Below are 254919 nucleotides of genomic sequence, written 5' to 3' on the forward strand. Positions count from 1 at the left end.
ACCAGGAGGCATTTGAGTCCTAAAGTCCTTCCCACACCATGCCCTGGTCTTCCCAGATAGTCTCCTGTCCCAGTACTAACAAGTGTTGCCAGGCAAAACAAACCTTGCCTGGCAGCACTTATTTTATACCTATATGTTGATAATGGTAATATTTCTCAATCATTAGCTGTCAGGTTATAGTCCTATGAAAGTCCATGACCGTGAGTTTGACATTTCAAAGTCATTCAAGGTCAAAGGTCATGGTGGCAACTGAAAGCCCATATGAGACTTCTTATATGTTGATAATGGTAAACATCTGGCTATCATGAACCATTTTAAAGTTATAGCCCTTTGAAAATCCATGACCTTCAGTTTGACCTTTCATGGTCACTCAAGGTCAAAGATCATGGTGCCAAATGAAAGCCCATATGGCACTTCCTATAAGTTGATAATGGTAAATATCTGTCTACCGGGTGGCACGGTGGTGTAGTGGTTAGCGCTGTCGCCTCACAGCAAGAAGGTCCTGGGTTCGAGCCCCGTGGCCGGCGAGGGCCTTTCTGTGCGGAGTTTGCATGTTCTCCCCGTGTCCGCGTGGGTTTCCTCCGGGTGCTCCGGTTTCCCCCACAGTCCAAAGACATGCAGGTTAGGTTAACTGGTGACTCTAAATTGACCATAGGTGTGAATGTGAGTGTGAATGGTTGTCTGTGTCTATGTGTCAGCCCTGTGATGACCTGGCAACTTGTCCAGGGTGTACCCCGCCTTTCGCCCACAGTCAGCTGGGATAGGCTCCAGCTTGCCTGCGACCCTGTAGAACAGGATAAAGCGGCTAGAGATAATGAGATGAGATGAGATGAGATGAGATGAGATCTGTCTACCATCAACTGTGTTCAAGTTACAGCCCTCTGAAAATCTGTGACCTTGAGTTTGACCTTCCAAGGTCACTCAAGGTCAAAGATCATGGTGCCAAATGAAAGCCCATATGGGAGTTCCTATATGCTCATAACAGTAAAGATCTGTCTATCGGCAACTGTTTTTGAGTTATAATGGAAAATATGTTATTTTGACTGAAAGGTTGACCTTTCCAGTGACCTTGACCTTCACCTTGACCCAATTACCCCCAAAATTTAATCAGATAATCTACGGACCATTGCCTACCTACCCTGAAAATTTGAAGTCAATCGGTGCAACCGTCTAGACATTAGATTGTTAACAAACAGACACACAAACAAACAAACCGCACTGATTACAATACCTCGCCCTGCGGCGGGCAAGGTAACCAGGTCCATTGCGGGCAAGGTAACCAGGTGCTTAAGGCGCATTGGATGACACCGATCCCTGTTTCCGTAACCCTCTGCCTCTTGCCTATACAGCTAAGGTTACAGCAGGGGGCTAGTCCTCTGGTAACCGTGAGAGTTTGATTCCCCACTTGCATCTGTAATGCAGCATGCCTTGCCAGACGGCAGTAGGTACCATTTTTATGATGGTCTTTGATCTTCTCCTGATTGAGAGGGGGACAGGCTAACCACTAAGCCAGCTCCTGGTGATACATTTGAGTGGTAGGCTGATATTTAATCCCAGCATTAAACAGCCCTAAGTTAGTTGCAAAAAGTGCTTCTAACAATACCGCAAACTCATGCAAATTCCACCCTGTCAAAAATTAATCAGCGCCAAATATTTATACTGGCAACTTTTTGGAAAAAAGTTTGGGTTTTTTTAAATTATTTATTTGTTTTTCTTTAAAGCTTGCATGTCAATTTCAATTGTCATTGCCATGTTTTTATACTTTGGCATTGAATACAATGTTGCTTTAAATTTTCATTTTTAAAGAAAGTGAATATGTTCTTAATCCTGAGTATCTGTTGTTATTTTGTGAATTCTTACCTTTATAATTTCATTGTAACTTAAGGTACAAAACACTTAAGTTGTCCACTGGTAGTGTGTCTGAGGTAAGGGTTAGGGCTAGAAAACTAATAGTATACCTAGAAGAGTAATTGCAGTAAACTTCAAAACTAAAACGTGGACTAGATGTATATAACCAGTAATTAATAGTATATTTCCAATATGCTATAAAGTATACTTTTATCAACTAAAAAATGGACTAGAAGTGTGTAACGAGTAAACCAATGGTATATTTCCAGTATACTACAGAGTATACTTTAGTAAACTAAAAAGTGGACTAGAGGTATAAAACAAGTAAACTTATAATATATTTCCAGTATACTATGAAGTATGCTTTTGTAAACTAAAGAGTGGCCTACAAGTATAGAACTAGTAAACTATTAGTATATACAGTGGGGAAAATAAGTATTTGATACAATAGAAAAACAGAACTTAATATTTGGTACAGAAACAATTACAGAGGTCAGACATTTCCTGTAGTTCTTGACCAGGTTTGCACACACTGCAGCAGGGATTTTGGCCCACTCCTCCATATAGATCTTCTCCAGATCTTTCAGGTTTCGGGGCTGTCGCTGGGCAACACGGAGTTTCAGCTCCCTCCAAAGATTTTCTATTGGGCTCAGGTCTGGAGACTGGCTAGGCCACTCCAGGACCTTGAAATGCTTCTTACGGAGCCACTCCTTAGTTGCCCTGCCTGTGTGTTTCGGGTCATTGTCATGCTGGAAGACCCAGCTACGACCCATCTTCAATGCTCTTACTGAGGGAAGGAGGTTGTTGCCCAAAATCTCACGATACATGGCCCCATCCAGCCTCCCCTCAATACAGTGCAGTTATTCTGTCCCCTTTGCAGAAAAGCACCCCCAAAGTATGATGTTTCCACCCCCATGCTTCACGGTTGGGATGGTGTTTTTGGGGTTGTACTCATCCTTCTTCTTCCTCCAAACATGGCGAGTGGAGTTTATACCAAAAAGCTCTATTTTGGTCTCATATGACCACATGACCTTCTCTCATGCCTCCTCTGGATTATCCAGATGGTCATTGGCAAACTTCAGACGGGCCTGGACATGTGTTGACTTGAGCAGGGGGACCTTGCACCCGCTGCAGGATTTTAATCCATGACAGCGTAGTGTGTTACTAATCTTTGAGACTGTGGTCCCAGCTCTCTTCAGGTCATTGACCAGGTCCTCCCATGCAGTTCTGGGCTGATCCCTCACCTTTCTCATGATCATTGATACCCCACGAGGCGAGATCTTGCATGGAGCCCCAGACCGAGGGAGCTTGACAGTCATCTTGAGTTTCTTCCATTTTCTAATAATTGTGCCAACAGTTGTTGCCTTCTCACCAAACTGCTTGCCTATTGTCCTGTAGCCCATCTCAGCCTTGTGCAGGTCTACAGTTTTGTCCCTGGTGTCCTTAGATAGCTCTTTGGTCTTGCCCATGGTGGAGAGGTTGGAGTCTGATTGATTGAGTGTGTGGACAGGTGTCTTTATACAGGTAACGAGTTCAAACCGGTGCAATTAATACAGGTAATGAGTGGAGAAAAGAAGGGCTTCTTAAAGAAAAACTAACAGTTCTATGAGAGCCAGAATTCTTGCTTGTTGGTAAGTGATCAAATACTTATTTCATGCAATAAAATGCAAATTAATTATTTAAAAATCATACAATGTGATTTTCTGGATTTTTTTTTTAGATTCTGTCTCTCACAGTTGAAGTGTACCTACGATAAAAATTACAGACCTCTCCATTCTTTGTAAGTGGGAAAACTTGCAAAATCGGCAGTGTATCAAATACTCATTTTCCCCACTGTAAGTTTACTTGTGGTATACTTGCAGTACAAAATAAAAAATACTAGTTGTATACTCAAAGTTTACTTCTCTTAGACTTAAAATATACTTTTTATAAACTAAAAATGGGCCAAGTTAGTCCTAAGAAGTATTAGATTAGTTTACTTACAAGTATACTGTAAGTACATTGATATCAGTATACTTGGTACTTGGTACACAAAAGTATACTTAAGGAAATATACTTTACTTAAGTATATTTAATAAAATGAATTTGAAGTATACTTCCTTTTGATAAGGGTACAACAACTAGTATGGATATTAGCCATTTTTCCAGATATAAGAATATCTCCAAAACTATTTTTTGGTGCTTGAACTAATGAATTTTAGAGTATATTCGGATTGCACATCTATTTCTCCACCATCAAAAATTACTCCACATCAACACTGCTGCACTTGGGGGGGAAAAAATATCTCAAACTAGCAGTGAATTTGTACAAACTGATATAACCCTGTTCTCAGTTTCACACAAACAACTGGAGTACCAGTGGAAGCCTCAAAGGTGTATAATGTGTATAGAAACAGGCAGCTTCTCAGCTTGTCTTTGTATCAGAGTACAGTGTTACGACTGCGATCTGGGATTTATTTGACAGCAGTGCTTCAGGCATGGAAGTGTTTGTGAGCTCCTGTCTCCATATGCACTCTCCTTTTTTTTTAAGTATGTTTAACATGTTTAACAACCAAAATAAAACATGCAGCCCATTACTGTTTGCGAGTGAAATAGCAAAAGTAAATCACATTGTTACAATGCAATATAGATGGAAACCAAAAGCCGAAGCAGTTTTATAGTGTTGTTTTTTTTAATTATTATTATTTTACTCTTTGGTCTGCTTTTCTTTTGAGTAAGAGGGATATAAAAACTGTACTGTTGGCGCTGTAAGGTTTCTCTAAGTCTTCCTGAGGTGTGTGACTTGCTTTGGCCCCAGGGTTTGGACTCATACTTGCGACACTGAACACCAGGGCAGAAAGTACTCAAATGAATTTGCCAGCTGAGGCCAAAACACTGAGGCTGGAATGTTAAATAAAGTGTGCATTTCCTGCTCTGCCCGAAGACAAGCAAGTTCCAGTCATGAAAAATGAGAAGAGCGGAGAGTCTAAGCACAAGACCTGAATGAAGATACAACATGCAGTGCAGCTGGGGGGGGGTGAAGAGAGTACACAGCACTGGAAACAAATTCAATTTACAGACCTCCGATGAAAGATGAATTCAGACCCACAAATGGAGGAGGTGTTTAAAACTTGGAAGAAGCCTCTGGTTTTTTTGTGTTTTTTTTTTTTTTTTTTTGGGGGGGGGGGGGGGGGGGGGGGTGATTGAATACACAAGAGTCCATATAGCTGCAGTGTGCACTATGTAATGACATCCTGTCAGTCTGGTAGATCTTCAAATAGAAAGATCTGTCTTCTTTCTTCCATTCTGGACAATATCTTGTTTTATGAAGATTGTTATTTCGATTAAACCATGATATGTTGAGAAAACACTCAAGATGCACATTAAAATCTGTGCATGTGTTTTTTGCATTTAAGACCTCAGAGCTGAATTTAACCTGGCAGATCCATGTGACTGCATATTTTAATCATTTACCATTACTTTTATTGCAAAAAAAATTGTACAACACTTCCAATTCATTAGCAATTATTCAGTCTTTTATACATGCACTATGAATAATAGTGGCACGGTGCCTCACAGCAAGAAGGTTCTGGGTTCGAGCCCTGTGGCCGACTGTATGGAGTTTGCATGTTCTCCCCATGTCTGCGTGGGTTTCCTCCGGGTGCTCTGGTTTCCCAAACAATCCAAAGACATGTGGTTAGGTTAACATGGGGCCCTTGAGCAAGGCACCTAACCCTCAACTGCCCCCTGGGTGCTGTAGCATACTGTAGCTGCCCACTGCTCTGGGGATGTGTGTGTGCTCACTGCTCACTTGTGTGTGCATGTATGTGTTCAGTGCTCCAGTTGGGTTAAATGCAGAGGTGCTTAAGTCTGTGCTCAAGTGTACGTGTGATAAATAAAGGCTTCTTGTAATATGCTACAAATGCCCTGGTGATTTTCAGTCATGCCATGAATCAGAGCAAAGTATTCCTTCTATAGAAAGAGAAAAAAAGGTGTTGGATGAGATGAGAGGACATGATGTGAACTTTAAGATGTGTGAAGGAGGGAGCAGAAAGAGAGAGCAACACAACCACTGTTCAGGAGTCACAGGTAACAGTGGCAGAGTGTATGCTCTGAGCAAGAAAGAGAGAGAGAGAAGAGGAGAAAGAGAGAGAGTGAAAGAGAGAAAAGAGGTGGATAGAAGCCAAGTCATCACCACATTCCTCTGCACAGGCTGACTCAAAGCAAGATTGAGGGGGGAGTTAAGCATTTATCCAGATGTGGAAGGCTTGGACTTCAGGAGGCAGGGTCCAAACGTCTTCAACTAATACATCACTTCAAACACACACAGAACGTCCTGCTTGGTTAAGAACAGGGAGAGACAAGAAAACAACGTGGCCTCTCATTGTGTACATGCTAGCAGCCAATTTTTTTTCCTCAACCACAAATCTCAAGGTAAGTCATATTTGGCACAGATTTAATTATCTTTTTTAATTCATGCTGAAATTTGTTTTACTGTATTGAGATTAACACGTCAGTCATTTTCTGTGAGCATTGCTTTACTAACACTTTCATCAGCTCAACCTGATGTTAACTGTTAATTCTGTTTGGACACTGAAAAGAGATTTGAAATCATTTTTGCATAAAAATTAATAAGGATAATAGTGTTATATAAACTCTTTCACAATTAGAGCACTTCTTGGTTTATCTTTATGTGTGATGTCACTGCTGTAAATTCATATGGGATCGGTTTGTGATAAGTGTGACTCAAGTTGGAGTTTCAAGACAAAATATAAAATGAAGTGGTGATGATTCATTGTTCAAATGTGGCTAGCATTCTATATTATGCACAGATGAAAAAGCTGGACCTTTGGCTTCAGCAACATCAAACGTTCAGTGGGTTTTGTGTGGAATATTTATATAATAGGAGACATTACATGTGCTAAATATGAGAAGCATATGACCAAGTTCGATTACATATGTTGGCCATAAACCTCGTCTAAAAGAAAACAGAAATATTCCACCAGCTCCCTGTTTCATCTTCATTGTAAAGATTAAACAGTTATCTATTGAAACAAAAAATCCACCCTGAACAACTTGCATATTCATCTTCAGTGCCATCCAGTGGTGGGTTGTTGTTTTTTTGTAATGAAATTCTCCTCAATTAACTTCTTTTCATCAGCATGTTGGTCAATTTTTTTTGTTAACCATTTCCTACATTATCCCAAATGCTATTTGACTACCTGCTGATACTGGTGCCAATGGGACTTAGCTTTTGCTCTCATCTATAACTGAAGTCAGTGATGCAGCAGTGCTTTAGTCCTTTCATCTGTCCAGTTCTCTCACCTCCTCTTTACACCTCTTCTGTTCAAACAGATCAACTTCCAAAGCTTCATGCTAATATCGTCTTCAGCACCATCATGCTTGTCATCTTGTAGATTGATATCTAGCCAATTCGAGTCTATGTTGTAACTAAGTGCAGCTGTGTCGTATAGCTGCACTGCATTCTGGATCTTTGAGTCCAGCATTTGATGTCTCCAGTACTTCTATGCTGGATTTCTCTTTGGAAAATGGTGAATGAGAAAAGGGAAACTGTTTTGTAGGAATAACAAAAATACAGCACCAACCAACAAATTCGCAGCAGAATCACGAAAGATGTTACAAATATTTCACATATTTAACATGTTTCTAGGTGAACTTTTCCTTTTAGCCCAACAGGGTCATGGTCAAGCATGGTATAAAACAGTAGTTGCGTTCTTTAGTGAACTGGGAATTTTATACTTCTTGGCATTTGAACCAACACTACTAAAATAATATCGGCTGGCTTTTTTTCGTGGTATATCAGATATATTCCATTCAGCTAGGATGATATTGAACGAGTCGAAGATGATGAAAATAAGCCCGCCAACATTATTATTATTATTATTATTATTATACATACACATTCCTTTCAGGTGTTCAACACGTCTTTCTCTTTCAAAATTTTCTCAAACTTTTTCGTATTTAACGAAGCAAACCTGGCGGCCATGTTTGTTTACAAATTGTCACAATCGCTCGCTAGTGCGGAAGTTTTATGTCTCCGACGTGTGACGTTATGTTGTCTTTACCATTGTAAACCATATTCAGTACTCATTCTCCATTGGGTAGAGTGACATAATACACATAGGATAAGCGATATGATAACAATATTGCATGCTATCAAACCAAATGAGTGAAACCTGTTAGAAGGGGATAGAATACATGTTTTTATTCCATCGAAAAAGTATCCTGTATGTCTAATAATTTGCAAGATTGCACTGGCACAATATTTTGCAAGAAGTACTGATGAAATTATTCACTCCAGATGTTGAGGAAACTGTTAGCGATTTAACAAACTCAAGCAACTACTGCTCTTCCTGTGTTACACAAGGTAATTCTATCAGCATCTGACCAGGGTAGCTGGAGGAGCCCATTTCCTAAAATCGTCATGGGTTATTATCATACCACTGACAGACAAATAAATCATGCCTCACATTTGGCTATTTTCCCTCACAAAATGAAAGAAGAACAATCCGGAGCAACTAAAGCTGGTGAATAAGCAATAAAAGGAGAAAACATAGGCCTAACTGACAGTCTTTGCCCTGCAGTCTAAATATCGTGCCTTAAAATATCCTTCTAGAAATTGATGGTGTAATTGGACTGTCGAGAGCTTGCTTACAGAGGAAAACACTTGAGCAATGACTTATTTCTTGAGGACTCAGCAGTTCTGTGGGGGTGGAAAGATGTAATACATCCCCTCATTCACTGTAATTGTGTAATGCACAGGATAAATGTGAAGGAGATTGAAAGGGGTAATACTTTACTCAAATCCGCTGACTTGATTACCAGTTATTAGCACGGTTTAAAAAAACAAACCTTTTAGAGACTTCTAAGCACTTCATTTTGAAATCTAAATAATCAGAATTTGGCGCGTGACACCATGCAAATTAGCCAACTGTGTCATGAGAGGTTCTTTGCGGTTAGTGAGTCATGCTGTAATAAGGATGTTACCACCTCTTGCACAAAACAGTAAGGAAAGAAACCAGATGTATTGTTTATATTGGCAACTTGGAGTATTGGAGAGCTTTATTGTGCTCTGCTAGCACAATAAAGCTCCAATTTTTCTGGGTCTAAAATAAGGCATACAGCCACAAGGAAGATAAATTAAAACAAATGCTTTTTTTTTTTTTTTTTTACTTCTTGTGCACTCAAGGAGACAGCTAATTCCTCATCTTTATGATGGCAAGAAATTTGGCCGTTCTGGAATTGTTTATTAGACATTATATTGATTCTATTAAATATGATAATTATACTACAGCACCTTTGAATGCTTCATCAATTCATAAATCAATCATGGCTTTATTTATCATCAATGATAAATGAGTCAAAGACTTGTAACAAATACATTCAAAAAAGATCTAAATTAAAAATATAAAAAAAACCTACTATAATAGATAAATATCAAATATTATATATTATATATTATATAAGGAGCTCTTATATAAGACATAATATTAAATTTAAAAATTGCAATATCGTTAGGTCAAAAATATAACTACTGTCTTGCAAAAATATTTATCCCCCTTGGTGTTTGTCCTGTTTTGTCGCTTTACAAGCTGGAATTAAAATGGATTTTGGTGGGATTAGCACCATTTGATTTACACAACATGCCTACAACTTTAAAGGTGCAAATTGTTGTTTTATTGCATAAGATGAAAGTCTTATATAGCTTCACAGCAGTGTTGATGGAGATCACATTTTTTATTCGTTTGATGGCTGAAAGTTTAGCATTGACTTTGTTAAGTGTGTTCTTAACATGAAGACTCATAGACAAGGTACTGTCAACAGTAATGACAACTAGACCCAAACTGTCTTTCTGTTCAATGGCTTTGTTCTTGAGAATGAACGTAGGGATGGTACCGCTGTTACCAAAGGTGATAGCCTTTGTCTTTGATTGATAGATATAGTGGGGAAAATAAGTATTTGATACACTGCTGATTTTGCAAGTTTTCCCACTTACAAAGAATGGAGAGGTCTGTAATTTTTATCATAGGTACATTTCAACTGTGAGAGACAGAATCTAAAAAAAAATCAGAAAATCACATTGTATGATTTTTAAATAATTCATTTGCATGTTATTGCACGAAATAAGTATTTGATACAATAGAAAAACAGAACTTAATATTTGGTACAGAAACAATTACAGAGGTCAGACGTTTCCTGTAGTTCTTGACCAGGTTTGCACACACTGCAGCAGGGATTTTGGCCCACTCCTCCATACAGATCTTCTCCAGATCTTTCAGGTTTCGGGGCTGTCGCTGGGCAACACGGAGTTTCAGCTCCTTCCAAAGATTTTCTATTGGGTTCAGGTCTGGAGACTGGCTAGGCCACTCCAGGACCTTGAAATGCTCCTTACGGAGCCACTCCTTAGTTGCCCTGGCTGTGTGTTTCGGGTCATTGTCATGCTGGAAGACCCAGCCACGACCCATCTTCTTCTTGGACTGACATCCTCCCTCTGCTGCTGGGTTCTGGACTTTCTCACAAACAGACCCCAGGCTGTCAGAGTCAGTACCAGAACATCCAGCACCAAGACAGTGAGCACAGGGACCCCCCCCAAGGCTGTGTGCTCAGTCCACTCCTGTACACCCTCTTCACTTACGACTGCACCCCCACCCAGAGCAACACTTCCATCATCAAGTTCGCTGACGACACCACTGTCATTGGGCTGATCACCGGCGGAGATGAGAGCGCCTACAGGGAGGAGGTGGCTCAGCTGGTCTCCTGGTGCCAGGAAAATAACCTCTCCTTGAATGCTGAGAAGACCAAGGAGATGATTATTGACCCGAGGAAGAGGAGGAGAGACCAGCACGCCTAGCTGCACATCAACGAGACACAGGTGGAGAGGGTGAAAACATTTAAATTCCTCGGAACTCACATCAGTGAAGATCTCACCTGGACACACAACACACAGCAGACCATCAAGAAGGCTCAACAGAGACTCTTCTTCCTGAGGAAGCTGAGGAAATTTGGACTGTCCACCAAACTCCTCAGCAACTTCTACAGGTGCACAGTGGAGAGCGTCCTGACAAATTCCATCACTGTGTGGTACGGGAACTGCACAACTCAGGACAGAAAGGCTCTCCAGCGTGTCATTAAAATGGCACAGTTCATCTGTGAAGCTGTCCTCCCCCCACTACAGGACATTTACAACACCCGGGTCACAAAAAGGGCACAGAGCATCATCAGGGACCAAACATACCCACAACACATGCAATTGTCAGTAATTGAAATAAGATCTTGGTTGATCTTGATTTCCAAAAGTTCAAAAGATGAATCACTGGAGTAAAGAGTAGTATCATCAGCACAGAAGAAAAACAACAACAACTTTTATTCATCACACGTACACTTGTGAAATTCCTCTCTGCATTTAACCCATCTGAACCAGTGAACACACACATGCACACATACATGAGCAATGAGCACATACACATACCCAGAGCAGTGGGAAGCCATGCTAACAGCACCCATGGAGCAGTTGGGGGTTAGGTGCCTTGCTCAAGGGCACCTCAGCCCAAGGCCACCCCATGTTAACCTAACCGCATGTCTTTGAACTGTGGGGGAAACTGGAGCACCCAGAGGAAACCCATGCAGACACGGAGAGAACATGCAAACTCCACACAGAAAGGTCCTTGTCGGCCACTGGGCTCGAACCCAGAACCTTCTTGCTGTGAAGTGACAGTGCTAGCCACTACACCACCATGCCTCCCATGATAGCCAACTGTGTCATGAGAGGTTCTTTGCGGTTAGTGAGTCATGTTGTAATAAGGATGTTACAACCTCTTGCACAAAACAGTAGGGAAAGAAACCCTGATAGCATAAAGTCTGAGGGATGAATTATCGCGAAAAAGTTAATGTAATTAATAAAGTTATTGAAAAAAGAGGACCTAACAGGCTACCCTGAGGCACCCCACTTCTAACAATTCTCCAGTCCAAAAAATTGCCATTTAATGTGCTTAATTTTGATTGGTCAGAATGTGTTGATTAGTTTTTATAGAATAGCAGCTTGACTAACAGTAATGCTGGCTGTAATTCAATTCAGAGGTTGATATTCATGTGCAAGTTCTAATATGTTATCTTTTTTGTACAGAGAAACAGGGACTTGTATGACAGATACTACACATAAACAGATTTTTTTTAATAGTCATTGATATGGTGGTTTATTTGTAACAGTCAGAGGTAATGCTGTAATATTTCAACACAGCAAATTCTTTAAGACTTAAAGCTTTGCCTCTCTTAATAACATGTCAAGCTCTGTTTTTTCTGTATTCTGTATTTATTTAGTAAACAGATGAAATAGCCTGTTTACATTGTGTAATTCTGAGATTTCAAATGACACACTTCCAGTTTTTGGCTCTCCACACACATTAACACAGACATGTTCATTTCTGACCATAAAGTTAGCAAATGAAGAAAAAAATGCCTTTGTCAAAGCATCATGATAGTATTATACCATTATTATTGTTGTTATACCACTAGATCTTTTAAACTGTGCTTGGATGTATACTTACATAGATTTCCCATCCACAGGTTGGAGGATGGCATGAAAGAGACATGGCTCTTCTGGGTGTCTCTGCTCCCTGGCTGAAGGCAGCATTGTATCTGCTGCTCCTCATTTTGCCCGCTTGTGTGTGTGTGTGCCCAAGGTCCTGCAGTTGCCCCAATCCCAAAGAGGTGCACTGTACATTTCGCCATCTCTCATCGTCCCCACGTAACCTGCCCAAGGATACAGTGAGAGTCAATCTGGGGTAAACAGCTCTGCTAACACAGTATATACAGTGTCTTGCAAAAGTATTCATCCCCCTTTGTGTTTGTCTTATTTTGTCGTATTACAAGCTGGAATTAAAATGGATTTTGGGGGGGTTAACACTATTTGATTTACACGATATTCCTACAACATTAAAGGTAAAAAATGTTGTTTTATTGTGACACAAACAATAATTAAGATGAACTAGATAGAACTCGACGCCAACGGCATCGATGGGGATGCCTCAGCCTGGTAGACTACACGCCTTATTAAGTTGTGATTTGGGGATGGACATTTGACCTCACAGTAATCTTGACCTGTGATCTTTTAACCCCAAAATCTAATCAGTTCATGTTTGTCCCAAAGCACACAAATGGTGAAAGTTTGGTGAAATTCCTTTCATTAGCCTTTGAGATATCGCGTTCACAAGGTTTCGGGACGGACGCACGCATGGACGCACGCACGGATAGACAGACAACCCAAAAACCTTAAGGTGGCGGAGGCATAAAAAACAGAAATCTGGAATGTGCATAAGCATTCACCCCCTTTCGTATGAAACTCCTAAATAAGAGCTGGTCCAACCAATTCACTTCATAAGTCGCATAATTAGTTAATTAAGAGCCACCTGTGTGCAATCAAAGTGTCACATGATCGGTCACATGATGTCTGTATAAATCAACCTGTTCTGGAAGGACCCTGACTCTGCAACATGACTAAACAAGCAACATGAAAACCAAGGAGCACTTCAAACATGTCAGAGGCAAAGTTGTGAAGAAGTACAGATCAGGGTTAGATTACAAAAAAAATCCCAAACTTTGAAAATCCCACAGAGCACCATTAAATCCATTATAGCAAAATGGAAAGAATTATGGCACCACTACAAACCAGACAAGAGAAGGCCGCCCACTAAAACTCACAGACCGGGCAAGGAGGGCATTAATCAGAGATGCAACAAAGACACCAAAGATAACACTGAAGGAGATGCAAAGATCCACAGCAGAGATGGGAGTATCTGTCCATAGGACCACTTTAAACCATACACCCCACAGAGTGGGGCTTTAAGGAAGAGTGGCCAGAAAAAAGTCAATGCCAAAGAAAACATGTTTGGAGTTTGCCCAACAGCATGTGGCAGACTCCCCAGACACATGGAAGAAGATTCTCTGGTCCAATGAGACTAAAATTGAATTTTTGGGCCATCATGGGAAAGGCCATGTGTGGCACAAACCCAACACCCTGAGAACACCATTCCTACAGTGAAGCATGGTGGTGGCAGCATAATGCTGTGGGGATATTTTTCATCTGCAGGGACAGGAAAGCTGGTCAGGACTGAAGGAAAGATGGATGGCAATAATACAGGGCAATTCTGGAGGAAAACCTGTTTGAGTCAGCCAGAGATTTGAGACTGGGACAAAGGTTCACATTCCAGCAGGACAATGACCCAAAACATACTGCTAAAGTGACATTGGATTGGTTTAAAGGGAAACATTTAAATGTCTTGGAATGGCCTAGTCAAAGCCCAGACCTCAATCCAACTGAGAATCTGTGGCAATGCAACCCATCTAACTTGAAGGAGTTGGAGCAGTTTTGCCTTGAGGAATGGGCAAAAATCCCAGTGGCTAGATGTGCTAAGCTAAGACAGACATACCCCAAGAGATTTGCAGCTGTAACTGCAGCAAAAGATGGCTCTGCAAAGTATTGACTTTGGGGGGTGAATACCTATGCACACTCCAGAGTTCTGTTTTTTTCATCTTAATTATTGTTTGCATCACAATAAAACAACAATTTTCACCTTTAAAGTTGTAGGCGTGTTGTGGAAATCAAATGGTGCTAACCCACCCCCCCCCCCCAAAAAAAAAATCCATTTTAATTCCACTTTGTAATGTGACAAAACAGGACAAACACAAAGGGGGATGAATAATTTTGCAAGGCACTGTACATATGAACATAAGCATATTATAAAGTTGTAGCTCATTTCTGAAGGTTACTGCATTTTGTTCAAGTATAATCAATGATAGTCGTTTGATACTGCATTTGAAAATAATGCACTTTCAGCCATCTTATTTTTCATAACTTCCTGTAAAACATCAGCATTATTTGAATAGAAATGAATTGTAATTTATGATGTAACATATTTCCTGTCAAGCTATAATAGCATTGTGGCTGTGGGAACTTCAGATTTTGGACATCTACACCAGCTAGAGATGCTTATGTTGCATGGGAATGAGATCAGCACTGTGGCTTCGGGATCTTTTTACCAATTACGTTCCCTCCAGGTGTGTGCCTGTATATGCATATGTGCATGTAAGCATTTGTGTACATGTCTGTGCGTGCAGAAGCGATACACAACTTTGTCATTAATATGTTTTAATGTGCAAAAAGATACACATTGTCTTAGGTCAGAGGTGATCAATCTTATCCGTAATGTGGCTCCTTCTTGTTTGGAATGAAAACCTGAACCCGCACTGATCCTTTGTGGATAAGATCAGACACCCCTGACTTGGGTATTACCACAGAAAAGGTCATATAAGGCACATTTTCCCTCTCACAGATATTGAAGCTGAGCTACAACAAGCTAACAAGAGTAGATCCCGGTATGTTTGAGGGCCTGACAAGCCTAGTCCGCCTTCACCTAGACCACAACTTAATCAATTTTATCGAGCCTTTGTCCTTTAATGGATTAACATCACTGAAGCTGCTTCAGCTGGAGAGCAACAGGTTACAGGATCTTCATCCACACACATTCACTACTCTCTCTCTCCTGGGGACTTTCTGGAGCTCAGGCCTACGGCACATTCACCTAGCAGACAACCAGCTACAGTACTTGCTGCCTGCTACTTTTCAGCATGTGAGCAGACTAGAAGTCCTCTCTCTGCATAATAATCCCTGGACTTGTGACTGTCAGCTCCATTGGCTTTTAGAGTGGGACAAGAACCACAAGGGTGAGATTTCAACACCTAATTTCATCATCCTGTTTTTCTTTAATTTAACTTTTTTTCACAAAAAAGCTCTTTAAAAAATACTTGGACAGTTGAACCAATAATAATTCACCCAAAAGTGATGTACATTATATGTACATGAAACATTTCAGTTATTCCACTAAATCGAATCGTACATGAGCTGATAGCCAACGAGGCGCGTAGTGCCGACTCAGCTATAAGCCATGTATGATGAGATTGAGTAGAATAACTGTTTTATTCTATCCACAATCACTGGATTTTGAGAAGCGGAGCATTTTTTTTTTTTTCAAATTCAATAAATAAAAACTTGATACAAAAAGTCCAACCAAATCATTTCCGCTTAGAATGTAAATAAAATGGTGAAATGACAGTAGCAATTTGTGAAAAATGCTATAATAATAATTCTTCAAAAATAAAAAAGATACATTCTTACCATCAAATACTTTTATTCCATATTTTGTTGCTTTTTTTGTATTTTTGGGGTCCTTCTTCTACTTCTTTTCTAGGGTTTTTTTGGCAGTTGGCAAACCAACTTAAAGGTGGATTACCACCACCAACTGGGTTGGAGTGTGGAACAGGAAATATTGGGGGAAAACTATGTTCTTTTAGCCATTTCTGTTTCTTTTAAATACTTGATACCAATTTTTGGGGTTTTGTTTTCCAGTACAGTTTTTATTTCGTCCTCGGTTGGTTCAGCAACACACTCCACCATTTTGTTTTTCTCTACTCACAGTATATGAGCTGATAGCCTAGTAGTAGAGTAGCCAATCAGAGCACGCGATTGCTCATATCCAGTGAATGTGGATATAATAAAAAGGTATAGCCTATAAGCCCTGATTCTTTACCTAAACTTATTACTATTCAATAGATAGGCATAAAAGGACTAATTTTACCAGTGTTTTGCCTCTCTACAGGAGTGATTAAGTGCAAGAAAGATCGGGACTCTGCAACCAGTGAGAACTGTGCTGTTTGTGCCTCACCACAACCTCTCAACAACAGCCAGATTTTCCAGCTCTCAGCACAGCAGCTGTCTTGTGACAGGCCTTCTCTACAGTCCCCGCTGAAGCTGGGTGAGTACAGTGCATTGGACGACCAGGAACCAGACCTCCCATACACAAAGGACTTGGAGCAGCCGCTGGGCCACTTGGCCTTCACGTTGTCTGACAGCCATGGGAACAGGGCACATGTGGCTTGTGATGTAAACCGTCCAGTTGAAGGAACCTCCATGGTATGGGAGAAGCTGAAAAGGTCGGATGAGGTGGAAGTGAATGTGACCTTACTAACCCTGCTTGAGTGTGAGATTGACAGGGATGCTCTCCAGAACCTATGGAGACTTGTTGCATACTACTATGAAACCCCAGCCATCTTGGAGCGAGGAGCAAGACATACCAACACTTCAAATATGGCCTTTCAATACTCCCAGGTCACAAATGAGAACTCCCCTTACTTTACTGAACTCAAAGGACATTTAGTGGCTGATCCAGCCTGGTTGCTGCAACCCAAGGTTACTATTCAGTTGAACAGACGCAAAACAACAACAAAAAAATTGGTAATGAATTTTTCTACATTCATATCAAAGCAGATCAATGGAAGAGGAAAACAAGAAGATATAGACTTTTCTTGGGCTTTGATTCCAAGAGGAACCCTGGGGAGGATTCAAATTGTGTTGGAGCACTCTGAGGCCATTCTTAACTGTAATATACTGAGTTCAGGACATCTGTCTGTTGAGTGGATGCTTCCTGACCTAACTACTTTAGACAAAGCAGATTCTCACAGAATTACATCAGACCATAACAGATTAATAATCAAAAACACAAGTCTGTCAGACACCGGACTCTATCACTGCTTTGTGCGTGTTGAGACAGAAGTAGACATAGTTTCATATAGGCTTGTGGTTAGAGAACGTCTCCTCAGTCCTAGTGACCTAAATGGAAAGAAAATGACTGTGGAAAATGGGGACTCCCTCAGTCTTCCCTGTTCAGTTACTTCACCACAACCAATTGAAATGAGATGGTTCCTACCAAATCTTGAGATTCTAAAGGCATCCAATGCAATGGGACGAATATATGTGTCACAAAATAACACTCTGATCATAAAACAAGTGAAGAATGAAGATGCTGGGGAATACACTTGCTTAGCAGCTAATCTTCATGGGGCAAACATGTTGTCTCATTTGGTTGTCGTAACAGAGGAAAAAGAGGAAGAACTCACAAATGTTAGTGTGGTCAAGGGTGAATCACCACTGCATGACAAGGAGGATACAGAGGGGTCAGGATATCAAGAAATCAAGCAGTTGGCTGTGACACAAACACCACACAGGGTGCTTGGAAAGTATAGGAGTATAGGTGGACGTAATCGCCAGGGATTTAAAGGAAAAAAGATAAATGGGAAAGGGAGGAAACCAAATAAATTTATCAAACAGATTGATCCAGGCCGCTGGGCACAAATGTTAGCAAAAGCCAATGCTAAAGTCTCGACTATGCAACCAGTAACAATTTTGACAGTTGCAGACACAACAGTAGTAAAAACAACTATAACCACTACAACTACTATGACTACAACTACTATGACTACAACCACTCCTGCTCCAGTCACTCTCTCTTTTACTACAAGTGCTATTACTAGTAGTGATATAAATGACTTCGATACTAAGCAGCTGGTACAGTCCCATAACAGAAAGACTACAGACCATGGTTCACCACACAGAACACAACATCTATATCGAAAGTCTGGTGATTCAAGCATTACAAAAATGGCTTCAATCAATCTTTACTCAACTACGTTATCTCCTAATAGTTCAAACTTGCAAACTGTGACACAAACCGAGAAACAGATTGAAAGGCGAATATTAGAGGAGAAAATAAGGGCAAATAATCGCATCCCCAACCCCAGACGAAGACCACCATACAGAAGAAGACCTCAATCAAGAAGGTTACGTCCACCTATGCATCCTCCACCACCCACACCACCACCACCACCAACAACAACAACAGAAGTACCCTTCACGACTTTATTAACTACAGCAGCTCCTGAATCTTTCATCACCATAGACACTCACTTTGAAATGATGAGTAAGACACCAGAAAGAAAGTCACTCACAGATTCAGATATATTGCGTGAACAAGACCCTAAAATCAAAGACAGTTTAAATGTAGACACACCAGAGAAGTCTCAAGCTAACAAAAATGTTACATCATCAAAAGAAGAAAAACTTATAATCACAACTTCTGGTGCTCCTGTCATGCTAGCACCAACACAAGCTAAGTGGAATGGACACAAAAACATTGAGGATATTCATTGGAGTAGTGGCACAACAATTAAAGAAAATAATAGACAAATGATCACAAGTACAAGTTCTCCTAATATTCAAATTACTAATCTTAAACCTTCCGTACTACACAAAGAACCACTAACCACAGAGAAACCAGCCCTGTCTAATAACATTAGACAGAGAGTGGACAACTCCATGAACATACCTGAAAGTCCTGGTTTGTCTGTCCACCCCTGGTTAGCTCAGAGAAAAAAACAAATACCAGTTACACCAAGGCCTTATACCACTTCTCCTTTATGGATTTATACCAACCGCATCCCAGTCCAGCCAAGAGTTCATGGATCAAAGCACCACTCTTCACTTGACAGAACCTTGCATTTACTACACACAAGTAGAAGGAATACAGGGTTTACTAATCAGCCTGAAATCACGGCACAAACAGCATATCCCACTTCTTACATCACTTGGTCAGAAGCAACCCCCTTTCCCAAAACTGTAGCACCACATGGTAGCTTGTCCCAAGTAAGGGACTACTTGTTCTTCAACAGGCTTAGAAACAGATACCGACAAGCCAAGCTTGATGCCCACCAATTAGCCCAGTCAGGAAAGCTAGTTACTCCCAAACCAAGAATTTACCAGCCCACCCCAAAACTACATCCAGCTCCAAATTTTCCAAGTATCTACAAGCCTGTAACACCCCCTTCTATTACTGCAGCTACTAGCAAGCCACACTCGACAGCCAGCGTACTATATGGCAGTCGCTGGCACTACAGTAACTTTGGCTCAAAGAAATTAAGCACTGCTCTTCCCTTTCCAAACCTGATGGGGAGTGGTGTGAAACCCAGAATAATGACCGTTGACTCAGCCACTGTTTCTGTGCTGGCTGAGACAAATGTTCTTCTGCGCTGTCAGGCATCAGGAGACCCCAAGCCTCTTATTTCCTGGACAAAAGTCTCTACAGGTGGGTAACCAATATCAGTACAGTATATACACTATATGGCTAGAAGTTTGTGGACACCTGACTGTCACACCCGTATGGGCATTTGAGAATGTCTCTCCAGATGTAATCCCGCCTTTGCTGTGATAATAACCTCCACGTTTCTGGGAATGCTGTTCCTCTAGATTTTGGAACATAGTTGTGGGGTTTGCCAATTCGGCCACAAGAGCATTAGTGATGTCGAGCAAGGAGGCCTGGGGTGCAGTTGGCATTCCAGTTCATCACAAAGGTGTTCAGTGGGTTGAGTTCTGTGCAGGACACTTGAGTTCTTCCACTTCAACATTGTAAATCTTCATGAACCTTATGTTGTGCACATTGGGATTTTCATACTGAAACAGGTTTGGGCTAGGTCCCTTAGTTACAGTGAAGGGAAACTGTAATTTGGCAGCAGACAAAGACATTACACAGTTGGGTGCTTTCAACTTTGTGGCAACAGTTCGGCCCACATATGGGTGTGATGGTCATGTGTCCACAAACATTTGGCCAAATAGTGTGTGTACACACACACACACACACACACACACACACACACACACACACACCATATATAGTCTGCAACAAAAAGTATATACTTTTTAATTATATATTTGACTGCCTTTTGTTCATAAATGTTGAAGAACAGAAATATGCTTCCAGTATACAGTATATGTGCAATATTTGAGTTATATAGCCTAGTGTTTTTGCATCTTGTGCTAAATGTACAGACTCATTCATTCATTCATTCATTATTTATTAATTTATTTATTCATTTGTATATATTCATACAGATTGCTATGTCACTGTTAACACTGTAAACTTAAAAGCACCACCCAGAGAGCTGTGTATATTTTAAAACACATGATGTATGTCAAGAAATACCTGCTGTTTTAACTGATGAACAAATAAATTAAAACTTTTTTGTATCTATCCTTAATACAGCAACAGATGTACTTGATTCCCCTTTATACATTTCCCTTACAGGTGCTACAATTCAAGCTAGTACCAAACATGGACAACGATTTGAGGTTCTTCCAAATGGTTCCTTTGTTATAAAGAATGTACAGTTGCAAGACAGAGGTCAGTACCTTTGCACTGCACAGAACAACTTTGGCTCAGATCGCATGGTGGTCAGTCTGATTGTACAGACAGAACCTCCCAAAATCAAGGGCCCCAAATTCAGAGATGTCTCTGTGTACTTGGGGAAACCAATCAGCTTGGACTGCATCGCAGCAGGCAAGCCCCAAGCTCAGATCTCCTGGATTCTTCCAGACAGAACCATTGTGCGGGAGTTGATGCATCTTGATAGACCCATCTCACTTTTCTCTAATGGAACACTCAGCATTCACTCAGCAAACTTTTCCATTAAAGGTGACTACAAGTGTATTGCTAGTAATGCAGCGGGTGCCGACACTCTGACCTATCAGCTCCATGTTGCTGCATTGCCACCAACAATCAAAGAAGAGACCTCTGAAAGTATACATATTAACACTGGAAGAAGTATCTATGTACACTGCACAGCTAAGGGACAACCAGAACCTCTCCTTAAGTGGGTTCTTCCTGACGGTTCACAACTGAAACCTACTCAGTTCATTGGGAGGCGTCTCTTTATTTTCCCCAATGGTACACTCTATATCAAAAGTATCGTTCCTGTGGATGCAGGAAGATATGAGTGTTCAGCCACAAACATGGTTGGGTTCGCCCAGAGAGTGGTGAAGCTGGATATCAGGCAGGAGTCCCCAGGTCCTTGGAAAGGTCCATCTCAGCAGCATAGTGTTTCAGTCATGTATGGCTCTACAGTGTTCCTACACTGTCCTGAGTCAGCTGACTACCACAGAGGTACAGTCTGGAGGCTGCCATCTAAAACACTGTTGGAACATCACTACAGGTATGAATGCACTGTAAACATAAGTAAACAAATAAACATTTATTTTGGCATTTAAATGACATTATACTGTGATTCGGATACAGGACACTTCGTCCAATTACTATTTCGTCCAATGCTATTTCGTCCAATAGTTAAGACATTTCATCCAAAGCCTTTTTCATACGCATTATCAATTATTTTAGATTTCAGGTATTTATTTGTTTGAAAAAAGGAGGAATTCTCAACGGAATTTGACCGAAGCAAAACACATTTTTGCAGCATGTAGTTTAACCACCCGCCACTCGCCAAACGTAAGTTGTGAAATCTAATGGTGAGTAAAGATTGCCCCAGACTTGCCTTTCTCAGTGAGTGTATTCAAAACCATGGGTTCCTACCTAGTATTCATATAAAATCCAATAAATATTCTACAAAAACGCCTTCCTCACGCAGGACTCTCAGGCACGCTCCAGACTGCGTGTGCGCGCCTTATTAAAACTGGCTATATGATGAATTAAACAGCTTCACTGGACTCAAAACTCAGAGAGCAGCCTGTAATGTCTGTAAAGCTGCTTTGCGACAATGTTTATTGTTAAAAGCGCTATACAAATAAACTTGATTTGATTTGATTTAATGGTAAGGGTCTACTTGTTTACGCCCCTTACACCACTCTTTTGTGTCAAAGCACTCATACTACGGCACTCATTTGCTTTACAAAAATTGTTAATTTCCATTTATTACGGGGAGACGCATTCATAAACCTGCTTAATGAACTCCCTTAAATGAATTATGGTTTGTTTATATCTCGATCTTATCGCACATATTGTCACCACATATAAAATAAGATAGTGTGTATGAAAAAGGCTTTGGACGAAATGTCTCAACTATTGGACGAAATGGCATTGGACGAAGTGTCCTGATCCCTGTGATTCCATTGCAGTATGATTTTCTGCATAAATACTTCACAAACCACAAGTCCACCAGTGTAGGAGGCACAATCCTGTAGAAACACAGCTGGTGTGAGATAATTAAAACCACACTTGACTCTTATATACTGAAAAATATATTTAACAGTTATTCCATGAAATCAAGTCATACATGAGCTGATTGCTGACAAAGCATGTACAGTGGTGCTTGAAAGTTTGTGAACCCTTTAGAATTTTCTATATTTCTGCATAAATATGACCTAAAACATCATCAGATTTTCACACAAGTCCTAAAAGTAGATAAAGAGAACCCAGTTAAACAAATGAGACAAAAATATTATACTTGGTCATTGATTTATTGAGGAAAATGATCTAATATTACATATCTGTGAGTGGCAAAAGTATGTGAACCTCTAGGATTAGTAGTTAATTTGAAGGTGAAATTAGAGTCAGATGGTTTCAATCAATGGGATGACAATCAGGGCACCCTGTTTTATTTAAAAAACAGGGATCTATCAAAGTCTGATCTTCACAACACGTTTGTGGAAGTATATCATGGCACGAACAAAGGAGATTTCTGAGGACCTCAGAAAAAGTGTTGTTGATGCTCATCAGGCTGGAAAAGGTTACAAAACCATCTCTAAAGAGTTTGGACTCCACCAATCCATAGTCAGACAGATTGTGTGCAAATGGAGGAAATTCAAGACCATTGTTACCCTCCCCAGGAGTGGTCGAGCAACAAAGATCACTCCAAGAGCAAGGTGTGTAATAGTCGGCAAGGTCACAAAGAACCCCAGGATAACTTCTAAGCAACTGAAGGCCTCTCTCACATTGGCTAATGTTGATGTTCATGAGTCCACCATCAGGAGAACACTGAACAACAATGGTGTGCATGGCAGGGTTGCAAGGAGAAAGCCACTGCTCTCCAAAAAGAACATTGCTGCTCATCTGCAGTTTGCTAAAGATCACGTGGACAAGCCAGAAAGCTACTGGAAAAATGTTTTGTGGACGGATGAGACCAAAATAGAACTTTTTGGTTTAAATGAGAAGCGTTATGTTTGGAGAAGGAAAACACTACATTCCAGCATAAGAACCTTATCCCATCTGTGAAACATGGTGGTGGTAGCATCGTGGTTTGGGCCTGTTTTGCTGCATCTGGGCCACAACGGCTTGCCATCACTGATGGAACAATGAATTCTGAAATATACCAGCGAATTCTAAAGGAAAATGTCCGGACATCTGTCCATAAACTGAATCTCAAGAGAAGGTGGGTCATGCAGCAAGACAACGACCCTAAGCACACAAGTCGTTCTACCAAAGAATGGTTAAAGAAGAATAAAGTTAATGTTTTGGAATGGCCAAGTCAAAGTCCTGACCTTAATCCAATCGAAATGCTGTGGAAGAACCTGAAATGAGCAGTTCATGTGAGGAAACCCACCAACATCCCAGAGTTGAAGCTGTTCTGTACGGAGGAATGGGCTAAAATTCCTCCATGGCGGTGTGCAGGACTGATCAACAGTTACCGGAAACGTTTAGTTGCAGTTATTGCTGCACAAGGGGGTCACACCAGATGCTGAAAGCAAAGGTTCACATACTTTTGCCACTCACAGATATGTAATATTAGATCATTTTCCTCAATAAATAAATGACCAAGTATAATATTTTTGTCTCATTTGTTTAACTGGGTTCTCTTTATCTACTTTTAGGACTTGTGTGAAAATCTGATGATGTTTTAGGTCATATTTATGCAGAAATATAGAAAATTCTAAAGGGTTCACAAACTTTCAAGCACCACTGTAGGTGCACACAGGTACACTGAGATTGAGTGGAATAACTATTTTATTCTGTCCACATTCAATAAACAGAGCATTTTTATTTTCTGCAAATTTGATAATTAAAAACATGATACAAAGCGTCGAATGAAGTAATTTCCTCTTGTAAACAAACTGGCAAAATGACAGTAATTTGTGAAAAATGCTATAATAATAATTCTTTAAAAATAAAAAAATATGTTCTTACCATCAAATACTTTTATTCCATATTTTTGCTGCCTTTTTTTTTGGGGGGGGGGGGGGGGGGGGGGCACTTGTCCATGGTGTACCCCACCTCTTGCCCACAGTCAGCTGGGATAGGCTCCAGCTTGCCTGCGACCCTGTAGAACAGGATAAGCGGCTGCAGATAATGGATGGATGGTGGGGTGGGGGGGTGTCTTCTTCTTCTTTAGGGTTTTTTTTGGTGGTTGGCAAACCAAATTGAAGGTGCATTACTGCCACCGACTGGGCTGGAGTGTGGAACAGGAGATATGGGGGGGGGGGACTATATTCTTTTAGCTATTTTTGTTTCTTTTAAATACTTGATAATTTTTAGGGGTTTATTTTTGAGTAGAGTTTTTATTTTGTCCTCGGTTGGTTCAGCAAAACGTTCCGCCATTTTGTTTTTCTCTACTCACGGCATATGAGCTGATATCTTAGAAGTAGAGTAGCCAATCAGAGCGCACAATTGCTCATATACAGTGAATGTGGATAGAATAACCATTATTATTGTAACAATGTCTGAAAAATGTTAAACAATCTGTGATGTCAATTTTGGTGATCCAGACGAAACAATAATGATGTGGCACATAAGAATCTCCATATTTATTAAACTTCAGTTCCACTTCACATTAGATAACTTGTAACAATCTATGCCTCGGATTTACATCTTTTTTCCTGGATATGTAAGAAACAATGCTGCAGATGTCCGAGATTAATAAAATAACAACAGTCATAAGAATAATAACAGACATGTTAACATTCTTATTTCTGATTTGTCTTTAGTCCTCACAGACACATCAATGCTTTCCCTAATGGCACACTCAGGATCCTGCAACTGACTGAAAAAGATCAAGGAAGTTACTTGTGCATGTATCAAAGGCCCAATGGAGAGGATATGGAACTATTTGAACTTGAAGTCCTGATGAAGCCGCCTAAAATAGAGAACATGGGCAGTCAACAGAAGAGAGTTACAAATGGAGATAACTTCTTTGTGGATTGTATAGCTTCAGGTCTTCCGGACCCTGAAGTGTCTTGGAGTCTTCCTGATGGCACAATGATAAACAATGCTCTCCAATCAGACGACAGTGGAACTCGCAGTCGTCGCTATATCATATTCGAGAATGGAACACTCCTGTTGCCACACATGGGAAAAAGTGATGAAGGTGATTACACATGCTATGCAAAAAACACACTGGGAGAGGATGCAATGAAAGTGAGTGTCCAAGTTGTCCAAAATTCACCCCGAATTTCCTCCAAAGACCAAGTGTCTCTCCGTTTTCCACTTGGCCAGTCAGCCCAGCTGAAGTGCGATGCTACTGGTGAACCTCCACCTACAATTATCTGGATTTCTCCAAACAATGAAATGATCATTTTATCTTCAGTCAAATATCAAATACTCAAAGATGGAACACTGATCATTAATAAGATCACTTTGGCAGACCAGGGAAAATACACTTGTGTTGCAAGGAACTCAGCTGGTGATGACATTAAGAATGTGAAGCTCCAAGTAGAGGTCAGTGAGCCAAATATCAATGGAAAAAGTGGACGAACTGACAGTAGAATTTTGGCAGTGTCCTATCAGACTGTGCTGATGCACTGCAAAGCTGAGGGCATGCCCGAGCCCCAGATAACATGGATGACATCTTTTGGCATGTCCCTGCCTACACCTTATGTTGGAGGCAGATTCCAAGTCCATAAGAATGGTACTCTTGAAATGCGAGGCATCCGGAAAAGTGATGAAGGTAAGTTTGTGTGTGTGGCCAGAAATTACCTGGGAGAGGCCAGCCTAGTAATTGACCTTGAAGTTGCATCACTTGCTGAAAAACCAAGCTTCCTTGTTCCAAATATTGAGGTGTTATCCCTCAAACCAGGTGGAGATGACGTCATTTTACAGTGCCAGGCTATGGGGAAACCCAAGCCAGAGTTTGTCTGGATTCTGCCCAATAGCACAGTGTTGGTTTCAGGAATGAAGCTAAAGAGGTTTATTCACTCTTTAGAAAGTGGCAGTTTGCATATTATTCAGCCAATGCCCAGTGACAAAGGTGTTTATCGTTGCTTGGCCAAAAATGTTGCAGGACAAGCAGAAAAGCGTTATGCTTTAGAACCTGGAAGGAAGCCTCAAATTCGAGGTACACCTACACCTATGAAGATTTCATTTGGACAGACACTAAACATGCCATGTACAGTGGAAGGCTGGCCCCCAGCAACTGTCACATGGACTCTTCCAAATGGTTTGGTATTGGACAGGCCTCAGGTTATTGGACGAGTCACCTTTTTATCAAATGGAACCCTTCAACTAAGAGAAACTGCAAAATCTGATCGGGGCACTTACATTTGCAAAGCCACAAACACATTTGGATCATCAACAATGTCATATCCTGTGACTATTATGGTACTTCCACCACAGATCACTAATGCACCCCCATCCATAATAAGAGTTGCTAAGGGGTCTCCAGTGACACTTAAATGCATTGCCACTGGAACTCCTAAACCAGACATTTCATGGACTCTGCCTGGGCGGACCACACTTGTGCCTAATAATCGCTTCACCTCACTGGGTGGAATTTACATGACAGAGGATGGTACTTTGGTCATCCAGGATCCCAGCCTTATGAACTCTGGAATTTATAAATGTAATGCCAAAAATGCCTTGGGAATGGACTTCAAAGCAACATACCTTCAGGTGAACTGAACATGTGAAGAATATGTGTTAAACTGAAGTTAAAACCATTTAAGACATGGACAGTATATTCTTGTAAACCAGTGTAAATAGAAAGCTACGTTTAATGTTTCTGGGAAAAAATCTCAACAATTTACAAATGGGCATTATCATTCTTTCTTCTTAAAAATACAAGCAAGCATTCTTGCAGCCTTGGGTTGGGAACCAATACACTCATGTTCCAGAGAACCCATGGAATTTTTTTTTTGTTTGTTTTTGTACTTAATTTATGGAAATATTGGTTTGTACATAAAATTATACATCAGCTGTTAGAGAGAGAGAGTTGCACATCAATGTTTTGAAAATTAAAAAAGGTACATAATTATATATTTTTATATGCCACACTAGATTTCATTTGAATCCTTTCTGCTGTTTGTATGCTGTGTAAATATATGTCTAACAAACAGCCTCAGGATGTACATCTACAACAACACAGCCTTTCACTGCTGGAATAGAAAGGGAGCCTTGTAGGCACAAATGTTAGCATTGTTCTAACCAACAACTAGACACAAGCAGCCAATTCTGTTACAGAAATACTGCCACTGCTTGAAGAAAAGATTTTGGATCGGCACGTTTATGAACAATCCTAAATAAAATAAACTGAAGTGTAACCTAAAACCAGAAATTGTCTTGGTGTTCCAATTTTTTGTGAAACTGTATGCATTATTATTGCTATTACTCTTAGCGCTACAGAACAATCAGAAATGAATGCTCACAGCTTGGGTATCAGACATGGCCTATTTGGCCATTTTTTAAAATTAATTCTTAAGTGATCCAAGCAGAAATATCTGCTCAGAATCAGAGAGGTTGTCTCCTGGGTGGAATCTCTCTCCCTTGAAATAAGTCTTTCCACACCAACTCTCAAATCACATGTGACTTATTCCTATGCAATCCCTACAGATGTGATGATGTGAAACTTTTATTTTAGAATTATGAGTATTTTTGGTCAAATGCCTTATGTATAAAGTACTATAGATGATGCCAATAGAGTATGTGATTACTATACCAGTCAAAAGTTTGTACACCCCTACTCATTCATAGGTTTATCTGCATTTTGACTATTTTCTACACTGTAGAAACATACTGAAGACACCAAAACTATGAAATAACATATGGAACATATATGGAATTATGTGGTAAACAAAACAAAGTGTTTAAAAAAAGAAACAAAATATTTTTCATATTTAGTTTCTTCAAAATAGCCAGCGTTTACCTTGATGATGCTTTGCACACTATTGGAATTATCTTAACCAGCTTCATGAGGTAGTCGCCTGGAATGCTTTTCAGTCAACACGTGTGTCTTGTCAAAAGTTAATTAGTGCAATTTCTGACCTTATTAACACAACTGAGATCAAACATCCATCCATTATCCATAACCGCTTATCCTGTGCAGTGTCGCGGGCAAGCTGGAGCCTATCCCAGCTGACTGTGGGCGAGAGGCGGGGTACACCCTGGACAAGTCGCCAGGTCATCGCAGGGCTGACACATACAGACAAACAACCATTCACACTCACATTCACACCTACGGTCAATTTAGAGTCACCAATTAACCTAACCTGTATGTCTTTGGACTGTGAGGGAAACCAGAACACCTGGAGGAAACCCATGCAGACACGAGGAGAACATGCAAACTCTGCACAGAAAGGTCCCGGGCTCGGACCCCGAACCTTCTTGCTGTGAGGTGACAGTGCTAACCACTACACCACCATGCCGCTGAGATCAAAGAGCAAATAGTAAATAATAAAATACAGTAAATCGCCCTATTCAACAACTGTAGTAATCCATCGATACATTATCTGTAGCCGCTTATCCTGTCCTACAGGGTCGCAGGCAAGCTGGAGCCTATCCCAGCTGACTGTGGGCGAGAGGCGGGGTACACCCTGGACAAGTCACCAGGTCATCGCAGGGCTGACACAGAGACACAGACAACCATTCTCACTCACATTCACACCTACGGTCAATTTAGAGCCACCAATTAGCCTAACCTGCATGCCTTTGGTGGTGGTGTAGTGGTTAGCACTGTCGCCTCACAGCAAGAAGGTCCTGGGTTCGAGCCCAGCAGCCGGCGAGGGCCTTTCTGTATGGAAAGAGTTTGCATACTCTCCCCGTGTCCGCGTGCTCCGGTTTCCCCAACAGTCCAAAGGCATGCAGGTTAGGCTAACTGGTGGCTCTAGGTGTGAATGTGAGCGTGAATGGATGTCTGTGTGTATGTGTCAGCCCTGTGATGACCTGGTGACTTGTCCAGGGTGTACCCTGCCTATCGCCCATAGTCAGCTGGGATAGGCTCCAGCTTGCCTGCGACCCACAGAATAAGCAGCTACAGACCTGATGGATGCTTGCTTTTGGACTGTTGGGGAAACCCACAGGGAGATCATGCAAAGTCCACACAGAAAGGCCCCCTTTGGCCGCTGGGCTCGAACCCAGGACCTTCTTGCTGTGAGCCGACAGTGCTAACCACTACACCACTGTGCTGCCCTCACTGCCACGGTGGTGTAGTGGTTAGCGCTGTCGCCTCACAGCAAGAAGGTCCGGGTTCGAGCCCCGTGGCCGATGAGGGGCTTTCTGTGCGGAGTTTGCATGTTCTCCCCGTGTCCGCGTGGGTTTCCTCCGGGTGCTCCGGTTTCCCCCACAGTCCAAAGGCATGCAGGTTAGGTTAACTGGTGACTCTAAATTGACCGTAGGCGTGAATGTGAGTCTGAATGGTTGTCTGTGTCAGCCCTGTGATGACCTGGCGACTTGTCCAGGGTGTACCCCGCCTTTCGCCCGTAGTCAGCTGGGATAGGCTCCAGCTTGCCTGTAGAACAGGATAAAGCGGCTAATGAGATGAGATGATTTCACGATTGGCCTGCGAACAACTCTTTCCTCCATCCTCACTCGATGAGCAGCCGTGCACGAGCACGCGAGTGTGCGTGCATGCGCGTGCGCGCACGGGCGTGCATGCATGCGCGTGCGCGCGTAGGGCGAGCGAGCATCACTTCGCCGTGATGGCGAACGAAGCGCACGGGCGCGGGGAAGCAGCCGGTCTCGCGTCCAACTCCTTGGACCTGAGCACGTCTCTCGAGCGCAGCGTGCAAACACGAATTTTCAAAATCATCGTGATCGGAGACTCGAACGTGGGAAAGACGTGTTTAACGTTCCGCTTCACCGGCGGCTCTTTTCCGGCCAAGACGGAGGCCACGATCGGAGTGGATTTCAGGGAGAAAGCGGTCGAAATCGAGGGTGAGAGGATAAAGGTGAGTCATGAAAAATACCTCAACGAATAAAGCGTGCGCAATTTACTTTAGGTAATGCACCGGATGTGTGTTTCCAGGAAATGTCTCTAATTGTTGTTGTTTTGTCCTTTTATGTTTACACTGAGATTTGTGTCGCACTCTTGAATAATTGATTGATTGTGCGCCTTCACTATTGTTCTAATCCAGCTCTTACAATCACGATTTATTCACAATATGATGTTTTGACACGCAGATATTACAGCCAGTGAGCAATCTCTGTTGCATCCAATTACATTTGTGAACCATATTTGTCAGAAAATTTTCTTTCCTTCCTGTCTCAAACCACAGACTGTACCTCACTTACCTGCACATCTGCTCAAAGCACTATAGGCACTGGTGAGCTATGTGACATGATGAACAATAGTCCATGATTTGGCACATTGGCTTTATCACAGATTATTATACATACAGGACACTTTTTCCATGGTATATATATATATATATATATATATATATATATATATCTCATCTCATCATCTCTAGCCGCTTTATCCTTCTACAGGGTCACAGGCAAGCTGGAGCCTATCCCAGCTGACTATGGGAGAAAGGCGGGGTACACCCTGGACAAGTCGCCAGGTCATCACAGGGCTGACACATAGACACAGACAACCATTCACACCTACAGTCAATTTAGAGTCACCAGTTAACCTAACCTGCATGTCTTTGGACTGTGGGGGAAACCGGAGCACCCGGAGGAAACCCACGCGGACACGGGGAGAACATGCAAACTCCACACAGAAAGGCCCTCGCCGGCCCCGGGGCTCGAACCCAGGACCTTCTTGCTGTGAGGCGACAGCGCTAACCACTACACCACCGTGCCGCCCTATATATATATATATATTTTTTTAAAAAGTGTTATTTACCAGCTGGGAGGTCCGTATGGTGAAATACTGTGACCGAGGTCTTGAAAGTACTGACAGAGGCTCTCTGGGCCGAGGTCAGTATTCAAGGCCGAGGTCACGGTATTTCACCATATGGACCGACCTTAAGCTGGTATTTTTTTCAAACTACATTTTGCCGCCTACGTAGTCCCATATTTATACAAAATTGAGTCATTCAGCCATGTTTTTGCTCGGCGTTAGCAAGTTACAGATTTTTAGCTTTCTCCTGAAATGTTTTCTTTTATTTCTTCTTCTTCTTCCTCAGGGTAGTAAAACTCACTTTCGCTCTGAACACTGTTGTTATCGCTATCCATGCTGTAAAATGAATGCTATTCTCCTGAGAAATTCTGAAAAAAATTAATAAGAATTTTGATAATCTTTTAAATAAATCTTATTAGAAAAAGGATAAATGTTGACAAAAAATGCTACTCTGTTTGTTGTTGTTGTGAACAAGTGAGTCGCCAGAGGTCTGTAACCGGGGTCCATAACGTAGGATATGGACCTGCTTGCCAGCCAATCAGAGCACAGGATTTGGACTGCGAAAAAAATAAACATATTTATTTTTTTTCACGGCCCGGTTTCCATCAAATCCTGTGCTCTGATTGGCTGGCAAGTGGGTCCATATCCTACAGTACGGACCCCAGTTACGGACCTCTGGTGACTCGTTCGTTCACAACAACAAAAAACATAGTAGCAGTTTTTGTCAACATTTATTTAAGCATTTCGCAGGAGAATAGCATTAATTTTACAGCATAGATAGCAATAATGACAGTCTTCACAGCGAAAGCAAGTTTTACTACCCTGAGGAAGAAGAAATAAAATAAAACATTTCAGGAGAAAGCTAAAAACCTGTAACTGTTGCTAACACCAAGCAAAAATATGGCTGAATGACTCAATTTTGTATAAATAGGGGACTACATAGGCGGCAAAATGTAGTTTTTTTCCTGCCATGGAAGTGCACTTGTATACCGAGGAGGAAGCCATTTGCGTTACAGCCGTGAATAAGGATTCAAGATGGCGGCTCGGCTCGGTTTTCCCTTTCAGGCGCGCTCGTTTTCTGTTAGAATTTGGTAAAGAAAAAAATAAATATATTATTTACCAGCTTAAGGTCGTTCCATGTGGTGAAATACCGTGACTTCAGCCTTAAATACTGACCTCGGCCCAGAGGGCCTCGCTCAGTACTTTCAAGACTTCAGTCACGGTATTTCACCATACGGACCTCCCAGCTGGTAAATAACATATGTATTCTGGGAATACATTATATGTATTTCCTTCTAGCGGGTTCTGTTCATTTGCTTCGATAGCATGCAATATTGTTAGCATATCGCTTATCCTACTTGTATTACATCACTCTACCCAATGGAGAATGAACATTGAATGTTTTATGATATTGCATGTTGTCAAAAAGGGGTGGCATGATGGTGTAGTGGTTAGCACTGTCGCCTCACAGCAAGAAGGTCCTGGGTTCGAGCCCAGTGGCCGAGGGCCTTTCTGTGTGGAGTAGGGTTGGGCGGTATCCAAATTTTGATACCTTTAAACTGTCTGTTTTTTCCCGGGGTATACGGTATTACTGAGAGAAAAATATTTTGTTTCGGCCTACTGTGTAACGTGCGCCTATACCGGCGGACCTTGTCCAGACCTGCGCCTATGCCTCAAATGTACTATTTAAAAGCAGCATAGCGAATTATGTGCATTGTGGTATGGATTAAGCAGCAAAGCGAATTTTGTGCATTGATGAATGGATTAAGAGATATTTCAAAGCATCACGCAACTCTTCCTTCATCTTGAAAATAGCATTCAACTGTCGTTTACACATGTCTGCGTTGAAACGCCATTTGCAGCACTATTTCACCTACTCCATCAAAAAAAGTACACGATGAGCAGGATCATACCCTTTCAAGCATGGGAAATAAAAAAAAAGAAAAGAAAAAGAATCAACCAACACCCAAGTCCGTTTAGACTGCGCGATAAACCATATTCTTCAGCGCAAATGAGGCGAACCTAATTCAAATGCGTGATAGCTGCACAAGGCAAAATCATATGGGCCCACATCATGCCATGGCGGGGAAATTAATAATCAAATGGCCTTACCTTGCTTAAAACGTTGTCTTGATCACATAACTCCTTACAATTATTCCACTTAAATCCATACGGTTTAACACACCCAACAAAGATAGCAAGCGCATTGCTAATTCCCACCAGAAACCTAACAGTTCACGCTACGATGTTTTCTTCCGTTTCTTCAGTAGAGGACATTTCAAACGTTTATTACCCACATCCCAAATGTCATACGTTATATTATTTTACCTTGTTGTTACTCATGTAACCTACTCAAAACACAACTCATTGGAGAGATCTCGTGGAAGCGGAGTACCCCAGGCTATGGTGTGCCTTAGGGGACATATTAGATTTTTTTCGATTTTGCGCGGTCATTTACATTATTGCTGGCTCTTCCTTTTCGTTTGGTTTGAAACCAAAATACTGCCACACTGCCGATGTTGTATTTTTTTTTTTGCCACTAACTCGTTATCTTGACTTGCCATCTTTCAACCGTGGTCTCAGTCTCTTGCGAAGCTTTCTGTCAGACTCCAAATGTCACGCAGGGTTGCCATGGTAACGACATAAACAACCCTGCACGCGATGAGAACTTCTTTAGGAAATTGATAGAATTAGTGAAAATACGATCACACAGTTATTCGGGATGATCTTCAATTTATTATTTTATATTATGACCTCATGTACTCCATATTTATTTAGATATTATATATTTTTTTAAAATGACGGTAATGAGACCGATACCGTTGGTACATTTGGATACCTCGGGATACCTTCTTACCGTAATACCGCCCAACCCTAGTGTGGAGTTTGCATGCTCTCCCCATGTCTGCATGGGTTTCCTCTGGGTGCTTCGGTTTCCCCCAAAGGCATGCAGGTTAGGCTCTAAATTGACCGTAGGTGTGAGCGTGAATGGTTGTCTGTGTCTATGTGTCAGCCCTGTGATGACCTGGCGACTTGTCCAGGGTGTACCCTGCCTCTCGACCATAGTCAGCTGGGATAGGCTCCAGCTTGCCTGTGACCCTGTAGGACAGAATAAGTGGCTACAGATAATAGATGGATGTTGTCAAGAAAACATGACATCACACGTCGGAGCTGATGCGAATATCCAATAAGAGAGTTTTCTGCTGCACATGTACAGAAGCATTTCTTTGTTCACCAGGAAAGAGAAAGAAGCGCTGAACACCCGAAAGGCTACCAAAACTTCATTAGATATTCTTCACGCATATTTGTCTTCGCCTCATTCAACATCATGCTAGCTGAATGGAATATATCTGATACACCACAAAAAAATAAAATAATAATAAAGGCAGCCAATATTATTTAATTATTTCACAGAACACATGAGGTGATTTGTCAATTTTGGTCGAATTTGGATCGTCAACATTGTCTTGATGCGTCATGGCTTGAGTCAGCTTGGGAAATCACATTCATGAATTCATTCATTTGTCTTCAGTCCATGTTTAATCAGGGACTGATCAGGGTTGTGATGGATTCAGAGCCTGTCCCTGGGAGGAAGAATGGAATACACTTTGGATGGGACTCGAGCAGCACAGACACACACATGCACATTGACACCCTCATTCACATGTTGTTGGAATAGAGTAGCCAGTGTGCCTATCAGCATGTGCTTGGAGTTGGGAGGAAACCAGTGAACCCAGAGGAAACCCACCCAAACACAGGCAGAACATGTGAAGCTCTATACACAAGCAAAGTAATGAACCAGGGACCCTGGAGCTGTGAGGCAGAAACATGACCTACTGCATCACTGTTCTGCCACCTCAGTAATTTGCACATCAAAATACAGTACTATGTTCTAGCCATTATTAGCACTGAAATTAAGGCCGAATCCCATTTCACCCCTTGGACCAACCCCTTGGCCCTTCCCCTCCATTTTGCGCGTTCACGTGAAGGGGTAGGGGTATCCCAATCCCAGTTAACGCGGAGGGGTAGGGGAAGGGGTAGGGCTTCTGTACCCCTCCAAACGGAGATTTTCCTGGAGCTGACTCCAAACGAAGGGGTTTGAGTGATTTCCCACAATGCCATGCGGATTTCAGCGAGATTTCATGCGGATTTCAGAAAGATGGCGGTTCCCGCGGCGAAAGGTTGTCATAAATGTATTTTCTCCATTATTTACGTGTTTTAAGTTGTTATCCAGAGGAAACACGCCGCTTGATTCGCTTTCGAGCTGAGAATGAGCAGCGATTTCTGAAATCCAAGCTGCTGCTAAAAAGCTTTGGGAGTGAGTATTGTTTTCGGTTGCTTGACTGCGTACGTTTTGTTCTGTTATTCTCGCTTTTATTGTTTACATGAGTGTTCTGACACCTCATTCTGTCGGATGTAGTGCACAAAGCGCCAAAGATATCCCATTCAGTGGTGTTAGTTAACAAATCACACCCTGCCAGCAGAGATTTCTGGTTCTGCCTCTGGCTCTGACTGTAGCGGCTGGTCGCAGCCAATGACGCATTTGGTCGCGTTTTGCGAACGTAAACGCTGACGGAGGTACGCGATGACGTATGCGATCGTTGAAGGGCTATCCCAATACGTAGGGGTTGAATTTCAAGCCCTATCCCTTGTAGCTCAGTTTCAAGGAGAAGGGCCGAGGGGGAGGGGTAGAAATTAGAATTGGGATTGGGCCTAAAACTGCTAGGTGACACCATAGGTATATACTATTTGGCACACGAGCCATCTTTTTATTATACCGGGTCGTTTGGTCAAATGTAATATTTCACACATGAGATCAATTTTGGTTGGTGCTAGATCTTTGGCATTGACTTGGTGTGTCACAGCTTGAGTCAGCTTAAGAAATTACATTAGTATGGAAAAAAATTTGTTTTACAAGGTAATGTTACATTACATTACTGGCATTTATCAGACGCTGTTATCCAGAGTGACATACAGCATACCCAGAGCAGCCTGGGGAGCAGTTGGGGGTTAGGTGCCTTGCTCAAGGGCACTTCAGCCATTTCTGCTGGTCAAGGGGATTGAATCGGTGCGGCTTTGGGACCAAAAGGTCTTCTCTAACCATTGGGCCATGGCTTCCCATGGTCTAATGTAAAACCTGTACCTTGAATGGAGAGTATTAAAATGCCTTTTGATTGTGACTGGAAGGTGCAGTGGGTGACTTTGATCCTTTACAGCTCCAGAGTCCCTGATTTGACCCTGAGCTCAGGTTACTGTCTTGGTTTTTGCATGTATGTGGGATTCTTCCAGGTTCTCCCGTTTTCTACTACCTGCCAAAAACATGCAAGTAGGTGGATTGGCTATGCTAAACTGCCACTAGGTGTCAATGTGTGTGTGTATGATGACCTGTAATGGACTGGTCTTCCATCCAGGATGTATCCCCACATTGTATGCAGTGTTCCTGGGATAAGCTCCAAATTCACTGCTACCTTGACCATGATGAAGCAGTTTCTGACGATGAGTGAATGCTTATGAACTACCCTTCACACAGCTGAGTCTACTCTGTTTTGCCTTCTTTCGTCATATTTGTGTGTACAGGTGCAGGTATGGGATACGGCCGGTCAGGAGCGCTTCCGCAAAAGCATGGTGGAACACTACTACCGCAACGTCCATGCTGTTGTCTTTGTCTATGACGTCACCAAAATGGCCTCGTTTGAGAACCTGAAGACATGGATCCAGGAGTGCAACGGGCACCGTGTGTCAGCCTCAGTGCCCCGTGTCCTGGTTGGTAACAAGTGTGACCTTGTGGACCAAATCCAGGTCCCGTCCAACATGGCGCTCAAGTTTGCTGACGCGCACAACATGCTGCTGTTTGAGACCTCTGCCAAAGACCCCAAGGAGAGCCAGAATGTGGACTCCATTTTCATGTGTCTGGCATGTCGTTTGAAGGCCCAAAAATCTCTTATCTATAGGAATGTGGAGAGGGAGGATGGGAGGGTGAGGCTCAACCAAGAACCCAATCCCAAGACCAACTGTCCATGCTGAAGACCTGTGAAGCCTAGAATAATCTTATCCTGTATTCCACACCTACTGAGACTAATGTTGATTGCTGCAACAACAAAAAAAATGTGCCTGCAACTAATGATGTTTTACACTGATGCTTTGGTTTGTGTGTTTTGTCTCTGTGTGGCTTCTCTAATTTATCTCGCCAATCACATCATCTCGAAACCTTTTATTATCCCTGGACTACTATGCCATTTAATACTTGATATATTGTCTATGCCTCTTTAACTAACATTTCAGCTAAAAATTGGAAAAAGAGATTTTAGTTCAAAGATCCAATCAGCCAAATAACATCCAGTTGTATTAATTTGTGTTCTACCATTCATCAATTCATTTCCCAGCACATAATCGGCGTGAGAGATTACTGAGTGCAGTTAGACGTGCGTACCGTACCACACGTGATTATTTATTCAACTGTTCGCAGTCATGATATGGCATGGTAGCCATGCAGTTGTCTAAATGCCTTAATAACGGGGCTCATATTGATAATGTCTAGCAAGTCTTTGCATCTACACAATAGTGGAAGGAGTAGTCATCCTGAATAGTTGCATGGTGTGTTATCAGATCTTCTCAATAATGATTACCCTGCATGCTGAAAATGTGATCTGACTTAAGGAAAGAATATTAGATGAGTGAAATTGATGATTTGCAATGAAAAAAAAAAAGACACTGCCGTTCCACATCAAAGCATGCCTCGGACTGTATAATTAAGAGTTGTTCCATGAAATCAAGTCATACATGAGCTGATAACAGCTATAAACCATGTACGATGAGATTGTGGAGAGAATAAAACAGTTATTCCACTCATTCACTGGATTTTGAGAAACGGAGCATTTTTATTTTTTGCAAATTCGGGAAATAAAAACTTAGTAGAAAACATCCAACAAAATCATTTCCGCTTAGAATGTAAACAAACTGCTGAAATGACAGTAGCAATTTGTGAAAAATGCTGCTATAATAATTCTTGAAAAATAAGAGATGTTCTTACCATCCAGTACTTTCTTTCCATATTTTGTTGCGCTTTTTTTGTATTTTTTGGGCGTTTTGTTTTCGAGTAGAGTTTATATTTTGTCCTTGGTTGGTTCAGCAACACGCATCACCACTTTCTTGTTGTTGTTCTCTAGGGTTTTTTGATGGTTGGTAAACCAACTTAAAGGTGCATTACCACTACTGACTGGGCTGGAGTTTGGAACAGGAGATATTGGGGTGGGAACTATATTCTTTTAGCTATTTCTGTTTCTTTTAAATACTTGATGACAAAGATGCCATTTTGTTTTCTTCTACTCATGGTACATGAACTGATACCCTAGTAGTAGAGTAGCCAATCAGAGCACACGATTACTCATATCCAGTGAATGTGGATAGAATAATAGTGGATATATGACCAATATGAGCAAGATATAAGTTGTCAGTGTGTTATGTCGTATCCTATTCTGTTAATATTTGCTATATTAAATGATTCCAATAGTGTGACCAACATTTAACTATCTATGAGAGTCATAAAAAATAACTCCATCTTATCCAATTTATTTCCTGTGTGTCAAACACTCATTCATCCAATTAATTACTAAAACATCAGTTATTATAGGAAACATCCCTGATGCAAGACATCATAGAATACATCCTAACAAAGCAGTCATATGGTGGGTTTTTTTGTTTGTTTGTTTGGTTTTTTGTATTCCTGTTTCAAGAAATATTTTGAAGTTACTGTGTGTAATTGTGTCAGCGTACATCAGGTTAAGGCTTTTTACACAATCAACAATTATGTAAAATGTTACATGTTACAACATTTGTTAGATGTCTGAAAGTGAAGTGTGTTACCTGTATGTATAACGTATAGCTTGAGGTCATAATTATCGGGTCTTCTGCGTAGCTGAGTGTGTTTCTTGCGTGGAACAATAACATAATCTCTTTTCAAGAATCTATTTGTGATACATTATTTATGCCTGCTAACCAAACACTCTGTGTCCATTTCTTGTTAGAATGAATTCTGATAAGGTTCTTTTAAACACTAGCATTTGAAATGCACCCCATATGATAAAATTATTGGTATTATGTAAGAAATAAAATATTCAAGGCATGCCTTTTTTGCAAAATAATCAACAGTGTTACCATACCAAAGTTGATTATTGACCAATAACAGTCTTGAAGGGTTTTTTTTTCCGACTGATACCACAGCAAATTGCCAATGATGTCATACATTTTGTTCATTTATAGTTAATGTTGTGGAACATGATGTGTCACTTAAGTTATTGCAGCTATAAACAGCCATTCCCTCACCATCGTCTCATGTTGTCTTTTATACATGTGGTCATATTAGTTCTACTTGATAGTGTATTAAAAGATTCACATTAATATCAATATTACAACCAGAAATATTGTCTGAATCATGCTGTTACATAAAATTATTCAACTCCTTAGAACCACTCAGACAAATTATTAGTGTTTCATTAGAAATGACTGTTTCATGATTAAATGAAGGTTCTGTTTATATACATTGTCTTGCAAAAGTATTCATCTCCCTTTGTGTTTGTCCTGTTTTCTCACTTTACAAGCTGGAATTGAAATGGATTTTTGGGAGGTTAGCACCATTTGATTTACACAATATGCCTACCACCTTAAAGGTGCAAATTGTTGTTTTATTGTGACATAAACAATAATTAAGACGAAAAAACAGAAATCTGGAGCGTGCATAGGTATTCACCCCCTTTCCTATGAAACTCCAAATAAGAGCTGGTCCAACCAATTCACTTCATAAGTCACATAATTAGTTGATTAAGATCTACCTGGGTGCAGAGTGTCACATGATGTCTGTAAAAATCAACCTGTTCTAGAAGGACCCTGACTCTGCAACACTACGAAGCAAGCAACATGAAAACCAAGGGGCACTCCAAACAGATCAGAGACAAAGTTGTGAAGAAGTACAGATCAGGGTTGGGTTATAAAAAAAAATCCCAAACTTTGAATATTCCAGGGAGCACCATTAAATCCATTATAGCAAAATGGAAAGAATATGGCACCACTACAAACCTGACAAGAGAAGGCCATCCACCAAAACTCACAGACCAGGCAAGGAGGGCATTAATCAGAGATGAAACAAAGACACCAAAGATAACACTGAAGGAGCTGCAAAGAGCCACAGCGGAGATGGGAGTATCTGTCCATAGGACCAGTTTAAGCCGTACGCTCCACAGAGTGCGGCTTTATGGAAGAGTGGCCAGAAAATACTCATTGCTTAAAACACATTTGGACTTTGCCCAACAGCATATGGCATACTCCCCGAACACATGGAAGAAGATTCTCTGGTCAAATGAGACTAAAATTGATCTTTTTGGCCATCATGGGAAATGCCATGTGTGGCGCAAACCCAACACCTTGAGAACACCATTCCTACAGTGAAGCATGGTGGTGCAGCATCATGCTGTGGGGATATTTTTCATCTGCAGGGACAGGAAAGCTGGTCAGGACTGAATAAAAGATGGATGGCACTAAATATAGGGCAGTTCTGGAGGAAAACCTGTTTGAGACTGTGACGATGGTTCACGTTCCAGCAGGACAATGACCCTAAACATACTGCTAAAGTTACACTGGAATGGTTTAAAGGGAAACATTTAAATGTCTTGGAATGGCCTAGTCAAAGCCCAGACCTCAGTCCAATTGAGAATCAGTGACATAACTTGAAGATTGTTGTACACCAACACAATCCATCTAACTTGAAGGAGTTGGAGCAGTTTTGCCTTGAGGAATGGGCAAAAATCCCAGTAGCTAGAAAGCAACAGGTTAAGCAGTGATGCCCCTTTTCCACCAAATCAGTTCCAGGGCTGGTTCGGGGCCAGTGCTGGTGCTGGTTCACAACTCATTCAACTTGCAAGCCAGCTGAGAACCAGTTTGCTTTTCCATAGCTCGCGGTGCTAAGGGAAGCCACGTCATTACGTCGCTGTATACGTCAGTTACGTCGCTACGTTTGCATAAACCTTGGCGCGAATATCGAAGCAAAAACAACAATAATAATAATAATGGATGACTTCGCATTTGTACAGCTGCTGCTTCTCGTCGCTTAAAAATGGCGATCTTTCACGGTCTTGTTATTGTTGTTGGTCTTAACAACTCCTCCCCCCCCGCTGATGTAAGCGGTTCTTTCCTCTGGCCCAGCAGAGAGTTGGTGCTAGCTTGGAACTGTTTTTTCTGGCCCCAGAGCCAGTTCTTTGTCAGTGGAAACAGAAAATCCGGTTCCAAACTAAGCGCTGGCCCCGAACCAGCCCTGGAACTGCTTTGGTGGAAAAGGGGCATGAGTGGAGTTTCACCAGGTGTTGATGTGCTGTTTAGTGGGGACATTCAAAAGGTACTCGTTTCCAAACCTAGAAAAAATTCTGGAGACTAGGTTTCAGCCACCACTTCACTGGGATGTAAACAGGCACATCAGTGAAAGTTCACATAAAATGCACCATAGTTTCCTGATGGAGACTGTGAGCTCACTAAGTCTAAAGTGCAGTGTAGAGAATAAATGTATAACCTGTATAACTCCGATATCTAGGCTTTCCAAGTATTTTTTTAGCCTATACTGTATATTGCATTTACTCAAATGGCAGATGATTTTCTCCAAAGTGGCTTAAAATGAGATGAACCCACATGATCATTTTGCTCACAAGTCCAACAATGACAGTTTGGTAGTATGAGGATACTCGATTTATAGCAAAAACTATAATCATGATTGCTCATTGTCTGTCTTTGGAAACATGCATTTATTGAAGTTAAAATACAAACAAACTTGTATTTAACAGTGGATTTTTCTTGAACATTAAATTTTTCAGTCAAATTATATTTAAAAAGTGAAGAGAGATGAAGTAAAATAAACAATAGTGTGGCAGCAGGGGCATGGCCAAGCATCAGTTTGTGAATGGAGGGCGGGGCCAGGGAAGGTGAGTGGAAAAGTCAATACACCTATTGTCGATTAATGTTTGTGTGTGTGTGTTGCAGTGACGGTGGAGGATAGAAAAGGAGGGGGAGAGCAAAGAGAAGGGAGCTCTCCCAACCAGAACACGTGTGTGTGTGTGTGTAAGCAGCAAGTGAGTGAATAAAGTTGAAAAGCAACGAAATTAGTAAAAATAAAGTGTGTGTGAACATTAGCTCCCGCCTGCCGTGCTTCAGTATTCCACCCACATCAGGGGCTTACTGCAGTGGTGCCGAAAGCCGGGAATACTGAAGGGAACCACACGTGGAGTCCTCCCCATTCGAGGACCTCATCCATGCCCTTGCATGTCCAACAAAACCAGCACCAAGCACTGATCGCCCTCCGAAAGGAGCAAGAACAGAGCTTCAAAGTCTTGATGCTGGCCCAGCAGGAAGATTGCCAGGTGTTCTAGCACCTGCTTGCATCAGCGGAGTCCTCGACTGCCACCGCAGTGGACCCTCCCCATGTCACCCTCACAAAGATGGGGCCATACGATGATCCGGAAGCCTTTGTTTTGCTCTTTGAGTAAGCGGCTGAAGCGTGGGGGTGGCCGGTCGAGCAGTGCGTAGCGTACCTACTTCCGCTACTGACTGGTGAGGTGTAGCTCGCCGCGCAGCAGCTCCCCACCAACAGCCAGCTCGTCTATGCAGACTTGAACCAAGCCATCCTCCAGTGTGTCGGCCGCTCCCCGGAACATCATCACTATCGCTTCTGGACGCTGACATTGGAGGAGGTCGGCCATCCGTTTGCATTTGGTCAACAGCTCCAGGATGCCTGCCGGCATTGGCTGAGGGCGGACGACCGCAATGCCGAGAGGATCTTCGACCTGGTGACACTGGAGCAATTCGTCATGCAACTTCCAGAAGGAATGGCAGAGTGGGTCTGGTGTCCTAGCCCGGCGTTGCTGGATCAAGCCATCGAGTTGCCAGAGGACCATCTGGCGGCGGCTCCGGTGGCAAGTAGACACATCGCTTCTTCTCTTTTTATCTCTCCTCCCCTCCTCTTCCTGTCCCCACCCCATTCCCCCACCACGAAGTCAGGGGCGTGCTTCCCCCCAGCTGGCCCACTACACCCGTGGTTATCCTCCCGTCTTCCCCTTCCGTGTCTGTGTCTTCTCCCCCCCCCAAGGTAAGTGATGCCCATAACACCAGTGCAGAGGTGAAGCCTGGGTCGGTATGCTGGCACTGTGGGGAGCCTGGGCATCTCCAGAGTCAGTGTTCCGTGATGGGGGTGGAAGCGGTGGTCCGGATCCCTGATGCGCCAGAGACAGCCCTTGATTGGGCCAGAGCATATTGTATACCGGTGAGTGTTCAAGGGGATATGTATCACACATTGGTGGATTCTGGCTGTAATCAGAGCTCAATCCCCCAAAGCCTGGTGCAAGGTGAGGCATTGGGGAGAGCACAAGTGGTGAAAGTTGTGTGTGTGCACGGGGATGTTCACAATTATCCCTTAGTGTCTGTCCACGTTCTATTTCAGAGAGAAAATCATATCATAAAGGCAGCGGTTAATCCTCGTCTCACCCACCTGCTGATTTTGGGGACTGACTGGCCGGGGTTCAGAGGCTTAATGGAACACATAGTAAGGGGTGGGTCCTGCAATAGTATGTCATGGGGGAATCCCGGTGTGGCATTGAGTGGGGAAGCTGTCACATAGCTGTCTACATCAGCACCACGTCAGGGCGATACGAGGAGTGAGGAGCAGCTCGTCCCTCCTCCCTCTCTTGGGGATTCCCTTGAGGATTTCCCGTTAGAGCAGTCATGAGACAAGACTCCACGTCTTGCGTTTGACCAAGTGAAAGTAATTGATGGCCAAACTCTTCAGCCAAATGTGACACCCTCCTTCCCATATTCCACTGTTATTAAGGATGGGCTGTATCAAGTGACGCAGGACACTTAAACTGGCGAACAGTTAACCCAGTTGTTAATCCCAAAGAGCTGTAGGGAACTTGTATTCCATGCGGCTCACTTTAATCCAATGGCTGGACACTTAAGACAGGATAAAACACTAGCCTAAGTAATGGCCCGGTTCTATTGGCCAGGGATTCGCAGGGATGTCAGTCAGTGGTGTGCGGCATGCTGCAAATGCCAGTTAGTAAATCCCGTGGCCACTCCAAAAGTGCCTTTGTGCCCTCTCCCTCTAATTGAGATCCCCCTCTGAGAGAATTGGCATGGATCTCATCAGGCGATTAGATCGGTCAGCATGAGAATATCGCTTTATTTTAGTTCTGGTGGACTATGCAACGCGATATCCGGAAGCGGTGCCTCCCCACAATATTTCAGCACTCAGTATTGCAGAGGCGCTTTTCTGTGTTATCTTCTGGGTCAAGATTCCAAAAGAAATTCTGACTGACCAAGGCACTACGTTTATGTCATGCACACTGCATGAACTGTATGGGTTACTGGGAATTAAATCTATCCACACCAGTGTCTATCACCTACAAACAGATGGCTTAGTGGAACGATTCAATCAGACAATCAAAAATTTAATTCAGGAGTTTGTAAGTGAAGATGCACGTAATTGGGATAAATGGCTTGAGACCCTGTTATTCGCAGTACAAGAGGTCCTGAAAGCCTCCACGGGATTTTCACTGTTTGAGTTGTCATATGGGCATAAGCCTCGCAGCATTTTGGACGTGCTGTGGGAAAATTGGAAGGAGGGACCTTCACCTAGTAAAAACGAAACTCAATATGTTCTCGACCTGTGCACAAAGCTCCACAACCTCACACACCCAGGAGAATTTACAGCAGGCACAAGAACGTCAAGCCTGGCTGTACGACAGGAGCACGCGCCTTAGAGAGTTCACCCCGGGAGACAAAGTACTCATGTTATTACCCACGTCGAGCTACAAATTAGTCAGCAAGTGGCAAGGGCCCTTCGAGGTCGCACGGTGAGTCGGGGACGCTGACTGTGAGGTGAGGCGAACAGATGGGGCGGGGCACTGCAAATATACCACCTCAACCTGTTAAAACATTGGAATGAGGGGATCCCTGTGGCGTTGGCAGTTCCAGAGAAGGCAGAGCCGGGGCCGGCAGTACAAACAAAAGTAACGACTCAAACTGCTCTGGTCCCTTGTGGAGATCACCTCTCATTGGCCCAACTCACAGAAGTTGCCAAGATGCAAAGGGAATTTTCTGATGTGTTCTCGCCCCTTCCCGGCTGCACCCACCTCATAGAACACCACATTGAAATGCCCCCAGGAGTGCTGGTGCATAGCCGCCCTTACCGCTTACCTGAACACAAAAAAAAGGTGATTTGGGATGAATTCAAGGCCATGCTCGAAATGGGCATAATCAAGGAGTCACAAATGGCCCTTTTCCACTACCCTTTTTCAGCTCACTTCAGCTCGCTTCAGCTCACTTCAGCCCGACACGGCTCGCGTTTCGACTACCTCAGAAGAGCACGACTCAGCTCGCTTCAGCCCTGCTCAGCCCCCAAAACTCGCACGGTTTTGGAGTGGGGCTGAAGCGAGCCAAACCAAGCCAAGTGGGACTAGGGGCGTGAGGAGACACTCCCCTGTGCACTGATTGGTGAGGAGGAGTGTCCTCGCATGCCCACACACGCCCCGTGAGCACGCTGGGATCTGTAAACACCATAAACCCAGAAGAAGAAGAATTACGAATTACGAGAATTTCTGAAGCCTTATGCGCCTCGCCTCATCTATACGCTCTTGCCAGTATCTGTTGGCGTTGTCGGTGACAACAAGCCACAGCACCAAGACCAGCAACACTAACGACTCCATGGTTATTGTTTACTATCCGGGTCGTGAGACTACCGCTTAAAAGGTCACTGATGTCACTGTTTGCGCCGCCTAACGACATCACGTGAATGTCACCACTTTCGCTATCTCCACCCAATGTGTCCACCCACTTCCAGCCAGCACGGTTCAGCGCAGTTGTAGTCGAAATGCAACTCCAACAGCCCCACTCAGCCCAACTCAGCCGCGTTGGTAGTGGAAAAGCGGCAATAGTGACTGGAGAAGCCCGGTGGTCCTGGTTCCCAAGACCAACAGGTCGGTCCGGTTCTGTGTGGACTACAGAAAAGCCAACATGGTGTCTAAATTTGATGCATACCCAATGCCTCGCATTGATAAGTTGCTCAATTGGTTAGGTGCTGCTCGCTTTTATTCGACACTGGATTTGACGAAGGGATATTGGCAGATCCCCTTGACTCCTCTATCCCAAGGGAAAAGGCTGTTTTTCTCTCGGGATAGAGGAGTCAATGGGATCTGCCAATATTGCCAAGTGACATTATTATTTACAGCAACGATTGGCTGCGGCAACTCAAACACCTTAGGGTCGTCCTAGAGTCGCTGAGGCATGTGGGTCTCACAGCTAACCTGAAAAAATGTGTGATTGGGTGGAAGTACGGTATCTGGGTTTCCACTTGGGTCATGGGCAGATATATCCCCAAATTGACAAGACTGCAACGATTGCGGCCTACCCAAGACCAAAAAGAGGTTGAGATGGCTCCTGGGGCTGGCTGGCTACTATCATAGGTTCATACCTAATTATTCGGACGTCACCAGCCTGCTGCCTGAGCTCACTAAAAAGTGAGCACCAGATCCAGTTCAGTGGACGGAGCAGTGCCAACAGGCTTTCACTAATGTAAAACCTGCACTGTGTGGGGGGGGCACTTCTACACTCCCCTGACTTCTCTCTCCCCTTTATTTTGCAGACGGACACATTTGACAGAGGGCTGAGGGACGTTTTGTCCCAGAAGGTGGAGGGTGAGGAATGTCCCATGCTGTCCATCAGTCGTAAGCTCTCGATGCATGAAAGTAAGTACAGCACCATCAAAAAGGAGTGCCTGGCCAGCAAGTGGGCAGTCCTCACCCTCCGACTACTCCCCTCACCCACCCTACTACCTGCTGGGGTGCCCTTTCACCCTCTGTTTGGACCACGCACCCCTCCAGTGGCTCCACTGCATGAAGGATGCCAATGCATGGATCACCTGTTGGTATCTCACCCTCCAGTGAGAAGTGGTCCACAAGCCAGGGGCGCAGATGGTGGTGGCAGACTTCCTGTCCCGTGAGGGAGTCCACTGCAGGCCGGACGGTCCTCGGCCTGAGTCTGGCAGTGGGGGCGTGTGGCAGTGGGAGCATGGCCAGGCGTCAGTTTGTGAATGGAGGGCGGGGCCAGAGAAGGTGAGTGGCAAAATCAATACACCTGTTGTCGATTAATGTTGTGTGTGTGTGTGTGTGTTTGTTGCCATGACGGTGGAGGATAGAAAAGGAGGGGGGGAGAGCAAAGAGAAGGGAGCTCTCCCGACCAGAACATGTGTGGGTAGGCGTGTGAATGAATGAAGCTGAAAAGCAACGAAATTAGTAAAAATAAAGTGTGAGCGATCCGCCTGCCTTGCTTCAATTTTCCACCCACATCAGGGGCATACTACAGATAGATATATAGTTTTACAATTATTCCACGAAATCGAGTCGTACATGAGCCGATAGCTGATGAGATGCATAGCGCTGAGTTGGCTATAAAGCTGGGCATACGCTGTGCGATTTTTTTCAGTCGCGGTATTCAGCTGCTGCTCATACTGTACGAGTGAATCGCAGGGGTAAACAGCACGCAGCTTACGATTTCTGTTCTCACACTATACGATCCGATGCTCGGATGCGATGCTCGGGTCCGATGCTCAGGATTTCAAACAGGTTTGATTTTCATCCAATCGATCGGGAGGAGGTCGTGAGGTGTTAATCGCTTGTCGTTACTCCATGTATACTACACGACCCGAGACACACGATTGAGCCAAAACTCGGCCCGATCTCCAAAATAGTAGCACGAGTGAAAATCGTGTCAAAATCGGGCCAAAAATCGCAGTGTATGTGCAGCTTAAGCCATGTACAACTCAATTTTGTGGAATAACTCTTTTATTCTATCCAAGTTCACTGGATTTTGAGAAACAGCATTTTTATTTTTTGCAAGTTTGATAAATAAACTGGATACAAAACATCCGAGAAAATAATTTTCACTTGGCAGACGTGACAAATTGCATCCATGCATAGTAAAATATTCACATTTCTAAAGATTTACAGCTTTAGACATTCACTGAATTCTTCCTTGGACATTTCAGTTATGTAATTTTCTAACTACTTTGAGCTTGTGAACCAGTCTAAAAAAATTAAAAATTCAACAAGTTTTAATGCTTAAAGATGAAGAATATAAACAAACTGGCAAAATGACACACAGAAGATGATTCTCTGGTCAAATGAGACTAAAATTGATCCTTTTGGCCATAATGGGACATGCCATGTGTGACGCAAACCTGACACCCTGAGAACACCGTTCCTACAGTGAAGCATCATGCTGTGGGGATATTTTTCATCTGCAGAAACAGGAAAGCTGGTCAGGACTGAAGGAAAGATGGATGGCACTAAAATCCTGTTTGAGTCAGCCAGAGGTTTGAGACTGGGACAAAGGTTCACGTTCCAGCAGGACAATGACCTGAAACATACTGCGAAAGCTACACTGGAGTGGTGTAAAGGGAAACATTTTACATGTCTTGGAATGGCCTAGTCAAAGCCCAGCCCTCAATCTAATTGAGAATCTGTGGCATAAATTGAAGATTGTTGTACACCAACGGAGTGGCACGGTGGTGTAGAGGTTAGCGCTGTCACCTCACAGCAAGAAGGTCCTGGGTTCGAGCCCAGCGGCCAACGAGGGCCTTTCTGTGTGGAGTTTGCATGCTCTCCCCATGTCCATGTGGGTTTCTTCTGGGTCCTCTGGTTTCCCCCACAGTCCAAAGGCTAATTGGTGGCTTTAAATTGATCGTAAGTGTGAATGGTTGTTTGTGTCAGCCCTGTGATGACCTGGCAACTTGTCCAGGGTGTACCCCGCCTCTTGCCCATAGTCAGCTGGGATAGGCTCCAGCTTGCCTGCGACCCTGTAGAACAGGATAAGCAGCTACAGATAATGGATGGATGTACACCAACGCAACCCATCTAACTTGAAGGAGTTGGAGCAGTTTTGCCTTGAGAAATGGGCAAAAATCCCAATGGCTAGATGTTCTAAGCCAATAGAGACATACCCTAAAAGACTTGCAGCTGTAATTGTAGCAAAAGGTGGCTCTTTGGCAAGGGGGGATACCTATGCACACTCCAGATTTCTGGGTTGTTGTTTTCATCTTAATTATTGTTTGTGTCACAATAAAACAATTTTCACCTTTAAAGTGGTAGGCATGTTGTGTATACAGTATCAAATGGTGCTAACACCCCAAAAATCCATTTTAATTCCAGCTTGTCATGTGACAAAACAGGACAAACACCAAGGGGGATGAATACTTTTGCAGGACACACTGTTACCCCTTTTCCACCAAATCAGTTCCAGAGGCCTCATGTACAAAGACCTGCGTGGATTTCCCACTAAATATGTGCGCACGTCAAAATCGGGAAATTTGCGTACGACCAAAAAAATCCGGATGTATCAATCAGTGCGTACGAAGGTTTCCACGCACTCTCCTGTTGTACATCCCAATCAACGTGGAATTCGGCGCACATGCACGAGCCCCGTTCCCCGCCCCGTCTCCTCTCTCAATTATTCCACACTGAATATGTTAATTAGTATAAATAGACCTGCAGTAAGGCCCGCGTTAGGTAAAAGACATGGCGAAATCTCGAAAAAGAAATTTCACAGATTGCGAGGTGGAGGCGCTGATTTCGGAGGTAGAGGCAAGACACAAGATTTTGTTCGGAAGCCTCTCCTCCGGAATCAGCACCAAAACCAAACGTCTGAATTGGGAGCAAATAACTAATGTCATCAATCAGGTCGGGGCCAACAATCGATCCACAGCCGACACTAAAAAAAAATGGTCGGACATCAAAGTAGATGTGAAAAGGAGGATGGCTGCGCAGCACAGGAGCGCAATGAAGACGGGTGGCGGGCCGGGGGTCGAGGCCCTCTTCCCTTTCGACCAGAGGGTGACCGCGGTCCTCGGTGACCATGCATTAGTCGACGTGGTTCCGCCCGAAGAGGGGGACTCCGACTTGGCCCAGCAGGATCTCACAGGTGCTGTAATCATTTTCATACAGGGCGTCCCGAAAAATGTAGCCTATACTCTAAATCGCCATAAAGTATGTGTGAACTGAAATCCCTGCCTTTAGCACAGTGTAATAGAATTCACATACATCACTTAATTGTTCTGTCACCTCCAATTAAAGTGATGTTCAAAGTGTATGCTATGAGACATGCAATGGTCACTGATTGTATGCCACTGAATGTGAATGTAACCTATACCAAGATAATGGTATGATTCGCATCGTCCGCAGTGCCTGCGCCACAATGAGTGTCTATTTGAGTTACATGGGTTTTGAAAACAAAAAAACACCTTTAGTTCTCTAATGTGTACATTTTTTCGGGGACACCCTGTATTTGAGGAAATGTCTTCCTCTCTTAGTAGGCCCAATATTCCTAGCCACATGTAACCAGAAATAAAACGTGCACATATTTTCCACAATAGGATTTTAATGACAAATGTATTCTAGCAGGGTGCCAGGGAACAACAGGAGGCCCCCAGTCCATCCCACCCGAGCAGGAAGAGGACCCCCAGCCGAGCGGATCCAGTGTCACTGTCACCTGCCCCCCTTCTCCACCGTCTGCCCCTGTCGCCGGGTCCACAGGCAGGGTGCTGACGCGCGCGGTCCTTGAGTCGCAGGGGGAAATTTTAAAGGGGATAGAGGCGATTAACGACAACCTCGAGGGAATCTGCGAGGAATTGAAGGAATTGAATAACACATTAAAAGAATATCTTAAAAAATGAATGGTGTCCTGTCTGCCCTTACCTTTTCACATTGTGGCTATTAAGCGCTGCCAGGTTTGTATGCCATGTCGCTGTGGCACCTCGTTGTGAGGCCCAGGGTCTGGGTCCTCCGGCAGGTCTCGCTACATTATTGGCACGCCGTGCCGCTGCGCCACATTGTGTAACACACCACACGCCAGCGCAATACGGCACGCCTTGTCGGGCTGATAGAGCAGCACCCCCCCACTCCGGTCAAGGCAGCGCCACTTTTCAGGTGGCCAATGGTGCACTCCACCACTGACCGCGTCCGTGCGTGGAGGTTGTTGTAGCGCTGCTCCTGATCAGTCCGTGGGTTGGCTAGGGGGGTCAGTAACCATTTTTGGAGTGGGTAGCCGCTGTCTCCTATGAGCAACTGGGATAGGTCCAGCATAAGCTATCCAACATGTGTATATTTCAAGTGAATTCACTTCAAGTGTTTTAGATTGCTTACCAAGTAACCACCCATCACGCACTCTGCCGGCATCCAGCCTGTTTCCCACCGAGCTGTTCTCCAGGACGAATGCATTGTGGGTTGCCCCAGGCCACCTTGCCACGATATTTGTCAGGCGCATTTGGGCATCACATATAATCTGTACGTTTATACAGTGGAAATGTTTCCTATTCACGTACGCATATTCACCCTCAGATGGCGCCTTTATAGCAATATGCGTGCAGTCGATCACTCCGATTACATTTGGAAAACCGGCTATCGCTGCAAATTGCGCTTTTATCTGTGCTTGGTCTGCCACATCATAGGGAAACCGTATGTACCTGGCCGACAGTCGGATGATCCCATTTAACACAGACGGAATAGCGCGGCTGAGAGCTGTCTGGCTCATTCCCGACCGGTCGGCCAGTTCCCTCTGGAATGAGCCTGTTGCTAGGAACCCAAGCGTGGTCAGGACTTGGATAGGAACGGGTAAGGCGTGATTCCTCGCCGTCTCCCTCTCCAACCCCAGGCCCAACTCAGCACAGAGCTCCAAAAGAATGGCTCTTGGAAGTCTGAATCGGCTGATAAGCCAGTCATCATCGTGAGCCAGGAAATCGGTGTAATCACGGAACACCCGTTCCCTCCTAATCCGACCATTTGCAGCGTCTTCCAATAAGGCCAACCACGCCATTGTCATCCTATCGGTTATCGCTACATGTTGCGCATGCTTTTATATCCTCATTTAATTTGATGCATGCTAGTGATTGGTCCCCACACACCGCGGTTGTGTCTGATTTGTACGCACTTGGAAATCGTTTCATATATTGATCTTGGTAATTATGTGATAAGGCTACCCCACGCAACATCAGCTAATAATAATATTTCAGTCTGACACCTCGCGGCAAATGCGCGAGGAAGATCTATTAAGCTAGCTGCAATGCATGGTCCTGCATGTGCATTCTTTCATTTAATTAATTAACCAATAGTCAATGGGAATAATATCGAAATGATATTGCTGGGGTTTCTCATTTCCCGTAATTACAATATGGAAGGGATGGTTGATGGATCTGTTGGCATTTACCCAACAGTCTCGCATTATGTGTCTCAACAATGTCGTATGACTGACATACATTTCAATTCACGCATCCTGATGTTCCGATGCATTTTTGGATGCCTCTTATCGCCATGTCATGACTCTTGACCGAGTAGGCCTAAATGTAGTTGCGTTGCTCTGCCTCCAAGTGTCGCCAAGTACCAAGATGCACCAGAAATGTGCGTACGCCAGCCATGAGGTTTGCGTAGAGTACCGCACTTTTCCACGCCAAGTCAATCTTTGTACATACGAATGTTTGCGCAGAAAGTGACGTACGTAGCTTTTTTGTGCGTACGCAAGCTTTGTACATGAGGCCCCTGGGCTGGTTCACAACTCGTTCAACTCGCGAGCCAGCTGAGAACCAGTTTGCTTTTCCATAGCTCGCGGTGCTAAGGGGAGTCACGTCATTACGTCGCTGTGTACGTCAGTTACGTCATTATGTCGCTGTATACATCAGTTACGTTGCTACGTTTGCATAAACCTTGGCGCGAATATCAAAGCAAAAACAACACGGAAGAAGCAGCAGCAACAACAATAATAATAATGGATGACTTCGGGTTTGTACAGCTGCTGCTTCTCGTCGCTTAAAAATGGCGATCTTTCGCGGTCTTATTGTTGTTGGTCTTAACAACTCCGCCCCCCTGCTGATGTAAGCGGTTCTTTCCTCTGGCCCAGCAGAGAGTTGGTGCTAGCCTGGAACCGTTTTTTTCTGGCCCCAGAGCCAGTTCTTTGTCAGTGGAAACAGAAAACCTGGTTCCAAACTAAGCACTGGCCCCGAACCAGCCCTGGAACTGCTTTGGTGGAAAAGGCGCATGTGTGTGTGTGTGTGTGTGTGTGTGTGTGTGTGTGTGAGAGAGAGAGAGAGAGAGAGAGAGAGAAATGGGTAGGGAGAAACAGCTTCAGAGCAAATCAAGGTTATCAATCACTGGCTATCAATCACACCTTTCATAATATGAAAGGGTAAAATTCAGTCAGAATACTTGGGTGTTATGCAAGTAATTCTGAATTGAAAAAGTGTTCACTTTTAATCAAGAAGTCGTACTGAAGATCATTTCATATGATCAGATATTTATTTCAACTCAAATCCCAAGCAGAAATAGCCGTACTACCTTGTGACCAGCAGAGGGCGCTATAATGAAGCGCTCCAACGGGGCTCGTATTTTGACATTTCTTTATCCGGAACTTTCTCGTGAGGTTAAGGGAAAGGGTTGCCACGTCCTTGTTTTCCAAGCATAAAGCAGTTCCATACATCTATAAATATTAGTTTGCTGTCTTCTACAAGACAAATGGGAAAAGTGATTTTTTTTTAACTGCACAGTGAATACCTACTATACTTCTACATGTTTATTCTCAGGGTATGATTACGAGGAAGTGAATGTAGCACAAGATGTGTGCTGACATGATTTCTGACCATGATGAAAGGACTGCTTTTTGGAAACAGTAATAGCATAAAACACTCATGTTTTCTGTCACAGCACTGTTGAATTCTCAAATCTGATTGGTCAGAAGGAGTTGATTAATTTTAATAGGAACTACTTTTTCAAAGGGACTTGCATTGAGGACACTCCACATAGGGTTGCCACCTGTGTCTGACAAAAATCCTGGACATTTCGACCATCCAATCGACCTTTTTGCTTGTAAGCAACGGCGCCCTTCACACATCTAACCCAAGACAAAAATTGCCCTTCTATGCTGAAATTGTATTGCTCTAATTAGTAAAAATGACGCTTTTGCTAGTTATTTGTTTAGTTAATTGCTTTACATAATATAGCAGGTCTTCATTTTTTTGGTTTATTTCCAACAGTTTTTGGTTGTGGACACCTGGGGGCAGTAGTGGGCACAGGTAAAAGGGGAATACATAATTAAGTTGTTTGTTTGCTTATCTCATTCTCATCTCATTATCTCTAGCCGCTTTATCCTTCTACAGGGTCGCAGGCAAGCTGGAGCCTATCCCAGCTGACTACGGGCGAAAGGCGGGGTACACCCTGGACAAGTTGCCAGGTCATCACAGGGCTGACACATAGACACAGACAACCATTCACACTCACATTCACACCTACGGTCAATATATGGCCCTTTTCCACTACCCTTTTTCAGCTCACTTCAGCTCGCTTCAGCCCGACACGGCTCGCGTTTCGACTACCAAAAACCAGCATGACTCAGCTCGTTTCAGCCCTGCTTAGCCCCTAAAACTCGCACCGTTTTGGAGTGGGGCTGAAGCGAGCCAAGCCGTGCCGACTGAGGTTGGGGGCGTGAGCAGACACTCCCCTGTGCACTGATTGGTGAGGAGGAGTGTCCTCACATGCCCACACACGCCCCGCGAGCGCGCTGGGATCTGTAAACACCGCAAACCCGGAAGAAGAAGAATTACGAATTACGAGAATTTCTGAAGCCTTATGCGCCTCGCCTCATCTATACGCTCTTGCCAGTATCTGTCCGCGTTGTCGGTGACAACAAGCCACAGCACCAAGACCAGCAACACTAACGACTCCATGTCCTCCATGTTTATTGTTTACTATTCGGGTCGTGAGACTACCGCTTAAAAGCTCACTGAATCAGTGACATCAGAGCATCGTGGACGAGTTCGCGGAGCGCAAGGCTCGTCGTATGCCCTTCAAATAATGCGCGCAGTAGGCTATTGATGTTTTATTATGAGCCATGTACAGTATGTCGCCGAATGTTTTTTTGTTTGAGTTACATGTTCGTTTGAAGGACTTAATGTACAAAATAACATAGTTGCACCCCGGAGTGTTGAAATTGGTAAACACAGTGCATTCAGTGAGGTTTGCACCGCCCTCCTTTTATTTCTGACTCTTCCTGTCACCGTTGCAACCTCTGAGCGCTCATTCGTATGCCCTTCAAATAATGTGCGCAGTATAGGCTATTGATGTTTTATTATGAGCCATGTACAGTATCCTAATGTTTTTTGTTTCTGAGTTACATGTTCGTTTGAAGGACTTGATGTACTAAATAACATAGTTGCACCCGGTAGTGTTGAAATTGGTAAACACCGCAGTTGCGGACATTTTGTAGCCTAAAATGATGTTATGATAAGCTTTAATAAAGGGCCCGGTCATTTGCCCCGCCCCCGGCCCGGCTCTGACTTGTTCCGCCACTGTCACTGATGTCACTGTTTGCGCTGCTTAACGACATCACGTGACGTCCACCCACTTTCGCTAACTCCACCCAATGTGTCCACCCACTTCCAGCCAGCACGGTTCAGCGCGGTTGTAGTCGAAATGCAACTTCAATAGCCCCGCTCAGCTCGACTCAGCTCGACTCAGCACGGCACGGCTCAGCCGCGTTTGTAGTGGAAAAGCGGCATTAGAGTCACCAGTTAACCTAACCTGCATGTCTTTGGACTGTGGGGGAAACCGGAGCACCCGGAGGAAACCCACGCGGACACGGGGAGAACATGCAAACTCCACACAGAAAGGCCCTCGCCAGCCACGGGGCTCGAACCCGGACCTTCTTGCTGTGAGGCGACAGCGCTAACCACTACACCATCGTGCTGCCTTGTTTGCTTATGTGGAATAAAAATAATCTAATTTTTCATTGTATCTAAGAATACCTGAATGTAACAATGTAAGGTGTAGTGTCAAACAGTTTACCTGATTGCTTAGAGTGTGGTGTGTGCTTTGCTTGTGCTTGCCTGTGCCTCTGCTGCTCTTGGCTAAACAAATACATAGGAGGACATATAACTGGGCACATACAGTACATACAGGAGTAGGCAGATAAGACTATTGGGATTTCATTTAATTCACCAAAACCTTACCTAATCTTCCATTTATATTTGGTGTTTTTCATTGCTGCTGCTATGAGTCCTGGCTGATTTTCAATGAATGTCTTGAACTCAGTACAGGACAACTGAAAGTTTAGCCTGACTTGAAGCTCAGCCTTCACCATTGCAACAGAGAGTCTGTTTCTTTTATCAGTCCAAGCATCCTCCATTGCCCCTTTTCCACCAAAGCAGTTCCAGGGCTGGTTCGGGGCCAGTGCTTAGTTTGGAACCGGGTTTTCTGTTTCCACTGACAAAGAACTGGCTCTGGGCCAGAAAAACCGGTTCCAGGCTAGCACCAACTCTCTGCTGGGCCAGAGGACAGAACCGCTTATGTCAGCGGGGGGGCGGAGTTGTTAAGACCAACAACAATAACAAGACCGCGAAAGATCGCCATTTTTAAGCGACGAGAAGCAGCAGCTGTACAAACGCGAAGTCAGCCATCATCATCATCATTATTATTGTTGTTGTTGTTGTTGCTGCTGCTTCTTCCATGTTTTTGCTTTGATATTCGCGCCAAGGTTTATGCAAACGTAGCGCCGTAACTGACGTATACAGCGACGTAATGACGTATTCAGCGACGTAATGACGTGGCTCCGCTTAGCACGGCGAGCTTGGAAAAGCAGACTGGTTCTCAGCTGGCTCGCAAGTTGAAATACACATTTTGCCCATTATGTACAAAAAACCGGGACATTCAGTGTCCCGGATTTTTTTTTTTCCGGGACAGACCATGAAAATCCGGGACAATCAGGAAAAACCGGGACAGGTGGCAACACTAACTCCACATAATCCAAGCTGAACAATAAACCAGTTTAAAAGAATTGTGTTAGTCTCCAGCATTTTGATTTTGATTTGTCTGTACCGACGGAGGTTGAATTGACAAGATATGATCTAGGAATGTAGACCTTTGCCACCTCAGATATTCTTCCTCACTAGCGTGACCAGACGTCCCGGTTTGACCGGGACAGTCCCGATTTTGAGTTGCGTGTCCCCAGTCCCGACAAAGGTCCGTCGGGACGCTGAAATGTCCCGGTTTACACCAAACACTAACAAGCTGTCCCGGTTACAGCGATCATACATAGCCAACAAGATGTCAATAAAGCTTCTAGCAATTCAGCATCAATGTGCATGTGTGCGCAGTCAACCTTACAATTTATCTATTTGTACAGTATTGCAATATAGAGGCCGCGTTATAACGTTTTTTTTTCGCTGGCGGCTGTCAACTACTACACGACAATGCCAAATGGATGAGCGCTGGGCGGAGATGTTCGCGCACTTCAAGAGTAGGGAGATTCCTTACAGCAATGTCAGCCAGTTTGCCATGTGCCTACCTGGCACCAATGCTCCAGTTGAGTGAATATTTTCACTCATGAGCAACACCTGGACTGACGAGAAGAATCGCATGACCGTGCCTACTCTCGAAGCCTTGCTCATTACCCGGGCCGATTTCGACGATACTTGCTCGCAGTTTCACAGCAGGCTCTCGGGCAATAAAGTGCTACTGGAGCAAATTCACTCATCATGTAAATATATGCAATAAAATGGCATCTTCTTTAGGGTGGGTGGGTTGGGTGGCTGTGGTTCTGAAACATTTTCTGTTGTCTTTCATCTGTTTCATCTGTCTTTAATCTGTATCACAGATTGTCTTGACTTGTTTGATGCTGTTGTCAACTCAGGGTTCACGTTTTCAAAATGGTTAATAGCCTACACTGGTTAAGATTAAACAGAGGCATTTTGGGTAAAGGTTCGGAGGTGACAACGATTAGGCTCATGCGCTCGTTCCTGTTACAATGCATAGCCTATTGTTTAAAAAAAAAAGTTCATCGCATAAAACGTTGATGTTAATATGCAAGCAATGCATTTTCTTGGCGGTTTCACAAAGGTGAAATAAATCAGTTGAAATTTAGGCTATTGGCCTATTCCCTATCATCACATCTGTTGTCTGATTTTCTTACCTTAACTGAATTGTGATAGAAGTACATGTAGATAACAAGAAAATACTTGATTATTCTCTGAAATGTTGATAAAAGTGAGCTTCTACAAAATGATGAAAGCACCTGTCTGAGCCATGGTTTTGAGCCAGAGCAGGTTTACATCAAAACGCGTGTGCATGCACGAGTATCACAGTCACGCGCAAAGTGTCCCGGTTTTAGACTCGGGAAATCTAGTCACCCTATTCCTCACAGATCGATCCGGGCGCAAACAGTCATTGACACAGACACAGCTGGTTAGAGATGCTTCTCAGTTTATTGTAGGACAAACATGAGTACATATTCACATTCAAGAGTGTGTTGTAGCTCTGTGATTGGATGATGTGATTGATGAAGCTAAGTTATCCATGTATAACGTAAATGGGTGATGAAGCATTACATCACTGGTTTAGACTACACTACTGTATGAAAGAAGAGAGACATTATGTACCGTTACATCACCTGTCAGGATCATAGTCTTATGAAAAGAAGAAAGACATTTCTGGTCAACATAACCTTCATTAAGCAGAGAAGCAGAATGTGTGAGTGAAGATAAATCTCAAGGATTTAACTAACCATTTCTAGTATACAACTAGAAAAGCACTCGGAGAGCGCAGACCTCCGCCAAGAATCCTTTAAAAAAATCCGGGATCCAGAAGGTGATCCGGATCGCCGCCAAAATTTAATGGATTGTTACTTGTGCCCAGTCACACCTCTGGAAAAAATTTCAGAGCAATCCGTTCATAACTTTTTTTCCGTAATGTTGCTAACAAACAAACCAACGCTACCGAAAACATAACCTCCTTGGCGGAGGTAATAAGAACAGTCTGTTCCAGTTTCAAGCATGCCAAACCTATATTTCTATCACCAGCAATCAAGAATGTTCTGGACTGACGTCTTTGTGCTTTCCGGTTTCTCACGAACTGCATAATAAACTATAAAAAGAGGCTGTTATTGAACAGAGGCTGTTTTTATCTGCTATAACATAAGTGATAATAGGAACTAACTTGTTTCATGGATGTTCCACAACATTAAGTGCACCTATAAACAACTAAAAATATGACATGACGTGACATTCTGTAATAAATTAAAAATTTAATTGTTGTGGCACAAATTGATTAAAACACTTTGCGACATGTTGTTATTGGAAAATAAACTTTAGGTGGGAACAGTAACTCTGCATCAGGCCACATCACACCACCCTGTCACTGACTATTTTCTTTTATACCATAGTGCAGTGAAATGCTTCAATCTGATGTCAGAAGATGTATACTAACCACTAAAGTAGTTCTGGCTGTAACATGAATGATAATATTAATGCACTCATGCTTATACTTTGTTGATATACAGTGGGGCAAAAAAGTATTTAGTCAGCCACCAATTGTGCAAGTTCTCCCACTTAAAAAGATGAGAGAGGCCTGTAATTTTCATCATAGGTACACTTCAACTATGAGAGACAGAATGGGGGGAAAGAATCCAGGAAATCACATTGTAGGATTTTTAATGAATTAATTGGTAAATTCCTCGGTAAAATAAGTATTTGGTCACCTACAAACAAGCAAGATTTCTGGCTCTCACAGACCTGTAACTTCTTCTTTAAGAGGCTCCTCTGTCCTCCACTCGTTACCTGTATTAATGGCACCTGTTTGAACTCGTTATCAGTATAAAAGACACCTGTCCACAACCTCAAACAGTCACACTCCAAACTCCACTATGGCCAAGACCAAAGAGCTGTCAAAGGACACCAGAAACAAAATTGTAGACCTGCACCAGGCTGGGAAGACTGAATCTGCAATAGGTAAGCAGCTTGGTGTGAAGAAATCAACTGTGGGAGCAATTATTAGAAAATGGAAGACATACAAGACCACTGATAATCTCCCTCGATCTGGGGCTCCATGCAAGATCTCACCCCGTGGGGTCAAAATGATCACAAGAACGGTGAGCAAAAATCCCAGAATCACACGGGGGGATCTAGTGAATGACCTGCAGAGAGCTGGGACCAAAGTAACAAAGGCTACCATCAGTAACACACTACGCTGCCAGGGACTCAAATCCTGCAGTGCCAGACGTGTCCCCCTGCTTAAGCCAGTACATGTCCAGGCCCGTCTGAAGTTTGCTAGAGAGCATTTGGATGATCCAGAAGAGGACTGGGAGAATGTCATATGGTCAGATGAAACCAAAATAGAACTTTTTGGTAAAAACTCAACTTGTCGTGTTTGGAGGAGAAAGAATGCTGAGTTGCATCCAAAGAACACCATACCTACTGTGAAGCATGGGGGTGGAAACATCATGCTTTGGGGTAGTTTTTCTACAAAGGGACCAGGACGACTGATCCTTGTAAAGGAAATAATGAATGGGGCCATGTATCGTGAGATTTTGAGTGAAAACCTCTTTCCATCAGCAAGGGCATTGAAGATGAAATGTGGCTGGGTCTTTCAGCATGACAATGATCCCAAACACACCGCCCGGGCAATGAAGGAGTGGCTTCGTAAGAAGCATTTCAAGGTCCTGGAGTGGCCTAGCCAGTCTCCAGATCTCAACCCCATAGAAAATCTTTGGAGGAAGTTGAAAGTCCATGTTGCCCAGCGACAGCCCCAAAACATCACTGCTCTAGAGGAGATCTGCATGGAGGAATGGGCCAAAATACCAGCAACAGTGTGTGAAAACCTTGTGAAGACTTACAGAAAACGTTTGACCTCTGTCATTGCCAACAAAGGGTATATAACAAAGTATTGAGATGAACTTTTGTTATTGACCAAATACTTATTTTCCACCATAATTTGCAAATAAATTCTTTAAAAATCAGACACTGTGATTTTCTGGATTTTTTTTCCTCATTTTATCTCTCATAGTTGAGGTATACCTCTGATGAAAATTACAGGCCTCTCTCATCTTTTTAAGTGGGAGAACTTGCACAATTGGTGACTGACTAAATACTTTTTTGCCCCACCGTAGATCATACACAGGAAATTGTACAGCAAATGCTCCACATAATGTCAGACTTCCACGATGTTAAATTTAACTGTAAACCATTAAAATATGCAAAAATGAATAAATTAAATATTATTGTTGGCCAATCAGTGTTGCCTACTAATTATAATGGAAAGTAGTTAAATATAGTTAGACGGCATCATGTGCTCATTAGCATATTGGTGACATCATAACCAATAAACTGTAATACATCCATCCATTATCTGTAGCCACTTATCCTGTTCTACAGGGTCGCAGGCAAGCTGGAGCCTATCCCAGCTGACTACGGGCGAGAGGTGGGGTACACCCTGGACAAGCCGCCAGGTTATTGCAGGGCTGACACAGAGACAAACAACCATTCACACTCACATTCACACCTATGGTCAATTTAGAGCCACCAATTAGCCTAACCTGCATGTCTTTGGACTGTGAGGGAAACCACGCAGACACGGGGAGAACATGGAAACTCCACACAGAAAGGACCTCGTCGGCCACTGGGCTCGAACCCAGGACCTTCTTGCTGTGAGGCGACAGTGCTAACCACCGTTCTGCCCTAAACCTTAATCCTCCAGATACAAAGATTTAAAATAAAATCTGGTGAGTACTGGGGACTATCTTTTATGGAAAGTAGCTAATGTTTGTTAAGGCTAAATTGCCAACAATAAGCAGAGTAACACACTCTAGTGTTTATCCATAATGGTATCTATGCATTCCTTAGTTGTATGATCTCATCTCATTATCTCTAGCCGCTTTATCCTTCTACAGGGTCGCAGGCAAGCTGGAGCCTCATCTCATCTCATTATCTCTAGCCGCTTTATCCTTCTACAGGGTCGCAGGCAAGCTGGAGCCTATCCCAGCTGACTACGGGCGAAAGGCGGGGTACACCCTGGACAAGTCGCCAGGTCATCACAGGGCTGACACATAGACACAGACAACCATTCACACTCACATTCACACCTACGGTCAATTTAGAGTCACCAGTTAACCTAACCTGCATGTCTTTGGACTGTGGGGGAAACCGGAGCACCCGGAGGAAACCCACGCGGACACGGGGAGAACATGCAAACTCCACACAGAAAGGCCGTCACCGGCCACAGGGCTCGAACCCAGACCTTCTTGCTGTGAGGCGACAGCACTAACCACTGCACCACCGTGCCGCCTAGTTGTATGATGTTACTTTGTAACTCTTATAATAATAGCAGTTTTGAGACAAGGCGGTCTCACATAGCCAGAATCACTTCAGGGTAGACACCGGTAAACGATTTTGGGCCTTCTGGAGGGGTCAGTCAGCACATCAGAATATGTGAGAGCTGAGGAGTTACCTTGACGCCCTCCTGGTTGTGGCTTCCATCCCTGGAAAATTTGGTCGTGTTGTAAAATTGCCATCGGTCAAGCGTCGGATGAATTCATCTGTCGCAACCGTGAAGGCATCCTTGAGGCATACGTAGATTACCGTAGTAGCATTCCCTCACAACCTCTTCTTTCTGCTGCTCCCGATTAGGGGTCGCCACAGCAGATCTTTCGTCTCCATTGCTCCCTGTCTTCCGCATCCTTCTCTCCCATACCTGCCACTTTCATGTCCTCTCTCACCACATCCATGTATCTCCTCTTTGGCCTTCCTCATTTTCGTTTGCCTGGCACTTCTCAGGATGTGCCCATACCATCTCAGTCTCATCTCTCTTAGCTTAATTCCCAAGCTCTTCACATGTGCTGTCCCTCTGATGCGCTCGTTCCTTATCCTGTCCAACCTCCCATCGCAAACCTTAACATCCTCAACTCCGCCACCTCCAACTTTGCCTCCTGTTGGGCGGCACGGTGGTGTAGTGGTTAGCACGGTCGCCTCACAGCAAGAAGGTTCCGGGTTCGCGGCCGGCGAGGGCCTTTCTGTGTGGAGTTTGCATGTTCTCCCCATGTCTGTGTGGGTTTCCCCCACAATCCAAAAAGACATGCAGTTATGTTGATGTGGGGCGGCCTTGGGCTGAGGTGCCCTTGAGCAAGGTACCGACCCCCTGACTGCTCCCCGGGCGCTCTGGTGTGGCTGCCCACTGCTCTGAGTGTGTGCGTGTGTTCACTGCTTCAGATGGGTGAAATGCAGAGGATGAATTTCACTGTGCTTGAAGTGTGCATGTGACAAATAAAAGTTTCTTCTGTCTCTTCGACAGATTTTAGAGGGCGTGAGCATTCCACAACCATCGAGCTCAACACGTTCACAGAACAACATCATGTGGAAAGTGAAAAGTTTGCCAAGCGGACATGGCTTATTCCATTTTGCTGTGGCTATGCTGTACTTAGGGCTGCGTACCTAAACGTAACATCAGGTACAGGTACAGAGGTTTAGGTACAGGTCCGGACCTGTACCTGTACCTGAACAATTTGACAAATTAACATGTGTTCTTCTGAACTTCTTCAATAATGACAGAAACATTAATAAACTGTTGACAACTTGTCAGTATCTTTATTCAAAGAAAACTGAACATAACTAGGTTTCCTACCTCACGTCTCAGTCACCCTCTCAGTTTCACACTTGGTTAACTTGGGACAAAAAGTCATAAGTTGTCTCACAGCGAGAAGTGACTACACTAGAGTATTACAGACTACGCGCAGTCCGCAGCATTTAACTTACGCGGCAAAATTACACAAAGCAACAAAGGCCACCGATGCCAGCAAAGGAAAAATGGCTGATCTGCTTTTGAGTCTTTTTGACCAATCAGAACGCTGGATCAGCCAAGCTCTCGCAATGTCTCGTGAGACTGTGGCGAGAGGATCTCAAAATCAAAGATGGCTCTGATTTCAAGTTTCAGCGCGGCATTTTACGTCTTTTCCAGTGCTAAATTTGTGTCTTTGTGGTAGGATTTACGCATCTTCAGTCACAAAATAAGCAGATACTTGGTGTAAATTTATATCGGTACACTACCGGTACTTCATGATCCGGTATTTTGGACCTGTACCGAATCGATTTTCACGGTACAGTACCGGTACGCAGCCCTAGCTGTACTGCAGCCGTGAAAACCGTATGCGCTGCTGCACGGTTATACGTTGCTATGGAGCACTTGCATGTGATGTCACAGCCGATCCAGATTGTGACAGACGCCATCGTGTCGGTCAAACGCCATATTCCGCCTTCTACTTCTACTTCTGGTTCTACTTCTGCTTTTACTTCTACCTTTTCTTCTGGAAAACCCTACTATATACAATTCTACTACAACGGCTGCGGCTACAAGCTCTCCCTACCTGTGCACGTTTTTTATGATTTTTGTGTGTATTTTTGCGTGTTGTTCGTCTGTACCGGACTTCAATATCCACTACAACCGTATGGACTTACTGGACATTGGTTTCCAGCAGAAAATGATGGTTTGTAGCGATTTCCATCGCATGCACAACATTCCAGACGAGAAAAAAAAAAAAATAAAACATTCCGGGCGAGACCAGCGGGGTCTCCATGGATTGTTATCGGAAGCAAAGCGAAGGAGGCGGCGCCGGGAGCAGAAGCAAAAACGAGGCTACAGGCAGAGCCGGCCTGTTGACTAAGCTCAGAAAACAGCTACTCAAACCTCCACTGCCAAGCCTCTACCTCTCCAACGCCAGATCCATGTAAACAAGACGGACGATTTGGAATTACCTTATTCTATTCTATAATCGGCTGGTCAGTGCTATACTCAATACTTAAGTGACTTACCCATCCAATGAGGATTGTTATTTTCTTGTTTACAAGATGCCACATCTGAGTCGCTGACAAATCCTGAATTTCTGTAAAGAAAACTGTCCAGAGACTTTTAAGCACACAGTGCTTCACCACTGAACAGCGAGGGAAAGTTGATGAGGTAATCATACACGTCCGTATTCCGCTGGCAGTTCAAAATCCGGTCGTGAAAACTCCGTCCGGAAAGCCATAAGGGTCACAAATCTGTAGATCGTTTATTTTAGACATATATCTAGTTATCTGTTCATTAGAAAAATGAGCCGTGTAGTCCGTCGGTTGAAATTGATCCATTCTGTACACGAGTGCAGCAGTATTCAGCTGTGTTTTTGACCGACAAGATGGGGGTTGTGTACTTTCCGGTCACGTGACTGCAAGATCTCTAATGGACCTTTTCCACTACCCTTTTTCAGCTCACTTCAGCTCGCTTCAGCTCACTTCAGCCCGACACGGCTCGCGTTTCGACTACCAAAAACCAGCACGACTCAGCTCGTTTCAGCCCTGCTTAGCACCTCTCGCACCGTTTTGGGGTAGGGCTGAAGCGAGCCAAAGCGAGCCGAGTGAGGCTGGGGGCGTGAGCAGCCACTCCCCTGTGCACTGATTGGTGAGGAGGAGTGTCCTCACATGCCCACACACGCCCCGCGAGCGCGCTGGGATCTGTAAACACCGTAAACCCGGAAGGAGAAGAATTACGAATTACGAGAATTTCTGAAGCCTTATGCGCCTCGCCTCATCTATACGCTCTTGCCAGTATCTGTCCGTGTTGTCGGTGACAACAAGCCACAGCACCAAGACCAGCAACACTAACGACTCCATGTCCTCCATGTTTATTGTTTACTATTCGGGTCGTGAGACTACCGCTTAAAAGCTCACTGATGTCACTGTTTGCGCTGCTTAACGACATCACCTGACGTCCACCCACTTTCGCTAACTCCACCCAATGTGTCCACCCACTTCCAGCCAGAACGGTTCAGCGCGGTTGTAGTCGAAATGCAACTCCAACAGCCCCGCTCAGCCCGACTCAGCACGGCACGGCTCAGCCCGACTCAGCCGCGTTTGTAGTGGAAAAGCGGCATATATGTCACTGCTGCTATTTGTTTTACCAGCGTCTTCTGTCACTACCGTGGCTTCATTTGCATATTTACTCCTCCCACATTTACGCCCTCCAAAATCGGGCCATAGAAGGCGGTTCAACCGCCTATTGGCCCTTTTCCACTACCCTTTTTCAGCTCACTTCAGCTCGCTTCAGCTCACTTCAGCCCGACACGGCTCGCGTTTCGACTACCAAAAACCAGCACGACTCGGCTCGCTTCAGCCCTGCTTAGCCCCTAAAACTCGCACCGTTTTGGAGTGGGGCTGAAGCGAGCCAAGCCGTGCCGAGTGAGGCTGGGGGCATGAGCAGACACTCCCCTGTGCACTGATTGGTGAGGAGGAGTGTCCTCACATGCCCACACACGCCCCGTGAGCGCGCTGGGATCTGTAAACACCGCAAACCCGGAAGAAGAAGAATTACGAGAATTTCTGAAGCCTTATGCGCCTCGCCTCATCTATACGCTCTTGCCAGTATCTGTCCGCGTTGTCGGTGACAACAAGCCACAGCACCAAGACCAGCAACACTAACGACTCCATGTCCTCCATGTTTATTGTTTACTATTCGGGTCGTGAGACTACCGCTTAAAAGCTCACTGATGTCACTGTTTGCGCTGCTTAACGACATCACCTGACGTCCACCCACTTTCGCTAACTCCACCCAATGTGTCCACCCACTTCCAGCCAGCACGGTTCAGCGCGGTTGTAGTCGAAATGCAACTCCAACAGCCCCGCTCAGCCCGACTCAGCACGGCACGGGTCAGCCCGACTCAGCCGCGTTTGTAGTGGAAAAGCGGCATATATGTCACTGCTGCTGTTTGTTTTACCAGCGTCTTCTGTCACTACCGTGGCTTCATTTGCATATTTACTCCTCCCACATTTACGCCCTCCAAAATCGGGCCATAGAAGGCGGTTCAACCGCCTATGTTTGACCTTGGCGTTAGCCTTTTCGGGGATTTTTGTTCTGTATATCTGGCAACCCTGTGAGAAACCGCACAGAGCCTGCAGTGAACCTGTCGCTCCGGTTAGTGAGCGGGGCGTCGCGTTTTATGCAGGCCCCCTTCGCGGTTCCCACACGGACATGGCCGAATATAGCTACATGGGTATATTAACGGCTCTGTTGCTGTTTACGGCCGTGACAGTGAGAGATATTTACCTTGGCCGGACAGCGAAGGAGCAGCCCGAGCAGCGGGCCGCGAGGAGCAGCATGGCCTCCAGCGACTTCCCGGAGCCGGAGAGCGGCAGCACACCGAGGCAGAGCAAAGCCAAGCTCTACACAGGACCGGTGCTGAAGTTCCAGTACTGGTAAGAGCATTTAATATTAGCTTCAGAGTCTCTGCCTTTAATAATCCACTTTCTGAATAGTTAAATATCAAGTTAGTCTTTTTAAAAAAAGCCCTAACTTTTTTTTAAACGTTACTCTACTTTCCAGTTTGTTAGAATAAATTCAGGTTGCGTCCCAAATGGCTCTGTGTAATAACTGTAGCGCACTTCATAGTGTATAGACGCCATTGTTTTGTCCCGTGTGGTAGGAAGTCAGGAGTCATTTGGGATTGAGCCTGAGCTACTGCTAGCATTTAATATTAGCTTCAGTTTCTCTGCCTTTAATAATCCACTTTCTGAATAGTTAAGGCAGAGAAACTGAAGCTAATATTAAATGCTAGCAGTAGCTCAGGCTCAATCCCAAATGACTCCTGACTTCCTACCACACGGGACAAAAACAATGGCGTATATACATATGAAGTGCGCTACAGTTATTACACAGAGCCATTTGGGACGCAACCTGAATTTATTCTAACAAACTGGAAAGTAGAGTAACGTTTAAAAAAAAAAAGTTAGGGCTTTTTTTTTTTTAAAGACTAACTTGATATTTAACTATTCAGAAAGTGGATTATTAAAATATCAAGTTAGTCTTTAAAAAAAAGCCCTAATTTTTTTTAAACGTTACTCTACTTTCCAGTTTGTTAGAATAAATTCAGGTTGCGTCCCTAATGGCTCTGTGTAATAACTGTAGCGCACTTCATAATGTACAGACGCCATTGTTTTTGTCCCCTGTGTGGTAGGAAGTCAGGAGTCATTTGGGATTGAGCCTGAGCTACTGCTAGCATTTAATATTAGCCTCAGTTTCTCTGCCTTAACTATTCAGAAAGTGGATTATTAAAGGCAGAGAAACTGAAGCTAATATTAAATGCTAGCAGTAGCTCAGGCTCAATCCCAAATGACTCCTGACTTCCTACCACACAGGGGACAAAAACAATGGCGTCTATACATTATGAAGTGCGCTACAGTTATTACACAGAGCCATTTGGGACGCAACCTGAATTTATTCTAAAAAACTGGAAAGTAAAGTAGAGTAACGTTTAAAAAAAAAATTAGGGTTTTTTTTTTTTTAAAGACTAACTTAATATTTAACTATTCAGAAAGTGGATTATTAAAATATCAAGTTAGTCTTTAAAAAAAGCCCTATTTTTTTTTTAAACGTTACTCTACTTTCCAGTTTGTTAGAATAAATTCAGGTTGCGTCCCAAATGGCTCTGTGTAATAACTGTAGCGCACTTCATAATGTACAGACGCCATTGTTTTTGTCCCCTGTGTGGTAGGAAGTCAGGAGTCATTTGGGATTGAGCCTGAGCTACTGCTAGCTCAGTCTAGTTAGCTTGGAGACTCGCTTTTGTTTTTGTGTGTGTGTGTCCTGAAGTAAATAGTGTCCTAAAGAAAACTATGGGACGCAGGATATTTATCGCTTTATAATGTGATTAATTCAGTCATGTTAACGAGAGAGTGCGTAGAAACCAAAAGCTAACTGCTTCCTGTGGTGTAGTAATTGCTAGTGTTTATCTGTGAGGCAGCTTAGCAAATATAATGCGATTTGTGAGGTGAGGAAAAGAGGAGGAGGAGGAGGGAGACACAAGATGGCGAATGTAATGTTTTAAAAGTGCTTTGGACTAACTTAATGTTGCCGTTTTACGTGTGTGTTTTGTTTTCAGTATTTCCTGAGGGTACAGTAAGGTGTTCCAGGAGTACTCCCGGTCCATTAGCCAGTTGTACCCGGACATCCGGATCGAGGGAGAAAATTATCCTCCCAGGCTCCTCAACAAGTCAGTTCACTTTCTCACAGGAATGAAATACATTTACTTAGTACACTTTACTTGAGTATTAAATTTTTTGGCAATCATGACTTTAAAGTGCATATCACGGGTCAATTCAGGAGCAAGATCAATGTAATTCTCCTATTTTATATTAAACTTCGGTCAAATATAAGAATAGGTTCAATTTATATAGCGCCTTTCTCAAAACCCAAGGTCGCTTTACAGTTATAGGCAGAAAGAAAAAAAAAGGTCCACCAAATAGAGGTCAGGATGTCACTCCAGTGGTGTATCAGCCACAGTCCCACCAAAAGGCGCACGAAAACAAGTCCCGCACCTCCAGCAAAGCCGCCAGCAACACCACGTCATTGATCCACAAAGCGTGCACAGAAGCGCCGGCATGTCCCAAACCCTCTGCACAACCGCCGCAAAGCTACCGAGCAACGTCGCTCGGAACATCACGCCAAGCACTAATGCACAGAGTGCTGGACAACCGCGATGTTAAAATGAGCAATGAGCTCGCTGCAGTCCATAGCTGAGAGCACAGGCATCACCCACAGCGAACCAGGGCCTGGAGGGAACCGACACCCAAAACTGGCTCCGGAGCTACACCACAACCGGCAGACAAAACACTCAAACATCAAACTACACAAACACACACGGGGGGGGGAATAAAATAAGGGCCCGTTTACACGAGGACGCTGTCGGGTAAAAACGACTAAATATTTTATCGGAAGGGCCTTTCGTCTACACGGGGACGGCGTTTCCGAGGCTGAAAAACGGAAAAAATTTGAAAACGCCTTCCAGAGTGGATAAGTTAAAAACAGCCCCCGTTGCATATCCGTCTAAACTACCCAATACGCGAAACTCTGCTCGGATCTGCTCACGTCGGGTACGCGTTTACGTCATACATGTGTCATACTGTACATGCCAGCCCGGGAAGTAAGAAAGTAAGTAAAAAAAGTAAGAGCATGTCTGATTACATCGATCCAACGGACCTTCAAGCTGCTCTGGCAGCTTTAATAAACGTCCAGGAGTCCTTCGAACATCTATACCGAATCTGCACATATACCGTTAATGAACAGAGGCGGGTATAGTATGCTCTTACTTTTTTACTTACTTTCTTACTTACCATAGCCAGAGTAGTCAAAGTTTTCACGGTGCGGATCAGACAAGACGGAAGACGTTGCGCATGCGTGCAGACATAGCGGAGGTCTTTCACAGCACCGCCTGGCATGCACATCCAATTGAATTCCACACATTTATGCATCACCGCATAGACGCAGATTTCCTCCTTGAAAACGGTCGTGTAGACGCGGAAAAAAGTGAGAACGAAAACGGACTTTTGTGTTTTTGTTTCAGACCGGCCCCGTGTAAAGTGGGCCTAAAGTTCTGGTGAGAAGCAGCAGCAGCCAAAATGCGCACGACGTACTCTCAGCCGGAAACGGAAACCTGTTACCTCTGCTTTGTGCAAAATATATATATTAGTGATGCACCGATAACCGATATTAACACTGCTGTTATGGCCGATACCGATGTTTACGGTACCTATGTCTATCTCTGTACAGAAAACACATTTTTGATAGTCAAAGAGCAGAGTTATTTTCCAAAACACTTTTTTTTTTTTCAGAAATTACTGATACATTGTACATCAGTTCATAACTTTTTAAAGTACAGTAGTAGGCCTTAAATGGCCATAGCCAAAAGAATAAAAAAGGTAAAATGTGAAAATGGAGCCAGAACAAACTGGATTGAACAGACACTATATTTTTTGCAGTCTTCTAAGTACAGAAGTACTTTTTAAAACTGCCATGTACTTTAGAGTTAAGCCTAAACCTTGGCCTTTCCAGGCTTTGAAAGCAAACAAATGTTGTGCTTAACAAACAGGAGCATTTCTGCTCTCTCTGTACCGATCCTATTTCTCTTTTCACTGACATTTGAAGTGGCAGAGAAGAGGCGTTCACTATCCACGCTAGTACATGGAGCAGACAGGTACTTGCGTGCCGCGGGGGCAGGGAAGCGGCTCATGTTGCTTTGCCAGTACTGCAACGGGCTTACGTTTCGGGGGATGGTGGGCTCACTCGGGTAACCATGCACCTAAAAGAAATATAGACAAGTGTATGAATATACACCTCTGGCAAATCATCAGGAAATTATTATTCACCATTTGTATTCATGACACCAAATGAAATAACACTTCATTCACCTACCCCATCACTGGCCAGCCCAGTAGATCCATTACAGACCGATCACTGAATTTTTGACTAGACAGACTGCACATAACAATTTTCAATATGGTTCACTTCCGGTTACACTGGCTGCATAATAATCACCATAAACGAAAACTCACACAAACTTGTATTCTAAAGTTAGCTGACAAGTCTGTCAGTGATAGTCAAACAAAACCGCTAACTTTAACGGTAGCCATCTAATCGTTCATTTAACATTACGCTAGCTGCTAACATTTCAACGTGACTGTGTCTCAAATCGCACACTTCAAGCACTGTTTCAGTGCATAGTACGTTCACACTGACAACTACAGCGAAACTACAGTCATCAATCTGAATGCTTGAGTTGGCGATTTAAAGGGTGGTTACATCCGTCACCTCCGCCAAGTATTATAAAGCAGTGATCCATTTGGGACAACACTGAACGTGGAAAATGCACAGCAAGTTCTCAGTGCACACTGTGCACTACATTACAGTGCACTGACAGAAGTGTGCGATTTGAGACACGGCCGTGACTACTGCGGTCTGTAACCAGAAATGTTTATACTGCTTTACAATTTTATGCGCAAAGAACCCAATGAGATGCACCCCTGTTAGCCGTGGCATGCACCAGCAATCCTAAAAGTTCAATGATAACTATGTACTGCAATTCTTCATTAGGTTTGACCATTGATAAATGATCTGATCGCACAAAAATATGAAATACTTCATTTGAATAAAAGACTATTAAAAGACTCTGATTCAAATAGTATAGTAACCTAGCCTACCTGCAAACTTGTTGGACCTGTTACCTGTTAATCCTGCTCCTTTCCCCCCAGGATTTCATTGAACATGTCCAGGAACGAATGCCCTTCACTTGGCGTACACATCCTCTTTTCTTGTGGTTCACCTTCTAGCTCAGCGTCTTCTGCCTCTGGTGTAGGCTAGGGATGTTAACCGATGACCGTTTGACCGGTGGTTGACTGAGTCAACGTTAACTGGTTAATTTTATTTTTTTGGTTGTCGGTGAAAAAAAAAAAAAATCAGTCGTTTTGAAGCTGCCGATTTTGGAGCGGAGAACCTGGAATTCTGTGTTTGTAAACGCTTGGGGCATGCCATGCGGTGTAAGGACGACAGCTGACAAATCAGAAACACCCATTCAGTCATGTCCCGCCCTCCCGCCCCAGTTAAAGACAGCTGACAAATCAGAAACACCCATTCAGTCATGTCCCGCCCCAGTTAAAGACAGCTGCCAGTCCAGTGTTGCCAGATTGGGCGGTTTTAAGTGGATTTTGGCGGTTTTGAACGTATTTTGGGCTGGAAAACGTCAGCAATAACTGGCAACATTGGCTGTCACTCGGCGAAAGAAAAAAGTGTAGACACGGTTTTTAGCTTACAAATTACTATTCTGTTTTTTTAAATATTATTATTATTCGAAGGCACATCGAGTTTAGTCCTGCCTTGGCCAGTGCATTCTGAAAGTATGTTTCGGTCTGTAGCCATCAATGCATGTTATTGCAGATCATATCTCTCCACACAAACTAAAGGCGCAGATGCCGACTTTTTCACGGCTTTTTCATGGACTGTAACGGCATTTGCTTATGTAGTAATTTTAATACAGAATTTACTCTGATTAAATTATTCAGACACTCCAACGCCCCGGTTAAACTCATAGGTTAACCGGCTAATGAGGCTCGGTGGTCGGTCAAGATTTTTTTTAGTTTTCGCCATCCCTAGTGTAGGCCCATCTGTGGCGTCGTCGCTGATGCTGTCATCTTGTCCACTTCTTTCTCTAGCTTGTTTTTCACCACTTGCTTGAGATCTGCGTCAAAGTAGCGATCTTTATACCTGGGATCCAGGATTGTTGCCAAGTAGTAGATTTGCTCGGAAAAAGTGGTTTCGAATCTCTTGTTCACGGCTTCAAGCAGTGCAGACTTGGTTGTTTTCACCCCACTGTCGGTTTCGGTTGTCTTGTTCAGAAAACGCTTGAGTGCCACAACAGACGGGATCACGTCAGCAGCTGTATAGAATAGAAAGCCTTTATTGTCATCACACAGAGTATAATGAGATTCAGAGCTGCTCCATAAAGTGCACACACAGAATAAAAAGGTATGTACAATATACAAAAACTACTATTGAACTACTAGCTACTATATACAAACACATTTGTATAGGTCCTGCATGGAGAATACACACAAGACAAAGCACAGTAGATAAAACCTTAAGGGCAAGTAAAGTGGCTGATAGTAGCAGCATCTAGTGGTGTGCAACCATGTGTAACATTATAATTACAGTTCAAGTATATTGGCATTATAATTACTGTGTGTGTGTGTGTGTGTATATATATATATATATATATATATATATATATATATATATATATATATACACACACACACACACACACATAATGTGTGTGTATATATATATATATATATATATATATATGTGTGTGTGTGTGTGTATATGTATATATATATATGTGTATATATATATATATATATATATATATATAATGTGTGTGTGTATATATGTGTATACAGTGGTGCTTAAAAGTTTGTGAACCCTTTAGAATTTTCTACATTTCTGCATAAATACGACCTAAAACATCATCGGATTTTCACACAAGTCCTAAACGTAGATAAAGAGAACCCAGTTAAACAAATGAGACAAAAATATTATACTTGGTCATTTATTTATTGAGGAAAATGATCCAATATTACATATCTGTGAGTGGCAAAAGTATGTGAACCTCTAGGATTAGCAGTTAATTTGAAGGTGAAATTAGAGTCAGGTGTTTTCAATCAATGGGATGACAATCAGGTGTGAGTGGGCACCCTGTTTTATTTAAAGAACAGGGATCTATCAAAGTCTGATCTTCACAACACATGTTTGTGGAAGTGTATCATGGCACGAACAAAGGAGATTTCTGAGGACCTCAGAAAAAGTGTTGCTGATGCTCATCAGGCTGGAAAACATTACAAAACCATCTCTAAAGAGTTTGGACTCCACCAATCCACAGACAGACTGTGTACAAATGGAGGAAACTCAAGACCATTGTTACCCTCCCCAGGAGTGGGCGACCAACAAAGATCACTCCAAGAGCAAGGCGTGTAATAGTTGGCGAGGTCACAAAGGACCCCAGGGTAACTTCTAAGCAACTGAAGGCCTCTCTCACATTGGCTAATGTTAATGTTCATGAGTCCACCATCAGGAAAACACTGAACAACAATAGTGTGCATGGCAGGGTTGCAAGGAGAAAGCCACTGCTCTCCAAAAAGAACATTTCTGCTTGTCTACAGTCTGTTAAAGATCATGTGGACAAGCCAGAAGGCTATTGGAAAAATGTTTTGTGGACGGATGAGACCAAAATAGAATTTTTGATTTAAATGAGAAGCATTATGTTTGGAGAAAGGAAAACACTGCACTCCAGCATAAGAACCTTATCCCATCTGTGAAACATGGTGGTGGTGGTATCATGGTTTGGGCCTGTTTTGCTGCATCTGGGCCAGGACAGCTTGCCATCATTGATGGAACAATGAATTCTGAATTATACCAGTGAATTCTAAAGGAAAATGTCAGGACATCTGTCCATGAACTGAATCTCAAGAGAAGGTGGGCCATGCAGCAAGACAACGGCCCTAAGCACACAAGTCGTTCTACCAAAGAATGGTTAAAGAAGAATAAAGTTAATGTTTTGGAATGGCCAAGTCAAAGTCCTGACTTTAATCTAATCAAAATGTTGTGGAAGGACCTGAAGCGAGCAGTTCATGTGAGGAAACCCACCAACATCCCAGAGTTGAAGCTGTTCTGTATGGAGGAATGGGCTAAAATTCCTCCAAGCCGGTGTGCAGGACTGATCAACAGTTACCGGAAACGTTTAGTTGCAGTTATTGCTGCACAAGGGGGTCACACAAGATACTGAAAGCAAAGGTTCACATACTTTTGCCACTCACAGATATGTAATATTGGATTATTTTCTTCAATAAATAAACGAGCAAGTATAATATTTCTGTCTCATTTGTTTAACTGGGTTCTCTTTCTCTACTTTTAGGACTTGTGTGAAAATCAGATGATGTTTTAGGTCATATTTATGCAGAAATATAGAAAATTCTAAAGGGTTCACAAACTTTCAAGCACCACTGTGTGTGTGTGTGTGTATATGTATACATATATATACACACACACATATATATATATATATATATATATATATATATATATATATATATATATATATATATATATATATATAAAATATATAGCTGTATGTGAGCTAATCTCTCTCATCAATTCTTCAAACGGTGCCAGGAGTGTGGTCATTTTCTCAATGAGACTCCACTGGTTTGTGTCGAGAGATACAGGCAGTCCGTGGTCAGAATCATACATGACCAGTGCGTGCTTCTGTTTCAGGAGAGATGTCATCAGGAATGTGCTATTCCAGCATGTCGGGACATCCTGTTGTAGCCTCTTGGTCTTCACTCCCATCTCTCTCTGGATGTCTCTCAGCCGAGAGGTAGCAAGGGGGGAACTTTTGAAATCTCATCTCATTATCTCTAGCCGCTTTATCCTGTTCTACAGGGTCGCAGGCAAGCTGGAGCCTATCCCAGCTGACTACGGGCGAAAGGCGGGGTACACCCTGGACAAGTCGCCAGGTCATCACAGGGCTGACACATAGACACAGACAACCACTCACATTCACACCTACGGTCAATTTAGAGTCACCAGTTAACCTCACCTGCATGTCTTTGGACTGTGGGGGAAACCGGAGCACCCGGAGGAAACCCACGCGGACACGGGGAGAACATGCAAACTCCACACAGAAAGGCCCTCGCCGGCCACGGGGCTCGAACCCGGACCTTCTTGCTGTGAGGCGACAGCGCTAACCACTACACCACCGTGCTGCCCTAACTTTTGAAATGTCCAACTATTTTTTTCTCACTATAGTCAAAGAGTCAACGATGCTTTGCTGGCTTAGTACCGCATCGTGCACTGCTAACTGCCCCAGATGAGCCATACAGCCTAGGCTTTTAACACCACACTCCTCCATCGCCTTCACCATTTTGCGTGCGTTGTCTCGAAGCACAACGTGCACGTTTTCTTTCTGGATTCTCCATTCAGTAAACATGCCGTCAAACGCACCGGCTATGGCGGTACCTGGAATAAGATAAAAAAAAAAAAAAGTTTAATTAAACACAAGGGTTGTTTGTATCATTTGGGTCGTGTCTAGCTGAGCTACTCTAGTAGTAACTGGTAAACAGATTAGCATCGTCTGCTTGCTAGCAGCTAACGTAAGCAATCATACACACTTATAACGTTGAAACAAGGTAATAACACACCTACCTGTATGCGAGCCGGGGAATTCTTGGGCATGTAACAAGGCTGTTTTCTTCGATCCACTGAGCCGTGAGACTCCACATGCTTGTTTGATTGAGGTCGGAACTCCAGATATCCATTGTAAAACCGATGTCATTGACATTGCTGTCGAGTAACTTGTGGACATGGGTGGCTACGATATCATGTAAGGCAGGCAGGGCGACATCCGCAAAGTAACGACGACTTGGCTTGTCATAGCGGGACTCAGCGACCTCAAGCATGTTGCTGAATCCTTCGTCTTCCACTACTGAAAATGGTTGGTCAACGGCGATCATCTTTGTTATTGCCATGGTCAATGCCTGTTGTTTCACGTGGTTCTTTTGGAATTTCTTGGTCTTTTCCAGTGCTTGATCTCTGGGGTCGACTGGTGCAGTTGCCATAGCGTTAGCAGCAGCTTTCTTCCGCTGCTTGTTAGCATTAGCTAGTTTCTCATATTCTTTGTAGGCTTCGGGATGCTTTTTTTTTTAAAGTGGGTTATCAAATTGGTTGTGTTGAACGATTTGACACGAACTCCCCCTCGCATCACCCGGCCCTCACGCTCATTGCATACAGCACAGCGAGGATCCTCTTCAGACACTTTGAAGAACGCCCAGACAGGCGACATCGTTGCTCCCTCATCAAAGGCAAAGTCAAACTGACTTTTTGACTGTTTTTGGCGCCTTGAGTATGTGACATGTAAATGCGTTGGTTCAAAAACAAACATCCCTGCCCCCACACTCACATCTAAGTGCCCGAAGCCTACATATACGTCAGATACACGGGAATGGTTATCGGCCTGTTCACATCGGTCCTATTTTGACATCGGAACGATACCGATGTGTAAAAAAATGACCATATCAGCCGATATATTGTGCACCACTATATAAATAAAATATTTTTTTACCTTGCACAATACCAGAAAAATTCAGTTGAAATCAAGCCATTTGAGGCGAATTGGTCCGCCTCTGAAAAAACTTGGCATTTGGATTTCCTGGCAAATATTGATTTTCATGATGTCACATGCGGGACGCCTCCTTCTGAATCCTACGTCAGTGCTGGTTTGTTTATGAGAAAACGACCTGGTGGTTTTCTGCAAATTTCTTCAACGTTATCACGTAATTATTAAAATGGTTAACAGATGTATCGTAGGAGGGTGTAGCAACACCAGTCTTGATGGGATTAGTACTCATAAATTTCATATAAATGCTTTATATAATGTTCAATTATCTTTTCAAAATTCATACATTTGATCATAAATATTCACCTGGGATACCTGTAAAGGGTAAAATACGTATGTAGAGGCAAATTCAGAGTCGTCAAATGTCGTCATTATGGTGCATACATGCCGACGTCGTATATCGTCATTATGGGATATGACGACCCCATGTATATGTCGTCATTAAGGGGTAAAGAGTTAAACGTTTGCCTAAAAAACACCACATCACGGCGTACAAAAACTCGCCATCTGACCTGCAGAAGCATATTGAGGGATGTAAACATTTTATTCCAAGAGAAAGCTTGCAATGAAGTTGTCTGTGCTTTTAGACCGAGCGATAACGTTGCAATAGCTATGCAGTCTGGTTAATCAAATGACTTTCTATGGATTTGCCCGCCAAGTTGCCCTAGCCTTGTCCACGGCTAACATTAACTTGGACGCTGTTAGTTAGCATGTAAAAACGGAGTTACGCCAACATGAATAGCATTAACTTATCTGAAGTCCTTTCACAAATGTTTTAGCATAATTTTGGCAAATAAACAGAATGTAGAAATCTTTCTTTTCTAGTAACGTTAGCTACCCAATGATTTGGAGTTTGAAAAGAGTTCGCTAGCATGTTCAGGTGGAGCGTCACTGACTAGCTAGCTTAACGTTAAACCACCATGATGGTTCATTTTGTAAATCCAGTCGGTTGCTTCAGAGGCGTTAGGTTTTGTGAGCGTTGACAATAATATAACAATGCATTGACCGAAAACATACTTTTAATACTTAAAGTACTTGCTTTTAAAAATACTGAAGTAAAAATTTGACTGGACAACTTTCACTTGTATCGGAGTAACATTTGACCAGTGGGGTCTGTACTTTGACTCAGGCTACATCCACACGACAACGGCAACGAGATGTTATTAAAAAAATATATCGTGTCCACATGGACAACGGATCAGTAAAATATCAGGTACATATGGCAACGCTTGCTGAAAACGATGCAATACACATGCCACACCTCTAGGGGCGCTGTAAGACGGTCCCTTCGGAGACACCAGAACAATAGAAGTAGTAAGGACGCATGCGCATAAACTATTATGCGCGAGACTTCATATTAGCCACAAAGTCAGAAAAATCTGTTCGTAAAATTACATTATAATGACCAAATACAATGAAAAGTATTTTTCCAGTCTCACCTGTGAAAGGTAATCCCATGTGATCTCGTTTGGACGGCAAACCTGTTGGTACAGTTAAACGCAGCACATGAATGAGGCATCTTTATTCTCCGCTTTGACCCATCCAATATGGCGGCGAGGATGACGTATGATTCTACGCGGAAGGCGGCGTCTTTAATGGTCCGGAATAAATTGAATGCTACACGTTGATGGATTAATTTGTTCTTCTACGCTCTTTTTGAGGAATGTATTGTAGGACTTAAACCAACATCTGAAGAGGTGAGATCGCTCCTTTTTTTTTCCCTATTTTTGCTGGCGGGATTGACTCTGCCCTAAGGGCTATTCTCTCTTCTCACTTTGCACCATTACACAATAAATATTCACAGTGAAAATATTTTGTAAGCGCGTTCCATGAACCAAGTTATAGGATTTGTTGACAACTTGCATCGAGTTCGTTACACTTCTACCCGGCATGAAGCACATGTGGTTGTGACGTCATCGTAAACAAATCCGTTCTACTCATCCAGACGACTTCGCAACGGCGCCGTTGCCAGATCTTTCCACTCTGGAACCCGTTCTCAAAAGATTTCGTTTTGGGGCACCCAAAACGCCGGTGCCGTGTGGACGCCAGGCCGAAACAATAAACAATTTTATCGGATTCACCTGAATCCGTTGCCGTGTGGACAGGGCCCTAAGTAATGAAGTTGGGTACTTTGTCTACCTCTGCTTTCCCAAGGACACTTTGCTGCATTAAAGCTGCTATAGTCTATGGTTTTTTATTCATTACTTGTACAAGTAACCTAGAAGATGTGTGCAACGTTTGTGTTTTTTTTTTTTTTTGTTTTAAACAGTAGGTTAAAGCTGTGGTTTAGGCAAAAGTTTATTAAAGGGGCCATCTCACCCTTCCCAGAATCCTCTGTGCCTGAGTAGCGAGTCACCATTTTGTATGCTAACTATAGATGACTTGCAAGCACGTGATCAAATTGTGCTACGTCATGAGCGTCCGCCATGATGGTGGATATTAGGGGTGGGTATTGCCAAGGACTTCACGATACGATACGCATCACGATACTTGAGTCACGATACGATACGCATCACGATACGATACTGCGATATATTGCGATATTCTACATAGTTCACTGAAAAATGTAAACGCGTTATGCATCTTAAAATCCGAGTTGTATGTACATCAGATGATAGTGATAATTCATGGGACAAACTGAGTCAAAACAATGTAATTCTAATTATCCATGCCATTTTATTGTAACTATATAAGCGCAAGTTACAACATATTTGCAGGAACAACACACTGTCTGGAACACATTGAAAAGTGCAGTGGGCATCTTAGTCTCCCCGAGCACAATTATGAAACAAAGTGCAGTGTGGGTCAGCGTCCACACACTGAAACTGAACTGAAACCTCAGTGAATCACGTTTCTTCTGAACTTTGAGTAAATACTCAAAATAAAATGCAGTGTCTCACACACACTAAAATTGAAAATGCAAAATAAAGTGCAACTTCTTGCCTTTGGCCTTAAATGACAAAATTAAGTTCACAGTTACAGTAAGTCACACATCACTGAAGTAGACGGGAGGACTTTGGCGCTGTCCAGTGTAGTTTGCTTCGGGTCGGGTTTCGGTGGCTCCGGCTGAGCTAATATGTCGGGGTGGTGTCGTGCTAAGTAAGTTCGCAAGTTTGTTGTGTTACCTGAATAACTAATTGGAGCGAAACAGGTTTTGCAAAGTGCGTACTCTTTGTCCAGCTCACTGTTTTTTTTTTTTGTTTTTTGTTTTTCTCCTTTCCTTTGGAATCCAAAGTGCCTCCAAACATCTGCCTTAAAGTTCGGCAGCGTCTCTAGGTTTACATTAACAGCCGTGCTTGCTTGTTTTTTTTTTTTTTCCTCACTGCAACCACCGGTAAAAAAAGAGAAGACGAAGAGTGCCTTGCAGTGAGGTAGCGGCACAGCGACACCTTGCGGAGCGGAGGTGCGGAAGTCGTACTGGATTTACAACCCGTCTGAAACATGATTTATTATTTGAAAAAATATCGATATTCAAATTTTGAGTATCAATATTGAATCGGAAGACAAAGTATCGCGATATATCGCCGTATCAATAATTTTGCCCACCCCTAGTGGATATACAAAGCAACTAGGACAGCAGCTGCTGAAAGCGTGTCTGTAAACAATGCTGAATTTTCTCAGTGTTACCATGATTTGAACGGTCGAGCGAAGATTCGATACAAAGACAAGATAGAGATGTGTAGTTTTGACCCATGTTATTTTAAAAAGTCAGACTTTTCAGCAAAGACGCTTCTACTGACCATCGAGTACCCAGATATCTGGTTTGGCTGCCAAAGAATCAAGTCCGACCTTGGACGAAACGTAGCCCATTTTCTGAGTGGGTGCCCAGTCTGGATTGTTTCTATTGTATAATTTTGCTGGCGCTCCTAGAAGCGAAATGATAATACGTGTGTTAAAATTCTAACAACGACCGAGTGAACTACAACAAGAGAGGGCTCGTTTTATAACAAAATTCTAGCAACACGAAATAAAATTCTTCCATGATGATATCGAGAGAGCTTTTGAATCTCACCTGAGATGATATTACTGCAAACAGGAACTGTTTTGGTTTTAGTCTCTGTTAGATCAGCCCTGCTGATGTTCATCCGTGTTCGTCTCCTCTCCGTACTCAGCCTCAGGGTTTCCTTGCCCTCTTTCCGAATCACGGACAGAATTCTAAAAAATTGGAATGTGCCACGGTCACGAGTACTGTTGTAACCATGTACAGCACAAAGATATGGTATAGCTAAAAGAACGCTTAAAGCAGTGGAAAAACAGAGTTGTGCATGTGTGACTGTTTTGTATAGAATGTCGCTTGACCCCGCATTTGTATCTCCACCAATATGGCCGGCATCCAGGTTTCTATTTTGCTTTGACGTCACTTGCAAGTCAAGGATGTTCCAAAAACAATCCACAGCAATTTGGCACCGTTTATGGAATACGGATTCCCGGAAAACAAATATAATACAAAGTACAGCTCTTTTATTCACGAATATGTGATATTCCATGAAATGTCAATAGTAAATTTACTAAACATTATAAATACAGGTAAGATATTTCAATTATGAACTTTGGCAGTCCAAATATTTAAAAGTAGACGGCCTTTCGATTTCATAAAATCTGTGAAATTTAGTTCCCTCTGAAATTTGGTCATTGTGATATGTTTATTTCTGTAATATCTCACAAAACATCAGGCCATTCTGTGACTGGGAAGTTATTTAATTTGAGGAGATTCACTCCTTTTGTAATGTGCATGAAATTGCTTGCTTTGCACAGTCAAGCAACCGGAGGAAGTGCGCTTGCGCATGTTTACCTTTGACTGTGTAATGACAGTTACAGTGCCTTGCAAAAGTATTCATACCCCTTGAACTTTTTCACATTTTCCCACCTTACAACCACGAACTTAAGTTTTTTTTTTTTTTTTTTTTTTTTGAGATTTTGTGATAGACCAACAGAGTAGCACATAATTGTGAAGTGAAACGAAAATGATAAATGGTCTTCAAAATTTTAAACAAATAAAAATGTGGTGTGCATTAGTATTCAGCCCCCGTCCTCTGATACCTCTAAATACAATCCAGTGCAATCAATTGCCTTCAGAAGTCATCTAATTAGTTAATAGAGTCCTACTGTGTGTAATTTACTCTCAGCATAAATACACTTGTTCTGTGAAGGCCTCAGTGGTTTGTTAGAGAACACTGAAGAACAAACAGCATCATGAAGACCAAAGAACTCACCAGACAGGTCAGGGATAAAGTTCTGGAGAAGTTTAAAGCAGGGTTAGGTTATTAAAAAAAATATCCCAAGCTCTGAACATCTCAAGAAGCACTGTTCAATCCATCATTCAAAAATGGAAAAAGTATGGCACAACTGCAAACCTACCAAGACATGGCCGTCCACCGAAACTGACAGAGCGAGCAAGGAGAGCACTGGTCAGAGAAGCAGCCAAGAGGTCCATGATCACTCTGGAGCAGCTGCAGAAATCCACAGCTCAGGTGGGAGAATCTGTGCACAGGACAACTATAAGTCATACACTCCACAAATCTGGCCTTTTTGGAAGAGTGGCAAGAAGAAAACCATTGTTGAAAGACAGGCATAAGAAGCCATTGTTGGGGTTCACCCAGTCGGAAACGGTCAATCGGTCAACTTACTTCTCGGGAACCCCGCCCTCGTACCACCCAGACATCTGGGACGGAACACCGCAAAAAAACAGAGAACCAGAGATCGGTTTCACTGCTGTTTAATCGCAGTATTCTCGCCAAAGATGAAAGATTACAAACACCTTTTATAACAAATTATAATCTCCCTAAACGGCTATTGTGTCTGTCGTGTGTGTGTGTGTGTGTGTTTGTTTGTATGGGAGGGTGTGAGTAAGTGACATCATTTTGATGTGTGTGTGGGAGAGAGAGCAGGTCACATTTTAATTACATCACTGTTCTGATGGAATGTTCAGATGTATGTGTGTGTGCTTGACTTGCGAGTGAGCAGCTGGGTCTTGGGGCAGGTCAAATAATCATAACATATTTCTGATCATATGACATGATAGCAAGGTACAAACATTGCTTACGCACATACAGAATCTTTCAACAAAGATATGTTAAGTAAATAAGAACAAACCTAAACAAAGACAGTCATACGAAACATAAACAAAGAATATGTCTGGCAAAACAAAGAAATGTTACTTCACCAGAGAAAGGTCAAACAGGATTCAGGATTAAACTCATGAAGTCTTAACATTAGAATCAAGGTCTTAACAACCCTAAATTATATTCTGTAATTATAAAACTAACTTAAAACTATAAAACTAAAATCATTGAATGCATCTTAGATCTAACTTTTAATTCCCAATACACGTTGGCTATGGTTGTGTGTGATATCAAAGGCCATTGTGAGTGTGTGAGATCATCGCAGACCCTGTCGCCATTCAGACACATCTCATATCAAAAATACACATTTCATATCAAAATAAACAAAATGTTCCCAAACAATGTCCAGCCGAGACATAAGGTCATTTTAACTGACAGAAATTAATCCTTAATTTTGTCACAAATATATTACTGCCTTCTTGGTCAAGAATAATACTTATATAAACCTAACAGCCATGTAGGGGACACAGCAAACATGTGGAAGAAGGTGCTTTGGTCAGATGAGACCAAAGTTGAACTTTTTGGCCTAAATGCAAAGCGCTATGTGTGGTGGAAAACTAACACTGCTCATCACCCTGCACACACCATCCCCACTGTGAAACATGGTGGTGGCAGCATCATGCTGTGGGGATGCTTTTCTTCAGCAGGGACAGGGAAGCTGGTCAGAGTTGATGGGAAGATGGATGGAGCTAAATACAGGGCAGTCCTGGAAGAAAACCTGTTGGAGGCTGCAAAAGACTTGAGACTGGGAAGGAGATTCACCTTCCCGCAAGACAATGACCCTAAACATACAGCCAGAGCTACAATGGAATGGTTTAGATCAAAGAATATTCATGTGTTAGAATGGCCCAGTCAAAGTCCAGACCTAAATCCCATTGAGCATCTGTGGCAAGACTTGAAAATTGCTGTTCACAGACGCTCTCCATCCAATCTGGCTGAGCTTGAGCTATTTTGCAAAGAAGAATGGGCAAAAATTTCAATGTCTAGCTGTGCAAAGCTGGTAGAGACATACCACAAAAGACTTGCAGCTGTAATTGCAGCAAAAGGTGGCTCTACAAAGTCTTGACACAGGGGGGCTGGATACTAATGTACACCACATTTTTCAGATTATTTGTTTAAAATTTTGAAGCCCATTTATCATTTTCGTTTCACGTCACAATTATGTGCTACTCTGTGTTGGTCTATCACATAAAATCTCAATACGAAACTTAAGTTCGTGGTTGTAAGGTGAAAAAATGTGAAAGTTCAAGGGGTATGAATACTTTTGCAAGGCACTGTACATCAATTTGTCGCTAAATGAACAGCTGATCACACAGAGGTGCTCGCTGACCATGGAGATTTATTAGTTTGGTCCTGCATTTCCTTTCCTTCGCAACATAACGTCTTTTTCGCTTTCCGTTACTGTAGTCGGTCTTTCACAACTCCTTCACATGCACAAGTCCTCCATTTTTCTGTCCTGTTTCAAATTTGTATCCCACAATGCCTTGCACTAACGGGGAAAGCCCACCACGTGATGTATGATGTAGTATCTTGAATTGGGTCATGGTGAAGCATGAAAAAATAGCAGAGAATTTAGGGCCACACGCTAAATGTCAAGGATTTTTAATGGGATCAGCAATTCGGGTTCTAATTTTATTGGTTGGTGCTGTATTTGTGTTACTCTTGTGAATTAGTAGAGGACCTGGGTTAGATATGTATGCACATAATTTAGGGGAGGATAACTCAGCTGTTATAGGCTAATTTGAACCTATCTGTGAAGATACTCAGTCGTCCAGGTACATAGTAATCTGTGGTTGGTAGAAGAGAGCAACTGGACTTGCTTGAAAAGTCTTGAAGACGTTTCGCCTCTCGTCCGAAAGGCATCCTCAGTTCTGTCTGTCTCTGTTCACTGATGGTCGTTCCAGGTTGACAAAAATGAACGATCCTCTCTGGCTAAGATGTCTGCCAGTTTTCTGGAAGTCCTCTCATACTCCCGCACATCTTAGCAGACATCTTAGCCAGACATCTTAGGTGGGGTTTACATTAGACCGTATCAGCGGATCATCAGATTAACGTTTTTAAAACTTTTAACATGCACACAGCAACGCCAATACACGATTCGCCTGCACACAGCAACGCCAATACACGGATACGCTCGGCTCCACAGGCATCCTGCACTCCAAATCACTCCGCCCTGAACAGCGAGTGCCCTCTGGAGGGTGTGCACTCCGGCCCTGCGCAGCTCACGGAGCGCGCAAGTGAAGCGCACGAGCAGTGATTCGGGACTGAGCCGCTGTGTGTGTGCTCTGTGTATATCGGGTATGCGCTTCACTTACCACTTGCAAGTGGAAGGATGGCAAGCCTAAAGACAGTCATAACTACACAATGGGCAGTATTTGCAGTATTTTTATACTCTTTAATGAAAGGTGATACAAGGCGGAAGTCCGCGCCGTTTTTCAGCAGTCGCGTCACATGACCAACGCCAGCGAATCAGGAAGGTGGATGTCACAGCGACGTTGTCCAATGACGACGCCAGCTAGAGCTCAGCACAGCATATCCGCGTGTTCTCAATGTTTACACAGCACCGGACCAGACATGATCTAGATTGAATACGTGGACGCTGGCGGATTCCCGTTTCCCGGCGTTTTAATGTAAACGGACAGTGCATCTGCGAAGAAAACGAGACAGGTACGGTCTAATGTAAACTTGGCCTTAGCCAGAGAGGATCGTTCATTTTTGTCAACCTGGAACGACCATCACTGAACAGAGACAGACAGAACTGAGGATGCCTTTCGGACGAGAGGCGAAACGTCTTCAAGACTTTTCAAGCAAGTCCAGTCGCTCTCTTCTACCAACCACAGATTGCTAATTTGAACCCAAGGAACAACTTGATGTGTGCCAAAATCGCTATCCGGGGCGAACAGGCCAAAAATTACCAATCTAAGATGGCTGCCGGTAGCCATATTGAAAATATCAATTTTTGAGCCACTCGCCACAGAAGTATGTGCAATACCTCACTTTATGGGTTTTTGGGTATGAGGAATCCATTAGTGACCTCATCTTCATTATTGAAGGAAAAGGGAACAAGCTGTGGTTAAAGGCAAACATGAGAAGAACAGAATAACTCTAGCTCAAACATGAAATCATGGAATTGGGACACCTATGCACATAATTTTAGGGGAGTATAAGAAAGCAAGCATTTGATATCAGTAAATTGTATTTTCAATCGCACTATGATCAATGGAATGCTAAAGAGAAAAATGCAAAACTTATTACTTTAGTAGGCAGCAATACCTTGAGAGCCTAAATGTTTCAGTCAACAATACAACTTTTAACATCACATTATTACTGTTTGTATCACACAAACCAGGGTCAGGAACATGAGTAACACTATCATAATCCTGTAATACTGGCGGCCATCTTGGATTGGTAATTTTCAGGCTGTTCGCCCTGGATAGTGATTTTTGTCCCAAGTTATTCCTTGGGGTCAACTTGGCCTATAACGGCTGAGTTATCCTCTCCTAAATTATGTGCATACATGTTTAAGCCAGGTCCTAGACTAAATAGTTTGCGGTTGTGTGCTGATGTGTGTTGATTCGAGAGAAGCGATAAGGAGGTGAGCGAGCTGGACAGCCTAAAGGACTAAAGCATCACTCTGTTTAAGTCGAGATGAAGCAGGGACTAAATTCTACTGGAGCAACATTGTGCATAACGTACAAAACTTAAGGGTTGTTTTACAATCAGGGTACGCGAGCTAAAAATCACATTTAACAATTATTATCTTCAGTATCAAAAGGCTTGACTAAATAAACTTGGTTGTTTTATTGTAGCCCTGTGATAGCTCTATTTACCATGCAAAAAAAAAAAAAAATTGGTGATAACGTTATTTTAGGTGAATGTATGGCAATATGTCATATTTTTAGCAAAATTACTCGTGTCATTTAGAAAAAGTGCTTTTTTGACCACAGGTAGCTCCAAAAGGGATGCACTTAAATCATTCTTTATACCATAAAACACATATTTGGTTCCATATCATTGGAAACATAGTTAAGTTTTAATGTTGAATGCCAGTAAGTTTTCAGACTATTTTGATCAAATTACTGTATTTTCTGGACTATACGTCGCCCGGAGTTTAAGTCGCATCAGGCAAAAAATGCATTATGAAGACGAAAAAAAACATATGTACGTCGCACCGGACTACAAGTCGCACTTTTTTGAAGGGTTATTCTATCCATAGAATCTGTGATTCTATCTGATAAGCGGCGCGTGGTTACTGCGCGACTGCATTGTTTGTTTAATAAATGAACAGCTGAGCAGTGATGACGCGCCCTTTGCCCTGTAAGTAGCCTAGTCTGATTATTTTAAATATCTACTACTATCTTTAATACTATCACTATTATTACTAATAGCCTTAATAATAATAATAATAATAATAATAATTATTATTATTATTATTATTATTATTATAACTAATATTAGTAGCCTATTACTGATGCATTAATCAGTTTGCTTTTAGAATATTTTACCGGTAGGGCTTATTATCGCCCCATGGCTCTTTCATCTTTGTTATTAAAGCTGTAGTCATCATCGAGGAGTGTCATTCTTCATTTTTGTCGAATTTTATTTCATCAAATCAGAGGCCAAGTAGGCTATAGGTATACCATCTCCAAAGACAGGTACGGTAGTAAAAACCGTCTAGTGAAAAAAAAAAAACAACAAGAACCGCTCAGAGGAAAAAACAGGCAGAAAGTGCGCCTGCCAGTTAACGTCATATCAGATAAAAACATTAAACGTTATTCAGACCATTAACACCATAACATCAGAGACGAAGAATAAAGTTCATCTTGGAAGGAGAGTTAAAAATGCAAAACAAAATAATTTATAATAGCCCAGAGAAAAACTGGCTGAATATGTACCGTAACATCAAGTTATTCAATAGCCTAGAGGCCTAAAATCATTACATAACGTATTTAAATAACTATAGGCCTATCATTAATAATAAAACACAGGTCAATCAAGTTTATCAAGCTGACGATTTCACTCCAAATCAGCAAATCCATTGAATTCCTCATCCTCGGTGTCACTTCCGAACAACTCTGCCAACTCCAGCGGCAGACGAAGCGCCGTTTCCTCTTCTTCTGCGTGGCTGTCGTCAGACTCGGCATCAGCTCCAGTTATTCCAGCCTTTCGAAACCCGACAGGATGGTTTCCATTGTCACTGAAGCCCATGCTTTGTCAATCCACCCAATGACATCAAGGAAAGTTGCATGGCGCATCCTCCCGGTTGCTGTGAAGCTGTGTTTCCCCATCAATCATCCACTGCTCCCACAGTTGTCGCAGAACTGCCTTGAAGCTCTCGCGGTGAAAAAAAAAACCCAAAACATGTATACATCGCACCGGAGTATAAGTCGCATGGCCAGCCGAACCATGAAAAAAAGTGCGACTCATAGTCCGAAAAATACGGTAGTATACAATTGTCAAAAAATGTCCTCTCCGAGACAGCTAATTTTTCAATATAACATATCTAAAATTATTATTATTCATCCTAAAATGTGGTCAAGATATTGGGACATAAATATTAGAGACAACTAACACAAAGCTTACAGCCTTAAAAGCACTATGGAAGTAGTGGATTCTGAATTGTCAAAAAAAAAAAAAGTCCTCTCCGAGAATCACTTCATTTGTTTCCCCCAGCCCTGCTTAAAGCGACACTTAATCTTGTTATAATACAAACTATTACACATGCCTATCTGTTCTTTAACTTGTCCTTCACTTAAAAACTGGTGCAAGAACCAGTTTGAATCAATTTGAATTTTGGACCCCTGTGACACAAACTTTGTACCCTGATTGTAAAACAACCCTTAAAAAAGAAAAAAAAAAAAGACCAACACGTTGATGAAAGAAGTTTAAAATTTAACTAGGAGCATCATTACAAACTAAGCCTTGGACTCGGACTCTGTGTTAATTATAAAGCGTAATAAGCAAGTGTTTGGTGGCCTCCCCCCCCCCCCCCCTTCTTTTTTTTTGAACTCCTTGTACATGCAAGCAGATAAATGTTGAAGCAGTGCTCTTGTGTTTGATTCCACAGATACATGGCAAATTTCATCTCCTACTTTAAACTGCTTGCCATTGCCCTGATTGTCACTGGACAAAATCCTTTCCAAATGTTTGGAACGAACACACCACGAGTTTGGTCCTGGGGTCAAGAAAATAAGGTAAGAAGCGCCTCATTCCAAGCATGAGCACAGCAGGTATGGACCAATCGTTGTCTGTATTTCTTTTTCTGTCTTTAAAGCTTGTTCTGATAAATGTGTAAAATGTCGAAGCTAAAATGCCACGTGTGTGTGTGTGAGCTGAGATGTTCTATTGAGGTATTTCACCCACGTGACCAAGTCATGTGATGCTGCCATTTTGGACGGCACGGCTCGAATCAGTTTGAATGCGAGGAAGGCGACAAACGAAAAACATAAAAGAAAAAGGAGCGAGATGCAGAAAACACCTTCACTATCCAGCGACGTAGGCAGCGCTCGAAACTAACGGTGTCCCGATGTCCCGGGGACCATAAAAAATGTCATCGGGACACAAAATTATCATATCTGGGACAATCCCGGGACAATGGAAAAAATAGATCTAGAAAAAAAGTTCGACATTAATATTATTTACAAAGCCGTAACACATACGTAGACATTCACCTAATTTGTTAATTTTCAAACATGAACAGCGAAAAATACATTAGTAGCTACACTTTCGATGCACCTGCATCAGTAGGCTACAGAGCAGCGCATTCTGTTCTAGAATCTTCGGCCGCATTATATGGACTTGGAATGGAATTGCTACCGCACACGCTGCGCCGACTCTTGCCAGAACAAAAATGCTTAAGTGGTTGAAGCGGACCGACCGCGGGGAAGAAACTGAAAGCCCAGACATAACGTCTCCGGGACCTTCAGGATCCAAAGTGTCATCGCCTGGTCTGCAGGCAACGCTAGCAACTGAATGAACACTGTTAGACACGTTATAAAATACAACAGGAATGATGTGGATGATATTGACGGAAGATACCGTTCAACAGAATAAGTGAGTTTTCTTGGTGTCTTTCTAGTTCAGAAAGTTTAGTCAGTCAGCAGCACAACTAGGCTCGGACCTGCCACTATGCTGATGTTGCTAACATTTGCACCCATGTTTCGGCAGCGAAAGTTCATAAAATGGATAACAGAAAGTTCATAAAATGGATAACGGAAAGTTCATAAAATGGATAACGGAAAGTTCATAAAATGGATAACAAAGTTCATAAAAATGGATAACGGAAAGTTCATAAAAATGGATAACGATCTCATCTCATTATCTCTAGCCGCTTTATCCTGTTCTACAGGGTCGCAGGCAAGCTGGAGCCTATCCCAGCTGACTACGGGCGAAAGGCGGGGTACACCCTGGACAAGTCGCCAGGTCATCACAGGGCTATGGATAACGGTAATGGTGAAAATGATAAGTTGGCCTTATAAGTGCCCACAGATATTCAAGGTATAAGTAGATGAAATTAACATAAAAGGGGTCTTATTTTCAGCTAAAGTGTACTGCAGATGTAGGGAGTTGAAACATTTTCTGAATGAGCTAGTTGGCCCCTTTAAATAAACGGGTATCTATTCATACAGTGAGATCGCTAAAGTTTAATAAACTGAAAATGCAATAACTGTAATTTTGAAGTAGATGATGTATAGGACATGTGTCGCTTGTGTCTTGTGACTTATTGTAAAAATGATATAAAGGGTTCAAAATCGCATAGTTACAAATATAATAGAAACTTCATATGATAATATTAACCACTGGTTATTTCAGAGAGGAAAAAAATGGGGACACTATTGCTTCCATTCGGGACAATACAACACAGAATTCGGGACCACTGGGGGACACAAAGAAAAAAAGTTAATTTCGAGCCCTGGACGTAGGGCATTTACAGGGCGAACAGAGGGAGAGGTATTTGCAAAAATTGAGGTTAGCAGGCTTAGAGAACGACGTTTACCTGCTTCCACCAGGATTGTTCACTGACGTACGGAAGTACACGAAGCCCTCGTCTTTACCTGACTTCGGCCCACATGATCTGTATACCTATGTCGTTAAAAACCCATCGCCATACACAGGTATTGATCTGAAAGCGTATACGAGTTTGGATACCTACAAATATTTTGTGTCAGGCTGGGTAACATGCCTACATCAGCGGGTCGTCCCTGGAGCCGGTGGTCGCCATCTGATTACAGCTAAGGTTTGTTCACATTTTCATTTACTTTCGGTCCTCGGGATAAACAAAATGTTATTAAATGTCATTGAAATAACTTCTTAGTCTGTTGAGACATGGCCTGTTATAAATTTGCTGTTACCAGGCAATGACCAAGAACTGTATTATTAGGGTCGGTGTAGTTGTAGCAGTGTATTAGCAACTAGCTGTTAGCACTAGCTAATGTCAACAACATCATAGCTGGTATGTTACTGTAGCAATGTTTACGTTCAGTCATTTGGACGACTGTTAAAACCTTCAGTCTCAAGTTTTTCCTTTACTGGATTTACTAGTTTACTGAGCTAGCGCGCTCGGGCAAGCTGGCGGCCGGCGCGCGCTAGGCGGCCAGCCCGCGCTAGCTCAGTAAACTAGTAAATCCAGTAAAGGAAAAACTTGAGACTGAAAGGTTTTAACAGTCGTCCAAATGACTGAACGTAAACATTGCTACAGTAACATACCAGCTACTGTTGTTGACATTAGCTAGCTTGACGTTCAAAATGGTGGACACCGGGGCGTCACGTGACCCCGTGACGTCAGGTGAAATACCTCAATACTTGTGCATTCAGATGTGTTGTGAAAATGTGGAGCACTCATCATTGAGAAACGTTACTGTTTTACGTGTTAATGTCTTATGATGATCTTTTGCTTTCAGATATTCTCATGTCTCATGGTGTTCTTCCTCAGTAACATGTTGGAGACCCAGTTCCTGTCGACAGGAGCGTTTGAGATAACGTTAAATGGTACTTTTTTTTAAAAAAATGTTTTTACCTTTTCAGAAACATGAAACATTTTATTATTTATCCTCCAGGTCTGAACATTGGTCTCATCATCATATGTGCATTATTGATTTGACAGACTAAGGGCTCCCACCTAAAGATTCAGAGTATAGGGGTCACGGTTAACCATTCTTCAGAAATGCTTCGAGTCCATCAAAAGTAAACGCTGTTTGCTGAACATAGCAAGTGCCCTGATGTGCCCTACCGCATGTTTAAATTAAAAATAAAACTTTATAACAATGATGTGTCCATTTTTTTTTTTAAAGTTGATTTTTGCTAAAAATAGGCTTACATGGGTGCAGCCATTTGCACTGAAACCAGATATCGGCCTGTGACGTAAACAGCACCCTGGAACAGTTTTTGTTACGCAGTGCCATCAAATAAAGGCTTCTACAAGGGTACTTCAAAAAGTTCTCAGCCTCACCCCGAAACAAATGGCGTAACTCCTGTTTTGGGGCATAAAACCATATACTATAAAGCCTTATATCGCTGGCTACAAAAACTCACCTGAAAGAAGCAATCAAATAAAAAAAAAAGGAGAGGAAGGCTTTGAGCAGGCGTGCTGTTGCTCCAGGACAATCCATTCACACAGCACAGGTGGCAGAGGCAGAAGCAGCCAAATGTGGCTTTGAACTGTTGCCCCATGCACCTTCCTCACCTGACCCGGCACCGTCTGACTTCTGTGCCCCAAACTGAAATCCCACTCATGCGGTCGCCATTTTCAGAGCGACAGTGAAGTCCTCCATGCTGTTGAGGAGGATCTGGAGACTTAAAGGAACAGTCCACCGTACTTCCATAATGAAATACAGGGGTGATAGCGTTCCGGCGCTGCGCCGGATTTCCGGCGTACCGTGGCTGGGGGAAAAAAAAAACCGAGGGTCTAATTCGTGCCGTGACGGCACTTTTTTCCCACTAGTTCCATATCATGCGAATTCCCTTTACTGTCTATCTGCGCATCTCAGAATGACACAGGACAATGGGCGAACTAGTTTTTTTTTTTTTTTTTCCCCCAGCCAAGGTACGCCGGAAATCCGGCGCGGCGCCGGAACGCTATCACCCCTGGAAATATGCTCTTATCTGAATTGAGACGAGCTGCTCCGTACCTCTCCGAGCTTTGCGCAACCTCCCAGTCAGTCAGACGCGCTGTCACTCCTGTTAGCAATGTAGCTAGGCTCAGCATGGCCAATGGTATTTTTTGGGGCTGTAGTTAGATGCGACCAAACTCTTCCGCGTTTTTCCTGTTTACATAGGTTTATATGACCAGTGATATGAAACAAGTTCAGTTACACAAATTGAAACGTAGCGATTTTCTATGCTATGGAAGGTCCGCACTATAATGACAGGCGTACTAACACCTTCTGCGCGCTTCAGCAGCGCATTGATATCTGAGCTCCGTGTCAATGCGCTGCCGAAGCGCGCAGGTGTTAGTACGCCTGTCATTATAGTGCGGACTTTCCATAGCATAGAAAATCGCTACGTTTCAATTTGTGTAACTGAACTTGTTTCAGGTCACTGGTCATATAAACCTATGTAAACAGGAAAAACGCGGAAGAGTTTGGTCGCATCTAACTACAGCCCCAAAAAATACCGTTGGCCATGCTGAGCCTAGCTACATTGCTAACAGGAGTGACAGCGCGTCTGACTGACTGGGAGGTCACACAAAGCTCAGACAGATACGGAGCAGCTCGTCTCAATTCAGATAAGAGCATATTTCATTATGGAAGTACGGTGGACTGTTCCTTTAAAGTGCATCTTCTGGACCAATTTTGGTTTTTTTTTTTTTTTTTTTAAAATATGAAAAGTATGTCTCTTTTACACACTAATTCAGAAGGGTAATTTTGCACAAGGCCATCTGTCTACAGCAGAAAAATAAAATAAAACGCGTCTGGAAAAATCCAAAGGGAGTCTGGAGCCAGAATCATGACATTACCTGCGGAAGCGCCAGCAGGCTGCGCGAGCTTGCACAGTTTCAGTGCACAGCCTGTGTAGACCAAGCGCTCCCATTTCTCTCTCATTGTCCGGTCTTTTGGGAAACGATGAGTACTAATCCCATCAAGATTGGTGTTGCTACACCCTCCTACGATACGTCTGTTAACCATTTTTAATAACTGTGATAACGTTGAAATTTGCAGAAAACTACCAGGTCGTTTTCTCATAAACAAACCAGCGCTGATGTAGGATTCAGAAGATGACGTCATGAAAATCAACGTTTCCCAGGAAATTCAAATGCAAAGTTTTTTCAGAGGTGGACCAATTCACCTCAAATGGCTTGATTTCAACTGAATTTTTCTGGTATTGTGCAAGGTAAAAAAATGTTAGAGAATGCAGAGTGTTACAGATATTTGACCAAAGTGTTGTGTGGGGTTTTTTTTTTTTTTTTTTTTTTTTGAGAGATTTTCTTGGGCTTTTTTCACCTTTATTGGATAGGACAGTGTAGAGACAGGAAATGAGCGGGGGAGAGAGAGACGGGGAGGGATTGGGAAATGACCTCGGGTCGGAATCGAACCCGGGTCCCTGGATTTATGGTATGGCGCCTTATTCAACTGAGCCACGATGCACGACAATCTTTCGCCTGTGACGTTTTCTGGTTGAAGCCGAGAACTTTTTGAAGTACCGTCATAATCCTTTTTAAAAAATAATCATCACCGGGCATTGGTGTGGTGTGCATCGTGTGTATGTGTGTGTTCACTGCTTCAGATGGGTTGAATACAGAGAAAGAACTTCACTATGCTGTAATGTTGATGTGATAAAGGCTTCTAATTCTAAAAATCTAATCATTTTCTGTAACCATGTGATTTTTAACTACCAACAAAATCTGTGACTCAACAGACATCACTTTTATGAAGTCTGAATCTCACTGGGCTAGGTAACGCATATGCAGTACTGCCACAGATCCTAGTAAACAATCCTGTTGCCATAGCAATGCAATTCTTGCTGTCTAAAAAGATAATTTTTCTCAGTGAATAGAAACAAAAAGTATGTCTCATAAAATGATCAGGCTTATTTTCACACCTAAGTGCTTGACACTTGGGCATCTTCAGGGTTGTTTACAACAAATTAGAAGCAGTCGTATCCACTAGATCTCCGCCTTGGTAAGTCATGTAGGGTGTAGGTGACGTCACACTTTGTACTCTGAGCGCGATATTTGAACCTTGGAAAGAGTAAGATGCCGGTGCCCAGGTACATTTTGTTTTTCTTTTAAAACACAGTATACAGGTACAAAATATGAACAAGTGAACACTTGAACATGTCTTGTCTGGATATTATCTGTCAGCATAAAGGAGTTTACTTTTGGGATTTGTTAATCTTTAATTTTGGTCTACTAGTCATTTTAGTCAGCTGCAATATTTATACAGTGCCTTGCAAAAGTATTCATACCCCTTGAACATTTTCACATTTTTCCACCTTACAACCACGAACTTAAGTTTTATTAAGATTTTATGTGATGGACCAACACAGAGTAGCACATAATTGTGAAGTGAAACAAAAATGATAAATGGTCTTCAAAATTTTAAACAAATAAAAATCTGAAAAATGTGGTGTGCATTAGTATTCAGCCTAGGGATGTTAACCGATGACCGGTTGACCGAATCAACGTCAACCGGTTAATTTTTTTTGGTTGTCGGTTAAAAAAAAAAATCAATCGTTTTGAAGCTGCTGATTTTAGAGCGGAGAACCTGGAATTCTGTGTTGTAAATGCTTGGGGCATGCCATGCGGTGTAAGGACGACAGCTGACAAATCAGAAATGCCCATTCAGTCATGTCCCGCCCTCCCGCCCCAGTTGAAGACAGCTGCCACTTGGCGAAAGAAAAGTGTAGACACAGACTTTTTAGCTTACAAATTACTATTTTTTATTTATTTTAATTAGAAGGCACATCGAGTTTAGTCCTATGTTTCGGTCTGTAGCCAACAATGCATGTTATTGCAGATCATATATCTCCACACAAACTAAAGGCGCAGATGCCGACTTTTGGAGGGAAGGGGAGAGAATGAAATGACAGCGGTGTCTGGAGGGGGAGTGACAAACGCAGCTTTTATGTCTGTGAGCCAAGTCGGTGACGGCTTCAGAGCAACTTCAATACCATGCAGTAATGGCGTGTTGATATTGGTAACGGTGTTATAACGATTGTAGCTAATTAATTAGATTACCCGGCGTTATAACAGCCTTTATTCCCATCACTGAATGTTATGTACTACTTCTAGCACTTGACTTTATTTTCAACGCCATCATGGCCAACTGAAACTGTCTCTAAGCTGGAGCCATTTGTCCTCCGCTTCAATACAAACCCCTCGACATCAGTGCCGCGTTTGACTAAATGTTTCGCGCTGTAGAAAAGGTAATGTGAGTGGAGGGCAGCGACTGGGACTGAATGTGCGGATGCTCGCGGTTAGATTTAGAATAGATTCTAATAATTCCAATTCTAGAGTTTTAAACAGGGATGCAAACGGCGCGCCTTTTGGTGGATGCCGCCTTTTTCACGGCTGAATCGTGCAGATCCGATTTTTTTTTTTTTTGGGGGGGGGCGTTGGAGTGTCTGAATAATTTCATCAGAGTAAATTCTGTATTAAAATTACTAAATAAGCAAATGCCGTTACAGTCCATGAAACATAGGAAGTATGAGAAGAAAACAGTAACGTGTGCAGCTTTCTGATTTACTGTTTTCTTCTCATACTTCCTATGTTTCATGGACTGTAACGGCATTTGCTTATTTAGTAATTTTAATACAGAATTTACTCTGATGAAATTATTCAGACACTCCAACCCCCCCCCCCCAAAAAAAATTGGATCTGCACGATTCAGCCGCGAAAAGGCGGCATCCGCGAAAAGGCGCGCCGTTTGCATCCCTGTTTAAACTCATAGGTTAACCGACTTTAACCAGCTAATGAGGCTCGGTGGTCGGTCAAGATTTTTTTTTTTTTTTTAAGTTTTCGCCATCCCTAATTCAGCCCCCCTGTGTCAATACTTTGTAGATCCACCTTTTGCTGCAATTACAGCTGCAAGTCTTTTGTGGTATGTGTCTACCAGCTTTGCACATCTAGACACTGAAATTTTTGCCCATTCTTCTTTGCAAAATAGCTCAAGCTCAGCCAGACTGGATGGAGAGCGTCTGTGAACAGCAATTTTCAAGTCTTGCCACAGATGCTCAATGGGATTTAGGTCTGGACTTTGACTGGGCCATTCTAACACATGAATATTCTTTGATCTAAACCATTCCATTGCAGCTCTGGCTGTATGTTTGGGGTTGTTGTCTTGCTGGAAGGTGAATCTCCTTCCCAGTCTCAAGTCTTTTGCAGCCTCCAACAGGTTTTCTTCCAGGACTGCCCTGTATTTAGCTCCATCCATCTTCCCATCAACTCTGACCAGCTTCCCTGTCCCTGCTGAAGAAAAGCATCCCCACAGCATGATGCTGCCACCACCATGTTTCACAGTGGGGATGGCGTGTGCAGGGTGATGAGCAGTGTTAGTTTTCTGCCACGCACACAGCGCTTTGCATTTTTAGGCCAAAAAGTTCAACTTTGGTCTCATTTGACCAAAGCACCTTCTTCCACATGTTTGCTGTGTCCCCTACATGGCTTCTTATGCCTGTCTTTCAACAATCGCTTTCTTCTTGCCACTCTTCCAAAAAGGCCAGATTTGTGGAGTGTATGACTTATAGTTGTCCTGTGCACAGATTCTCCCACCTGAGCTGTGGATTTCTGCAGCTGCTCCAGAGTGATCATGGGCCTCTTGGCTGCTTCTCTGACCAGTGCTCTCCTTGCTCGCTCTGTCAGTTTCGGTGGATGGCCATGTCTTGGTAGGTTTGCAGTTGTGCCATACTTTTTCCATTTTTGAATGATGGATTGAACAGTGCTTCTTGAGATGTTCAGAGCTTGGGATTTTTTTTTTTTAATAACCTAACCCTGCTTTAAACTTCTCCAGAACTTTATCCCTGACCTGTCTGGTGAGTTCTTTGGTCTTCATGATGCTGTTTGTCCTAGTGTTCTCTAACAAACCACTGAGGCCTTCACAGAACAAGTGTATTTATGCTGAGAGTAAATTACACACAGTAGGACTCTATTAACTAATTAGATGACTTCTGAAGGCAATTGATTGCACTGGATTGTATTTAGAGGTATCAGAGTACAGGGCGTTGAATACTAATGCACACCACATTTTTCAGATTTTTATTTGTTTAAAATTTTGAAGACCATTTTATCATTTTCGTTTCACTTCACAATTATGTGCTACTCTGTGTTGGTCTATCACATAAAATCTCAATAAAAAAAAACTTAAGTTTGTGGTTGTAAGGTGGGAAAATGTGAAAAAGTTCAAGGGGTATGAATACTTTTTTCAAGGCACTGTATTTGTATTTTTAGACACTTACTGCCATTTATAGTGACATGACAAAGATCAGATTTACTGTATCCTTATGAGGTATTTGCCTTAGTTTTATATCATGAATAAATCTCAGTAGGGCATGTTACAGGAAAATCATCAACCATGGAGCCTGACAAAGCTTTTAGCAACCTAAAGTTGCTTATTTTCCAATAACGGCATGTCTCTTGTAATTTAAATAAAGAACATTTTGCTTTAATTTTAATCAGTTTGGATGTAGGTTATTTTATAGAAAATTTCAGGATAGTTATAGTAGCTATAAATGGTCATTCTCGAACCAGCATCTTTTTAATTTCTTGAAGTTTATAAAACAAGCCAAAAAAAAAGCTTGTTACTGAGAAACTGTTAAATATGAAATGGCTATCTCTTTATAGATTGCGTCCCCTTCCCTCAGGAAATAACAGCATGTTAAATCAGTTTCTCGTTGGTCTTGGATTATGTGCAGCATCTTTCTACAAGTCCCTGTGAATTAGTTATTATAGAAACTATAGTGTATTAGAATGAGGGCATTTAATATAAAACTTGCAGCCAATGCTACTGTCAGAGCTGCAGTTAAAGAAAACTAATCAACACCTCCTGACCAATCAGATTGAGAATTCATCAGTGTTGTGGTGTAGGTTTATTTAAATTTAAAAAAAAAAAAAAATCACTTCAGCAAGTGATGCCTCAGAAACAGAGAATTTGAGAAGTTTATACTTTGCTACAGGCTGCAAGCATGCTTTTATTTATTTATTTAATTCATTTATTTATTTTTCTCTTCACACTTTGTTGTAGATGTTCCCATTTGGTCAAAGCTGCAGTCAGGGTATGTACCAAACATCCAGGAGCTCTTCCACATCCTAGACAACCACCTCAAGATGAATCAGGTCGACAACTTCAAATTCACCTCGCCGTAGCGCTGCTGTTCAAGCTGAGAGAGGCAAGTGTTAAAGCCATTATACCGCGGTCTGCTTCCTGTTTTTCAGAACACACTGAAGATGGTTTTTCCTGATCTCACGATACACTTGCAGCTGATGTGATCTATGACGCATGACTAGGTGTGTGCTTGCATTGTTGACATATTTGACTTTGTACCAAGTGCATCAGGAGAAATTTAAGTTTATCCAGTAGAGGGCCGATCAGAGCTGCGAGTTCAAATATCTGGGGTGTGCTGTACAAAGTAATGGCGAGTGAAGAAGGGTGCAAGCAGGTTGGAATGGATGGAGTGAGTTGTGACTGAAGGTTGCCGGCAAGAGTGAATGGTGTATGGTTTGGAGACCGTGGCACTGACAAAGACAGAAGGATAAATTAGAAGTAACAGAGCTGAAGATGCGGAGATTTTCATTGGGAGCGACAAAAGCCCTATTCGCACGGGATAAGTATTACCTGTGGACCTCTGGTAATTCGGAGTAATTACAGAGAATGTCCGAGTTCTTAGTCCCGTGCGAATGCGCCATGTCCGTAATTTGCCAAGTAATAATTCCGCCGCGAATTACCTACTGTGTTTTGGCAAAACACAGACGTCCAGTGGTAATACAAGTCCCGTGTGAATGCGCATGTCTGTGTTTGTAATTATTAAACGCGCGTCTCTTGTACTTTTCTGGAGTGAATAATGGAGGATACGGGCGAAATTTTGATAAACAGCATTTCAGGGGCAAGTGGTAGTAGGCCTAGCCCGTATTTGAACCAGATAAGCATTTTGAACTCCTGTCTACTAGTGTTGTGACGTTCGCGAACGAACCGATTCTTTTGAACGGCTCCTAGGCATGAACAATGAGAACCGAGTCTCGAGCTGGGGGAGCCGTTCTTTCTGTCGTTCTTTTTCTGTACTGTGTTTCAGATGAAAAAGCTTTTGCCCAAGGACAAGAAGTAGGCTAAACAGCATTTGCCTTTTTATTTATTCAAGTTTTATCTGTTTGCCTAATAGTTCAAATTGTTTTGTATATGAGTGATTCCACGCTTATGGGTACTGAAATGGGGACATGAACTTATTTTTAAAAATTCACCTAAAACCGTTTCTTTTTTTACCATCAGGTCACAAAACATGTAATCTTTAATGAATGATGTGTTAAAAGATAACTTTAATTTTCTGAGATGTAATAAAAACGTATTTATATGCCAAAGTCAGAACGTAACAGAAGTGTTGTGGACATATATATTCTCAATTTTAACAATGTAGAATTACTTTTTGAAACATAGGAAGGTGATGTTTTAGCAAATATAATTAATAAACATGTGTAGTAGAATAAACATACACATTCTTTCAATAAGATTAACATGGTATATAGCTAGATTGTAATTAATTTGTAACAGACGCGAGATGGACAATCGTAACAGAAGTAATGTAACAGACATCATTTTGGAACTCGTAGGCTTGACTTTGGCATATAAATGTTTTTATTACATCTCAGAAAATTAGTTATCTTTTAACATATCATTCATTAAAGATTACATGTTTTGTGACCTGATGGTAAAAAAAGAAATGGTTTTAGGTGAATAAGTTCATGTCCCCATTTCAGTACCCATAAGCGTGGAATCACTCATATAGTTTATAATGTTGTGTGATATTAATGATAATATTGTGGGAAAACTACTTTGCACGGACGTTCATTTAATTTATTCTATCGTCATTTTTGTTTGTTCTATTTTTGTGTATTTTATTTATTTATGTTTGTCTAGTTGTATCTATTTTTCTAATATATTTTTTGCATTAATAGTTTTGTTTTTTCCTATTAAAATAATCTTGTGGGGGTGTCGTGGCTCAGGTGGATAAGGCGCCATACCATAAATCCGGGGACCCTGGTTCGATTCCGGCCCAAGGTCATTTCCCAATCCCTCCCCGTCTCTCTCTCTCCCGCTCATTTCCTGTCTCTACACTGTCCTATCCAATAATAAAGGTGAAAAAAGCCCAAAAAAATATCTTTAAAAAAAAATAATAATTTTGTGTTCTTGTTATAACTTTATCTATTTATCTGACTGTTTAGTTGTATCTATTTTTGTTACAATTTCAATATTTTTAATATAGAAAGTTTGTTTTTTTCTATTAAAATGTTCTTGTGTGATAACTAGTTCTTGTTATTTATTGTAGTTTTATCTATTTTGTATCTCAGACTTAAATATTTTTGTAAAGCAAGTGTTTTTCTATGAAATATTCTTGCGTTCTTGATAACTATGTTCTTGAGTGGTTTTTTTTTTTTTTTTTTTTTTTAACAGAAAAGCCGTTCTGCATGGACATTCATTGAAGCCCTCATTGTTTTTTAATGGTTATTTATGAGCGTTTAGGGGTTACAATAATGTAAGTCTAGGTTGATTTATATAAAAGGTATGTCCAGAAATATTGATGTCACTGTCTAAGCAGAGGGATCTGGCTTCTTTAGACGCTGTCTTCTTAAAACTGAATAAATATTTAAAAAGAGCCAAATGAGCCAGTCTTTTGAACGGCTCTTTTCAAAGAACGGATCACAAAGATGCGGATCCCATCAAAGAGCCATAAATCCCATCTCTACTGTCTACAAGACGAAACAGGATGCTGTGAACTTACGACACATCCGGTCACAATGTCTGTAAATTCAGTGAATTACAGACTTTTGCTTATCCCGTCCGAATGCGCCACACAATAACACAGAGGTGCGGGGGTAATTGCGAATTACCAGAGGTCCATAGGTAATACTTATCCTGTGCGAATCGTACTAAAGTCTGACAAGATTAGAAACGAGTATATTAGAGGGAAGGACATGTAGGACAGCTTGGAGACAAAGTGAGAGAGGCAAGATTGAGATGGTTTGGACACGTACATAGGAGAGATCCAGGGTATATTGGGAAAAGAATGCTGGAGGTGGAAGGAAGAGAGGAAGATCAACGATGAGACAGAAAAAGATACAGAGGAGATGGAGGGACATTATCCTAACGGGAACAGCTGAAAGAAAAAGAGGAAGAAGGGCAGATCAGAGCCGAATTATCTCTTCTATACCGACTTGTAAAACTATTCTCCGATACACGTTGATGCAACTGTCAATTGTCGTCTTCCACCTGCAGGTCTCTGGAGCTGTTTTTCTGGACAGAGGGACTGTGGACCGTGGCTTAATGAAGGCCTGCACTGCAAACAGCTTGCTGTGGGTGCAGACTGGATGTTCCTGCCACAACACGCGCTTCCTGTGGCCAGTGACGCACTCCTCCAGACTGACTGCATCTCTACTGGGCAGCGTGCCAGATGCATTCATTGTGTGAAAGTAATTCGTGATCTGGACACTAAACTTTTATTTTCTGAAACTAGATACATGAGCAAATACGACCAAATAAGTGGCAATCAGGAAGGTGTCATAAAATATCTCACATTTGTCTACAAACGTTTGAATGATCGTAGATGTGTTTGTGTGGCGCTGCTGTGAAACTGTAATTATGTATACAGGACCTTTTTTCCCCATATATGCATTTCACTTGTGCTGAAAAACTGTTTTTCAGGTTAAGAGAAATGTTTGTGCTAATGTGCAATTTGTTTACCTTAGAATTCTCAAGAGGTGTCATTTTCATGTCCCTTTAGTAGAGCTGATGAGGACATGGTTTTAGGTGGGAAATGTGGTATCTATTGGGATCTTCAGGGTCACCCTTCCTCTTAATTCTTCAGGCTTTTTGTAGCCATGTTCAGCTGACTGTTTAGAAATGTTGTTGGAGTAATCACTGTCTTAATGAGAACACTGCATATCACAGGTCAAATATAAATGGTACTCTTTAATTTCCAAAAGTGTGTGGTGTGGGTTTTTTTTTTTTTTTTAATATAATCTATCCTAATCGGTGAGGTAATGATAAACTACTTTTCATTTAATCTACCTTATTCATGAAATTATAGTGTCGGTGACATTGTGTTGGAATTTAGTTTGAGAGAACAGAAATTTTACCATTGTTCCAAAAGAATAAAGAATACAAAAACTGACACGTGTGTACCCTGTGCCAACTCTTGGGAACGTTCCTCCAGGTTCATGTGGTTCTTTGAAATAAACTCGCATTCTCGTACAGCACTTTTAAAGTTATAATGCTAAAATCTCAAGTAGTTTATTTTTTGTTTGTAAAGCATTTCTTTATTTTCATAGTTCTGATTATGCAGCATTCTGTCGAGTATTTATGACTTCTTGAAATTATTTTTTTTCTTGTAAGTGCAATATTAGTTTTTCATGATTTTCTTCAAAATATTGACTATTCTGAAAATTATTGCGCTTTTTTCCCTCAGAATATCAGATATACTTATTTTGAGATATATATAAATAAAGAGTAGTCCTTTTTTTAAGAAAAGGTCCTATAATAAGAATATGCTCGAAATATTGGACTTGTGAGATATATATATATATATATATATTTTTTTTTTTTTTTTACTTTTTTCTATGACTTGAAATACAACTTTTATTCTCGAAATCATGTATTTCTCTTTTTCAAACAGTGGCCCGAAAACGCCAGTGTACAAACCGATCAGAAATAACAATGAAAATCCTCCACACCGATAGATGTCAGTGTGGACATTGCGACTTTTTCGTCGAAACGGCTGTATCCTAAATGGCTGCTACAGTGACGATGCAGTGCACTAGATAGGCTTTGGAATCTATTGTATTCTCCCCTAAATAGTGCATACGAACTCGAGTGCGTTTGGACCTCTACACGTCCGTTCATTTTTGAAACAGAAGCTGTTTTGACTTGTCGATGATTTTAAAGTATGTCGAAGAGAGCGCTTGATATTTCATCCATATTGTTATTTTTAATTTATAGTTGACCAACGATGTTTAAAAACAGAAGTTTAATTTTTTTTGCAGAATAAAACTAAACCGGGAAGCGACACAAAGCTTTGTACAATTGCAGGCTAACATCTTAGCTTTGCTGGAAGTCTGTTATTGTTAGCTGTTGAACAGGAAGTAAACTCTACACTGTTGTTTATATTCAATTTATTGTCGAAGGTAATATAATTTAAAATAAACAAGGTTATCTTAGCTGACACAAGTAGCATCCTGGGTAACTTTTCTCTAATCTAACATGGACCTCAGTGTGACATGCTAAGCTAGGGGTTTACAGAACCTCTGTACAGATGTATCCAGTCGTAGCTAATAAACACAGCTAGCATGGTTCGTGTAAATCTCACTGCCACCTGTTTTTCTTTTAGTTGGTGGAGTGGAGACTTTGGACGTCTTTAGGGTCCATGAACATTAATTTGTTCTTTCTTTACGTCCGAAGAACGTCTTGTCAAATTAATAATGAGCAGCGCGGTGAGTGATTTATTTTTCCTTGTCATTTCTTACCCACGTGATCTGATGGCAGCCACGTGACTTGCACTGATTATATTTAAGCCATGCTTTTGGTCACATGTCTTGTTAATTAATTTAACCAAATCTAACGTTTTCCTCCGCTTTTTTCTCTCCAATTGTTCTGTTGTAGATTCCGAGGAAAAGACGGACAGCTTCTACTTCATGTTCGCGACGCAACAGCAAAAGAAGCAGAACACAAATGTCTCAGGCTTCCATGGAAACCATTGATGTGATAGAAAGCGACAGGTTAAGCAGTGAGTGGAGTTTCACCAGGCGGTGATGTGCTGTTTAGTGGGGACATTCAAAAGGCACTCGTTTCCAAATCTAGAAAAAAAACAATTCTGGAGACTAGGTTTCATCTTAAACTTCACTGGGATGTAAACAGGCCCATCAGGGAAGGTTCACATAAAATGCACCATGGTTTCCTGATGGAGACTGTGAGCTCATAAAGTCTAAAGTGTAGCATAGACGATAAATGTATAACCTGTGTAAATTAGATATCGAGGCTTTCCACTGATTTATTCTTTTTTTTTCACCCTAAACTGTGTGTTGCATTTCCACAGATTGCTTTCTCCAAAGTGGCTTAAAGGAACAGTCCACCGTACTTCCATAATGAAATATGCTCTTCTCTGAATTGAGACGAGCTGCTCCGTACCTCTCCGAGCTTTGCGCGACCTCCCAGTCAGTCAGACGCGCTGTCACTCCTGTTAGCAATGTAGCTAGGCTCAGCATGGCCAATGGTATTTTTTGGGGCTGTAGTTAGATGCGACCAAACTCTTCCGCGTTTTTCCTGTTTACATAGGTTTATATGACCAGTGATATGAAACAAGTTCAGTTACACAAATTGAAACGTAGCGATTTTCTATGCTATGGAAGGTCCGCACTATAATGACAGGCGTACTAACACCTTCTGCGCGCTTCAGCAGCGCATTGATATCTGAGCTCCGTGTCAATGCGCTGCCGAAGCGCGCAGGTGTTAGTACGCCTGTCATTATAGTGCGGACTTTCCATAGCATAGAAAATCGCTACGTTTCAATTTGTGTAACTGAACTTGTTTCAGGTCACTGGTCATATAAACCTATGTAAACAGGAAAAACGCGGAAGAGTTTGGTCGCATCTAACTACAGCCCCAAAAAATACCGTTGGCCATACTGAGCCTAGCTACATTGCTAACAGGAGTGACAGCGCGTCTGACTGACTGGGAGGTCACACAAAGCTCAGACAGATACGGAGCAGCTCGTCTCAATTCAGATAAGAGCATATTTCATTATGGAAGTACGGTGGACTGTTCCTTTAAAGTGCATCTTCTGGACCAATTTTGTTTTTTTTTTTTTTGTTTTTTTTTTTTTAAATATGAAAAGTATGTCTCTTTTACACACTAATTCAGAAGGGTAATTTTGCACAAGGCCATCTGTCTACAGCAGAAAAATAAAATAAAACGCGTCTGGAAAAATCCGAAGGGAGTCTGGAGCCAGAATCATGACATTACCTGCGGAAGCGCCAGCAGGCTGCGCGAGCTTGCACAGTTTCAGTGCACAGCCTGTGTAGACCAAGCGCTCCCATTTCTCTCTCATTGTCCGGTCTTTTGGGAAACGATGAGTACTAATCCCATCAAGATTGGTGTTGCTACACCCTCCTACGATACGTCTGTTAACCATTTTAATAACTGTGATAACGTTGAAATTTGCAGAAAACTACCAGGTCGTTTTCTCATAAACAAACCAGCGCTGATGTAGGATTCAGAAGATGACGTCATGAAAATCAACGTTTCCCAGGAAATTCAAATTCAAAGTTTTTTCAGAGGTGGACCAATTCACCTCAAATGGCTTGATTTCAACTGAATTTTTCTGGTATTGTGCAAGGTAAAAAAATGTTAGAGAATGCAGAGTGTTACAGATATTTGACCAAAGTGTTGTGTGGGGTTTTTTTTTTTTTTTTTTTTTGAGAGATTTTCTTGGGCTTTTTTCACCTTTATTGGATAGGACAGTGTAGAGACAGGAAATGAGCGGGGGAGAGAGAGACGGGGAGGGATTGGGAAATGACCTCGGGTCGGAATCGAACCCGGGTCCCTGGATTTATGGTATGGCGCCTTATTCAACTGAGCCACGATGCACGACAATCTTTCGCCTGTGACGTTTTCTGGTTGAAGCTGAGAACTTTTTGAAGTACCGTCATAATCCTTTTTAAAAAATAATCATCACCGGGCATTGGTGTGGTGTGCATCGTGTGTATGTGTGTGTTCACTGCTTCAGATGGGTTGAATACAGAGAAAGAACTTCACTATGCTGTAATGTTGATGTGATAAAGGCTTCTAATTCTAAAAATCTAATCATTTTCTGTAACCATGTGATTTTTAACTACCAACAAAATCTGTGACTCAACAGACATCACTTTTATGAAGTCTGAATCTCACTGGGCTAGGTAACGCATATGCAGTACTGCCACAGATCCTAGTAAACAATCCTGTTGCCATAGCAATGCAATTCTTGCTGTCTAAAAAGATAATTTTTCTCAGTGAATAGAAACAAAAAGTATGTCTCATAAAATGATCAGGCTTATTTTCACACCTAAGTGCTTGACACTTGGGCATCTTCAGGGTTGTTTACAACAAATTAGAAGCAGTCGTATCCACTAGATCTCCGCCTTGGTAAGTCATGTAGGGTGTAGGTGACGTCACACTTTGTACTCTGAGCGCGATATTTGAACCTTGGAAAGAGTAAGATGCCGGTGCCCAGGTACATTTTGTTTTTCTTTTAAAACACAGTATACAGGTACAAAATATGAACAAGTGAACACTTGAACATGTCTTGTCTGGATATTATCTGTCAGCATAAAGGAGTTTACTTTTGGGATTTGTTAATCTTTAATTTTGGTCTACTAGTCATTTTAGTCAGCTGCAATATTTATACAGTGCCTTGCAAAAGTATTCATACCCCTTGAACATTTTCACATTTTTCCACCTTACAACCACGAACTTAAGTTTTATTAAGATTTTATGTGATGGACCAACACAGAGTAGCACATAATTGTGAAGTGAAACAAAAATGATAAATGGTCTTCAAAATTTTAAACAAATAAAAATCTGAAAAATGTGGTGTGCATTAGTATTCAGCCTAGGGATGTTAACCGATGACCGGTTGACCGAATCAACGTCAACCGGTTAATTTTTTTTGGTTGTCGGTTAAAAAAAAAAATCAATCGTTTTGAAGCTGCTGATTTTAGAGCGGAGAACCTGGAATTCTGTGTTGTAAATGCTTGGGGCATGCCATGCGGTGTAAGGACGACAGCTGACAAATCAGAAATGCCCATTCAGTCATGTCCCGCCCTCCCGCCCCAGTTGAAGACAGCTGCCACTTGGCGAAAGAAAAGTGTAGACACAGACTTTTTAGCTTACAAATTACTATTTTTTATTTATTTTAATTAGAAGGCACATCGAGTTTAGTCCTATGTTTCGGTCTGTAGCCAACAATGCATGTTATTGCAGATCATATATCTCCACACAAACTAAAGGCGCAGATGCCGACTTTTGGAGGGAAGGGGAGAGAATGAAATGACAGCGGTGTCTGGAGGGGGAGTGACAAACGCAGCTTTTATGTCTGTGAGCCAAGTCGGTGACGGCTTCAGAGCAACTTCAATACCATGCAGTAATGGCGTGTTGATATTGGTAACGGTGTTATAACGATTGTAGCTAATTAATTAGATTACCCGGCGTTATAACAGCCTTTATTCCCATCACTGAATGTTATGTACTACTTCTAGCACTTGACTTTATTTTCAACGCCATCATGGCCAACTGAAACTGTCTCTAAGCTGGAGCCATTTGTCCTCCGCTTCAATACAAACCCCTCGACATCAGTGCCGCGTTTGACTAAATGTTTCGCGCTGTAGAAAAGGTAATGTGAGTGGAGGGCAGCGACTGGGACTGAATGTGCGGATGCTCGCGGTTAGATTTAGAATAGATTCTAATAATTCCAATTCTAGAGTTTTAAACAGGGATGCAAACGGCGCGCCTTTTGGTGGATGCCGCCTTTTTCACGGCTGAATCGTGCAGATCCGATTTTTTTTTTTTTTTGGGGGGGGGGGGCGTTGGAGTGTCTGAATAATTTCATCAGAGTAAATTCTGTATTAAAATTACTAAATAAGCAAATGCCGTTACAGTCCATGAAACATAGGAAGTATGAGAAGAAAACAGTAACGTGTGCAGCTTTCTGATTTACTGTTTTCTTCTCATACTTCCTATGTTTCATGGACTGTAACGGCATTTGCTTATTTAGTAATTTTAATACAGAATTTACTCTGATGAAATTATTCAGACACTCCAACCCCCCCCCCCAAAAAAATTGGATCTGCACGATTCAGCCGCGAAAAGGCGGCATCCGCGAAAAGGCGCGCCGTTTGCATCCCTGTTTAAACTCATAGGTTAACCGACTTTAACCAGCTAATGAGGCTCGGTGGTCGGTCAAGATTTTTTTTTTTTTTTTAAGTTTTCGCCATCCCTAATTCAGCCCCCCTGTGTCAATACTTTGTAGATCCACCTTTTGCTGCAATTACAGCTGCAAGTCTTTTGTGGTATGTGTCTACCAGCTTTGCACATCTAGACACTGAAATTTTTGCCCATTCTTCTTTGCAAAATAGCTCAAGCTCAGCCAGACTGGATGGAGAGCGTCTGTGAACAGCAATTTTCAAGTCTTGCCACAGATGCTCAATGGGATTTAGGTCTGGACTTTGACTGGGCCATTCTAACACATGAATATTCTTTGATCTAAACCATTCCATTGCAGCTCTGGCTGTATGTTTGGGGTTGTTGTCTTGCTGGAAGGTGAATCTCCTTCCCAGTCTCAAGTCTTTTGCAGCCTCCAACAGGTTTTCTTCCAGGACTGCCCTGTATTTAGCTCCATCCATCTTCCCATCAACTCTGACCAGCTTCCCTGTCCCTGCTGAAGAAAAGCATCCCCACAGCATGATGCTGCCACCACCATGTTTCACAGTGGGGATGGCGTGTGCAGGGTGATGAGCAGTGTTAGTTTTCTGCCACGCACACAGCGCTTTGCATTTTTAGGCCAAAAAGTTCAACTTTGGTCTCATTTGACCAAAGCACCTTCTTCCACATGTTTGCTGTGTCCCCTACATGGCTTCTTATGCCTGTCTTTCAACAATCGCTTTCTTCTTGCCACTCTTCCAAAAAGGCCAGATTTGTGGAGTGTATGACTTATAGTTGTCCTGTGCACAGATTCTCCCACCTGAGCTGTGGATTTCTGCAGCTGCTCCAGAGTGATCATGGGCCTCTTGGCTGCTTCTCTGACCAGTGCTCTCCTTGCTCGCTCTGTCAGTTTCGGTGGATGGCCATGTCTTGGTAGGTTTGCAGTTGTGCCATACTTTTTCCATTTTTGAATGATGGATTGAACAGTGCTTCTTGAGATGTTCAGAGCTTGGGATTTTTTTTTTTTAATAACCTAACCCTGCTTTAAACTTCTCCAGAACTTTATCCCTGACCTGTCTGGTGAGTTCTTTGGTCTTCATGATGCTGTTTGTCCTTCAGTGTTCTCTAACAAACCACTGAGGCCTTCACAGAACAAGTGTATTTATGCTGAGAGTAAATTACACACAGTAGGACTCTATTAACTAATTAGATGACTTCTGAAGGCAATTGATTGCACTGGATTGTATTTAGAGGTATCAGAGTACAGGGCGTTGAATACTAATGCACACCACATTTTTCAGATTTTTATTTGTTTAAAATTTTGAAGACCATTTTATCATTTTCGTTTCACTTCACAATTATGTGCTACTCTGTGTTGGTCTATCACATAAAATCTCAATAAAAAAAAACTTAAGTTTGTGGTTGTAAGGTGGGAAAATGTGAAAAAGTTCAAGGGGTATGAATACTTTTTTCAAGGCACTGTATTTGTATTTTTAGACACTTACTGCCATTTATAGTGACATGACAAAGATCAGATTTACTGTATCCTTATGAGGTATTTGCCTTAGTTTTATATCATGAATAAATCTCAGTAGGGCATGTTACAGGAAAATCATCAACCATGGAGCCTGACAAAGCTTTTAGCAACCTAAAGTTGCTTATTTTCCAATAACGGCATGTCTCTTGTAATTTAAATAAAGAACATTTTGCTTTAATTTTAATCAGTTTGGATGTAGGTTATTTTATAGAAAATTTCAGGATAGTTATAGTAGCTATAAATGGTCATTCTCGAACCAGCATCTTTTTAATTTCTTGAAGTTTATAAAACAAGCCAAAAAAAAAGCTTGTTACTGAGAAACTGTTAAATATGAAATGGCTATCTCTTTATAGATTGCGTCCCCTTCCCTCAGGAAATAACAGCATGTTAAATCAGTTTCTCGTTGGTCTTGGATTATGTGCAGCATCTTTCTACAAGTCCCTGTGAATTAGTTATTATAGAAACTATAGTGTATTAGAATGAGGGCATTTAATATAAAACTTGCAGCCAATGCTACTGTCAGAGCTGCAGTTAAAGAAAACTAATCAACACCTCCTGACCAATCAGATTGAGAATTCATCAGTGTTGTGGTGTAGGTTTATTTAAATTTAAAAAAAAAAAAAAATCACTTCAGCAAGTGATGCCTCAGAAACAGAGAATTTGAGAAGTTTATACTTTGCTACAGGCTGCAAGCATGCTTTTATTTATTTATTTAATTCATTTATTTATTTTTCTCTTCACACTTTGTTGTAGATGTTCCCATTTGGTCAAAGCTGCAGTCAGGGTATGTACCAAACATCCAGGAGCTCTTCCACATCCTAGACAACCACCTCAAGATGAATCAGGTCGACAACTTCAAATTCACCTCGCCGTAGCGCTGCTGTTCAAGCTGAGAGAGGCAAGTGTTAAAGCCATTATACCGCGGTCTGCTTCCTGTTTTTCAGAACACACTGAAGATGGTTTTTCCTGATCTCACGATACACTTGCAGCTGATGTGATCTATGACGCATGACTAGGTGTGTGCTTGCATTGTTGACATATTTGACTTTGTACCAAGTGCATCAGGAGAAATTTAAGTTTATCCAGTAGAGGGCCGATCAGAGCTGCGAGTTCAAATATCTGGGGTGTGCTGTACAAAGTAATGGCGAGTGAAGAAGGGTGCAAGCAGGTTGGAATGGATGGAGTGAGTTGTGACTGAAGGTTGCCGGCAAGAGTGAATGGTGTATGGTTTGGAGACCGTGGCACTGACAAAGACAGAAGGATAAATTAGAAGTAACAGAGCTGAAGATGCGGAGATTTTCATTGGGAGCGACAAAAGCCCTATTCGCACGGGATAAGTATTACCTGTGGACCTCTGGTAATTCGGAGTAATTACAGAGAATGTCCGAGTTCTTAGTCCCGTGCGAATGCGCCATGTCCGTAATTTGCCAAGTAATAATTCCGCCGCGAATTACCTACTGTGTTTTGGCAAAACACAGACGTCCAGTGGTAATACAAGTCCCGTGTGAATGCGCATGTCTGTGTTTGTAATTATTAAACGCGCGTCTCTTGTACTTTTCTGGAGTGAATAATGGAGGATACGGGCGAAATTTTGATAAACAGCATTTCAGGGGCAAGTGGTAGTAGGCCTAGCCCGTATTTGAACCAGATAAGCATTTTGAACTCCTGTCTACTAGTGTTGTGACGTTCGCGAACGAACCGATTCTTTTGAACGGCTCCTAGGCATGAACAATGAGAACCGAGTCTCGAGCTGGGGGAGCCGTTCTTTCTGTCGTTCTTTTTCTGTACTGTGTTTCAGATGAAAAAGCTTTTGCCCAAGGACAAGAAGTAGGCTAAACAGCATTTGCCTTTTTATTTATTCAAGTTTTATCTGTTTGCCTAATAGTTCAAATTGTTTTGTATATGAGTGATTCCACGCTTATGGGTACTGAAATGGGGACATGAACTTATTTTTAAAAATTCACCTAAAACCGTTTCTTTTTTTACCATCAGGTCACAAAACATGTAATCTTTAATGAATGATGTGTTAAAAGATAACTTTAATTTTCTGAGATGTAATAAAAACGTATTTATATGCCAAAGTCAGAACGTAACAGAAGTGTTGTGGACATATATATTCTCAATTTTAACAATGTAGAATTACTTTTTGAAACATAGGAAGGTGATGTTTTAGCAAATATAATTAATAAACATGTGTAGTAGAATAAACATACACATTCTTTCAATAAGATTAACATGGTATATAGCTAGATTGTAATTAATTTGTAACAGACGCGAGATGGACAATCGTAACAGAAGTAATGTAACAGACATCATTTTGGAACTCGTAGGCTTGACTTTGGCATATAAATGTTTTTATTACATCTCAGAAAATTAGTTATCTTTTAACATATCATTCATTAAAGATTACATGTTTTGTGACCTGATGGTAAAAAAAGAAATGGTTTTAGGTGAATAAGTTCATGTCCCCATTTCAGTACCCATAAGCGTGGAATCACTCATATAGTTTATAATGTTGTGTGATATTAATGATAATATTGTGGGAAAACTACTTTGCACGGACGTTCATTTAATTTATTCTATCGTCATTTTTGTTTGTTCTATTTTTGTGTATTTTATTTATTTATCTGTTTGTCTAGTTGTATCTATTTTTCTAATATATTTTTTGCATTAATAGTTTTGTTTTTTCCTATTAAAATAATCTTGTGGGGGTGTCGTGGCTCAGGTGGATAAGGCGCCATACCATAAATCCGGGGACCCTGGTTCGATTCCGGCCCAAGGTCATTTCCCAATCCCTCCCCGTCTCTCCCGCTCATTTCCTGTCTCTACACTGTCCTATCCAATAATAAAGGTGAAAAAAGCCCAAAAAAATATCTTTAAAAAAAAATAATAATTTTGTGTTCTTGTTATAACTTTATCTATTTATCTGACTGTTTAGTTGTATCTATTTTTGTTACAATTTCAATATTTTTAATATAGAAAGTTTGTTTTTTTCTATTAAAATGTTCTTGTGTGATAACTAGTTCTTGTTATTTATTGTAGTTTTATCTATTTTGTATCTCAGACTTAAATATTTTTGTAAAGCAAGTGTTTTTCTATGAAATATTCTTGCGTTCTTGATAACTATGTTCTTGAGTGGTTTTTTTTTTTTTTTTTTTTAACAGAAAAGCCGTTCTGCATGGACATTCATTGAAGCCCTCATTGTTTTTTAATGGTTATTTATGAGCGTTTAGGGGTTACAATAATGTAAGTCTAGGTTGATTTATATAAAAGGTATGTCCAGAAATATTGATGTCACTGTCTAAGCAGAGGGATCTGGCTTCTTTAGACGCTGTCTTCTTAAAACTGAATAAATATTTAAAAAGAGCCAAATGAGCCAGTCTTTTGAACGGCTCTTTTCAAAGAACGGATCACAAAGATGCGGATCCCATCAAAGAGCCATAAATCCCATCTCTACTGTCTACAAGACGAAACAGGATGCTGTGAACTTACGACACATCCGGTCACAATGTCTGTAAATTCAGTGAATTACAGACTTTTGCTTATCCCGTCCGAATGCGCCACACAATAACACAGAGGTGCGGGGGTAATTGCGAATTACCAGAGGTCCATAGGTAATACTTATCCTGTGCGAATCGTACTAAAGTCTGACAAGATTAGAAACGAGTATATTAGAGGGAAGGACATGTAGGACAGCTTGGAGACAAAGTGAGAGAGGCAAGATTGAGATGGTTTGGACACGTACATAGGAGAGATCCAGGGTATATTGGGAAAAGAATGCTGGAGGTGGAAGGAAGAGAGGAAGATCAACGATGAGACAGAAAAAGATACAGAGGAGATGGAGGGACATTATCCTAACGGGAACAGCTGAAAGAAAAAGAGGAAGAAGGGCAGATCAGAGCCGAATTATCTCTTCTATACCGACTTGTAAAACTATTCTCCGATACACGTTGATGCAACTGTCAATTGTCGTCTTCCACCTGCAGGTCTCTGGAGCTGTTTTTCTGGACAGAGGGACTGTGGACCGTGGCTTAATGAAGGCCTGCACTGCAAACAGCTTGCTGTGGGTGCAGACTGGATGTTCCTGCCACAACACGCGCTTCCTGTGGCCAGTGACGCACTCCTCCAGACTGACTGCATCTCTACTGGGCAGCGTGCCAGATGCATTCATTGTGTGAAAGTAATTCGTGATCTGGACACTAAACTTTTATTTTCTGAAACTAGATACATGAGCAAATACGACCAAATAAGTGGCAATCAGGAAGGTGTCATAAAATATCTCACATTTGTCTACAAACGTTTGAATGATCGTAGATGTGTTTGTGTGGCGCTGCTGTGAAACTGTAATTATGTATACAGGACCTTTTTTCCCCATATATGCATTTCACTTGTGCTGAAAAACTGTTTTTCAGGTTAAGAGAAATGTTTGTGCTAATGTGCAATTTGTTTACCTTAGAATTCTCAAGAGGTGTCATTTTCATGTCCCTTTAGTAGAGCTGATGAGGACATGGTTTTAGGTGGGAAATGTGGTATCTATTGGGATCTTCAGGGTCACCCTTCCTCTTAATTCTTCAGGCTTTTTGTAGCCATGTTCAGCTGACTGTTTAGAAATGTTGTTGGAGTAATCACTGTCTTAATGAGAACACTGCATATCACAGGTCAAATATAAATGGTACTCTTTAATTTCCAAAAGTGTGTGGTGTGGGTTTTTTTTTTTTTTTAATATAATCTATCCTAATCGGTGAGGTAATGATAAACTACTTTTCATTTAATCTACCTTATTCATGAAATTATAGTGTCGGTGACATTGTGTTGGAATTTAGTTTGAGAGAACAGAAATTTTACCATTGTTCCAAAAGAATAAAGAATACAAAAACTGACACGTGTGTACCCTGTGCCAACTCTTGGGAACGTTCCTCCAGGTTCATGTGGTTCTTTGAAATAAACTCGCATTCTCGTACAGCACTTTTAAAGTTATAATGCTAAAATCTCAAGTAGTTTATTTTTTGTTTGTAAAGCATTTCTTTATTTTCATAGTTCTGATTATGCAGCATTCTGTCGAGTATTTATGACTTCTTGAAATTATTTTTTTTCTTGTAAGTGCAATATTAGTTTTTCATGATTTTCTTCAAAATATTGACTATTCTGAAAATTATTGCGCTTTTTTCCCTCAGAATATCAGATATACTTATTTTGAGATATATATAAATAAAGAGTAGTCCTTTTTTTAAGAAAAGGTCCTATAATAAGAATATGCTCGAAATATTGGACTTGTGAGATATATATATATATATATATATTTTTTTTTTTTTTTTACTTTTTTCTATGACTTGAAATACAACTTTTATTCTCGAAATCATGTATTTCTCTTTTTCAAACAGTGGCCCGAAAACGCCAGTGTACAAACCGATCAGAAATAACAATGAAAATCCTCCACACCGATAGATGTCAGTGTGGACATTGCGACTTTTTCGTCGAAACGGCTGTATCCTAAATGGCTGCTACAGTGACGATGCAGTGCACTAGATAGGCTTTGGAATCTATTGTATTCTCCCCTAAATAGTGCATACGAACTCGAGTGCGTTTGGACCTCTACACGTCCGTTCATTTTTGAAACAGAAGCTGTTTTGACTTGTCGATGATTTTAAAGTATGTCGAAGAGAGCGCTTGATATTTCATCCATATTGTTATTTTTAATTTATAGTTGACCAACGATGTTTAAAAACAGAAGTTTAATTTTTTTTGCAGAATAAAACTAAACCGGGAAGCGACACAAAGCTTTGTACAATTGCAGGCTAACATCTTAGCTTTGCTGGAAGTCTGTTATTGTTAGCTGTTGAACAGGAAGTAAACTCTACACTGTTGTTTATATTCAATTTATTGTCGAAGGTAATATAATTTAAAATAAACAAGGTTATCTTAGCTGACACAAGTAGCATCCTGGGTAACTTTTCTCTAATCTAACATGGACCTCAGTGTGACATGCTAAGCTAGGGGTTTACAGAACCTCTGTACAGATGTATCCAGTCGTAGCTAATAAACACAGCTAGCATGGTTCGTGTAAATCTCACTGCCACCTGTTTTTCTTTTAGTTGGTGGAGTGGAGACTTTGGACGTCTTTAGGGTCCATGAACATTAATTTGTTCTTTCTTTACGTCCGAAGAACGTCTTGTCAAATTAATAATGAGCAGCGCGGTGAGTGATTTATTTTTCCTTGTCATTTCTTACCCACGTGATCTGATGGCAGCCACGTGACTTGCACTGATTATATTTAAGCCATGCTTTTGCTCACATGTCTTGTTAATTAATTTAACCAAATCTAACGTTTTCCTCCGCTTTTTTCTCTCCAATTGTTCTGTTGTAGATTCCGAGGAAAAGACGGACAGCTTCTACTTCATGTTCGCGACGCAACAGCAAAAGAAGCAGAACACAAATGTCTCAGGCTTCCATGGAAACCATTGATGTGATAGAAAGCGACAGGTTAAGCAGTGAGTGGAGTTTCACCAGGCGGTGATGTGCTGTTTAGTGGGGACATTCAAAAGGCACTCGTTTCCAAATCTAGAAAAAAAACAATTCTGGAGACTAGGTTTCATCTTAAACTTCACTGGGATGTAAACAGGCCCATCAGGGAAGGTTCACATAAAATGCACCATGGTTTCCTGATGGAGACTGTGAGCTCATAAAGTCTAAAGTGTAGCATAGACGATAAATGTATAACCTGTGTAAATTAGATATCGAGGCTTTCCACTGATTTATTCTTTTTTTTTCACCCTAAACTGTGTGTTGCATTTCCACAGATTGCTTTCTCCAAAGTGGCTTAAAGGAACAGTCCACCGTACTTCCATAATGAAATATGCTCTTCTCTGAATTGAGACGAGCTGCTCCGTACCTCTCCGAGCTTTGCGCGACCTCCCAGTCAGTCAGACGCGCTGTCACTCCTGTTAGCAATGTAGCTAGGCTCAGCATGGCCAATGGTATTTTTTGGGGCTGTAGTTAGATGCGACCAAACTCTTCCACGTTTTTCCTGTTTACATAGGTTTATATGACCAGTGACCAGTGTTGGGCATGTTACTTTCAAAAAGTAATTAGTTATAGTTACTAGGTACTTTTCCCAAAAAGTAACTAAGTTAGTAACGGAGTTACTTTGTCATAAAAGTAACTAATTACCAGGGAAAGTAATTATTTTGTTCCCCCTCAAAAAAATCAAATTCAATTAGTGTAATCATAAGAAAAGTGAATGTTAAATGTGTTTAATGACTGAAATGGACACTTAACAGAACCAATTAGTAACGTTATCTACACTATATTAATATTTTTGTGGGATAATGTGAGAAGACATCTATCAAATGTAATATATTTCTGTAGTTATTAAAATTGTTACTAATTACTGGCCACTGACGAGGACAAACGCTTTGTTCCTCGACATAATGTGCATTGCACGTAGACATTTTTGCCTTTTATTTCAAGTAATGAAAAGTAATGGCTGTATTTCCAATGTGAAAGCGCAGTGCTGGGCTGACCGCTCGCCATCGCTGGGTCTTCCGATTGAAAGAGTGCGCAGTGCAGTAGGCGTGGCCTACCTACGTATGTTGTGCAAATCTACTCTGATTGGCTTACTGTGTCGTCGTCGCGTGTCTCCCCGCCCCACACGAAAGCAGAGTAAAGAAAGGCTGAATGAGCAGCATGCCAGATGAGAACAGTTTTAATAAAGTAACGTAAAGCATTTTATTGTAAGTAACGGGAACGGCGTTATAACGATGTAAAAAGTAATTAGTTAGATTACTCGTTACTAAAAAGAGTAACGCCGTTAGTAACGCCGTTTATTTCTAACGCCGTTATTCCCATCACTGCCAGTGACATGAAACAAAGTTCAGTTACACAAATTGAAACGTGGCGATTTTCTATGCTATGGAAAGTCCGCACTATGACAGGCGTACTAACACCTTCTGCGCGCTTCGACAGCGCATTGATACCTTCACTCGGAGTTGTACCTTTTTTTTCTTTTTTTAGACAGGGTGGATGGACCAGGGCATTCGCCCGCCTGGCCGTGCCTGACGAGGAGCGCTCTCGGCCAGCTTAGGAGGCAGACGGCAGCCCCTCCTGGAAGAGTGGTTTTACCATGGGCCTCATGCGGAAAAATGACAAAGTCCCAGTTTTACCATGGGGCTCGAGTTGTACCATTCTTTTTAGACAGGGCGGACGGACCAGGGCATTCGCCCGTCTGGCCGTGCCCAACGAGGAGCGCTCTCGGGAGGCAGACGGCAGCCCCTCCTGGAAGTGCAGTTTTACCATGGGCCTGTGAAGGTATCAATGCGCTGTCGAAGCGCGCAGAAGGTGTTAGTATGCCTGTCATTATAGTGCGGACTTTCCATAGCATAGAAAATCGCCACGTTTCAATTTATGTAACTGAACTTTGTCATGTCACTGGTCATATAAACCTATGTAAACAGGAAAACGTGGAAGAGTTTGGTCGCATCTAACTACAGCCCCATAAAATACCATTGGCCATGCTGAGCCTAGCTACATTGCTAACAGGAGTGACAGCGCGTCTGACTGACTGGGAGGTCGCGCAAAGCTCGGAGAGGTACGGAGCAGCTCGTCGTCTCAATTCAGATAAGAGCATATTTCATTATGGAAGTACGGTGGACTGTTCCTTTAAAATGACCTGAACCCAAATGAGCATTTTGCTCTCAGATCCATCAGTGATAGTTTGGTGGTCTGAGGACACTCGATTTATAGTGAAAACTATAATCCAGGGCTGTGAAAAATTCACATAACTCTGCGGGTTTGATCACAAAAATACCATTTTTGCAAAAACAATGTAGAGGTGGGGATACTCTGCTAATGGTTGGGGACTGTAATCGCTGACGAGTACGTTGTTTACTGGATGGTGGAGGAAAAATCTAACGCTAGGTGTCTGTGTTTTACAACATCGTACATGATGATCACCAAAAGGCGTAAAGGTGACACATTTTCTTTAATATTTTCGGCAAGATTACATTTTTATTTCCATCGTTTCTTCTTTTGGCTGCTCCCGATTAGGGGTCGCCACAGTGGATCTTTTGTCTCCATTGCTCCCTGTCTTCCGCATCCTGCCACTTTCATGTCCTCTCTCACCACATCCATGTATCTCCTCTTTGGCCTTCCTTGTTTTCATTTACCTGGCAGCTCTATCGTCAACATGCTCTGCATCTCAGTCTCATCTCTCTTAGCTTCATTCCCAAGCTCTCCACATGTGCTGTCCATCTGATGTGCTCATTCCTTATCCTGTCCAACCTCCCATCACAAACCTTAACATCCTCAACTCCGCCACCTCCAACTTTGCCTCCTGTCTCTTCGTTAAGGGTACGGTCTCCAATCCATACATCACAGCTGGTCTCACTACTGTCTTATACATCTTACCTTTCACTTTTGCTGAGACTTTCCTATCACAAATGACTCCTGAAATCCTTCTCCAACTGCTCCACCCTGCCTGCACTCTCTTTCTCACCTCATTATCGCAGCCCCCATTTTCCTGCACAGTTGACCTCAGGTACTTGAATTCACCAACTTTCTTTACGTCTACTCCTTGCAGCTTCACTACACTCTCATCCCCATTCTCACTGATGCACATGTATTCTGTTTTGCTCCTGCTCACCTTCATTCCTCTTCGTTCCAATGCGTACCTCCATCTCTCCAAACCCAACTCAACCTCCTTTCTACTTTCACCACATATCACAATATCATCCGCAAACATCATGTTCCATGGTGACTCTTGCCTCACTTCGTCCGTCAAGCTATCCATCACTATGGCAAACAAGAAAGGACTCAAAGCAGATCCTTGATGAAGTCCCACCTTCACCTTGAACCATTCAGTCATTCCAACTGCACACCTCACTGCTGTTTCACTGTTCTCATACATGTCTTGCACCACTCTAATATACTTCTCATTCACACCACTCTTTCTCATACGATACCATAACTCCTCTCTTGGCACTTTATCGTATGCCTTCTCCAGGTCTACAAACACACAATGCAGCTTTCTCTGGCCTTCTCTGTACTTCTCCATTAACCTTCTTAAAGCAAAAATTGCATCCGACGTGCTCTTCCTTGGCACAAACCCGTACTGCTGTTCACAGATTGCTACCTCTCTTCTCAATCTCGCCTCCAATACCCTTTCCCATAGCTTCATGATGTGGCTCATCAATTTTATCCCTCTGTAATTACTGCAGCTCTGTATGTCTCCCTTATTTTTGTATATTGGGACTAGTGCACTCTTTCTCCATTCATTTGGCACTTTCTCATTCTCTAGGATCTTAAACAATCTCGTTAGGAACTCCACAGCCACCTCACCCAAACATCTCCAAGCCTCAATCGGGATACCATCTGGTCCGACTGCTTTCCCAGTCTTCATTCTTTTCATGCCTGCCCTCACCTCATCCTTACTAACCAACTCTACTTCCTGATTTGCTGTCTCCAATGAATCTGTCCTTTTTCTCTCTTGGATTCTCCTCATTTAATAAATCCTCATAGTGCAACCCTGATTCCAAAGAAGTTGGGACAAAGTACAAATTGTAAATAAAAACGGAATGCAATAATTTACAAATCTCGAAAACTGATATTGTATTGACAATAGAACATAGACAACATATATGTCGAAAGTGAGACATTTTTAAATTTCATGCCAAATGTTGGCTCATTTGAAATTTCATGACAGCAACACATCTCAAAGTTGGGACAGGGGCAATAAGAGGCTGGAAAAGTTAAAGGTACAAAAAAGGAACAGCTGGAGGACCAAATTGCAACTCATTAGGTCAATTGGCAATAGGTCATTAACATGACTGGGTATAAAAAGAGCATCTTGGAGTGGCAGCAGCTCTCAGAAGTAAAGATGGGAAGAGGATCACCAATCCCCCTAATTCTGCGCCGACAAATAGTGGAGCAATATCAGAAAGGAGTTCGACAGTGTAAAATTGCAAAGAGTTTGAACATATCATCATCTACAGTGCATAATATCATCAAAAGATTCAGAGAATCTGGAAGAATCTCTGTGCGTAAGGGTCAAGGCCGGAAAACCATACTGGGTGCCCGTGATCTTTGGGCCCTTAGACGGCACTGCATCACATACAGGCATGCTTCTGTATTGGAAATCACAAAATGGGCTCAGGAATATTTCCAGAGAACATGATCTGTGAACACAATTCACCGTGCCATCCACCGTCGCCAGTGAAAACTCTATAGTTCAAAGAAGAAGCCGTATCTAAACATGATCCAGAAGCGCAGACGTCTTCTCTGGGCCAAGGCTCATTTAAAATTGACTGTGGCAAAGTGGAAAACTGTTCTGTGGTCAGAGGAATCAAAATTTGAAGTTCTTTATGGAAATCAGGGACGCCGTGTCATTCAGACTAAAGAGGAGAAGGATGACCCAAGTTGTTATCAGCGCTCGGTTCAGAAGCCTGCATCTCTGATGGTATGGGGTTGCATTAGTGTGTGTAGCATGGGCAGCTTACGCGTCTGGAAAGACATCATCAATGCTCCAGGTTCTAGAGCAACATATGCTCCCATCCAGATGACATCTCTTTCAGGGAAGACCTTGCATTTTCCAACATGACAATGCCAAACCACATACTGCATCAATTACAGCATCATGGCTGCGTAGAAGAAGGGTCCGGGTACTGAACTGGCCAGCCTGCAGTCTAGATCTTTCACCCATAGAAAACATTTGGCGCATCATAAAACGGAAGATACGACAAAAAAGACCTAAGACAGTTGAGCAACTCGAATCCTACATTAGACAAGAATGGGTTAACATTCCTATCCCTAAACTTGAGCAACTTGTCTCCTCAGTCCCCAGACGTTTACAGACTGTTGTAAAGAGAAAAGGGGATGTCTCACAGTGGGAAACATGGCCTTGTCCCAACTTTGAGATGTGTTGTTGTCATGAAATTTTAAAATCACCTAATTTTTCTCTTTAAATGATACATTTTCTCAGTTTAAACATTTGATATATCATCTATGTTCTATTCTGAATAAAGTAGGGAATTTTGAAACTTCCACATCATTGCATTCCGTTTTTATTTACAATTTGTACTTTGTCCCAACTTTTTTGGAATCGAGGTTTTACTCTTTCCACCTTCTTAATACACTCTGTCAGCACATTTCCATTTACATCTTTCATCACTCTTACCTGCTGTACATCCCTCGCTTCCCTGTTTCTCTGCCTAGCTAGTCTGTACAGGTCTTTCTCTCCTTCTTTGGTCTCCAGTCTTTCGTACAACTCCTGGTATGCATCTGCTTTCGCCTTCGCTACAGCTCTTTTTGCCTTCTGTCTCATCTCTCTGTATAACCGCCTGCTTTCCTCGTCTCTCTGATCGTCCCAATTCTTCTTTGATAGCCTCTTTTTTTTTTTTTCTTTTATAATTTCCTGCATTTCTTTGTTCCACCACCATGTCTCCTTGTCTTCCTTCCTCCTTCCCGATGACCTCCCTAGCACCTTCCTTGCTGCCTCTCTTACTAGTACAGCAGTCGTATTCCAATCTTCTGGTAGACTCCCATGACCACTCAATGCTCGTCTCATTTCTTCCCTAAACTCCTTCTGATGTTCAACCTCTTTTAGTTTCCACCACTTAATCTTCGGCTCCACTATTTCACGCTTCCTCTTTTTCACTTTCAAGCTCATCCTGCACACGACCACTTGATGCTGTCTAGCTACACTGTCCCCTGCCATCACTTTACAGTCTCCAATCTCCTTCAGGTTACCCCTTCTGCAGAGTATGTAGTCCACCTGTGTAGATCCTCCTCCACTCTTAAACGTCACCCTGTGCTGCTCTTTCTTCTCGAAGTATGTATTGACTATTGCCAAATACATCCTCTTTGAAAAATCAACCACCGTTTGCCCTTCCACATTTCTCTCTTTTCCACCATATCTGCCCATCACGTCCTCATCTCCTCTGTTTCCCTCGCAAACATGTCCGTTGAAATCTGCTCCTATCAGCACACGCTCCTCCCTCGGTATACTTTCTACCACTTCATCCATCTTGTCCCAGAAAGACACTTTCTCTTCATTCTCACATCCAACCTGTGGGGCATACGCGCACACAACATTGATTACCACTCCTTGAATCTCCAACTTCATGCCTGTCACTCTGACACCCTCTTCACATCAATCACACTCAACCAACTCTCCCCTCAAAACAATACCAACACCATTTCTCTTTCCATCGACTCCATAATAAAACAACTTGCATCCATCTCCAATGTTCTTGGCCTTGCTTCCTTTCCACCTCGTCTTCTGCACGCACAAAATGTCCAACTTCCTTCTTTCCATCATACCTGCTAACTCTCTCGCTCTGCCAGTCAATGTTCCCACATTCAGTGTTCCTACCCTCAATTCTAAGCTCCTTCCCTTCCATCTTTCACGCTCTCTCCTAACATGCCTCCCCCCTCTCTTTCTCCATTTTGGTGCAACAGTAGCACATTTTCCACCGGCATCCTGTTGCCCAACGGTACCAGAGGCGGTCGTTGTATTTCTCTTTTCATTCCACGTGTTGGATTTGGCACGGTTTTACAGCGGATGCCCTTCCTGACGCAACCCTCTCCAATTTATCCGGGCTTGGGACCGGTACCAAGAGTACGCTTATGCACCCCCAGTGGCTGGATTTTTATTTCCATCGTTTACAGGCACAAAATGGCAAACATACCAAAAAAAGCCTTAAAGGAACAGTCCACCGTACTTCCATAATGAAATATGCTCTTATCTGAATTGAGACGAGCTGCTCCGTACCTGTCCGAGCTTTGCACGACCTCCCAGTCAGTCAGACGCGCTGTCACTCCTGTTAGCAATGTAGCTAGGCTCAGCATGGCCAATGGTATTTTTTGGGGCTGTAGTTAGATGCGACCAAACTCTTCCGCGTTTTTCCTGTTTACATAGGTTTATATGACCAGTGATATGAAACAAGTTCAGTTACACAAATTGAAACATAGCGATATTCTATGCTATGGAAAGTCCGCACTATAATGACAGGCGTACTAACACCTTCTGCGCGCTTCGGCAGCGCATTGATATCTGAGCTCCGTATCAATGTGCTGTTGAAGCGCGCAGAAGGTGTTTGTACGCCTGTCATTATAGTGCGGACTTTCCATAGCATAGAATATCGCTATGTTTCATATCACTGGTCATATAAACCTATGTAAACAGGAAAAACGCGGAAGAGTTTGGTCGCATCTAACTACAGCCCCAAAAAATACCGTTGGCCATGCTGAGCCTAGCTACATTGCTAACAGGAGTGACAGCGCGTCTGACTGACTGGGAGGTCGCGCAAAGCTCGGAGAGGAACGGAGCAGCTCGTCTCAATTCGGATAAGAGCATATTTCATTATGGAAGTACGGTGGACTGTTCCTTTAAACTGAAGTGTAAACAGATCAAATGTAAGATGCTCGTTTTATTAAAACAAAGGACACTTTTTGGCCTTTGCAAATTGCTGTGGGATAAGGGGAATAAAGCTTTGCTGTTCTTGGAAACGGGGCGGCACGGTAGAGCCCTGCACTCCCACAGGACCCGACGTAAAGCAGTGCGGCGGGGGACAAATTTTGAAAGCTCATTGCGGGCGGGAGGGGGAGCGCACAATGTGGGAGCGGGCGGGAGAGGTGATAAGCTGCAGTCCCGCTGACTAAAAACGTGTTTAAAATCAAATTATTAATTTATGTCTATCATATATAATTTGTGCTGGATATTTTATTTGGCATTAATAACATTTTAAGATGCCTAAATTTAAGGATGTGGTCTAATCTCGCGTACGTTTCCGATTCCTTTCCACTCTTCCGTGTTTGAGATCTCCGATCATGGCAGAAGAGCAGAGCTCCTCTAGTGAAGCTCACAATGGGTATCTCTGTAAAGCCTCAGCTGCGCATGCCGCCTGGCAACGTGCACCCTCACTACGTGCACTAGGTGAAGGATCGGTCAGTGGAGAGCTCAGCATGTTTAATTCCCCAAGCCAATGACAAACTTTCGTGAGAAATAATGCGAATGTCTGCATCATGCGGGATTTGTGGGTGGGAGCGGGACAAAATATGGCAGGCAGGAGCGGGACTGAAAATCATAATTCTTTGCGGGAGCGGGACTGCACAATGCGGGAGCAGGACTGAAAATTCTGTCCCGCGCAGACCTCTACGGCACGGTGGTGTAGTGGTTTAGCCTGGGCCCGCCCATCCTAAGTGTGACACAACACAGGGGGCTGTTGCGAACTTAGTCTGGCAAGGCAAGCTATCTCCAGCTCTTCCAAGCTCCCGAAAAATCGGGAGCCAGTCAACTTTGAGCATCTCCAGCGGCCCTGGGTAGAGGCGTGTTCAAGGCAGTAACGTAGTAGAACTGCGGCCAGAAGCCGTAGATTGTTTACAGAATCTATGCCGGAAGCGCTTCATTCACTGGAAACATTACGAACATGGAGCAGCGGCAAGACTTTGACACAGCGGTAGATGCTGTATTGAAAGCATTCGACGGGAAGTTTCTCTCCATTTCTGCTCGTGTTATCTTCCTCTCCCTCTTCAGCTCCTCCTTCTTCCTGTTACTCAAGCAGTTTCCGTCGCGTCACATACGTCAGAGGAAAGAGTGACGTGATTTGGTTTAAGCTTCGTCACAGCCTTTTCTGGCTTCGACCAGTAGCAAACTGAGGCATTTCAGGGAGGCGGGTCAACCACGCGCTTTGGGAAACAGTTGGGCTTAATATCTTTGCCAGACCAATCCTTGCAGAGCTTTGAAGTTGCGTTAGCCAGACTAGTAGTGGTTAGCACTGTCGCCTCGCAGCAAGAAGGTTCTCGGTTCGAGCCCAGTGGCTGACGGGGGTCTTTCTGTGTGGGTTTCCTCCGGGTGCTCAGGTGTCCCCACAGTCCAAAGGACATGCAGGTGAGGTGAATTGTTGGCTCTAAATTAACTGTAGCTGTGAAATGGTTTTGTCAGCCCTGCGATGATCTGGTGACTTGCTCTTAGATGCTCCTATCCAAAGCAATGTACAACATACCCAGAGTGGCCTGGGGAACATTTTCGGGGTTAGGTGCCTTACTCAAGGGCACTTCAGCTATTCCTGCTGGTTCAGTTAATCGAACTGGCAACCTTTTTGTTTACAAAGCGGCTTCTCTAACCTTTAGATCGTGGCTTCCCCGACCATGAGGACGCAGAGTACATCACTCTACCTTGTTCTTTTTCTATAAGAATGCATCCTGTTACTGTTTCTTGCTCATTCGTTTGCCCATCATGGATAAATACTACTAGCACTGGGTTGGGGGAGGCATTGTGTGTTTTTTGCAGCTTCTGTCTGTCTGAACATCTGAGGTTTTCTTTATGATATCTCAAGAACGAGTGGTTGAATGGAATGTTTTTAGGATTTGTATGGAATTTATGCTGTAACCAGCCAACGAACTGATCGGATTCAAGGTCAGAGCAAGAATTTTTTTTTTTTTCCTCTCTCCACACTAGCTTCCTTTTGTTAGTCAGATGTTCTTTGCAGATTTACTTCAATACTCTTCAGGTTTGAAGTAAATGAAGTGTTTCTGGCATATAAATTGGTAACAAAAAGGATTACACTTCTTGAAAGCATCCCAGTCAACTTGGTTTTAGTGCCTGAATGCAGCCTTTATGGCGCATCATTACCCGTTAATGTAGCAAACGTACAGCACCATGCATATCGGGTATTATCAGTCTCATTTCCACTTTTTTTTTTTTCTTTCTCCCCGCTTTTCACAGGTGAAGAGGTCGTCGATTTAACCTGCGAAGGATCAGAGCCTGCTGTGGTTGATCTCACGAACAATGATTCAGTTGTGGTAAGTGTTGCTCATTTAGTCTTTTCTGACCAAGTCTTCTGAATTCATGACTCCTTTTTGCTTTTGTGTTCATTAAAATACTGCTAGGATTGTCTTCATTGAATGCTTGCGTTTTCTTTCCCCCACCTCCCTACTTCTCCTGTTTAATCCTTCTGATCGCCACATGAAATGCAGCTGGTGGATGATGGTAACTAATCTCCTTGGCTTTTTTTTTTTAATCATTCTACAAACTGCTATTCAGACGCTTGTTTTGTGCAACATAAATTAATCTTGACGTTAGGGCTGTGCGATATGGGGGAAAAAATGAATATCCCGATAAATTTTCTCCATTTCACGATATACGATATATATCTCGATGTATTTAAATCTCCTCTAAAGGACCCCATGAAATCTAACTTTTACTCTTTACTGTTTTCACTACAATCCCTGCAGATTAAATAACATTCTTGGTTAACTTTACAGGTGGTTTTCAGCAACACATTTAAAATGTTCATGTTGGTGATTAATCGCAGTTGAATTGAAATAAGACTATTTTTATTCAACAAAGATGTGGCACAAACTGCAAAAACAATCTTGAAAATTGCAACAAAGGGGCAACACAATACAGAGCTGCTCAGAGCTCAAACCAATAAAGTGCAAGCTCAACACTGAGAAAGACATTTAGCCTAAATAAGAAAAGTGCTCTTTCATTAAATTATTTTAAAAAATAGATCTCCAAGCTATTAACCTGACTACTGAGAACCACTGGAACATTCACAATAGAGAGAGAGAGAGAGAGAGAGAGATCTGCAAAACATAATTTTTCTCTTTGCACACTTTTGAACTAAATGTTTTCTGGCTCTGCCTCTCAGATGTGTATAATTCCGGTATAATTGTTGGAAGCCTGTTTTTTCCACTATACTAATCGGGATCATGTCTTCGGCAATGACGTTAGTGATTGTATCCGTTATAGCTCTCCATCTCTGACTCGTTTTCTCATATGGGGGGGCTTTGGAGAACGAGGCTGCTATGGTCATTTGCTTAGCTTGTGGGGGGGTTTAGCTTGTGGGCAAGTAGTTTGGAGTTTAAGAGACTCTTCATACTGCACCAGGTGAGTTTTCAGGTGATGGAACATATTTGTAGTGCTGCTGCCTTTCGTGATGACAGGTTTTTTTTGCACACTTTACAAACTGGCGTTTGCTGTTCCACGTCCTCCTCGCGATATCCAAAAAATGCCAGATGACTGACCCCTTACTAGTTCTTTTAGGAACCAATTCGTCCGCTGCCATTTTTAATTTGTCGCTGAAATTGACCGAGCTTACACGGTAGCCTATGCAGCACCAGCGATTGCACGAACTGAGTCAGCGCTGTAAACCGAAACGAGAATCTTCCCGCTGGCAGTGTTGCCAGATATTGCACGAACTGAGTCAGCGCTGTAAACCGAAACGAGAATCTTCCCGCTGGCAGTGTTGCCAGATACTGCTGACGTTTTCCAGCCCAAAATATGTTCAAAACCTGCCAAAACGCACTTAAAACCGCCCAATCTGGCAACACAATCGAAACTAGAAAATCTTCCTGGAAGTTCCTTTCAGCACCGAGATGTCGCCCGGGATTGGTTGGCGAGTGCGTGACGTTATTGTTTTCTTTACCCTTAGGCAGCCTCTCACGTTACTGCCTGAGGGACAGGGAGAAAACCACCGGAAAAGGTTTTAAACAAACGCAACAAACACAAGTCAGAAGATGACCATAAAATACTCGATAGTTACGATATAATAATTTTATGTATCGCACACAGAATTTTCGGCGATATATCGAGTATATTCGATATATCGCACAGCCCTACTCGACGTGTATACTGCATTTGTCGTTCAGTCAGTTATTGGATCACGATTAGTCACGTGGTGTTCTTGCTTTGGAAGGTACACAGAGCAGACACACCGAGCAGGACACGGAGAGTTATGTTCTGAGCAGCGATGACGAGGAAGAGCAGTGTCCAGGTCTCAATCCAGCTCTCCTGTCATCACTACATGCAAGTGCAAAAGCCAGGTAAAAATCACCAGATCAGGGTTGAGCTTTAAAAGCTGTTATGCTGCTTGTTCTCTACTTCGGTCTTTCTTATGACGTGATTTTTTTGGCTTTGCCGCCTTCATTTAGCTAGGTTTCAATTAATTTGTGTGTTATTAGCTTAAACAAAAATTTGGTTGACTTCAGTTTGTCCATCAAATTGACTTTGTAGTTGTCATTTCTAATGTGGTGTCCCTGACGCTTCCATGAATGGCTCATGTGCACGACAAAAACCTAATGGCATCTAAAGACTAGGATCAAGTGGGATTTTTTTTTTTTGTGTGTGTGGGGGGGTTCATATTGTGTCCTAAATTTCTACAGTGAACACTTCATTTATATTTTAAGCCTCAATTGCTTGGTTTCCTCAATGTGCTATAGTTTGTCCATCAGCTATATAGACATTTAACAACTGGAGCAGAAAATGTGCACAAGCTGCATCATGTTTATGTATGCATGAACCTTCTGTTAGTTTTGCATGTCGTGTCTTGATTAGTTCACCTCAAACCAGAAAAATCAGGTTGAGAAACCGTAAATAACGCATAGCGTTTGGATTGTATGCCCTTGTACAGGTCTACACCTGGAGCGGTTAGCTGCCCTGTGTGCATGGATGCTTATGCAGAGGTAAAATTACATCAAAATTGGTTGAGGGGTCACAGGTTTCTATTCAGCCACTTTTATACTTCCTTCTTGTGTGAATATTAAGTGTTGGTTGACGTAGTACTGCATGTTCTCCAGAAGTAGAATGAAAATGGTGATGGGAGCCTTTTTGAGTAAATGGTAACAAATAAGGATCAGTGTGTGTGTGTTTTTTTTTTTTTTAGCGTTTTCTAATAACGACACTACTGGACTAGGTGTCATTTTAGTCGGTGGGGAGGGGATTTAAAGGAACAGTCCACCGTACTTCCGTAATGAAATATGTTGTTCTCTGAATTGAGACGACGAGCTGCTCCGTACCTCTCCGAGCTTTGCGCGACCTCCCAGTCAGTCAGACGCGCTGTTACTCCTGTTAGCAATGTAGCTAGGCTCAGCATGGCCAATGGTATTTTTTGGGGCTGTAGTTAGATGCGACCAAACTCTTCCATGTTTTTCCTGTTTACATAGGTTTATATGACCGGTGACATGAAACAAGTTCAGTTACACAAATTGAAACGTGGCGATTTTCTATGCTATAGAAAGTCCGCACTATAATGGCAGGCGTACTAACACCTTCTGCGCGCTTCGACAGTGCATTGATACCTTCACTCGGAGTTGTACCTTTTTTTTTTAAAGACAGGGTGGACGGACCAGGGCATTCGCCCGCCTGGCCGTGCCTGACGAGGAGCACTCTCAGCCGGCTTGGGAGGCAGACGGCAGCCCCTCCTGGAAGTGTGGTTTTACCATGGGCCTCATGTGGAAAAATGACACAGTCCCAATTTTACCATGGGGCTCGAGTTGTACCATTTTTTCAGACAGGGTGGACGGACCAGGGCATTCGCCCGCCTGGCCGTGCCCGAAGAGGAGTGAAGGTATCAATGTGCTGTCGAAGCGCGCCGAAGGTGTTAGTACGCCTGTCATTATAGTGCGGACTTTCCATAGCATAGAAAATCGCCACGTTTCAATTTGTGTAACTGAACTTTGTTTCATGTCACTGGTCATATAAACCTATGTAAACAGGAAAAACGTGGAAGAGTTTGGTCGCATCTAACTACAGCCCCAAAAAATACCATTGGCCATGCTGAGCCTAGCTAAATTGCTAACAGGAGTAACAGCGCGTCTGACTGACTGGGAGGTCGCACAAAGCTCGGAGAGGAACGGGTCAGCTCGTCTCAATTCAGAGAAGAACATATTTCATTATGGAAGTATGGTGGACTGTTCCTTTAAGGCTTGGCTCTTGGCTGTGTTTTGAAAAGGTTCTTCTAAAGGTATGCAGCACACTATCACTTGGAATATGAATTATTGGCTCAGCCTTTGGCTGAAGCCTATAGAGGCACCTGTCTGTATGCCAGTTTAACTGAATTCAAGCATGTTTAAGAATGTAATTGGCGTGCCAGCCTCAAGTAGCGATTCCACATTATGCAAGTCCGACATTTCATGACCTCAGTTCGTGATGTCGTCATCCTCTGTGGCTGAGTGGGCTAGAGTGCTGTCCAGGAAAGGACCAGATTCGAAACATCCGTTTGAATCCTGGCATCACGGTGTTTCTGCGTGGGCTATTTTTATTATACCCCTGCTCCGAAGGAAGGGGGGTAAATACTGTTTTGTCCGCCTGTCAGAAACACCCTTTTTCTCTGCAACCACAAATCATAGCCACTTGGTAACAAACTTCATCTTGGGGGTTCTGTATCAGTGTATGCGGTTTTCAGGTCCGTCTCGCACTGACTTCTTGTTTACCTACTTAATGTATTTACGAAACACATGGCGTGGACTTGGAAAATTCTCATAACATTTTTCTCAGCAACTACAAATCACAACTGCTTGATATTTGGTACAGAGCTTCAGCTTGGGGTTCTATACCTTGTATACCGTTTTCAGGTCTGTCGCACAACTTCCTGTTTACCGACTGAATGTATTTATGAAACCTATAGGGTGGATTTTGATGCCATTTTAAAATTACCTTTAACGGGTACCTGGGGAGAACACTGCTCTTTTACCTGTTTCGGGGTAATTATTTGTTGAAGTCAACATTCATAAGTGTCCGATTGCTTGCGTTCTTATACAAGCGAGAGCGGGGGAGATATGTAAGTGAGCAGTTGATCTTGTTTTTATCCCCCACTGGCTGAAAGGGGTTGTCATGGCAACGTCCTTCCATCCATCCTGGGAAGGGTACCTTCCTTCTGAAATCAACTCCTCTCAATTTTTTGAGGAATTTTCACAAAATTTGACAGCATTCTTGGTTGGTAATGTGCATCTTGCAATTTTGTTCAAGTCAGTCGCATTTTACCAGAGTTATGCACGCTTGTCTTCTATTTATGTACTGTAGCTTCTATCTCCTGCTCAGACCTGCACAGGTCTCTCGTGGTACACTGGTTAGGACTACCTGTCTGTTATGTTCACTTTTGAATGGGCTTCACTTGATCAAGCTGGACGCAAGACGGGTGTTTGTAAATTGTTAGTATGAGCGTTTGACATTTTTGAGATTTGCTCTTCATGAAAATCCTGTAAACTTAGACAAACGTTAGTTCGTATCTTAGTTGTATGTAAAAAAAAAAAAAAAAAAATTTACATTAGGAAGTAAACCTTGATATGATCAACTGCAAGCCGTATAGAACTTTCATGGATTGCTGCATTTTTATTTTTTCGTTATGCTTTACATTTAAAGCACTTGGCAGATGCCGTTATCCAGAAGAACTTGCAGTGCTCTGGAGTCTCGACCAAAAACACACTCATGCTAGTTCTCTAGGTCAGGGATTATAGTACGATCAAATTTTGAATTGTTCGTTTCATTTTACAGGCATTAAAGAATGGGGGGGAGGGGGGAATAAAGCAAGCTAACACAAACCCATAGATTAAGTCAAATAAAAAAAAAAAAAAAATTCCATTATTCATAAAGTGGCACGTATAAACCTGCTTCATCTGATGGAAGATTTGCCACTCACCTATTCATATTTTTAATACAAATATTTTTATTGGCCGAGAAGTGAGTCAAAATGCTATCCATTTCTAGTCTGGCTAACGCGACTTCAAAGCTCTGCGAGCATTTGGTCTGGCAAAGATATTAAGCCCAACTGTTTCCCAAAGCGCGTGGTTGACCCGCCCCCCTGAAATGCCTCAGTTTGCTACTGGTCGAAGCCAGAAAAGGCTGTGACGAAGCTTAAACCAATCACATCACACTTTCCTCTGATGTATGTGACGCGACGGAAACTGCTTGAGTAACAGGAAGATAAATACCTCCAGGGCTGCTCTTTGCTCCATTTTCAATGAGAACTTCCTGTTGAATGCTTTCAATACAGCATCTACCGCTGTGTCAAAGGCTTGCCGCTGCTCCATGTTCGTAATGTTTCTAGTGAATGAAGCGCTTCCGGCATAGATTGTTTACAGAATCTATGGCTTCCGGTCGCAGTTCTACTACGTCAGTGCCTTGAACACGCCTCTACCCAGGGCCGTTGGAGATGCTCAAAGTTGATTGGCTCCCGATTTTTCGGGAGCTTGGAAGAGCTGGAGATGGCTTGCCTTGCCAGACTAGGCTCGCAATAGGCCCTTGTGTTGCGTCACACTTAGGATGGGCGGGCCCAGGCTAATCCATTTCCGCCTTTACCCTGATTGTTCATTTAGTGCTCCCAGCCATCTGTGCACTTGAACTTTTTGTGGCTGTCACGATGAGGAAATGAGCTGTCAGAACACACTTTTGATTTTATGGGTGATCAACATGAGGATGATCAGGGTTTCCGAATCTAAGTACAGTGGAAGTTAGTTCAATGGCTTCTGCAGACATTTACACACCTTTTTAGTGAAAGATTGATGAGGCCTAATGTTTGGATCTAAAACAAGTCGTACAGAGAAACTACTACTCACCCGAATGAATATCTTCTTAATCTTTTCCAGGTCATCGAGAGCGGACGGCTCATGGTCTCCACCAAGTGCGGCCATTTGTTCTGCAGCCAGTGCATCCGTGACTCCCTCGCCCGGGCTCACAACTGCCCCACGTGCAGGAAGAAACTCAATTATAAGCAGTATCACCCCATCTATATCTGAGAAACACACTGTGGTTTCACAGTTCTGTGTAATCAGACTTGCACTTTTATGGTTCTTGTGTTTTTGCCGTATTCCTTCCTAAAAGCTGGCACGGTACATCACCTGAGCTTCTTAGCATCATACATTACTGGATTAATGTCCATAAAGAGAACTTCATCTGCTCAAGGACCTGGAACCAGAAAGCAGTTCATTTCTTTGTAAAGTATTGCTTTTAATGGTACAGTCCCACTTAAAAATATTGGTTCCTAGTGTGATGTATTTTTACCGTGTTTCACAGGACTCTGTAGCTAGAGTGCATCGTGTGTGTGTGTGTTTGTCTTAGAACAAAGTAAAATGAATGCTTAATGATGCACTCTGCTGCATACTGTCTGGATCGGTCACTATGCCATGTAAGAGCCCAAGCCCTGTTTCATCAGACAAACTGAATTCGCCATCTGCTTTTAGGTTATGTAGCTGCAATCTGTTAACAACTGTGTGCAACTGGTTTGTTCCATGAATCCATTCACTGTAAATATTTGTATGCATGAATGTACAAAATTCTAGTAAGTTAATAGTAAGGAATGTGTAGAGTAAACCTATTCCAATAAAAACTGCAATACCATCAGTTTGCTTGTAATTTTTGGACTTGACAAGTGAGTCTTTTTGCAAGCTTTTGTCCATTTCTTATGCCAGTTCAATGTTTAAAAAAAAAAGCCGTATTTCAAATTGGTAGCTGCGTGGGTTGTTTTTTAAAGGAAAAGCTCATTTCGGCATGTTCTACAGTCTTTCCACAAATGTCATGAAGCATAAGGGGCAGGTGACCTGAATTCATGGACAGTGCACTCTGCCTGATTTTTGTATTTTCTTTGCTTAACGTTCCTACGTTCCCCACAACCCTACCCAACTACCAACTGATGGTGGCACCACTTGAATTCATATCTGCTTACGGAAGAGCAGTGCTCTAGTCTGTTCAGCTTTCACGCCTCATCTGTGCACTTGATGACTTAAGTGCTATAGGTTCCAAAGCTTCAGCATCCATGCTAACACTGCCATTCTCAATCAACACTTTCCATGGATTGAAGTCTCTCTGCTGTGTTTGTCCAGTCATTTTGCATTCTGGAGCATTTGCGGTCACGGTTCGTTTGTTTGTCTCTACCTTTTCTATGTTGGATCACTAATTATAGCCACGATGGGAAAAATAACCACTGGGCAGTGCAGTGGTTAGCACTGTCGCCTCACAGTAAGAAGGTTCTGGGTTCAAACGTCATACCTGAGCGAGGTCTTTCTGTGTGGAGTTTGCATGTTGTCCATGTGGGTTTCTTACAGGTGTTCTGGTTTCCTCCTACAGGCCAAAGATTACGGGAAAATACCCAGCCACTGGGCTTCTACAAGACGGTGCTTACTTGGTGCCAGTTCCAAACCTGGATTGATTGGTAAGGGTTGTTAGGAAGGGCATCCAGCGTAAGTCCTATGCCAAATCAAGTATGCGGAACAGATCTGCTGTGGGGACGGGAGCAGCAAATAACCATTGACGATGATGCATAGTAGGTGGAGATCCAGTTAAACTAATCTCAACACTGAGGTGACTACCAAAAGGACTGAAGGATACTGTTGACTGGTTGACAGGATGCCAAAACTAGGATATAAATGATTATACAAGAAGGATATCGAGGCAACCAGAGCCTGGAATGTCCACTAGCTACCAAATGTCAGCTACAAGGCGATGGTTGATTTTGAGCGACCTCCTTGATATGTCGATGATCCTCAACATTGAAGTTTGGTCATTTATCCTGTTTTGAATATTGCTGAAAATCTTTCTTGTAAACGCACTAGCAATGTCGTCCTGTGATGTCAGTGCAGTACAGAAGTGTTAACTTCTAACAGGAATAATAAAAATACACCACCAAGCAACCCAGGTTTCATTGGCAACACATTTCATGTGTTTCAGGCTGAACTTTTCCTTTAACCTTTTACTCTTCAGGAGTCAGTTGTGTATGTGCTTGGAAGAACCACAAGATGGCGGTGTGGGTTGTAGGGAAAGTAAATCAAGACTATGAACAGTCATGTGAACAAAACTGTTCTCTTGCCCTGCTCTCAAGATATTCTAGTCCTTTTCGTATTTTAGTATGGTCAGGTTTGATCAGGAATGTGTGTGAAATAGAAACTTCTAATAGTGCTGTCAAGAACTGTTGGAATTGGAAAAGAATTAATATTTCCACTAATGGGGTTTTAATTTTCTTTTGTCATGTACTTGCATAAATAGAAATTATATGTGGTACTTGACACTGAGATATCAGGTTTTTTTTTTTTTTTTTAAATCTAACTTGGGGCGGCACAGTGGTGTAGTGGTTAGTGCTGTCGCCTCACAGCAAGAAGGTCTGGGTTCGAGCCCCGTGGCCAGCGAGGGCCTTTCTGTGCGGAGTTTGCATGTTCTCCCCGTGTCCGCGTGGGTTTCCTCCGGGTGCTCCGGTTTCCCCCACAGTTGAAAGACATGCAGGTTAGGTTAACTGATGACTCTAAATTGGCCGTAGGTGTGAATGTGAGTGTGAATGGTTGTCTGTGTCTATGTGTCAGCCCTGTGATGACCTGGCGACTTGTCCAGGGTGTTCCCCGCCTTTCGCCCAGAGTCAGCTGGGATAGGCTCCAGCTTGCCTGCGACCCTGTAGAACAGGATAAAGCGGCTAGAGATAATGAGATGAGAAATCCAACTTGAAGTGATTGTGGTTCAATGAGCATTAACTGTTCAAGTGTCTTGAAATCCTCAGAAACAAAACTGAAACTTTTGGTACCCACGGTTTTCTTTACTTGTGTCATTTTAACAATCCTATTCAATTAGGATCATTATTCAAATGTATGGTATTCATTGGAGCCATAAAACTTCTTATTCCAGAACTTTAATAGGTCCAGGTTGACTTATTATAAGCTGATATGTTTTCATATAATCAGGAATTTGGACACACCTTCTAATTCAGTGGTTTTCTTTCTTTTCATTAATTAAGTCGCTTCATGTCTTAAAGTAATGATGGATGTTTCTCTTTACTTAACTGAGCGGATCTTGACATGTATTACTACAGTTGTGGAATAGGGCTATTTACTGTTATTATTTACTGTTTGATCTCAATCTCATTAAGAAGGCAAGAAATTGCACTACTTTTGACAAGGCACATCTGTTAATTGAAAAGCGTTTCAGGTGATCATGAAGCTGGTTAAGATGATGTGCAAAGAGTCATCAAGGTAAACAGTGACTGCTTTGAAGAATCTAAAATATTTTGTTCTGGAAACACTTTTTTTAAATTACACACACAATGCAGTATTTGCTTGATAACTTTGCTGAAGTAATGCAAAATTATACAAACAGTTGTGTATATTCTTATGTACAGTGCTCAGCGTGAATGAGTCCACCCGCTTTGAAAAGTAACATTTTAAACAATATCTCAATGAACACAATTTCTAAAATGTTGAAAAGACAAAGTTTAATATAACATCTGTTTAACTTATAACGTGAAAGTAAGGTTAATAATATAAACTTAGATTAGACATTTTTCAGTTTTACTCAAATTAGGGTGGTGCAAAAATGAGTATACCTCACAACAAAAACTACTACATCTAGTACTTTGTATGGCCTCCATGATTTTTAATGACAGCACCAAGGCATGGAATGAACAAGTTGACATTTTGCAACATAAATCTTTTTCCATTCTTCAACAATGACCTCTTTTAGTGACTGGATGCTGGATGGAGAGTGATGCTCAACTTGTCTCTTCAGAATTCCCCATAGGTGTTCGATTGGGTTCAGATCAGAAGACGTACTTGGCCACGGAATCACTTTCACCCTGTTCTTCAGAAATCCAACAGTGGCCTTAGATGCGTGTTTAATCATGTTGGAAAAGTGCACAACGACCAAGGGCACGGAGTGATGGTAGCATCTTCTCTTTCAGTATAGAGCAATACGTCTGTGAATTCATGATACCATCAATGAAATGCAGCTCCCCGACACCAGCAGCACTCATGCAGCCCCACATAAGGACACTGCCACCACCATGTTTCACTGTAGACCAGGGGTGTCAAACCTGATCCATAAAGGGCCTTGTGGCTGCAGGTTTTCATTCCAGCCATGCAGCAGCACACCTGACTTGGCTCATTCAATCAACTGAACTGTCTTCACACAGTCAAATACTTGCAGCCACACCCACCCTTGATTAAAGGGTGGGTGTGTCAGTTGATTGAATAAGCCAAATCAGGGTGCTGCTGCATGGCTGGAATGAAAACCTGCAGCCACACGGCCCTTTATGGATCAGCTTTGACACCCCTGCTGTAGACACCATGCATTTTTCTTTGTATTCTTCACCTTTGTGACGCCATACAATTTTGAAGCCATCAGTTCCAAAAACATTTATCTTGGTCTCATCACTCCAGCGTATAGAGTCCCAGTAGTCTTCATCTTTGTCAGCATGGGCCCTGGCAAACTCTAGCCAGGCTTTTTTGTGGCTGGGCTTTAGGAGAGGCTTCTTTCGTGGACGGCATCCATGCATGCCATTCCTCTGCAGCGTACGCCATATTGTGTCACGGGAAATAGTCACCCCAGTTTGGCTTTCTACTTCTTTAGATAACTGCAGTGAACTTGCATGCTGATTTTCTTCAACCCTTCTCATCAGAAGATGCTCCTGTCGAGGTGTTAACTTCCGTGGACGACCTGGATGTCTCTGTGAGATGGTTGCAGTTCCATCTTTCTTAAATTTTTGTACCACTTTTGCTACAGTATTCTGACTGATAAGTAAAGCTTTTCTGATTATTCTGTAGCCTTCACCTTTGTGGTGTAAAGAAATTAGTTTCTTTGGGGAATTCTGAAGAGACAAGTTGAGCATCACTCTCCATTCAGCATCCAGTCACTAAAAGAGGTCGTTGTTGAAGAATGGAAAAAGATTGATGTTGCAAAATGTCGCCAACTTGTTCATTCCATGCCTAGAAGACTTGGTGCTTTCATTAAAAATCATGGAGGCCATACAAAGTACAACCTTGATTCCAAAAAAGTTGGGACAAAGTACAAATTGTAAATAAAAACAGAATGCAATAATTTACAAATCTCAAAAACTGATATTGTATTCACAACAGAATATAGACAACATATCAAATGTCGAAAGTGAGACATTTTGAAATTTCATGACAGCAACACATCTCAAAAAAGTTGGGACAGGGGCAATAAGAGGCTGGAAAAGTTAAAGGTACAAAAAAGGAACAGCTGGAGGACCAAATTGCAACTCATTAGGTTAATTGGCAATAGGTCATTAACATGACTGGGTATAAAAAGGGCATCTTGGAGTGGCAGTGGCTCTCAGAAGTAAAGATGGGAAGAGGAACACCAATCCCCCTAATTCTGCGCCGACAAATAGTGGAGCAATATCAGAAAGGAGTTCGACAGTGTAAAATTGCAAAGTTTGAACATATCATCATCTACAGTGCATAATATCATCAAAAGATTCAGAGAATCTGGAAGACTCTCTGTGTGTAAGGGTCAAGGCCGGAAAACCATACTGGGTGCCCGTGATCTTCGGGCCCTTAGACGGCACTGCATCACATACAGGCATGCTTCTGTATTGGAAATCACAAAATGGGCTCAGGAATATTTCCAGAGAACATTATCTGTGAACACAATTCACCGTGCCAGCCGCTGTTGCCAGCTAAAACTCTATAGTTCAAAGAAGAAGCCGTATCTAAACATGATCCAGAAGCGCAGACGTCTTCTCTGGGCCAAGGCTCATTTAAAATGGACTGTGGCAAAGTGGAAAACTGTTCTGTGGTCAGACAAATCAAAATTTGAAGTTCTTTATGGAAATCAGGGATGCCGTGTCATTCGGATTAAAGAGAAGGACGACCCAAGTTGTTATCAGCGCTCAGTTCAGAAGCCTGCATCTCTGATGGTATGGGCAGCTTACACATCTGGAAAGACACCATCAATGCTGAAAGGTATATCCAGGTTCTAGAGCAACATATGCTCCCATCCAGATGACATCTCTTTCAGGGAAGACCTTGCATTTTCCAACATGACAATGCCAAACCACATACTGCATCAATTACAGCATCATGGCTGCATAGAAGAAGGGTCCGGGTACTGAACTGGCCAGCCTGCAGTCCAGATCTTTCACCCATAGAAAACATTTGGCGCATCATAAAACGGAAGATACGACAAAAAAGACCTAAGACAGTTGAGCAACTAGAATCCTACATTAGACAAGAATGGGTTAACATTCCTATCCCTAAACTTGAGCAACTTGTCTCCTCAGTCCCCAGACGTTTACAGACTGTTGTAAAGAGAAAAGGGGATGTCTCACAGTGGTAAACATGGCCTTGTCCCAACTTTTTTGAGATGTGGTGTTGTCATGAAATTTAAAATCTCCTAATTTTTCTCTTTAAATGATACATTTTCTCAGTTTAAACATTTGATATGTCATCTATGTTCTATTCTGAATAAAATATGGAATTTTGAAACTTCCACATCATTGCATTCCGTTTTTATTTACAATTTGTACTTTGTCCCAACTTTTTTGAAATCGGGGTTGTACTAGATGTAGTAGTTTTTGTTGTGGGGTGTACTCATTTTTGCACCACCCTAATTTGAGTAAAACTGAAAAATGTGTAATCTAAGTTTACATTATTAACCTTACTTTCATGTTATAAGTTAAACAGATGTTGTATTAAACTTTGTCTTTTCAACATTTTAGAAATTGTGTTCATTGAGATATTGTTTAAAATGTTACTTTTCAAAGCGGGTGGACTCATTCACGCTGAGCACTGTACATAAGAATATACACAACTGTTTGTATAAATTTGCATTACTTCAGCAAAGTTATCAAACAAATACTGCATTGTGTGTGTAATTTAAAAAAAGTGTTTCCAGAACAAAATATTTTAGATTCTTCAAAGCAGTCACTGTTTACCTTGATGACTCTTTGCACATCATCTTAACCAGCTTCATGATCACCGGAAACGCTTTTCAATTAACAGATGTGCCTTGTCAAAAGTAGTGCAATTTCTTGCCTTCTTAATGAGATTGAGATCAAACAGTAAATAATAACAGTAAATAGCCCTATTCCACAACTGTAGTAATACATATGTCAAGATCTGCTCAGTTAAGTAAAGAGAAACAACATCCATCATTACTTTAAGACATGAAGCGACTTACTTAATGAAAAGAATGAAAACCATTGCATTAGAAGGTGTGTCCGAATTTTTGCAAAAATGTCGCCAACTTGTCCATTCTCTCAGACGCGCAGCTTGTGAACAGGCAAGGCAGGCAACTGCTTGGGGCCCCCTGGCCCAGGGGCCCCCCCGAGAGTCGGGGCCCGAGGGCTTATTTATTTTGTTTTTTATTGTTTTTATTGTTCTTTACCACTGTATTTTCACATTTGGAATTTAAAAAACTTTGGTTTCATACATTTTTCGTTGGTGTCAGATTATTTATAACATACACTGCTCAGAAGGGCCCCCTGGAAATTTTTGCTTGGGGCCGCAACAGACTCTAGAATCGCCTCTGCATTCCATGCCTAGAAGACTTGGTGCTGTCATAAAAAATCATGGAGGCCATACAAAGTACTAGATGGGACATTCCACCGAATGGGTGCCATTTGCTTGTTGTACCACTCCCAAATTAAACTTAATTTGTTATATCTTTTCAACACTGATTATAATAACACACATATTTAACTATTCAAAATGTGTATTGGTCAACCTCAGGTTACGTTATTTATTTATTTTTTTACAAGGTTTGGAAGTCAAAGATGGCTGCAGTTTTCTCAGTCCTGTTACCAAAACAGGACTGAGTTTTTAGCCTAAGATTAGCTAATACATGGAATTAAGCCACATGGCGTCCTCGCTAATAGCATGACCACACTTAGCACATTCTAGTGATTTACCAAAAATCTGTATTTTTGAAATAAACAAATATCATCTAAGAAATAATTTAAGTAACAGGACCGTATGTTGACATTGACCTTATCAGTCAAAGTTAAAAAATCATCAAATATACAGAAAAGTAAATGAGAGAACTAACTTTTGGTCTTCCCATGGCCTTCAGAAGACACAACTGATGTAACTTCCTGTTGAGCATGTGATTTATGGAATGTTCCAAATTTGTCAGATGGGGTAATATGTTTGGGTAACAGGACTGAGTGAAAACCCAGGGACACGACTAAAATGTATATTTTAACTTGTATATTGTGGATTTCTAAAGAAAAAAAAATATTTAAACCATGGAGTCACACAACAGTGCAAAAGAAATACTATTTCTGAAGGATTTTAATCATAGTTAAGTATAAAGATAGTGTGGGGACAGGTACCACATGCTATTTTTCAGTGTTTTACGTAGTTTTTATTAATCCTTACAATTATATATCTTAAATTTTACATCAGATCAATGTGCAGGACATTCTGTGTAATAAGGAAATTTTTATGTGCATTTATACATATAATTTTCTAGGAACAGGGCGGCACAGTGGTTAGCACTGTCGCCTCACAGCAAGAAGGTCTGGGTTCGAGCCCCATGGCCAACGAGGGCCTTTCTGTGCGGAGTTTGCATGTTCTCCCCGTGTCCGCGTGGGTTTCCTCCGGGTGCTCCGGTTTCCCCCACAGTCCAAAGACATGCAGGTTAGGTTAACTGGTGACTCTAAATTGACCGTAGGTGTGAATGTGAGTGTGAACGGTTGTCTGTGTCAGCCCTGTGATGACCTGGCGACTTGTCCAGGGTGTACCCTGCCTTTCGCCCGTAGTCAGCTGGGATAGGCTCCAGCTTGCCTGCGACCCTGTAGAAGGATAAATCGGCTAGAGATAATGAGATGAGATGAGATTGTGGATTTCTTAAGAAAAAAATATATTTAAACCATGGAGTCACACAACAGTGCAAAAGAAATACTATTTCTGAAGGATTTTAATCATAGTTACGTATAAAGTTAGAGTGTGGGGACAGGTACCACATGCTATTTTTCAGTGTTTTAGGTAGTTTTTATTAATCCTTACAATTATATATCTTAAATTTTACATCAGATCAATGTGCAGGACATTCTGCGTAATAAGGAAATTTTTATGTGCATTTATACATATAATTTTCTAGGGACAGGGCGGCACAGTGGTTAGCACTGTTGCCTCACAGCAAGAAGGTCCGGGTTCGAGCCCTGTGGCCAACGAGGGCCTTTCTGTGCGGAGTTTGCATGTTCTCGCCGTGTCCGCGTGGGTTTCCCCTACAGTCCAAAGACATGCAGGTGACTGTCTTAACTGGTGACTCTAAATTGACCGTAGGTGTGAATGTGAAGGTGTGTGAATGGTTGTGTGTCTATGTGTCAGCACTGTGATGACCTGGCGACTTGTCCAGGGTGTACCCCGCCTTTCGCCCGTAGTCAGCTGGGATAGGCTCCAGCTTGCCTGCGACCCTGTAGAACAGGATAAAGTGGCTAGAGATAATGAGATGAGATGAGATGAGATTTTCTACGGACAGGGCGGCACGGTGGTGTAGTGGTTAGCGCTGTCGCCTCACAGCAAGAAGGTCCGGGTTCGAGCCCCGTGGCCGGCGAAGGCCTTTCTGTGCAGAGTTTGCATGTTGTGTCCGTGTGGGTTTCCAAACTAAGAGGACTTATGTCAAAACATGATCTGGAAAAACTAATACATGCCTTCATCTCTAGTAGGGTTGATTACTGCAATGGCCTTTTCACAGGCCTGCCAAAAAAGACCATCAAACGACTTCAGCTGGTTCAAAATGCAGCAGCTAGGGTTCTCACACGAACAAAAAGAACAGAGCACATTACTCCAATTCTAAGGTCCCTTCACTGGCTTCCAGTAAGCTACAGAATTGACTTTAAAGTATTGCTGCTGGTGTACAAATCTCTAAATGGTACAGGGCCCAATTACCTCTCTGATATGTTGCAGCGGCCTAACCCAATCAGATCTACCAGATCGCAACAGAAAAATTTACTATTAAAACCAGTTGTTAAAACAAAGTGTGGTGAAGCAGCTTTTAGCTACTATGCAGTACAGCTATGGAACCAACTGCCAGAGGACATTAAAAATGCTCCTGCTGTTGGCAGCTTCAAATCTAGGTTAAAGACCAAGCTGTTCTCAGATGCTTTCTGTTAAATAATTAATATTTTACATTTTTTATAATCTTTACTTTCTCTGCATGTTTTAAATTTACTTTAACTTTATTCTATTTTATTCTGCTAGTTTCTTTTTCTTTCTTTTTTCTCCTTTTTCTTTTTGGCATTGTAATATTTTATTTCTACTATTGTTTAATTCTTATTATTTTCTTTTAATTCTTTTAATTAATTATTTTAGAATAAAGATACAATTATTTTATGTAATTTTATTTCTCTATTGTTTACTGTTTTTTTTTTTTTTTTACTTCTGTAAAGCAGGGCGGCACGGTGGTGTAGTGGTTAGCGCTGTCGCCTCACAGCAAGAAGGTCCTGGGTTCGAGCCCCGGGGCCGGCGAGGGCCTTTCTGTGTGGAGTTTGCATGTTCTCCCCGTGTCCGCGTGGGTTTCCTCCGGGTGCTCCGGTTTCCCCCACAGTCCAAAGACATGCAGGTTAGGTTAACTGGTGACTCTAAATTGACCGTAGGTGTGAATGTGAGTGTGAATGGTTGTCTGTGTCTATGTGTCAGCCCTGTGATGACCTGGCGACTTGTCCAGGGTGTACCCCGCCTTTCGCCCGTAGTCAGCTGGGATAGGCTCCAGCTTGCCTGCGACCCTGTAGAAGGATAAAGCGGCTAGAGATAATGAGATGAGATGAGACTTCTGTAAAGCACATTGAACTGCCATTGTGTATGAAATGTGCTATATAAATAAACTTGCCTTGCCTTGCCTTGGGTTTCCTCCGGGTGCTCCGGTTTCCCCTACAGTCCAAAGACATGCAGGTTAGGTTAACTGGTGACTCTAAATTGACCGTAGGTGTGAATGGTCGTGTGTCTGTGTGTCAGCCCTGTGATGACTTGGCTTATAAATAAGCTTTTCTAAGTGGAATAATGGCTTCTTGACTTTGTAGTGCGTCATATTTCCAGTAGGAAGTGATTTGGGATGCGGCCATACTCTACTATCTACTATAAATAACGTGTTTATAAATCGCAGCGCTCTGATTGGTTCAAAGTTGGCCGCGGGGCGGAGCGTCGCGCGGACTTTACAATGCTGTGTGACGGGAGAGCTCGTGCTGCTGCAGGGCTGAATAAGCAGTTAACGGTAAGTGGAGTGAGGGAGAGGAGTTCAGTGTTTACTCTCACTGGGCGCTAGTTAGTTAGTGGCTGGTTAGCTGGTTAGTTAGGGGGAGTGTGGTTACCTCAGTTGTAAGGTTTGTGAGGAGCAGACGGAGGGGAAGTTGGAGGAATTTCGCCAGAGCGCTTGTAGCCTGAGGTGGCACCGCGCGCGCGAGACTGACAGCCGAAAGTATCAGAGTGTGGTTCATTAAAATAGTGCTAAGTGTTTGTTCAGTTGGTGCGCATGCGCAGAAAAGAACTCTCTCAACAACTTTGGATTAATTTTTTTTTTTTTTTAAACTTGGATTTTGGATACTTCTGGCAATAAATACTCAATAGACCAAACTTTATTTGCCTGGAAAGATGTGAACCTGAGATTTTATCAGCACTGAGTGAGTTTTCTCAACACTTGGTAAGGTTTTTTTATTTTTTTATTTCTCCCCCTGACAGACATGTGTGTGTGTATATAAAAAAAATATATATTTTTTTCCATTAGAAACTCTAGTTTTTCTTGTAGGTGTATCTTTTCTCCAGTTCTGTAATTCTTCTGTTATAACACCACTATAATATTGTTACAGATGTTTAAAAACCATGGCATCTTGATCTGTACATCTGCTCTGTACATTAACAAAAGGATTTTCTTCCCTCACTGAAAGTACGTTCATGCTTTTTCACGCAGATTCAAGAAACCCGAGGCCTTTCCGACAGACGTCATGGAGCTTCTGTGGATTGTTCTTGCTCTTTTTGATATTATTTACATGACAAATTGTGCCCGAGGTCAGTAGAAAGTCTCCGTCATCTTGCCTCAATCATTATAATGGGTGGATAAGGATATCTAGAAACAGGACTTCACAAAAACCCAGAGACGACCGATTATAAAACATTTCACGTGATCAGATTTGGGCTTTCTTAAATTCATAAATACGAAACCAAGCGTATGTTCAAGTGTTACGTTGTAAATAGTCACACGCTGGAACGTTTAACGCCATTTCGGTACACGTTGTAGTGTATTCCAGTTGGGTTTCTGAGATAACACAGTGTGAACCTGTTGAGCATTTGAAGTACTGTTGAGTACAGACGAACTGAAAATTCTGGAAAGGAGAAATATTCTGACACTGACCAGACTAAAATACTAAATACTTCTTCAACGTGAGAAGGTGGCTTCAGTAAAATGAAGCCTTCTTCATTCGTAATACAACAAAACCCGGTTCTTACCATTTCTTAAATCCTTAAAGAATTTTGCTTTTATGTTTACTTCCTGTTACTAATAGTCTAAACTGGCTTTCCTGAAAAGCGAATAATTGTGCTTTAGAGTCAAGCAGACCAGAACGACAATATATTTCCTGTCCCTCTTCTACCTCTGTGAGTTCACTACATTGAAATTCAGCCATGCAGGTTTCCTTGAACCTGCCTCTGGAGTTCAAGACCAGGTTTGGAGCTGTGAGGCCTTCAAAAGCCGCCACTGGCTTTGTCTCACAGAATGCGATCCTCTCACATTAGCCGGTCTCTGGCCTTCCCTTTTTTTTTTTTTTTTTTGTCCTGCCTGGAACGAGCCATCATTTCCATTCAGTGGTAGCTGAATGCAGGCCCAGGCTGCTGATGGGGAGATAGCACAGCTCAGTGACTCCACTCCATCAGGGATGCAGGTGAAGCGTGAGCAGCCGAGTCTCTTTCTCTCTCTCTCCCCCCTTTTTTTCTTTTTTTTTGTCCTTAGCATACGTCTGAGACTCAACAGCCTGTCGCCGAGACTGGAAGAGGAACGACGGAGGAGTGAGGAAGGAGGGGGAGGCCAGAGGGAAAGGGCAGAAAGGGAGAGAATCTGAGCAGATCGCATCTGTGTCCCAGAACAATATGGCATTCACAGTCACAGGACCACAGTCTTCACAGAGTTGCATCTCCTAAAGTAAACAAAAATGTCACAAGCGATGTGATTAGATTAAGCAGTTGTTTGTTTGCCACAAGGTTTGGACAGATAGGGTTGTAAATCAGCAGTGGCTTGTTGCCTTGATCGTATCGGAGCACGTACCTGTAGGCACGTTTGATATGTTGCACTTGATATGGAGAAGGGAAAAGCACTAAACAGACAAAAGTCTGTCTGTTTATCAGTTCAAGCGCCAGCCAAATGGTGGCCATGATGCCCTGGGGATCAGATGTTAGAAACTGGATGTTCTTGTAATCTCGTGTGATTTGATACTTCAGCTTCATAACTTTCACAAATTCTCACGTTGTCAAACAGTGGATTTCACGAGGAGGTATTTCCATTTCTATTCGCAAGCTATTTATTGATCTGGTCCAGTGAAGAAGTTACACTCACCGGCCACTTTATAGGAACTTGTTCTTGATTCTAAGATTCCTGTTCTTGGCTGGCAGGACTGGAACCCAGTGTGGTTTTCTGCTCACCATGGTTGTAAAGAGTTGCTATGAGTGATTATATCCTTCCTGGCAGCTCGAACCAATCTGGCCGTTTTCCTCTGACCGCTCTTATCAGCAAGGCTTTCGTTTCCACCCACAGAACTGTCACTCACTCATTCGGTGTTTTTTGTTTTTTGCACCATTCTGTCTGTGTCAACTCGACAGACTGCTGTGTGCGAAAACCCCAGAAGATCAGCAGTTTCTTGTTGAAATACTCAAACCAGTCCCATCTGGCTCAAACCAACACCCATGCCACAGCGAAAGTCAAAAATAGAGATCACAATTTTTCCCATTCTGATGTTTGAAGTGAACATTAACTGAAGCTCTTGATTTATACCTGCATGATTTAATGCGTTGTGCTGCCGTCAAGGGATCGGCTGATTAGAGAACTGCATAACACGGCAGGTGGATGGGTTGGGCGTTTTTAATAAAGTGGCCAGTGAGTGTACGTTAAGCCTATATGCAGTAGAACAGTTCTCATACTGTAGAGACGGACAGTTGACTAGCTCGGGCACTCGGGAGAAACCGATTTAGTTTTTTTTTAGGGCCCGTTTACACGAGGACGCTGTCGGGTAAAAACGACTAAATATTTTATCGGAAGTGCCTTTCGTCTACACGGGGACGGCGTTTCCGAGGCTGAAAAATGGAAAAAATTGAAAACGCCTTCCAGAGTGGATAAGTTAAAAACAGCCCCCGTTGCATATCCGTCTAAACTACCCAATACGTGAAACTCTGCTCGGATCTGCTCACGTCGGGTACGCGTTTACGTCATACATATGTCATATACTGTACATGCCAGCCCGGGAAGTAAGAAAGTAAGTAAAAAAGTAAGAGCATGTCTGATTACATCGATCCAACGGACCTTCAAGCTGCTCTGGCAGCTTTAATAAACGTCCAGGAGTCCTTCGAACATCTATACCGAATCTGCACATATACCGTTAATGAACAGAGGCGGGTATAGTATGCTCTTACTCTTTTACTTACTTTCTTACTTACCATAGCCAGAGTAGTCAAAGTTTTTGCGGTGCAGATCAGACAAGACGGAAGACGTTGCGCATGCGTGCAGACATAGCGGAGGTCTTTCACAGCACCGCCTGGCATGCACATCCAATTGAATTCCACACATTTGTGCGTCACCGTATAGACACCGATTTCCTCCTTGAAAACGGTCGTGTAGACGCGGAAAAAAGTGAGAACGAAAACGAACTTTTGCGTTTTTGTTTCAGACCGTCTCCGTGTAAAGTGGGCCTTAATTGATGGTTCATGGATAAGAAAGAGTTAAAAAAAAAAAAAAAAAAAACTGTACGGCTTATTATAAAAGCGTGTTCGTTTGGCATGTTCTTGAGTTATATTGAATCTTGCTTTTTATCTTTGTTGTAATTATAGTGTGAGCTCATCGTTTTGAATCCCGCCGCTTGTTGCACTACACATCTCGCCCAAGGCATAATCTGGTTGACTGTAAAATGAGTTTTGCTCAATTACTAGATTAATTAGCGCTAAGGTCAGTGGCAGTGGGCTTCGGAGCAGCGAGAGAACAGTGGTTAAGATGTGAAGGTTGTGAGTTCAAATCCCAGCATAACGCAATGCTATTATGTAACATTAACTACTGTACCACTTTTTTAACCTAGCCAATGGACTCGTGAAATCTCTTCTCATTAATTCTCTTTAGAACGTACAGTACTAAAATACAATAGTGGACAAATTTACTTATATGTCGCTCGCCTACCAGGCAAGTGAAAAAAATCATCACCTAGTTGGCTTGGTTGCTTAGTGAAAACAAACACTTGTACTGTCAAGCACTGTTGCCAAGATTTTGATTAAATCATTCATTCTTCTTTTTTTTTTGTAGCTGCTACACGAACACTGATGCAGATCATTTCGTCAGATGACTAACATTTTCCGTTTGCTTGCGGAAGTGCGGTTTGCTCTCGGCTCCCGTACAGGCTCACGGAAAAGTTCAGCTTACGCAATGCTTCCGGGCTGGAGCATCTTCAGGCAAGACAAATTACACACTGGCTCCATCCACTCACTATTCCTGCTAGCGTGAGTTTGTGTGTGCAGTGTGTATCCAAATCCCAACTGAGTCATGTTTTTGCAAACATGCCAGAAGCATGTTTAAAAGTCCCACATGGAATTTAAGCAATTTGTTCACACAGCAATAAACCGAGCATCATTTTTGAGGCAAAGTTTTGAAGGCAAGAGAAGTTTAGAAATGTTTGTTTCTTTGGGATTTTAATCAAGCTAAGCTTGCTTGTGTTGTGACCTCTCGAATCATTTAAGGCCCGGTTTCTATTCAGAATACGAGACGAAACGTGTCGTGATTAATCTTCTCCAAACAAAAAGAGCCGAGGGCAGAGGTGAGAAACGGAAAGAGACATTTCGAGCACGTTCGAAGGCACCAGTTGTTTTGTTTACAGTGATCTCGACCACCCTCGAAGCAGATCATTTAAGGAGATGCAAATCACAGGCTTAGCAAAGCACTCAGTCAAATAAATAAAGGTTCAGCCATGTAAAACGCGCTCAAATGCGACGGACAAAAAAGAAATCACAAAAACTGGAAACGAATGAATAAATCGAGTCAAAAAGGTGAGAGCTAGACATTTGTTCGCCCCCTGTTTCCAACCTCTCGCTTTCCCTCCCTCTTCCTCTCCCCTCTTTCTCTCCGCTCGACTGTTTATCGCCAGTGAAAAGCCAGGGGGAAGTTCATTTAAGCGTGTTTAAGAAACACGGTGTCACACTTGGCAGCCCTCATTTATCTCCAGAGCTTTACTTTAAGGTTTTAGGTTTGTCAAAACAACGTGATCTCGAAAGCTGACTATTAAGGTTTGCGCTTTACATTTTTCACTTCTCGTCCGACGTAGCAGCGACGTGTCTCAGTCTGTTAACGTAACACACTACAGAACCTTACTCTAGTTATGGTGAAAGGAGAGATTTGTCATTAGAAATTCACTGGTAATAATGAAGAAAGGAAAGAAAATGTAGCCTTGAAATAATACTGCCTTAACTACAGATTTCAAAACAATTTTTATTTTTGATAAGAGTGCACTAGGAGTGGTAATGTGTCTCGCAACACTAAGCATGAAGGAAATCACTGCTGTATAATGTAAACGAGCGAGTGAGGGTGTATTCAGACCAGGAGAGTTCGATAGTTCGCTTGCTGTGGTCCGAACCAAATGTTTTTTTTATTTTTTCATTTTGGTGCGGTTCGCTTTCACACTGTACATTTTAGTAAGCGGACCAAAATCTGTCAACAAAGCCACGCCTCAATTATATTTTGACCCCAGAATAGTAATCCAGGTCATCGTAATAGACGAATTTCTTTTTTGCGTCGCTAGTACCGCCACTTTTTGAAAGAACATCCCTGATTTTAATGTAGGTCTGACGGAGTTTCTTCACTTTTAGCCGACATTGTTCTGGGGAGCGCGTGAACCCCTTCTCCTTCATTTTCTCACCGAATACAGCAAACACGTCGGCATTTTTGTGTGTTCTCTCCAAAAGCTCAGATGTGTGGACATCTGCCCATATAGCCCAGGAGTAATAGGGTTATACCCGGAACAAATTAGTAACAAGCTGAAAATTTCAGAATATGTTCAGAATACCTCTAGGAATAACATCCTAAAAGTCCCCGGAAATCCCCCTTGTGCTCTCTGAGAAATTCAAGATGGCGTCCAAAATGGCCACCAAATGGAGATCTGCCCATATCTCCGGCCCAAAACAAAATATTAATGCAATTAAAAGGTCAGAATATATGTTTTGTAGGGTAGGAGAGTAAATTCCAACATGTGTGTATTAATTACATTGTGTATTAACATTATATAATAACAATGTACACATTATTATAACAGTATATTTGTGTATAATGTGGATCCATTGGGGCGGCACGGTGGTGTAGTGGTTAGCGCTGTCGCCTCACAGCAAGAAGGTCCTGGGTTCGAGCCCCGGGGCCGGCGAGGGCCTTTCTGTGCGGAGTTTGCATGTTCTCCCCGTGTCCGCGTGGGTTTCCTCCGGGTGCTCCGGTTTCCCCCACAGTCCAAAGACATGCAGGTTAGGTTAACTGGTGACTCTAAATTGACCGTAGGTGTGAATGTGAGTGTGAATGGTTGTCTGTGTCTATGTGTCAGCCCTGTGATGACCTGGCGACTTGTCCAGGGTGTACCCCGCCTTTCGCCCGTAGTCAGCTGGGATAGGCTCCAGCTTGCCTGCGACCCTGTAGAAGGATAAAGCGGCTAGAGATAATGTGATGTGATGTGTGATGTGTGGATCCATTGGTTACTCGTTCACTCCGTATCATCTTATTCTGTTCACAAAACAACAAACACAATTACTAGGCGTTGGAGCACTTATTTTCGTTAATATTAATTAAAGTAAATTGGTGGTGTAAAATGAAAAATGGCATGTTAAAAGGTCATGCTGAGTTCAGTCATTTTTAAAAGGTCATGCTGAGTTTAGTCATTTTTTGTCCGAACACACTGGCATTGCTAGTAGTAAAGACTGGCGCTAGAAACTCGAAGATTAATTTTTTTCCACCCTTAAACAAGCTTGAATAAATTCCCTACTTCATTGATGGTACAACAAAGGTCCAAGCATTACAACTGAGGCACTGAGAAGTGTTTAAGTCTACTCATTGAGAGCTTTTATTGAGGCAGACCTTTTTGTCATGAAAGTCACCGGAATGTTGAAGAAGTGTACTGAAACAGCTTGCCATTGTAGTTTTAGAAGATAGAGTTCTCAAATTTAATTTCCCTTTAATATTTTATCAAAGCTTAAAGATGCACTAAATATTAAGGAAATTGATGTCTAATTGTTGTCTTACATTATGTTCATGTATGTAGGTAGCCTACTAAGCTAATCTGTCAACCATCAAATTCCATGTAATTTCCACATTAATGACCTTGTAATCTTGGTTAATTTTAATTTTAACAGTGTGACAATGGTGAATTTGCATTGCTTGTATGAGAGAACATATAATTTAACATTTTAATTGCATTTATATTATGTTTTATCCCTGAGATATTGAAAAATCTCCAATCGGCGGCCATTTTGGACGCCATCTTGAATTTCTCAGACAGCACAAGGTGGATTCCCGGGGACTTTTAGTATGTTATTCCTAAGGGTATTCCGAACATATTCTGAAAAATTCAGCTTGTTACTAATTTGTTCCGGGTTGGACTCAATTTTGAGCTAATGCTCTTGGGCTAATATATCCACAAGGGTACGCGTTTCTTCCTCGGCCCACGTTTGCCCCCTACTCATTTTTTGTACTCGCCTACCACTGGTGACTGAATGACTGTACCACAGTGTTTGCACTTTGCGGTGGAGTGTCAAGACTCTGTTTCCCATAATGCTCGACAAACGACGGAAGCTCCCGAGGTACAAAAAAGCAAAACTGTCAGATTAGGTCCGGTCTGCTTTCACACCTCCAAAAGATCCGCGCCAGGGTTCCTTTGGTCCGGACCGAGTCCGACCTTGCAGCTCGGTCTCGGTCTGCTTGTTTGGTCCGGACCAGAGTTCGGTGGTTTGTATTCAGACCAACCCAAAAGGTCCGGACCAAGGGAAATTTGGGTCGTTTGGTCCGGACCAAACAACGTAGGTGTGAATACGCCCTGAAAGTCGAGCGTGTCAGGATCCCCCAGAAGGAATAGGAAGTCGAGAGAAAACTGTGAAACTCCGTTCCGCTGAGGAAGGCAATAGGAAGAGCCGTTGTTAAGTGAACCCAATAAAGCAGTCATAGAGAGGCCAAATGCTGTTTACATAAGGGCTATGTTTGTGGCACCTACTCTCATTAGCAATAGACTGCAAGGGACATTCTTCAGTAATGAAGCGGAAAAACATTAACAGATAGAAATCTGGCTTGTTACACCGAGGTACACATGTTCCCGTGAAGCACCGTGAAAGCCCAAACCGCTGCAGATGGACCAGATAAGACGATGAAGATTACGACTTTGGGAAGTTATTTGGAATAAATGTAATTATAGGCCGTGTAGAGCTTTAAGCAGCCATTAAAAGAGAGTCCGAGTGGAAGTGATAGGAGGAGAAGCATATGGTGGCTCTTTTGATGGCCGACGGCGGTCCGTCAGGTCTTGTGAACAGATGAAGGCTTCCTCCACCGGCCTCGTTGCCTCGTGATGGCACAATGCTGGTACAGGATCACGTTGCTCGGTAGGGGAGGTTCTCTCGCAGCAAAAAGACGGACCGCTCTACAAAATATTTGTCGAAATAATTTTCAGAAAGAGGAGCACTGGTGCAACACACACCGTGACGGAGATGCTGTTATTCTTGGTTATAGCAAGGCTTCATGTCGTGAGAAAGTAAAGTGAAGCATAGCTCGTGTTCAATAAATGGACAAATAAGCAGACGAGAGAATAAATAATAACCCGCAAATTACTGTAAATAAATGACTGGATAATAAAAAGAATAAAGAAGTATAATTGAAAATGAATACATAAATAAGCGAACGATCAAAATAAAACTCTACAGGCCAAAGCGTTTCCATATGAGCATTTGTAGAGTTTTTGAGCTGCTGAGAATCGTTTCTCAGCTCTCCCAACGTTCCTGTCCTTTCTTTACAAGCGCACAGGAATCGCTGTTAAGCCCTGACGCGTCAATGGCTCATTGTCGTGGGCTGGTGGTCTGTGTTTGGCCAGTCCTCTGCAGAAAAGGTCATAGGTCAGAGCAGACAACCAGAGAGTGGGCCAGGTTAGGTCACATGCCTGACCCCTCACCAGAGGTCTTACAATAACATGTCAGATCTCCTCTGGTGTACGCCTGCGCGTCCTGGTTTTCGAGATCGACGTGTTCCTTCCTCGCTCTTTGGCGTCCTCCTCCCGCCCCTGCTTTCCCAGCTGTTCTTTTGGGTGAGATACAAATGAGATGTTGAAAAGTCATCATCCACCTGGAGACAGCTTTTCTTGTTTTCTTTGGGATTTGGCATGTCGGTTTGTGTCGGGGCCTGCTCGCTTCCAGCAGCTGTGTATATGTCATGTGTTGGTGGAGCGCTCAGCAGCGAGGGAGAGAATGCCACACCAGCCTCAAACAAAACAAGGCATGCACATGATTGATGGTCTTTACCTCTTGTGCTTGCTTCCCCCTTAATGGGGAAGCAAGACTTGTTGACACACAGTCTTTCAGAAAAGGGTTTGTTTTGTTTTTTTTTTAAAAAGAAGAAAAGCTTTGCACATCAAGGTCTGAAAATTCACAGCGGTTAACACAGATCGGCGTTCATGAAAAGTTGCAGTTGGGGAGTTATCAGTCACAGCTTTTCTTACAAACTCTGTTACAATGGGGAATTTTGGATCGGATGGGATTTGGACTCAACTTATATGACTTCCAGGCCTCTTCTGGAAGATATATGTACTCTCTCCCACGTTACAAGGACTTTGACAACGTGTCGATGTATCATCGTGAAATCATGTCAGTCCGTTATATAAAAACGTCAGTTCTGGTTTTATTTAATCGAGACACAAACACAGCTGTGAGCTGCCGTAGTGAGCGAAGGTTCTAGTAAATCTCACACAATAGAAAAGTGCTATCTTGCTATCGATATTTGCTATCTGGGCTGCACTCTGCAGGTATTTTCTGGTGACATTAGCAACACGACATGGCGACTTTCATCTTGAAAATAAACAGCAAGTGCGATGCGGATTCGGGAAAAGAAGTCGGCTAAACGCGTCAGAAACAGGATTGTGGATTAACGTAGTAAGGAGAGACTTAGATTACTTAAAACAGAACGCTTAAGCCTAGGTCACAACCGGACGTACGATTTTTTGGCCGTGCGATTTTTGGCGTTTCCCAAATCGCTGCGTTTTTTTTGTTCGTGGAGAAAGACGCACGTTGGCCGTAAGTTTGTCTTGCAACCTGAAAAAAACGTAAGCGCCCGTAGAGTTTGTTTGACATGACAAAGAACCTCTGCGGCCGGTCTGCGGCTCGAAAATCAGCACGTCACACGCGCGCCCTCCGTGCGTTTTTTGCACGTAGACCGGCCGTAGGAGCACGTACGGCCGGTTGTGACCGAGGCTATAGCTTTAATGTACCTGTAAACGTTCGGGCCAAAAGCGAGTTAGGTGAAGTCACTCTTCACACTTTGTTATACTCTTTATAGATTTATTCTGTAAAGCTACGGTTCTCAAAGCAGGATGCTGGACGCTAGGGGTCCAGTAGTGTTAATCTCACAACACTGTGTATTCTATTTATTATTAAGTTGAATTCAATTAATTCAGCTTGAAACTCATCTCATTATCTCTAGCCGCTTTATCCTGTTCTACAGGGTCGCAGGCAAGCTGGAGCCTATCCCAGCTGACTACGGGCGAAAGGCGGGGTACACCCTGGACAAGTCGCCAGGTCATCACAGGGCTGACACAGAGACACAGACAACCATTCACACTCACATTCACACCTACGGTCAATTTAGAGTCACCAGTTAACCTAACCTGCATGTCTTTGGACTGTGGGGGAAACCGGAGCACCCGGAGGAAACCCACGCGGACACGGGGAGAACATGCAAACTCCGCACAGAAAGGCCTTCGTCGGCCACGGGGCTCAAACCCGGACCCTCTTGCTGTGAGGCGACAGCGCTAACCACTACACCACCGTGCCGCCCAGCTTGAAACTGATAACAGTTAATAAACTAATAGCAGAGAAACTAATGAGAGAGAGCGTGCGTGTTCTGTGAGTGGAATGTTCAGGAATAATAACCTCTATGGCTCTCGTAAACAGCCAAAATGTACTTAGGGAGTTCATTGATTTATTATTTTTACAGTTAAATGTAAATACAGTATGTACATGTTTTAGATTTAAATTTGCTCATTTGGTTGATGCTTTTTATCCCCCACTGGCCAAAAGGCCCGAAAGGAGATTATGTCGTGGTGATGTCCGTCCGTCCCGGGAAGGGTACTCACCTTCTGGAATCAACTCCTCTCACAGTTCTTGGAGGAATTTCACGAAACTTGACAGGATTCTTTGCTATATGTCAGTAATACGCATATTGCAATTTCGTTCAATTCAGTCGCATTTTACCAGAGTTATAGCATAGTTGCCAGCGTGGGGGGAGGGGTGATATTGTGCTCTCAGAGCACTCTTGGGGTCCCCTCCCCTCCCCCCAAAAAAAGCAAGATGATTCAATTGAGCAGTTGAGGATGAAAATGATTGCTCAGTAACCCAGCCATGGCAGTTTGGCGGTGTTTGGATTTAAACTCGCAACCTTCTGGTTAGTAACCCCTGAGCCTCCAGTTCATTTTGACCCCGTGTGTTGATTTTTCAATCCCAGCCCGAGGCTTCACTGCGTATCAGAGATGAGCGCAGCAGCACGTTTCTGACACTGCCACAGAATTCATAGCAATTTTCGGTGGCACTGGAGAATCTTTTGAACGGATTTGTCAAATGAAGATTTTCCAATTCATTGGACACTTGTTCTTGATTCTAAGATTCCTGTTCTTGGCTGGCAGGACTGGAACCCAATGTGGTCTTCTGCCGTTGCATGCCGAGATGCTTTTCTGCTCACCACGGTTGTAAAGAGCTGCTAGGAGTTGCGATATCCTTCCTGGCAGCTCGAAGCAATCTGGCCGTTTTCCTCTGACCTCGCTTATCAACGAGGCGTTTCCACCCACTCGGTGTTTTTTGTTTTTCGCACCATTCTGTCTGTGTAAACTCTAGAGACCATTGTGGGTGAAAACCCCGAGGAGATCAGCAGGTTTGAAATACTCAGACCAGTCCATTAGGCACCACAGTGAAAGTCACACTTTGAGATCACAATTTTTTCCATTCTGACGTTTGAAGTGAACTTTAACTGAAACGCTTGATCCGCACGATTTGATGCATCGTGCTGCCGTCAAAGGATCGGCTGATTTATAGAACTGTATAACACAGCAGGTGGATGGGTTGGGTGTTCCTAATAAAGTAGTCGGTGAGTGTACGGTTAGGTATATACACCACAGCAAAACATTCTACAGGCTTGTGCCTCACCTCTGTAATTCAGAAGTGCAGTATTTCAGGTTCTTGTAGAAGCCTCGTTCATTTTTTTTTTTTTAGACTTCTGGAAACATAAACCAACGGTATCGGCTCCAGACTGTTACGTTGTAGAAGCAGCGCTTGTGCTATGCTCTCTCGGCTATTTGCACAACGTTTTTAGGCCTATTGGGAATGTAACCTACTGCCCCTGGTAATGCCGTGTTGTCTTTTTGTTCTATAAACATCATGATCTAGTCATCCATTCCAGGCATATCCTTTTGAAGGCCATAGCATCTCTGTACATCCTCAGAATACATGCATACATAGCAACGTTGATTGACCTTAATCATCTGGTGGAGATTTCCACGGCATTGCAAAACAGAGGGTTGAAACCACTTTTCTGCATGCCAGGTGTTTTTCGTTTTTCATGGATGCATACGTGTTAACAACGCCAAGCCACCTGTTTGTAATTGTTTTAATGGTGTCTCTTTTTTTTTTTTTGTAATGCTTTTTATGTTGAATAGTTCAAAATCAGGAATTGTTTGTTTGTTTGTTTGTTCTCAGTACTGGTAATGGTGTGGCGCGGTGAACCTCGACCGTCTGTGGCTTCTCAGTTTTTCGTCTGTCGTCCCATTGAAAAGGATAGCCAGCTGTTGAGGTCACAGCCCAGCAGTTGGAATGTGTAAAGTGTGTGAGAGTTGTGGGAGTGGCTCGGGCCCCTGGGAATCCGACACGATGGCAAGCATGAGTGTGAGAGCCGCATAGTTCTGGCACTGGATCAGCTTTACCAGTCCACAAACACGGAGCTTATACTTTGGCCATGGGAAACACACACCACACAAATGGCATCCGCAGAAATCGTGCAGTCCTGTCTGTCCTCCAGTGCCGGGAAAGAAAGTTCTGGAATGAATGCGCTTGCACCTGTGGGAGTCCTCATCTGCTGCTGGCTCAAGTATGTCTCTCATCCCCATGAAAGATCTGGCCTGACATGAGATGAGCTCTGTGCTAACACGTGCCTTTGTCAATTATGCAACCTCAACTTCATCGTCCACTAAAGCACAACTATATAGGCTTTTTACACAACAGGCTTTGGTCTAAACGGGGGAACAGGGGCGCTGCGCCCTCTTACGCTCGGCGTGCGCCCCCTTACCGACTCCGTGAAAACATCCCAGCAACACTACGTGACAATGTGTCTGATCATCAAATACGTTATAATTGCTCCAAAAATATTCCAATCATAGTAGATACACCGCCAGACGGTGCAAAAACAATCCGAATTGGCGTTTTCCAGACTGAGGCGCCATGTTGTTTAGTTGTTTACTTGTCGCGGCTGCTCTCGCAAGATTTGACATGGGTTACATACAAGGTCAGCTGACTTGTAGAGCGAGATTTCTCGAGACTGAATGACCTTTCACCCACCGGCGCGGGAGCTTTTGACAGAAGTAGTTCGCGAGTTGTTTTTGTTGACACTTGGGCATTTAAAGATGTCATCCCGCGGCACGAAACGGAAGAAAGCCAAAGACTGTCCGGGGCAGAAGAAGATTACTTCTTTCTTTTTCAGTGTTGACAGGCAATTTGTTACAATTTCCCTCTCAGCCTCAGAATGTCCCATTGGAGCATTTTTCAAAGGCTTCACACGGTGGGGGGGGGACAACCGGCACCATCCCCCCCCCCGCTTCGCTCCCTCGCCATGGTGAGCGCCCTCATACTAAATTTTTCTAGAAAAAAACCCTGCACGACACAACTTTGCTTCGCTTTGCTTGAAAAAGAGGTCTCTCCTTTAGCTTTCTCTCTCGCTCTTTCGCAGACTCCATGAAAATAAATTTGCCTGACAGCTAATTTGCTTGAATCAGGACAAATTTAACCTCGCAGATTAGTCAACCTAAGAGCCATGGGTCAACAGGAAACAAGATGGGAAAAAGAAAATGAAAAATACACCATCTTATCTCATGCCGCTTTATCCTGTTCTACAGGGTCGCAGGCAAGCTGGAGCCTATCCCAGCTGACTACGGGCGAAAGGCGGGGTACACCCTGGACAAGTCGCCAGGTCATCACAGGGCTGACACATAGACACAGACAACCATTCACACTCACATTCACACCTACGGTCAATTTAGAGTCACCAGTTAACCTAACCTGCATGTCTTTGGACTGTGGGGGAAACCGGAGCACCCGGAGGAAACCCACGCAGACACGGGGAGAACATGCAAACTCCACACAGAAAGGCCCTCGCCGGCCACGGGGCTCGAACCCGGACCTTCTTGCTGTGAGGCGACAGCGCTAACCACTACACCACCGTGCCACCCCTAAAATACACCAAATAAATTAAATTAAATTAAAAATGATGTCACTCACATATGCAAGATTATTTAGATATCGTTAATGCTATAATTCTTTGATTTTTTTTTTTCTTTTTAACTGTTTATTTAAATATCAGAAATGGTGCAGAATGCTGTTCTTGGTTTCATGCTTTTTTTTTTTTTTTCCAAAAGTCAACAAAATGTGATTTGTGGCCCAGTTCCATTCTCTTACTAAGCTCCTTCTTGGGGCTTATATAACGGCTTAGCCATTTCCTGGCTCACTCGCTTGGTCATGATCGTCATACGCTGAGAGGAAAGGGAGACGAGAAAACGATGAGTTATACAGGCAGAAGAGTGACCCCTTAAGTGACGGCTGTGGAAAGAGAAATAACTGTAAAGGCGGACCGAAGATCTGTGCAGCGCAAAGGGGCAACATTCAGCGTGTACTGACAGGTACAAGTGCTACGACGACTGATTCATTAGAGACAATCTTCCAGGATTGCCGGCCACGTGAGTGGTGCGACTTTCAATGGACACTTTGTAGGGTCTGGCCTCGGTTCTCGGGTCAGGGTATTCTTCTCCCGTGGCGCCACAATGAATACGAGGCGAAACCGGGGGATGGGAGCCAGGCGGCGCTCTGATGGAAGTGCTACATGTGTAATTTTATCCAGGTACCTCACGTATCCAGGGCCCCTTCTGAAAACCTAGAGCTGTAAATGCCTTCCTCAAAAACATTCTTGCATCACCTCGCCATTCCCTGTTTTAAATCTCAAAATAACACAAGGCCTTTGAATAATTTTATACGTGTGCATTAAGAACATATGCAAGCCTGTACCTGGCACACAGCCCAAATGTCAAAACATCACTGCTGTATCTATGTACAGCTGCCAATTTCTGATTTTCGAGAGCTCAGGCTGGAATGTTCTCCAGCTCTCCCCGTGACCAGGCTAATAACTTTTCTTACAACTTCAAGACTGTATGACCAAATGTCCCAGTCAACATTATACCTCAGTATTATATGTCAGTTTGTTTCCACTGTGAACGTGCGGACGAAACCTTTTCTTACAGAGACCTGCGCAGAGCAAATCGAGTTAGTCATGGCTGAGGCACGGCGTGGAATGTGGGAGGCTGAAAGAGCAAAGGAGGAAAGGAGTAGGATCAAGAAAGAAGAAAGATTCCGGCACAGGGCATGAATGGCAGCTGAAAGTTGTACGTGCAGCAGCAAATCGCTTTCTCTAGTCTAGCCTGAGGTACCTCTGAAAGCTAAGGCTAATTGTATTGGATTAAGATATCGGGTCACGCTAGCTGCCTATTGTTAAGAGGGAATGTGTTTTTAATAGATGCCCCAAAGTCATCAGGGCCTGCAGTGCAACAGCTCCAGCTGTGTTTCCCAAAGGTAAAATAAGACGCTGATTCTCAAACATTTTTACAGTCAAGGACTGGGAAAAAATATTCCCAGACCCCCTCAGGACATTTATTTTATGAACTATTTTGAAAAAATTCGGCTTGTTATTTAAATTGGCTGTTTATCAGGATAAGAGGTTTTGTTTTGTTTTTCCTTGAACTTTTCATCCTTTTTTTTTTAAATTAAAATTGTCATTACATTCCAGTTTAATATTATTTATCGACATAATCACTTTGATAATAGTTGGGTCATGAGTTCCACCACTGTAACAAAATTAGAAAATCACAAAGGCTGCTGGCTATGCTTCACATACCCTGATTTGAGAACTAAGGAAATAAGCAAGGGTGGAAAAATAATGAGAAATTAACAGATACGTTAGTTTACGTATACTGTACACTCACTGGCCACTTTAGTACCGTAGGAACTTGTTTTTGATTCTAAGATTCCTGTTCTTGGGGCGGCACGGCGGTGTAGTGGTTAGCGCTGTCGCCTCACAGCAAGAAGGTCCGGGTTCGAGCCCCGTAGCCGGCGAGGGCCTTTCTGTGCGGAGTTTGCATGTTGTCCGCGTGGGTTTCCTCCGGGTGCTCCGGTTTCCCCCACAGTCCAAACACATGCAGGTTAGGTTAAAGGGGTACCAAATATAATATATACAGTTGCTGATGTGACAAAGTAACGTATTCTATCAAATTTATATACTAGAAAACGACGAAATATCTTGGTAATTGTAAATATAATAGTCGGTACGCTAAACGGCACAAGAGTCGCCATTTTTAAAAGACCGTGACGTCAGCCCTACCCACTGCACTAGGAGAGAAGCGTGTAATCATGGCGTCGGGCGCATCAAGTGAAAGCGACAGCTCTGTCGAATCATACGAAGAGATCCCGCAAAAGACACGTCTGGAGGATCGTTATGCTTTCCATCGGTCCTGTTATTACACCCGAAAGCAACACACTGTGGCATTGTGTAGCCGATCACTTACAATTCATCCTACTTTCCGATTCACACGTGCTATTCCCAACCTCAATGAGCCAACACAACTGGGCACATACATACGCCATGAGTGTTACGCAGAGAAAATGAACGTGCATTCTGATTGGATAAAATTAATATCACGGCGGGCTGTTCAAACTGCGGAAATAGTTTGCTCGAGCTACTTTCAAAACACTATAACTTTCCAACCTTAGAACAAAAAACTTTTGTAAGTCTTGAATAAGGTTCGTTAATGTGTGTTTTATTGTTATATTTACTCTATATATTGCCCTCTGTTCCCCTTTAACTGGTGACTCTAAATTGACCGTAGGTGTGAATGTGAGTGTGAATGGTTGTTTGTCTCTGTGTCAGCCCTGTGATGACCTGGCGACTTGTCCAGGGTGTACCCCGCCTTTCGCCCGTAGTCAGCTGGGATAGGCTCCAGCTTGCCTGCGACCCTGTAGAAGGATAAAGCGGCTAGAGATAATGAGATGAGATGAGATTCCTGTTCTTAGCTGTAGGACTGGAACCCAATGTGGCCTTCTGCTGTTGCATGCTGAGATGCTTTTCTGCTCAGCACAGTTGTAAAGACCGATTATATGAGTTGCTATATCCTTCCTGGCAGCTCGACGCAACCTGGCCGCTTTCCTCTGACCTCTTTTATCAACAAGACGTTTGTTTCCACCCACAGAACTGTCGCTCACTCAATGCTTTTTGTTTTTCGCACCATGCTGAGTTGAGTAAACTTTAGAGACTGCTGTGTGTGTAACCCCCCAGGAGATCAGCAGTTTCCGAAATCCTCAAACCTGAGTATCATCTGGCACCAACACCCATGCCACAGTGAAAGTCTCATCTCATCTCATTATCTCTAGCCGCTTTATCCTGTTCTACAGGGTCGCAGGCAAGCTGGAGCCTATCCCAGCTGACTGCGGGCGAAAGGCGGGGTACACCCTGGACAAGTCGCCAGGTCATCACAGGGCTGACACATAGACACAGACAGCCATTCACACTCACGGTCAATTTAGAGTCACCAGTTAACCTAACCTGCATGTCTTTGGACTGTGGGGGAAACCGGAGCACCCGGAGGAAACCCACGCGGACACGGGGAGAACATGCAAACTCCACACAGAAAGGCCCTCACCGGCCACGGGGCTCGAACCCGGACCTTCTTGCTGTGAAGCGACAGCGCTAACCACTACACCACCGTGCCGCCCCACAGTGAAAGTTAAAAAAAAAAAATTACAATTTTTCCCGTTCTGATGTTTAAAGTGAACGTTAACTGAAGCTCTTGATTTGTATCTGCATGATTTCATGCATCGTGCTGCTGTCAAGGGATCGGCTGATTAGAGAACTGCATCAAACAGCAGGTGGATGGGTTGGGTGTTCCTAATAAAGTGTCCAGTGAGTGTAGATAGTGTGTCAATTTTACTCAAAAGTAAAAGCGCCCCGTCAAAACGGGGGGGGGGGAATGTTGCTACTTTTAAACATATTCAGGTCTTGCGTATTTAATTATTAACGTCATGTTTTCATGTCGAAAGTAACTTTTTTCTTACGTTTACTAAGACTTTATTAGGAAAGAAACTACCCCATTTTTAGGTTCTGCTGGTCGTATGCATGACTCGTGCTGTGTCGTTTGCTAATGAATTAATCAGAAGTCAAATATCATGTCAACATCCAATATGGATCATTAGCTAGAATATAACATGGCTCGGCAGTTTGTTAGCTATTGGAACTATAAATAAATTAAAAAAATGTAAAGAGTCAAAAGAGTTTTTTTTTTTAAATACCTGGATATGTGAATACATATTCATTTTCAATAATGCTGATGATGTAAAGTATAAATACACCAATACAATACGTAACGGAGTACAATTACTCCACCCATGGAAAGAGGAGTTTTAAATGAATGAAACAAAATAGACATTTTGTCTTGGTATGTAATTATTGGTATGGTATGGTATGGAACAGAAGATTATTTAATTGTTTGGCATCATTTTCTTCTTTGAAAGTTGTTATTAATTAATTTTTAAGAGGCGAGGTCGATGTGAAATGCTTACAGCCGAGTTTTAGCGGCAAAGGCAAGCGGTGTAGGCATGTCTTGATACAGCCTTTCACGTTATCATAATAGCTTCCTTGTTTTTCCTTCTTTGTAAAAATACGGACCTTTCTTAAGACCTTGAGTATCGCAAAGTCTATCTCGTACCTCCTTGGGAAACTTCGCCAAAAGCAAACTGTTGTTTATCTCAAGGTTGTTGCTTTGGCACAGATAAAGCCCCGCCGGCTGTATAAGCCGCTGAGGCCTTGCACTTAACCTGTGTTTAATTTCTGCAGGACAAACGCAGGGTGTCGAGTAATCAAATATTGACAGTTGATTACATGAGAGAGCTATTGCAGGTGCTAGCCACCTATCAGGACGAGAGGCAGTGACCTGCGTGCCGGATAAGGCCACGGAGGAGTGCGAGCAGCCGAACACACACCGGTTTTTATCAGCACACAGGAGGCAGCTGCAGTTAAACATTAGCTCTGGAGATATGCCGTGCATTCGACATGGCAGACTGTTTGTTCTTCGCCTTCGTTTTCAATACACATTTCATCTGCAAGTCTCTCTCTCTGACGTGACATGCACTCGTTTTGAAATTTGAGTGCACCAGCACATGGCATCTACTCTTAGCGTTTCTTTTTCCATTAGCACATGCCGTCTACTTAAAGACATTTTCCGGCTCCTTCAAACTCTTGTCATCGCTCCTGTTTCTCTGGTATTTATCCTAATCCTCACCTTGACCTCTGTCCTGACCTCAAGCTATAATTTAAACCAAAGGCACATCTTTCGCAACGATAGGCCACGTGAGCCATGCTGTCCGTCTTCTTCTTTTGCTGGTTTCAGATGAAGTTGTTGTTAACAATACCGTAATAGTTGGCGAGTTTACAGTAGGAAAAAAACCCAAAAAAACCCAGCAGGATTGTAAAAGGGTCCAGAGCATCGATGCCGAAGACGAGGGCGCAGTCTGCGGTGGACTAGGCAGACATTTATAGTGCTTTGTTTTTCCCATTTTGTTGTATGGTAGAGAGAGAGTGTGTGTGTGTGTGTGTGTGGTTATACGGTATCTTGGTGGGGACAAAATGTCTCTACAAGGATAGGAATATCTGACAGTTTTGACAGAACCTTGTGGGACCTGGTGAGGAAAATGTGTGATGTGTGTGGTTTGTTTATTTATTTATTTTTAAATAAAAACTGTCGCTCTTATTAAAAAAAGCTAAGTGTTTCCTTTTTGTTACTGAGGTTAATGTGGGGATTAGGTTTTGCTGCAGGCATAGCATTATTTAACTACATTCTTAGGTCCTCATAAGGATAGTAAGAGAAACGTGTGTGTGTGTGTGTGTGTGTTTGTTATATACTCATGCCCCACATTCCATGCCTGTGTGAGCTGTTTGTCTGAGCGGCCGAGTGGAATTAGCCTCCGGACTGCCAAAGGGCTCACATGCACCCATGTTTCACTGACTTGGTACATTTGCATGATATAAAGCCGTTTCCTTTGCACTTTGCACCCCGTACTGCCGAAATAAAGCTCCTCTGTCCATTTTTGTTCTCACTTGTACAAACCAGAGATCAAACTTAACGATCGTACACAAAAGCCGTCCCGGCTACAGGAACGCCACAACTTCTACTAACTGAGACAAAATCTTCATCTCTGACGCCACTATCATGGAGTCCATTCAAGGTGAACGTTGTTCCTGGTCTCGATCATTTTAATCTCCCTTTTGTGAAACATAAATCCTCAGCAGCAGCCATGTGTAACCCAAGTTGTGTCCTTTAACACCTTTTTTTTTTTTTTTCCCCCCAGAATGCTACAAAAATCTCATCTTCCCACCGGTTTTCCAGCACCGACCATGGATTTGGGAATTCTGTCTTTTTTTTTTTTCAGGCCCTCGTTTTAATTCCAATCCATCTGGATAATTGTCATCCAAGCGCAAGTTTAAATCCATTGAGTTCCCATAAAAATCTTTATAACCTCTGCAAGTATGTTGTCCATTAAAAACTCCTCCAGGTTCTTGGCTTGTCGGCTTAAAAATAAACAACGACGATGCCTTTGAAACTATTTTTCATTGCTTTTTCAGCACTGTTTTCCAGACGTTATTGCAACGTCTCATTTTTTTTTTTTTTTTTTTTTACCTTTAATTCATTCTCGTACCAAAAAAGACAGGTGCTGTACAAGACATTTATGATCAGGGTTAATTTAGAAGGACAGATGATCCTTTGTTTCCAGTCAACCCGTGGCTATTCTACAAGGTAGTACAAAAGTTTATGTCTTTTAGATAAAAGAAATCTGGACTAAGTCAGGTTGGTCGCTTTAATGACGTTAGGACTCGTCTTTCATTTTCTTGACATGTCTTATTACTCTAACATATAGCAGAACTTTTTTCTCTCTCTCTCTCTCTCTGCAGGATGTTTTCATTTCAAAGCTTACACAAGAATGGTTTCTAATCCGTTACATTATATAAGCAGAATGTAATTTTCCATCTGCTTTAAAATAAGTGCAGTGTTGTATACTGTAGCAGAGATGAAAACTGTTTTTGTACATGTTAAAACTGTGTTTAAATTCTAAGAGATGCCAATCAGAAATGAGCAGATTAGGGATCATGCATGCTATGAGAGTATGATTCTTTTTCCCGCATACATCTGTGTTTATATGACCCGTTCACCTTTTGCAGAGCACAGAGGTTATTTTAAATCAAAAGAAAAATCTTGTGAATAAATCATAACTACAGCTGTCATAAAAATAGATGTTTTTGACAACGTGGAACTAGTTTGATTTCACTCAGCGGAGTTTAACACTGAAACCGCGTTTCCAAACTCATGACACTCGTAAATCGTACGCTCATAAAAGTTGCACTGCTCATGGTATGTGATTCAATCTGATCTGTAAAAGATTTTAACGATAAGCATGTAAAACACGTACATGTTTCGACAAACATGGCTGAATCGGGGTGTAACGCAAGGCCACTGTCTGTACGTGTAGTGCGCCGAATATCTGTATCTGGATTTGGATTTAAACCCAAAGTGGGTGTGGCCTAAACCAGATGATGTATGGTTTTTTTTTTGGTCTGGAAAAAAAACGAGAGCTAGTCAACTTTAGTGTCATGAATGCCTTGTGAACTGTTCCAGCAAGCTTTCTAAATGAAAAACAAAAAAAAATAAGAAACAGAAAAAGAATTCAGGCTCTTGAGCAGGTGATCTGTAGCCAGGAGTCTAAGAAAGGTAGCCTGGCAAGCCAGACTAAATGCGAATATTTAGTCTGGCCTCGGTCGTAGACATTTCCGAAGGGTGTGGGAGGAACAACCCGTTGTCTTTCAAACTGTCTCTGTGCGTATAGGCCAACGCTCTGACCAATCAGCGCAACAGTGACTGTGACGTAGTCAGAGCGACAGAAAGCAGTGGGGGAGGCCTTGAAATAAATAATTTTTCAAAATGCGTATTAATTAATAAACAGGTTCTAGATATTAAGAAGATTGGAGATAATGACCACAAGTTTGGAGTCTGTACCACATACTTAACATACACTTTTTTTTTCAAGTGTTTTTCAAGGGTTTGCTTAAACTGTTTCTGAGAGTTTTTATTTTTATTTAGTGGTGTTTGGTGAAATAATTTCCCTTAAATTTAAAATAACGGGAAAATAAGAAACAATCAAAAAGTAATGTTTCAAAGCTGTTTATTAATTCTTCGTACTGCACAAACTAGCCCCATCCTTTTGGCTACGAGCGGAGCCAGCTGGTAGATCAGACTTTTGCCATAGCCGGTCGGCAAAACAGCGAAAATGTCCTTCTTGAAAAGGAATGAGCGGAGAGCCTCTTCCTGCTCATGTTTCAACGAAAACTCCAAGTCTAATTCTTCTAAAACTGATTCCAAAGCGGAGTCAAACGTGCGCTGTTCTCTAGCCGTAGCCATCTTTCCTGTTGTGCTGTCTCCAGCGTCGCGCAGCCTTGTCATCATTCCTGCAAAAGCCTAGCCTGGCTAACGCGACTTCAAAGCTCTCCGAGCTATTGGTCTGGCCAAGATATTAAGCCCAACCGTTTCCCAGAGCCCGTGGTTGACCCGCCTCCCTGAAATGCCTCGGTTTGCTACTGGTCGAAGCCAGAAAAGGCTGTGACGAAGCTTAAACCAATTACATCACTCTTTCCTCTGACGTATGCGACGCGACGGGGCTAACTGGTAGATTAAACTCTTACCGAAGCCGGTCGGGAGCAAGGCGAAAACGTCCTTCCTTTCAATAAATACCTCCAGGGCTGCTCTTTGCTCCGTTTTCAATGAGAACTTCCCGTTGAATGCTTTCAATACAGCATCTATGCGTAATAGATGCGGAAGCGTGAATGAAGCGCTTCCGGCATAGATTCTGTAAACAATCTATGGCTTCCGGTCGCAGTTCTACTATGTCAGTGCCTTGAACACGCCTCTACCCAGGGCCGTTGGAGATGCTCAAAGTTGATTGGCTCCCGATTTTTCGGGAGCTTGGAAGAGCTGTAGATAGCTTGCCTGGCCAGACTAAGCTCGCAGCAGGCCCTCGTGTTGCGTCACGCTTAGGATGGGCGGGCCCAGGCTAGCAAAAGCCCGCCCAAAGAATCCAAACAAAAACCTTGCGTTGTGATTGGCGGGCACGATTTGATGCCCGGGGTGTTTTGTTGATATGGTGCGAGGCTAGACCCACTCGTAGGCAAAAATATTTTTGGCCGCTAGGCGGGTGGGTCTAGTTTACTAGGCTATAAGAAAGGATAATCAGCTCTACTTTCAGGGTGAGGTTGCTGATTAGTGCTGTGTAATGATGAGTGTCTGTTCATGTCAGCAGAATATATGCCTCGAACCCCCTCCCTCCTTCAGGCATGTATAAGGTATTGTTTGCTTTCGCATGTCTGCAGGAAAACCTGTGCTGTTACTACTGAACCTCTTGGTAGGTGTTGAATTATTGATAATTCACTTTAGTGAAATTTGTAAAAGAATAAATGGGATTCAGAGCCAGATGTTTAGAAGCAAAACTTAACTCTTCATCCGATAACACAACAGCATCTGGATCGGTCACCAGTCACCGCCCTTACAATTTTCAGCATTACAGCAAATAGCAAAGAAGTGTTTTCGAAGAATGAGTTGTATTGTAGGGTAACTGTGGGTTCTCAATCCGTGTACATTCCCCTGCCCCTCTGAAAGGCAAAAAAGCAACTGGAACTTTAAAAGCTTTGCGGAATTTGCTGACTGGCCAGCGTGGCAATTTGATCTGCTCAGCGCCCAACACCCTACTGGCTTCTAGTCCCGAGATTCCCAGAACAGTGTGTGTGTGCCTCTGAGGAGTAGTGGCAGAGCGAGTCACGAGCCAAACCACACTTTTCCCACCACTCGACCGCCTTACAAAAAAAAAACGCTTCGTAACAATGGTTTCTGTGCTTAAGCCCAGGAGGCCTTGGAAGTTCATCTATCAACTGCATGCATTTTAAAACTTAGAGTCATCTTTTTATTTCAATTTCCAGTAATGGAGATGTGGCCCCTGTGCTGGTTACAATCAATAATCAAGGCGTGGCCTATGCTTGTTGATGTCAACATTGCAGGCATGACCTGTGCTGGTTAATTTCAGTAATGGAGGTGTGGCTTATGCTCATTAATTTCAGTAATGGAGGCGTGGCTTATGCTCATTAATTTCAGTAATGGAGGCGTGGCTTATGCTCATTAATTTCAGTCATGGATGCGTGGCTTATGCTCATTAATTTCAGTCATGGAGGCGTGGCTTATGCTCATTAATTTCAGTCATGGAGGCGTGGCTTATGCTCATTAATTTCAGTAATGCAGGCGTGGCTTATGCTCATTAATTTCAGTAATGGAGGTGTGGCTTATGTTAGTTAATTTCAGTAATGGAGGTGTGGCTTATGCTCGTTAATTTCAGTTATGGAGGTGTGGCTTATGCTCGTTAATTTCAGTTATGGAGGTGTGGCTTATGCTCGTTAATTTCAGTTATGGAGGAGTGGCTTATGCTCGTTAATTTCAGTAATGCAGGCGTGGCTTATACTCGTTAATTTCAGTAATGCAGGCGTGGCTTATGCTCGTTAATTTCAGTAATGGAGGTGTGGCTTATGCTCGTTAATTTCAGTAATGGAGGTGTGGCTTATGCTCGTTAATTTCAGTAATGGAGGTGTGGCTTATGCTCGTTAATTTCAGTAATGGAGGTGTGGCTTATGCTCATTAATTTCAGTAATGGAGGTGTGGCTTATGCTCGTTATTTTCAGTAATGGAGGTGTGGCTTATGCTTGTTAATTTCAGTAATGGAGGAGTGGCTTATGCTCGTTAATTTCAGTAATGCAGGCATGGCTTATACTCGTTAATTTCAGTAATGCAGGCGTGGCTTATGCTTGTTAATTTCAGTGATGGAGGAGTGGCTTATGCTCGTTAATTTCAGTGATGGAGGTGTGGCTTATGCTCGTTAATTTCAGTTATGGAGGTGTGGCTTATGCTCGTTATTTTCAGTAATGGAGGAGTGGCTTTTGCTTGTTAATTTCAGTAATGGAGGAGTGGCTTATGCTCGTTAATTTCAGTAATGCAGGCATGGCTTATACTCGTTAATTTCAGTAATGCAGGCGTGGCTTATGCTCGTTAATTTCAGTGATGGAGGAGTGGCTTATGCTCGTTAATTTCAGTGATGGAGGTGTGGCTTATGCTTGTTAATTTCAGTTATGGAGGAGTGGCTTATGCTCGTTATTTTCAGTAATGGAGGAGTGGCGTATGCTCGTTAATTTCAGTGATGGAGGTGTGGCTTATGCTCGTTAATTTCAGTTATGGAGGAGTGGCTTATGCTCGTTAATTTCAGTAATGGAGGAGTGGCTTATGCTCGTTAATTTCAGTAGCCTTTACTAGTTCATCTCAATAATGGAGGTGTGGCTTCTATGCTTATTTGACTCAATGAAGGAGATGATAAATATAAATTTGCATAATACTTGTATCTCATGGCATTGCATTGTTCTGCCTCACATGTCATTTAACCATCTCTAAATCACATCCTAATTCTTTGGCTGCTTCTGTATCTTTCTTACATCAGATCAATGATGACATTTTGTCAGGGTAGGAGAGACGTGTGTGTCTGTTGGGAAATTCTGTATATACATTTTATAAGCTAATTGCCATCAAACCTATTAATACAATGGAAGGTGTCTGAAGAAGAGACACTAGTATAAACATATCCAGCCCTGAGCCTCAGGGTAGTGTTAACTGTCATGCTTAGCAATTGGTAGCAATTGACCTATTGACAGCAGGGGAAATGGGTGCTCTTTATCTGTCTGGAAGAATTTTAGTGTGGTGTGTGTAAATGGATTATTGTTATTATTCTGACTTGTCACCCGAGGCAACATAGGACCGAGAGCATGAGAGCAAGTGCTGAGGGACTGTTCTGATGGGGCTGGAGACAGAGCACACACCTTCCTTGATATGTTAATTGACCTACATTTTATAAGTTAACACTGACCAGAAATGTGACTAATACAATACCAGTGTCTGTCCCAATGCTCCCTAGAATTCGTTTTGGAAACGGTTCTTAATGCATTATGACAGCGGGCCAGGAATTACAGACTCTACGGAGAAAACCACAAAATACCATTTGAACCATGCGAGTTTATTTTTGCTCTTTCCTTACATGGATCATTTTCATTTTTATAAGTGCTCTACTAGTGCATTTTTTAATGTCAGATTAATAGATGTCCTAATCCTTCTATAAACGCTAGCTGGTCCCACTCGTCGTAATGACCAGTTTCGTTCCCTAGCGCATTGTATTTATTTGAAATGAAGCGTGTGTGAAGGACTTCATTTGTCTTCAGAAGCGAGAAGACGAAACGCTCGGCGCTCTCCACGGTGGTCTGTTTGGGAATCGCCATGTAGCTGTTGGCCCGCAGAACCTCATGATGGCAACACGAACCATCCCAAAAACCCTCTCATTCCAACACTTCCCAGAAGGAAACCCTTACTCAAGCTTGCATACTTTTCAAGAGGCGCTTTCTTTGCACCCTACTCGATTTTAGCTTCTCGCCACCTTTGGCGCACGTTGGTTAACCGTTTGGAATATCCGAAGCTTGTGGAACGGTCATTATACCCCTGCTCTGAAGGAGGCTTACGTCCGTCCATCCGAAACACCCTTTCTCTCAGCAACCACAAATCATAGCCACTTGGTACCAAACTTCAGCTTGGGGTTCTATACCATGTATACCGTTTTCAGGTCTGTCGCACATCGACTTCCTGTTTATCGACCGAATGCGTTTACGAAACATATAGCGTGGCTTTACAAAGTTTTCGTGACATTTTTCTCAGCAACTACAAATCACAACTGCTTGATATTTGGTAGTGAGCTTCAGCTTGGGGTTCTATACCGTGTGTACTGTTTCCAGGTCTGTCGCACGTCGACTTCCTGTTTACCGACTGAATGTACTTACGAAACATAAAGGGTGGATTTACCAAATTTTCGTATCACTTTTCTCAGCAACTACAAACTACACTGCTCTTTACTTACTTGTTTCAGGGTTAATTCTTTGTTGAAGTCAACATTCATTCCTTCGATTGCTTGCCTTCTGATATAAGTGGGAGCGGGGGTATAAATAAGTGAGCACTAGCTCACAGGAGGACATAGTTAGATCCTCAAACTCACCAGGGTCTGGAGCGTGCACGTATTTATGGGTTGCACAAATTCTCCAGACATTGCAGTTGATGGGCATTAAGGAAACAACAATAATAAGGGGAAACATAAAGGTGATTTGTCCCGACTGACTCGCGCACTTAAGCTTGGGTTTCATTTTATGCACAGTTGCAGATGCAAGAGCGCTCATGTAATCCCAGCCCTATTGTGTCAGCCTGGGAAATCATAGCAGGCAAATCCAGATGGTTTGAAAGCATATCGTAAATCATAGTTGGAATTCATTTACACTCCCGTCTGCGTTTTGCCCGACCGCATGCCATCCTTACAGTAAATGGCACGGATTCATTCTAATTGCTTCAGCGTTAAGACGAGACTTCAAGCACGTAACTTCTTCAGTATTTGCTGTAATGCTTTGCCATGTTATACGGTATAAACGTTACCTGAGGAGCTTGTGTACAGTTCACCAGAAAAGTGACTTGATTTGGGTCTGTATCAGAACAATCTGAAGTATGTATTACAAATAAGTTTGCAAATAATAGGCTGTTAATACTGTTGTTCTTCCATTTTTGTGAATAATAACGTTTGGCTTGGCAACACAACAGCGATATCGGGAAAAAAAGCCAGAGGAAGTTGAGGCAGGGAGAAGGATCTCCTCCTTTGTCACAAAGCCTCTTCCTGGAGGTGAAAAGAAAAAAAAAAAAAAACCTGGCACTTTAAGGAAAGTTTAATCAAAGGTACTTTTGAGCTCCGGAGTGTCTCCGGTGATCATGACACTGCCAACAAAAATATTTTGCATTAGATTTCTTTAAGGGCAAATAGCTCTATCTCTGGCTCAATCCTCCATTCAGACTTTTAAGGACAAACTTGCATTACAAGAGATACGGAAAGTTCTGGCAAGGATCTTTCAGTCCGGTTCCTTTCGGAGAGTTAAACGGGGTGAAATGCTACTCATGTTGGCCTCTTGCTGGATCCTGGCCTTTCTTTATTTCTGTCATTAGTGGACATTCCAGACATGCATGTTTGGCTACCTTAAGCCAGCAGGCCATAAAAGGCTAAAAGAGATATGGGAGGCTGCATCTTTAAGACCGATCCCCAGCACAGAGGGCCAAATGGAAAGAGACGCCTGCTAACGTATTGTGCTGCAGGCTGTTGCACAGTCAGCTGCAGCAGAAGGGAATGTGTTTAGGTTAAATGGACAAAACAGATCGCCTTTAAAAGACTTAGCCCTTCGGTTCTTCCTTCCCTCCCTGCTCAGCCTTAATTCCTTCTCCACACACACATGCACACAATGCAGCATTTGACCGGGTTTGATATATAAACCTTATTTGTTTATCCCCCCACAGACTCATTGATTTGCCTGATTTACTCTGGCACCATAAAAAATCTTCATCCTGTCATGCACTCCTGATATTTCTGTCTCACATTCCATTTGCAAGGGGAGGGGGGGAAAAAGGGCCACGGGTAGCTCCAGACAGCTGTACGCTGGTTTGTCCATTAATCGCCGCTGTGCTGGGACAGAGGCAGAAGAAGAGAATTGAGAGCAGCTCGTGAAAGTGTGGGGCCTTTTGTTTTCATCCGTGCACCTCTGATCTGTGAAACACGCCACGCTGTCAGCCCCAGGGCCCCAATACAGAGGAGAAGTCTTGGGTCTGACCCACAGGCCTTTCCCGAACAGAAGGCCGGGAGCGAAGCGCTCGTAAATCTGCCTGAAGAGTGGGCGTGCAGCCTTCCAGAGAGAATGAGAATTCAATCTGGGGGAACGGCGCACCAGGAAGGTTTACTTGAGGTTTGTGTCTAATGAGAAAGCCATTTGCCGAGTGAAAGAGAGAAGAGGAGAGGAGGGTTACATCAGATTCCTGCCTGTGACTAATTTCTTTTTCACACTTTGAGCCTCCATTTGTCAAAATGTCAGCTACCCACTTCCTCCTGTGAGAAACAGTAGTACGATGTGGTCCGTCACGCTTATTAAATTCAGCGGTGCCTCGCTCACCTTGCTGCGGGTTCAACAGTCCTTTTTTTTTTTTTTTCATGTCGACAATAGACATGAATTTAAGTGATCGTGAATGCTGGAATCGGCGAATTATCGCTTTCTCACAGCACAGTTTAAGATTTTTCCCAAGAGGCGTTAATAATATTTTGGCAAGGTTTTTTTCTTTAATCAATTCGTTTAAAGGGCTGCATATTTTAACGAGATAGAATATAAATGCTGCTTCTTAATCCCAGTTCATTCTTTAATTAGGCATTGCGTTAAAACAAAACCAAAAAATCCTCAACCATGCCTTGCATGCAAAACCGTGCGTGTGCAAATCACTTTTCCTGTCAAACATTCAGATGGATCAGATTAGCCTTGTATAAAGGCATTATCCTTGTATAAACACCCGTTAAAGGTGTCCCCCGCCCCCCCGCCTTAAGAGCAATGATTGTAGAGAGTATTTACAAGTTTTGACCTTTTAAAACCACGGAGAAGCCACCAGCGAAGGAGTGCGCAAACGGCACTGCCTCCGTAGAGCAGTAAGCCAGGGAGACATGGCTGGCTGACAAGGGACTGTGGTTACAATTTCCCTGCAGACATAAACAGTGACACTATCAATTTCCTGCCTTGAGTCTCTTAACAGGGAGTAAGCAAGGCTGTGCGTGGGCCAGGGGAAACCTCTTTCGCTGAGCCGAGCCAAGGCTTCTTAAAACTAAGCCGAGCTCAACACGCGTAAGATGTGGTGCACCGGTTGGTGTATAAGGCTGGATGTAATGCGTTCGAAGATGAAAACAGGCAGGGGTTTTAAAGATGTAGTCCTGGGTATTTATGTTAACCACATCACTGACATTCTCAGGTTGTTAGGATTTGAAAGAGGATACTGGTTCCAGAAGAGGAACAAATTAGATGGCACCATGTGTCGGCGGCAGTAAAGCGAGATACAGGTCTATTACATCTAGGAGCTTGTACGAAGGAAATTCGCAAGAACCAGGCCTCTGTCTAGATAGTGATGCATCAATAGTTTTTATTTCAGACTAAGTACAAGTAGGAGTACGTCTTCTGATAACGTTCGATACCGAAACGAGACATCAATCAGCTCTGTTTGTGCTTCCTCTGTTTAAACACTGGCCATGAAAAGCACACTTGTGTTAATGTACTTAGGTTACTACGCTTGTAAACTAGGCTTATATCACATCTTATCCCAGTATCCCAATCAGTGCACCAGCAGACTCATCTGTCAGTTCCTCGAAAACCAGCCTTTTACCGTATGAAATTCAGCTATTGTTAATCAGTTTGAAGTACAGGCTGTTTAAAAAAAAAATTGATATTATTTGAGATGTAAATATCCCAGAAACTACACAGTCTAGGCAAATGAAACTGAACAGGCTTAAAGGACCAGTCCACCGTACTTCCATAATGAAATATGCTCTTATCTGAATTGAGACGAGCTGCTCCGTACCTCTCCGAGCTTTGCGCGACCTCCCAGTCAGTCAGACGCGCTGTCACTCCTGTTAGCAATGTAGCTAGGCTCAGCATGGCCAACGGTATTTTTTGGGGCTGTAGTTAGATGCGACCAAACTCTTCCGCGTTTTTCCTGTTTACATAGGTTTATATGACCAGTGATATGAAACAAGTTCAGTTACACAAATTGAAACGTAGCGATTTTCTATGCTATGGAAAGTCCGCACTATAATGACAGGCGTACTAACACCTTCTGCGCGCTTCGGCAGCGCATTGATATCTGAGCTCTGTATCAATGCGCTGCCGAAGCGCGCAGAAGGTGTTAGTACGCCTGTCATTATAGTGTGGACTTTCCATAGCATAGAAAATCTAAACAGGAAAAACGTGGAAGAGTTTGGTCGCATCTAACTACAGCCCCAAAAAATACCATTGGCCATGCTGAGCCTAGCTACATTGCTAACAGGAGTGACAGCGCGTCTGACTGACTGGGAGGTCGCGCAAAGCTCGGAGAGGTACGGAGCAGCTCGTCTCAATTCAGAGAAGAGCATATTTCATTATGGAAGTATGGTGGACTGTTCCTTTAATGTTGAGCAATATAAGATTTATTCCTGAAAATTTGAATGAGAAATTCAAAGATAAGTGAACGATTTCACAAATTTTCAATAGGCACGGCACGCGTCAAGTCGGTCGTCCAGCTCCTGCCAAACACGCTGTAGCATGTCTTCGGTAACAGTCTCGCTCTTCTTATGGACTTCTTGGGGCTTCGACCGTCTCTTCCGATGATGCTGGTGGTCGCCAGATCCTTTTGCCCTGCACAGACAGCCTTCCTCTTTGAACTTTTTGTGCCATGTCCATATCTGCATTGCAGTTGGGGCACTTTTAGAGAATTCTCTCATAAATGCATGCTGCACAGTCTCGTTCGACTGTGTTCGAGCGTACTCGACGCCTTTTCTTTTCCAGTGAATGGCATTTCTGTACCTAGAAAGATAAACAACATAAAATTTTGACCTGTTTCCACACACGCTGTTAAAATTTGAGGTCAGTTGAACGAGAATTGGCAAAGTTATTAGATTGTGAGATGATATCAAATGTTTTGAAAACACCCTGTATATTCTCAGGTCCTCCCCGTGTTTCAGAGAAGGTGGTACATCGGCAGACGGTGCGGATCGGACGCACCATGAAGCTCCAGTGTCCGGTTGAAGGCGACCCGCCGCCCCTCATCATGTGGAGCAAAGATGGCCGCAATATCCACAGCGGATGGATGCGCTTCAGGGTCACGCATCAAGCACTGCGCATAAAAGAGGTGGAGGCTGAGGATGCTGGTACTTTCAACTGTAAAGCCACCAACGGCTTCGGCAGCGTCAACATCAACTACACCCTCATTGTGATTGGTGAGTCTTTTGATGGTGTATGGGTGATTCCACGAATGCAGTGCCATCTGGCCCTTGTATTAGAGATTAGATATTTTTCGATTTAGATAGTTTGATTAATAATACAGGCTGCACGGTGGTGTAGTGGTTAGCGCTGTCGCCTCACAGCAAGAAGGTCCGGGTTTGAGCCCTGTGGCCGGCGAGGGCCTTTCTGTGCGGAGTTTGCATGTTCTCCCCGTGTCCGCGTGGGTTTCCTCCGGGTGCTCCGGTTTCCCCCACAGTCCAAAGACATGCAGGTTAGGTTAACTGGTGACTCTAAATTGACCGTAGGTGTGAATGTGAGTGTGAATGGTTGTCTGTGTCGATGGTAGGGTTTACATTAGACCGTATCAGTGGATCATCAGATTAACGTTTTTAAAACGATTCGCGTGCACACAGGAACGCCAATACACGGATACGCTCGGCTCCGCAGGCATCCTGCGCTCCAAATCACTCCGCCCTGAACAGCGAGTGCCCTCTGGAGGGTGCGCACTCCGGCCCTGCGCAGCTCACAGAGCGCGCGAGTGAAGCGCACGAGCAGTGATTCGGGACTGAGCCGCTGTGTGTGTGATCCCAGTGCATATCGGGCATGCGCGTCACTTACCACTTGCAAGTGGAAGGATGGCAAGCCTAAAGACAATCATAACTACACAATGGGCAGTATTTGCAGTATTTTCATACTTTTATACTCTTTAATGAAAGGTGATACAAGGCGGAAGTCCGCGCCATTTTTCAGCAGTCGCGTCACATGACCAACGCCAGCGAATCAGGAAGGTGGATGTCACAGTGACGTTGTCCAATGACGACACCAGCTAGAGTTCAGCACAGCGTATCCGCGTATTCTCAATGTTTACACAGCACCGGCCCAGACACGATCTGGATTGAATATGTGGACCCTGGCGGATTCCCGTTTCCCGGCGTTTCCAGGCGTTTTAATGTAAACGGACAGTGCATCCGCGAAGAAAACGAGACAGATACGGTCTAATGTAAACTTGGCCTATGTGTCAGCCCTGTGATGACCTGGCGACTTATCCAGGGTGTACCCCGCCTTTCGCCCGTAGTCAGCTGGGATAGGCTCCAGCTTGCCTGCGACCCTGTAGAACAGGATAAAGCGGCTAGAGATAATGAGATGAGATGAGATTAATAATACACTCCAGCTTAGGAGTATTTGAATCTGACCATTTTTAAAGCAAGATCATTATTCATCAGACTTGTGGAGCTCCAGTTTCTCATCACAACCTCACTGTTCCAGCCAACCAGAACTAACTTAATCCTGTTAATAGGCACAATTCTTATTAAAAGACTTGATCGACCTCTCTGTAATCATTACGGGCAGCTTGATTGCCGTTGCTCAGGTGTAACATCCACTGGATGTTGTTGTTTTTTTTTTTTCCCCTCCCTTTTGGAAAAGCAGAGAGTGTCGCATGAGTAAACTGGCTGCCTGCCCAATTAATCGAGACCTAATTTGGCCTGGCTCCCTGTAGCGAACCAGAGAAAGTCTTGTGATCCTATAAGCCTTCTCTCAGAACTCTTGAGTACATGAACCCTGATCCCTGTTGAGAGAGATTTGAACCTTGCCATTTTATTCAAAACACAGCACTGAGACCATTCTCAGCCTAATAAAGTAATCACAAAAACAAACAATACACTCGATATTATAGAACAGGACCATGTTTTTTTTTTTTTTTTTACAGTGATCTGTGCTATCTCCTGGACCGAATAACCTCTAATTTGAGGGCGGAAAATGTCTATCGAAAGCAGTGCCAAGTCTAAATGGAGAGCCTTGCTGTGGGCCTCTATCAGGGTCAGTTTTATATTAGCCAGACTGAGTTAATTATCCTTTTATTTTGTTCTCAAATAAGCCTTGTGTAATGTAAGACAAAAGGGGCTGAATTGTGGGTATTGAGCACATCCTCACGAGTGAATAGACTGTTTGTATTGCGCCATACAGTAGATCATTAGCCATCTTTTAGTATTCTCTGTGGTAATATGTAATATGGTGCAGTCCACTCTGGGAAACTTTGACCCATCTTCGATAAAGCTTGTTCATTACATGAGGAAATACTTTATATACGTGTAGGGCTGTGCGATATATCGAATATACTCAATATATCGCCGAAAATTCTGTGTGCGATACATAAAATTATTATATCGTAGCTATCGAGTATTTTATGGTCATCTTCCGACTTGTTTGTTTAAAACCTTTTCCGGTGGTTTTCTCCCTGTCCCTCAGGCAGTAACGTGAGAGGCTGCCTAGGGGTAAAGAAAACAATAACGTCACGCACTCGCCAACCAATCCCGGGCGACATCTCGGTGCTGAAAGGAAATTCCGGGAAGATTTTCTAGTTTCGGTTGTGTTGCCAGATTGGGCGGTTTTAAGTGCGTTTTGGCGGGTTTTGAACATATTTTGGGCTGGAAAACGTCAGCAGTATCTGGCAACACTGCCAGCGGGAAGATTTTCTAGTTTCGGTTTACAGCGCTGACTCAGTTCGAGCAATCGCTGGTGCTGCATAGGCTACCGTGTAAGCTCTGTCAATTTCAGCGACAAATTAAAAATGGCAGCGGACGAATTGGTTCCTAAAAGAACTAGTAAGGGGTCAGTCATCTGGCATTTTTTGGATATCGCGAGGAGGACGTGGAACAGCAAACGCCAGTTTGTAAAGTGTGCAAAAAAACCTGTCATCACGAAAGGCAGCAGCACTACAAATATGTTCCATCACCTGAAAACTCACCCGGTACGGTATGAAGAGTCTCTTAAACTCTGAACTACTTGCCCACAAGCTAAACAAATGACCATAGCAGCCTCGTTCTCCAAAGCCCCCCCATATGAGAAAACGAGTCAGAGATGGAGAGCTATAACGGATACAATCACTAACGTCATTGCCAAAGACATGATCCCGATTAGTATAGTGGAAAAACCAGGCTTCCAACAATTACTAAACGCACTCGATCCCAAATATGAGTTGCCTGGTCGCAGACATTTTACAGAGAAGGCAATACCGGAATTATACACATCTGAGAGGCAGAGCCAGAAAACATTCAGTTCAAAGAGAAAAATTATGTTTTGCAGATCTCTCTCTCTCTCTATTGTGAATGTTCCAGTGGTTCTCAGTAGTCAGGTTAATAGCTTGGAGATCTATTTTTTAAAATAATTTAATGAAAGAGCACTTTTCTTTGTTCCATCACCTGAAAACTCACCCGGTACAGTATGAAGAGTCTCTTAAACTCCAAACGACTTGCCCACGAGCTAAACAAATGACCATAGCAGCCTCGTTCTCCAAAGCCCCCCCATATGAGAAAACGAGTCAGAGATGGAGAGCTATAACGGATACAATCACTAACGTCATTGCCGAAGACATGATCCCGATTAGCATAGTGGAAAAACCAGGCTTCCAACAATTACTAAACGCACTCGATCCCAAATATGAGTTGCCTGGTCGCAGACATTTTACAGCAGGGGTCACCAAACTTTTTTCTCTGGGGGCCACATTGTCGTTCCTGACTGTGATGGGGGGCCGGGGTCGGGTCAGCTACATAACATAGAATTGTATGACCCAGACAAATATGACCACCAGCAGGCCTCATTGTGTAGTAGAGATTACTAGCCTGGCACAGCCATCCCCACTACTATATCCACACTACTGTATCAACACTTGATTCCTGGCACATATTTGTTTATCTTTACTAGTGGTTTGCAAAAATAGTAATCGAGTCTTCACACTTTGTTTTAATTTGAAATACCACAGATATTCCATTTATTTATTTTCTAATAAAAATAACATCAAAGCTGTCAAGGTAAGAAACATCTGCCTAGTTGAGGTGATTGACACTGGCAAAGGTGAGTGGAAAATTATAAATTGTAGGTAGGCCTGTTGATATTATTAATAATAATAATTGTGTGCAGCACTTAATAAAGGTCAAATAAATAGGCCTATAAAATAAATACATTTAAAAAAAACAGTGAAATTATAATAATATGAGCAATAGGTCAATAGATCACAGCAGTTGTGCTGTGTCCTGCACGTCATTGCTCTCATCCATGGCCAAAGCAAAAAACTCGAATTCTGACGCTTTCTCATTCAGCTGGTCATACACGTTGTCCCCCAAATCTTCGGTTCGCCTGGTCGTAGTAGGTGTGGAGAGACTCACCGCGTTGAGCGCATCCTTCTTGTCGGGACACACCTCCTCGGCCACAGCAAGCATGCATACTTTAACAAAGTCCCCATCAGTAAACGGCTTTCCATGGGTAGCTAGCAGGTGAGCTACCTTATAGCTAGCTCGGACAGCAGCCTGGTTGATCTGGGTTTGGCGAAGGAATACATTCTGTTGTGCAGCCAGTCCGCATTTCATCCTCCGAATCCTGTCTTCTCTTGTTTGCCCTCGCAAACTAGCATACTCTTTGAGGCGGGTTTCGTAGTGACGACGCAGATTATATTCTTTGAAAACCGACACACTTTCTTTACATACAAGACAAACTGCACGGTCCTTACACTGAACGAAAAAATAATCAGTGGTCCACTGTTCTTTAAAAACTCTGCACTCTCTGTCAGCTTTTCGCTGACCGCTAGCCATTTTGCTGTCCTGAACACTGACAGTTCTCTGCGCGTGCGCTGCCTGTCACTGCTTGATCACGAGCATATGATGAAAACTCGGAAAATATGAATAGTTCATTTTATAACTAAATATCAATTTTAATTGATAAAATCAACAAAATACAAGATGCAGACATGTTATTATTTGCCAAAAAGCAATTTAAAAAAAATAGGCTATGACCACTTTTGGGGATTGCCTCATAGGGCTGGTTCAAGTGGTGGGGGGCAGAGGGGCTGGGGGGGCCGGTCAAAGGGGGGTGGTGGGCCGGAGTCGGCCCGCAGTTTGATGACCCCTGTTTTACAGAGAAGGCAATACCGGAATTATACACATCTGAGAGGCAGAGCCAGAAAACATTCAGTTCAAAAGTGTGCAAAGAGAAAAATGATGTTTTGCAGATCTCTCTCTTCTCTCCCTCAATCTCTCTCTCTCTATTGTGAATGTTCCCGTGGTTCTCAGTAGTCAGGTTAATAGCTTGGAGATCTATTTTTTTTAAATAATTTAATGAAAGAGCACTTTTCTTATTTAGGCTAAATGTCTTTCTCAGTGTTGAGCTTGCACTTTATTGGTTTGAGCTCTGAGCAGCTCTGTATTGTTTTGCCCCTTTGTTGCAATTTTCAAGATTGTTTTTGCAGTTTGTGCCACATCTTTGTTGAATAAAAATAGTCTTATTTCAATTCAATTGTGATTAATCACGAACATGAAATTTTAAAATGTGTTGTTGAAAACCACCTGTAAAGTTAACCAAGAATGTTATTTAATCTGCAGGGATTGTAGTGAAAGCAGTAAAGAGTAAAAGTTAGATTTCATGGGGTCCTTTAGAGGAGATTTAAATATATTGAGATATATATCGTATATCGTGAAATGGAGAAAATTTATCGGGATATTCATTTTTTTTCCCATGTCGCACAGCCCTATATACGTGGCATTATTTCTGGTGGGCATTTAAAATGTTTTCTAGTTCCCAAAAACTGTCCATGATAACAGGAAACATTTGCTTTTTTTTATAGCTAAGAAAAAAAAAACACCCGAAATGGTACGACCTATTAACATAAAATGAAAGGTTATGTGAAGGTAATAGAATGCTCAACTATCAGCTGAGAAAATTACAAGGAGTCCCTGCCTAAAGCTTGCAAGGGTCGAGGCTTTTAATCCCCTCTCAGGAGCCCCTAATGGATCGGAGGTTTTGGGGGCAGCTGCCACGATGACTTCAGCTGAGCAGCTGTACCCGCTGTGCATGGGCCCCCAAGTTGCTCCAGGATGGCTTTGATGCACTATTATTGTCTCTGCCATGCTGGTTAGTCAGGGCTCTTGAACTCCATCTTGTTTCATAATGTCTTTGTTGGCATTATTGTGTGGGTGTGTGGATGGGTGGGGAAGGACAGGGCATCTCATTACGGGCACCAAATGTCCCATAATGATAGTAATATGTGACAGTTTTGACCTTGTGAGGATATTTTTTTCCTGGTCTCCGTGAGGAGAATTGCTCCTTTACAAAAGTGCAGCTTTTATTTATAAAAAAGGAAATGAAAGGAAAGGGGTGGGGGAAAGAAATATTTCAAGTTACTGGAATAAAAGGCAAAGACATGAAAATCTTCCAAAATAATTCACCAAATAAATTTAGACTTTAAAAAAAAAAAATTTGGCTTCATGCTAGAATATACACTCACTGGCCATCTGAATAGGAACATCTGTCCAGCTGCTCGCTCATGCAATTTTCCAATCAGGCAATCATCTGGCAGCAGCGTAATGCTTAAAACCATGCAGATACAGGTCAAGAGCTTCAGTTAGTTTAATGTTTCCATCAAACATCAGATTGGTGTAGCCAATCCGCATCAAGGTTTGACATGTACATTCTGAGATGCTTTTCTGCTCACCACGGTTTTAAAGTGCGGCTGTTTGAGTTACTGTACGTTTCCTGTCAGCTCAAATCAGTTTGCTGATTCTCCTCAGAGCTCTCTGGTCAGTAAGGTGTTTTTATGCACAAAACTTACTCTCACTGAATTTTGTTTTTCCTCTCTCTCTCTGCACCATTCGGCAGTTTTTGAAATACTCAAACCACCAATAACTGGCACAAACGACCATGCCGCAGTCACTGAGATCACATCTTCCCCAATTCTGAGGTCTGATGTGAACGTTAACTGAAGCTCTTGAATCTGTATCTGCATGATGTCATACATCGCATTGCTGCCACATGGTTGGCTGTTTGGATAATTGCATGAACAAGCAGGTGTATGGAGTGTACACCCATCGTATCTTCAGTTACCGTTGCCATTGTGAAGGGAAAAGTTTGTGAACCCTTTGCATTAAGTCATAGTCATCCGAGTCATAAACATTTATGAAAACATTCTTATACGAAACCTGCCCTGTCACAAACAAAACAGTTTTGGTTAACTCTTCTTGACAAAAGCATTTTGTTCACGTGCAATGCAGCCCGATCCAGTGAATGTGTTGATTGCATTGGAAAGGTAAAAGGATTTGGAGAGATTTAGGTGTCCATCAGTTCACAGGCAGCCAGAGATCAGTGCAAAGGCAGGCGCCTCAATCTACAGGCATTTTTTTTTCTTTTTTTGACATCTACCATAAAAAACAAAAACGCGCACCTGTGTTGTAGTCGAGTCACTAAACCTCGAGTCCCCAGTGTTCAAGTCCAAGTCGTTAAAAAGAAATTTGAGTCGAGTCCACTAGTGATCCGAGTCGAGTCCAAGACTCCAACCGCACCATTTGACGGTGGCTGTTTTAGCGCCATTAACATTAGTTTAGTTTGTTCCTGAACATGACGTATGAACAGGTGAATGTGCATTCTCTTTGTCAGGGAGTGCAAAGTATTCTGTCAGAGATGGCTGGGAGACAGATGTGAGTGCAGAAGGTGTGTTTATTAATCTAAGTGAAGACAAACAATCCAGAACGGCAGGCAAAACAGTGAAACAGGCAATACGTCGAGCGAGACACAAACAGGCTGTCGTAGACTCGGCAGAATCAAAGACGAAAAACAGGAAATCAGGGATCAGGAAACCCAACAAGGAAATAAGGCTCGATAATGTGTCAGCAACGCAACTCAATACTTCGCAAAGTAAGTGTGTTTTCACAGTTTTTATATAGGCGTGCTGTTGGCGCCTTAATCCTGTGGAGGTGTGAGTTGTTTACGGCGCGCGCGCGCTGTCTGGAGCGCGCCCGAGAGTCTATCTGATGCACGCGCCTGTGTGACACTCTGACATGAAATTAGTACTCAATTAATGTAGATATAAACATCTCATGCCAAATTATTATGGCATGTTACCAAAAAAATGAAAAAAATCCAAGTCCTCGTCTCCATTTTCCGAGTCCCAATGCAGTTAATGCACAAGTCCGAGTCATCAGTGCTCAAGTACGAGTGGAGTCACGAGTCCTTAAAATAAGGGTACAAGTCAGGCTCGAGTACTACAAGCCTGACATGCACCAAGAGTGATGTTCAATGGGATTTCAGTGTTGTACTATTACTTCTTTCTGATGCATGTACAGATTTTTTTGTTTGCAGGAAGCAAAAGCATGGTGGTGCAGGCAGAATAATGATGTGGGTTTGATTCACAGAAACATGACCTGGAGGACCTGCAATCAACGACGGACTAATAGACTGGTACCAAAATTCAAAAAAGTGCTTATTTAAGGAGTTAAAGGCATTTTTGAGACAAAGTCGGCAAACAGTCTTATTTTGTCAATTTGGGTGTGCCGAATTCAAATCTGCAATATGCCGAGCTCTATCTGACCTCTAGAGGTCATTGAACTTTGGGCCTGTAAACGTCTCAGCTGAACCCAGTTTCTCAGCTTTCTAAGGAATGAAATGTACTAAAATGATTAATGAAGTTAGCAAATGGCCTTGTTTGTTAAATGTTTGGGTGCTGAATTCATTTTTCATTTGTAAAACGACATATGACCTCTGATAACCTCAAGGTCATTACACTTGGCCAATGGAGCACTTGCATGTGACGTCACAGCCGATCCAGATTGTGACAGACGCCATCTTGTCGGTCAAACGCCATATTTCCGCCTTCTACTTCTGGTTCTACTTCTACCTTTTCTTCTGGAAAACCCTACTATTGTATATACAATTCTACTACAACGGCTGTGGCTACAAGCTCTCCCTACCTGTGCACGTTTTTTATGTTTTTTGTGTGTATTTTTGCGTGTTGTTCGTCTGTACCGGACTTCAATATCCACTACAACCGTATGGACTTACTGGACATTGGTTTCCAGCAGAAAATGACGGTTTGTAGCGATTTCCATCGCATGCACAACATTCCGGATGAGATAGCGAGACCAGCGGGGTCTCCGTGGATTGTTATCGGAAGCAAAGCGAAGGAGGCGGCGCCGGGAGCGGAAGCAAAAGCGAGGCTGTAGAGCCGGCTTGTTGACTAAGCTCAGAAAACAGCTACTCAAACCTCCACTGCCAAGCCTCTACCTCTCCAACGCCAGATCCATGGTAAACAAGACGGACGATTTGGAATTACAGCTGGAATTACCTTATTCTATTCTATAATCGGCTGGTCAGTGCTATACTAGATACTGATATAAATAGTGTTAGTACTCAATACTTAAGTGACTTACCCGTCCAATGAGGATTTGTTATTTTCTTGTTTACAAGATGCCACATCTGAGTCGCTGACAAATCCTGAATTTCTGTAAAGATAACTGTCCAGAGATTTATAAGCACACAGTGCTTCACCACTGAACAGCGAGGGAAAGTTAATGAGGTAATTATACACATCTGGGTATTCCACCTCTGGCAGTTCAATATCCACTGACACGGTCGTGAAAACTACGTCCGGTAAGCCATAAGGGTCACTAATCTGTAGATCGTTTATTTTAGACATATATCTAGTTATCTGTTCATTAGAAAAATGAGCCGTGTAGTCCGTCGGTTGAAATTGATCCATTCTGTACACGAGTGCAGCAGTATTCAGCTGGGTTTTTTACCGACAAGATGGCGGCTGTGTACTTTCCGGTCACGTGACTGCAAGATCTCTATAGGCCTATGCATTTAACGGCATTTTTAAACTGACTTCACTCCCCCAAAAAGAATATGAACAGACAAAAAACAAATAGAAAGGAACAAATACAACATTAAATGCCAGTCCATGTACATGTGACTTACTTTTCACAATGAGAATGCCTAGGCGATCACCTTACATAACATTGCATTACATTTAGCGGTTATTGTTTATACAAAGCTACTGAAAAAAGGACAGATTCAGCAGCATACAAAATGTGGGGGCATACAGGGTATACAGGTTGATCAGGGTTAGTATATGAGAGTTTTTTTCTTTGTTGTTTGTTTTTTGTTTTGTTTTAAACGGGGTAAAGCCTTTACAAAAAACAAACAACAAAGAAAAAAAAACTCTCATATATACTAACCCTGATTACCCTGTATACCCTGTATGCCCCCACATTTTGTATGCTGCTGAATCTGTCCTTTTTTCAGTAGCTTTGTATAAACAATAACCGCTAAATGTAATGCAATGTTATGTAAGGTGATCGCCTAGGCATTCTCATTGTGAAAAGTAAGTCACATGTACATGGACTGGCATTTAATGTTGTATTTGTTCCTTTCTATTTGTTTTTTGTCTGTTCATATTCTTCTTGGGGGAGTAAAGTCAGTTTAAAAATGCCGTTAAATGCATAGGCCTATAGGTTATCAGAGGTCATATGTCATTTTACAAATGAAAAATGAATTCAGCACCCAAACATTTAACAAACAAGGCCATTTGCTAACTTCATTAATCATTTTAGTACATTTCATTCCTTAGAAAGCTGAGAAACTGGGTTCAGCTGAGATGTTTACAGGCCCAAAGTTCAATGACCTCTAGAGGTCAACAGAGGTCAGATAGAGCTCGGCATATTGCAGATTTGAATTCGGCACACCCAAATTGACAAAATAAGACTGTTTGCCGACTTTGTCTCAAAAATGCCTTTGGGTGTCACAATTCTGGATTTTGGTACCAGTCTATAATGAATTCCAAGTTGTCTCATAAAAATATCAGGGCTATCTAAAACTTGACGGAACGCAACATGACCATGAGCCAAATTGTCTCCGTCAGAAAAAAAAAAAAAAAAGATGAGTATTAGATTAAGTGAATCAGGTGGCATGATGGCATAGTGCAGGCATCACCAAATGGCGGACCTCGGTCCGGATCCGGACCCGTAAATTCACGAAATTAAGTAATTTTCATGAAGCATTATTTTGGATGGTCGTGGCTATTGACAGCGGGCGCTGCTACTCCAGTTAATACAATAGCTTCACTCAGTTGAGCCAATAAAATCGTTAGTTTACCCAGCACGCCACAGCACAGCAACAAGCAGAGAGGAAGAGAGTTAAGTTAAGAGACAACCGACCGAGACAACATGGCTTGCTCCAAAAGGCGGCGGAAAGTAGACAAGGAAAATTGTTTTAAAGATGAATGGACGGAGAAATATATGTTCATTCTTCCGGCGAGCAGTTCAAAACCAGTGTGCCTCATATGCTCCGAAAACGTGGCATTAATTAAAAGCGCAACGTGAAGCGCCACTACGAAACAAAGCACAGCTCTTTTGAGCAAAGTTATCCCCTGAAGTCCGAGCTGAGGGCACGCAAAATAACCCAACTGCAAGCACAGTATGACAGGTCTACCCGACTCATCACACATACATTTACAGTACAGCCCAGCAACGTGCAAACGAATGTTCCTTAAAAGTAGCGTGGATTTTGGGGCAACATAAAAAAGCATTTAGTGATGGGACAGTTGCGAAGGAGTGCTTAAACGCCGTTGCTGAGACATTATTTGAGGCTCAACAATGAACACCTACTGTACATATCTGCATGAGAATGGCACTAACTCCATTCCAACCAAGCTTTAAATTACTGGCAGGTCAGCCACATGCCCATTTTTCTCATTAAGAAAAGTAAAAGAAGAAGAATTAAAAGAGAAAAGTTCAAAGAAAAACGTTCTGTTTGCATCCCCCCCCCAAAAAAAAAGCCACTTGTTTTCTAAAGATGTGGACTTTTTTTTTTTTCTTGAAAAGTAGGCCCTCATTTTTTTAGGCTAAGAACAAAGAAGAGAAAATGTGAAGTCAACGCTCTGTTTGCACTTTTTAGTTAATGTTTTCTGAGTTGACTTTTTTACTTGAAGTGTAGGCCTTCAATTCTTCAGGTTGGGACCTCTTTAATTTAAAGCTGGGCATACACTGTGTGATTTTTTTCAAATCGCAGTATTCAGCTGCTGCTCACACTGTACGAGTGAATCGCAGGGGTAAACAGCACGCAGCTTACGATTCCTGTTCTCACACTATACGATGCGATGCTCGGATGCGATGCTCAGGATTTCAAACAGGTTTGATTTTCATCCGATCGATCAGGAGGAGGTCGTGAGGTGTTAATCGCTTGTCGTTACCCCATGTATACTACACGATCCGAGACGCACGATTGAGCCAAAACTCGGCCCGCTCTCCAAAATAGTCGCATGAGTGAAAATCGTGTCAAAATCGGGCCAAAAATCGCACAGTGTATGCCCAGCTTAAGAGAGAAAGGAGTTATTCCACTCTGTTTGCACTTTATTTATTTTATTCTGAGGTTTCTGTTTTATTTAATCTGAAATAAAGGCCTTGAATTTATTTTCCTGGGACTACTTTTATTTATGGTAAAAGAGATAGTTGTGGGGCGGCACGGTGGTGTAGTGGTTAGCGCTGTCGCCTCACAGCAAGAAGGTCCGGGTTCGAGCCCTGTGGCCGGCGAGGGCCTTTCTGTGCAGAGTTTGCATGTTCTCCCCGTGTCCGCGTGGGTTTCCTCCGGGTGCTCCGGTTTCCCTCACAGTCCAAAGACATGCAGGTTAGGTTAACTGGTGACTCTAAATTGACCGTAGGTGTGAATGAGAGTGTGAATGGTTGTCTGTGTCTATGTGTCAGCCCTGCGATGACCTGGCGACTTGTCCAGGGTGTACCCCGCCTTTCGCCCGTAGTCAGCTGGGATAGGCTCCAGCTTGCCTGCGACCCTGTAGAACAGGATAAAGCAGCTAGAGATAATGAGATGAGATATTGTTGAAACCACATGAAAATGTGGACAAAAGGCTATAAAAGACAAGCTGGACTTCGGTTCGGACCTTCTACGGTACTTGGACAAAATTTAATAACTGGACCTCAGTGACTTTTAATTGAAGACCCCTGGCGTAGTGGTTAGCACTGTCGCCTCACAGCAAGAAGGTTCTGGATTCAAGCCCAGTGACCGACGAGGGCCTTTCTGTGTAGGGTTTGCATATTCTCTGCACGGGTTTCCTCCGGGTGCTCCGGTTTCCCCCACAGTCCAAAGACATGCAGGTTAGGCTAATTGGTGGCTCTAAATTGACCGTAGGCGTGAATGTGAGTGTGAATGGTTGTTCGTGTCTACTGTATGTGTCAGCCCTGCGATGACTTGGCGACTTGTCCAGGGTGTACCCCGCCTCTCGCCCATAGTCAGCTGGGATAGGCTCCAGCTTGCCTGCGACCCTGCACAGGATAAGAGGTTATGGATAATGGATGGAGGAGGATTTTGAGTGAATCCCAGCTGAAGCAGGACATTCGAGAAAGACATCTTACAAAATTGACCTGAATGGGAACAGCGTTTCTTAGAAGAATGTGATACATTCCTCTAAGAAAAAAGGTTTTACCAGATCATTCCACTGAGTCCACAAACATTCTTATAAACTTATAATAATATTGTTACAGAATGACACATCCTCTTTGGCAGTTATGGAGGGTGTGCATTTGGTTACACGTAAGGTATTGAAAGTAAAGTGCTGCCACATTTTCAACTATTGAACCATATTTGGGTAATAAGCCATGAATGTGGCAGAGGAAGTTGATCCGTGCCTTTCTCCGGATCTGTGTGTGGTCTCAGTAATTAGCTCAAACCACACCTGAACCTCGACTGTTTGTTCTTTTGATAGTTTCACGCTCCACTCACAAGAAGAACACGGACACCTTTTTTAAATTACGACTTGCCTGTCTCTCCTTGCTCTTAAATTACATTTTATTTGGATCAATGTTTTCCGTTTTTCCTTTCCTTTTTATTATATTTCACCACACAAAAGCTCTTCTGTTTGCATCTGCACTGAAGTCAAGCCCAGTGTTGGGCAATGACACTTGTTCATAACAGGAAGAATATTGAAGAAATCCTGTACGTCTCCAACTAACATCCTGTGGATTAGGTTTTTTTTCCCCATTTGTTTTATTAGACTAGTTCGTTTGTTTTAGTCTTCACCTCTTCCTCACCACTATTCAAACCACCATTTGGAGTGCAACTCTCAGAACCACAAAGTCAACCAGCTCCATATCTTCTTGATCTAGGATTTTAAATATCGACCTAAATCCTAACGTCGAATAATACATACATGTTATTTACCAGCGTGGAGGTGCGTATCGTGAAATACCGTGACCGAGGTCAGTATTCAAGGCCGAGGTCACAGTATTTCACCATACGGACCGACCTTGAGCTGGTAAATATTTATTTTTTTCTTTAGGGTGGCACGGTGGTGTAGTGGTTAGCTCTGTCGCCTCACAGCAAGAAGGTCCGGGTTCAAGCCCCGTGGCCGGCGAGGGCCTTTCTGTGCGGAGTTTGCATGTTCTCCCCGTGACCGCGTGGGTTTCCTCCAGGTGCTCCGGTTTCCCCCACAGTCCAAAGACATGCAGGTTAGGTTAACTGGTGACTCTAAATTGACCGTAGGTGTGAACGTGAGTGTGAATGGTTGTCTGTGTCTGTGTGTCAGCCCTGTGATGATCTGGCGACTTGTCCAGGGTGTACCCCGCCTTTCGCCCGTAGTCAGCTGGGATAGGCTCCAGCTTGCCTGCGACCCTGTAGAACAGGATAAAGTGGCTAGAGATAATGAGATGAGATTTTTTTCTTTACCAAATTCTAACAGAAAACGAGAGCGCCCGAAAGGGAAAACCAAGCCGAGCCTTGCCGCCATTTTGAATCCTTATTCACGGCTGTAATGAAAATGGCTTCCTCCTCGGTATACAAGTGCACTTCCATGGCAGGAAAAAAAAACCCTACATTTTGCCACCTATGTAGTCCCCTATTTATACAAAATTGAGTCATTCAGGATTCAGTCATGTTTTTGCTCGGCGTTAGAAAGTTACTGGTTTTTAGCTTTCTCTTGCAATGTTTTCTTTTATTTCTTCTTCCTCAGGGTAGTAAAACTCGCTTTCGCTGTGAAGACTGTCGTTATCACTATCCATGCTGTAAAATTAATGCTGTTCTCCTGAGAAATGCTGGCAAAAATTTATAAGATTTTTGATAATCTTTAAATAAATCTTATTAAAAAAAAAAAAAAAAGATAAATGTTGACAAAAAATGCTACTATGTTTGTTGTTGTTGTGAACAAGCGAGTCGCCAGAGGTCCGTATCGTAGGATACGGACCCACTCGGCAGCCAATCAGAGCGCAGGAGTTGATGGAAACCGGACCACGAAAAAAATAATTTATTATTATGTGTCCGCGCACACATGGATATTTTTGAAAAAAATAGTTTTTACCCCTTCCACAAACGCAATGTTTCTGAACATATTTCCGTCCAAGCAAAAACATTCTGAAAACGCCACAGGAGAAGGCCAGTCGAATAGGTGCTGATAATACTTCATCAACTCTTATGCTAAATATCTCAAGAATAATGTTAAGGAGAAACATGGAAAAGCAACACGGGTGCTTTCGGACCAAACGGAGAATTATTCTAGAGACTCACAGAGAGGAAACTAACCACTGGGGAGCTCTGCCGAGAACCACATCCCTTCTGTTTGCATTCACACCACCTGTAGGAATGCTGAAGTGACGTTAGCAGGAAATGCTCGCAAAGATTTTTATATCTTGCTTAGACGTGTCAAAATCATGCTCAGTTTCCTCTACGACATCCACCTGCTGTTTGATGCAGTTCTCTAATCAGCCAATCCCTTGACAGCAGCACAGTGCATAAAATCATGCAGATACAAATCAAGAGCTTCAGTTAATGTTCACTTCAAACATCAGAACGGGAAAAATTGTGATCTCAAAGTGTTTGAGCCAGATGGGACTGGTTTGAGTATTTCAGAAACTGCTGATCTCCTGGGGTTTTCACACACAACAGTCTGTAGAGTTTACACACACAGAATGGTGCGAAAAACAAAAAACAGTGAGTGAGCAACAGTTCTGTGGGTGGAAACGTCTTGTTGATAAGAGAGGTCAGAGGAACATGGCCAGATTGGTTCAAGCTTTTTTTTTTTGCCAGGGAGGATATAGTAACTCATTAGCCTGGCAAGCCAGACTAAATGTGAATATTTAGTCTGGTCTCGGTCGTAGACATTTCCGAAGGGTGTGGGAGGAACAACCCGTTGTCTTTCAAACTGTCTCTGTGCGTATAGGCCAACGCTCTGACCAATCAGCGCAACAGTGACTGTGACGTAGTCAGAGCGACAGAAAGCAGTGGGGGAGGCCTTGAAATAAATAATTTTTCAAAATGCGTATTAATTAATAAACAGGTTCTAGATATTAAGAAGATTGGAGATAATGACCACAAGTTTGGAGTCTGTACCACATACTTAACATACACTTTTTTCCCCAAGTGTTTTTCAAGGGTTTGCTTAAACTGTTTTTGAGAGTTTTTCTTTAGTGGTGTTTGGTGAAATAATTTCCCTTAAATTTAAAATAACGGGAAAATAAGAAACAATCAAAAAGTAATGTTTCAAAGCTGTTTATTAATTCTTCGTACTGCACAAACTAGCCCATCCTTTTGGCTACGAGCGGAGCCAGCTGGTAGATCAGACTTTTGCCATAGCCGGTCGGCAAAACAGCGAAAACGTCCTTCTTGAAAAGGAATGAGCGGAGAGCCTCTTCCTGCTCATGTTTCAACGAAAACTCCAAGTCTAATTCTTCTAAAACTGATTCCAAAGCGGAGTCAAACGAGCGCCGTTCAATAGCGCTTTCTCCAGCGTCGCGCAGCCTTGTCGTCACTCCTGCAAAAGCCCGCCCAAAGAATCCAAACAAAAACCTTGCGTTGTGATTGGCGGGCATGATTTGATGCCCGGGGTGTTTTGTTGATATGGTCCGAGGCTAGACCCACTCGTAGGCAAAAATATTTTTGGCCGCTAGGCGGGTGGGTCTAGTTTACTAGGCTAGTAACTCATAGCAACTCTTAACAACCGTGGTGAGCAGAAAAGCATCTCAAGAATCTCAGAAAAGCAGAATCAAGAACAAGTGTATACATTCAGTAAAGCCTGGACGTCTCTGTCAGGCCATTTGTTCATGTCTCGTGTTCAGCCAATCATCATACACTTGCATCACTCATGGTTTCTCTTGTGCCGGGAGAGTTTCTATCCTGAAGTAGGAGTTTAAAAATTCCTTCAAAACGGCTTTCTCAGAGTTACGATCTTTCTCAGTCACTACAGTACAGATACACAAAAAAGGGGGAACTTCCTCCAGCAGTTCTAAGAACTATGAAAAGGTTCCCCCAGTCCAAAAGCGCCCTCATGTCTAACACAAGGATTCATGTGGATTGGCGCTGTGATGGAACTACTACTTAAGGTCACATCTACTGTATATGTTTGCATATTATATACTTCAGGGTGTCTGCAGGCTTGAACAAGTTCAATTTAAGACTTTTTAAGACCTTTTTAAGACCATAGCAGGTTAAATTTAAGACTTATGCCGCACAAAAAAAAAATTGGGAGAGCCTGAATTACTTTCGAAATAACAATTTATCATTCACCAATGAACTCATTACATCCCTAGGGTGCGCTCTTGCATTAATGAGGAACTAAGTTGCAGTGGAGCCAAAGACATCCCGCAAATCACTTGAGGATGAGGCATTCGATTCCGTACGGTTTGCGTGTCGTAGCGTTACAGTTTGCACGGAGTTAGCTGATACACCGTCTCGAGATGTGCTTGGACCTGACAACGGTGAACAAAATTGAGTGATGGCATGCGATTGTTGCAGACTTTTATGGGCAGCCTGGTGCTTCTCCGCTTTCGCGTGCGATTGCGGTGCCTTTACACCCAGGGTGCTGAGTTTGAGTGTTCTTTTGCACAATGTGCAGTACGCCTCAAACGGATTGTTTGGTACACGTTTTAACCAGTCTACGAAATCATTGCGTTCAAGCCAGCAGTGGTTAAACTTGCATTTGCCCATTTTGCTACAAACCGTGACAATAGGGCTGTGCGATATGGGAAAAAATGAATATCCCGATACATTTTCTACATTTCACGATATACGATATATATCTCGATATATTTAAATCTCCTCTAAAGGACCCCATGAAATCTAACTTTTACTCTCTACTGTTTTCACTACAATCCCTGCAGATTAAATAACATTCTTGGTTAACTTTACAGGTGGTTTTCAACAACACATTTTAAATTTTCATGTTCGTGATTAATCACAATTGAATTGAAATAAGACTATTTTTATTCAACAAAGATGTGGCACAAACTGCAAAAACAATCTTGAAAATTGCAACAAAGGGGCAACACAATACAGAGCTGCTCAGAGCTCAAACCAATAAAGTGCAAGCTCAACACTGAGGAAGACATTTAGCCTAAATAAGAAAAGTGCTCTTTCATTAAATTATTTTAAAAAAATAGATCTCCAAGCTATTAACCTGAGTACTGAGAACCACTGGAACATTCACAATAGAGAGAGAGAGATCTGCAAAACATAATTTTTCTCTTTGTACACTTTTGAACTGAATGTTTTCTGGCTCTGCCTCTCAGATGTGTATAATTCCGGTATTGCCTTGTCTGTAAAATGTCTGAGACCAGGCAACTCATATTTGGGATCGAGTGCGTTTAGTAATTGTTGGAAGCCTGGTTTTTCCACTATACTAATCGGGATCATGTCTTCGGCAATGACGTTAGTGATTGCATCCGTTATAGCTCTCCATCTCTGACTCGTTTTCTCATATGGGGGGGCTTTGGAGAACGAGGCCGCTATGGTCATTTGTTTAGCTTGTGGGGGGGTTGTAGCTCGTGGGCAAGTAGTTCGGAGTTTAAGAGACTCTTCATACCGTACCGGGTGAGTTTTCAGGTGATGGAACATATTTGTAGTGCTGCTGTCTTTCGTGATGATAGGTTTTTTTTGCACACTTTACAAACTGGCGTTTGCTGTTCCACGTCCTCCTCGCGATATCCAAAAAATGCCAGATGACTGACCCCTTACTAGTTCTTTTGGGAACCAATTCGTCCGCTGCCATTTTTAATTTGTCGCTGAAATTGACCGAGCTTACACGGTAGCCTATGCAGCACCAGCGATTGCACGAACTGAGTCAGCGCTGTAAACCGGAACCAGGAAATCTTCCGCAGTGTTGCCAGATACTGCTGACGTTTTCCAGCCCAAAATATGTTCAAAACCCGCCAAAACGCACTTAAAACCGCCCAATCTGGCAACACAACCGAAACTAGAAAATCTTCCCGGAAGTTCCTTTCAGCACCGAGATGCTAACCAATCCCGGGTGACATCTAGGTAACCTCGGTCTTAAATTACCCAAATGAGATTTTAGACCAACAGTGCAAAATCTCTCTGTATTTTAGACTTTTTTAGGCCTAAAATTGAAAATGTGTAATTTTAGACTCCGCGGACACCCTGATACTTGAACTTAAATTAAAAAAAAAAAAAAAAATTAAATTGCAGCTATGTTATTGCAATTATGTTATGATCAGCATCAAAGTATCAGTCAGGTTAGCAGGTTCGAGTCCTGGCACATGCATAACACAGGAAAATCCACAGTGGATGGGAAAAATGTTTATCTCGCCCACATTTTAAAGTTTCTCCACCTTGGAGGATGTTTTCGAAAAGCGGTATTTTTAGTTTTCGTGTGGACAGGAGGCTAAAGCGCAGAGAAAACAAAAATCTGTTTTCTAAAAATCCGTATACATGTGGACAAGGTCTTAGATTAGCTTTGAAAAAACACAATGTTTTTTTTTGTTGTTGTTGTTATGGGTTTTTTTTTTAGTACTGGGACTGCTTGTGGCACCCTGGGTTTTATGGCTTAGTGATCAAATGTCCCAGTGAGGACTGGAGACCAGTGTTGATAGGACTCATTAGTAGCCTTGCCCTTCTTCAAGCCAGATGGGAAAGACATTAGCATCCATCCGTCAGTAGCAGTGCTGGCTCCGAGAACCACTCGTTCCTCTTATAGGTCCCAGCTATACACTGCTCCCTATCCTCCAAGCGTGATCTGTTTCTTTTTCCATTCTCCCTCCCTACACCCACTCATTCGTGTTATCCACATTTGATGACAGATTTATTCTTCCCCACACCACTAAAGCATCCCTGTTTGTTTACTGATGCCTGAGTCCAGCGTTCATGTATTTTTATAGTCTGGTTGTTCGGGTTAACCGGAGATAAGGTTTGTGTTCTTATACCAGAGGAGGAAACTATATCACTGGTTAAACTAACGAGAGGAAAGGTAGCCTTGCGAGGGGCCAGCAAAGAGGGTCATTATGCGATACTGTTTGAGAAAAGACTGTTACTGTAATGGTTCATGTCATGCTTTTGTTGGCTCTTGCCAATATAAACTGGCTACTAAAAACAGAACAATGCAAGTAAGATAAATGAGATTTACTCTTTGTTTATGAACTCGGTGCAGACGTGACTTGAAGTAATTGCAAAATTAAGACGTGTAGGAAGCTACAGCGAAGTCCCTGGTGATTTATAGTGATTTGTGGAGCTTGTTTGGGCCTTAGACGCTGCTGCTCAGCCAACATCTGGTAGTGATCTTAATCCAGGAAAACTGAAGCTTGAGATATCTAGTGATCTGTATGCAGGGTTTCCTTGAAGCCTTTGAGATGCCCTGAGGTGGTCAGTCTGGCAGAGAAGTTCATCAGTTTCATCAAGTTCTTACACACCTCAGCATTTTTTTTTTTTCTCCTGGGAAATTGAAGGCTTTTGTGCACTACTTATTGGCTAAAAAAAAAATGCTCTCATCGATCATGTATTGTTTTGGGCCAGGCAGCTGATACAGAATGATGAGATGTTCTAAGGTCTGCATTCTGATCTTATCAACCCCGTGACAGAGGGCTTTATCAATACGTCTGTATTTAGTGGCTATCCTTATCTATTTTTCTGGCTGGTGCACTTGAAAATGGAGCGGGTTTCGGAAATATATTTTTCCAAGTCTTCCAAAACAAAACGAGAGATTGAAACAAACAGAGCTGACATTTCAGAGCTGACACTCTCCTTCCCTTCTGGCTGTTAAGGCTGAATGTGCCGGGCTGCCGGAAAGCCCAAGTTTCAAGCGTGATATCTTTGGAATAATTTGGTGGGAACGTACACGCGAGCTGTTTTGTAACTCGTCCTACACAGAACGCTCAACAAAGTTGAAACGTGCCGAAAGCTCGTGTTTCATGGCATTCATCACAGGAAAGTTTTGAGGCGAACTTAAAAGAAAAGTCGTCCTTCTGCATTGTTTGGTCCATGAACGTGACGAGAATGAGAAAGTCCGCCTGCACTCTCCCTAATCTCTTTTCTCCATGCACTCCTTGACACAAGCGTCAGATTCCACAGCTGTCTTGGGGCCGAACCTAAGAAAACAGATCGCATGGCGGCCCAATCTCATGACCTTCGCAGGCTCCCTTAGAAATTTCCGATTAGATACTAAACGAATTTCAAAGCAGATCAGAGGAGTTAAATTCATGGAAGAGAGCAATGAGATATCCAGTGTTGAGTTACGCAATAAGTTCAGCTTAATTGGCATAAAATTGGAGTGTCTCTTTTACACTGCTGTTCTTTTGCCATTATGTCTTCAGTACTAGGCAGAGAACGAGGTTGTACTTTTAGAAAAAGAAAGCCGACCCTGTTGGTTTAAGTGCAGAATAAGTATAGTCACGGAATTGGGAAGAACAGAGGAAATGGGCGTAAAGAGGAATACAAAGCCCTCCTTTTGCTTTCCTTTCATGTGCTAACCAACCTGTAATAGCAGGTTTCTCAGTAGATTTGTCTTCGTTTGTACTTTGCTCAGCTTCAATGGTCATGTGTCCACTGGCCTGCCAGGCATCAGGGTCTGTCAGAGCCTGAGTGACACGCTTGGTGAAGCAAGGCCAAGACGGATAAGGACTTTAGAATAGAATGCAGGAAAGGGACAGAACAGAGAATGCCCTTTTGCCTTTTTTTTTTTTTTCTTCATTCAAGAACATAGAACATTTTCCAAGTTTTTTCAGCAAAGCATGGCTTTGTTCCACTCCCCTTTACCGGAGAGGAACTTAGCGAGAAATAGTAGCTTATGAAAACAGAAAACAAGGAAAGACCTGGCTGACCTTCAAATGTAAAAATGTATGACTTTACGGTAAAGTTTTCAAAGGCTATTGAGTTACAGTGTAATGCTCAATCCCTTTTTTCTTTGATACTGGCTCACCAGACAGACCTTATCATAAATAAACTTGCATAACCTTTCACTCCTCCAAAATATGCTAGAGACGAACCTCAGGAAAAGGATTAAAATGTACTCGTCTTCATCCAAACACTTCATGTATTCTGATCCTAATATTCATCACCGGTGAATCAACATTTCATTCGCGAGTCAGGATAAACTTGGGTATGATCCAGGCTTTTTTTTTTTTTTTTTATTCCCCATCAAAGCACCACCACCACAAGCCAAACAGATCCTCCCTCTTTGGTATTGTTACTGACCGACTCATCCGGAAACAAGGCAGAGGAAATGAAGATGCCATTTTAAGCACACAATAATGTAAACACGGTGTTCGTCCCTGTACAGGTGGGGGCAAGCTTGAGTTTCAAAGGCACTGGCAAAGGGAGCCACTCAAAGATCCGGAAAAAGGGGGAAAACACAAACAAAGCACTCAAGCGGCTCGGACCCGCCAAACGTATAAGGCTCGGGATTGCATTTCACGCCTGCCTGTTTATGAAGGTTCTAATAGGGAGAGGCAGAGTCTCAACACGGCCCATATCACAGTTCTGCTTGGTTTCATCGTACAAGACAGACAGGAGGTGCAGTCTAATCTGCAGCCCAGGAATTTGCAAAATGCATCTTGGCTAGGCGTGTCAGATATGATTCATGTAACCGAAGGGAGGGTTCAATAGGAATATCGTCAGGTTTGCTTTGAGGATTGGGAAAGGATTGAATAAAAATGAATCATGTACAGTGAAAGGATACAAAGGATCATGATCTTTCATACGCACGTAGACCAAAAAAAAACAAAACAGTGGTTTTAAGTTTTGTTTTGTTTTTTTCTTCAATGCTCTTCTCACATCCTTCACTCACTAAGCCCTGATTCCCACTGCTTGCTGAAAATCTTCCCCACTGGCCGGAATGCTTTGTTAATTTGTAACACCTAATTTCCTCTTCACGACAAATTGGGAAAGTCATTTGCTTCATCTGTAAGAGGTCTTGGACTTGCCAGTGGGAGTGTAACTGTAAAATGGAGTTTGGTTTGTTAAATGTTTCACTTTGCCAGCCCACAAAACATTCGCCTTGAAGCCAGTTAAATGTCATTTTACTTCACAGATTGCTCTGACATTTAGACGAGAAGGAAAAAAAATAGGTACCCTACGGGTATGACTACTGCTTATAAATAAAACTGTTTTCTGATACCATGTCCAGGCCCGCCGACAGGGGGGGACAAACGGGTATGTTGTCCCGGGCCCAGGAATGGGGAGGGCCCAGAACTGGGCGCTCATGAAGTTGCGATTATTTTATTTCATTTCAAAATGTGTTGATTTGGGGGAGAAATGTGCTATATTTGCATTCAATAAATGATTTCTAGATCTTTTGCCTTTATCTTTGAAAAAAAGGTGTCAAGAACCCCCTACCACCCCTAATGCAAAAATGGTTTGGTCTGACTCTTTGATTAAGGGGGAAAAAAACGACATCGTTCGATCATAGCGCTTCGACAATCAGCGTGCGTGCCATTTGCCAACATGCACAAGTCAGGAGCACAGAAAAGAAAAGAGAAAAAGAGAGGAAGAAACCAAGAGACTCAGGGGCTCACTGCATAAATATTTTAAAAAAGATTCAGATGATGCAGCAGGTACTAGCAAAGGCAGTGGGGCAGCTGAGCCAGGTAAGACACAGCCAACTTTTTCCCGCCCCGTAAAGTAACCCCAACCAAGGCACGTGCGGCACGCAATTCATGTTACAAACGAGGGGAGAGCAAGTCACACTGAACACCATATCAAACGCACAGGGCATTGAATCATTTCACAACCACAACGGCTTAATAACATTGTGTTTCATATATCTGATTGAAGCTAAGAATATTCACATTAGCCCGCAATCATATCCCGCCGTTTCTCGAGCGGTGTGTTCTTCTCTGCTTTTCACACTGGACAGTACGCACGCACAGTATACCATGTTCACCCCCAGCCCTGCCCGAAATCCCCCGTCCATCGCTGCTCCTTCAAGAGCACCCCAATCGCGTGATTATAGTAGACTATCCACGAGTTTAGGAAGGCATTGCGGGGGCTGTCGCATGCAGGCTTGGGGCGTAACGGAATACATTTAGGCCGAATCCCATTTCACCCCTTGGACCAACCCCTTGGCCCTTCCCCTCCATTTTGCGCGTTCACGTGAAGGGGTAGGGGTATCCCAATCCCAGTTAACGCGGAGGGGTAGGGGAAGGGGTAGGGCTTCTGTACCCCTCCAAACGGAGATTTTCCTGGAGCTGACTCCGAACGAAGGGGTTTGAGTGATTTCCCACAATGCCATGCGGATTTCAGCGAGATTTCATGTGGATTTCAGAAAGATGGCGGTTCCCGCGGCGAAAGATTGTCATAAATGTATTTTCTCCATTATTTACGTGTTTTAAGTTGTTATCCAGAGGAAACACGCCGCTTGATTCGCTTTCGAGCTGAGAATGAGCAGCGATTTCTGAAATCCAAGCTGCTGCTAAAAAGCTTTGGGAGTGAGTATTGTTTTCGGTTGCTTGACTGCGTACGTTTTGTTCTGTTATTCTCGCTTTTATTGTTTACATGAGTGTTCTGACACCTCATTCTGTCGGATGTGGTGCACGAAGCGCCAAAGATATCCCATTCAGTGGTGTTAGTTAACAAATCACACCCTGCCAGCAGAGATCTCTGGCTCTGACTGTAGCGGCTGGTCGCAGCCAATGACGCATTTGGTCGCGTTTTGCTAACGTAAACGCTGACGGAGGTACGCGATGACGTATGCGATTGTTGAAGGGCTATCCCAATACGTAAGGGTTGAATTTCAAGCCCTATCCCTTGTAGCTCAGTTTCAAGGGGAAGGGCCAAGGGGAAGGGGGAGGGGTAGGGGTAGAAATTAGAATTGGGATTGGGCCTTAATGGCATTCGGTTAAAGGATACAAAATAACAGTAACCGCTTATTCCATTACAGTACAGGAGTGAGTAGAGACTAGGATAAGAGAGGTGGGTGTGTGTCTGGGTTGGCCCGGGGGGGGGGCCCATTCAGAGCATTTTGTCCCGGGCCCAGCCAAAGCTGTCAGCGGCCCTGACCATGTCCATACAGTAAATATAGCATATGGGCGGCACAGTGGTGTAGTGGTTAGCGCTGCCGCCTCACAGCAAGAAGGTCCGGGTTCGAGCCCTGTGGCCGGCGAGGGCCTTTCTGTGTGGAGTTTGCATGTTCTCCCCGTGTCCGCGTGGGTTTCCTCCGGGTGCTCCGGTTTCCCCCACAGTCCAAAGACATGCAGGTTAGGTTAACTGGTGACTCTAAATTGACCGTAGGTGTCAATGTGAGTGTGAATGGTTGTTTGTGTCTATGTGTCAGCCCTGTGATGACCTGGCGACTTGTCCAGGGTGTACCCCGCCTTTCGCCCGTAGTCAGCTGGGATAGGCTCCAGCTTGCCTGCGACCCTGTAGAACAGGATAAAGCGGCTAGAGATAATGATATATATTTACTCTGTGAGGCAGTAGCCACAAAAATGAAGCGTAATCCAAAAATGAACAATTTAAAAATCATAGAAATAAAATATACCAAGTGTCTGTACTTTATATTATTCTACTCTTACAGTTTTCGAAACTGAAACCTCCGAACCAAAGCTGACATGCACGCGCTGTCGCCATGACCCAAACTCTTATTTCACAGAAAACACCCGGCGCTAGAGCTCAGTGGTCTCAATATTCTTTTCGACAACTTCCCGTAACAACTCGGAAGTGCGTCACATTGACACCACACATGGCCGAAGAAGTCGAGGAAAGGGGGGGGGACAACCTGGAGTACGTTTTAAAACAGGAACGTTCTTTCCCTCGGTAATGAGCATAAACATGTCTGAAAGCGATTTCTTTAGTCTCGTCCATTTATTTCGAACGGTGAACCGACTTGTATACACTCACCGGTCATTTTAATAGGAACATCTGTATGCCCATGCGCAATACGCGACTGTTACACTCAATCTTACAACACGATGACACACAAAAAAGCTATTACACGCATCAAAATGACTTCACAGCTCTTTTGTAGTTTCTCTCATGCAGTCTTCAGGTGTTTGAAAAGTCCACAATGGATTCCTAAGGACATCTCGGTGAAACATGTTTGTGGTCCATAAGACAATTTTAAGTCCCGGACATCAGTGTGTTCTTCACAGTAAGACGAGACAGTGCTTTTTGTTTGATACAAGACGGTGGGTTGTATGAAAGGGAGAAAAAGCGCTCTACTTCGTTCTCGTCCTTCTTTGTCCCGAACGCGTTGGTGCAACTACTTGTGTATCTCTGTGCAGCCTCAAAAGGCCCACTTGAACATAAAGCTTCCATGCGTTCAGATGCCTGACCATTCTCATGGACCTTAAGCTCTGGACACTTGAAAACGCAAAACAAGAGATGAGGGAACCTGCAAAGGAATGAGGATTTGCAATGCTGAAAAGCATCGGGGCATTTTGTCTCTGATTAGCGGTCAAAGCAGGGAGAGCATTTTTGCTCTGAAAGGAAAGCTTATAGCTCATTATAAGCTGGCCAGGATTAAGCTTGTTCCTCCATTGTTCCCTGAGGAGGTACTCGGGGGGCGGACACAGAGGGTGGCGCCTATATCCTTTTGAGGCCCACATCTACACACCTACCCCGAGTTTCCACCCTTTTAGCGACATATAATAGCTTTTTCTCAGCAGTGCTGGGTGACTGGTATAGCAGAGGAATCCTCTCTCATTAGAGGTGGTCTTTGTTCAGCTCCCTCGCTATCCTTTCTTTGGCCGTCTGCTGATTTATCGAGCCCTGACTGCACAGTGGTGCGACCTGCATAAAAGGAAACAAGTGAAGTGTGGTCAGAGAGAATAGATGCACCAATTAGTTCAGATGTGTTTGAGGAGAAGACACTGCCTCATCGCAGGACTGCCTTTGAAGTCTCAAAGCGCTTTGTTTAGCGTGACCTCCTCTGTTTTTGGAGTGCACTGCTGCTGCTTCTTTCTTTCTTTTTTTTTTCCTTTTTCAGGAGCTGATTTGTTGCCGTGTTTGTTTCTTGAGAAAAATCTCAAATGGCACAGTCGCTTTGATCATAATGCAGAATAATCAGAAACAGTTTTTATAAACCGCATGACGCAGATGTGATGATTTTATTAGTTTCATGCCTTCGACTGAAGCAACAGAAGGAGAAAGTGTAATGCAGTACAGACGTTTTTATGCGTAAGCTTTTCAGACGTAGATGTTAAATACATGTCATTCATTCATTCATTCATTCATTCTTTTCCTGTAACCAGTTTATCCTGTCAGGGTTGTGGTGGATTCGGAGCCTATCCCGGAAACACTGGGCATGAGGCAGTAATATACCCTCGATGGGACACCGGTTCAACACACTCTCATTCACACCGAGAGCTGCTAATCCACCTGCTGACATGTTTTTTGCACAGCTGGAGGAACCTGGAAACCCTACAGAAACCTGAAGCGGCAGAGTGAAAGCATGAAAAACTTCACACAGACGAGTGTGTTTCCGTTAACCTGCATCATTTACAATTCGAAATTTAAAAAAAAAAAAGAGTAATGGAAATGTGATCTTTCAAAAAAAAAAAACCCCTCAAATATCGCAAAAAAGTTTTTACGCTCAGATGAGGTGGTTTTTCAGATGATTTGGTACAGCAACATTTTGCAAAATGGAAATGTTTTTTCTCGCATTTAAGTCATATGACGTGAAAAGCAAATGAAAATGTTACCTTTATTAAAAAAAAAAAAGGAGTACTCTCTAAGAGCCATCAAGAGAGAAGAAACTATTACAAGAGGAGAAAACCCCGCTTTAAAATCATACATCACACAGTGGAACAACAGACCGTTCGCAATTGTTTTGTCGAAATGTTTAAATCTCGCTTTTATTTTGCACAAAACTGTAATGGAAACCCAAGAGTCATGAATCACCATCAGTGCACAGTGTGGGAAATTTTGACATAGGACTTTGTTTTGCTTCTTGGTCCTGTCTCGTCATTGATCTATTCCCTAACGTGTACACCTGTTCTTAGTCTCGCGCCTTTTATATACCCTCCTGCTCTTTTGTGTTGGCGCAAAGTCTCGTAGAGTTTACTCGTGCGTTTCTGAGTTTCATCTCTTTTACTGTGTAAACGTGGTTTTTGACTCGGCCTGCCTTTTAGTTCTGATTATGGACTGTAAAGTTTATTAATTTGCGCAAGCAGCACTGGGGCAAATCGTTCTCACTCACGATCGTTCTACTTTATTATTATTATTATTTTTTATCCGAACATTTTTTAGGATGCCATTTCTCCCTCAGTTTTCAACCAGTCACCAAATTTCACATGAAGAATACCTCCGGGCTGAATTGCGTTGCTATGACTTTTGGTGCTGATCCGGATCACTGACCCATGAAAAAATAGCCTAGTAAACTAGACCCACCCGCCTAGTGGCCAAAAATATTTTTGCCTACGAGTGGGTCTAGCCTCGGACCATATCAACAACACACCCCGGGCATCAAATCGTGCCCTCCAATCACAACGCAAGGTTTTTGTTTGAATTCTTTGGGCGGGCTTTTGCAGGAGTGACGACAAGGCTGCGCGACGCTGGAGAAAGCACAACAGGAAAGATGGCTACGGCTAGTGAACAGCGCTCGTTTGACTCCGCTTTGGAATCAGTTTTAGAATTAGACTTGGAGTTTTCGTTGAAACATGAGCAGGAAGAGGCTCTCCGCTCATTCCTTTTCAAGAAGGACGTTTTCACTGTTTTGCCGACCGGCTAAGGCAAAAGTCTGATCTACCAGCTGGCTCCCCCACTGCTTTCTGTCGCTCTGACTACGTCACAGTTGCGCTGATTGGTCAGAGCGTTGGCCTATACGCACAGAGACAGTTTGAAAGACAACGGGTTATTCCTACCCACACCCTTCGGAAATGTCTACGACCGAGACCAGACTAAATATTCACATTTAGTCTGGCTTGCCAGGCTAATGAAAAAAGGGATTTTTTTTTTTCAACCACTTATAACTCTCAATTTTCATGATTTTTTCAATCAGTTTTTTTTTTTTAAATCTCCAGCTGGCTGAAAGGTCCGAAGAGGAATTATGTCGTGGTGATGTCCGTCTGTCCGTCCTGGGAAGCGTACTGACCTTCTGAAATCAACTCCTCTCACAATTTTTGGAAGAATTTCACAAAACTTGATAGGATTCTTTGTTATATGTTGATAATATGTATATTGCACTTTTGTTCAATTTAGTCACATTTTACCAGAGTTATGGCTTTCTAGCATAGATATAGTTGTGATATAATATTGTGCTCTCAGAGCACTCTTGTTATCGTTTGGCGGGGGATATAGAAACAGTTTCCTTCCGTCCGGTCACGTTTTCGTTTCCGGGTTATATCTTTAAAACTACTGAAGATATCGTCATCAAACTTTGTATACATATAAAGCAACATGTGACCTGGTGCCTTTTGCCATTTTGGATTTTTGAAAAAAAAAAAAAAAAAAGTACTTTTCAAATTTTTACATAAAAAATAGATTTTGACTTAGTTTCTAAGAGCAATGTTTGTTTCTGGAGCATATATCCAAACAGGGTTTCCCCAGGTTTGACCACCATAAATTTAAGACTTTTTTAAGACCTTTTTAAGACCACTTAAATGAGAATTAAGACCTACATTGCACCCATTATGCGGTCGTAGAACACCAGGTCAAATTCCCAATAATGACAAATGTTTCAAGTAAAAATACTTTTATTATAAAAGTTACTTAAAAGTCATTATGTGCATTGCTTGTCGAATCTTCACATTCAAGACAACAAAACAAGTCTAAACCTGGAAGAAAGGAGCACAACGTAGGGTCCAAGTCATGGCCTTAAAGGTACACAAAAATAGCCTAGTAAACTAGACCCACCCGCCTAGCGGCCAAAAATATTTTTTGCCTAGCAAATGGGTCTAGCCTTGCACCATATAAACAAAAACACCCCGGGCATCAAATCGTGCCCGCCAATCACAACGCAAGGTTTTTGTTTGGATTCTTTGGGCGGGCTTTTGCATTGGAATCAGTTTTAGAAGAATTAGACTTGGAGTTTTCGTTGAAACATGAGCAGGAAGAGGCTCTCCGCTCATTCCTTTTCAAGAAGGACGTTTTCGCTGTTTTGCCGACCGGCTATGGCAAAAGTCTGATCTACCAGCTGGCTCCGCTCGTAGCCAAAAGGATGGGGCTAGTTTGTGCAGTACGAAGAATTAATAAACAGCTTTGAAACATTACTTTTTGATTGTTTCTTATTTTCCCGTTATTTTAAATTTAAGGGAAATTATTTCACCAAACACCACTAAATAAAAATAAAAACTCTCAAACAGTTTAAGCAAACCCTTGAAAAACACTTGGAAAAAATGTGTATGTGGTACAGACTCCAAACTTGTGGTCATTATCTCCAAACTTCTTAATATCTAGAACCTGTTTATTAATTAATACGCATTTTGAAAAATTATTTATTTCAAGGCCTCCCCCACTGCTTTCTGTCGCTCTGACTACGTCACAGTCACTGTTGTGCTGATTGGTCAGAGCGTTGGCCTATACGCACAGAGACAGTTTGAAAGACAGCAGTTTGTTCCTCCTACCTGCTTCGGAAATGTCTACAGATCGAGGCCAGACTAAATATTCACATTTAGTCTGGCTTGCCAGGCTAACACAAAAATGCAGTAGGCATACCAACACATTAATGCCAAAGGTGTGCACTCACCAGTCAAAAAGCCAAACTGAGGGCCTCACTCGAGGCCTAAAGAACTGTCTCTGAACTAATTATGACCATGCGCCCAGAGATGATACTTAAAATAAAAAAGTGATGTGGGTGTATTTTTTTTTAAATAAAATATCAAAACATTCACAACACTCTAAACAGACAAACTCTGTCTGAGTTTCCCAGCACTTGCTTCAGCCATTTTACATTTTGTACCCTTGTAAACGAGGGAGGGAGAGAGATACAGAGGGATGTAGATAGATAAGAGACGAGGGGGATAGATAGATAGATAGATAGATAGATAGATAGATAGATAGATAGATAGATAGATAGATAGATAGATAGATAGATAGATAGATAGATAGATAGATAGATAAAGATCGAAAAAAGGTAAGCCTAAAGTCTCTTAAAGGTGCACAAAAATGCAATTGGCGTACCAATACATTGATACAATGGTGTACACTCACCAGTCAAAAAGCCAAACTGAGGGCCCACCCCAACTCAAGGCCTAAAGAACGGTCTCTAAACTAATTATGACCATGCACCCAGAGATGATAAACAGACAAACTCTTTGTCTTAGTTTCCCAGCATTCAACCATTTTACATTTTGAAAAATAAAATGTAAATACTCCTAGTAAACAAGGGAGGGAGGGAAGACATAGATGTGGAGGTGGATAGATAAGAGACACAATGAGATAAATCCACCACTTGCCTCGTTAACGCCTTTGACCAACTCCTTCATTATATAAGGAGCAAGACCGAATTTTGTTATGTAAGACGTTTTGTTTTTTCCACAGGAGAATGTTGTAGCGACTTCCGAGTCTGGGAACATAGCCTTAAAGAGTTCGCTTATGCCCTCATTCGAGCTGTACGAGTGGTGTTCCGTAATTGTTTTTAAAATCCAGAGCACCTCTGCCCGAAGTGTCGGGGTTCCACCGACACCCATCATGCCACTGCTCGGCCCTTGTGTTGTTGCTAGCCTTGCCGATGATGTCTGGCTTGGCTGATGCTGCTGACGTTCGACAGTGGTGCTCGTGCCAACTCCAGGTGCATTCGGAGATTGAACCGTGCAGAACTGAGCAATGGGCTGGTGGCGGTGGAAGGCAGATGCAATGTGCTTTGAGCTCTTCATGTGAGACTCTAAAGCGAAATGACCTATAGTGGACAACTTGAAGGTCTTTCGACAAACACAGCATCTTGCTTCAACGTCGCTCCCAGGAACCTCCCTCACCCAATCACGATATCAGGGCTTTCCACAAGCGCCGGCAGCCGGCCAAACAGCCGACTACACAATTAAGTCCAGCCGACTACTTTAATGACTTATTTTTGTAGCCCACAGGCTCTAAATATTAATTTTCGATTTTAATAAAATTAAATGTTTATCTAACAGACTGACAATAATGTCAAACTGATTTGCGCTGTTTGTACCGATAATAACCACAAATTCCCCGCTGACTTCGTTGATCAGGGGAGAGTAACTCATCCGTGGCCCCGACATGCAGTGTGCGTGCGAGCGCGCTCGGCGGAGGCAGTAGTGTGTCGGGGCTGTCGGAGGGAACAGAAGCAGAGATGACGCTTATTTTGTCTCCGGTAAACCAGTCTTCTCTCGTTCAATTACGTGCTGGCATCAAAAGACACCGTTGGTTGTAAATGAAACCAAACTGAGTCGTTGGAGTGTATTTTCATACACAAATGGAGAAATGCTCGCTGAGTGTTTAATTGTGTAGCCACCACTGCAGACCGTTGTCGTTGTTAATTCATAGCATGCTCAGCTGCGTGAATGTGTAATGCACCGAAAATAAGAGATTTACAAGCCAGGAACGCCTCATGATGCAATACGCAAGAAAAGAAAAGACTTACTGCCATTTTACTTTGTATTTGAGTAAAGTGAATAAATAAATGGTCTGTGGAAAATACATTTAATCCTGGGAACTGCGTGCACAGGAGTTTATTTTGTGTTTACTCCCGATCAACTCTGGAGAAATTCCAGCTTTATAATGGGTGTCTATGGCGTTACACTTCAGTGGAGCTCGTCAAGTTAGACCGGGGTGGGCAATTATTTTTTCCCATGGGGCCACATGAGAAACAGAAAATTTTGTGGCGGGCCGGACCAAAAGGCTGAACTAAATTCTGCATAATATTAATTGTATTTCTTTATATAAAGCAATAAATAGCATTGTTTTTACAAGCTGCTAAGACTGGTAAGAGTATGGAAAAAACGAGGTTGCCTTACAAAAAATGTCATTTATTCAATCAAATTTCCCAAAACAATGGTTAACAAAACGTGAACGTTTGTACCATTTTTTTTCAGTCACATTCACCCCAAAACACAATAAAAGACATCACAATATTGTCTTTCTACTCCAAATATCAAGCAAGATACATCATATTATAATAATGATGCCCACATTTGTAGTTTAATCACCTCATTTGGTGCTTTTCGCCGGAGATCGGCTCCGGCGCCTGCTGGTGACGTCACACGATATGATTGGCTGGACCGTTTGAAGGATGACGTACAAGTTTGCGGTTGGTCTGGACAAATTACGGAAGTAGTTATTGTGGGATTAGGTTTCGTGGGATTTCATGTCATGTTCATGTCGCGCGCATTGCGTTTTTGTTGAACACAACTTCAAAATAAAAGCAATGCACATTCAGTCCATGCATGAGGTAAAATTAGAAAATATGTTTATTTTGTAATTTCTCATTAACCTTATGCAGGCCGGTCAGAATGAACCAAAGGGCCGGATGCGGCCCGCGGGCCGTAAAATGCCCAGGTCTGAGTTAGAGTGTAGAGAGCTTGAAAAAGTAGCTCAAACTTTCTCATTTAAACTGTGTTTTCAGCCACAAATTTCACTCTACACACATCATTTTCTCAAAAGTGGGAGTCACACTTGTCTTGAGTCACACAATGTGTCTACCTGAGCGACAGGATTTACAGTTTTTGAATGAGCAGCCTGAAAGTAAGGAGAGGACAGCCGCGCTGCCCCATAGACTCCCATTCAAATCCTGACCGCGCTTTTACTACAAAATCACTTGTTTTTAACTCGCTCTATTGTCCACATTTTTTACACTAGAGACAAAAAATTACATCAGATGTGTTCATGAGAGCCTTGTAGCACTCAATGTGAAAGAATGTTGTGAATAGCTTCTTCCGTTTCCGTGTAAATCACCGTTGTTCGAGGAGAGGGAACTCTGAGAAAAAGCGCTCTTTGCTTGTCATATTGTGTCTCTTCCCTGCACCTGAGCACCGTTACCAAGGCGACGAGCTGCACTCAGGGAGCAGAGAGGGGCGGGGCTGCTCTCTCTCTCTCTCTCTCTCTCTCTCACACACACACACACACACACACACACACACACAGGCTCAGAGCATCGGAGCCTCATAGCCTGCGATACGCGCCCTGCAGCACTCTCACCATTTCACACAGGGGAATTGTCTCTAGTTTTGTGTTTACTCCTTGTGTTTAGTAGCATATACATAAACAATAGTACACATAAACAAGGTCATTCTTCCTCATTGAAAATTTATTAAGTAGGCTACATCAGCCCATCAAATTCACTGAAAACAACCAACGATATGCATGTAGGCATATTGAAATCTTATTCAAAAATGAGCAGCATATATTTGTATGTCTCAATAAAAACCTTCAAAGCATCCATACTCTATTCTATCCATATTAAAATGTCTCAATTCATCCATTTTCCTCAAGGGGATCCTTGTCGTCGCCGACCCCTCGGTTAACACTGGCTGTGGTTGTAGCATCTCCCCGGCTAGTGCTAGCTGGGCCATGTCCCTCACTAGCATCGCTGATTTCAGTAGCTTTGGCTTCAGCGCTGGTAGTGACAGCAGTTGTCGATGTTTTTATTAAAAAAAACGATCTAACACTGGAACATTTTTGATTGCAGCTACACGCCTGGAGTCTTTTTTTTTTATTTTCTCTTCGCACAACCAATGTCTGTCCATTTTTCATTTTTACCGCGGTTTTTAAAAAATTGATACATTTCACCGTAGGTGGACTGGCTGAACTGACAGGTTGAGGAAAGGGGGGTTAATGGTCACATAGGCCACTCTTGCTCAGAAATCAGAATTATGATTATTGTTGTTCTTATGAAATTAGTGTTCATATGACTATTTAACAATGTCAAGTGTATTACCAGTTTAAGTGTACAAACATTCACGAAAAATATTTTTAAAGTTTCTGTCATGTGGTGCCCCCCCACTGGCTGTGAGTGGTTAGTGCCCCTGGGCACTGTGCCGCAGGCCCATATAGTTAATCCGGCCTTGCTGACGATATCTTTCATCTGAAAGCCACTGCTGATTAAAACGACACTTCCCCATGGTGCGATTCGCGGAGTCTCTTCTCCACCATGGACTCCGACGATTGCGCCGGCGCGAAAATGTAATTGTTTCTTTCTTTGCGCATACTCCAAGAAATTCACTGATGTTACTCAAAACCCACGTTTTCACAGTCAGGGTCTCTGCACATTTCTGACCAGCAAAAATAATACTTTTTAAGACCATTTTAAGACCACTGAGTATAAAAAATAAGACTACTACCGCGGAACAAATACGTACAGTAAAAAAAAAAAGCACACTCTAGGTTAAGTTCAAAGCATTTTTTTTAAATAAATAAGTGCATCTTCTGCAGAACCCACAGTATTTCTGCCTTCAGCGTAGCGGTTGGGGCGAATGCCGCGAAAGCACTTGTGCTGGGACCCGGAGACCAGGGCTCGAAATTAACTTTTTTTCTTTGTGTCCCCCAGTGGTCCCGAATTCTGTGTTGTATTGTCCCGAATGGAAGCAATAGTGTCCCCATTTTTTTCCTCTCTGAAATAACCAGTGGTTAATATTATCATATGAAGTTACTATTATATTTGTAACTATGCGATTTTGAACCCTTTATATCATTTTTACAATAAGTCACAAGACACAAGCGACACATGTCCTATACATCATCTACTTCAAAATTACAGTTATTGCATTTTCAGTTTATTAAACTTTGGCAATCTCATTGTATGAATAAATACCCGTTTATTTAAAGGGGCCAACTAGCTCATTCAGAAAATGTTTCAACTCCCTACATCTGCAGTACACTTTAGTTGAAAATAAGACCCCTTTTATGTTCATTTCATCTACTTATACCTTGAATATCTGTTGGCACTTATAAGGCCAACTTATCATTTTCACCATTACCGTTATCCATTTTTATGAACTTTCCGTTATCCATTACCGTTATCCATTTTATCCATTTTTTCCGTTATCCAGCCACATCATTCCTGTTGTATTTTATAACGTGTCTAACAGTGTTCATTAAGTTCATTCAGTTGCTCGCGTTGCCTGCAGACCAGGCGATGACACTTTGGATCCTGAAGGTCCCGGAGACGTTATGTCTGGGCTTTCAGTTTCTTCCCCGCGGTCGGTCCGCTTCAACCACTTCAGCATTTTTGTTCTGGCAAGAGTCGGCGCAGCGTGTGCGGTAGCAATTCCATTCCAAGTCCATATAATGCGGACTCCGGCCGAAGATTCTAGAACAGAATGCGCTGCTCTGTAGCCTACGGATGCAGGTGCATCGAAAGTGTAGCTACTATGTATTTTTCGCTGTTAACGTTTTAAAATTAAAATTGACAAATTAGGTGAATGTCTACGTATGTGTTACGGCTTTGTAAATAATATTAATGTAGAACTTTTTTTCTAGATCTATTTTTTTCCATTGTCCCGGGATTGTCCCAGATATGATAATTTTGTGTCCCGATGACATTTTTTATGGTCCCCGGGACGTCGGGACACCGTTAGTTTCGAGCGCTGCCGGAGACGCTAAAGCTGGCGTTGCACTTTTTGTGACCGTAGAGGCGAACATTGGCATGGGGACTGTTGTTGCCCGACTAGCAGCATAGTGCATATGCTTTTCCCCTTTCGAGTGAGCGTCAAGGGCTTTACAGCCCATTGTTGTTAACTTGATGTCTTTCCGACATACCTTACATCTCGCTTCATATTCTGAAGTTGCCGTTGTTAGCCAACTTTTGTATTTTGGCTCCTCAAGCCACTTGTTACTAAACTTACACTTCCCCATCTCCGCTCATGTTCAAGTTCAACCACTTCTTCCTCGTCTGCTCTACTCTCAATGGTTCTACTACATGGATAAAAGAACACACTGCCCCCTGTGGCGTGGTTCCTGCGCTATTAGAACTAGTGCTAGACACACAACGGCTCTTGTGCTACTTGTTCAGCATCTTGATAACAAACGACGCTGGTTGAATAAATAACGTTAGCGCGGAAAAAAAATCCAGACACATGTTTTTTTTTTTTCATTTACCGTAGGCTACCCGGATGAAATTTAATACCTCCCATGTGAAATTTAATACCATAGCTCAAAAAATAGCGAAATATAATGCTTTTTAAGACCTTAAAAAACACATATTAAAAATAAGACTTTTTAAGACTTTTTAAGGATCCGCGGAGACCCTGATAGAATAGTATGAGTAAATTTAAGACCTTTGTTTAAAAAATTAAGACTTGGGCAAAGCAATTTAAGACTTTTTAAGGCCTTAATTTTGGAATATTAAATTTAAGACTTTTAAGACCCTGCGGCTACCATGCCAAAACTATTCATGATACGGATATGAAACTTGGTATACATGTTAACAAGGTGATGTAGATGTGCCTTTTCATCCTAAGAAATTTGAGAAATTTTATTTTTTCATGTTTCCATGGAAACAATTTCAGACTTGGTCTTAGGTTTAGGTTTTGTTTCCAGAGCAGAACTTGCCGTAATAATAAGTTACACTTATATAGCGCCTTTCTCAAACTCAAGGTCGCTTTACATAGGTCAGAGAAAACACACAAAGAGTTGCTAAAGAGTGGTGAGCTTATGCACTGGTGGAGAAATGTTCATGAAACAGAAAGGTTTTGAGATGAGATTTAAAGAAAGGAAGAGAAGAGCAGTCACGGAGGGGTTGAGGAAGGGAATTACAGAGTTTGGGGGCCATGGCACTGAAGGACCTGCCACCCAGGGTAGAGAGTCTAGTGCGAGGAACAGCAAGGAGATTACAGTGCCTTGAAAAAAAAAAAAGTGTTTATGCCCCTTGAAATTTTCACATTTTTCCACCTTACAACCACAAACTTAAGTTTTTTTTATTGAGATTTTATGTGATAGACCAACACAGAGTAGCACATAATTGTGAAGTGAAACGAAAATGATAAATGGGCTTCAAAATTTTAAACAAATAAAAATCTGAAAAATGTGGTGTGCATTAGTATTCAGCCCCCGTCCTCTGATACCTCTAAATGCAATCCAGTGCAATCAATTGCCTTCAGAAGTCATCTAATTAGTTAATAGAGTCCTACTGTGTGTAATTTACTCTCAGCATAAATACACTTGTTCTGTGAAGGCCTCAGTGGTTTGTTAGAGAACACTGAAGAACAAACAGCATCATGAAGACCAAAGAACTCACCAGACAGGTCAGGGATAAATTTCTGGAGAAGTTTAAAGCAGGGTTAGGTTATAAAAAAATATCCCAAGCTCTGAACATCTCAAGAAGCGCTGTTCAATCCATCATTCAAAAATGGAAAAAGTATGGCACAACTGCAAACCTACCAAGACATGGCCGTCCACCGAAACTGACAGAGCGAGCAAGGAGAGCACTGGTCAGAGAAGCAGCCAAGAGGTCCATGATCACTCTGGAAGAGCTGCAGAAATCCACAGCTCAGGTGGGAGAATCTGTGCACAGGACAACTATAAGTCGTATACTCCACAAATCTGGCCTTTTTGGAAGAGTGGCAAGAAGAAAGCCATTGTTGAAAGACAGGCATAAGAAGCCATGTAGGGGACACAGCAAACATGTGGAAGAAGGTGCTTTCGTCAGATGAGACCAAAGTTGAACTTTTTGGCCTAAATGCAAAGCGCTATGTGTGGGGAAAACTAACGCTGCTCATCACCCTGCACACGCCATCCCCACTGTGAAACATGGTGGTGGCAGCATCATGCTACGGGGATGCTTTTCTTCAGCAGGGACAGGGAAGCTGGTCAGAGTTGATGGGAAGATGGATGGAGCTAAATACAGGGCAGTCCTGGAAGAAAACCTGTTGGAGGCTGCAAAAGACTTGAGACTGGGAAGGAGATTCACCTTCCAGCAAGACAACGACCCTAAACATACAGCCAGAGCTACAATGGAATGGTTTAGATCAAAGAATATTCATGTGTTAGAATGGCCCAGTCAAAGTCCAGACCTAAATCCCATTGAGCATCTGTGGCAAGACTTGAAAATTGCTGTTCACAGACGCTCTCCATCCAATCTGGCTGAGCTTGAGCTATTTTGCAAAGAAGAATGGGCAAAAATTTCAGTGTCTAGCTGTGCAAAGCTGGTAGAGACGTACCACAAAAGACTTGCAGCTGTACAGTAATTGCAGCAAAAGGTGGCTCTACAAAGTATTGACGCAGGGGGGCTGAATACTAATGCTCACCACATTTTTCAGATTTTTATTTGTATAAAAATTTGAAGACCATTTATAATTTTCGTTTCACTTCACAATTATGTGCTACTCTGTGTTGGTCTATCACATAAAATCTCAATAAAAAAACTTTTAAGTTCGTGGTTGTAAGGTGGAAAAATGTGAAGTTGTTCAAGGGGTATGAATACTTTTGCAAGGCACTGTATAGCTAGAGGATCTGAGAGAGTGGGATGGAGTACAAGGGGTCAGGAGATCACAGATGTAAGAAGGAGCAAGGTGATGGAGAGCTTTGAAAGTGAGTAGTATGATTTTATATTTAGTTCTGGACAGAAGAGGTAGCCAGTGAAGCTGAGAAAGAATGGGGGTGATATGAGCAGATGGTTTGGTATGGGTGAGGAACTTGACCAAAGGTCCGGTGGGTTTATGCCATGGGCTGCTGAGGTCAGTGTAAAGAGGTAGGGTTGGTTTCCTGCAGCAGAACTTGAAAAATGTGACAAATATCATCTTGAAACTTGGTATATAGGGCAGGGGATATAGATGACGCTGTCTTCTTGTTTTATTTTGTTCAGGGCAGCAGGCCGCAATGTTTCCTCATTAACCATCATTCTCTATCTCTTACCATTCCGGATCTATAGGGTACAGCGACCAGACATCCCGGTTTGTAACAGCTAGCGCAAATTCCTGTGACTTTAGTCACAGTCTCTAGCTCGTTGTGCATTATTGCCTTTCAATTAACACGGCTATAACTGGTTATGGTTTTGCTCTTAATAAACAACATTTATCAGCTTGCACATTATACCGAGCTCAAGGCTGAACCAGTATCGACTGAGACCCTGAAGCTTCTTTGGCAGTGTTTACTGCAATTTTTTTTTTCCTTTTGTACCAAATTGTTTGACTTTTATAATAAATGTTTTATTTTGATTCGGGCCAATCGTAATTACACATTTTAACCTTATATACACTACCGTTCAAAAGTTTGGGGTCACCCAGACAATTTTGTGTTTTCCATGAAAAGTCACACTTTTATTTACCACCATAAGTTGTAAAATGAATAGAAAATATAGTCGAGACATTTTTCTGGCCATTTTGAGCATTTAATCGACCCCACAAATGTGATGCTCCAGAAACTCAATCTGCTCAAAGGAAGGTCAGTTTTATAGCTTCTCTAAAGAGCTAAACTGTTTTCAGCTGTGCTAACATGATTGTACAAGGGTTTTCTAATCATCCATTAGCCTTCTGAGGCAATCAGCGCGTTTACATGCACATAGAGAAAATCGAAGTTCTAAATGGGATGGAAACACCTTAGCTAGGCTGAAGTCGAACCGAATTTGATTTCTCGTAATCGAGCTACACGACCTAGATTATGCGATTGTAGCCAAGCTACTTAGTGCATGTAAACCCTATTGAGCTACGTAGTCGAGCTACTTACTTCAGCACTGCCCCTTCCGGGAGTGACGAGACCACAAGCGGGAAACACAACAGCCTCGGTCGGCATGACAACGAATCATTACTGTATCACCAAATACATCTGTACAGCTGTTGCATAGCTGTGAATTGTGTACATAAACAAGTCATTGTATATATATATATATATATATATATATATATATATATATATATATATATATATGTGTGTGTGTGTGTATATATGTCCAACATCTGAAGAATGTCAATAAAAACAAAAACAATTGAACTTTGTGTGTTTATTAAGACACAAGTTAAATTGTAAGCAAAAAAAAAAAATTTTTTGTAAGCAAAAAATGGACTTTAGAAGAATATACAATTTATTTGTGCAAAATAGTTGTCTTACAAAACAGTGGTCTGCGCAGGACAGTTTGTAGCCATACAGTCTGTTAGAGCAAGCCTAACAGCTTGAGCACGGAACTGGCGCCAGTGTTGCCAGATTGGGCAGTTTTAAGTGCATTTTGGCGGATTTGAACATGTTTTGGGCTGGAAAACGTCAGCAGTATCTGGCAACACTGCTGATAACTCTTGAATAGCTCTTCTTCATGACGACAACCGGAAGTGTACCAACACGATGGGGCGTGTAGCACCACCTGTGGCTCGGGTGCACAATGTACCTCACACAATAGCTCGATTAACTTGTGTGCATGTAGGATTGGATTTCTCTGGCACCCCTGCTGGGACCCTTAGCTCGATTGCCGACAGCAGCTCGATTTGGATGTGCATGTAAACGCACTGAATGAGCAAACACATTGTACCATTAGAACACTGGAGTGAGAGTTGCTGGAAATGGGCCTCTATACACCTATGGAGATATTGCACCAAAAACCAGACATATAGTCATTTACCACATTAGCAATGTATAGAGTGGATTTCTGATTAGTTTAAAGTGATCTTCATTGAAAAGAACAGTGCTTTTCTTTCAAAAATAAGGAAATTTCAAAGTGACCCCAAACATTTGAACGGTAGTGTAAATCTGATGAATAATACAAGGTCTGAACTTTGGAAACGAACCCTGCTGTTTTTGTGCCTGCGAGAATTGTTTAGTCGTGGCTGGGCGGAAAATATTTTTCCACACATTTTGGGATTGCATTAAGTCCATAACCAACACAACTCCGTAATACATTGTAAGAGAAAGATTAAGATATACCACTGTGGTGGAACCAACGTAGCTGACTTTTCTTTTCCCAGGATGTTCTTTGATGTGGTATATAAACCTCGAACTTTGTTTAATCTCTGTGTAACTTTTGAGAACCGTACAATATGAGAATAGGGGCACATGATTCAGGAGTGCGAGTAAGTCTTTGGACATGTGTTGCTGATTGTCAGACAGAAAGTGGCTGGCGGTGAACTGGCACCAGCTCTCTTTCTCTCAACTCCTCCCGTCATCTTCAAACGTGAACGTTGTGCATCCGCACAGCACCGATGAAAATATGCGTTGATGGAATGCATGGGGTATTACCAGCTTCAGACTTCTTTATAAGACTTGTCCTGGAGCAATACACTCGTGATTTCTCTGCAAAGCTGTTTTCATTGGCATGACCTCGATACGCAAAATCAATTTTTTTTTTTGCCTTGTGTTTGTATTGTTGATTAAAATGTTGGAGTAGCTCAGACTCCTTACAGACTTCGACAATAGTTTGGAGGCTATAACCCATGAATCACAATCTGGTGTTTGCCAAGAACTGAAATTAGACTAAATGATCTTTTAGGAAAGGTTCTCTAAACAGTGATTATAAATCATTGCACAGTAGTTCAGTTTGTCAAAGTATAGCATAAGGTACTTCAACAAAATGCCCACTTGATTTACTTTTTATCCTCTACTTTGTACCCTACTGGAAGACTGGAAGGATAACGGTGCTTCCTTAAAGAAACGTTGGTATTCTTTACACCATGGCTTTTTAAAGCTCATTAAGTGCGCAGGCTGCAATTTAGCATTTGGTTAAGCTTCACTAAATGAATTTTTCTCGACAAGTAACCGACGCCTTTTAAGGCGTCATTTAATTCCGAAACAATTCGGTCAGAACGAGTCGAGTTTGCAGGGGCAGAGGTGTCCGTTTCAAAGGGAGCATGGTGCAATCAATATCCGAGATATGTTAATTCGGTAAAGCTCCGTCCTGTCCTTGATGTTTGCTAGAGTTACAGGCAGGCAGCTGGGGCGAATGGGTGAATAGGAGGGGGTCAGCGAAAGCAGGTGGGCAGTGTCCAGCGCCCAGAAAATACCACCAGTCTCCTCCTGTCTCATGCCAAATGTGTTTGTGATGCACCTGATATTTAAATCAATTAGTCCATCTACCAGTACGGAGAGACGCATGAACGTTTGAATTCGAGCTGGACCTGCTGTACAGTGCACACAACACTCCTCCCTAAACTATTCAGGCTTGTGGAATTTGTCCTTATTCACTTCTGTTCAGTATCCCATCGATACCCATCTTTAGAAATCTCCCTCCTTTAATATTCCGCTGTGTAAAAACGAAGTGCAAACACGATATAAAGCAGCCGCCGAACAAAGGCATGAAGAAAATGTGCTTTCCAACTGCTGCTGCGTGCTGAGCTTTGCAAAGAGCGAGCCAATCGAGAACTTTTACTGCAGATATGTGCAGAACATGATACTTAACTCGTGGAGTGTAAACCACGAAAATATATCAGGGTCGACATTTACTGCCCAATTTCCACATGCTCGCTGACTGCACGGTTAAAACCTGTATTCCGTAATAATAGATGCATATAAAAGAGAATATTCTAGGTAGGGGAAAGATAACTGGATGTCATGGTGTTAAAAGAATCGATTGAAGACGGATATAAACATAAAAGGCAGTCTGTTACGTGTCTCACTAACACTCGATCCTGCCGTGTATTTTCGCCGAGGCCTCAGACAGCGCGGCCTTCTAGCGAGAATATGTTGTTGCTTTCTTAAACACTGCTGTGAGAACATCAGCATGGGGTCCTACATTACCTTGTGAAGGGTTTCAAGGAGAACAAAATGCATCTGAGTGGCCATTACCGTGCTGGCTAAGGCTGGGGTTAGAAAGCATAGTGAACTGTGCAAATCTTTACCCAGTCTAGTATTTAGACAAGTGTTGAGTGATGTTTGCTGAAAGGACTAGTTACTACATTAAAGCTGCTTTTAGACGGGCAGCAGGAACAAGTTGCGCCCACTTTCCTTCATGTTTACGCGCTCACTCTCGATTGGTGGCAAACCGGAGGTGAGACAGGTAAACACAAAAGTGTGCATTTGCAAATCAGAGATCAGAAGCTTGTTTTTGACGTGCTGTATCGTCCTCTCGCGGCTCGTTTCTCTGTTTAAAGGCTCTGTGATTTGGCAGTAAATCAGCTCACTGCGGCCCAATTTCTCCAAATCCGACTGCATATCTGTCTCTCCTCACAACTGGATGAGGGTGAGAACTTCTTTAGTCCAGTTATCACCGCGATTGGCTTGAGAATCGCTTGACTCCATCGTTTAAAGGCAGAGAAGTTTGACAAGGAAAAGCACTCGAGAAGAACTGAGCACTGAATAATTTTTTTTTTTCATTAAAAGTAGTTTTGTCCGGATGAAAATGACCTGGATGAACGCTACCGCGTATGTGTACGCTCTCCTACTTGCCACCGATTGTGTTTAGATGGTAAGCAGGAACAAGATATTCCAGAACAGGCTGCACCACTTTGTAAAGTGGAGCAAGTTGTGCCCACCGGTGTCACATTGTTCCGGAACAAATCGTGTTTAGACAGGCAGTTGCGCCAGGGCAACTTGTTCCAGTGCCCGTGTAAAAGCAGCTTATCTATCTATCTATCTATCTATCTATCTATCTATCTATCTATCTATCTATCTATCTATCTATCTATCTATCTTCATCCTTCTGACGACTTCCTGTCACCGTCTCCCTGTCTTTCTGACTTTGTCACCGTCTCCCTGTCTTTGTCTCCCTGTCTTTCTGTCTCTGTCTTTCTGACTTTGTCACTGTCTCCCCGTCTCCAGGACTTCCCGTCTCTGTCTCCCTGTTTTTCTGACTTCCTGTCCCTGGCTCCCTGTTTTTCTGACTTCCTGTCTCTGTCTCCCTGACTTTCTGTCACCGTTTCCCTGTCTTTCTGACTTCCTGTCTCTGTCTCCCTCTCACTGTCTCCCTTTCTGTCACCGTCTCCTTGTCTTTCTGACTCTGTCTCCCTTTGTCACTCTCTCCCTGTCTTTCTGACTCTATCTCCCTTCCTATCACCATCCCCGTCTTTCTGACTTCCTGTCACCGTCTCCCTGACTTCCTGTCACCGTCTCCCTGACTTCTTGTCACCGTCTCCCTGCCTTTCTGACTTCCTGTCTCTGTCTCCCTTTCTGTCACCGTCTTCCTGTCTTTCTGACTCTGTCTCCCTTCCTGACACTGTCTCCCTGTCTTTCTGACTTCCTGTCTCCCTGTCCCTGTCACCATCTCTGTCTTTGACTTCCTGTCTCTGTCACCATCTCCCTGTCTTTCTGACTCTGTCTCTCTTCCTGTCACCGTCTCCCTGACTTTCTGACTACCTGTCTCTGTTTCCCTGTCACTGTCTCCCTGTCTTTCTGACTTCCGATCTTTATCTATCTCCATCCTTCTGACGACTTCCTGTCTCTATCTCCGTCCTTCGGACGACTTCCTCTCTCTCCTTGTCCTTCTGACTATTTCCTTTTTCTATCTATCTATCTATCTATCTATCTATCTATCTATCTATCTATCTATCTATCTATCTATCTATCTATCTATCTATCTATCTATCTACCACATCGTAAAGTGGAACAAGTTGCGCCCACTGGTGTCAAATTGCTCCATAACAAATCGTGTTCAGACGGGCAGTTGCGCCAGGGCAACTTGCTCCGGTGCAAGTGCCCATGTAAAAGCAGCTTTTTCTTCTCCGCCATGTTCCTTTTGGCAAAAATGTTATATACTGGATGGGTCTGAAACGAGCACTCTTGCGTTGTTGTACAAGGACCAGTTGGTGTCCAAAATGCCTGTACGCAAAGCAGCATAGACTAACATCTAACGCAGGCTTCTGGCCTGTGATCAAACCACTACCAGCATGAGACATGAGTCTTGCACATCGAACAATGCCATGCATAAAGACAGCATTACTTCCTTGCGGAGTAATTACAAGAATATGCGTTTCCAAAGCCAACTGGGTGTACTTGTTTTGTCTCAGTCCATGACTTCCCAACTCCCCTGAAATGACCTTGCAGATGACGTTTTGAGCTGGAGAATGGATATCCAGTCAATGCAGCGTCTTTACAGTCAGAAATTTTTGGTCCTCTGCTGAATCAAACAGACCTTGGTATTTGTAACGGTTTCTGATTCGCCAGTGGTTTAGACAGAACACTTTGTTCATTTCTGAAATGCACACTTTGTGCTTTTAATGCCTTTAATTCAGAAAAACAAATGTTGTTCAGGGAAATGTGACTTAAAAAAAAACAAATCAGTCATCTTCAGTAACCACTTTATCCCAGTCAAGGTCACGGTGGATTTCTGAATTTGTCTTGCTATGAAGTGAGGTTGCATAAACCTAAAAATATCCTGTTGTTATTCTTTCTTCAGTGCCCTCCGATGATTATGTACTGTAATACCTTTGAGAGACAAATCCCAAACCTTTCCCCATTCCCCAGATACAATCTTGATTCCTAAAAGCCCGAGGCGGAAAACTGCATAGACTGCAGTCATTATCTTCTCCCTCTGCCCCGGTAATCCTTAAAAGAGGAAAGGAAATGCTTAATGCAAGGTCAGTCCTTATTTGCCGGAGTAAGGCCTTAGTAAAGCTGTCTTGCGCTCCTCGGCATAGGAAGGATAGAGGCAGACTGTCAGGGATTGTGCCAGAGTGAGGAGGACTGTAGCTAATCATGCTGCCTCTGAGTCAATAGGAAGGTGACGTTATGGAAGAAGTCACAGTCCGAGCCTTTGTAGGAACTTGGAGAACGATTTCAATAGCTCTTTGTAACTTTTCGAAAGTCCCCAGGTGCTACATTATACATTTTGTATCTTAATTTGTGGACTCAGTCTCAAGTAATTAAAGTCAAAGCGCAGAGAATATTAAAAAGGAAATAGCGGTTTTCAGAATCACCAGCCGAGCATATAGTTGGATTAGTACTTTAAATTTTTTTCCTCTGCATGACGTATCCGTCCAACAGATGTTTCAAGTTCAAGAGAATAAGGTTGTGACCCTGTCAGTATTGTGTGAGCTGAATTATGAAAGGTGTAGTGACTTCAGAAAAGGACCGAGGTGATATTTAGGCTACTTCACTTTATTGCTTTATCATATTGTGCTCTTTTTGGTATCGCTGTTTCTTTAAAGCCTCAAATAAAACGTGCTTTAAAGATCCACTCGTCTCGTTGAACATAAATACGCGTGACAGGCAGTTAATCTGTCAACTTGTCAGTTGTTATTCATTTCGGAGTACGACTGTAGTCTGTAATGTAGCAATGTCTCCACTGTGACCACGGCTCATAAATTTTCACCATTTGGAGCTGGCTGTTAATACGAGGCTGTGTAGCACCAAAATCAGTAATGGTTTCCATAAGCTACATGCTGTAATTCAGTAAATCAAAGCCAAACTAACAGCTAACACAAGTCTACCATGCTGACGTTCCTTCGGAGTCTTTCATTGAAAAATATACGGCCTTCAGAACACTCATTTATCGTTGCTGACTCGACCAGGACATATACGAAGACGGACTAATTAGCATACCGCATTCAGAACATCTTTACTTATAGGTTGACGCAGGGACGTTGTTCTATAGTAATTTGGATCATACCGGTACGTGACCGCCACTGGATTGCTGGAAGTAGCAAGAACCATAAATATTAAGCTTTTTTTTTCCTTTAGCTCTGAGAACTCCACACAGCCAATCAGGACGTTTGATTATTCAAGAGGGATATAGTTTGTTGGCTTCATTTATGCTCTCGCTAACTAGCCGCTAGCTTTTTAGCTCAGCACCTTAAAGGCCCCTGAGCCTTAAAACATCTGACGGATATAATCTTGGAGAAAAACAGGGTTTAGTGTACTCAGGTTTCCCGTAGAACAAGGCCTTTTTTTTTTTTTCTGCAGATGTAAAAGCAAACACACGGAGAGGTTATCCAAACAGCGCCGTCACTCGGATAAGAACTGCAGCCTGGTGGACGTGTGAAATGTAGCTCACCAGAGTGTCAATTGTGCTTAATTAAAGGGAAACCGAGGTTTGTTTAGAAACCTGAAGACCTGCCCGCTTTCCTGACTTTCTGTGAATCAAACCGGGATTTTGCTCAGAGACCGGGCTTCACCGTTCCAGCAAGGCAGCGGTTATGAGCTTTTGCAAGAATGTGTATATATATGTTATTGCAACTTTGAAAACTGGCACACGTTCTGACCCAAGGCCTCAAACTGCTGTTTTGGCCTTAAGGCGAAGTTTTATGAATGATACTAAACATACATGCTCCAAGCGTCGAGCGGGTCCGCGGCCAAGCCCGGAAACTACTGTTATCGATCCAAGTCAAATTTCTGCGTAATTGTTCCGACGAGTATAAAAAGCTGAACAAAAGAGCTATGTGCTGATGAGGCGCAGCAAAGGGGAAGAGTAGGTTTTGGAGAGCAATAATGAAGCTGTAAGCCTAATGGGCCAAGTCTTTTCTCTGCCCAGGTTGGAGCCTCTCCTGCAGGAGCATTAAACCGAGTACACTCGCAGATCAAACCAGCCTGCCGACAGGTTCAAAGAGCTGACAGCTCTGAAAATGCCAGTCATGTGTTGAATGGATGAGCTGGCAGGAGGGGGATGTAACCGGAGCAGAAAGGCCCTGAATTTCCACTCGCGCTTTTCACTCTCTTGCCTCTTGAAGCTTAGTACCCGACAGAATCGAGGCCTTTGAGTCGCCTGCACACTAATCACAGTCTTTACGCGTTCTGTTTTCATTGTGTTGACTCGAATAATTCCTGTCTTTTCTAGAGAGTTCTCTTTCCTACAGCAGCACGCAACATTTAATCCAGATCATACAGCGTCTCTCCAAAAAGCTTCTCGGTCCCGGTGCATAAATCTCCATCTTGCGAAACGATAAATCTTGGATCGTTTTTGCTAACATGGAGCCTTGCAGTTTCGTTTGGCACCCGTTAAGCAAATTAATCACAAGTCGGCCATAGTGCTTCTGTCAGCTCCTGTATCACGGTTGTCACTTCTCCGACTCATCTCGAGCCAGATTTACATTTCTGTTTAAGACGAGATCGGCACGAGGGCAGAACCAGCGGCGTTTACAGGAATGACTGAAATGCAGAGACGCGCTTTGATATGCAAGCTTCAAAGACACCGTCTTCTCTCTGCACAGATGACTCGAGCTCGGGGAAGGACGGTGCCAGACCAGCGGGAGATGCCGAGTTCTCCACCGACCCGTCAGGAAAACTGGGTAAGGTGCAAGAGCTTTCCGACCCTCCCTTTGAACTCCGTTTAGTCCTATTAGCTGTAATTGTCTCCCAAGATCAAGAAGGAATTCTTTTCTATTTGCCAAAAAAAAGTTTCATAAGCAGCTCAGAGTCGTATGCCATGACTTGAGGTCGCGCATCAGTTTTCAATAAAATAGAAAATGTGGTTTTGTGGAAACAAGCAAGCATAAATTTTGTTTATTTTTTCTTTACGAGTTCTTATTTCGCTATAACTACAAGCGGCTCTTTTCCCATGCAAGCAATTATAAGGCAGATATACATCATTTAAGAAAGAACAACTAAAAAATAGAAATGGTATGCAATTGCTTCACGTTCAATCAAACCTTGCAGTTCTAAATAGCTTGCTTGGCCATTTAGGACACAGCCACTCATGTCCTACCCTACACTGGTATCACAGTCTTCTCCAACTATAGACTCAGGTTTTTGCTTTGGCAATTGCATTTGACAAGCCAAAGAGCAGGCTATTTAAGTATCATGCAAGGGGGGAAGCATTCCATTCCCCTTTGACAGCAACCATCCGATTCGATATCAGGTCTGAGCTGTTAGCGCCCGCTGAGCACTGTTGCACTCAGTAGAGAGACGGGCCGAGTTCACTATTGTGTGTTCTTTCCTGCTGTTTGTTCGGACTCTGCTGTGAGTATAAACAGCCAGCAAAAAAAAAAAAAAACGGCCTGTTAAAACTTCAGAGCAGCTGCTGTTTGCTTTGTCAAATTGCCCTCATGTGGTGGCGCTTCGCTCAATAATATTGGCCTCCACAAGGGCTTCGCGTCAGCTCTTGTGCGAGATATTTTCATTGTAACATTATCAATGTTGTGAAAAATTACATGGTGCCTTCAGAAAGTCTCTAAACCCTGCAAAAACACTTACTCGGGATAAGTTGATTTATTTATTTTTTTGGCTGCATTGGCACTGGGCATGGTATTCAAAACACGTTATAAGGATAGTATATTGCGCTTTGATAGTCAAGTAGTTAATTTGCAGCGTCGACTTTAACATTCCTCATATTACAGCGTCAGTTCAGTGAGCGGATTAGCAGTTTGCTAGAGGCAGCCCTATCATGTATTAGGTTCCATTATTTATTCTAACATGCGTGCACTTCGAAAAAGGACATGAAATCTGCTCTCTTTCGTTACAGTGCGGCCCCGCTTCACCCAGCCGGCTAAGATGAGAAAGCGGGTAATCGCTCGGCCAGTGGGCAGCTCAGTGAGGCTGAAGTGCACGGCGAGTGGAAACCCTAGACCCGATATCGTGTGGCTGAAGGACAGCAGGCCGCTCACGCCCGAGGAGGTGGGCGAGAGCCGCAAGAAGAAATGGACGCTGAGCTTGAAAAACCTCACGCCGGAGCACAGCGGCAAATACACTTGCCATGTCTCCAACCGCGCCGGAGAAATCAACGCCACCTACAAAGTGGAAGTCATCCGTAAGTCGTCATCATCATCTCCCTTCTGTGTTTGTCTCCGAATGTGTCGGACATGACGTGTCAGTTTAACAGAGCTGGCAGGGAAAAGGTGTCTGGTTAATGTGCAGTATCTGCTTTTCATTTGTTTGTCTGGCTCTGAAACAAAGGGAGTTTTAAAGACCTGGTTGAGTTCACAACAGATCGATGTTTTCTGTCACTTAAATTGAGAACATAAAAATGAGCTCAGTATAAAGTGGTGTAATGGAGTTTTTGATAAACGAGTGATGAATTTGGATTGTTATATCGTGGTTTACGCTGAATAATGGATGCCGAGCGATTACTGGGATTTGGCCGCTGATTCGCGGAGAGTTGTAAGGCTTTATTACTAGCTTGTTCCCACTGAGTGGTTAGACCGGTTTAGTGTGCAGAGCTATGACAAGATTACCGTTTTGGTGGTAAATTCAGAGAGCTAGAAAGATTCTAGCCACCTCATTTACCATCTGCTCTAGATTAAATCCCAGCTGTGCCTGCTGACTTTACAAACACACGTTTCCACACAACCCTGCCCCAAGCAAGGGGGAGGTGAAATTTGCTCTTGCCTCTGCAAAACGTGGCATCTCTCCACCTTTAATGGACGAACTTTTACTGCACTATTTATTCAACCTAATACTGTTTTTAAAAATGTAGTGATCCTGTTTATTATATCTACAGAGCGCACCAACTCGAAGCCCATCCTGACAGGCACTCATCCCGTAAACACTACGGTAGACTACGGCGGTACGACGTCTTTCCAGTGCAAAGTACGCAGCGATGTTAAACCTGTTATCCAGTGGCTCAAGAGAGTGGAGCCTGGCGATGAGAGCAAGTACAACTCAACCATCGAGGTTGGAGAGCACCGCTTCGTAGTGCTGCCCACCGGAGAGGTGTGGTCACGGCCTGACGGCTCCTACCTCAACAAGCTGCTCATCACTCGTGCCAAGGAAGAAGACGCAGGCATGTACATCTGCCTGGGCGCCAACACTATGGGCTACAGCTTCCGAAGTGCCTTCCTCACTGTCCTGCCTGGTCTGTATGAGTTGCCCGAAATGAAAGATAACAGATGAGATTAGTGCATTTTAATCCTCACAGTAAAGTAAAAAAAAGCTTTGAGAATTTTTAAAATCGATTAAAAGAAGTTGATACCATTAAAAATGGAAACGGATCATTTAGATTCAAATCGAAAGGTTTTATCTCCTCTCTGTGTTTTAGACACCAAGCCCCACTTCCCGCATGCTCCTGCCGTCTCGTCTCCTGGGCTCCCCTGGCCCGTCATCATCGGCATCCCTGCTGGCGTGGTCTTCATCCTGGGCACCATCCTCCTGTGGTTCTGCCAATCGAAAAAGCACTGTTCCTCAGGAGCCATCGTGTCTGCCCAAGCCAACGGCCACCGCCAGCCTCCTCGAGAGCGGCCACTGCCAGGAGCCGACAAGGACTGCATGGGCTCCATGAGCTACGAAGAGTACCTGAGTCAACAGCAGCAGCAGCAGCTCCTGCTCGGCCCCAAGGTCTACCCAAAGATCTTCACAGACATCCACACGCACACACACTCGCACGTGGACGGAAAAGTGCACCAACACCAGCACATCCACTACCAATGTTAGCCTCCCGATGTCCCGCAGGGCTCCTGTTCAAGGTCTGCGCTTCATTCATCCCTCAATAGTGACCTCACCAGCGGCAGTTTCTCTTCGCATCGTTTGGATCTGCAGAACTTCAACCAACCTCAAGCAAAAGCAGACGCTCGGGCCAAGCTGTTCTAGAGAATACGAACCCATACAAACACACGAGCCAGGTTCCTTCATACAAAACCGTTTTCCTGACGGGATATCAAGAGTATACTTCCACGAGTTAACCGTGACTACACAAAAATAAAGATGATGCGATCGGTTTCACACAAAACTAAAGAGAAAAACGTTTTCAGGTCCGTTCTGGACAACGTACACGATAAACGGGGAGAAAAAAAAAAAAAAGTGAATGTACCGTCTCTCACAATGCATCGTGAACCCTGAGCTTCATCTTTTCAGCTTTGTGAAGCACCGTCTCTTTGATCAGTCAGCTTTAATGCTCTTTCACAGACGGAGTTGTGGATATGGCCAAGAGGAACGTTTCCGATTAGCACCAGATTACAGTGAGAACTTTTTGTATTGCTGCAGTCTAAACAAATTGCCTGTCAGTGTAGGCGTTTGCAGGTATACAACCTTTTTTTTTTTAAATTCTGCATATACCAAATTTGGATTTGTGGATGCTCATAAGCCCTTTACTTCTAACTGACTGCATGAGATTTTGTAAGATTTCACATATCAGTTGGACTTTCATCTTTGGTACATGAATGTTGCAGTCTTTTGCAAATGTAGTTGGATATTTAAGTGTGTCTCCGCGTAATGGATAAAAAAGTGCCTTTTTTTATTTTAATGATCTCCGTTATAAAGGTTCAGGTACGGGATATTGATACAAATTCCTTTCTCTCAGGTGGCCCTTTTACTAGTTTACCTTTTGGATTTATTTTTTTTTTCCTAATTATCTTGACCACTATATGAAAACTGTGTAAAATGCCTTTGACTGCTCGTGTAATGGCAGCCCTTCGTGTGTATTTGGTGCTCGGGCTTTAAAATCGGACATGAACGCAAAAGAACTTTCCACGCTGTGAGGTGCGAGAAAACCGATCCCAGCCCATCGTCCCTGCTTTTCCTGTAATTCCCCAAACGTGGACGTGCAGGACACACTGCCGAGTTTTGAATCGATATTAATGCACTTATTCCACAGGAGTAGTGAAAAACATTTAGGATGACGTTTTGTTCGGAATCACTCAAAATGCAAACCCTGTCTAGCTGTAAAAGTTAACAGGTACCATTAATTTATTTGCTAGCTTTATTTTTGTGACCTTAAAGGAACAGTCCACCGTACTTCCATAATGAAATATGCTCTTATCTGAATTGAGACGAGCTGCTCCGTACCTCTCCAAGCTTTGCGCGACCTCCCAGTCAGTCAGACGTGCTGTCACTCCTGTTAGCAATGTAGCTAGGCTCAGCATGGCCAATGGTATTTTTTGGGGCTGTAGTTAGATGCGACCAAACTCTTCCACGTTTTTCCTGTTTAGATTTTCTATGCTATGGAAAGTCCGCACTATAATGACAGGCGTACTAACACCTTCTGTGCACTTCGGCAGCGCATTGATACGGAGCTCAGATATCAATGCGCTGTCGAAGCGCGCAGAAGGTGTTAGTACGCCGGTCATTATAGTGCGGACTTTCCATAGCATAGAAAATCGCTACGTTTCAATTTGTGTAACTGAACTTGTTTCATGTCACTGGTCATATAAACCTATGTAAACAGGAAAAACGTGGAAGAGTTTGGTCACATCTAACTACAGCCCCAAAAAATACCATTGGCCATGCTGAGCCTAGCTACATTGCTAACAGGAGTGACAGCGCGTCTGACTGACTGGGAGGTCGCGCAAAGCTCGGAGAGGTACGGAGCAGCTCGTCTCAATTCAGATAAGAGCATATTTCATTATGGAAGTACGGTGGACTGTTCCTTTAAATTGGGCATTACATCCAGTAAATGTTTTGAACCAAATAAAACAAGATAGATGATGGTTTTATTGTTCTTTTTATAGCTGCAATGTAAGCTATGTAGCATATATCAAGTGTAAAATATATGTGCAGTTTAAAAAAAAAAGTTAGTAATTAGTTATCTTTGTATGGACAATCTTGTACAGTCAGGCCTCTTTTTATGTTGTTAAAAAATGTTTGCTGCATTGAAACATTTAAAAATCATTTTATCTTTGCCAATAAAATGATAAATCCTTTGGGGACTCGGACTGTCTTGTTTTCCTGCCGTCGCTCTATATAGTGCACTATTTTAAACCGCAGAAGTGAGGGACTGGGTGAATTCAGATAACATTATCGAGCGAGAAACAAATCATCCTGACCCACCAGTGCATAAACAATCGGAATCTTACAAATTATATTTAAGTGATTATTTGTATTAAATTCTAACCACCACTAATAAGTACCCGCTGCCTTTAGTGGGAATTAAACAGCATGCATTACATTGATATCCAAGGCTTAGCTGCTGTAATTGTGATAACACCATTTATGTTGTTCGATATGGGATAAAATCCGTTGCTTTTTCCAATTTCTCTAAAACATGACCAGCTGTCACGGTGGTGTAGTGGTTAGCGCTGTCGCCTCACAGCAAGAAGGTCCGGGTTCGACCCCCGTGGCCGGCGAGGGCCTTTCTGTGTGGAGTTTGCACCTCCGGGTGCTCCGGTTTCCCCCACAGTCCAAAGACATGCAGGTTAGGTTAACTGGTGACTCTAAATTGACCGTAGGTGTGAATGTGAGTGTGAATGGTTGTCTGTGTCTATGTGTCAGCCCTGTGATGACCTGGCGACTTGTCCAGGGTGTACCCCGCCTTTCGCCCGTAGTCAGCTGGGATAGGCTCCAGCTTGCCTGCAACCCTGTAGAACAGGATAAAGCGGCTAGAGATAATGAGATGAGATGACCAGCTGTGTCGCTTTATGTTTGTGTGTAACTTGAAAAGAAAGAGAAAAAGGGAAAGGAGGCGTGTAAGGGAAGGATTGTTTATAGCTGCTATAACGTAACTGATCACAGGATCAGAGCCTAATCTAGGAATTTGAAAATAGGGGACAGATCCCTCACTAGCTGTAGAAACAGGGGCCAGAAAATATTAACATGGGTAAAAATATCCCTCATTTGTTCCAGTTAGTGGGGACAGAAAAATAAGTAATACATTGGTAGATATTTTCAAGAGTACATCTATAAACAGAACAGTTTTATTAATCTTTACTTTTAGAATATCATTAACATAATACTAAATTGAACTTTCAACAAGAAAAATTAAACAAATTACTCAAAAAAAAAAAAAACTAGCAATCATGTAGAATGTGTAAGATTACCAGGACTACAAAAATGCAGAAAAATAGGCTTTACTTATCCAAATGCACCTGTTGGTTCAAAAGTTAAAGTGCAGAGAACCTCACAGCACAACATGAAGTTACCTTCAAATATAATATAAATGCCTCAGCTTTCATGTAAAAAAAAAAAAAACCTATTAATACTAGTACTGTGTGCAGGCAGTCTCTCCTGAAGACTAAATTAAACAATAATTATAAACTAATAAAATAAATGGCTCAGGTTTCATAGAAGAAAAAAAAAAACAATTTGAACAGAATCTCACAGTATGATGCTGAAGCTGCCTAAACAATGGAAAATAAAATACCATTTTGGCAAAAATGTTGGCATCCATTAATTTCTTGTATTAAGTAAAAAAAAATAAAGTGCACACAGTGCTTCACTGTAAACATCACACACTTTCAGTAACAGAATTTAAGCCTATATAAACACTGACTCGCACACAGTGTTGCCAGATACTGCTGACATTTTCCAGCCTAAATATGTTCAAAACCCGCCAAAATGCACTTAAAACCGCCCAATCTGGCAACACTGCGCACATGCTGCTTCTCTTGAACGTATACACGGAAGTAAGGCGGAAGGTAGTTTGTCGACGTCACCGCAAGACGACGCCAACGATTGGTCAAATTTGCGGGAAAGTTGCGGGGATTGGACAGAATTGCAACACCGCCCTGGATTCGCAGGGATTGGTTGAATTTGCGTTGAAGTTGCAAATCGCGAAATCCTGGAGGGTCTGAATGTTATGTTTGGATGAGACAGAACGATATGCCATGTGCTTTTGGGTATTTTTAAAACACTTCACACGATTGGTTGAGATACACTGTCTTCCGGTTCAGTGACCAATGATATAATAGTTCACAAAACTGTTTTACCCGCTAAATAAACCATTCGGAATACTTCGGTCCTTTCCGATATTTTCCGATTGGTGTGTAAACAACGCTGTATTTACCGCAGTGCTTGCTAGCGGGTGCTGACAAATTGATACGCACAAGATTCAGTAAAACACGACTACACACTCTCTACTTATAAATGCGCGACAAAATGAATAGATACGCGATATCACTCTCGCGCCCAAAAAGTGGATGTGCGACAGACAGATAAAAAACGTGTATTATCGCATATTATGCGCCCTAGATTAGGCTCTGAGGATTGCTTCCTGACATCTGTTTCATGGGCTTTCCATAATATTAGATGTAAATATTTAACAATTATTTGCCGAAGGTGAAGTGAATATTGGTGAATAATAACTGGGACAAAGTCGAGGTTATTATTCACCGATATTCACTGAGCCTGAGACGGATAATTGTTTTAGTATAAATACACAGGTGATTATTTTTTAAAAAATCGTGTTAAAAAATTTTTCAATCTTCAAAAGTGGCATGCAAATGTAACGTGTGCAGGCTTGCGTCACTTATCTGTGCGACTCACATAAAATACTTTGTTTTGAAATAGATAAAATAAATCACGATTCCACCTTACCTTTGAATAGTTTTAGATCAAACTTCATAGTGCTTTTAGGAACAGCATTTTCTTTCATCATTTGTAATTCTTCCTCGAGTCGCTCGAGGTGATTATCGAGAAATAATCCGAATCCCTTGACCGATCAGCGCACACGATTTCCTATAATCAGCTCCATATCTATACTAAAAACGGTTAAATTAGGCTGCTGTGTCTTTTATTTTGAAATATAAAAAGTGTAATCAGTGACAAATTGACGTGGGGTAAGAGGAATAAAACTTCTGGATGTGCTGAGACACAAAAAGCACTTCTGGCTGGTAAATGCATCACATCACCCTGTTATTTATCACTGATTATTTGGCATGTAACGATCTATTGAGTGATAATAAATCATGATACAAATTTCTGATGATTTGAATCGATAAAAAATTAATTGCTAATTATTATTATCAGGCTGCATAATCTTAGTTTGTCTTAGCTGTAATTGTGTTGTTTAGACAGCAGAGGGTGCAATAACGCACAATAGTGGGAAGATGCATGACTTCACTGTAGGCAGAAGAAACACAGCTCTAATAGGGAGGGAAAGTGAAACACAGCGATCCTAGTGGTAGCGTTTCTAAGCCGAGAGCCATACTATTGAAAATCCCATAGACACGATTTTTAAAAAAAATCCCACGAAGTTATGACGTGGAACTTGTACACCCCCAAAAAATATGTTGTATATGTTGGGATTATCTACTAACTGTGAAAGTATCAGGTGAAATTTCCCTGTCTTTTAAAAGATCGAAATTGCGCCTAACCTGTCAGAAACGGACTACAACCAAACTGTCTAGTCAGAGTCGCTCATATTACGTCAGCAGTAGGCTTAGCTATCCCACGACCGGGAGGATCTGTGTATTTTGATCATGCTATGTTTTGCGCCAGACTGCAACCACCAGCAGTTGACTACATGCCCTGATCTGTAACAGAGCCTAATCTAGGAATTTGAAAATAGGGGACAGATCCCTCACTAGTTGTAGAAACAGGGGACAGAAAATATTAACATGGGTAAAAATATCCCTCATTTGTTCCAGTTAGTGGGGACAGAAAAATAAGTAATACATTGGTAGATATTTTCAAGAGTACATCTATAAACAGAACAGTTTTATTAATCTTTACTTTTAGAATATCATCAACAACATAATACTAAATTGAACTTTCAACAAGAAAAATTAAACAAATTACTCAAAAAAAAAACAACTAGCAATCATGTAGAATGTGTAAGATTACCAGGACTACAAAAATGCAGAAAAATAGGCTTTACTTATCCAAATGCACCTGTTGGTTCAAAAGTTAAAGTGCAGAGAACCTCACAGCACAACATGAAGTTACCTTAAAATATAATATAAATGCCTCAGCTTTCATGTAAGAAAAAAAAAAACAATACTAGTACTGTGTGCAGGCAGTCTCTCCTGAAGACTAAATTAAACAATAATTATAAACTAATAAAATAAATGGCTCCGGCTTCATAGAAGAAAAAAAACAATTTGAACAGAATCTCACAGTATGATGCTGAAGTTGCCTAAACAATGGAAAATAAAATACCATTTTGGCAAAAATGTTGGCATCCATTAATTTCTTGTATTAAGTAAAAAAAATAAAGTGCATACAGTCCTTCACTGTAAACATAACACACTTTCAGTAACAGAATTTAAGCCTATATAAAACACTGACTCGCGCATCATGCAATGTTGCCAGATACTGCTGATGTTTTCCAGCCCAAAATATGTTCAAAACCCGCCAAAATGCACTTAAAACCGCCCAATCAGGCAACACTGCCGGGTGGCACATGCTGCTTGTCGACGTCACCGCAAGATGACGCCAACGATTGGTCAAATTTGCGGGAAAGTTGCGGTGATTGGATAGAATTGTAACACCACCCTGAATTCGCGGGGATTGGTTGAATTTGCATTGAAGTTGCAAATCGCAACATCGCGAAATCCTGGAGGGTCTGAATGTTATGTTTGGATGAGACAGAACGATATGCCATGTGCTTTTGGGTATTTTTAAAACACTTCACACGACTGGTTGAGATACACTGTCTTCCGGTTCAGTGACCAATGATATAATAGTTCACAAAACTGTTTTACCCGCTAAATAAACCATTCGGAATACTTCAGTCCTTTCCGATATTTTCCGGTTGGTGTGTAAACAACGCTATATTTACCGCAGTGCTTGCTAGCTGGTGCTGACGCACAAGATTCAGTAAAACGCGACTACACGCGCTCTACTTATAAATGCGCGACAAAATGAATAGATATGCGATATCACTCTCGTGCCCAAAAGTGGATGTGCGACAGACAGATAAAAATGCGTATTATCGCGTATTACGCGCCCTAGATTAGGCTCTGTGTAATGGTTATCCCCACAAGGGATGCATTTCTTATTGGTACAGAAATACTCTGCCAACCACGTTATACAAATCGGCATGTGGATGTAGGCTACTCGCCGGCCGCTACCCGCTACAGATTTGGAAAGGCGCTAGACTTGCAGTGACGTCACATACGCGATGTCGGGTCCATGTAATCTTTGATCAGCTTATTAAAAAACATTCAAAACAATTCAAATTGGTGGAAAAAATAAAGTATGATCACCAGGATCGATAGAGCTGCCCGACATGCACAACATATGGAAGCCATTGTCTTAACTTTGAAGTGTAACCTGAAATGTAATTTTTTGAAAAGATATTCCCATTCATTTTGCCATAGAGGTTGGAACGCATCCAGTAGGGGGCGATGAGATTACTTTCCCTCCCTATACTGCAAAAATACACACACGCATACAAAAAAAACCCCCAGATCTAAAGTGGGAAAGCACTGTTGTGGATTAACTGTACAAACAGATTTAACAAGAAACCAGAGCTCTCTTTTTACATACTGCTGAAAGCTGAAGAAAAGAGAAGAATAATGCAGGTAAATAGAAGGAAAAAATTAATAAATGTGTATTTAAAAAAAGGCTTATTTGTTATTACCTTTTTGATTTTTATGTGCATGAAATCACTCACTTAGTGCAGTCAAGCAGACAGGGAAGTCCGGTGTGCGCAGGTTTACCTTTCGGCGTCGTCGTCTTCTTTTTTTGGGTTTTACGGCAGCTGGCGTCCACAGTGTTGCATTACTGCCATCTACAGGTTTACCTTTGACAGTGCACTGACAGTTACATCATTCTGTCGCTAAACGAACAGCTGATCACACCGAGGTGCTCACTGACCGCCGATATTTAGTAATTTAGTCCTGCATTTCCTTTCCTCATCTCATTATCTCTAGCCGCTTTATCCTTCTACAGGGTCGCAGGCAAGCTGGAGCCTATCCCAGCTGACTTTGGGCGAAAGGCGGGGTACACCCTGGACAAGTCGCCAGGTCATCACAGGGCTGACACATAGACACAGACAACCATTCACACTCACATTCACACCTACGGTCAATTTAGAGTCACCAGTTAACCTAACCTGCATGTCTTTGGACTGTGGGGGAAACCGGAGCACCCGGAGGAAACCCACGCGAACACGGGGAGAACATGCAAACTCCACACAGAAAGGCCCTTGCCGGCCCCGGGGCTCGAACCCAGGACCTTCTTGCTGTGAGGCGACAGCGCTAACCACTACACCACCGTGACGCCCCGTTTCCTTTCCTTTGCAACATAATGCCTTTTCTTCTCGCGTTCCTTTACTGTAATCGGTCTTTCACGTTTCATTTGCGTCCTCCACTTTCCTCTCCTGTTTCAAATTTGTATCCCACAATGCCTTGCGCGAACGGGGAAAGCCCACCACGTGATGCATGACGTAGTATCTTGGATTGCGTCATGGTGAAGCAGGAAATAATAGCGGAGAATTTAGGGCCACATGGGCTCTAAATTCATTAATTGTCCTATTAAAAAAAAACTAATAAAATTGGAAGTCTGTGGTTTGAATTCAGTAGCTTTCGGTCCACTAAACAAAAATAACTGGGTGTCCGGGGAAAATTCTTTTTATGACCTAAACCTGAAAATTCTTTAAGTTAGTCTACCTTTAAGATTTTTTTTTGCAAAAATATCGTGGGAAAATTTAATCGCAAGCCCAATATCATGAATTGGGTGAATTGTTACATGCCTATTTATTATTGTCCCAGAACAACACATCCTTTTATGTTTTATTCCTTATATACCTGCTCTTCTTGGTAATGTATTGTTCTGTGACCAAAGCAAGGTGTAAATTGATAAAGTAAGGTTTCAAGGATACACGACTTCAACAATGCCTTATCAGTGATATCACAGAATGGGGGAGTTGATCAAAGACCAAGCTGTACTTTTCAACCATCTCTCTCTCTTTCTCTGTGTGCGCTCCTCTTTTTTTTTTTTTTTTTATATTGAACAGCCGTTCATGTAGCGGCGAGCGAGCGCCTTCACTGATTCGCACTGAAACGGAAACTCTATGCGTCTGTGAAGGCAACACCTGGGAATACCTGCTTGCTCCTTTCAAAGAACGAACCCTCTGTTTGCGTTTTGTCTTCTTTCAAGCAGTCAGAATGGTTCTGCAACAAAGCGGCTGTTTGAAAGGCTGAAAAATAAAAACACCCCCTTTTGTAATAATGTGCACAAGCAATTCCCCATAAATGTTTACCTTGCTTGTATAAAAGGGAGTAAAGCAGAAAGAGAGGAAGAAAGAAAGCGAGAGAGAGGAGGGGGGGAAAAAAAAAGAATCTGCAAGATGGGAGTGGAGCCAAGGCCTTTAAAGTCTGCCACAGAACCGTGACAAAAGCAGCCTAATCTCGGTGTTGTCTTTCGGCCCTTTCTTTACACATCCTGCCAAGGCTGCCTGAGAGGAAAGGAATCTCTCGGCAGCCACGCTGACATCACTCAGGCACAGGGTCATCAAAGGCATGTGCATGCGGGACATCCGCGTCTACATGAACGTGTGAGGAAGAGCGTGCAAGTCCTCTGTTCCTCTGTCCCCTTCATCCTTCTCCCCTCCTTCAGACCACCCGAGAGGATGTTCGAGACTCGTGAAGGCTCGGAGTCGTGCGTTCATCCAGGTGAAATGTTTCTGTTCTTAGTGTTTGAAGGTGCAGGGTGAGGAGGAGGATGATGATGATGACCTGGATTTCTTCTGCCTTTCCTGAATGCCCCTCAGTGATCCATTGAGAGAAACCAGAACGCTGGAGGAACACGGAAAAACACTCGTATTGTCGTCAACAGGTGGTAGAACACGTTGCTCACATTAAACCACGGCCTTCCGAGAGCGTCCTTTTAGTTTGGCTTATTTCCTGTAATTACTCAAAGGAGTGCAGGTCGAGGCCACGTATATTGTCTTTCGCTTGCGTAATTGCACTTCGTTAATTGATGTCAGGCGCACTGAAAGTCATGTGTACAGTACAGTGAATGATGTGGGAGAATTTATTACATCTGTTGACAGGCTTTGTTAGAAAGCCAATGCTGGAGATAAAACAGCCCAGAGGTTACAGAAGAGGCAGCGAGGAAACACTGAGTGAGCACACGCAGAGCACTGCTTTCACTTTTACACGTCTGCTCCTCTGCTACATGAACTTTAGACCTTCTGAAAATCACAGTATCGTGCAGAAAACATGCAGGTTAGTGTTAGAGGACATTCAGACTCCTGTGAAGTCAATATAAATGCACATTATGCTATCCACATTCACTGGATATGAGCAAACGTGTGCTCTGGCTACTCTACTACTAGGGTATCAGCTCATATACCGTGAGTAGAGAAAAACAAAATGGCAGAGCGTGTTGCTGAACCAATCAAGGATGAAATAAAAACTCTACTCGAAAACAAAACCCCAAAAAATTAAATAAAAAAAGCAACAAAATATGGAATTAAAGTATTTGATGGTAAGGACATCCCTTTTTTTATTTTCAAGAATTATTATAGCAGCATTTTTCACAAATTCCTCCTGTCATTTCACCGGTTTGTTTACATTCTAAGTGGAAATTATGTTGTCGGATGTTTTGTATAAAATTTTTATTTATCGAATTTGCAAAATATAAAATTGCTCTGTTTCTCAAAATCCAGTGAATGTGGATAGAATAAAACAGTTATTCCACTCAATGTCGATGTACATGGCTCGATGCTACGCTCCTCGTTGGCTATCAGCTCATGTACGACTCGATTTCGTGGAATAGCTGTTAAATATTCTATCCAGCTATTGTGAAGTGCATCATGCCCTCTCCCTGTGTGCCTGGTATACGGTAAGAGACTGTCCAACCAAGCAATGGTTCTGAGCAAACTGAAAAGACACCTGACAGACATAATCAATCTATCTAATATCGGTCTTTGTCCATCTTTCTAAGTATATCTATCTATCTATCTATCTATCTGACTAATGTCCATCTATCTACACCATATTGCCAAAAGTATTTGTTCACCCATCCAAATTATCGGAATCAGGTGTTCCAATCACTTCCATGGCCACAGGTGTATAAAATCAAGCACCTAGGCATGCAGACTGTTTTTACAGTTTGGAGCTGGCTCCTTCCTCTTCCAACATGACTGTGCACCAGTGCACAAAGCAACGTCCATAAAGACATGGATGACAGAGTCTGGTGTGGATGAACTTGACTGGCCTGCACAGAGTCCTGACCTCAACCCGATAGAACACCTTTGAGATGAATTAGAGCGGAGACTGAGAGCCAGGCCTTCTCGCCCAACATCAATGTGTGACCTCACAAATGCGCTTCTGGAAGAATGGTCAAAAATTCCCATAAACACACTCCTAAACCTTGTGGACAGCCTTCCCAGAAGAGTTGAAGCTGTTCTAGCTGCAAAGGGTGAACCAACGTCATATTGAACCCTATGGATTAGGAATGGGATGTCACTTAAACTCATATGTGAGTCAAGGCAGGTGAGCAAATACTTTTGGCAATATAGTGTATCTCTGTCTTTCTGACTACTTAATGTCTATCTATGTCTGCATCTCTTTTTCTGTCTGCATCTATCTATCTATTTAATGTCTATGTATCCATCTATCTATCTGTCTTTCTGACTTTAATATCTATTTATCTATCTGATATGTCTTTCTATTTAATGTCTATATATCTATCTACAGTATCTATCTTTGTCTGTATCTATCTATCTATCTATCTATCTATCTATCTATCTATCTATCTATCTATCTATCTATCTATCTATCTATCTATCTATCTATCTCTCTTTCTGTCTGCATCTATCTATCTATTTAATGTCTATGTATCCATCTATCTATCTTTCTGTCTACATCTGATAAGTAAAGCTTTGCTGATCTTCTTGTAGCCTTCACCTTTGTGGTGTAAAGAAATTATTTTCTTTGGGGAATTCTGAAGAGACAAGTTGAGCATCACTCTCCATCCAATCACTAAAAGAGGTCATTGTTGAAGAATGGAAAAAGATTGATGTTGCAAAAATGTCGCCAACTTGTTCATTCCATGCCTAGAAGACTTGGTGCTGTCATTAAAAATCATTGAGGCCATACAAAGTACTAGATGTAGTAGTTTTTGTTGTGGGGTGTACTTTTTTTTGCACCACCCTAATTTGAGTAAAACTGAAAAATGTGTAATCTAAGTTATATTATTAACCTTACTTTCACGTTATAAGTTAAACAGATGTTATATTAAACTTTGTCTTTTCAACATTTTGGAAATTGTGTTCATTGAGATAATGTTTAAAATGTTACTTTTCAAAGCGGGTGGACTCATTCACGCTGAGCACTGTATCTCTGTCTTTCTATTTAATATCTATCTATCTATCTATCTATCTATCTATCTATCTATCTATCTATCTATCTATTAATATCTACCTATCTAATGTCTCTGATTTCTATCTCTGTCTTTCTATTTAATATCTCATCTGTCCATCTTCATCTTTCTGACTAATATCTATCTATCTATCTATCTATCTATCTATCTATCTATCTATCTATCTATCTATCTACCTCTGTCTTTCTGACTATTTAATGTCTATCTATCTGCAGCTATCTATGTATCCATCTATACATCTTTCTGTCTGCATCTATCTAATGTCTCTCTCTTTTTCTGTCTGCATCTGTCTGACTATTTAATATCTATCTATATCTTTCTGACTAATGTCTGTCTGTCTATCTATCTGATTGTCTGTCTGTCTACCTCTATGCCTGCTACCTCTTTTTTCTGTCTGCATCCATCTATTTCTTTCTGACTATTTAATATCTATCTCTTTTTCTGTCTGCATCTACAGTATCTCTCTTTCTGTCTGCATCTGTCTTTCTGACTATTTAATATCTATCTATCTATCTATCTATCTATCTATCTATCTATCTATCTATCTATCTATCTATCTATCTATCCATCCATCCATCTACAGGGGTGATAGTGGAAAAAATTCCTGAGCCTGAACTTTTTTCCCCCGCCCACACACTTAACACAATTTGTTGATATATGTCTGTCTGTGTATAACCCTGATCATCATTATTGTCAAGTGGGGTTCAGGGGTATGTTCCCCTGGGAGAATTTTTTTTTAATTAGTCCCTTAAATGATAGATTGTGCTGAATTTTGTTGAAATAAATGGACAACATTCAAACATGAGATGAACAAACCCAATATAAGCCTATATTACAGTAGCATCTTTGTGCAGAGCACCAGAGCTCTTGGGACTGGCAGGCCTGTTCAGTAATCCATCCCTGCTTTAACTAGTCACATACCTGCCTACTTATTGCTTGTATAGCATACGAGACTACAGATACTACAGCCATACCAAGAAAGCTCAGCAGGTGGCAATTACAATACTCCAAAGTAAACTAGGAATTGATTAGTAGCCTAACCATTGACTAAATGACATGAACAAGGACACATTCATTTCTTTAAAAAATATAATAGCAAAATATGCACCATTTATTGTAAAGACTTGTTGAAACAGTTACAGTGCAACAAAACCATATATAAAATACTACAACCCTAAAGTTGTTTATTCAAAACAATTTGCTATTAAGAGAAAACTATTTAATAGAAAACTAAAAAATATAGCTTACTTCAGAAAAATTACAGTTCCTGCATCAATGCTGGGGCATTTGCTATGTTTACTCTTTTGCTGGCAAGGTGCTGCGTTTTTACACTGCCTGCATCCTCGTCACAAAATCGAACCAGAATATTAAGAATTTTATCCATCCTTTTGTCCGTGGCCTCATCGATATTGAGTGAAAACATGGCATTCTTTAGCTTGTCGGACAGATTTTTCTTAAACTCTGGTGAGATGCCGTGTGTAATAAGATAGCTTGCATGCTGCCTTGAGACGGACAGATGCGTGAGGGCGGGTTTACCCTCCGCTAATTTCTGACACAAAGTGATGAGTGGATGAGCAATAGTAAATGACAGGTCAAACTCTGCAATGAAGGAGCACAAGCGAATTTTTAAAATCAGCCACGCGATCTGTCATTGAGGGTCGGATATCTGCTGTGGCTGTTGCCCCCGGCAAACGTGAGGTGTGTTGGATTGCTCGGATAGCTGCTTGATGACTAGGGTCTAATTCGTGCCATGACAGCACTTTTTTTCCCACTAGTTCCATATAATATTTTCCTTGCGCACAAAGTGCAGAAGCATGCTCCTGGTTGCCAGAGCTTTTGACACCAGCTTCCAAAGGGCTTTTCGTCTCTACCCACCTCCTCTACCCAAGCCCAGCACCATTTATTCTTGATGCCTTTATCGATATTTTTGGTGTTTTCCCCTGGCTTCATAAAGTTGCGTTCCATGACCTAGGCTACGTTCCGCGTTGCCAGTGTGGGAAACACATTTGCACGTGGATTGACTGCTGAATCTCTATCAATCTGTTTGGCCAAAACCCAAGACCCGCCCCTACCCTATTTCTGATTGGCTTAATGGCTAGTAGGCCTTGGTGTGGGTTAGAGTGAAAGCTGCGCCTGTCAGATCAAGAGAAGTGTCAGATCACTGGGCGAACCTGAATTTTTTTTTTCGCAGACACACCAGTACTAACTATCTATCTATCTATCTATCTATCTATCTATCTATCTATCTATCTATCTATCTATCTAATAACTGTCTTTGACTAATGTCTGTCTATCTATCTGATTGTGTCTGTCTACCTCTTTTTCTGTCTGCATCTATCTTTCTTTCTGACTTTAATATCTATCTGTTTGTCTTTCTATTTAATATCTATCTGTTTGTCTTTCTATTTAATGTCTATCTATCTGATATCTCTTTCTATTTAATGTACATGTATGTATCCATCTATCTATCTTGTCTGCATCTATCTATCTATGTCTTTTTATTTAAATATCTATCTATCTATCTATCCCTGCTTATAGTGGCGCTCCCTGTGCACAAAGAGCGCAGAGTGAAGCTCCATACTGAAGAGAATATGGTCGTGCATCGACCTGATTTTTGATGGCTTTTGTGACGGAATGATGTCCGTGTACCACCACAGGGAACCTGATCATACCGTAAGTGCAAGGCAGTGTCTCAAACACGACCACTGGACAATGAAATTTGTATCATTACTTATAGATGGGATTTTAACCAGCGCTTATTTTTTATTTGTATTTTATAAATAATGTGGGATTATTTACTAACACATTTTACAGAAAATATTCACAACAGCTTCATATAAAGCTAGTTAAAATAGTTTAATTAGTCCACTAGCTTGTTGGACAGTTGTAACCAGACAGCTGTTTGACATCAAGTTTGAAATATCAAGATTGCAGTTCATACGCTACATTCAGTCGAGGAGGATGTTCTCCAGTAGCCTGGGAAATCCCATGCTGCTTTGCACAATCGTTCCGATCTGAAAAGACAGCATGGAAACTATGGTCTAAAGGCTCGCCTGAGTTAGGGAGCCAATCAGAGAGTGGGGAGGGGTGGAAAGACGGTGACGCGTACTACTCGGCAAACGGAAGCTTGTAGTTTATTTGGGACTGTTTACGGATCACGTTTAACATGGCGGCGAGCGATACGAACCAAACTTTCGATCAAGCTTTAGACACTGTTCTGAATAGTTTAGAGCGAAAGTTTGTTTTAAAAAAAGAACAGCGTTTGGCGTTACAGTCTTTCTTTGCTTCTTCGTTGCTCTAACTACCGTACGTCACCGGGTACAACTGCCATGATTGGCCATGGGCTATGTATACGCCAAATGATAGACATTCGCAACATCCAATAAACGGCCGTTGACAATCGTAAACCACACCTCCCCTACGAGAAATTCAATAGGCGCATTCCAGACCATATTTCACTTGTGATATGGTCTGGTGTTAACCAGACTAGTTCTCCAGTAGGTTTTTATCCTATTGTGGGTTGGAGGATTTTTTTCATAGCGGATACTGTAATGTATCTTTGCATTGTATGCTTTTTTTTTTTTTAACTTGAACAAGTTCTTACTCTGCACACGTGTAAACAATTTTTGTACAGTTCAGTAGCAATTATTAGCATCTTTAATTACTTTTAGATAATCTAAAACTACCATGGATCGATATCGATTAGTTCTTATGTCCGATAATATTCACTGTCACAAGACAATGCAGCAATTTATTAACGTGAAATATACGCCAATTCGGTGGTTCATATGCTATATTGTTATTCGATTCAGGTTGATTTTGTGCCCTTCCAAATATTTTGCTCATACATTCATCAGGAGCTCTGCTTTTAGACACTAATAACTAATAATAATATAAGCACGGATATGCAGTGTCCTGCCGTGCTGTCACTTGCGCACCAAAAAAAAATAAATAAATAAATTGAACAATGCAGAGTTCTTTCCGCACCTAAACATCTCCTCTTCCCCTCTGAAAATGAGTAATAACTATAGAAATAGGAAGATGCTGTAATATATAGGTCTAGACTATCCTGTTACTCAAACCCAGAAGTGAAAATAAAGGGTTTTGCTGCATGCACTGACTGCCATTCGCAACTATACATAAAACCACGTTCTAGGCACTGGTCACTAGATGACGCTGTTGCGTGATTTGACCTCGATTTTGTTCCTGGAAGCCTGGAACTGGAAAATGAAGAGACGTGCTACAAAGTGTTTTCATTTCAAATCTAATTTTGCCCTTTAAATTTTGCCCCTTGCATATTTGACAAGGTAAAAAAACAAACTTAATAATGTTGAATTGTGCCTAAATCAGCCCTGGATGCCACCAAAATACACCATTTGACGCCTTTAATTTAAAAATTTTCCAGGGCAGCATGCACCCCCCCGAGCAGCCTTCATGACCCTCCAGGCTGGCCCTTATGGGCTGGGCTCTGCATCAGGAGCACCGCTCTGATTTTTTTTTTCTTTTTCTGGGAAAAACCCTATTATAATAATAATAATAATAATAATAATAATAATAAACAGTGCCTTGCAAAAGTATTCATCTCCCTCAGTGTTTCTCCTGTTTTGTCGCATTACAAGCTGGTATTAAAATGGCTTTTTGGGTGGTTAGCACCATTTGATTTACACAACATTCTTACCACTTTAAAGGTGCACATTGTTTTTTTTTATTGACACAAAATAAATTAGGATGAAAAAACAAATCTGGAGTGTGCACAGGTATTCACCCCCTTTCGTATGAAACCCCTAAATAAGAGCTGGTCCAACCAATTCACTTCATAAGTTACATAATTATTTGATTAAGATCCACCTGTGTGCAATCAAAGTGTCACATGATCTGTCACATGATGTCTGTTTAAGTCAACCTGTTCTGGAAGGACCCTGACTCTGCAACACTGCTACACAAGCAACATGAAAACCAAGGAGCCTCCAAACAGGTCAGAGACAAAGTTATGGAGAAGTACAGATCAGGGTTGGGTTATAAAAAATATCCCAAACTTTGAATATTCCAGGGAGCACCATTAAATCCATTATAGCAAAATGAAAAAAGAATATGGCACCACTACAAACCTGACAAGAGAAGGCCGCTCACCAAAACTCACAGACCAAGAAAGAAGGGCATTAATCAGAGATGCAACAAAGACACCAACGATAGCACTGAAGGAGCTGCAAAGATCCACAGCGGAGATGGGAGTATCTGTCCATAGGACCACTTTAAGCTGTAAACTCCACAGAGCGGGGCTTTATGGAAGAGTGGCCAGAAAAAAAAAGCCATTGCTGAAGAAAACACATTTGGAATTTGCCCAACAGCATATGGCAGACTCCCCAAATACATGGAAGAAGATTCTCTGGTCAAATGAGACAAAAATTGAACTTTTTGGCCATCATGGGAAACGCCATGTGTGGCGCAAACCCAACACCCTGAAAACACCATCCCTACAGTGAAGCATGGTGGTGGCAGCATCATGCTGTGGGGATGTTTTTCATCTGCAAGGACAGGAAAGCTGGTCAGGACTGAAGGAAAGATGGATGGCACTAAATACAGGGCAATTCTGGAGGAAAATCTGTTTGAGTCAGCCAGAGGTTTCAAACTGGGATGAAGGTTCACGGTCCATCAGGACAATGACCCTAAACATACTGCTAAAGTGACACTGGAGTGGTTTAAAGCAGGGCTTTTCAAAGTGTGGGGCGCGCCAGAGTTCTTCGGGGGGGGCGCAAAGTGAGAGACAAAATGGATCGGTTTTTAGTACCTAAAGCTACAGTGAGTGAGGAGACAAAGTCTGGGCCAAGCAAAAAAACAGAGCCTCCAGGATGTTGCGATTTGCAAATTCAACCAATCCCCGCGAATTCAGGGCGGTGTTGCAATTATATCCAATCACCGCAACTTTCCCGCAAATTTGACCAATCGTTGGCGTCGTCTTGAGGTGACGTCGACAAACTACCTTCCGCCTTACTTCCGTGTGTTCAAGAGAAGCAGCATGCGCGTCGTGTTGCCAGATTGAGCGATTTCAAGTGCATTTTGGCGGGTTTTGAACATATTTTGGACTGGAAAACGTCAGCAGTATCTGGCAACACTGAAAGTGTGTTATGTTTACTTTCACTTCCTCCCGCAATGTAATCGCAACAAAAACCTAAAAAACACCGCAACTTTCATCGCAATTTTTTTGGAAAAAACCCCCGCAACATCAGACATTTTAGCCCACAACAATCACAAAAAAGGCCCGCGGAATCCTGGGGGACTGGAAAAAGAAGGAAGTATGACCACGATTATTTAAAGTTTGGATTTTCATGGACTGGATCTGAAGATGCTCCACTGCCACAGTGTGTTGTCTGCCAAGAGATGCTAGCTAACGATGCTATGGGATGTTTAAAATGTGTAAAACAAGACGTTTTAAAAAGCACAGATGTTTAAAATGTGAAACAGAAAAAAATAATGTGTACAACAACCATTTTTTAAAAATACGAATGGAACATTAAGTATAGCAACAACAAAAATTGTAAGGGGGGGCGCTGTTGTTTATTTGCTCTCCGAGGGGGGGCTGACTCTCCCACACTTTGAAAACCCCTGGTTTAAAGGAAACATTTAAATGTCTTGGAATGGCCTAATCAAAGCCCAGACCTCAATCTGATTGAGAATCTGTGGCATAACTTGAAGACTGCTGTACAAAAACGCAACCCCTCTAACTTGGAGTTGGAGCAGTTTTGCCTTGAGGAATGGGCAAAAATCCCAGCAGCTAGATGTGCTAAACTAATAAAAGACATACCCCAAGAGACTTACAGCTGTAATTGTAGCAAAAGGTGGTTCTACAAAAGTATTGACTTTGAGGGGAGTGAATCCCTATGCACGCTCCAGATTTCTGTTTTTTCATCTTAATTATTGTTTGTGTCACAATACAAAAACAATGTGCACCTTTAAAGTGGTAGGCATGTTGTGTAAATCAAATGGTGCTAACCCTCTAAAAATCCATTTTAATTCCAGCTTGTAATGCGACAAAACAGGAGAAACACTAAGAGGGATGAATACTTTTGCAAGGCACTGCGCGCGCGCATACACACACGCACACACCACTCTGGAAAAAATAAAGAGAACACTACAAAATTAACAGTTTCTCTGGTTTCACTATTTATACGTATGTGTTTGAGGAACATGTACATTTTTGTTTTATTCTATAAACTACTAACATTTCCCCCAAATTTCACAATTTTGTTACTTGGAGAATTTAACTACAAAAAAATGACAGTTGGTCAAAATAACAAAAAAAAAAAAAAGACGACGTCTTTTCAGACCTCGAGTAATGCCTAAAAATCAAGATCATATTCAATTTTAAACACAATACTAATATTTTAACTTAGGATGAGTTCAGAAATTAATATTTGGTGGAATAACCCTGAGATTTAAATCACAGCTTTCCTGTGTCTTGGCATGCTCTCCACCAGTCTTTCGCATTGCTCTTGGGTGAATTTGTGCCACTCCTGGTGCAAAAATTCAATCACCTCAGCTTTGTTTGTTGGCTTGTGACCATCCATCTTCCTCTTCATCACACTCCAGAGGTTTTCAATGGGGTTCAGGTCTGGAGATTGGGCTGGCCATGACAGGGTCTTGATCTTGTGGTCCTTCATCCACACACCTTGATTGACCTGGCTGTGTGGCATTGAGCATTGTCCTGCTGGAAAACCCGATCCTCAGAGTTAGGGAACATCGTCAGAGCAGAAGGAAGCAAGTTTTCTTCCAGTAAAACCTTGCACATGGCTTGATTCATTTGTCCTTCACAAACAAAAAATCTGCCCCAATCCAGTCTTGCTGAAGCACCCCCAGATCACCAATCCTCCGCCAAATTTCACAGTGGGTGTGAGACACCGTCTTGTAGGCCTCTCCAGGTCTACGTCTAACCATTAGAGGATGAGGTGATGGGAAATGCTGAAAACTGGACTCATCAGAGATGATGTCCTTCCTCCAGTCCTCAGCCTGGCTCTTCTTTGCTTTTCATTGATGAAGGGCTTTTTTCTAGCTTTGCATGACTTCAACCCCACCCGGAGGAGCCTGTTTCAAACCATCTTTGCCGTGCACTTAACCCCAGCTGCCATTTACCATTCTTTTGGTAGGTCACTTGATGTCATCCTACAGATGTTGAATGACATTCAAAGGAGTTGACGATCATCCCGGTCAGTAGAGAGTTGTGTTCGCCCTCTGCCAGTCTGTAACTTTGTTATCCCCAGTGTCTACTGCTTGGCTTTGTTCTTATGAACTGCCGTCTTTGAAATTTTGAGGATGGAAGCAACCTGACGCTCACTGTATCCCTCTACCAGTAAAGCCAGAATTGAACCCTTCTTTTTCTCACTCAAAACTTTTCTTTTTTAACTCTTTTGAGATGATAAATAGATATTTTTGTATTCCAATTGAACTTAAGGTACTACTAGCACTGTTTTTGTCATCCAAACTGGTCCTACTGCAAAAGGATAGCAATGACCACAGCAATGGTTTTCATACTTTTCCTCATGAAATAAGATTTGGTTCAGGTGATCACCTAATCAGTACCTCATTAAGTAAAACGAGGTGCGCTTGTGATGGAATTCCAGCACAGACACTGGAATGAAATGGCTGCCATACTGAGAGATGCTGATTTATGAAAAAATTGAAATGGTCTCTTTAATTTTTTCCAGAGCTCTGTTCAAAAGTTTGGGGTCAGTTAGAAATGTCCTCATTTTTGAGAGAAAACAATTGTTTTGTCCATTAAAATAACATCAGATTGATCAAAAATACTGTCCAGACATTGTTAATATTGTAAATGAGTATGGTAGCTGGAAATGGCTGTTAATGAATGGAATATCTGCATAAACGTAGAGAGGGCCATTATGAGCAACAATTAGTCTTGAGTTCCAATGGAATGCTGTGTTCACTAATGCAAGTCTGTCACTTTAAAAGGTTAAATGATCATTAGAAAACCCTTTTGCAGTTATCTTAGTACAGTTGAAAACAGTTGCACTAATTACAGAAGCAATAAAACTGGGCTTCTTCAGACTAGTTGAGTATCTGGTGCATCAGCAAATGTGGGCTTGACTACTGACTCAGAATGGCCAGAAACAAAGAACTTTCTCCTGAAACTCGTCAGTCTATTCTTGTTCTGAGATATGAAGGCGATTCCATGTGAGAAACTGCCAAGAAACTGAATATCTTCTACAATGCTGTGTACTATTCCCTTCACAGAGCAGTACAAACTGGCTCTAACTGCAACAGAAAGCAGAGTGGAAGGCCCCAATGCACAACCGTGCAAGAAGATAAATTCATTAGTGTGTGTAGTTTGAGAAACAGACACCTCACAGGTCCTCAACTGGCAGCTTCATTAAATGGGACCTGCAAAAGACCAGTCTCAACATCTACAGTGATGAGGCGACTCCGGGAAGCTGGCTTTCTAGGGAGAGTTGCGAAGAAAAAGCACCATCTGAGAATGGCCAATAAAAAGAAAAGATTGAGATGGGCAAAACAACACTGACACTGGACACAGGAAGATTGGAAAAGTGTTATGGACAGACAAATCCAAGTTTGAGATGTTCGGCTCACAAAGAACAACATTCGTGGTAAATTGGGAGATTTGTACAGGGTGAAAGGGACCTTGAAGAAGGAAGGCTATCACTCAATTTTGCAACACTATGTCATACCCTGTGGACAGCGCTGGATAGGAACCAATTTCGTCCTACAACAGGACAATGACCCAAAGCACACCTCCAAACTATGCAAGGACTATTTAGAAAAGAAGCAGACAGATGGCACTCTGTCTATAATGGAGTGGCCAGCACAGTCACTGGATCTCAACCCAACTGAGCTGTTATGGGAGCAGCTTGACCAAATAGTCCGTAAAAAGTGCCCATCAAGCCAATCCCACTTGTGGGAGGTGCTCCAGGAAGCATGGGGTGAAATCTTGTCAGATTACCTCAACAAATTGACATCTAGAATGCCCAAGGTCTGCCAAGCTGAAAGTAAAATTGGGGGGGATTTCAAATACATTTCATGTTTTTTTTTTTCATGAAAAACAAGGAAATTTCTAACTGACCCTAAACTTTTGAACGGTATTTTGTGTGTGTGTGTGTGTGTGTGTGTGAGATATATATATATATATATATATATATAAAATACACACTGTATATATTATTCCTGTCATTACACATATGAACTTTGCACATTGTTACCTATTCCTGTCATTACACATATGAACTTTGCACATTGTTACCTTGAGGCAACAGAAAAAAAACCTCTGGTGCTCAGGGGTCAAACATTATGTATTTTTTGAGTCTAATTGTAGCATTTCCTGTCACTGAATGTTCCTGTGAACAATTCAATCGTGCTGCATTTTATTATGAGTGGGGAAGCAGCCCCATGTGACTACTGAGAAAATGTTACCCTGCTTCCTTTTCTGACAGCAAAAACAAAAACATCAGCACAACACTGCTTGGAACAAAACAAGCTCTACCTGCATGTGAATAAGTGATTCAAGATGTTGTGGTCAGAACTTTGGTGTATAAATCATTTCATTACCATTGCACAAAGACTCTCTGTTGTATAAAAACAGCCAAGGATTTGAAATAATGACTTTCGGAGGTGCTTGCTTTATCTCTCCTAGGTGGTACGTCTCATTTGTACGGCCTGAGGCTGTACAAAAGCAAAGGTCTGATTTAGGGTTTTTTTTCCCCACAAAGACACAATGACAGCTGGCCCGAGGGCCTGACGCTCACTCTCGATGGGCCCGGTGCAGGAAATTACCCCAAATCCCTGCCAAACCGGAGAGTTCATGCATGTTTCACGTGTACAATAGTGTCTGTTCGCACCTAGTCCTTTTCTCAGTGTTGTTTATGTCGATGAACTACCGGAGTGGCCCTTGTTGCTGTAGGCAATACAAAGAAACACATACATGTGACTGAGTTACTGGTTTGGGCAAATCATAGCATGTGAAGTGATGATAACCACTTTCTATTTGCATGCATCCATTATCTATCATGTACTGCAAAGAAATCCACCAAGGCACGAATACAAAGAGCGAGAAAGAGAGACATAGTAGGTATGTTGGACATTAATCATGAATTTAAGTGTCACATTGTACACAGCAGGGGTTCCACAGGCTGGTCAAGTTGAATAGTTGACCAATACATTCACTAGTCAAAGCTGTGAGGATGTTGACTAATCAGAATGGTGGAAAGAATAGTGAGGCAGATAGTAAACAGACGCAGACAGATAGAACAGAATGCACACGAAAGCTAATTTGTTAGTCTGAAAAAAATGTTTCAGACAAGATGAAGCCAACTGCACGCTCTCAGTTTCAGAATCAGCTATTTCAGCTTGGCCACACGAATTGGTTTATTACCGATTTATTTACTTTCTTTGTTACCATTGTAGCCTAAAAAAGCACTGAAGCAGGAAATTGTAGCTTGTGTGTGGCTGACA

At 42.4% G+C, this 254919-nt stretch overlaps 5 protein-coding genes and 2 long non-coding RNA genes across 10 annotated transcripts; all 7 read left to right on the plus strand.

Annotated features, from left to right (window-relative positions):
- Positions 1-12435: 12435 nt before the first annotated feature.
- On the plus strand, positions 12436-27344 carry si:ch211-159i8.4 (matrix-remodeling-associated protein 5). The gene is made up of 7 exons (XM_060926863.1): positions 12436-12629; positions 14772-14901; positions 15177-15567; positions 16500-18728; positions 18792-19817; positions 20814-21717; positions 25436-27344. The coding sequence occupies exons 1-7, from the start codon at positions 12436-12438 to the stop codon at positions 27342-27344; spliced, it is 6783 nt and encodes a 2260-aa protein (XP_060782846.1).
- Positions 27345-30336: 2992 nt separating this feature from the next.
- rab33a (RAB33A, member RAS oncogene family) lies at positions 30337-39809 on the plus strand. The gene is made up of 2 exons (XM_060927390.1): positions 30337-30604; positions 37081-39809. Exons 1-2 carry the CDS (start codon positions 30356-30358, stop codon positions 37525-37527), a joined length of 696 nt encoding a protein of 231 aa, XP_060783373.1. The 5' UTR covers positions 30337-30355; the 3' UTR covers positions 37528-39809.
- Positions 39810-67277: 27468 nt separating this feature from the next.
- selenot2 (selenoprotein T, 2) lies at positions 67278-104150 on the plus strand. Of its 2 annotated transcripts, none has more exons than XM_060927391.1 (6): positions 67278-67606; positions 69289-69399; positions 90097-90223; positions 92930-93017; positions 100205-100349; positions 103445-104150. In XM_060927391.1, exons 1-5 carry the CDS (start codon positions 67383-67385, stop codon positions 100324-100326), a joined length of 672 nt encoding a protein of 223 aa, XP_060783374.1. In that variant the 5' UTR covers positions 67278-67382; the 3' UTR covers positions 100327-100349; positions 103445-104150. The 2 variants fall into 2 exon arrangements, with proteins under 2 accessions (XP_060783374.1, XP_060783375.1); XM_060927392.1 differs by lacking the exon at positions 103445-104150 and adding an exon at positions 102175-102349.
- An 870-nt stretch (positions 104151-105020) lies between these two features.
- Positions 105021-112548, plus strand: LOC132890495 (uncharacterized). 2 transcript variants are annotated; one of them, XR_009655201.1, is made up of 4 exons: positions 105021-105108; positions 105552-105654; positions 105824-105947; positions 112404-112548. It is a non-coding gene; the product is annotated as an uncharacterized LOC132890495 (long non-coding RNA). The 2 variants fall into 2 exon arrangements; XR_009655202.1 differs by lacking the exon at positions 105021-105108 and adding an exon at positions 105134-105348.
- A 6-nt stretch (positions 112549-112554) lies between these two features.
- On the plus strand, positions 112555-116342 carry LOC132890496 (uncharacterized). The gene is made up of 3 exons (XR_009655203.1): positions 112555-112666; positions 114376-114501; positions 115637-116342. It is a non-coding gene; the product is annotated as an uncharacterized LOC132890496 (long non-coding RNA).
- An 869-nt stretch (positions 116343-117211) lies between these two features.
- rnf4 (ring finger protein 4) lies at positions 117212-135762 on the plus strand. Of its 2 annotated transcripts, none has more exons than XM_060927393.1 (8): positions 117212-117299; positions 117743-117845; positions 118015-118138; positions 128368-128444; positions 128619-128631; positions 130343-130469; positions 131057-131108; positions 135009-135762. In XM_060927393.1, exons 2-8 carry the CDS (start codon positions 117834-117836, stop codon positions 135156-135158), a joined length of 555 nt encoding a protein of 184 aa, XP_060783376.1. In that variant the 5' UTR covers positions 117212-117299; positions 117743-117833; the 3' UTR covers positions 135159-135762. The 2 variants fall into 2 exon arrangements, with proteins under 2 accessions (XP_060783376.1, XP_060783377.1); XM_060927394.1 differs by lacking the exon at positions 117212-117299 and adding an exon at positions 117311-117539.
- A 10575-nt stretch (positions 135763-146337) lies between these two features.
- Positions 146338-232194, plus strand: fgfrl1a (fibroblast growth factor receptor like 1a). The gene is made up of 7 exons (XM_060927395.1): positions 146338-146778; positions 147046-147143; positions 178596-178868; positions 227742-227819; positions 228992-229276; positions 229967-230320; positions 230504-232194. The coding sequence occupies exons 2-7, from the start codon at positions 147080-147082 to the stop codon at positions 230893-230895; spliced, it is 1446 nt and encodes a 481-aa protein (XP_060783378.1). The 5' UTR covers positions 146338-146778; positions 147046-147079; the 3' UTR covers positions 230896-232194.
- The last annotated feature ends 22725 nt before the right edge of the window (positions 232195-254919 follow it).

Source organism: Neoarius graeffei, chromosome 8 (genome assembly GCF_027579695.1).
Source record: "Neoarius graeffei isolate fNeoGra1 chromosome 8, fNeoGra1.pri, whole genome shotgun sequence".
NCBI lineage: Eukaryota > Metazoa > Chordata > Actinopteri > Siluriformes > Ariidae > Neoarius > Neoarius graeffei.

What these genes read in the sequence shown, in the direction of transcription:
- rab33a (XM_060927390.1), top strand. Translation starts at nt 30,356, where the DNA reads ATGGCGAACGAAGCGCACGGGCGCGGGGAAGCAGCCGGTCTCGCGTCC. An exon ending in TCGAGGGTGAGAGGATAAAG is followed by an intron (nt 30,605 to 37,080) that starts GTGAGTCATGAA and finishes TTGTGTGTACAG; the next exon opens with GTGCAGGTATGGGATACGGC.
- rnf4 (XM_060927393.1), top strand. An exon ending in AGAAAGCGACAGGTTAAGCA is followed by an intron (nt 118,139 to 128,367) that starts GTGAGTGGAGTT and finishes CGCTTTTCACAG; the next exon opens with GTGAAGAGGTCGTCGATTTA. An exon ending in GCATGGATGCTTATGCAGAG is followed by an intron (nt 131,109 to 135,008) that starts GTAAAATTACAT and finishes AATCTTTTCCAG; the next exon opens with GTCATCGAGAGCGGACGGCT.
- fgfrl1a (XM_060927395.1), top strand. Translation starts at nt 147,080, where the DNA reads ATGGAGCTTCTGTGGATTGTTCTTGCTCTTTTTGATATTATTTACATG. An exon ending in CATGACAAATTGTGCCCGAG is followed by an intron (nt 147,144 to 178,595) that starts GTCAGTAGAAAG and finishes GTATATTCTCAG; the next exon opens with GTCCTCCCCGTGTTTCAGAG. An exon ending in CTACACCCTCATTGTGATTG is followed by an intron (nt 178,869 to 227,741) that starts GTGAGTCTTTTG and finishes CTCTCTGCACAG; the next exon opens with ATGACTCGAGCTCGGGGAAG.
- si:ch211-159i8.4 (XM_060926863.1), top strand. Translation starts at nt 12,436, where the DNA reads ATGGCTCTTCTGGGTGTCTCTGCTCCCTGGCTGAAGGCAGCATTGTAT. An exon ending in ACAGTGAGAGTCAATCTGGG is followed by an intron (nt 12,630 to 14,771) that starts GTAAACAGCTCT and finishes TTTCCTGTCAAG; the next exon opens with CTATAATAGCATTGTGGCTG. An exon ending in CTGGACAAAAGTCTCTACAG is followed by an intron (nt 19,818 to 20,813) that starts GTGGGTAACCAA and finishes TTTCCCTTACAG; the next exon opens with GTGCTACAATTCAAGCTAGT.